Source organism: Haemaphysalis longicornis, unplaced genomic scaffold, assembly GCF_048455015.1.
Source record: "Haemaphysalis longicornis isolate Haplotype H1 unplaced genomic scaffold, Haemaphysalis longicornis Haplotype H1 scaffold_1, whole genome shotgun sequence".
Classification (NCBI taxonomy): domain Eukaryota; kingdom Metazoa; phylum Arthropoda; class Arachnida; order Ixodida; family Ixodidae; genus Haemaphysalis; species Haemaphysalis longicornis.
This window is the reverse complement of record NW_027526203.1, coordinates 61633598-61921955: the sequence shown is the minus strand read 5'-3', so window position 1 is coordinate 61921955 and position 288358 is coordinate 61633598. Positions and strand designations below refer to the sequence as shown.

The 288358-nt window shown below is 48.1% G+C and overlaps 4 protein-coding genes, 1 long non-coding RNA gene and 1 pseudogene across 5 annotated transcripts; 4 read left to right on the top strand and 2 right to left on the bottom strand.

Moving 5' to 3' along the window:
- The first annotated feature begins 35951 nt into the window (after positions 1–35951).
- On the top strand, positions 35952–42249 carry LOC144174416 (uncharacterized; annotated as a pseudogene).
- A 798-nt stretch (positions 42250–43047) lies between these two features.
- LOC144164339 (uncharacterized) lies at positions 43048–115498 on the top strand. The gene is made up of 7 exons (XM_077694847.1): positions 43048–43176; positions 44189–44228; positions 70576–70699; positions 79050–79089; positions 85160–85335; positions 103907–104036; positions 113858–115498. The coding sequence occupies exons 1-7, from the start codon at positions 43141–43143 to the stop codon at positions 113945–113947; spliced, it is 636 nt and encodes a 211-aa protein (XP_077550973.1). The 5' UTR covers positions 43048–43140; the 3' UTR covers positions 113948–115498.
- A 6980-nt stretch (positions 115499–122478) lies between these two features.
- Positions 122479–189018, bottom strand: LOC144164324 (uncharacterized). The gene is made up of 7 exons (XM_077694823.1): positions 188890–189018; positions 187832–187871; positions 167263–167386; positions 158873–158912; positions 152629–152804; positions 133932–134061; positions 122479–124120 (listed from the first exon to the last, which is right to left on the bottom strand). The coding sequence occupies exons 1-7, from the start codon at positions 188923–188925 to the stop codon at positions 124031–124033; spliced, it is 636 nt and encodes a 211-aa protein (XP_077550949.1). The 5' UTR covers positions 188926–189018; the 3' UTR covers positions 122479–124030.
- Positions 178373–179560, bottom strand: LOC144164318 (uncharacterized). The gene is made up of 3 exons (XR_013321154.1): positions 179262–179560; positions 179120–179195; positions 178373–179053 (listed from the first exon to the last, which is right to left on the bottom strand). It is a non-coding gene; the product is annotated as an uncharacterized LOC144164318 (long non-coding RNA).
- Positions 184278–220327, top strand: LOC144164329 (uncharacterized). Its single transcript, XM_077694835.1, has 3 exons — positions 184278–184480; positions 188827–189018; positions 220122–220327. The coding sequence occupies exons 1-3, from the start codon at positions 184379–184381 to the stop codon at positions 220161–220163; spliced, it is 336 nt and encodes a 111-aa protein (XP_077550961.1). The 5' UTR covers positions 184278–184378; the 3' UTR covers positions 220164–220327.
- Positions 220328–225537: 5210 nt separating this feature from the next.
- On the top strand, positions 225538–245801 carry LOC144164307 (uncharacterized). The gene is made up of 6 exons (XM_077694808.1): positions 225538–225648; positions 227725–227970; positions 230644–230693; positions 232335–232440; positions 234860–235060; positions 245665–245801. The coding sequence occupies exons 1-6, from the start codon at positions 225556–225558 to the stop codon at positions 245746–245748; spliced, it is 780 nt and encodes a 259-aa protein (XP_077550934.1). The 5' UTR covers positions 225538–225555; the 3' UTR covers positions 245749–245801.
- The last annotated feature ends 42557 nt before the right edge of the window (positions 245802–288358 follow it).

Here is a 288358-nt window from a genome sequence, read left to right as displayed (position 1 = left end):
GTACGTTTGTTCAATTCTTATTTGCAATTGCATTGTGCAGTTTAACCCGTACAAAACATTTGGCCAAAGTCCAAAGCATTGGTTTAGGTAGAAGAAAAAAAAATGCCTGTGTGCCAAGATTTCGAAGCATGTCAAAGATTTATAGGTGGCTTTCCACTGCAGTACCCCTCGTAGCTGGCCCAAGCTATGCTGAGCTTTTCCACGTGAAACCTACAAAGTTGAATTTTGATGTTTACAGCTACGCTGTGCAATGTATAAGCCTAGCATAATTTACTCTTCAGTATTTTTACTCTATCCAGGTTTTCTGTTTATTACACCACAATCAAAGTTTGCAGCCAGTGTTGCATTGACAAGCGTCAACCAAGTCAGGTTGAAAGCACAAAATGCTCTAACAGAAATCGCAGTCTTCACATGTGATCAAATACGTAGTTCTTTAACACTAAACAAGGCCACTGCAGAATGCTAGGAGCGTAAAATATACTCGATGAGGTGCAGTTGGCCAGTGTGTAATTTAAGCAGCTATGTTTTAACACAAACGGGAATAGGTGAAACAGCCATGAGCTTCTGACAGCGGCTATCATTGTGACTGGCCAATTCACCTGGGTGGGGATGTTATGGCTATGTGCTGTAGCTTGAGCGTGTGGTCTAATGAATTGCCAAGAAATTTCAAACTCGTTGTATGTCGGGTTGCTTGTACCTGCGGACGTTTTTTCAGTTTAAGGTCATAATGCGCTCCCTGGGTCCACCTTTAGTCAGCTAGACATACTGAGCTATATGGTGTCAAGGATGTGTTGCTGGACGTGCACTAGGGATGTCCTGGGTTTGAACTCTTCCCGAAGTTTTGAACTCAATCCACTTTTTGCTCTCTTTGCACTGCCAGCCGACCGATTTAGGAGCTGTTGTGCTAGTACAGACAGCGGATAGTGGCTTCTTATTCAATGGGCCACATATTGCTTTCGCGTTGATAAGCTAGAGTTTTCAAGATTGTGTGTTACGGTCGGTTACACTTGCCACATTTAGGGTGCTTAAATCCAACCATGTGCAAATTACAGGCCTGTGATAAATGGGTACAGGTGATTATCTAGATGCATAAAACTGCGCCTACTGTCAAGGCGTGCCGTGAATTTGTTGGTGGAATGGACGTTTACAAACGTGCATTCGCATGATTTCCACTGCAGCATAAAAAATTGAGGCTCCCTATATGAGGACATAAAAGGTGCATTGTAATTTTGCCGCTCCCAAGTAGTACACTACGCAAGACCAGCACTGCTTCCCCTTGTGGTGCTTTGGACGGCTCACAGCAAAGTGCACTAAGCAACAGAATCAGCTAGTGCTTGATGTAGTTGCTACATCGGTTCCCTCTGAAATGCAAGCTGCTGGACACCAGATTTCCCTACACTAATAACATTAGAATTGGGTTAGACAAGTGAAATGAGAACTGGAAAGCTCTGGGTGAAAAGTATGATCAACATGACAATTCCAACAGGGACAAGACCACCTTGTTTTGGGAGCTTTACCCAAAAAGACCAAGGCACTTAAGGAGTCCCAGCTGAAAACAGAGCAAAACCTCACGGCTTGTGGAGGGTGCATCTCGTGGTAGAATATAACTGCCTGTCATCATGCGATTTCGGCTGCCCTGGAGTCTTCACCACCACCGTGTTGACATTGAAGGAAGGTGACAGGAAAGTGTCCGCAAAGTCGTGCATCAAGGCTATTATTCCTGTTGACACTGGACAGACAAAAGCCAAAATTACTACTAAACTAGTTTTCTGCACAACAAAGAGGTCACTTCCTTGTTTTGCCAAAGCTAATAACATGCCCTTAAATAATCCATGCATGACATATGTTCATCACAGATGGGTTTGGGTGCACCAAATTATTTGTTATACGGAACCTTTTTTCCCCGTACTGAGCAGTGCGAACTCGCAGGAAGCAGTTTTATTTCGTGTAAGGCATTTCCAAGAGCAACGCAGTCACTTTGTTCTCTGTCTACCTTACCTATACTATTGTCACGGGGAAAATGGTATATTGCAGGGGTAATTAAATATCCCACACGGTGGGGAACACAGCAGCACACAGTCTCAAGTGGGCATGCAGCCAGAGAGCGAGATGGTTCGTCCTCTTTTAGGGGCGAAGCTCCTTAGGGCGTGGGTCTGTCCATCCTCGACGTATGTATGTAGCCACCTCTAGTTTAGTTCTTGGATTGTTTACTAGATGCCGTGGCTACCTCTAGTTTAGTTCTTGGATTGTTTACTAGATGGCGTGGCTACCTCTAGTTTAGTTCTTGGATTGTTTACTAGATGGCGGTACTTGTATATGATGAAAAGATGCGCTTGGATTGTTTACTAGATGGCGTGGCTTCCTCTAGTTTAGTTCTTGGATTGTTTACTAGATGGCGGGGAGCGTTGTAATAAAATCCGTTCGCTGTTGGCGCGCGCTCAGAGTCGCCCGATGGATAAGGCTGCAGATGTGCGAGCCCGCGAGGCAGAAGCGCTCCGTGAAGCTGCGCGACGCCGCCCCCAAGATCCTGCCGTACGAGAGCGGGAGGCCGAAGCGTGTCGTCTGGCTGCGCGACGACGCCGCCAAGATCCCAGCGTTCGAGAACGAGAGGCCCAAGCGTCACGGCAACGGCGCGAGGACCCTGCCGTACGCGAAGCGGCACGGCTGCGGCGCGAAGAGGATCTCCAAAACGTCAGAGAACGGGAAGCGGTGAGAAAGCGCGCGTATCGGCAGGCAGACCCCGATACAGTGAGAGCTCGTGAGGCGTCTGCAAAACGCATCAGGCGAGCTCAGCCCCAAGGTGCCGACGCGCGGTTTAAGCGAGACTTTCTAGACGTTACGTTCGGACACAGATGTACTGGGCGAACTTTCACTGGAGAGTCACGGTTTTACCGATGATTTCCCCTCAGGAGCTTCGCCCACCATCATCATTCACCCCGTGGATATGCTGTGAATTTTTTTTCCTCGTCGGTCAACTGTCCACCGCACCAGCTGTCCGGGCTGGGGCCAATCCCTCGGTGTCCATATTCCTTTCAAAGGGTGCATACCCAACCCGTGACACTATCAATTCGTAAGTTTATACCAGCAAATAGAAAACAAACAGAAGGAAGAACAAAATTTAGCGCACGTGATATCCCCAGCTGTCCATTGCTTTGATACTCGCTGAAAGATTTATAATGGTCAAGCTGGCATAGATCTGTAGATCGTTTGGTTTTGTTTTCACTGGCATTTCCAGTACACACGCTGCTGTCTTCATGGCTATCCACTGCTGTGTTAGTGTAAACACTCGCTTTAAATGTATGCAGAGACAGAGCGCAGCAGTGTATCTACAGTATAACATCAATTAAAAGCCAGGCAAGGGCGGGAACCTGTTAGGTTGTGACAAATGGCCTGCGAACATCAGTTCCCACTAGAATGGCAGGATGAGTGCTGCACGCAGGCTAGGGGCACTGTGATTGCAGTCAAGAGATGCTGCAAGAGAAAGAAATGAAACGTGAAAAATCAAACAACATTCACGCAATAGTAAATAATCTACGACGACTGAAAAGAAGGGCAAACGACAGAGAAGACCACACAAGCAGTGCTCCTGCCCTGCGTTGTTATCGGGGTCGTTCCGCCTGCATTTGCATCAGTTATAGAACGCTGAGCGGTTCACTATTAAATATGAAAACACATAACAAGTAAGCATCCCTTGGCAGGCACTCCTGGCAAGCAAGAGTACTAGATGCAGGAAAGAGGTGCAAGAGGCTAAAGCAGCGTGTTACAACGCCCTCATGAACCACACGCGCACACGAAAACCTTGCCAACAGCGTTCTGTCACGCTCTAACTTCACGTATAGATCGCACAGCAAGTTCATTTTCGTTACAACATTAAGAGAGGTTAGCATAAGGCACGTTGCCTAGAAAAATCGTATAGGATAACAACGATGTTAATGACGCCACATTGAAGAAGAGACAAAGAAGCGCCACGGGCGAGACGGGTTTGCGTGCGAGCAAGTTTCCGCGCCGTGCAACAAACCGTCAACAACTTGCGATCTCCGACAGACGCGAACAGAGCAGCATAAACAGCGACAATAATGCAAGACGGTGAGAACGCGCCGTTAAGAATTTCGTAAACGTCGCTAATATAACTGCCGTGAGCAGAAAGCAAGCTTTGCAGTAGCAGATATGCGAACTGAATGCAAACCCGCCAAAAAGGAGCGCTCACCTGGTCGGCCGATGGTGGACAGTTAAACGCCCACAGCTAACTGCAAAGCTGTTGTGCCAGAAGACGCTGGAGCTGTTGAACGACGACTGACAGGGCGACAACCATCGCCAGTTTATGAATACTTGCGTCGACCGCATAAGTCGAACGCGACTACTTGAATTGCTACGGCACGTACGACTTGTAGGCAGTGTAGGCAGCACTCTGAAAACTGTAAACATACCGCGCGGGAACACTGCCAGCAAACGTGACTTCACATCCGCCTAGCGATCCTCCTCACCCGCCGTAATGGTGTATTAATTCCTCTACTGAAGGGCAGGTTGCTGCGGCGGCCTTCGTCGGGAGCTCGTCGTCCGCGTCGTCACAGCTGGTCCCTCCTGGCTGGTCGTTCAGGAGGGCCGCCTCCTCTCCCTCAACGTAGGCGGGTTTCGCCTCCTCACTCCACTGCTCGTCGTCCGCCGCGGGCTTGGCGTTGGTCAGGGAAGCCTCGCCACCCCGCTCCGCGACCGTTTCCACAGTGCAACACCACATGTGGGCCTGCCCCTCTGACCCCCACCCCACCATAACTTCCCCTGACCACTGGACGGAGGCCCTGGGCCGCTCGGACGAAGACTCCCAGCGCCCACCGCTCCGCGACCGTTTCCACAGTGCAACACCACATGTGGGCCTGCCCCTCTGACCCCCACCCCACCATAACTTCCCCTGACCACTGGACGGAGGCCCTGGGCCGCTCGGACGAAGACTCCCAGCGCCCACTGGTCACCCGAGCACAAGCCGTGGTGGCGGCCCCTTAGGCCAGTGGTGTCAATAAAAGTTTTTATCTCTCTCTATCCTTTTAACGTTTTGCCATCCATCTCTATCCTTGAGCTCACGGGGCGCGCCGCTCTCGTGGGCCCCGTCGCTGACCGTCGCTGACCATGATCGCGCCCGGCATCGCTGGCGTCTCCTCCTTTTCCTTGCAAGGCTTTTGGAAAGGGGCCGCTTGCTTCCTGGTGTTAGGGCGGCCTCGCTGTGGGCCTGCCCCTCTGACCCCCACCCCACCATAACTTCCCCTGACCACTGGACGGAGGCCCTGGGCCGCTCGGACGAAGACTCCCAGCGCCCACTGGTCACCCGAGCACAAGCCGTGGTGGCGGCCCCTTAGGCCAGTGGTGTCAATAAAAGTTTTTATCTCTCTCTATCCTTTTAACGTTTTGCCATCCATCTCTATCCTTGAGCTCACGGGGCGCGCCGCTCTCGTGGGCCCCGTCGCTGACCGTCGCTGACCATGATCGCGCCCGGCATCGCTGGCGTCTCCTCCTTTTCCTTGCAAGGCTTTTGGAAAGGGGCCGCTTGCTTCCTGGTGTTAGGGCGGCCTCGCTGTGGTTCCTTCTGCCTGCCGGTCGCCTCGGGTGGAAGGGGGCGAACGTCGTCGACGCTGCTGGCATTCTCCTCCGTCCCTTTTGTTCCCATCGTCCTGTCGGCGGTAATCCCGGCTGCGAGGGGTGGGGGGCGGTGTGTCTCGTTTCCGTTCCCTCTCTCGGCGTGCGCGTTGCGCTCGGAGCTGACTGAAGGTCGGAGGCCAGGCGTCTCGTTGTCTTCGCTCTTCTCTTCTCTCTTCCCCTCTGCCTCGTGTAGCTGGCCTGCTTCTTGCGCCGGAACGTCGGTGCTGACTGGAGGCGAAGGCACGTGCGGGGATGCCTTGAGAGGGGGTGGTGGGTGAGCGGCTGCCTCAGGTCCCTAGGTGCTCATCATTGCCGCCATGTCATCGGCGTCCATGTATTCCTCGAGAGTCCTCGCGGGCGTTCTCTGCTTAGCTGTGGACGCGTACGACTGCGTGCAGTTAGGCGTGCAGTTAGTTTCGTCATGCCCGTAAGCGCGGCATGCGCGGCACCATGGAGTTGAGCAGTTTTTCCGATACTGTCCGGTGTGGTAGCAACGGAGGCAGAGCGACGGCCGTCCGGGCTCCTCGATTAGAATGGGGCAACCGTTGAGAGTAGCCTGATGGGGGATCGCCTCCAGGGATGTCGGGGTTGAGGGAATCGCGTGGAAGATCCTCGTGGTGCCGGTCATGTGCGTGAGGCCGGATTTCTGCCACCTCTCACGAACCACTCTTTGAACTCAGCCAAAACGTTCGAACTGTCGGATGAGCAGCTCGTCTGGGACTTTTGGCGGTACCCAGTGCACCCTTACCGCGGTTTCTCGGCAGTTAGGGTTGATCACAAGGCACCGTCTACCTTTCACAGCTCCTCCATGTCCGCTTCAGATGTGAATGTCACCATCCATAGGTGATTAAACTGAAAGGGACCGAGGCATTCGATCTTCTGTAGGTCCGTGATGTCACCAAGTGTGGACTCGAAATCTTCCACTCTGAAAGGCCGTGAAGACGGGTCTCCGTGCAGAAACAGGGAGTTTTCGGACATCTTTCCGGTGGGAAGCGGCGGCAGTAGGGTTCGGTAGGCAGCCGAGGCGGACGGTGCCGGCGGGTGCCGGGGAAACCGGTCCGACGCGAGTGCGTCGCCTACTCGTGGGGAGCTTTCTCTCGACATGACCGTCCCCGTCGGGGACTGAGAGGGGACTCAGAACACGCGGGTCCCAAGAATTTGGTACCCTAACAGAGGCTGCCAACGAATATTATCGAGTGATTTGCTTTGGTCATGTTTGAGAGATTTGAGCTGTGGTAACGCTTGTTTCTTACATCTTGGATCCGAGGGCCGTTATGCTATTACTACAAGCGATGCAACCACAGCCCCCTTATTTGGGTCAAGGTAAGCTATCGCAAAACCTCGGTCTTCCCTGCGCAAGCCACGGTTGCAACGAATGGAATTGCATGCGCTGTTAGTATTCTGGCGTTGATAAGGCTTGGTCGCCACGCACCAATCTTGCAGCCAAGCGACGTAGCCAGAGCTCCCTTATTTAACTCAAAAAAAGCTATCGCAAATACCCGATCTCCCCGACGAAAACCAAACAAGCCTCAAATGAATGAGCGCTTTCGAAAAGAAATAGCTTGAAATATGTCTCAATGCAGCCGATAACCGCAAGTTAAGAAAAATTGATTCTCTTCTCCTGAAAGGAATGCCCCTAAAGCACGAGAAGGACGTGAAACCCGACCGCCGCTACCAGCTTTCCGCTGCTTTCTCGCGCTGCGTCAACGGATATCTGGCGAGCGTAGACATCAGCGTTGCTCGCGCGTCAGCTCTCGTCGCCACGCGAGAAAACGCTGAAAGTACGCTGCGTATGGTTGGGCCTTTAACTTCTACTAAATGTGCGTCAGCTCCCCAGCGCCTCAGCCCCAGCCTCGCGCACGGAGCGAAACCATCGTCCGCCGCCCAAGACAAGAGAAAAAAAAATCCACGTCGCATGAAGTAGCGCACGAAGAGAAAGTGACGTCATGCTGTGACGTCGCCGTTACAAGGGGAAGGGGGTTGGTCGGCCTGGGCCCCTACGGAATATGGTTTGCGAATACGCGTACAGGCTGGGAGCACACGCCCTACCATTCCACGACCACTTCTGTGTCCGCATACAGGCTCTGCAGCAATTCCACTACCTCCGCTGGCAGGCAGTAGTCCTGTAGCTTCTTCCACAGTAAGGTGTGGTCAACCCTGTCGTATGCCTTCTCTACGTCCAGGAAAGCAGCCCACAGTTCCCGTTCGCCCTTGCGAACGGGAGGGCGAACAGTTCGCCTTCGGTGATGGGGTCATCACTCACGGCGGGTGGGTCCCGCGGCCATTAGAGGGGAAACAGTTCGGGTGGTGTTGCCTCGGCTCTGTACAGGTCAATGTAAAACCGGCGCGCTGCGTCCAAGACAGCGTCCGGCGTGCTCACAATGGTGCCTGTGTGCGGATCGGTGACAGACGAAAGCGAGGTGCACGATCACGCTAATTAGAGCAAATGTCATTCGCTCTAAATGACATTAATTCGGTGCTACACGAGAATACCGAATGACATTTGAGGCGAATGACATTTAGCGGCTAACTGAGGTTGTGGCCCAATGAGCAGCCGTGACAGCAGTAGCGCGTGCTTCGACAGAAAAATTCCGCAATAAACCAGACAATATTGTTTCTAAAAACTGTCAGTAAACTTATATTTTCTTTTTTGTGCTGTTGTTCAAATATAGAAAGATAAACAAGTACTAAAAAAAGAAAATCTCGTACCTAGTGCGCGCGCTAGCCTAATCCGGGTTTTTTGCAGACTTGTCTCGGCTAGTAAGGTCTACTTAGTACTGATGTCACTTAAATCGGTGATTTTCTTGTTATTTATTATAAAAAATAATCCTTTGTTACGTTTTTTTTTAAAATATTGCGTGTGAAAACATTCTAGATGCACTTGAAATGTAATTTGTGCGGTTTTTCGAGCTCGCTAATCGTCACCGCTATCACAATCAAATGACATCTGTTTCGCCGTGTAGACCCGCACGGCCGAGCCGAATGTCATTAACAGCCGTGTGACAGGGGTATAACTATAGTATTCTAGTTCACTATAGGTATAACTCCCATCGCTCGGCGCGAGCGAGGGCGCGCAAACCATCCCATCGGATTCGAAGGAGGCGGCAATGCTCCTTTCGCAGCTCCACAACTGCAGCGGCTACCCCAGGGCCACAGGAATCAGGCGACTTACCGCTGCTGGGAACCTGTGCTCTCTGTCGCTCAGACGCGCTTGATCATCTGCAGGAGCAGGCTGCCCATCGCAGCCATCAACGTTTGCTGGGTTTGTGGGTTGCCATTCCGACGAGGGTTGCCGTTCCGAATGATTGAATTTGTAAGTTGCCAGGTGAATACCCATTACTGCCGCCAACTCTAGTAGGCAAAAAGACAGCGGGAAACGGTGTGAGGGTGGCATCATGCCTACGCTCAGGTTTAGCACGGCTGCAATGCACGGGCTTGCCGAGCAGCTTTTCCTTTAGAGTCAGTAGTATTAACTCTATGTCGAGAATAGGGCCCTGGAAGTAAGAATTATATGGTACGGAGCTGTTCTGAAGCAGTAAACGGCAAATAACAGAGACCACACTGACCACACTGTGAGAGAGAGAGAGAGAGAGAGAGAGAGAGAGAGAGAAAACTTTATTTGCTCAGAGCCATGGTCGGGCCCGCTAATCCGTGGCTGCCGGTGGCCGACGAGTAGCTCTCTCAGCCCGGTCCGTGAGCCATTTTTGGCAAGCTGGATGCGGGCTGAGCAGGGTGGCCTCCCATTGTGTCGTGGATCTGTTGTTCGGTGTAATGTTCTTCATGTTGGGATTTTGTGTGCAGTGCCACATCGTGTGGAGTAAATCTCCCGTCTGGTCGCAGTGCGGGCACTGTGGTGTTGGGTAGATGACTGGGTAGTATTTATGTAGGGTTGCGGGAATTGGAAGTGTGTTTGTGTGAAGCTGTCGGAGTAACACCTCCTCCATTCTTGTGAACGAGGGATGAGGGGCTGGAAATCTCCTGCCGAGCCGCTGTTCGAGCAGTATCTCCTTGTAGGCGGTACACAGTGAAGGGGGTGAAGGTGATCGGCTGGCTCCCTTGCCTGGGGGGCAACCAGCGGGGGTGAACGCCCGGAATAAGGAATCGCGGGCTAACGCGTGCGCGGCGACATTCCCCCGGTCTGTCCCTGATGACCCGGGAACCATATGATCTGTGCCCCTCCAGGCGGCTGATTTGCTATTATTCGAAGGGCCTGGCGACATATCGTGCCTCTGAGAAAATTTCGGCAAGCCTCTTGGGAATCGGTAGTATAATGGCGCGAGGATAGGCAGAGATGGCCAGGGCGATGGCGACCTCTTCCACGCGGGTCGGATCCGTCGTTTTGATGGATGCCGTTGCAATGGGGTTACCGCTGGACAAGCAGGCTGCTGCTGTGGTCACCCCATTGGTGGGGCCGGCACCGTCCACGTAGATTGTAGCAGGGTGGGAGTCCCACGTTTTGGAGAGGTATTGAGCCCGGAGTGTTCTGCGGACTTGATCGTGTTCCGAGTGCATGTGTCTGGGGAGGGGATGGACGTGAATGCGTTCTCTTATTTCCCGAGGGATGTCGAGTCGATCCTGCACCGTGGCCGGAGGGGTTATGTCGAGTCTATTTAGGATGGCTCTGCCTGTTTTAGTCCTCGTGAGGCGCACCTGTTGCGCGCGCTATTTTCTGAGCATCTATGAGCTCTTTTGTGGTGTTATGGATACCCAGAGCCATTAGGCGCTTATCGGTCGTAGATACTGGGAGGCCCAAAGATAGTTTGACGCACTTACGAAGAGCCCGGTCTAGTCTGTCTTCTTCTCTGGGTTTGAGGTTCAGAAAAGGAGTGACGTACGTGTATCTAGAGACCACAAAGGCTTGTACCAGCTTAGTCGTTTCAGTCTCCTTCATTGCGTGGTTTTTGGAGGTCACTCGCTTGATCATTCGGGCTACCTGGTTGGCCGCCGCTATAAGGCGACTCACCGCTGTGGTGTTGTGTGCCATGTTGGAAAAGTGCACGCCGAGGACACGGATCTCCTGCCTGGCGGGGATAGGCATGAAATCCACGTGCAGCTTGCTGGGGTCTTGTTTCGGGTATTTGGGCTTCTTGGGCTGGACCACCAGCAGTTCTGACTTATCCGGGGCACACTCCAGGCCACGGGACCGGGCGAAGGTCTGCACAATTTATATCGCTCGTTGGAAGCTGTCCTCTATGTTGGCCCTAGTTCCCTGATTTGACCATATGGTGACGTCGTCCGCGTACAGTGCGTGACAAATGCCTGGCACCCGGTTCAGGCTGGGCGGCAGATCCTTCATCGCCAAGTTAAAGAGCAAAGGGGAGAGAACTGCACCCTGAGGTGTACCCCGCGATCCCAGCTCAATCAGGTCTGACTGGAGTCCCCCTATAGAGAGCTTCGCCTTCCGATCTTGTAAGAACGCGTTGATATAGTTGTAGGTTCTGGAGCCGCAATTAGTCTCCGCTAAGGTGCGTAGTATGGTCGAGTGTAGGACATTATCGAAAGCCCCTTTTAAATCAAGGGCCAGCACCGCGCACGGTTGTATGCGGTCTGGGTGAAGGTATACGTCCCTGTAGACCTGCAAAAGCACATCGGTAGTGCCTAGGTGTGGTCTGAAGCCAAACTGTGTGTGCGGAGGTTGGTCTGTGCTGTCGAGAAACCGTTGAAATCGAGTGTTGATTACTCGCTTGAAAAGTTTCCCCAGGCAGGATGTTAGCGAGATGGGCTTAAGATTCTCTACCTTCAAGTCCTTTCCCGGTTTCGGGATAAACCGGATTTCCGCTGTTTTCCACTGTTGCGGTAACGAACCAGGGATTCAGTACTCCTGATTGAAGTACTCAACCAAAGCTTGAATGTTCGCTTCACCTAGGTTGTACAGGGCTCTCGCTGTGATTTGGTCTGGTCACGGGGCTGTGGCCTTCTTCATGTTGGTGAGCTCAGTTTTGATTTCGTGCATAGTGACAGGTTCATCCAAGGCTGCATTGGGTTCTCCTTGGTAATCTGGGTAATCACCCCGGCGGTCTGTTCGGAGATACTCGGCCTTGAGGTCGTCAAAAAGTTCTTGGTCCGTCCAGGGGTATTCGTGCACCAGCTTAGCAAGTCGATTGGCAAGCTCAGTCCTCGTGTCAGATGGCTCCATCATTGCCCTAAAGGGGTACTGACACAAAATTTTGAAGGCAAGATAACTTCGGAGATAGATTGGTGGGAACTTATATACATCATCTGCAAAATATCAGCGGCAAATACAGCCTAGAACATATTTAAAATCAATTTTAGAGTGTGCGAAACGCAACCGAGCAGCCTGCAGAGGACCACGCACAATCGACATCCCGAAGATATTGTGTAAATAAACAACATCCAAACACCTCACGAGTTTGTGTTTGCCGCTTCCGCACTGCTGGCGTTTTTCGCCGGCTCGCCCGGCCCGCCGCTCCAATCGGAGGGCCGGAGGGCGGAGCTTCTGCTCTCGAGAACGAACGACCTGATCGTTGGCGGCGGAGGCGCCGTGATTTCGTCAGCTCATCGGGCAGCAGGCCGCGACCAAAGTTCTACAGCGATTCCAGGCACTCTGTTTCTATTACTGTTTATTACCATTGGATGCGAAAACGCGCCGGAGGCACGAAAAGCCCACTGAGCGAGCCGCACGGTCGCTGTGCAGGCGCCGGCCACGGCCGCGAAGTGGCCCAGGCCGGCGCAGGTAGCTCGAGTGACAGCTTGTTACCGCTGCCCGAAATTGTGTCCCCAAGTCCCGACCATGGTGGCTTACATGAGAAAGGAGTTAATGGTGCGATGGCGGGTTACATTAAAAATTGTCATCTGCACTGCTTACGACAGCGGCACTCGAATATCCGCTGCAGTGCTAAGCCGAACACATCTGTAGGCGGACCTGTAGGCAGACCGGCCGGCTGCTCCCTGCGCGCGTCTTGCCACCCACCGTCTGGAGCGTCGCGCGTCGTTCTTTAGCCGCGGTAGCATTTGCACTCGCAGCGCCTGCGTCATATCCACGGCCGCTTTTTAATTAAGCGCCTCACGAGATCAGTACGTGGGGGCATTCGCAGAAACTGCCGTCGATGCGGATTCGACAGTGCTACGGCGGCTCTGCTCTGTGATATCCCTCCGACGGTCACGTGGTCAGCTTTGTTCACACAACATCCACAAAATCCATCGTTTCGCGGCACTCGCTGAAACCGAAACTGCGACTGGCCGTATTGAAAATGCCTCTAATTAAACAACCGTCGCACGCTGAAGCAAATGAGGTTTCTACAGGTTATAAGTAGGTCACTAGCTACTTATTGCAACAAAAAAAAAACAAGATGCAAAATTTTTGTGTCAGTGCCCCTTTAAGAACTTCCCACGTCTTTGCCACGCCTAACTGGCCCGACATGCTGTCGCAAAACTTCCGCCAAGCTTTATGACGTAATCCTCTGCCTCCTTACCAAGCTGGGCCACTCGACGTCGTAGCTTGCGGTTGAGGGGCTGTCTCCGCCATCTATTGGTGAGCGATTCTCTGGCATCCCAGATATGGAGCAGGTGCGAGTCGACAGCTGGCCCGCCGTCTGAAGCTTCGATTTTTCGCGTGTGGTGTTCAACTTCCAATAACAGCTCTCAGATCCACAGCTCGATGTCCACTATGTTGGGTCCTCCCTGTTCCCCAAGCCGTCTTTCTCTGGCTTCTCTCCACTTGTGCCAGTCTGTTAGTCGGCAAGCTCGACGTTTTCCCTCCCATCTGCCACAAGCGTCGTCCATACTCGTCTGTAAAATAAAGTCGTCGCTTCCGAGACTCTGCCCTAGGTTTTCCCATTTCTCCTCCCTAATATTTCGTCCGAAGGTCAGGTCCGGGCATGAGTCCCATTCCCAGAAATATGCACCCGGACCTCCACCCTGGTCGTAGAGAAGCCCGAAGCAAAGCCCACGAAAAACTTTACAGCAGCCGATCCGACGTAATGTACACAGATGCGGCCAGTTACCCAGATAACCAAACTGGTGGCAGTGGTAACATCTAAGAACGCCCTCATCACCACAGCTTCAATCCGGGCAACTTCCTCCCTGGACGCTGAAGAATTACCTATTGCGCTCGCCCTTACCCAAACCACCGCCAAGATTATATTGACGGACTCGCAAGCCGCCTGCCGCAGGCTCTTGACGGGACGGGTGGCCCCCGCCACAAACCGACTTTTGAATGACCATCCGCCTGCCCATCGGGTGGACATTGTGTGGACTCCCGCCCACTCTGCACTGACGGGCAACAATTTTGCTCATCAACAGGCTCGAGACCTCACTCACCGAGCCGCTGAGACCGGACTGTTTCCGCATCTCTCCTCACCTACCAAGAAATCACCCAATACTACCGAACCACGAGACAGACCTTCCCTAGTCCTCACACATCTTTGACCAAAAGCCAAGAAATCACACTCAGACAAATTCAAGGAGGTACTTTTCCCCACCCCATCCGTATGCATTTACTCTTTCCTACACAGTACTCTGATAAGTGTAAATTCTGCCACGAACCAGGAACTCTGGCACACATATTCGACTGCACAAAAAACTCGGACCTTCCGCCCCTGAACCGGTCCCCTTCCCCTGAGCAGTGGGAGATACTGCTGTCCAGCTGTGGACCTGAGGACCAGCTCCTGCTTGTGACCAGGGCTACGGCAGCCTGGACAGAGCATGGGCTCCTGGACTGAGGAACCACTCTCGCATTATTGCGTAATAAAGTTCTCTCTCTCTCTCTCCCTGCTAACGCTATTTCCTGTTCTAGTAGGTTGCAGTGGGTCGGTGAGTAATGTGAGATGCTCCCGGGCTGGCAGTTCTTCCAGCTTCCTGCCTTTTGCGTCCGTTCGCTTGTAACCCACGCCACATTGTGAGCATTGAAGTCCCCCACCACCATCACACGGGCACCACGGCCGCCCGAAGTAAGGAAGGATTTGATAAGATAGTCCAAATTGCGGTTGCGGTTGCTAGGACTGCTGTATACGTTCAGGATGTGTAGACTACGCCCTCTCCGTTTGGCTGGGTGTATCTCCACATATTCGTGAGGGATATCCGAGTCGAATGCATCATGATGGCACACAGCTAGTTCCTTTTGCACGAGAATGGCGGTATTTCTGTTCGTTTGAAAAGTGTTGTATCCCTTAAGCTTGATAGGTATTTTGTGCGCTTCTGTATCAGCATGACGGCCGGGGAATGTACAACCTTTTCTACATATAGTTGGAGGGACGACTGCGTCCGACTGTACCCCCGGCAGTTCCACTGCCAAATCCTCAGTTCGCGGCTGAATGGCATGTCGAGTCCGTATCTGACCATTGATCGTCTGAAGGTCCTCGCATTGCCATGCGCTTCCTACGTTTTTCCTTCATCTCACGTCGAAGTGCCGTTATTGCTTTTTCAGTGTAGCGCCGGTTACCTCCAATTTGCTCGCTCATCTGTCGGAGGTGAGTTTGCACCTCTTCTTGATGTTGCTTGGCTTCCTCTTTGAAAGCCTTGAACAAGACAAGTTGGTACACGTCTCCCAGAAGAGGTGATTGTGAGGTATTAGGGAGGTGACTAGGAGTTGACGCAGGGGCAACGGGTTCTCTAGGTGGTGACTGCTTGCGGAGTGGTTGGGATTTTGATAGTACCGCCATTTGAGCCTTTAAGGCTGAGAGTTCTGCTCGCAGCGCTCTGATTTCTGCCTTTTGCGATTGGTTTTAGGTCTGGAGTGTTTGTATTTCTGTGTGTACAGAGAGTGGGGGTAAGGGAGGCCAGTCCCTGCTCACCTGACTGTTCTGTGCTTTGGCTTGATCCTTGGCCTAGGTGACGTGGTGGGAAGGCTTGGCTGGTGGAGCGTTGAACTTCTGTGTTGCGAGGCTGGCCGAAGTCTTGGGTTTCGATGTTGTTCGGCGAAGAAATCGTTTGGGACAGTCTTTACCCGCTGTGATTTGTGAAAGGGAACACAGCTTGCAGCTCGGTTGGCAGTTGTGGTCGGAGGAGGGGGTCGGGGTGCCGCAAGCGATACACTTCGGCTCGTCCGGCCGCGGGCAAATGTCCTGTCTGTGGCCCACGTCGCCGCAAATGCGGCAAAGCTGCACTGCTCGTCGGTAGGGGGGGGGCAGCCCACCTTGACGTAAAGGGGCAAGTGGGGTCCCTGGAACGTCAGAAGGGCTGATGATGTTCGTCCCAGTAGTCTGGCGTGAAGTAGGCTGGGTCCATTGGCTGCCAGGAGGTCGTTTAGGTCTCCGTTGGAAATGCATTCATCCAGGTCATGTATGATGCCGCCAACCGTGCCGGGCGGAGGTTTCAGGTAGGACGACAGTTCTAGAGTGCCGGTCGTGAGGGCAAGTTGACCGATGGTGCTCAGCAGGAGGGCGTTGTCTTCATTTGCAGTTGAGACAACCAGCAGATTTTGTGCGGGTTGTATTTGCAGTGTTATGGACACGTAGTGACGTAGAACTGTTCTGGAGGAAGCTTGCTTGCTGCAGCGAGTGCGGTAACAATGTATTTGGTTGAGCAGCGCGCGACGGTGCCTGTCTGCCTGCGGCGCGGAGACGTTAGACGATAACGTACTCAGAATCTGGGAGGCTTGGTGTGACGGGCTTGCGAGCGCGGGGCTGGCGGTGTGCGGGCGAGGTGCCGGCAGCTGACGCGGACCCGACAGGGGCGACTGGGGAGGCGGCAGGGGTTGTTGGAGAAGCGGCGTTCGGCGCGGCGGGTGGTGTAGCGACATGCGTAGGAAATGCAGCTTTCGGCTTTGATTTCTTATTCTTGTGAGCTTGGATAATTTTCGTCCAAGGGCCGTTGGGATGGATCGTGCGACCATCCATGCTCCGTCCGTGCGACCATCCATGTTCGTCGAAGACCATGCTCTAAGTGGTTGTGTCCAGGGTAGAGGGGCGGGTCGGTGGCTGCAGGCATAAGGGACCTTATGTAGGCAGAGCAGAGGCAGGCCCGGAGGCTGGCAGGTTCGGCGGCGTGGCGGCTGCCATTAGGGCTAGCGCCCCGCCGGCACGGTGGAGTGTTCAGACAGCCACTAAATAGTCGGATGGGCACACACAGGAAGCAACGAGGTATCCCCAGGTAGCGGATAATTTAGCGGATGCAATATTCACACAGAAAGAAAACAGTGAGGCGATGGTACGGCACGATGGGCAGTTAAAACGGGAGTCGGTGCGAATCGTGACCAAAACACGAAACAGGCGAAGTTCGAAATGCCCGCCGTACGCGCTATCCGATTGCATTTCAGATTTGAGCAATGCATTCGGGTTGAGACCGCTATCATACAGTCAGTAGAGTATTTTTTTACTATCCTGCACAAATATTGCTATTGTAAGCCTGCAAAAAACAGCAAACTAAAATTATATTTTGTGTATGGTGGTGCACGGTTTATTGTTTGGAACCCCCGAAAACGTTTTTGTCGCTTGTTGCGCGTGCGCAGCAACAAAACAAGGTTGACGAGGTTGACGAGGTTTTCAAACGGAGCCGCGCAAACAGTGCAGCGCGCGCTTTGCTCTGCTTTGGTCCTTTGGTGCCCGATCCAGCCAACGGATACGGAGCTTCTCACAACCTACGGCCACCCTACGGCATCGGTTTTATTGTGGGTGCTTACTGTTGGAATGACACCGATTTAGGTGAGCGTATTTTAATATTCGTAATCCTCAAGCGTTCGTTGTTTCGTGGCCTGTGCGGCTGCCCAACGGTGCTGAGGCCTCGGTTTGTTCTCTTCACAGTTAGGGTTACCAGTACCTTTCCCAAAAAAAAAACCGGCCCTTCGGGAAGGGGGGGGGGGGATGGTGAGGGGGGCGTGGTATATAGAATGTTTAATTTGTGTTGAAAAGAAGTTCTATGTTTCTGACCGTGTCGTGCCATTTATTGCAGCATTTTCTGAGAGAGAAATCAACATAACGTTTGTACTGAAAGTGATTGAGAGCTCGGGTATTGCTTTGTATGTGCTTCACTTAAAAGTAACCGCAATTGCTGACCGTGGCGGCCGCATTTCGTTGTCTTCTTCCTCCCTTAGGTCCCCCTCCATCTCAGGCAGCGTGCTCACCCGCGTATTTTGTGGGCTCCCGTATCTTTGCGCAGCACGTCGCCAAATATATTTATCTTCTTAGTTATTGAACTGACGCTTATAAGGAGGCGAAGCTAAAGTTTGCCGGGCGAGGGCAGCGCTTATTCTATCGCGAAGCGGCGCCCTTTTCGTTTCGGGGGAGTGAGGGGCGTTCCCGCCGCCCTTTGTACGTGCTGGCTTAAGTGGCTCGTGCAGCCGGCGGTCGCTTTGTTCGCATTGCGGAGTAGGGGGGACGGGTACTTCGAGCGGTCGGGAAGGCGCAAATGGATCCGGCAGTCGTTTCGCGATGTATAAGGTGGTAAAACTGAAAGCCAAGCAAACCCCTGATATTGTTGCATGGTCAGCTGCCACGACATTAACAAGGCGAAAGAAAACAATCCATCCGCTAAATTCTACGAATTCCCGGCGAAAGCGCGCCAAAAGGAAAGACGGTAAGCATGGATCACTGTGGTTCGAAAGGTGAAATAAGCTGGCCCATTTTTGTTTGTATGTGTGCACTTTCAGTTTACATTTCCCAGATTTGAAAATGCCAACTAGTGTTCTAACGAGTCCTCCCCTCTGTTTTTTTTTAATGCGTGCTGCCAATGATCGTTTTCCGCTATAATAAACTAACTTGGGATTTGTTTAGCTGGTGCCGTTCGATATCGTTCATATATGGCACCATAGGTTAACATTTTGCATGGGTGAAAAAGAAAAATAGTTTCTAGCAATTTGACTGGCTGTAGTAGCTCAGTTCATTCTTATTATAATTTGTGTTTTCGACGGGACTGCGTGTTGTTCGTTTTTTTTTTCGTTTCTCCAACATTTACAAATACTGGTAATTAAAAGAGTTTTACACCAAATTCTGCGTCCTAATAGTAATTAAAAGTTATACACCACAAGCTGTTCTGTTGTTTCCGCGAACCGTCACGCGAACCGTCACTCTAACCCATAGTTGTACTCGAAGTGGGTGACAAACATTGCAAACAAAAATTCCATCAGGGACAACTTAAATGGAAATGCGGAGCTGTGTAGCGCACTCCTTAATTAGTCTGTCTTTTTGATGCGTTTTTATAAGATGCAGCTGATTGTTTCAAGAGTAAGAAATAACCTATTAACCATATATCAATCACGTTTATCTTACATTTCTTGCAAGCCTCAGTGTTGCTGCAGTCCATAAAATCCGAATGTCCGAACCGCGAACACGCGAAGGAAGCAACAAAGAAGAGAAAACTACGCTGTGACAAGCTGCACAGCAACCGACGACCGCCGAACAACGCGCTTCCCCCCTTGAAATCGTCGGGGCAGTCTACGGGTCGAGCGGCTGGTAGCAGACGACAAGACAAACCCCGACAAAAATGAACTCGCTATATAGTCTACGTTTAAACCGAACTTTCTGGACATGTGCTGACGCGTACGGTTTTATAAGTCGAAAGAAAATTTTAGCCAGCCCTCTTCCTAACGCGAGAAATGCAGCACGCGCGCAGCGAAAAAAAAATTCACAGCATATCCACGGGGTGAATGATGATGAGTGGGCGAAGCTCCTCAGGGGAAATCATCGGTAAAACCGTGACTCTTCAGTGAAAGTTCTCCCACTACATCTGTGTCCGAACGTAACGTCTAGAAAGTCTCGCTTAAACCGCGCGTCGGCACCTTGGGGCTGAGCTCGCCTGATGCGTTTTGCAGACGCCTCACGAGCTCTCACTGCATCGGGGTCTGCCTGCCGATACGCGCGCTTTCTCGCCGCTTCCCGTTCTCTGACGTTTTGGAGATCCTCTTCGCGCCGCAGCCGTGCCGCTTCGCGTACGGCAGGGTCCTCGCGCCGTTGCCGTGACGCTTGGGCCTCTCGTTCTCGAACGCTGGGATCTTGGCGGCGTCGTCGCGCAGCCAGACAACACGCTTCGGCCTCCCGCTCTCGTACGGCAGGATCTTGGCGGCGGCGTCGCGCAGCTTCACGGAGCGCTTCTGCCTCGCGGGCTCGCACATCTACAGCCTTATCCATCGGGTGACTCCGAGCGCGCGCCAACAGCGAACGGATTTTATTACAGCGCTCCCCGCCATCTAGTAAATAATCCAAGAACTAAACTAGAGGTAGCCACGCCATCTAGTAAACAATCCAAGCGCATCTTTTCATCATATACAAGTACCGGCATCTAGTAAACAATCCAAGAACTAAACTAGAGGTAGCCACGCCATCTAGTAGACAATCCAAGAACTAAACTAGAGGTGGCTACATACATACGTCGAGGATGGACAGACCCACGCCCTAAGGAGCTTCGCCCCTAAAACACGTGCCGAAAGGGTGGCCGCCGCCGCCACAGCCGCCGCCTACTCCCGCGGAGGGGAGAGTACAGCGCCACTCGGCGATCGTTCCGGAGCCTATAAAACGCCACAACGGATATCATCGAGGCACGAGGGCCGAAAAACCGGCCAGTGACGGCCAGTTTTGAGTAGGAACGGTCAACCGGCCTGCTGTTTAAAAAACCGGGCGGGCCGGTCCAAAACCGGGCAGGTGGCAACCCTATTCACAGTCCGAACCTATTAGTAGAACTCGCCGTTAGTAGGGCCAGAGTCCTTCAATGCTTTACTTGTCACGAAACTTCGGCGTTCGCTTCATATAGGGACCGCGCGCGCCACTACAGGCGCCACCGCCGCACGAAGGTCATCCAGCCGCCGCGCGTGCGGCGTATTTGCCAGCTCTTGGCGTGCAAACGCTCGCTGCTTTTGGTGTCTGCGCGCTGATTAAGTGTGTTTTTTTCGTCGTAGTTAGCAATGAATAGTCCAATAATTGTGTTTAACACCTGCCTTCAATGGGGCTTTATTTTTCGAAATAAGTTACCGTAGACTTCGGCCGCGAACGGCAACGGCTTCTGTGTGCTCTGGCACAAGCGCTGCGCCGTCGTGTTTACGGATTTTTAAATCTATATTGCTTCTTTTCTTAAAGCAAAGTTGTAAATACCACACATGCGGTAGCTGTGTAGTGACGGACTGCTGCGGGCCTATCGATAATACAATAAAAAACTAAAAGAAACCAAGTACGCGTCGTTCAGACTATGCTTAATGAATCCGTTGATTGTTCTGTAATGCACAGAACGCTAAAAGAGATAGCCCAACAGTATTGTCGTTTCGATGAGTGGGTACATACTTGAGAACATCTAAAAACGCTGCAGGAACGCGAAGGATCAAAACACGAAGAGATATATGTTACTCCATGTGTCTTTCTGCTTCCACGCTTTGCAATCTTTGCAAAAACAGGAAGCGAAAAAAGAACAATGAAACTGATTTTATCACACGCAACAAAAAATTTCTATGTTACAAATGGAGACAAAAGACCGTGGTCCAGCGTACAAAAATTTATTTTTTCGCGCTGCGATGTGCAGCACACGGAGGAAACAGAATATTGCCACGTAGCAAAGAACGAGGCAAAGCTTTTCTGAACGCAGTGAGCTAGCGATCTTCTGCACTACAAAAGACTAGAATGAAACACAAACGTCTAAGAAGCAGTCCGCAGTGTGACGTGAACAGATAAACGTCGATAAAGTGAGTTGCGCGGCGTTTGCTATGCATGCATTACTCTTGGAACGTTATTAATTTCAGATCCATGGAAATAGGATCGAGAACATTGTCGAAGAAACGAAAAATCAAGTTAGCGACAAGGTGGCACCCTTTCCATATCAAACAATATTGCCCGATGGGACGTACGACAAAAAGCGCAAACGGGCACTCCGGTTGAAACGCCAGATAAGAAACCGGAATCGGCCACGCGCGTTTACAAAACAAACAAAACGAACCCTAAGGGATAATTCGCGGAAATCTGAAAAGTAAAAGCACAAGGATGTCCCAAAGCTTTTTTACACGCGAGCCTGAGCGCAAGGTAATAAAAGTTTGCAAACAGGTAATGAAGCACCGCTACAACCTGACTGATATGACGAAATTCCGGCTTTAAGTTAGCCTTGTACAATTCTAGGCCCACGATGCTCTCAAAAGGGTACGTTGCTTTTTCCATTCTCACACACAGTGCATTTCCACACACTGTCGCACACTTATAATCGAAGCTGAAATCTCCCGTTGCTTGCCTTGGAATGGCACCCCTCCATTTCTCACACAGCTGCCCGTCGCTCGGTCAACAGAACAAGGAAACATTTCCTGTGGTATCGTTGTACAAGGAACGACATCCCGGGACGCAACACATGTTCGGCATCGTCGTTGCACTACTTAAAGGGAAGGTGAAGCGGTTTTAGAATTAAAAGAAAAGTTGACTAGCAGCAAGTACACATTGAATAGTTCATGTGTACGAAATATTTTCGCAATACATGCAATAGAAGCGGCGCAATGAGCAAACAAAAGTGGCCCGATGCCCCGCCCCCATCTCGCCGCGCGATGCCGGAAGACCGAAGAGCGCGGGCGAAAACCGGCTGAAAAACGTCATACCTGGACTTCCGGCCGGATCGGCCGCCTCGGCCATGCTCTTTTCGCCGTGTTTCCTTGTGAATGATACTTGTTGTTGTTGTGGTTGATAGCACTCATTTGTACAATTTTCGTGTTCAAAAAGTATGCACGAACGCCAAACGAGGCATACGTTATCATGCCGTATACCTAAGCAGAATAATGCCACGCCGGGATGCTTGATAACATACGGAAGCGACAGTCGAGGTGGCTGTGCTTGATGGCAGATAATATACTACACTACGTTAAATACTTTGTAAACCGCTCCAATGCGGTTTTTTTTTTTTTTTTTTTTTTGATGCGACGGACGTGAATGTTCACATTAGATTCTAGATTTAGGAAGGATGGGGAATACTGCGGTACTTTGGCCGGGGATGTTTCGTTCCATTCCAGAAACCAAGTCTCATTTGTTCAGGAAATACTTGTTTCGTTAAACGCGTCGGTTTTCTTTCCCTATGGGCTCAGGACAGTGTTAAAAAAAACACTTTTTTGGCGAAACTAAAACAAGGGACCAATCCTGATAGAAGTTCTCTCCCGGCTAAGAGGTAAACAGTATTCCTACAAAGTAAAAGAACCAAGACAACCAGATTACTTATTTTGCAAGTATACATGTCATGATAAGGTGATGTTTGTCTGGAATTAAAAAAAAAACACCAGTCCGAACCCCACCACCGTGCCATAATTTGTGTTGACTGCGGGGGCCTAATTTTTTGCCCAAGATTCCGTGTGGCTGCATATTATAACCTGGCGAGCACTTGTTGTCACTGAACCTCAAGTGTGTTCCAGTGATAGTCGGTGATATATATAATGATGATACTAAAAAAATTAGGAGCGAAGAGTAAATATACGGCCTCTGTCCGACTAGCACGGTAAATGCTTAAATCTAGAAATGCTGAAACAGGCCAACGATTCATTATCACAAAAGTTTGGTGATTGTTACCTAAAGTAACGTAACTACAACGTAACGTAACTGCCTTATCCGACTGGTCTGTTAATTATAACGAGGTGGCCGTAATATTGTAGCAGAATGCGCAACGCACAAGCGAAAATCAAGCCCTACTACAGCCAATAATGCTGAGGAGGCACTAGTATGTTGCAGTGTTTTCAGAATAAATGCATGTGAAGCAGTAAGACGCCACTCATCGAAGTGCAGCTAGCAATCGCGGAGGCGCCGTAGCGCCGCTGCCGAAATGGCGCGCGCGTGTGCGTCTGTGTACGGGGATGAGTAACGGGGCTGGGGTGGGCGACAACGAACAAAGGAAATGCGGAAGCAGAGTCTGCTTGTTGGTTTATGCGCGTTTACCGGCAAGATGTGTCTCACATATACGTTTACAGCGCATGAACGCTATTTTTTCGCGCAGTGCAGATACGTGCTTTTCGCTGGTAGATTGTTTATAAAACGCCCATTAATCTTCGGCATAAATGGTTTTGTGTATAATAAGAAACAGTTAAGGCAGTACCTAATATTAACATAAGGCATAAAATCCCCCTATGCTGGTTGCCTATTTCAAAAATATTTTGATGGAACCCACCAGTCGATGTCACAGTCACTGCTTTGGGGTTCTCTGTCGTGTAAAGCAAATTTAAGCTCCAAGATAATTGAACCAACAGCACGGGAAATTATAAAACAAACTTCCAGTCATGTGCGAAAATTAAACTGCAAGCTAAATTGCCGCAAAGGCAACCGTGCGATCGTTCGCAATGCTTCCGACAACCCGCGCGGCCGAAGGGTGTCCTCCTTTGACGTCATGACGGGTGCAACCAATCAGGGGAGTCAAAAGACGAAAAGCGCGCGTCTTTCAAACGGGGCCGCGCTTTTTGCAAGATAAATTCCACTTGGACTCATGTACGATAAATTTCAATGTGATATTCGGAATCAGCGCGCAAGAAACTATATAACTGTTAATCTAACTCAATTTTTTTGGAAAGCGCTTCAGCTTCCCTTTAAGTCGCATCACAAGAGCGCGATATGCACGTTACATTTTTTTCCCGCACAAAACAAACACAACTTTCCGCAGCTCCGCCGTTCGAGCCAGCGCAACGCCCCCGAGGAGTGACCTCAGTGAGAGGGTGGCGCCACCGCGCGGCGGCCACATGCAGCATATGAAGCTCTCCCATTGAGTTACGGAGCAGTTTCGTGACCAGTAAAGCATTGACCCCGCACGGGGCACCTTGAGTATTCATGGTGACGGTGTTGGCGACACCGCGGACCCCGAGCCCCCAACATAAACTGTAACCTACCGTGGTGATGTGTTTAAAGCTGAAGGGTAGAAGCCTCAAACGGTGGCCGTCGGAGCCCAGGTCAAGCTCCGGCAGATGGGCTCCCTGTCTGTCTACCAGGCAGGGAGCTCCGGGACCTCTCAGGCTATCAGGGTAAGGTTTGAGAAGAAAGTACCCCCGTCCCCTGCTTCTATTACATGCCATATGGTAAATCGTAAACCCCCCCCCCCCCCAAACATGATCGGACCTTGAAAATTGTCCGCACCGAAAAATCTTTTCCACCTCTTCCTGCCATCAACTCACCGAAACCTGACAACTACCCACGTTTTTTGATAGTTGAATCGGTTGACAAGTCCAAGCCTCTTTCCTCACAATCTGTATTCCTTGTATCCACGTTTCTTGAATCTATCCTTGGCAACACATACAATGCTAAAAAACTAATAACTGGCGAGGTCCTAGTTGAGGTTAACTCACAGAAGCAAGCCACAACTCTCATGAGCCAAACCCGCATGGCAGACCTGGATATCAGAGTCACACCCCACCGCAGCCTCAACAGCTTCCAGGGTGTGATATCTGAGCCAGACCTCCTAACCGAGACAGAGACCGATCTGCTCGAAGGCCTAAAAGATCAAGGCGTGACAGCAGTAAGGCGCATCGTCATTAGGAGAGATAACAAAGAAATAGCCACCAAACATCTGATTCTGACTTTCGACCGCTGCACACTGCCCGAGCAAATCAACGCAGGTTTCATCCGTTGTTCTGTCCGGCCATACATCCCGAACCCGCGGCGCTGTTTCAAGTGCCAGAGGTTCGGGCATGGTACTAACTCCTGTCGTGGCAGAACAACATGTGCCAAATGTGGCCAGCATGATCATCTATCTGACAACTGCACTGCAACCAACCTTACCTGCCCGAATTGCCAGGGTCCACATGCAGCATACTCTCGCGCCTGTGAAAAGTTTCAACTAGAGAAAAAAATCATTAACATAAAGGTAACAGAAAACATCACCTTCCCCGAGGCGCGAAAGAGGTTCGCCTCTTTTCCCCTGGGGAGGTACGCCGACGCAGCTCGCCGGGGGGTGGAGCGGCGTCTGGTTTCAGCGGGGACCCAGTACCGCGAGTCGGACTTGGTCCCGCCCCCGCCCCCCCCCAGGGTTGCCTCTGGCAGCCCAACCCGCCTCCGCACCGCTCGCTGAGCCAGCAGCGGCTGTGGTGGCATCCACGTCGGGTGGGGATGCTGCTGCACCCACCGTTTCCCCCTCTCCACCGGCCCGAAGCACACGCGAGGGCCCGGACGAGATGGAGACGGAGGCAGTCGCAGTGACCCCCTCCCCCGCCTTACTGCCTGTGCCATCTGTGGTGCTCCCCAAGCCTTCGGCACTGGCAGCGCAGGCAAAGAACACCCGAAAGGGTACCACGTCAAGGGGGCCCAGTCCGCTGGGCACCCCCTTGCCTTCAGATGACGACATGGACGTCGAGCCCTTCCGGCTTTCATCGCAGCGGAAGGAACGGGCTGCGACGTCCAGGTCAGTAGAGAAGGCCAGAAAACCCCTCCCAAGAGTGCAAGCCCCGAAAGACCCTATATAAATAGTCACACTCCAGTAGCTCTGAACACATAATAATGGGAAGAGAAAATATTGTTCAATGGAACTGCAGAGGCCTTCTGAATAATCTTGACGATGTGTATGAGATTCTGCATGCCAATCAGCCAAGTATAATGTGTGTCCAGGAAACACATCTGAATTCCAAACACACAAATTTCTTGAATAGTTACCTGGTATACAGGAACGACAGGGATGGCTGCACACACTCTTCTGGCGGTGTTGCCATAATCGCCCGCAAATCCTTAGCATGCCACCCTGTCACCTTGAACACCGTCCTTGCGGCTGTAGCCGTTCGCTCAATCATATTTAATAGGTTGATAACGGTATGCTCCATATACATTCCTCCTGATGTTGCACTTACGAGCTCCGACTTCGAGGCGCTGGTTGACCAGCTGCCTGAACCATACATCCTTACAGGCGACCTTAATGCTCACAACTCTCTTTGGGGCTCTACCAGAACGGATGCCCGAGGTCGCCTGATAGAGAAATTCCTGACATCTTCTGGAGCATGCCTTTTCAACAATAAACAGCCTACATATCATAACATAGGACACAACACATACTCATGTCTTGACTTGGCTATTGGCTCCGCAGTTCTCTTTCCTCTTCTCGAGTGGGGTGTGGGAACTGACCCATATGGTAGTGACCACTTCCCCACCTCACTTAGATATATAGGTAAAGGCCCAAGCAGTTCATCTTCCCATAATAGGTTCAATGAAGCACGAGCTAACTGGAACACATTTACAGAGACGTCGAAACTACACCACACATCCATAGCACACACGTAGATGAAGCCGCACAACTCCTCACGGCGCAAATCCTCGACGCCGCCGGAAAGTCCATTCCCCACGCCTCTGGTGCCCCGCACAACCAGCGGAGGCCGTGGTGGAATGAGGACTGTAGGCGGGCGCGAGAGGCCCAGAACAAGGCGTGGGGTGTCCTTCGTCGGTACCCCACGTCGGGTAACCTCATTTTGTTCAAACGGGCCAAGGCGTTAGGAAAACGTGTGCGTCGTGAGGCAAAACGAGAGAGTTGGCGTTCCTTCATAACATCAATAAACTCCTACACAGACACACGCAAGGTATGGACACGTATACGCAAACTCAAAGGACAACATACACACAGCCTGGTGGCTGGTCAGTACAACAGGGGACACACTGGAAGACCAGGCTGACACACTCGCACAACACTTCCAACACGTGTCCAGTTCAGCACACTACACGAACACTTTCCTGAAGTATAAAGCCTCTTGTGAAAAGAAGTCCCTACACGACAACAACAAATCACAGACTTCTTACAACTCCCTGTTTTCACTACATGAGCTGAGGGCTGCTCTGAGCACGTGTAAACCCTCAGCTCCAGGCCCAGACATTACATACACAATGATACAACACCTACACGCAGACACACTTGAAGCACTTCTGCATCTATACAATAAAATATGGCTTTCGGGGCACATTCCACACTCTTGGAGGGAGGCCATTGTAGTGGCTTTCTTGAAGGAGGGAAAGGACCCGTCATCCCCCTCAAGTTACCGTCCAATAGCCCTGACGAGCTGCCTGTGCAAGCTCTTCGAGAAGATGATCAATCGGAGGCTCGTGTACTTCCTCGAGTACAATGGTCTTCTCGCGAGCTGCCAGGCAGGCTTTAGGGTTGGGAGATCGACGAACGATCAACTGGTTGCACTTGACTCATACATCAAGGATACCTTCGTGCATAAGCAGTACTGCTTAACTGTCTTTTTCGACCTCGAGAAGGCCTACGACACCGCTTGGCGTTATGGGATCCTTAGTGACCTCAGTTCTTTCAGTGTTTCGGGTAATATGTTGAACACCCTTGTTAGTTATTTGTCGGAGAGAGCGTTCAGAGTAAGAGTTGGTTGTGCACTTTCAAAGGTTCACGTCCAAGAAAATGGCGTGCCGCAAGGTGGCGTGTTGAGTTACACTCTCTTTATCGTAAAGATGAACTCTCTTGGAAAGGCACTGCCACCAACAATCTCTTATTCTATGTATGTAGACGACGTGCAAATATCTTTTAAATCATATAATATGTCAATATGCGAACGTCAAGTCCAGCTTGGTGTCAAGAAGCTTGCCGGCTGGGCAGACAAGAGTGGGTTTAAATTCAATCCTGCAAAAAGCTCCTGCGTTGTGTTCTCCAGGAAGCGCGGGGTCCATCCGGACCCAGACATTACTCTGAATGGCGTATCGCTTCCTGTGAACAAGGAGCACAAGTTCTTAGGTGTTGTGTTTGACCAGAAACTCACATTCATTCCACACATCAAGAAACTTAAACAAAAATGTCTTAAAACAATAAATATCCTGAAGGTTCTCTCCCACCATTCGTGTGGTTCTGACAAAGAACTCCTACTACGGCTCTATACTGCTTTGGTTGGGTCTCGTTTGGACTATGGCAGTGTGGTATATGGGTCGGCGAGTAAAACAGCGTTGCGAATGCTTGACCCAGTGCTACACTTGGGGCTACGGCTTGCGTCGGGTGCTTTTCGCACTAGCCCTGTCGAGAGTCTATATGTTGAATGTAATAAGTGGAGCCTTGAGAACCAGCGAACGTACATGGACTTCCTTTATGCTTTTAAAATTTCATCTCAGAATAACCACCCTTTTTATCCTCTCCTTAACGATACATCCACATCTGTGCTGTTTGTAAATCGCCCGTCCGTTACTCCGCCTTTTTCACTTCGAGCGAGAGAGCGAGCCTCGGATCTGAGTGCTTCGTTTTTAGACGTGTACAGGTCATCCTCTTTAAACATTTTACCGCCTTGGCAAGTTCGCCCTGTGTCCTGTGACCTTTCTTTTATAAAGCTTGACAAAAATCGGGTACCGCGAGCTGCAATACTTCAGCACTTTCTTTCTTTGCAGTTCAAATACCCACGTGCTGAATTCTACAGTGACGCTTCTAAAATCTCCACTATGGTGTCGTGCGCTGCTCATGGTCCAAATTTCAATGCAGCCAGAACCATGAGCGTGCACACAACAATTTTTTCAGCAGAAGCGTACGGAATTTTACTGATTGTACGACATATCCTTGAAAATCAAATTCCCAATTCTATCATCTACACAGATTCTTTGAGTGTTGTTCGCGCATTATCATCGCATAAACCCCCCAAAAACCACATAATTAATCTTGTATTCAACACTATCATGTCGGTGTATGCGGAGAAGCATCGGCTGCTCCTCTGCTGGGTCCCAGGACACGCTGGGATCGCTGGGAACGAGTTGGCGGACGAGAGGGCCGGTGCTGCTGCACTCAGGAACACTGTCGACATAACAAGCGTACCATATACAGACCTCAAGCCTCACATAAAACAACACCTACGCAGAACATGGAAAACACACTGGGACGAACAGACAGACAACAAACTACACGTAATAAAGCCACACTTGGGACGGTACACAACTGACTCACACAACAGACACACAGAAGTCGCCTTGGCAAGGCTGCGGATAGGGCACACCCATGCGACGCACTCGTATCTGCTGACGGGATCTCCTAGACCCCAGTGCGGCAGGTGCGGAGAGGCCCTATCCGTAGTGCACATACTAATAACATGCAAGGCACTTCACAGAACACGACACAAACACTTCAGAGAACTCTACAGACAACATATTCCCCTACATCCATCTCAGTTTCTGGGTGACGATGCCATGTTTTCCGTTAAACGTGTGTGTGAGTACTTGTCAGATGTGAATTTTTTAAACCTCATTTCCTATCACGCATAATCAAATCTGGCCCTATACACCAGCCATCACCATTGCCGTTAATTGATTTTATTGTTGTTTTGGCTTTAGTAGCCACTATTTTATTTTAGATACTTTTGTTTGGCGCTCTTTGCCCCAGCTGGCCTTGCGCCAAAAAACTCTAACCATCATCATCATCAGTAAAGCATTGAAGGACTCTGGTAGGGCTAAAATCCGCTTTGCAGCCCAGTCTTCTTGTAACAGGAGTGGACTTTCAAGCGAATTTGCGAAATGCTTCACCCGTGACTAGCCCGTCCCACTACCCTTCGCCTTTCTGCGGTCTTTTGTTCCTAGACGAAGACGGGAAAGCACTCCTCGCCGGTGGAAATGGTCTTCACTACACATTCGTGTAGTTACCGAACGAACTGCGTACATTGTGTAACCGCGATACGACGTAATAAACTTGTCTTTCCGCCCTTGTATAGTCGCGGACTTGAGGTAACTACCGAGGCCTGTAATCAAAGAATTTGAAATCTCAAACTTTGGAGCATTGGTTGACCGACTGTTGACTGTGGTATCGACACTTTTCTTCGTTTTTATTACCATGTCCTGGTTTGTAGAGCTTGACTTGTTATGTATGCCGTCAATTTTTGTTGTCTACTATGAACACCCACCCTTCTTACCATAACTTGAGAACTGACCTTATTATGTTAATTAGCGAAGTCGTTCACAATAGCAGTACCATCGCCCCAAGTTTTATATTGACTTCTTATGAGCAGTTTTTATCCGTAAATACACCGCTCTGCATTTCGTGTGCAAGTTATTATTTTGCCTAAAGCTACTAAGCACATCAACCAATAGAAAGCTGAACCAAATAAAAAAGACTAAGGCTTTTACCATATTTTACTTTTTGATTAAAAAGCGCACACACGATGCCCTGGACCTTTAAGTCGTATTCGGGCCTACATTCAGCTTCATTGGTTTCCATGTCTTGTTAGGCATGCATTTCCTTTCTACTACTTGAAGAGTACACGCAATGCATTTCAACCCGGTGCTTTTAGCTGCTTTTATGACCCGTACGGTGGAAATCTTAGCTTGAAACCATACCTTGAAACTTACACTTGGTTCCTAGCTGCTGTAATCCTTGCATAACAGGTTCTAGCATATGACTGCTTTGGAAACGATCTAGTAACAAATAAGTGTATTATAATGGAGTTCTACCCGCCGCGGTGGCTCAGTGGCTAAGGCGTTGCGCTACTGAGCACAAGGTCGTGGGTTCGATTCCCGGCCGCGGCGGCCGCTTTTCTGATGGAGGCGAAAAGCAAAAACGCCCGTGTGTACGAGATTTCGGCGCACGTTAAAGATCCCCAGGTAGTCAAAATTAATCCGGAGCCCTCCACTACGGCGCGCCTCATCGCCTGCGTTGCGTCGGCGCGTTATACCCCACAATCGATATAATGGAGTTCTATGTTACCCATCCAGCCTGAAATTGACGGAACGTACCCTTTCTTGAAGCAGTTGGTTTCACCAATCATGAAAGCAGTAACTGGCACGCTGCAGTTTGAAATAACGTGGAAAACTGGGTGTGTTGGTACATGAGCGAACAAAAAAAAATCACAAAAAAAGAGACAGAGAGAAGACAAGGACTGCACTGTACTTTCAGCTGGCTTTACTGCGAATGAACCAGAATATATAGATAATTGTGCAACCAGCGACTCATCTGTGCATACGTAGGAATTTAGTTCTTTTTCAGACAAGGTGATAGAGGCCATGTTGACGCCTGCCTTAACAAGCATTAAAATTTGTTCCGATTCCACAATTTCACGTGACAGCCGTGTTGCGCACTTCCTCGTGATGGAAGTGCTCTGAAAGTCTTGCGAACAGTCCTTACAGTTCAAACCATGGCTTGCCAAGAAGCCTTCCGGGTATCTCGCCTCCAGCGCATTTTAGGAGGTGCAGAACACGGCAATCACGTCAAGTTGTGAAATCGGAAGGAAATTTGTCGCTTGGTGAGGTATGTGTCAGCATGGCCTCCACCACCTTGATGGAAAAAGAACTAAAATTTCTACGCACGTGCAGATGAATCATGAGTCACAGGTAGCACAGTTTGTTCATTCGCCATAAAGCCTGTTGGAAATTCAGCACAGTCCTTGTGTTATTTTGGTGCTGTTTTTTTCTTCTAACAATTTATTAGAGCAGTTAGTCATCCTGAAAAAAAAGAAAGGATTGAAGGACAGCCTTTTCAACTTCAGGTCAGCTTGAATGTGTGACGAAGTGGTAAATATGGACCTCAGTTAAGAGAATAAGTAGCCGGCACTAAGTAACTCGAGCATGCTAGGTGGTGTTTGTCATCACTGCGATTCAAAAGCACAGCATCGAGACTTTGCCTTCGTTATGGCTAGATAGCAAAGAAGGTGCTGCAGCTGGTAAGAACTGGATGGTGCAATCTTAGTTTCGCTATTGGCGGTGAGCGCGAGCACAGCCGGCGCTGCGAAGCGCGCCTCCGTGACGTCAACTTAGGGATTCTCGCATTTGTCGTCTGCTTCACTCAGGATCGCTCTCCCTGCTGTTTCTTTACGCTCGGTCAACGTCTGATGCTTGTCTGCACCAGAATTGGCGTAAGGGTAACTTTTTATCATAATAATACGCTTAAAATCGCATACGCTAGCTCATGGTGTCAATTAAAGTATAGTTTTGGATACCGCTACGAGAGAAACATTGCCGGCGCCACTCCATTCCTTGCGAAGCCGGTCCTGTGCGGAGCGCGAAGAGTCGGAGCTAGGCGTCAGCTTCTCATGTAAGCATTCGAACGAAAGGAACAGTAAGCTGCTAATAAACGACAACAGCGAAAATGGAAGACCAAAACAAATTCTAGGCCTTCAGGGCTGTCGGCTTTGGCAGAAGGCATCACGATTCGCGGTAATCATATGTAAGGTAAAACAGTTTTTGCAACCTTGCCGAACGCTCGAACGCGTTTTGGCACATCACTTTACGTTGTCAAGGCATGAAAGTTTGCCGACATGCACTATAGACTGCAAAAACTGTAGGTTGAGTTCCAAATATCCCAGTGTGTATATACGCGCGTGCTTCTAACCAGTATGGAAGTTTATTGAGCAAAACGAGTCACGTCTTCGTTAAATTTATAGTAACACATATATGTTTGTTAAGACCTGGAGGGATATTTCGGAACATTTTGCACAGCCATATCTTCCCGATATTCAGATATGCAGTATAGGAAAACTGCACTCAAGAGGAGGAGGAGGAGTAAGGGGAGGAGGGGAAAACTTTGTTTAACAATTAAATCGATCTGGTTAGCGGGCCGGGTCCTCAGTCCAGGACAAGAGAGTAAAAGTAATTCTCTTCAAATCATAAAACGCCATCCCGAGTAGAATAGGATTTGTTCTTCGCGCCTGGAAGGGTTGAAAAGCAATAAAGAGCTACTTGGAATTCTTCTTCGGTTTCGAGTCTTGTAATATATGCAGGTATACTATTTATTACGTTAGTTAGCGAGTATATCATGCCTTCAACAACGTAATCATGTCATGATTGTTCGACTTGAGAGTCAGTTCGTTATGATAACGATATAATTACGATAGAAATTGGGAGCACAAAAGCCGCCTTCGGGAACTGTGCACCACGTTGTTTAGGGCGCGATCGCGGTGGCGTAGCAGTATTTTCAAGTGAATAAACAAAGAACGCAGCCGTAATGAAAGCCAATATGTGAAGAAGGGAATGTATGCCATACAAAATGAAGGAAATATCCACACGACCTTTGTGAGGCTCCCAAACATCCCGAAACCTCCTAATAAGAAGTTGGTGACGGCGCAGAAAAATAATGCGTTGGGCGGAAAAAAAAGCAAGAAACATTAATCCGATACAAGACAACTCAGGTGAAAAAAACAATTGGAAGCCCCATTGGACCTGTCGAAAACACAAATGAGCCGAATGGAACCATTTGCATTTTCAAATGGTTCCATTTGAAGCAATTGCATTTTCGGCAGGTCCAAATGGTCCTCCAATTGGTTTTTTCGCCTGGGAACAACGAAAGAAACAGAAGAAAGCCGCTTTATTTCCTTCTGTGCGATGAGCGTGTAGAGGCCGCTGCTTGGTACGTAGTATTAGACTGTTGAGTCTTCATAGGAGCCTCTCAAAAATACTGCAGGGAAGCCTACGCATTTTGAATACATATCGAGAAGCTCTGATCGCTGATCCTTGCGAATAAGCCCGAAAGGAAGAAAGTTGTTCTCTATCTCTTCGTGTGTTGCAAACTTGTGGGGGATACAGCTTCAAATCATTCAGATGCGTCAGAAGCTGGAAAAATAACTGAGTCGCTAGAAATACGCTTTTTAACGCACTACAGCAACGAAGCGGGCAATTTCTAGCCCAGGCACTGCTGCTCCTCACAATCGGAGTGTAGCAGACGACAGTGGCGCGAATCCCTAAGCCGACGTCAGAGCCAGGGGGCGCCACTCAAAGATCTCACCGCCAATAGAATGCTCAGTGTTGTTCACAGTGTCTGAACGGGTTAATCCAAGTTTGAGCACAGGAGGTCAAATGCGCTACCCTGAAGCCGCAGAAATACCTTCTGTCCAGTGATAGCCTGCTGTTTTTTGCGACATTCGTCCCCTTGCCCTTTTTTCTCATAACAGCCGGGTCCAGGCGAGTGTGCCTGCGTGTTCGTGCCCAACATCTGCTGCTGCAGCGGTCTCCGCTCCCAAAGGAAAATGCCTCGCACAAAGAAGCCTCAACCACACCAGTCGTCCCTCATTTCTGGCGGCACTCTCGGCCCAGCGGGCTTGAGGAGGTCAGTGCCAGTGATGTTGTTGTGCTGCAGCTGATGCTAACTGTATGCGAAAGCCGTTGCGCTTGTAGCACCAATTTTCAGAAAGGCCCGACATCTGGTTCCATACCTGCAGTCCGCATTCCTATTTCATTAGCACCACTGTACATGCACACTGTTTTGGGCCGCAGTATAGGTTGAGCTGAACCTGCGCCCCGGCCTAAAACATCCCACCCCTTTTCAGCCTCGCCAACTGGCCAGAGATTATTTTCATGTGCGCGGCCAAAGCCGGTTCATCTTGGAAACCGGGCCATGAACAGATCTAGCTCTTATAAGGCCCAGCTTGTGGAGCCAACGGAGACTTTAAGGGGCCACAAACAAAAAATACAAATTTGGTTCGCCAACACTTTCACTGCAGGGTTTTTTTTTATTGCTAGTCCTCACTCCCTCCCATTCTGGTTTGTGTGGTTGGCGGCCACTAAACTAGGCCACCCCGTGCACGGGCACCTTGAGTAATCTTGGTGACGGTATTGGCGACACCGCGGAGCCCGAGCCTCCAAACGTAAGCTGTAGCCAACCGTGGCGAAGTGTTTATAGGTGGTGGGTGAGAAAGCACAAACGGTGGCCATCGGAGCCACTGAACTTGCGACCTTTTGTCAACTTCATTACATCCAGGTTTAACTGTACACAGACACACGCAAGGTTTGGGCACAGATACGCAAACGTAAAGGACAACAGACACACGGCCTGCCCCTGGTTAGCAACACAGGGGGCACACTCGAAAACCAGGCTAGCACACTTGCACGACGCTTCCGACACATGTCCAGTTCTGCACACCTTCAGAAAGAAGTCCTTGCGGGATAATAATGAGGCAACCTTGTCTTATAACACCCCCTTTTCATTTCATGAGCTGGATATGTCTCTCAGAACTTGTAAGCCTTCACCTCCAGGTGCAGACGACATCACATACACCATGAAACAACACCTCACACTCTTGAAACACTTCTACACCTATACAACAAAATATGGCTTTCGGGGCACATTCCCAGATCTTGGGGGGAGACTATGGTGACTGCTTTCCTAAAGGAGGTGCAAGCTTCTCGAGAATGTGATAAAAAGGGAGGTCATATGTACTTTTTAGAATACAGTGGTCTCCTCGAGAGCTGCCAGGTTCGTATCAGGGTGGGGTGATCCATGAATAACCAAATCGTCACCCTTGAGTCATACATAAAGGATACTTTCATTCATAAACATTTTGTGCAACATTGTTTTTCAACCTTGAGAAGGCGTATGACACTGCTTGGCGTTGTGGAATCCTCAGTAACTGTAGAGGACGCCACCTGTTGACTCGAGTAACTGGGAAGTGGCGCCCCCACTCTGTATAAAGCCATTGGTGGGAATTAGTTAACGGGGCTTTTTGTTGTTCGTGAACTGCGCGTGGTTGCGTCATTCTTCGAGGGCTTCACGCCCACATTCGGCCCGGCTAGCGGCGTCCACGCCACCCGGGCGCGTCCCTACATGGTGTCAGGAGTGGGATCCTGCGACAACCGTGCAACATGGAGGATAACCCAGCCGCCGCCTCCGCCGTGACCGCCAGCTTCACGTTGCGAACCCCGCCACAGTTCACTTTCGACAACCCAGCCCAATGAACCGCGTGGCTTCAACAATTCGAGGATTACTCCTTCGCCTCAGGGCTGTCCTCCGCCCCCGAAGAAACCAAGGTACGCACGCTCCTCTACTGTATGGGTCCCCAAGGTCGCGAGGTGCTTTCGTCTCTCATGTCAGACGCTGAGGCCTATCGCTCGTACTCCGGCGTGACAACGAGTCTTTCGGGATATTTTGTACACCCCGTCAACGAGGTATACGAATCGAGCAGGTTCCACAAGCGCACGCAAGAGGTAGGCGAGTCAGTCGACGCGTTTTTCACGGCGCTCCGAGATCTCGTGAAGAAATGCAACTACGCCTCTCGGGAAATTGATGACCGGCTGGTTCGGGACAGATTTATCGTGGGGTTGCTTGACTCTCGCTTGACCGACCAGCTCTGCCGCAATCCAAAGCTTACACTGGACGAGGCGCTCATCCAAGCTCGTCAGTACGAAGACGCTGAAAATGAGAAAAGGCGGCGTCAGGGGACAGGCTTCGCACCAGACACACTGAACATTGACGCCGTTGCGAATAAGCAGTACCGAACAGTGTTGCGGAGTTACCAGTCCGGAATCGGAATGAATCCGGAATCATTCCACATTTTCGCAACCCCGGAATGGATTGGGAATGGAATGGCGACAATACTTGAAGGAATGGAATGGGAATGGAATTAAGTGCATTTTGCCCGGAATGGAATGGGAATGGAATTACATGTATTTTCCCAAAATAAAGCACATGTACTTTTTCCTCCTACGCGCGGTTTTTGTCAAAATATGCATAAACACAAAAAGTACCCACCAGAGCAAGTTCAAACATCAGAAACCGGAGCCTTGAATTTAGCAAACACAGTACTGTTTAAATATATTGGCTAGTTTCAAGCACGGTATATGTATATGCAGCGAGCCTACAATTCTGCCCTTATATACAGCGCTGCTACGACATTCGTCGCGATTTTCCGCGTAATAACCGCGGCTCTAAGCCGTTGGTATGCGTGGTGGGGAACTACTGCGGAGGCATCCCCCCTCCCCCCTTGTCTCCCACTAACTGGGCCTTGTGATTTTTTACCTTGGCGGCGCATCCGCCCCGGCTGCGAGCTGTCTCCGCCCGCCCGTCCCCCCCCCCCCCCCCCCCACCCCCCTTTCCTCAACTTTTGTTTTTTGCTTCTGGAACCTTCGGCGACTCGCATCCAACCTTCCCGTCAGCGGGACGCTGGCGCGGTGGTTATGTTCACTGCAAACTTCCACATATCAGCTTACGCCCTATCTCACCTCGCGCTCCCCAGTTCTCCCCCAGGAACGTTTGCAATACTGTCCCTCCTGTGTAGACACTTGGACGCCTTTGCCCGGAGAAGCGTCGACGAAGGCCTAAAATATTGGTTCGGGGATCCACCCGAAACAGGAGAACCCATGAAATAGGAACTGCGGCCACGGCTGCGCCTCCCAGCTCCGATGCGGCAATTAGCGGCCGAATAAAGGCCGCGTTCGCTCTGTTCTAGGGAGCGTCTGCAAAATCAGCGAACAGCTCGTGCCACAAACGAACCTCTCACCAGATAGAAGAAGCACTTAATCGACCAGATTTAGGGGAAATCCCCAAGGTGGAGTAAGTTTCTATGAGGGAAAGTTTTTCATACACCTGAATGCAGCCATGTTTATGGCTACATATGCCTACAGAGGAAAGCTACAAAGAAGAAGCTCTCCGTCACCTGAACAGTTGCTACTGCAACCGACAAAAATATAATAAATAATTCTCTAGACAGCAAGTAGAGCTTTGATGACGACTTCTGCTTCCCCATGCTGGATGTAAGACTTAAGTAACCGCACACCTGGCGCCTAAAAGAAGAGGAGGAAAGGGGGGGGGGGGGGGTCTCTTGTTGGCACTGCCGCCGCGCTGGCGCCTGTAGGCGACAAAAGAAGCCCAATGATTGATTTAGGAGTACGCCCATACTGTACAAGCTGGGCGATGCTTCCCCCTTCACTTTCTGTGATACCCCGCCCCTCTTCCTCCTAGCTTTTTATGGGAAATAAACACCGAATTCATAGCGCACTACCGCACACTTGCTCCTACGCTCAGCGGCTCACGTACGCACAATACGTCCACCAACATGGCACATTGTAAACAGTTTTTTTTTATATAACCCGTGAAGAAAAAAAAACAAGCTGCACGATGCAAGCTTTGTTGCGAAACGGTTCCGACCAATCGGAAAGCGAACGCTAGCCGCCTTCCCTTGCTTTGCCGATTCTCAAGGGCAGTTTTCACTGCAAATGCGACGTAAGCTTACGTGGAACGCGTGTTTTCCACGGCATCCCTGATAATGACAGCAAAGCGAAACCGGCTCCCAAACACGTCTTTCGAGCAGCTCATGTTTGTCAAGCGCCACGTATAGTAGAAGGCAACTGTTTTATTTTGCTTTTTGTTTTTGTTTTTACAACTGATCGTTGAAGCAGCCGTCATTTACACTTCGTGTTTTAAAAACTGTATGGCGAAGCACCCATTTAGCTGATACCATTTTGTTACGTAATTTGATGAATGAAACCAAAATAAAGCTTTTTTCGACCTTTCACTGCAGCTTGAGACCTTTATTGCAGCATATAAAATTCATGAGGACATCTAATTGCAATGCTGAGCACGAGGTCACGGTTTCGATTCCAGGCCGCGGTGGCCGCTTTTATGATGGAGCAGAAAAGCAAAAACGCCTTTGTGTACGAGGTATCGGCGCACGTTGAAGATTCCCAGGTGGTCAAAATTAATCCGGAGCGCTCCACTACAGCTCGCCTCATCGCCTGCGTTGCGTCGGTGCGTTAAATCCTACAATCAATCAACGAGGGCACCTAAGCACTTTTTCTGGCGTAGGGATTTCCGCAACACTAGACTGGCTGACTGCCGAACGTGTCCTTCTAATATTATCGTTATCATTTTTCTTTACTTTTTTTTCGGTTGATCGCCCAGACCAGAAGACAGTTGGGGGAACCTACATTGCTACTCCACTGCATGCAACTCATCAAATTAGTTGTACAGGCCTCAGGTATACAATGAGTTATACAGGCCTTGGATTCAGTTTTTGCTGAGCCCGAGGTCGCAACGCATTCTCTAAGTCCTTCTTTATTTATCTAGATTCAAAGGTTGCGTGGTGTAAAAGTGTGAACCATCTCCGAATTTGTAAAAGAAAAAACAAGACGCAAATTAGTATACGAACAAGTGCACTATCCCAGGATACACTAACGAGAGAAAAAAATTATCTCGGCGCATTGGTTCCCACCGAGACACCCATACAAAGGTCGCGCATACTCTAAGCACAGCCTGAACTTTTGATCGTGTGCAGCGGATGATACCTGACGCATGTAACTAAGCTTTTCGGCAAGGGCGACATTGCCAACCTATCCATGCTTTCAACGCACGCTTGACATCCGTGAGAGCTGACGACCTCTGCGGCCCGTGATCCGTATTTGGTGCAAAGGCAGGACAAGGTGCTGGAGCGGTAACTCTTCCAACTGATACCACCAGATCCAGAGGTTCTGTTCCCCAAGAACAAACTTATAGTTATAACCATACTCACGACCGCTCCATACTCATGTAAACTACAACGCGTGTAATACGTGTTTAATGAACATGTCTTCTTCAACCATACTTTTGTCAGTTCAAAAAAAAAAAACATGTCGTCACTTTAGCATTAACACATTCAGGCTTAAACAATATGAAAACACCACAACTCGTAATGACACGCTGACCATGGAAATACTAGAATAACTAACGGGAGAACTGCCTCTGTGGGAATTGTGGGGTGATCGCACTGCACGAGATCAGCCACAAATCCCCTATCTCTTGACCTTGGGGACGTGTTTTGCGTGTGTTAGCAGTTCTTAACGAGTGTAATAACATCAGCCTAATAGAGGGTTCATTGGTATCTTGATAATCACCCGATAAAACGGGGAGGAATTAGAGGAATGGAATTGAACTGGTCGGCCATTTCCGGAATGGGAATGGGCGATCTTTTGGCATTCCGAGGAATTCAAAGGAATGGAATTTAGGCGAATTGTCCTTCCCCGGAATGGAATTGGAATGGAATGGGGACGCCCATTCCGCAACACTGGTACCGAATGGCCGCCGCCCCAGCGCGCGAAACTGCACGAAGTAACGTCTGTCGGCCTCCCGAGTACCGCGCCGGCCCGAAGTCGGCATGCGATTTTTGCGGCCACGCCCCTCATCCGCGATCTGATTGCCCAGCGCAGTGGGCCACATGCAACCACTGTCGCAAGAACGGACACTTCGCGGCGGTTTGCCGCTCGAATAGCACTAGGCGCTTAAGCCAAATCCAGCTCTGCGCCGTGGATGCAGCGCAAACAGAACGCCGGCACGTTGTTGTTCATGTCAATGGACGCCCCCTTCAATTCTTGGTGGATACGGGGGCGGACGTTTCGGTCGTACCTCCGAGATTCGCGGGGTGCCCAGTAGACCTAGACAAACCCAATAATGAACACTTGATGGGGCCGGGACATTGCCGCCTAAAGTTGCTCGGGACGTTTCCTGCTACCCTGTCGTGGCGAGGCCGGACGGTATGCAAAAAATTGTACGTCGTAGCAGACATTGACTCTCCTCTGCTGGGGTACTCGGCGGTAGTGGACCTGGGAGTCGTACAGTTTGTTGACGCCGTGGAAGACGAAGCTCCGAACAGGCCCCCAACGTCCGACAAGGCCGCAGCTTCGCTGTTCTCAGGCCTTGGCGAGATGCCTGAAGAATACCACATTCACATCAAGCCTGGAGCGGTTCCATTTTCTCTAAGCGTTCCTACGCGAATCCCTATTCCCCTCGAAGGCGTAGTCAAGAAGGACTTAGACGCGATGGAAAGGGACGGGGTCATCCGGCGAGTCACAGTGCCAACCCCGTGGTGTGCTGGTATTGTGCTGGTACCCAAAGCGGATGGAGAGTACAGAATTTGTGTCGACCTCACGAAGTTGAACCAAGTAGTTCTCCGGGAGAGACACCTTATGCCCACGGTGGACCAGGTACTTGGGCGTCTTGGCAATGCCGCAGTCTTCTCGAAACTTGATGCAAAATCGGGGTTTCATCAAGTAAGGCTATCTGAAAGCTGCCAGGAACTGACTACCTTCATAACCCCGTTTGGTCGCTACTGCTACCGCCGCCTGCCCTTCGGCATCACCTCCGCTCCCGAAGTGTTTCAGCGCCAAATGTCTCGGATTCTAGAGGGTCTGGAAGGATGTGTGAACATGGTAGATGACATTCTAGTATTCGGCAGGGGCCGTTCCGAGCATGACAGCAGACTCCAAGCAGTCCTTCGCAAGTTATAACAAGCACCCGCCGCGGTGGCTCAGTGGCTAAGGCGTTCCGCTGCTGAGCACGAGGTCGCGGGTTCGATTCCCGGCCGCGGCGGCCGCTTTTCTGATGGAGGCGAAAATCAAAAACGCCCGTGTGTTCGAGATTTCGGCGCACGTTAAAGATCCCCAGGTGGTCAAAATTAATCCGGAGCCCTCCACTACGGCGCGCCTCATCGCCTGCGTTGCGTCGGCGCGTTAAACCCTACAATCAATCAAGTTAGAACAAGCGGGCATCACGTTGAATGCCTCGAAATGCTCCTTTGGGGTATCTTCCGTCAAGTTCCTTGGTGTAGTGGTAAGCGCAACTGGCATCTCGGCTGACCCCGACAAGGTATCTGCTATTGTGAACATGAAACCACCGACAGATACGCAAGGCGTCCGTCGTTTCCTGGGCATGCTGAACCACATTGTAAGGTTTTTGCCGAACCTGTCTGCCGTCACTACACCGATTCGGCTCCTTTTGAAGAAGAATGCGGTCTGGACCTGGGACCAAGCGCAAGCGACCTCTTTCGAGACATTGAAGAGAATGGTGGCATCTAATGCTTGTATGGCCAGCTACAATCCAGAGCTACCCACTCTTGTGTCGGCAGATGCCAGTTCGTTCGGGCTAGGCGCGGTTCTCTTGCAGGAGCAACAGACGGGAGAGCGACGGGCTGTTGCGTTCGCGTTAAGAGCACTGACTACCGCTGAGCAGCGGTACAGTCAGATTAAGAAGGAAGCGCTTGGTGTCTCTTGGGCCATCGAGAGGTTTGAGGAATTCCTGCGCGGACTCAGCTTTGTCGTTCAAACAGACCATCAGCCGCTCGTCAGGTTGCTTGGCTCCGCCGATCTTGACCTCATGCCCCCTCGCATCCAGAGATTTCGCATAAGGCTCATGTGATATCAGTTCACCGTCCAGTGTGTTCCAGGGAAGTACCTGGCCACTGCAGAGACAAAGACAACAGAGAGACTACAATAACCGACACGCAGCGCATGACCTTTGTGCTCTCGACGATGGGGAGGAAGTATGGGTACGCGACACGCAGTCAAGGGCGACGGTCCTAAGCCCGGCTCAGAGACCCCGCTCGTACATCGTCCAGACGCCCCAGACGCCCGCAGTGAGAAACCGCAGACACCTCGTCCCCTGCAGCAATCCTCAGTCACCCCCTCAGTTGACACGGGAAGCCCCAACCGTGCGGCCCCGACATCTGCGCCGTCTCCAGGACCACAGCGGGCAGCAACCGGTGACGCATCGGATATTCCAGCTCCTGCACCTGCTGCAAGATCGCCAGGCCACCGTTTTCACTAAAATGAGTTCACTAAAAAAGGTGTTGGGCAGAAGTGCCAATCAGACCACGAGGGAAGTAGTTGGAGCAGAAGATATTGTGCGGTTCGGGGGCGATTGCATCAGTGTGTCATCAATCTCTCTAACAACGAAGGAAATAGCCTACTTAAACGAAGCACGTGTTGGCAGTGGGCGGTAACGGCAGATGGATAAATTGTACTGCGTTTTATTATCTTGTTTATCTGCTTTGAAGCTGTTGTGTCACTATATCTTGTACGTATATAAATATTTCCCGTGTCAATTAACTATCAGTTGGAAGTCAGCGCTGTGTATGTCCCTTACTTGTCCTTGTGTGTGTTTTGTTGCGCTGTAGCTTAAGCTTGACCCCCTCGAAACGGCCGCAGGTGCAGGTACCTGGAGGTCCTGGAGGGCCAGCTGGAGGAGACTCTGCGCGCAGCCCTGGCTGCAGAGAAGGCAGCCGTGGAGCAGGTCTGCCGCAGGGCGGACATGTGGTACAACGACATCCTCCGCACCGTGCCTATGGTGAGGGGCACTACTGGGGCTGCACTGGTGCCGCACTGGGGCTGCTGTACTCTCCGGGCTTGCCTGCATGGGGAAGGACTCTGCACTGTAGGAAACGCCCGGGAGCACCTCGAGAGAAAGCAGCCGCTGAACTAACTACTATAGAGAGAAAATGGGTTGCATCACTGTGCTCTAGAGCTTTAGACGACTATAGGGTTCTTTGTGTTTTTCATGCTTAAAACAAAGAATCGTGAGATTATGAGTGCTGGGCAACCTACGGTGGGAGGCGTTGGAAAACAAATGGCCTGAGATTAGTGCAGCATGTTTTTGTGATAGAGAGCAGCCCTGGCTTTAATTTGTGAAATTTAAAAAAATCGAAGATGTCTTTTTTTTTGTAATCGACTTTCAAAATATACCAAAATGCATTACCTTGCTGGAGTACAGGGCATCTTGAGTACATAAACTAAAATTGGCATGAAGATTGAACAAGGACAGAAGAATAACACTAGAAAATGTCCACTACCTAGCTTGTTTAAATTCTGAGCAAAAAAAAGCCCCGAATTTGGGCAATTTTCAATTTTTTCTTTTTTACAATTTGGGATTTTTATTAAAATGAATTCCCTCTGTAAGCCAAACATGAATATAGTAAATAATTTTAGAGTATGCAAAGTCTTTACATAAAAAGAACTAAATCGATAGCTGCAGTAGTTTTTGTTTCAAAGCGGTAGTAGTTTCCAATTTTTCGCAAGCCACTCAAGGCAGCAGTGACCTGATGCCGGCTTTGGGAATTTTCTTGAGAAAGGGAAATTTTTTTTTCCATAAAAATCTTCACACGTTTTCTCCTGTGTACAAGGAGCTATATATAAAATATTCGTCAATACTAAAGAGGTCCACCGGACACGCCTGCCCGATCTCTTGTGAAAACACCCTTTCGTTCCATAAATAAATAAAAGTTCTGTTCCGGTTCAGCTCTGGAATGAAAAAAAGTAATGGTTCGTAATGGTTCCTGTTTTCGGCGGCGTTTTCTTTGCAGGAGGTGCTTATGCAGCCACTCACCAGGGCAGACCTTGAATGTGAGTTCACGAAAAGAATTTGAGTGGCCCCTCTGCTTGCCTGAGTGGCTTGTGATGCTTTGCAGTGCCTAGCAAGAAAAAAAATGTTTGGTTATATTTTTAAAAGATGAGAGCACATGTGTGCATCGCAATGTCCAAAAGGACGATGCTATATGTACTACGTAGTGAAGTCCCACCGGAAATTGCTATACGCACTACCCATATAGCGCCATCTATGAGGAGCTGTCACAAACACTCCCGAGCTTGCTTACGTTTACGACGCGTTTGAGCTTTTAATCGAGGCAGGAACAGAAATTACGCGGGCAGCCGGTGCACAACATATACGGTTAATACGGCGTTGATCAACATATCGTATGTTGGGTCGGGCCGGCCGCGTCATTTTTTGTTTATTTTATTTTTGAGTTTTGTGTAAGCAAGTATGTGTAGCCCGAAGCTGTTCATTCCTGGGTATTGCCAACTCTCTAAATAATATCCCACGGCGGCTTTATTCGCCTTAATAAGATTTATCAGGCGCCAGATTGCTCAGATCTCGCATGGTCTCTCATGGCTGCAGGGGGTACAATGTCTCGGGTTCGATTCCGGGCAGCCAAGGCTGCGTTGAATTTACGATGAAGGCGAAAAATTACTGCGTGTACCCGATGTTTCGATCAACACAATAGATCCCTGAGTGAGATACGTACGTGCACATGTCTACAACGCTGCAGCGTGCCTCTTAGCGCGTTGTGGTTTCGGCGGCGCAAAACACCAGTTTTGATTGTCTACGCAGCAGTTAACTAAAGCATGTTCTACAGGAACTCCTGAGTACAAACGGGAGAACATGCACCTGTGCTCATATGTGTTTGTACACCTTGCCTCGAGCTGTTAAAGTTGGCTTTTCCGCATGGCGGTTAAGCTGTGCAAGAAAGTCACCGGGGCTAAATGTGATAGTAAGAAACGCTTCTGATGTAAAGCAGCTCATCCATAGTCTTTAAGAAACGCTTAGGAAACATTCCTTTGCAATGTGACCTTAAAACGTTTCACACCCCTCTTCCCACTCGGCCTTCTTTTCGTAAATAAAGGCGCTTTCAACATGCAGACACAGGAAAAGGAAGATGCATATGTATAGAACTTTTTTCTTTCACGTACATTATGTCACATGCTAGCAGTGCCATTTGTCCACCACGTTTTCCTTTGTGCATTGTAACAGTTTCTTACCAAGATCCAAAGACTCGCCTAGGAAATTTCACATAACGAATGGTAAAAAAAATTATCTCTGTAAATTATGTGGAAGCAATGCCCATCTCTTCATTGTTGACACTTTCTAGTTTATCAGAGCTGCTGCAGCCAAGCGTCATGTTACATCTATAAACTAGAAAATACAGGAAAGAGGCCATTTCTAAGCAGACGGAATTATATTGATTAGCATCTGCGTTGTTTGAATTGTATGTTTTCCAACTGGCAGGGCAACTGCTATTATTTCTATGCATACAAGATGCCCATGATTTTGCTCCAGTATGTGACTCTTAGGTTGTTACATGCTGATAAAAGAATTCTGTGCTATCTTCATTCATACAATGCAACTCGTCGTGCTCATGGTGAGCATGCAGGGTGCACGTGTGACGCTTAGCATGGTAAACGTCAGGCGACGTCTGCTCAGTTGTAATGAGAATATGCCTACTCCAGAATGCTTAAATAACTGAACCAATCGTGAAAAACAGTCAACTCAAAACAACCTGAAAAAAATAGAAGTACCCTCCACCCTAAAAGAAAAAGAAGACAAGAAGAAACTAGTTAACTATTTCACATTATTTTAGGTTATCCAAAAATAAGTCTCCATGCAGAAGGTCCAAGACAGGCGGTTGTTTCTTACACTTTCAAGAAGACATCAACACTGCCATTGTTTTACAATATAAAGTAAATTTTTATTACACCATATCCTCAGCTTCAGTTGGTGTTGTCCTTTCTGGGTGACCTGTAAAACCAAAGGTGCAATATAATTAGCAATACAGCTGTGTTCCTTCTATACATGATAGAAAAAGAGCTAAAGGATATACATGGCAAAACCCAGGACCTTCTTCATTTTGTGTTATTTTTTGTTCTACTGGCCCAATTTCAATTCTTGACACCAACTTTCATGAAAAACCTATTCAGCATGATCTTCCATACCAACTCTTATTACATGAAATCGCTGCATGCACAATACGTTTTGCCTGAATGTAAATGTGGGTAAGAAATTTCTTCATTATTATTTTCAAGCAGCCAGTTTTTATTGCCAGTCACAGAAAATTGGGGCAGATGGTGCAGAGCTGTATGCGACCACACAGTGTGAAGTGGTGTCCAATTTTTTTGCAAATCACTTGTTAGCCCAACTGGAACCACACAACATACAGAAGCAGTCGTAGTCTTTGACACGGCCTTATAAATTGACGTGAACCTTTTTCATCCGCAGTTAGAACTGATATACTTTTTTTGCTGCCTGGTGCTGTTTACAGTAAGAACTACATTTTTTAGGAAAAAGTACTTGCCATCCAAAGAAAACCACTTCTGATTCAAAATAGCAATGTACAAGATTGGAATCATACTGCAGAATGGGAACGTATACATGTTGCCCCCCCCCCCCCAGCTACCCCAGCACTTGCACCTTCCCCCATGCCCTCTGCCTCTTCCTTCGTGAAACTGGATTTGCCGGCCCCCTCAAGATGCATGCTGACGCCCATGCATAAGGAACCAATAAAGTGTGCCACTGGCCGAATTGGTTCTCGATGCATAAATACGAGACTGATTCAAAGAGAAACGATAAGTAAAAGGGCACGGGTGCCTTCATGGTCTGTTCCACAACTTTCACTACAACTTGGAACGATGTTTTGGCCTTGAGAAAGGTATACGCCTCCATGCCTATTCGGCACTAGGAAGTGGATCCAAGCATCAGCACTGACTCCCCCCATCTATCATTACTAATAGCTTCACACTTGTTGATTAAAAAAGTGCTTGTCCTTATGCGTCATCCCACTTGTAACAATGCATGCAACGACATTTAACAAGGCGAGGGTAAACGCGCTGAAGGCATACAATACGCGTTCGCACCGTTCAGTTGCACGGGCCGGCTGTTAAGGAACCACGCGACAACGTATGCATGCTTGCGCATCGGCTGGAAAGGCTGGTGACGGAAAACAAGCTCGGTGGTCGATGCGGGTCTCCCTACTTCAACATCAGTGAAGCAAGCGTTACGGGACAAACCAACGAGGCCAGAAATACCTACCTTCAGATTGGGCAAGCCGTCTTCGAACCACTGCGGTGTGTTGACGGCGCGATCGGAAAGTTGCCACGCCAGCTTGACGGCCCTGGCGCGAATCGTGTACATCAGCCCGGCCCACTACTCAAGACTTGCGCTTTATTACCGTGATTTGTCGCAACAAGATTGCTGGGATCGATCCATCTATGGATCGGTCAAAAGCGACGAAAAGCAGCCAGGTCGACCAGCCGAACCCTTGAGACCACGTACGTTAAGAAACATAAAAAAAGTGTTTCTGACAGCACCCATAGATGGCGCTATATGGGTAGTGCGTATAGCAATTTCCGGTGGGACTTCACTACGTAGTACATATAGCATCGTCCCCCATGCATAAGGAACCAATAAAGTGTGCCGCTGGCCGAATTGGTTCTCAATGCATAAATACGAGACTGATTCAAAGAGAAACGATAAGAAAAAGGGCACGGGTGCCTTCATGGTCTGTTCCACAACTTTCACTACAACTTGGAACGATGTTTTGGCCTTGAGAAAGGTATACGCCTCCATGCCTATTCGGCACTAGGAAGCGGATCCAAGCATCAGCACTGACTCCCCCCATCTATCATTACTAATAGCTTCACACTTGTTGATTAAAAAAGTGCTTGTCCTTATGCGTCATCCCACTTGTAACAATGCATGCAACAACATTTAACAAGGCGAGGGGAAACGCGCTGAAGGCATACAATAGGCCTCCTGCGCTGCCCAGGGGGCGCTGCGCAAGCGGCTTCCGGGCAGTACTTCCGGGTAGTACAAAGCTGCGCGGGTCCCATAGGATCCCGTGTTGACAGAAGCAAAATGAGCTCGACGCTCCCGATTATTTTGCGACGTGGTCACCAGCTTATCCCCGACGCGTCCGATCTATTTCAGCGATAAACTTGGCATTAGGGAAAAAAGCTTTGCAGCGCTTAAAACGTTTACAGCGCCGACGAAAGCGCCGGGACCGTGGCGGCGTCTGCTACTCGCAGGTTCACCGATCGATGGTCGTACGAAGTGAAATTTTAAGTGAAATTTCTAGTTTAAACTAATACTCTAGGTGACAGAGACATCTCAAAAACAGCCAAGTAGAGTGACGCAATCGGTGATGATCGCGCTTTAAAAAGCCAGCGAGTCCGGCGGGCCGCAGGCTCGCCTGCTGCGGTGCGCCGCTCTTTTGCGTACCTGCACACTATGCGTGCACTTTCATTAAACAGTGCTCATTTGGTCGCCGTTACGAATACACGGTGCAGCGTTAGCTTGCCGTTTTGTTGCGTATCTCAGTGACAAATTGCCGCGACCGTCAGAAGCGTGAAATCTGTTTTGCGATTCCGAAATTCGTGGCCGTAAAACAAAGTGGTCGGGCAAACTAAGAGGCCGCTCGCTTTCCTTGTTTTCTCTCGCTTTACTTAATTACGCTCTTGCAGTATACATTCCCAGTTCGCACTTAATAGCCTAGAATGAGGGTCAGCAACAGCCGAGTTCCATGCAGCCGACACGGCGGAGGGCTGGACGGCAAATGGGAAGGGGGGGGGGGGGGAGGGGAGGGGGGGACTTTGAATGCAAAAAGAAAAAATTCAGCAAATTTTTAATAATATTTGACAATAATCTGGCGAAGTGTGAAGATGGGGGTGCAATTCAACTGGAGGACGCCAATTCTCTGTTCTTGCCTCGCTGTCTAACTCCATTAGAAGTCAAAACTGGCGTGTCGGCGTTCAGATTCGAGGCCTGCACTAGAAAACCAACACAGTCAGTGATGATCGTATGTAAATATTCGGGGCCCCGCGCCGTGTATGCGGCTGTGTTATGCTGTGTTATGTGGTGTTATAGAAGTACACATCTCTGCAGGCAGCGGGCGTGTTATTTGGTGCATGTTTTGCGTCCTTTAATAGCGCCTAATTTGTTTATTTGGCGCTATTGCCCCACCTACTCGCTAGTATACATGAACCCTCCCGTTCGTAAATCGTGCGGCGTAAAACGTTACGAAAGAATCATTTAGTTTGCGAAAATGCGAAACAAAATTTCCACTCGTTTCAAAGGCGGTGCCAGGCCAGCAGTGTCAGCTGAGTCTGCTGCGCAATTCTTGCGTTCGCTTGCATGCTCCCGCTGAAGCAACCTTTTGCAGTTTACTCAGGATATAGGATGAGCAGCGTTCCGTGTTTATGCTACTCGTGAACTTTCCTTTGTCGACCGCACGCAAGAAGAAAAAACTAACTGTCGTGAAACAGTTAAACCACCCGACCTGGCGATACTGTCCCACGCCGCGACACCATCGCGAAAGCTCGCTAAAAGAAAGCCGACAAATCGGCTTCTTTTAGCGGATATTATTTTGTTTAGCCTCTGCAACTACTTTAAGGGCTATTTCATACAATATGCAGTCATTTAAACTCGCCACAAAGCGCCACAACCAACTTTCACTGTGGCTTGTAATTGAAAACACATGGAGGGCGGCGAGGGTCGTCTGCTTTTGTACTACCCAGAGGCGTTGGCCGCTAGGGGCGCTGCATGTCGCCAAAACTCCAGCGCAGGAGGCCTATTGGCGGTGAGCGCGAACACAGGCGGCGCTGCGAAGCGCGCCTTCGTGACGTCAGCTTAGGGATTCTCGCACTTGTCGTCTGCTTCACTCAGGATCGCTCTCCCTGCTGTTTCTTTGCGCTCGGTCAACGTCTGATGCTTGTCCGCAGAAGAATTGGCGTGTGGGTAACTTTTATCGTAATAATAGGCTTAAAATCGCCTCCACTAGCTCATGGTGTCAATTAAAGTATAGTTTTGGATACCGCTACGGGAGAAACATTGCCGGCGCCACCCCATTTCTTGCGAAGCCGGTTCTGTGCGGAGCGCGAAGAGTCGGAGCTAGGCGTCAGCTTCTCATGTAAGCATTCGAACAAAAGGAACAGTCAGCTGCTAATGACCGACAACAGCGAAAATGGAAGACCAAAACAAATTCTAGGCCTTCAGGGCTGTCGGCTTTGGCAGAAGGCATCACGATTCCCGGTAATCATATGTAAGGTAAAACAGTTTTTGCAACCTTGCCGAACGCTCGAACGCGTTTTGTCACATCACTTTACGTAGTCAAGGCGTGAAAGTTTGCCGACATGCACTATACACTGCAAAAACTGTAGGTTGAGTTCCAAATAACCCAGTGTGTATATACGCGCCTGCTGATTCTATACCAGGCATCTAACCAGTATGCAGGTTTATTGAGCAAAACGAGTCACGTCTTCGTTAAATTTATAGTAAAACATATATGTTTGTTAAGACCTAGAGGGATATTTCGGAACACTTTGCACAGCCATATCTTCCCGATATTCGGATATCCATTATAGGAAAACTGCACTCAAGAGGTGGAGGAGGAGTAAGGGGAGGAGGGGAAAACTTTGTTTAACAATTAAATCGATCTGGTTAGTGGGCCGGGTCCTCAGTCCAGGACAAGAGAGTAAAAGTAATTTTCTTCAAATCATAGAACGCCATCCCGAGTAGAATAGGATTTGTTCTTCGCGCCTGGAAGGGTTGAAAAGCAATAAAGAGCTACTTGGAATGCTTCGGTTTAGAGTCTTGTAATATATGTAGGTATACTATTTATTACGTTAGTTAGCGAGTATATCATGCCTTCAACACCGTAATCATGTCATCATTGTTTGAGTTGAGAGGCAATTCGTTATAATAACGATATAATTACGATAGAAATTCGGAGCACAAAAGCCGCCTTCGAGTACTGTGGACCACGTTGTTTAGGGCGCGATCGCGGTGGCGTAGCACAAACCTTCTCATTGTATTTGCATGTGAATAAACAAAGCACGCTGCGGATATGCACCTTCTTGCACGCAGCCGTAATGAAAGCCCATTTGTGAAGAAGGGAATATATGCCACACAAAATGAAGGAAATATCTACACGACCTTTGTGAGGCTCCCAAACATCCCGAAACCTCCTAATAAGAAGTTGGTGACGGCGCAGAAAAACTAATGCGTTGGGCAGAAAAAAAAGCAAGAAACATTAATCCGATACAAGACAACAACGAAAGAAACAGAAGAAAGCCGCTTTATTTCTTGCTGTGCGATGAGCGTGTAGAGGCCGCTGCTTGGTACGTAGTATTATAGACTGTTGAGTCTTCATAGGAGCATCTCAAAAATACTGCAGGGAAGCCTACGCATTTTGAATACTTATCGACAAGCTCTGATCGCTGATCCTCGCGAATAAGCAAGAAAGGACGAGTTACACACGATCTTCTGACCGATACTCTGAAGAAAGGTGTTCTCTATCTCTTCGTGTGTTGCAAACTTGTGGGGGATACAGCTTCAAATTATTCAGATGCGTCAGAAGCTGTCAAAATAACTGAGTCGCTAGAAATACGCTTTTTAACGCACTACAGCAACGAAGCGGGCGATTTCTAGCCCAGGCACTGTTGCCTTTCACAAACGGAGTGTAGCAGACGACAGCGGCGCGAATCCCTAAGCCGACGTCAGAGCCAGGGGGCGCCACTCAAAGATCTCACCGCCAATACGCGTTCGCACCGTTCAGTTGCACGGGCCGGCTGTTAAGGAACCACGCGACAACGCATGCATGCTCGTGCATCGGCTGGAAAGGCTGGTGACGGAAACACAAGCTCGGTGGTCGATGCGGGTCTCCCTACTTCAACATCAGTAAAGCAAGCGTTACGGGACAAACCAACGAGGCCAGAAATACCTACCTTCAGATTGGGCAAGCCGTCTTCGAACCACTGCGGTGTGTTGACGGCGCGATCGGAAAGTTGCCACGCCAGCTTGACGGCCCTGGCGCGAATTGTGTACATCAGCCCGGCCCACGACTCAAGACTTGCGCTTTATTACCGTGATTTGTCGCAACAGGATTGGTGGGATCGATCCATCCATGGATCGGTCAAAAGCGACGAAAAGCTGCCATGTCGACCGACCGAACGCTTAAGACCACGTACGTTAAAAAACATAAAAAAAAGTGTTTCTGACAGCACCCATAGATGGCGCTATATGGGTAGTGCGTATAGCAATTTCCGGTGGGACTTCACTACGTAGTACATATAGCATCGTCCTATTCAAAAACTGTGGCCCCAAGCAGGTGTCGAGTGCACGTTTTCCTGCAAAGTGTCTCTGGAGTCAATGCGTGACGCACAAGTTATGTACGTGGCATGCAGCCTTGCACATAATCCTCCAGCGGTGTAGAAATGTGTCAGTGTAGTATTCTTGAAAGTGATGCATTACTATAGGATTTATTTACGAGGATTTATAGTGAAGTTATCCTGCTTAAATTCTCTCTTGTATCAAAGGGCTGCACGGCTGTGCATCGAAAAAAAGTCATGTACACTTTCAACAATGAATTGCTTATAACTAGGGTTCTACGTTTTCGGAGTTTATTTTTGAGCAAATTCGGAGGGCAGTTTTTTTGTTTTTGCAAACTCGGAGTTTTTCGGAGCTTCCTTTCAGAGTACACAGAATTCGGAGTTTTTCGAATTATTACGGTCGTAGGGTATTGATCTTTAAGAAATGCCATGTACAACAATAAAAGAAATCCAACAGCAGAGACATTTTTATTGCAGAGTCAATATTTGGAACATTCGTGATGACATCCATTTACAACTTGTTGTATTATATAAATGCAAGCATATTTTCCAATGTTAGTGTCTGTCACCGCAGCACGCTCCTTACGACTGGCCACGCGAAACACTCAGAATGCTCTTTCGACATTCGCACTAGATATGGGAAGACCCAGCAAATCCAGTGCGCAACGTGAAAGGGTGGGCCAATCTTGCGCATGCATCTGCCAAAACTGCCGCGGCTCCACAATTACCTTCACAACGTAGGCCCGATACGCCAGGAACTCTTTCTAGCTGGGTAATATCACGCCCTCGCTGCACGACCAGTGTGAACAAGTGCTTGTACATCTCGAACGTGTGAGGTAGTTCGGGTTGACGATCTGCACCCAATACCAAAACAAATCGCATGTATTGCAAGTCGTCCGCAATATTTCATTGGACAGTCTGGCTCCACTTCTTGGCTACAGCACCGTAGTACTCATGAAAGCTGTTAACAGCGTACAAGCACGTCTCGTCAACAATGTCGAGCATGCAGTCGACTTGCCCGCCAAAACTCGTCACTGAGGCGTCAGTCCATTGGCTTAACAGTGCCTTCAGGAGCATAGCAAGTAGGGAATCGACCCCACCAATGTAGATTCAGCTTCTAGTTGCTTGATTATATAGAACACTTTGTTCGAGGTTTTTTTCAAGAATCTGAACTTCACAAGCAGGTCATGCAGAGAGCTAGGTGTCATCACAAACGCTTTCAGGTTGTCACACTTCTTCCCTTTTGCATAATCACTCTTTAGAAATGCCACTATAGCGCTCCAGTATTCGAGGACTTCAACAAGAGCTTCGTGAAACAAAGACCATCTAGATGGGCTGACAGTCCATAAGCACTTCAGCTCAATGTTCATGCTCGCACAGACGGAACCAAACTTACGGCCAGGTTCTAACTTGAACGCGGCAGAACTTGCAGACGACGAGTTCATTGCCGGAAGTTGCTTCAAAATCTGGATATTCTTTGGCGTAATCAGCAGGGAGCTTTTGCTATCTGCCATGGCGCGGTTATGCTGGAATGAAGTGACCTTATAACTCTGACGCCCGATTTTATTCGGGACTGTACCCTGCGAACGACAGAAAAGATGGAAAAGGGAGGACCGCGAGTAAATACAATAAAAACTAAAAACTAAAAAGTGGAGGATGAGTTAAAACCACCCACATTAAAAAAGGCACTTTGGGAAGGCAAAAACTACTGATTGGATAAGAACTTCAGTTCTTTCTTTGTCAGTCGTGGAAGCTGTGCTAACGCATTTGTCTTTGAATGAAACAATCTGGTAGGCCTCGATGATTTCTCTTGTTAGCTGATCCTCGTGTCGGCCTACAATGCTGGTCTTATCAAAATGTGACCTACATTCACAATCTCTGCAATGTATGCCCAGATGTCCGTTACTCGTCTTTTCTAAGTTGTTCCTATGCTCTGTAAGTCGATGATTCGAGCAACAACCTGACTGACCAACGTACTGTCTGCCACACGATAAAGGAATCGGAATATACGAAACGAATATCGAACACAGTCGAATAAGATTGGGAATGTAGGCCACATTTTGATAAGACCAGCTTTGTAGGCCGACACGAGGATCAGCTAACAAGAGAAATCACCCAGGCTTACAAGATTGTTTCATTGAAAGACAAATGCGTTAGCACAGCTTCCATAACACTGACAAAGAAAGAACTGAAGTTCTTATCCAATCAGTAGTTTTTGCCTTCCTAAAGTGCCTTTTTAATGCGGGTGTTTCAACTGTCATCCTCTACTTTTTGGTTTTTAGTTTTTATTGTATTTGCTTGTGCCCTCCCCTTTCCCTCTTTTCTTTCGTTTGCAGTGTACCGTCCCGTATAAAATCGGGCGTAACACTGAAAATAAACAAGTTAATAGTAGCGCCGTGTCCCGTCCACTTCGTTCGTCCTTGTTCCTTTGCGCTTACCCAAACGTTCAATCTTTAGCGAAATGAGGTCAGAGAAGGGCTGCAGGTACGTTTGAGGCAAAATATACGTAACTAACCGGCAGCGCCTGCGTTCATTCAGCTAGGAACGCTCGTTGGCTTGGCTTTTACGGTATTAAGCGAAAAAAAGTGGCGGTGCCACGCCGGCACGTGCGGGAGGAAAAGCAAGCACAGAAAGAACAGAACTTCCGCTGGCGCAGTTTCAGGCAGGGCACGCGAGCACTGCGAAGGCGGGAAATTTAAATTGCATTGGGCGGTAACAGTGAGCGGATAATGGCACTACAGCCAATTATGGCGAATCACTGCTCTGCACTTGTGACAGCTTTCACGTTGAGTGGCCCCGCAGGGGGCACCTTGTGTACTCAAGGTGTTTTGGTGAGTAGCGCCACCACGGTCCCGAGCTCCGCAGGGGTGCCTACTGCCGTAGGCACTTGGTGTCTTGCAACACCACGGACCCGAGCACATGTGGGTTGGACCCACCCAACGTCCCGGCTGTGCGTGGCTTTGCTGTATCCGGGGAAAAGGGGAACCTGGTGGCTGAGCCAAAGTTGGGGTTGTTTTGGACCTTTACGGCCCCCCAGCAGCGGCAACACGCCACTTCGGCCCCCGCTTCTCGCAGACGGTGCCCCCGGTCTGACCCGCCTGGGGGGAATCAGCCAGTCGCCTTTTCCTGTCCTCCTCTCAGCTCTTTCTCTTTCCTATTTCCTTTCCTAACACTGTCCTGTCATCTCATTTCTTCCTTATTTCTAAGTTTTTCCAGGCGGAGAGGGTTAATCCTGTGCAAAAACGTCACCCTCGATCCCGAGCATAGGATTATAGTGGCAAGGTACGGCTAGCGTGTTAAGTCACGTTCCCTTGTTGGGCTCGGTGGTGGGCGGCCGGCCTTGCTACCGAATGTACACCATGTATTTATGGCTTCTTTTTCCATCCCAAGAAAAACTGATCGGTCCCTGAAAAGGGGCCGCACCGAAGTACTTAGCATCAGAGCAGCTCCACCTGTCGAAACCTTTAACAAATACCTTGTGGTACACTCCGAAGAAGAAAATGCCTCGAGAACATTGTTGGGAAAGACTACCATGCAAAAAAACTTGCCTCAGGTGACCTGCTGGTAGAAGTACAAAGAAAAAACCAAACTGAAAACCTCCTGAAACAGGACACCCTGGCTCAACTAAAAGTGACGGTCACGCCACATCGTAGCCTAAACACAACCCAAGGTGTCATCTCTGAACGAGAACTACTTCATGAGAATGAAGACGATCTCCTCGAAGGGCTCAAAGACCAAGGCGTAACATGCAGCTGTGCGGAGGATAACAATACGTCGCGCAGGTGAGGAAATCGAACTAGGCACATTGTTTTGACTTTCAACCATCCAACACTTCCCGAATCAGTCCATGCTGCATTTATTTCTTGTCCAGTGCGTTCATACATACCTAATCCGCGAAGGTGTTTCAAGTGCCAGAAGTATGGCCATGGAACTCTGTCGTGCCGTGGCCGATCCATCTGTGCTCACTGCGCAAGCACTGACCACACTAGTGACAACAAGCAACAGGTGAAACACCCAAACTGCAGTGGACCACACTCTGCCTGCTCACGTGCATGTCCATCATTCAAAAAAGAAAAAGAAATAATCCAAATGAAAGTCACTTAGAACCTAACGTTCCCACAAGCACGCCTGAAGCATGCCTTGCTATGGGGCAAAAGTTACGCAGACGCAGCTCGCCGTGGGGTGGGGCGTCGTCTGGTAGATGCGGGCACCCAGTACAGCGAGGCTGACCTGGTCCCGTCGCAGCCCCCCACTCAGCAGCAGAAAGTCGCTACCGTGGCTTCTGCTGCTGCACTCCGACCTAGTGCTGGGCGAAAGGCCGCCAGCACGATTCCTGTCCAGGTCAGCGATGTTGACCTGGTCTCGTCTCCGGCACCTGTACAACAGCAGAAGACTGCTCCTGTGGCTACTGCTGTTCCAGCTGTGCCCAGTGCTGCGGCTACGGCCACTAGCACAAAGTCTGGTTCTGGCAATCTTTCAACTTCAGAAACCGCGGTTGAGGCCATGGATGTCTCTCCAAGTACGTCTGCTCCTGAGGCATCACAGGAGCGCCGCGGTGCCACAGGTCGTGGCAAACCAACCAAACCAAAGGCCAGTAAAGTCGTTGCCCCTGGAAATGACCCACAACCTAAGTGAACCTGCTCAGAAGGGCCCCGAAACCCGGCCTGCTAAAAAGAGGGGAAGAAACATGATCCAGAACATGATCCTTTTTTCTCTTCTGCTGATTTTCATGGCTGCTGAAAGTGTTATGTACTGGAATTGTAGGGGGTTGTTTAGAAATCTAGACGATATTTATGACATCCTCACCAATCATAAACCACAAATACTGTGTCTCCAAGAAACACACCTGCGCCCATCACAAACAAACTTCCTAACACAGTACATTGTTTACCGTAAGGATAGACAAAATTGCATCCAGCCGTCTGGTGGTGTGGCAGTAGTAGTCCAAAAATCTGTGGCTTGTCAGTACCTCCAGCTACAGACGTCACTCGAAGCTGTAGCTGTCAGAGCCATAGTTTTTGGCAAACTAGTGACAGTTTGCTCTCTCTGCATTTCACCCGACTATCGCCTTTCCAATGTCGAATTTGAAAACCTAATCAATGAACTACCTGAACCTTACATCATAGCCGGTGATTTTAATGCTCACAACCCCATCTGGGGATCTGTGCGAGCCGATGCTCGAGGGCGACTCATTGAAATGTTTGTCACGACATCCGGATGTTGCATAAGAAATGCCCCACATATTACAACTCCACACAGCACACATAATCAGCAATAGACCTTGCAATTGGCTCTGCATACTTATTGCCTATGCTTGAATGGAGTGTATTAACCAACCGATATGGCAGTGATCATTTTTCCTGCAAAACTAACGGCTGTAAACAATGACTCTCAAGGCACAGAACCACTTCGAACATTTAAATTACAAGCAGCTGACTGGAAAACATACAAAGAACTTTCCAGGCTACCCCCTACAACAATATGCCATTTAGATGTTGAAGCAGCAAGTTCACTGATTACAGCCCACATTCTTGACTCTGCTCAGAAAAGCATTCCAGAGACTACTTTTAAAACTCTCCCAAAACCCAGACCATGGTGAAATGAGGACTGCGCGCGTGCACGGTCTGAACAGAACAAGGCGTGGGCACTTTTATGCCGCTATCCCACGGCCGACAACCTTCTCAAGTTTAAGCTGGCAAAAGCTAAAGGGAAGCGTACGCGACGTATGGCAAAAAACAAAAGTTGGACCAGGTTTATATCATCTATAAATTCTTATACAGATTCTAGGAAAGTCTGGACTAGAATAAAGAAGCTAAAATGATACAAGAGTCATCCTATTCCCCTAGTAAGTAGTGTGGGTAACTCTGTAAAAGATCAAGCAGATGCTCTTGGGAAACACTTTGAACATGTATTCAGTTCTTCACATTATACACAAACATTTTTACAGCATTAGAAGGCAGCAGAGCGTCAGCCTCTTCGTGTGAACCTACACTCGAATGAGGGATATAATGCTCCATTTACCATGCTTGAATTGATGAGTACACTCTCGACATGTGGTAAGTCAGCCCCTGGAGCTGACCGAATCAGCTATGACATGATCAGACACCTACACAGTGAAACCCTGCTTGCAATACTCTCTCTCTTTAACAAAATATGGCAAACAGGTCGCTTTCCAAGAACATGGAAAGAGGCTATTGTTGTACCGCTTCTAAAAGAAGGAAAAGAATCCTGTCTTGCTGCGAGTTACAGACCCATCGCCTTGACGAGTTGTTTATGTAAGCTGCTCGAAAAAATGATAAATCGGCGACTATTGTACTTTCTCGAGTTTAATGACCGGTCTGTTAGACAAAAATCAGACAGGCTTCAGGTCTGGAAGGTCAACGACAGATAGCCTGGTTGCATTTGAATCATATGTGAAAGACGCCTTCATCCATAAGCAACACTGCCTCTCTGTGTTCTTTGACATGGAGAAGGCGTATGATAGAACATGGCGATACGGTATATTGCTAGATTTGCAGTCATTTGGCCTTACTGGTAATATGCTCAACGTTATTAAGGGCTATCTCTCTGATCGCACATTTCGTGTTCGTGTGGGTAACGTGCTGTCTAGAACCTTTGTTCAAAAAAATGGTGTACCCCAGGGGGGACTGCTGAGCTGCGCACTTTTTCTTGTTAAAATGAGTTCACTAAAAAATGTTCTCCCACAAACTGTCTCATACTCCACTTATGTTGATGACATTCAAGTTAGTTTTAAGTCCTGTAATTTATCGATATGTGAACGCCAAATCCAATTAAGTGTCAACAGACTGGTTACACGGGCTGACAAGAACGGGTTTATGTTTAATGCTGATAAAAGTGCTCTTGTGGTATTTTCCAGGCGGCGTGGTGTCCATCCCCCTCCTTGTATTACATTACAAGGTCAGCCCATACCAGCAAGAAATGAACACAAGTTTCTGGGTATTTTACTTGACCACAAACTCACATTTATACCGCATATTAAATTACTAAAAACGAAATGCCTGAAAACGATGAACATTTTAAAGGTACTATCGCATCAGTCATGGGGAACGGACACAAAGTGTCTGCTTTCACTTCTAAATAGCCTATAAGGTCAAGAATTGACTATGGATGCATTGTATACCAATGTAACCACAACAGCACTGAAAATGTTGGACCCAGTATACAACTTGGGGCTTCGCTTGGCAACAGGTGCATATCGAACAAGCCCCATTCTATCCCTTCACGTTGAATCTAATCAGTGGTGCTTGGAGTACCAGCGCACTTACACAGCTATGATGTATGCTGCAAAGATTACTTCTATGAAGGAACACCCTTTGAGCGAAATTATGAAAAATAACACTAATAATAAACTTTTGAAAATCGACCATCCATAGCACCACCCTTCCCTTGGGCAGTGTCACGCCTCTCAAAGGACCTACAAGTTCCTCTTGCTGAAGTTAACTGCACCTCCATTCATGAGTTGGTTGCTCCGTGGGACATTTGCCCAATTCAGTGTGACATGTCTTTCAGAGAACTGCAAAAGAAAAATGTGCCAAACTTTGTTATTACTCAGCACTTTCTGTCACTCAGGGACAAATACAAGGCAGCTGAATTCTACACAGATGCCTCGAAGACTTCTGCAGTGGTGTCTTGTGCTGCAATTGGCCCCATATTCACTTTGTCCAAAACAATGAACAGGAACACTAGTATATTTACTGCAGAGGCATATGGTATCCTGCTAGCTTTGAACAACATTCTCCAAAACAAAATTAAGAGCTCAGTTATATACACAGACTCACTGAGTGTTGTTACAAAGCTTTCATCTCTGATGGCTAGTAAAAACCCAACTTGTAATGCTGTTCTGTACTCGGCTTATAGTCTCAAGCTTGCTGTCACAGTTTCCTGGGTTCCGGGCCACTGTGGCATTGCTGGAAATGAAGCCGCTGACCAAAGTGCTGCAGCTGCTGCCCTTCGTGAAAGCATAGATATTAAGCTGATTCCATACCAAGACCTCAAACCTTATGTGAGGAGGAAGCTGCGAGAGCACTGGCAACCACAGTGGGATAAAGAAATAAGCAACAAATTACATGTCATTAAACCTAAAATTGAAAAACCTCCTTCTGAGAAACATGCTAGATCAATAGAAGTGGCCTTATGCAGACTTAGAATCGGCCACACACACATCACACATTCATACCTGTTGACTGCCACGGTGTCATCGATGTGGAGGGCAGCTATCTGTCCTTCATGTGCTTATTGAATGCAAGATGTGCAACATTGAAAGGAAACGTCACTTTAATAAAGTTTACACATATAATATCCCCTTGCACCCTTCATTATTTCTTGCAGACCATCCCATGTTCTCTTACAAAAAAGTTTTTAGCTACCTTGCAGACGTAGATTTTCTAAAACATATATCTTACTGCCCATAACCTCACCTGTGCTCATGACGTGTTGCAAAACAGTGGCGCGACCTGAGGCTTTACACCTTAGGTGCCTGCATTCACTGTGTTTTAATGTCACCCTATATAGGCACCCCTTCTCTTAGTATACTCATTATGTTTTAACATGGCCCTATACACCATTTTTCTTAGAAATTTTTTTATCTAGTTTCTTTATTACAAATCTTTCTCATCTCATTCACGATCGTTATGGCGCTCTTTGCCTTTGTTGGCCTTGTGCCATTAAACCTGAAATCATCATCATCAACTTTCACGTTGAGTGGAACGGCTTGAATTTTTGGTGTCCTCAGTGCAGTTTGTAGGTTGACCCATAAAAGTTTCTGATGGATCACTTCCGAGGGGCTGGAGTTGTTACTTTTCGAATCGGTTTTGTTGCAATTTGTGAAAGCTGAATTCACACTGTTTACAAGTTTGGAGGGCAGAAGCCCGACTGATTGATTCCTTCAAGACGATGTGATAAGACTGCAAGCTGGACTTTTTTTTCCCACTGCCTTGTTCATTCGGGATATGAAAGGTGGTCGCTTTTCAGCTCAACATCCAGGTAAAGAAAATTACAGCCCGGCGGCTCGCTGTCTCCAGACATTCAGTATAGGAAAGGGCATTTTCCTATGGTCCAACATTCCAGTTGAAATAACTTCTGGTGCGGCAGCTCTCTAAATTCAGAAGGGTGCCTAGAGGAAGGGCTGTTGTGGTTATCACGGGAGTGCAAACAGAATGTGCAAATGGAAAATGCCTATTTTTTTTCCTTTTCCATGGCCAGGTTTAAGTGGGGAGGGGAGCATGTGCTGCCTCATACGACACATTCCGCTCTTTCTTTCTTTTCCAGCTGTAAAATGATGTTCAAGCTGCTTCGTTCGATCAGCAGGCCCTCGAAGAGTCCCGTTTTAATTAGGCGGTGTATGATTATTTGGCATTGAGTTCTGTGGGGGCAAACTGGGGGTCGCAAATATTTACACTATATCTGGTACTGCACTGTAAGCGGCCAACACTGCAGTAAACAAAAGCTATCCATAGCCAGCCATTGATAGACTGTTGTGTATTGATAAGTTGGCTCTCACAAAACTGTCTATTGTTCTATCTGTATTAGCTGCCGTAACGCTGTCTGCATGTGACGAGTAGTGGTCAACCGTGCCAAAGTCATAAACAGTAAGAAATGGGAATTTCCTGCCGTGTTTATTCGATTCAAGGCCGACCCCTGAAATTTATAAGGTCAGCAAATAAAAAACTCGCCTTCGATGTAAGCTGAATGAAAAAAAGGTATAGGACTGGGACTCGAACAGTCGCTTTATTACACTAATCTCTTCCCACAGTGCACTGTCCTCACTTCCATCCAGTGCGTCCAAGATGCTGCACTTATGGACGGCCTTGCACAATTAGCTCGGCCAGAATTTTGTCCCTAGGTGCGGCGACCCAGTTCGCCACTTGGCTAAGTGAAGCGTGCTTGATGTGCTTGGTCGGTGTGAATTGATGGTCTTGCAGTGTCAGCCAGTCGTCGTGTTTCCGCAGCCTGTCCTTGCATGGCTTGTTGATGGCAACGTCGAGCGGCTGTAGATGGGCCGTCATACCACCGGGTATTACTGCAATGACTTTGCCACCTTCCAGAAGCACGGACCTAACGGCATCTGTGAAGTGGCCGCGGTAGTAGCCGAGAACCAGGACTGACTCATAAACAGCAGAGCCGCGGCGCAGTGTTTCCAAATGGTCTTATTCAGTCTTCAACGAGGGAACCACTCATCAACCCATTCTCATGGGCTCGTACGGCGATGTTTTTAGGGAAAACTTCCCCGCTTTGAAGAGTCTTCCGCTTAAAAGTGATGTATGGTGCAGCTTCTGCCCATCAGTTGTGCAACACATTACGATGGTGCGCCTCTTGTCGTAGCCTGCAGTTGTGACTTTCACTTGTTTCCCGCCGTTCTCATTCACTGTGTAGGCCACAGGCATGTCAAAATACACCATGATCTGATTGGCATTACCAATCTGGCCCAGTCTGTACTCCTTTTCTATCCGCTTCTTGATTACAAAGTGCTGGAATGCCACTGCCTTCTCCTCGAAGTCAGGGGGTAGCTTTTATCCCACAGACGTCCGCCGTCCCAGGCTGAACCCAAACTGCTTCATAAAACGAGTGACCCATCCTCTACTGGCCTTGAATGTTGGCAATCTCCCTTGTTAACAATGCGGTTGCTACAATTGTTAGCAGTCTGTATTATATCCATCGTCACCTTCTCTTCACTTCCAGGTAAAGTCGACGGCATCCTTCTCCACCTTGTGGGGTCGACTTTTTTCGGGTTTTGTGAAGGCCTTTTGCATGGCAGTGCAGATGAAAAGATCGTTCTGTGTCTTCCACCATTGGCACATGTTCTTCTCACCGGTGCCTGTGTCCCACAGTGCTAGAAAATTTAAACTTCCCTCTGCCTCCGAAACTACCGTCCCCTTCAAAGCTGCGGTGTAGTGGCACTGCTTGGCAGGCACCATTGTGTTGCGAACACAGACTCGTCTCGAGGGCACGCGGCGACGTAAGCAAGCAAGCACTGAACGATGACAGCTGTGCCTACAACGTTCAAACTAGCAAAATGTAGCCTGCAAACCTGTAAGCTGCAAGCCTGTGGCCACGAGATGGCGTTGTATTTCTAGAAGTGACAGGAAAGCCGTGCCTTCAAATGTAAGCCGACCCCTGACTTTTGTACACAACTTTCTAAAAAAGAGTTCTGGCCTAGAATAAATATAAATATGGTACTTGAACCTGTATGAAATGCTTTTGGGTGTCTCCATCATAGTGTCGGACTGAAGGTCTTCAAAGGTACCATGACGCAAACAAAAGAAACAAGAGCCCACTGTCAAATGCTTATCACATATAAATTGTCATTGGAAGGAGAAACACCCACGCAGTCCAGCAGCAATCTGAGTACTGCTGGAAAACAGTGTGCACATAATGCTACCAAATGGTTGATAGTGGACTCGTAGAAGTTCATGGTAGGCAAAATGATGTTCCTCTTCAGAAATTGTCAGGCGGTTTCAATGAACATAGTTGACCAGGAAAACAAAATAGTATGGGCATTAATTATACTGCAAACCACTCTTCTCACCACAACTGGCTGGGAGGAAGCCTGTAACTATTAATTGTCTTTGAATGCAAGGATTTGTGCCTCGAAAAAGGTAACGTCAGCTGAGGTGACCAGCTGGTCAACCCCTTGCACTTCAGAACTTTCACCCACTTTCCGGCCGTTCCGGTCCGCAGCTATTTTCTCAGTTTCTGGTGCTGCGAAGAAAAAGACAAGCTGTGCGAGCAAAACTCGCAGGATATTTTTCTGCTTGCAACTCCCTTACCGATATTTGAGCAGCATGTGAAACCGCTGGAAGCATTCGCCTGTGTGCACGCCAGGGTTGTTACTGCAGGTTTTCTAGAAAAGTACGGTTTCCGTCCTGCCTTCTTTCGTTTGTTTATCACTACAAACAGCACAGCCCTTGCTGCTTCATCCTGGGAGCTTGTAGATGAAAAGGATCGTCCGATCTAGCCTTTTCTCACACTCCATACGGGCACGCCTGATCGCCTGTGTAGCATTGGCATGTTAAACCTCATAATCAGTCATTCATAACCTCCAAAAGATTCCTTGTATCCCTGTAAAGTGCTATGTATCCAGCCCTTTGAATTTGGCTAAAGCATTTGTAGGGGCAGTATAGGAGGTCTTGTATCCAAATATGAAGGCCAGAGCGTTTTGTATGTTGTGATTGTGTTACACGTAACTTATAACTGATGGACACATCTGTTTCCCTGAGTCTGCAAATAAATGTGCATGCATTTAATAACTGAAGTGTTTTTTGGGCTAAATACGTTGGAATAAAAGAAAACATTTATTTTTTTTGGTCCCACGTTTGTTAATAAGAATAAACAGGACAGAATATTTTATCTGTTGGTCCTTTTAGTGTTGTGCTCCAATAGTTTGTGAACTATGGACTAAGCTTCGCAGCTTCCCAGGCTGCGAAGCTTAGTCCAGTGACTGTCTGAAGTAAGGTGGTTCGCAGGCACCAGCGGCATGCGTGTAAAACGTTTGTGTGAGCTCGCACAACCCATTTCCAAAACTTGGCTACTTTCCTTGTATGCCTCGGTGTTGTTCCGGCATTGGACGTTTTCTTTTTGCCGCTGCTTGCACCGAGTAACTGAGGGGCTGTAGCCAACAGTAAAATCGACGGCACTGCATCGTATGCGAGCGTGCACCTTTTCGACATTCTGTAGTACTTCCCTTCCAAGCTCCGAAAAGTAGGGGTGTGCGAATAGTGAAATTTGATCTCGAATCGAATAGTGTCGAATAGTGGACAAAAATATCGAATACCAAAGCTTTTATTTGGTAGAACAAGTAGGTTGGACACTAACAAACACATGTCCTTGAGCTCTTAATAGTAAATACACTAAACAGAATTAAAGAAATTACAAACTGTCTTGTTGAAGGTATTACAAATTGTCATGGAGAAACACAATCTGCTCCACATGAGCTGGCTTCAGGCTCTCTCGCCGCGATGTCACTGTGTTCCCCGCAGTAGAAAACATGCGTTCACTAGGCACCTCTGTAGCAGGGATAGGAAGGTACCGCAAGGCAATTTTGGCAATACCAGGGTAGAGTGCAGCGCCGTGGTCTCTCCAGTATAGCAAAGGGTCGTTCTTCCTGGGGATCAGGGGCTCATTCAGGTACTTCTGGACCTCCTGATTGTGGGGTCTCGGGTTATTTCTCGGGCTTTTTTGCGACGCCAGCCGCTCGACAGTTTCCCAGACTGTTTGCAGGCTTTTCTTAGGACTGGTTGGTGCGTTGGACAGTTCCTGCCTTTCAAGACAGTTCCTGCCTTTCTGAAGGAGAGTCCACCCGAGCACATCGGACACCAACTTCTGCTGCAAACAGCTCGACAGCCTGTGTCTGGTCAAAAGACTTGGTGCAGAAAATAGACTTAAACCTTGGGTCACACAGCGTCGCGAGCTTCAGTTCCTTTTGCTCCATAAAAAGGGGGAACCGGGACTTCAGGCTGTTTAGTAAGTTTCTGCTAAACAGACCTGCTTCATTTTCAATGTCACAGTGCCCCTTTAGAATTTGCTCTGTTCCATAGAGAAAAGGAACAACAGTTGAAATGGTACCATACTTCTGGCCACTCAAATCTGCAGTCGCGTCTACAATGGGCTGCAGGACCTGCACCAGGCTTGCTGCAACATTCCATTCACTTGGTGAGAGGCAGCTCACACTCGTTTCAGATGTTGCCATTTCCAGGGACACGGCATCTTTCAAATCTACCAAACGGCTCAACATGGCATGTTCACTGTTCCAGCGTGTTTCCACATCTTGAATGAGACTTACATCTGGCAGCTCCATGCGCTTCTGGCAATCTTTCAGCCTCCGAGTTGCCTGAGCACTATGCTTGTAGTGCCCCACTATGGCTCGTGCCTTCTTGCACAGCAGAGACACGGCAGGCGTCTCTTCTTTGGCGTCCCTCACTGCCAGCTGAAAAGTGTGTCCCAAGCACTGCAGAGGGGTCCAATCCATTTGGCGTACGGCTGCGCGAATATTGCGGCCATTGTCTGTGACCACGTACACAGGCACGTTGGTCAAGTCGAGAGACCAGTTCTCGATGATTTTGGTCAAGCAGGTCTTCATGTTCGCTGCAGTGTGGCTTTCTGGCAAGTGAGCGCACGCGAGAGTAAATGCCTTGATGGTGAAATCCGGCGTCATGTAGTGGCATGTCAAAGCGATGTAACTTTGATTGGCCCTGGAGGTCCACATGTCAGTGGTGAACGTGATCGACTCCACCGACTTCGCCATGTCCGAAGCGATCTCAACCTTGAGTGAGTCGACTGTGCTTTGGTACAGCTCTGGGATTACAGTTCTTGAAAACGTAGTCCTGTGCGGGACCTTGTACTGGGGCTGCAGGTGATTCATCAAGTCTTGAAATCCTTTGTTCTCGACGAACTCGTACGGCTGCAGGTCCTCCGCGATCATGCGCGCGATGAACATGGTGGTCTGTTTTTTAGCACTCTCTGACAAGAGGCCTTTTCCCTTGGTCATGCCTAGCAAGGTTTGTTGGTCTGCGCCTTTAGGTCGCTGGTTTGCCTTGGCTGAATCTTGAATCTCCAAATAGTGAACGTGGTGTTTGCTCTTCAAGTGATTCAAGAGCGGGCTTGTCGTGCTTGCCGGCGTCTTGAGCGTGGAGCCGCATTTCTTGCAGATGGCAGAGGACGGACTTGCCTTCTCGAAAAACTTCCAAATTGCGCTTCTTTTTTCACTGTGGCTATTCATGCTGAATAGCACGGCACCGTCGGCACGCGGACGTAACACAGAAGAAGAATCACGGGCGTGCGACACTGCGACGACCATGGCGACGACCGTCAGCTTGGCTACCATGGAGGAAAGAATACTTTTCTTCTTTTCTTTCCTCCATGTTGGCTACGGATAGGCGGCGGGAAAGGGTCTAGGACGGGTGATGATAGTGTGTTACAGCAAGGCCAGAATCACAGAACTTTAACAAGACCATAATTATACACTATTTTGCGGCTGCACAGTCGTGTGATAACTTTCATAAACTATAGAAAAACGATATTTTACGGCCGACTAACAAGGAGGAAGAGTCAGTGTCATCGCCATCACAAAATGGCGTCGTCGTAGTAAGTTGTTCGCTTTGTCCCGAGTGGGACGCATCATATTTGTTTCCAATGACGTGAAAACGGCAACGCACCTAATTACAAAAACCCGTATGTGAGGAACGTTTTCTGCACGCTGAAGACTGCTGTGTCGCTCCTTTCCGTGTATGCCAGTGACGCAAAAAAATCGAGGAACTATGCAATTACATGTCGGCGATGAAGTCTCTGCGGGCGAAAAGGATTGATATTTTCAAACCTCAAAGACAACTTTCCTGGCCGAAAACGGGTCGCTGGTAATTGTTTGACCAAAAACTTTCGACTTTAGGGTCAGTAAGGGCCACACTAATCTAGCCGCAACTTTGGCAGCGTTCGGAATTTTCGTCACGTCGAATTATTCGAAAGTCCGAATGCTAGGTATTCGAAAATCGAATCGAATTATTCGGGCAATAAATATTCGATTCGAATTCGAAAATCGAATATTCGCACACCCCTACCGAAAAGTGCCCTTGCGTACAAGCGCACTCCCAGAGAAATGGTGACTGCAAGTAGCATCATTTTTTGCTGGGGATGGCTACAGAGCACGCATTCATTCGTTTACGATCGCCGGGAGCGCTGGCACGTTTTCTTGTCAGCTGTTGCAGTACGTTCTCAATAAGGCATTTGCACCATATTTTTTCGTTGCGCAAGCATGAAATCTCACGCGTGAGTTCTCAACAGCTACCGTGCCACAAATTCCCTTCGGTTTAATGTTTTATACATTCTTTTGATTGTTACTGACTTAAAACACATGCCCAAAACACAGTGCTCCCACTCCTGCACCAAATGCGCCAATTTGCGCAAAATGAGGTATCCTGCGCCATCATGATAAAAAAAAACCACGATTTTGCAAGTGCGCCAAACATGCGGCAAAATTTGTGTTGCGCAAATTGCGTGCAGCCTGTTGCAAGAACTACTTCACATGGGGTCTCTAGACATATGTAACTAATTCAGCTTGATAACTTGAACTCCCTAGCACCCATCCTTGCGTTTGCCGCCAATACAGTGTTTTCATCTAGCAAGTCATTGCAGTGCTGGTGCACCGCAGTTAAAAACTTTCCTTCTTGCCGTAGTTTTCAATGGTACCTGCTATAAACAATAGAGAGTTTTAGGGGGTGTTCATTGCCGGCCCTCTCCGCTCCGACAGCCAGCAGGAGCGCCCTGTCGCGGCGTGTGTGATACGCTCGGCTGCAAGCTCCTGCTTCGCATGCCGGGCTCGCTGAGTGGACCGTCGCAAGTGAAGCGGGCCGTGAAAAGCGTGAACCGCATGGAGCGTTTTCTGCTTGCGAAAACGCGTCGTGCATGCCACTGGCGCGCTGCCGCGGGAAGTGGTTTGGGGAGCTCGAGCGACCGCTTTTAAAGCGCCCTCTAAAATACCGCTCAAGGCACACACGAAGTTTCTTGTGCGGTAAAGTGAAAGCGGCCATGCAATATCTGCCGGGGTGGTAAGCCTAAACATCTCCGGCGGAGCCAGCCGGCTGTCTCGAGCAATTCGAAACCGCTGCCATGAGGCGCGCACCTCCCCATTGGGGCAAGTCATCAGGCGCCTCCCACTGCCGCGCGCAATGCATGTAATTTTCTGAGCGAGGCAGAAGCTGCCGCGCGTGCGGAATCGTCGACGCGGGCGTGAAAAAATCGCACGCACAACGCCGATGCACACAAATCGCATGCAAAAACGCTCCATGCGCATTTTTTGAGCGCATTCCAGCTAGCGTGGAAATGCAAGCGCCTGAATCAAATAAAATGAAAAAGTAAAACACGAGGACTTGCCTCAACAATTAATAAACTGGAAAAGAGGCACGAGAGATGCGTTGTTTTTTTGCCACGCAGGTTTGTCGAAGCCTTTCAATATTCATTATCATGTTGCATATTGCCGTTCACCCGCACCAGAAAGGAACTGAATACCTTGAAAATTATGTTTTGTTGCATTTTTGCTATTGCGTGGAATATGGTTAGGGGATTTAATTGCATCAAATTTTTGGCGACTTCTAGCGACTGTTTCGAAATATGTGAAAAAAAAAATCCCATTGCCCCAGGGATGCTAGGTTGCGCTGTAAATAGCCAGACTGGGCTACGTTTTCTTGAGGTTGGCAGGAAAGTTTTTGTGATTGGCTATTTAGCTATTCTTTGGCTATTGGGAGAGCCAACTGTGAAAGCTATTTTTAATGCATGTTCGAGCCTGCCAACTATGAAGCGTTTTCAGTGACTCCTTGAAAAAGTCTTCCCTCAGTAAGGACAAGAAGACCATTATTCTTCAGCTGTGCTGTTCATTTGTGATTGCACGTGTGAAAAGCACCTTCCATGGCGACCTCCACATCAATTACTGGACGATACTGGTCAAGTTTTAGTGTTGAGATGCTTTGGGCACATCTAGCAGTTGATGTTTAGTTGCTCCAAGGTGCTCCAAAACTGGCATTTAGGTGCTCCAAACTGCTCCAAAATTAATAATTTGCTGATACAAAAATTGCCCCAAATCACCGTTCATCAGTGGCACCACTGAGAACACGTTGAAACACTGCGGCAAGCGCAAAGGCTCTCACACGGCTTTCTTCAAATTATAGTCTCGGCCGGCAGAACCGGCCAAACTGCGGCAAGCACACATCGAGCAGTTACGGAAGCTGCCGAGAAGACCCGACAAGGAGCCGGAAAGATCCAAACACCTCCGAGTGGCCGGCATTCGGGCAGCTTCTTTTCTCTACCGCTGGAGGGTGCTGCAGTCAACGGTCTCAGAGGCGTCAGTATGGCGACTTCATTAAAACGACGAGTACACGTTTGTTTTTCTCGTTGTCCCTTCACCTAGTAGCATATCTTACACCGTAGTCATGCCTTTTGTACAGCACCGTACAGCTCTTGTTTGATCACTTGCAGGCTGCCTCTTCATCTTTCTCTGTGCTGACTGCCCTGTTCTCCGTCCCATACGCAGGCCGTGAGCCTTACATCCCTGACGCTGCCTCCGTGGCCGTGAGCCTAGCCAGCAGCTCCTCTGGCTTCTCAAGCGCTGCGTCCACGTCCACAGAGAGCAAGCCCTCGACTCTGACGCAGACCCAGTGGGTGCTGTTTTGCAACTGTTGCACTTGCTTTGGGAGAAAGGTGGGGAAATAACTGAGGCAGGATCCGCAAATCATGACCTGTCTGCCACCATTTTATGGAGCACGCACAAAGTGACGGTGATGATGATAATACGAGCACACCCCGCAGGGGGCACCTTGTGTACCCAAGGTGTTTTGGTGAGTAGCGCCACCACGGTCCCGAGCTCTGCAGGGGTGCCCACTGTCGTAGGCACTTGGTGTCTTGCAACACCACGGACCCGAGCACATGTGGGTTGGACCCACCCACGTCCCGGCTGTGCGTGGCTTTGCCGTGTCCGGGGAAAAGGGCATGCTGGTGGTTGAGCCAAAGCCAGGGTTGTTTTGGACCTTCATGGCCCCCTGGCAGAGGCAACACACCACTTCGGCCCCCGCTTCCCATAGACGGTGCCCCCAGTCTGACCCGACCTGGGGGGAATCAGCCAGTCGCCTTTTCCTGTCCTGTTCTTCATTGTTTTGCTTTCCTATCGTCTTTCCTAACCCTGTCCTGTCATCTTCTCTCTTCCTTTATTCTCCGTTTTTTTCTCCAGGCGGCGAGGGTTAACCCTGTGCGAAGGCTTCACCCTAGATCCCGAGCATAGGGTTATAGTGGCGAGGTACAGTTAACGTGCGCTTCAAAGCCGCGTTTCCTTGTTGGGCTCGGTGGTGGGCGACTGGCCTTGCCGCTGAATTGATTCCATTTTCTATGGCTATCTTCTCAGCTCCCGCAAAACACCCTGATCGACCTCCTAAAAGGGGTCGCACCGAAGCACTCCGCACCCAACCATCTCAGGCAGCCTTCAGCAAATACCTTGTTGTACACTCGACCGACGAAAATCCTATCACTGACCTGTCAGTCTCCTTGATTGCCAAGTGTATTGAAAACATTGTTGGAAAAGACCCTCTGGAGACCTTCTTGTTGAAGTTATGCGAAAAAACCAAAGTGAGAACCTCCTGAAGCAAGAAAAAATTGCCAACTTGACTGTCACAGTTACGCCACACCGCACGCTAAACACTGTCCAAGGTGTTAATCTCTGACAAAGAACTCCTCCATGAGACAGATGATGATCTCCTTGAGGGACCGCATGACCAAGGTGTTGTTGGCGTCCGTAGAATTATTATGAGAAGAGATGGAGCAGAGATCAAGACCCGACACATCATCCTAACATTTGCTAGCTCTACCCTGCCAGAGACAGTGAAGGCAGCTTTCCTTAGCTGTCGTGTACGCGCCTACATTCCAAACCCGAGGCGATGGTTTAAATGTCAACACTACGGTCATGGAACTCTAGCTTGCCGTGGCAAGCTCACCTGTGCGAAATGTGGCGAGAATGATCACTCTTCTGATGACTGCAAAAACACAATCATGAAATGTCCGAACTGCAGTGGTTCACACGCTGCATACTCACGATCTTGCCCATCTTTCAAGAAAGAAAAAGAGATCATTCAGATTAAAGTAACCGAAAATATCAGTTTCCCTGAAGCACGCCAAAAGTCGCCGCCCGCCGGGGGTTGGGGCGACGTTTGGTTAGTACTGCGACACAATGCAGCTTAGCTGATGTGTCGCTGTCGTTAACCCCCTCCGAGCAACCACCAGCTCCTGCCTCTACAGCAGAGGCCCTGGTGGTTCCTCCTCCTGCTGGGCTGCCGTCCACAGCCGAGCACCCCGCCACTACGTCTGCGGAGCCCGTGGAGAATGTGGTGACGGGCGCTGTTGAGACTGGTCCGGCCTCTTCCAGTCCAGCTCCATTGGCCCGCACCACACCCGAGGGCATTGAGAGCATGAACTCAGGTGGCCCCACACGTACTCCTTCCCTTCCCGCACCGCAGGTTCCAACCAAGAAGCCTGCGGCCCCCTCAGGAACCAATCCGTGAGGTGGATGTCGGATGGACACCATGTCGGTGCCGCCTGATTTGTCAGACGAGGACATGGACACCTCGGCATCTCAACCTGCCCAGCAGGCACAAAATGAGCGCCGCAGCACTTTTGGCCGTGGGAAAAAACCGCCTCATCGTACAACAGGCCCTAAACAAGACTCACTGACATTAACCAAAATAGGCAACTTCTCAACTACATCTTTATTATCTTTAATCCATAATAGCTGTTGAAAACATAGTTCAATGGAACTGTAGGGGTCTCATAAAAAACTTGGATGATGTATGTGAACTCCTTTATAAACATCAATCCAGTATTGTTTGCCTCCAAGAGACACACCTGAATCCCAAGCAAAGTAACTTTCTTAAACAATACACTGTCTTCAGGAAAGATAGAGAGGCCTTTGCTCATTCATCTGGTGGGGTTGCCATTGTGACGCGAAAATCCATTCCATCCCAGTCCATTAGACTACTCACCAGCCTTGAGGCAGTTGCTGTCCGCGTGATCATTTTTGGTCGACTGATTACAATATGTTCCTTATACATTCCCCCGGATCATCAATTGTCTACCTCAGAATTTGAGTCGTTAATAAATGAGCTTCCTGAACCATTTATCTTAGTTGGAGACCTAAATGCACACAACAAACTCTGGGGTTCTGGGCGAACTGACGCTCGCGGCCGCTTGATTGAACATTTCCTAGTATCATCTGGTGCATGTTTGTTCAACAAAAAACAGCCCACATATTATAGCATTACACACAACACGTACTCACACATAGACTTGGCAATCGGTTCTGCTGTTCTTTTTCCACTCGTCGAGTGGCAGGTGGAGAAAAACCCGCTTGGAAGTGACCATTTCCCAGTATTCCTGAGATGCCTAGACAGAGACCCTTACACTCCCACCTCAACTAAAAGGTTTAAAGAAACCGCTGCAGACTGGGAGAAATTTAAGCAGAAATCTCAACTCGCATACAGTTCCATAGAACACTTGGGTATTGATGAAGCTTGTAGCCTTGTCACGGCACATATCCTTGACGCTGCAGAGAACTTCATTCCCCAGACTTCTGGTAACACAAGTAACCTAAGGCGGCCCTGGTGGAATGAAGAGTGTCGACAAGCACGCCAGGCACAGAACAAGGCGTGGGGCATTCTTCGCAGGTACCCCACTGCGGGCAACCTTGTAGCGTTCAAGCGCACCAAAGCCATGGGAAGCCGCATTCGCCGTCAGGCCAAAAACAATAGCTGGAGGTCCTTCTTAACTTCAATAAATCCTTTCACCGATACAAGAAAGGTTTGGAACAGGATAGGAAAACTAAATGGACAAAGCACACATGGCTTACCCCTTGTTGACACCACTGGTGGCACCCTAGAGGACCAGGCAAACGCGTTGGCACAACACTTCGAACACGTCTCAAGCTCTTCACATTACACAAGCACATTTATACACTACAAAAAGTCAGCTGAGCGGAAGTCCATACGTGACCACAAGCAATCAAACGACTCCTATAACTCTCCATTCTCCCTTCACGAGCTCATGACTGCGTTGGCTGGTTGTAAGCCTTCGGCGTCAGGTGCAGATAACATTACGTACGGCATGATCAAACACCTTCATACAGACACAATCAATACTCTCCTGTTTTTATTTAACAAAATATGGCGTGCTGGGCACTTTCCTAAGGCATGGAAACAGGCTAGTGTTGTGCCACTGCTGAAAGAGGGAAAGGATGCATCCTGTGTTTCAAGTTATCATCCAATTGCCCTGACCAGCTGCTTGTGCAAGCTGTTCGAAAAAATGATCAACAGAAGGTTACTATACTTCCTGGAATACAATGGTATTCTGGACAGCTGCCAGGCAGGTTTTCGGTCGGGCAGATCAACAACAGACCAACTTGTCGCTTTTGAATCCTATGTGAAAAATGCCTTTATTAACAAACAGTTTTGTATGTCCATATTTTTTGATCTAGAAAAAGCATATGACACTGCCTGGCGCTACGGCATCCTGCGAGACATGAAATCTTTAGGAATTTGTGGGAACATGCTTAATTCTCTTGAAAGTTATTTGTCTGAACGAACATTCATAGTGAGGGTCAGGGCTGCAGTATCCGCGCTGTATATGCAAGAAAATGGCGTTCCTCAGGGTGGAGTACTTACCATAGTTGCACACTTTTTATAGCTAAGATGAACACACTTGGAAAAGCTCTGCCCCGTACCATTTTTTACTCCATTTACGTGGATGATGTTCATATCAGTTTCCGGTCCTGTAACCTGTCTATCTGTGAACGGCAGTTACAACTTGCCACAAACAGGCTTGTAAAATGGGCCGACGAAAATGGCTTTAAGATAAATCCTCAAAAGAGCACGTGTGTCTTATTTTCCAAGAGGCGTGGTATTCACCCTGAGCCCACCGTCCAGCTCAGTGGAGTGGCTGTGCCTGTGAAGAAGGAACACAAGTTTTTAGGGATTGTGCTAGATGAAAGCTGTCATTTATTCCACATATAAATAAGCTACTCAAAATAAAATGTATAAATGCAATGAATATCCTAAGAGTCCTATCCCACCACTCCTACGGCGCAGATAAGATGTGCCTGCTGCGTCTCTACAACAGTTTAGTGAAGTCGCGGTTGGATTATGGGAGCGTAGTATACGGGTCAGCTTCGAAAACCGCTTTAAAAATGCTTGACCCTGTTCTGCACCTGGGGCTTCGCCTTTCGCCAGGAGCCTTCCGAACGAGTCCTGCACAAAGCATATATGTGGAATGTGACCAGTGGTGCCTGGAAGACCAGCACTTATACACAGATCTATTGTATGCCATGAAGGCAACATCCATAAAAAATCGCCCTTCTTCGTTTATTATCAATGACACCTCTGCCATGCACTCGTTTCTCAGTCGGCCCTCTATATCTATGCCTTTTTCGTTGAGAGTGAAAGTGCACGCTGAAGAGCTTGGGGTTTCTTTTAGCGAGACTTACAAAACTTCGATCACAGACCTCGTTGCTCCCTGGGAAATGTCCCCGATTTCTTGTGATTTATCTTTTAGAGCCATTAACAAAAGAACTGCACCAAGAGAACTCATCTTGCAGCACTTCCTACATCTACGACACAAATATCCCTACACAACGTTTTACACAGATGCCTCCAAGTCCGCCCATTCTGTGTCATGCGCTGCACAAGGCCCAAACTTTGCTATCACAAAGACAATGAACAAAAATACCAGTATTTTTACAGCTGAGGCACACGGCATTTTAACCACTGTGGAACACATTACAGAAACCAGAATACACAGTTCCATTATTTTTACAGACTCCCTGAGTGTAGTATTAGCTCTCCATTCAGGAAAACCAACGAGAAACATTATTTTAAACCGTCTTATCAAATCCATAATGTCTGCTTACACTCTAAAATTGACTGTAGTAGTGTGCTGGGTACCTGGGCACAGCGGAATTTCGGGCAATGAAATTGCTGACCAGAATGCTGCTGTGGCGGCTCTCCGCAGTGTTGTAGATATCCCACATGTGCCCTACCTAGACCAGAAACCACTAGTTCGGAGTATGCTTCGGAGGCGCTGGCAGGTACAGTGGAGCACACAAATCGAAAACAAACTGCACATTATAAAACCACACATAGGGAAATACAACACAGAGAAACGGAACAGGTTCACAGAAATATCAATATGCAGATTAAGAATAGGTCACACACACGCTACACACTCATATCTTTTAAACGGAACCCCACCACCATCTTGTGAGAAATGCGGACGAAGACTTACAGTCCTCCATGTATTGATTGAATGCTTGGCATACCATGACGCAAGGAAACGACACTTCCCAGAACTATACACCTACACGATACCCTTACACCCATCCTTGTTTTTATCTGATCAACGCCCGATTAGAAGTGAACGCCTTTTAGCCTATCTCGCTGACATTGGATTTTTAGCACTCATCTCATACCATGTGTGACATCAGGGCCACCCAATGCAAATAGTGAGGGCGGTTCTGAGCATTTTCATAACGTGCCAGGGACGTCACCGCCATCCCTGTTATGTTATGGCGCTCCCAGCACACACATAAACATGGTCACTGTTACCTCTCATCTTACTCATCTTCGCTTCTTAGAGTAAGGGCCCTTTACACCCATATATACACTATTTTTATCAAGTACATCACAATCATCGCCATGGCATTTTAACAAATGTGACAAAACAAACATTGTCTTGGCGCTCTTTGGCCTCAGACGCCCTTGCGCCAATAAAATATACATAGTAGTAGGATAATACGAGCACATGCAACTGATGGCGATAATAGAGGAAGAAGCTGCGTGATGACAGCATCTTTTTTAAACAAAAGGCATCGGGCTAAAGGTTGAGAATGCGGCGTTTTGAATCGGGCTGTGTAGGCTGTGCAAGAAACGTGGACGTCTGGGGTGGGGGCTATTATTCTTAATGTTCTCAACGGATGCATGTTGAAGGTGGCAGCATTGGCGTATCCAGACCGTGTATTCTGAACCATTTGCAGTTTCTGAGCAAAACCAAGGAGGAGTGCTCAGCTGAACAGTGCAGGAGCGCAATTAGATCGTAACGTATCTGACTCAGCATTTTTTTTTAACTCCTCTTTTTGCGAGCACAGCCTCTGGGTCTGAGGCAGCTAGGGTACAACACGAGCAAGCTACAGGTGTTTGCTGAGCTTGATATGGAGTGAACAAATTTCCAAAAGGTCATTTTTGTGGGATGTTCTTTTTATAGTTTCCTAGTTACAAAGAAAATACAAAATGTGCCTGTCCCATTGCAAACATTTACCAACTGTTGCGACCAGTATCTTTTGATGAGCTGGCCACATGTAACAGTAACAATAATAATCCTTATTTCTACGCAATACAATGCCTCGTGATAGCATACAAGGTCCCAGAGTAGACGCCACAGTGGAAACTTTCATGAGTAATTGTGCAAGATTGAAATGGGAAAGTATGCTCAATGCACTTGCTTGTACAGTGAAAAGGGTTAAGTGTGATAAAAAAGGCAAATAAATGTGTACAGGTCTGACAGCAACATTTTGCACATTTCTAGACACATTCAAAAGCTTATCAACCAGGTTGTGCAATAGAGCTGTGGGAAATGCGACCTTTCAAGTGTAAAATTCCAGGTGCTTATTTGACCAAAATATTCCACACGTTATGACGCCAACGTTATGTGCACGTTATGACGCCAACATTTGTGTTATAAAACACAGCTCTTGCATAGTTTTAATGTCCACTCGTTACAGAACGTGAGGATTGTGGGCGTTATCTTGGCATTAAGGAATAGAATAACGCGCTGTCGTTATTCTCGCTTCTCTCGTGCAGCACCGAAGTGCCTAGAGACTCTGCCCACAATGGGTTCGAGAGCGAGCGACGGCTCTCGCCGCTCGTATATGTCTGTCAGTCACTCCGAAGGGAAGCGATAACTTTTATAGTACAGGCGTTTATTACGTGGACGACCACAACACAAAGCCCTGCACTGCACTAGGCACCTAGGCTCTGGGGCAAACATCCGTCAGCGTCTGCCGAGTTGGTGTCCGCGTGCGTATGCACCGCCGTGACGCTCGCTGAGATAAGAGAAGGGGCTCAGTGTGGCTGCTCTACATTTCAAGCCTTTGGCTCGTCCGCTAACCTTAGACGGCGCGAGCCGTCACAGTGCAGATGTGGGCAACCCACCAAAAAGCGTGGAGTATGCCCAAAGACTCACCGGACATCCTAGATAACGCACTGGCGCAATCGAGGCATGCGCAAATAAACACGGTAAATGCCGTCGCCCATGCTTGTGGGGAGCAATGGCCAAGAGTGGCCAAAAGGCATTTACGTACCGTGCGATGCCCGTCTCGAAGGCAGTGTCTCCGGTGGTGTCCCGCATACATCCCCGAACCCCTGTGGGGGGAGAAGGGAGACGCATGGAGGTCACCCTCACCTCACTAAGGAGGATAGCATCGCCAGTACTTCCTCGGTCTGAGTTGGAGGGGTTCGGCCCTCCCAAGATGTCTGGAGCCGGTGTTTAGTGCATAGCTAATAAAAGGTGTGGGTGAAGTGGTGTGTCCTGAACTTCAAAATCGTGCTGCACAGACAAAAAGGCAATCCGTGTTTGTTCTCAGCATGCCAAGAGATGCCCTGTGGGAAAACTTCGAGAGTGTAAGTTCTTAAACTATGCAAATGGCTGGAAGACCGGGCTCTTGGACTTGTGTAAACCCGGTGTTCTTTTTTCTATGTTAATGTTGCGTGGCAAATGTTTCCTTTATGAGCTCAGCAGAAACATTTCAGTCATTTGTAAAGAAATGGTTTCCAATTTCGCATGGCATAGCCAGCTCACTGTTACATGACAGAATCAAGTGATGGTCTGGGATCTTGTTTGGGCAGTGTTGACTGACCAAGTGTTGTCTTTGTTGCCACGCTGAATGGGGTGTTTTTCTTTTTTCTTCCCCACCTCCTGTTGCAGGCGACGTGTTGGGGTGGCTGCCAGCGCCAAAAGCAAGAGGGTGAGTGTGGCTGCAGAAGTGAATTCAGACTTACCCAGGGTAATTTGTGAAAGTGCAGTGCGCAGCTGGAAGTTTGCACCTCTGGGAGAATTAGTGTCCATGTGTTCCAAATGGGCTTGCACAGACATGGGGAAAAGAATCGGGGGTCCACAGTGAGCACAGATTGCTATAGAAGGGTGCACACAGCTATAAACATCAAGGGAGAAACACTAAAGCCAACAATGGGCCATGCATGTATAGGCAAGCAGCTCTGGACAACATTATGGTCTTGGTTAACTGAGGCACGAAGTGTCTAGTAGACGGGTGAATTTCCTCCCCCTCTCCCCTTCTGGCGTCTTGATGGTACCCTTTCTACTCGTACAAACGGTATGGGGTGTCGAAGTACGGCGAGCACTCGAGTCAGCCATTTCTTCTCTAAGGAGGCTTCCAAAGGGGTCACGCTTCCCCGAACCATTTAATGTTGGCTCGGAACTTGGTTGGGTGGGAAGCAAGCAGCCAGAACCCTTGGTGTGCACTTCCAACCAGGCGTCCCTTCTCTCGACAGTTGCTTGTGCAGGATGTTTGGCTCAGCTTGGAAGCCGTCTCTTTTCCTCTGTTTGTCTTCGCACGTGCTGTCACTACCCCTCCCCTCCACCTTCCTCCTCAATTGGGGAAAATGGGGCCCCCATAATTGCTGGGGAGGGTGGCCCGAGTCGGTTGACTGGACAGAAGTGCCTGCTTTCTGAACTGCATCAATCCCAAACGCAGTATCTGGCTCTCAGCCTGCTGTTTTTGCTCTGAGATTGTTACACAGGGTTCGCACAGGTCCTTGAAAACCTTGAAAACCCTTGAATTGAAACATGTCATTTTTAAGGCCTTGAATGTCCTGGATTTTTTGAGCGGTCCTTGAAAACGCTTGACTTATCTTAAGTTTTAAATAATGTAAAAAAGATGGTAGGAATCAAGTAGTGTATTGCGCAAAGTTGAAACACATTTTGTGGTTTTCGTTAAACACAAGGCAACATTGGGAGCCAGGGAGTTTGCAATTCAATCCCTGTCGTGATACAATCCAATGGAATCCGGCGTCTGTTAGGCATCTTGCATCTTTCTTCCGTTGTAGCCTCTCGGACACTCTCTTGTTGCTTGTTGGCTCCCACTATGCGCCGAGCGCGCTCTGAATGGTAAATTTGCATGGAGTACGCGCTGTACGATGTTGATGTTCCCATTACGAGAATGCTGTCGGACGCCAAGATAGCTGAGGATGATGCAGCTGATCATGTGGACGACGAGAAGCCTCCAAGAGTGCGTAAAACTGCAGAAACAGGAAACATGCTGCACCTGCTTAACAACTAGGGTCGTTCGTTTTCGGGTCAAACCTGATTTCTCCCCGAATGGACGTTTTCAAAGCAGCGATCTGCCCAATTGTGGTCTGACGTTCCATTATGCTCAACCAGTACTTGCTGGAAGCGAATGCACAAACACACCTTCGAACTCATTGAGCATTGGAGTGACTCTACCACCCGCAACCTCGGGCTGGCAAATGGTGCACTGACATCGTTGTGCTTAGCTACTGGAAGCTGCGTAGTCAAGAAAACCGTCTCCCAGTTTAGATACGTTCAGCGATCAGGCAGGCCTCGAATGAACACCTGTAAGTTGCGCAAGCAGATCATAATAATGTATGTAAACAAAGATGAGGGAACAATCGATGACCAGCTCTTCGTGAATGAAATGTCTCATTTGTTACAAGTTACCAATGCTATTTGCTGTCATTATTTGGTCATTTACAAAGAAATGCCAAATTTTGCAGAGCGTTTACCAGAGAACACTGAAGTCCCCTCGATTACCAGCGTGAAATAAACACCAATTTTAATGCGTTAGAGTTAAAAAGCTCGTGATTCCCTCTAAAATAAACTGACTGTATTAAAATAAACTTAGTACATCTATCGATTTAACCTGAAAAAACCCAAATTTCTGAGTGGTTTCACAAAAACACGTTATTTCTCCCCGAATATCAGTTTGAAATATAGCACCCAATTTTTACCCCCCCCCCCCCTTTTCTAAAAAATATAAAACCCGAAAATGAACAACCCTATTCACAACAAGGTAGAATGTAGCTGTGGTGACTACAAAAATCATGCGACGAGTTAAGCAGCTCGAGAGATGCATACACGAATCACACAAGCATCGCGCACCTCTTTCTTCCGCATTATTAACTTATTTTCCTGCCGAATATTTCTCCTTTATTATAAAGCAGTAGAGTTACGTCCAACGGAACCCAAAATCGAAAACTAGAGTTACGTCCGACGGAACTTTAAGCCAGTTTCTAAAGTTACGTCCAACGGAACTCAGAATTGAAAACTAGGGTTACGTCCGACGTAACTTTAAGCCAGTTTCTAGAGTTACGTCCGACGTAACCCAAAATTAAAAACTACGGTTACGTCCGACGGAACTCTAGGCCCGTTTCTAGAGTTACGTCCGACGGAACCCAAAATTGAAAACTAGAGTTACGTCCGACGGAACTTTAAGCTGGTTTCTAGGGTTACGTCTGACGGAACCCCAAATTGAAAACTAAAGTTACGTCCGCGCGTGTCCTGCGGCGGGAACAGAGCCCCGGCCGTCGTCGTCGTTTGAGCGGTCTGTGTACGCTCCGAGCACAGGATAGTTAGACGGAGATGGAAAGCTTGAGTGACTTGTACGCACTTGGAGCTACTGTCTAACTTGAACTTCGAAGTTTTTCCTTATTCATTCTAATGTAAATAGTTGTATAGAACGTCTTCGTTTCCCTTCATCAAATCCAAACGCCTCGAGTTCGTCAATTCGACCGCCATCTATCCGAGAACTTCAACCCCATTGCCCCGCGAGCCTCCTGCCAAATCAACTGGAGCCCGGGCGATTGGGTTCCTGATCGGCACCGGACTTCGAGGAAACGAACATCACAATCTTTACTAGGGGCGACACTTTTTTTTCTTTAATGCAGACTGCCACCCAGGCCAGTAGTCAGAAGGGCCAGGGCCCCCCTCATCCCCCCTTTCCCTCCTCAGGAAATTTTGATTGGGGGCGTGGGTGTTCTCCAGCAGGGCTCCCGCCATGCCACTGCACCAAGAAACTTGCCTGCAGCTGCTCACCATGTGCAATACTAAGCAAGTCTTTCCGTGGCCGTGTCTTAACGGCGCCTGAGCATATCGGCCGAAGGACCGTAAGCGACACGGAACCATCACAAAAGAGCAGAGGACGCCGCACCCGGCAGTCGGCGCCCGCAAATCAGAGAAGGGTGTCTGCGCTTCAGACTTCTTCAGCCCCCCGCGTGCTAGCACCAGCCGCGGCAGACAGCCTTGTAGCAGCTTCCTTGAAAAATGTGCTTCAAATTCGCCGACAAGTAAATAACAAACCGAAAGATCAGAACAATTATCTCCGCACATTTATAAAGTTTACTGAGTGGTTTCCCATCTACTGCATGCCCACCTATGTAATCTCCGTAAAATGTACATGCAAAAATTAAGCTTGGGTGTTTTTAATGCCTGGACGAATATGTGCGAACCATTTCCTTCAAGAGAAAATTTCAGCTTTTCACTTCAATATCATTTTGCTGGCATCTGAATATAAAGTGACTGTTTGCTCCATATCACAAATGGGCGTAAAAACCACCCACTCTGCGACTTTGATAAAATACGTTTTTCATTAATCAGCCAGATCAGTTAACTAATAGCTACTCAATATAGCTACTCAATATATACCCAATATAGCGGGAAAATAGCTACTCAATAATATTTCATCGACAACTCTTATCTCAACTCGTGTATCTTCATGCCACAGGGCAAAATTTCCAATAAAAACTACAAATATACACGGTACAAAAAACGACCAGTGGGCAATTATACATGCCGTTTTGCCGTTGTATAAACTATTTCTGTAGTAAGAAAAGCGCGATTAATTGGCGCCATCGGCACTCATGGCGGGCGCTGATGTTCCTTAGTTTGATAACAGCGCTAAGACAGGACACAGAGAAGGCGACACGAGACTGGGCGACACGAGACAGCGCCCAGTCTCGTGTCGCCTTCTCTGTGTCCTGTGTTAGCGCTGTTATCAAACTAAGTATGTACCAACAAGCCCGAATTAACACAGCTGATGTTCCTGTTTCTAGAAAAAATGTGAGTGACGAACGAGCTGATAAGCGTCGCGTCCGCATCATGCGCCGTGATGATGACGTACTTACCTCATCCAGAATGTGTCTGAACAAGTGTATGAGCATATTGATCTGATATGTACTACTACATAATTATTTTTGGTCATTTTTTTCTAAAAAAAACCACACAACCGAATAATGTTGAATAATCCATGCATAATCGAATTAATCGATGCCAATTAATCGGGTTGAAATATTAACTGACACCCAACCCTATAATTACTCTTGAACCATGTAAATTGGTTCAAGAGTCTTCAAGAGCTGTAAATTTTTTGTGCTTTACGTTATGCCGGACGTAACTCAAAACATTGGCCTAAAGTTCCGTCGGACGTAACTTTAGTTTTCAATTTGGGGTTCCGTCAGACGTAACTCTAGAAACCAGCTTAAAGTTCCGTCGGACGTAACTCTAGTTTTCATTTTTGGGTTCCGTCAGACGTAACTCTAGAAACGGGCCTAAAGTTCCGTCGGACGTAACCCTAGTTTTCAATTTGGGGTTACGTCAGGCGTAACTCTAGAAACTGGCTTAAACTTACGTCGGACGTAACCCTAGTTTTCAATTCTGAGTTCCGTCGGACGTAACTTTAGAAACTGGCTTAAAGTTCCGTCGGACGTAACTCTAGTTTTCGATTTTGGGTTCTGTCGGACGTAACTCTAGACACTGCGTTATTATAAAAGCTCCCCTGTGCTGTGGAGCTTTAGTTACCAGCACTAGCTCTAATTTCAGTGACCTGGCCATAAATAGTGTGGTGTACGACGTATGATTCTGATGCTAATTATTTCACTTGTGATGTTTGGTTTGGTGTACAACATGTGTTCCAATACATTAATGGAAATTAGTGTGCTGTAATCATTTGGATAGCTTTTGTGTGAAAGTTGTTGAATAGATGCAGCTAACACACGGTGTTGCTCAATTGTACACAAGTGAATGAGTACGGTACAGCTCACATCATAGTCCTACCTATGTGAGAGCAAAGTTAGGAGTGTCTGAAGTGTAGGCTTGAGAGGGGAAATTATCTTATCCTTTTAGGCGTTAGCGTTGAATGCGTTCTGCTGGCTCCCTAACCACATTTGGGGCCTCAGAAATTGCTGGGGTGCCGGTGCTTTGTGCCTACCGTGCCAATCTCAGAGTTACTCAGTGTACTACACCAGTTGCGAATCTCCCCGTGGGCCCCGTGTATTGAAGACTGGTCTGTGGTCAGCCCTTACACTGGGGGCAAACAGGGGCAAGTTGACTGGCCTGTTATCTGTCGGCAGAAAGTTGTAGCACTCAAATGCTTGTGGCTGCTGCCGTGAGTCAAAAGGAAAACTGTGGAAACACAAGTCAGCAATACTTAATAGAAGTTTCCTAATTTGAAAACCAAGCTTTGTTTTGTTAAGCTGTGTTGTTAGGTAAATGTTTGGCCAAGTCCAGCTTTTGTCCCTAACTGGGGAGGTACTGTGCTGGAACAGTTAACGGAACAGGAAAGCCCGTGCCGTCTGTGTTGTGAAGCGGAGTTTTGCTATTGGTGTACATATATGGAAGAACTCTCACCCTGCTGGCCTACCGTAAAGGTCTGAGAGAATGCCCTCCCCTGAAACAGTGCCCACTCCCTTTACTGGTGAAGTATTCAGTTTACTAAAAGACCCCAAAGATCGTCCACCCCCTGAAATCCATGGCTTCAGTGCCGATGAGTGAACACAACAAACGCGAATCATCTATTCATGTGTTGATGCGGTCACTAGTTTGTCCTTTTCACGCTTGACGTGAAAGTTTGTTCATCTCGGATTTTTTCTTGATATCCAGAATTTTAGTCGGCAGTGCGGCCACTTTTTTGCAGTTTTTCGCACCTGACCTGAAAGATCGCCCATCTTGTGTTTTTCACTTGATATCACTATACTTCGGGTGCGCGTTCTTTCTGAACTTTACAGGTGGCGGCGAAGAACAAAACGTTGCCGCTGGGGTCGAGCAGCAGCAGCAGCAGCGCCAAGCCGGCCAAGGTGGCACGCAGGGCCAGCACGGCCAGCTACGGCTTCCACACCCCGCTGGCCAGGACACGAGCCGCCCGGCGCAGCCTGCCCGTGGTCAAGCCCAAGTTCGACATCCGGTGAGCGTCCAAGGTCACCGCGCGGCTGCGTCTGCTTGCCCCCGCCACTTCAGTCCCGTCGCAGTTCAAGCATGCTGCGTTGTTGCGAGGCCTCTCTGTCGTCCATGGAGCTTCACTCTAATGTATACTGGAGGGACATCGGTTGTTGCCGTGATTGCACGCCCACCATGGCTGCTGGAAGCGTTCCTCTCCTACTTGGCACGGCTAGCCACCACATGGCATTTTTTCGCCCTAGAAGGGTGACTTTTCTTAGTTGGCCTTCATGAAACTTTTTAGTAATACCTTACAAATTAATATTTCGGAGCTCCACTTTTTTATTGATGAAACAACTTTTAATGACCTTGTCTCTGTCTGTTGTTGTTTCTCTGCAGTCACTGGCAACTTTTAAACTTGTTGGCGAGCTGTGCCTCGAGCACGTGAAATGTTCCTACTAGGTAGATGTGACACAACGCTGGCAGTAGCGCCGGAATTCCCCCCGGTATCTATTTTTATGAAACGTTATGATGTTATCAGCATTACTGTGCTGGGATGGCAGCATACTTGGCGCATCTGGCTGCATCTCGGATGTTAAAGGAGCAGGAAGAGTAGTGCGGCTGGCCATGGAAAAAAAAGTACAGCCAGTCCACTGAGTCACTGGCCGTAATACAGATTTAATGGTGCAGATTGAAACATCCTCTCACAACACAATCCTCCTTCGAGCATTCACAATGGTACGAATTGTTGTACACTGAAACTTGGGAGGCTTAATGAGAGACCGACGTGACGTAATTGAAATTCTCCTGGTGTGTGTCTCAAAGAGACACACCCAAACTCTAAACGAAGAAATTTTCCAAATGAATGCATCATGTTTAACGAGGATAGATGGCTGCACCTACTTTTCCAGCTGTCTAGTGGCTGTTACTCAGAAGAATGTAATGTCAGAACCTGAGCCTCCTTTCTAGCCTGGAAACGATTGCAATCCAAACATATTTAATAGTTGGTGGCCTAAATGCACCTAATGTACTGTGGAAATCTTGCTGGACTGGTTCCTGGGGTTGCTTGATTGAAAGATGTCTTGCGTCATCTAATGGAGCATGCCTATGTAAAGGGATCGGTTCAGTAGACAACATTGTATCGATAGATTGGGGTGTTGGGAATGCAAATATACCAGGGTGAGGCAGGGTAAGGCTGGATGTACGAAGGCTGTGTTATAGATGGTATTCGCATGAAAGTTTAGTGGGCGATTTCTTCTGTTCACAACACTGAAAACCAACATAACAGTGCTTGCCGTGCCTGCGTGCGCGTTATGGGGTCGCTTTACTCGCTCAGCCTGGCAAGTGGGCTTCGCCTAGCGGCTCCCACGCGAGAAAGATAGCGACCCCAACCCGCGGCGCGCTGGACAGCGGCCACGGCAGGTTTGGGCGAAAACGTAGATCCGGGCTCTACCAAACACATTTATTGACTAACTAAAACATACAAAACACACTGGGTAACTCTGATTACGCGTACATAAAAAATAGAAAGGTCGGTCAGGCTTACCCAGGCTGGAGGTGCTTCAACAAAGAACAAAGGGACCCTGGTCGACGGAGCGGGGGTGGCCTACTTCTGCCTCCTTCGGTGGTCCGAACCTGAGAGAGCATCCCCTCGGGTTTTTTGGCAGAAAACAGAAGGCAACACCACCCCCCACTTCCTCCGCTCCCCCGATGGACAGCAGCGTGCCCCCGCGAGCTACACGGCGCACGGGAAAACAAAACAGCCGTGTCTCGCCTCCTGCCGCTCATGCGTGCTGCGACACCCATCGCAAGAGCGGGACCGCTTTGGAGGAATGCAGGAATAATTGAGCATTCCCACAGCGTCCACATCTCGCAGAAGAAAAAATGATCCCGCTGTCTGTTGTCTGCGCCATTACCGCCTGATTCTCGGCCGTGGCGTCAACAAATATGAATAATTGCAGTGACATTGTGTGGTGACACTTTATTTGCGCTTGAGAACTCCACATCACCACCGGACGATGGAGCTGCGGTTGCGAAGAAAGCGACACGACGCACGAACTGCGTATGCTGCAGCCCAAGAGGCTACAAAGATGGGCATCGTCACAGGTGTGCCCGCACCTTGCCCGTGGCAGGATTGTTCAGTACAAAAGCCAAAAAGTGCTTCCAAAGAAATTGTGTATTCGCGCACATGACGATTGATGTACAACGACGGCGTAGCAGTGAGTGCATTGTTAGTTGGGAGACATCTATCAGCAAGTGGCTGAAGGGGAAGGCACTCTCCCATACCTGAGCAATCTGTTGCCGCTACCAAAACACAGCAGCTGGGAATCAGCTGGTCTCTGCCGAAATCACTTGTGTCTTGCAAGAGGTAGGCTGTGAGACGTTGCACGAAACACAGCGTGATGTCAAGGTAATGCTTTTAAGCTCAGTTGGACACAATACTGCTACTGCAGCGCTCCCTTTTCATTTTTTGAGCCACAACCAACTCTTACTCGCTCGTAGGTGTATGTGGACACCGATGAACGGAACAGCCTCTCTCTTCACGCAGCCAGCGTTAACGCAGCACACCCTACATTATGGAACCACTCGAACACTCCTTGTACGAGACAAACACAAACTGTGTCGCGGGCAGCCCGGAAGGCATGGAGCAGTCGCAGCCGCCTGCACCCAGTGCTGCATACGTCCTGTGCATGCAACGTCCCCCATTGAGGCTGTAGAGACGTGCCCGGGTGGCGCGGACGCCGCTAGCCGGGCTGAATGTGGGCGTGAAGCCGGCGAAGAATGACCCAATAACGCGCAGTTCACGAACAGCAAAAAGCCCCGTTTAATCCCCATGCAATTCCAGGAGATAGCGAAGGGGGTAAAGGACCTGCGGGCGACGGCCCCAAATGTGCGCATTGCAGTCTGCACCGTGCCGGAGGTGATGAAGCAGGGCGTGCACACCGAACGGGTAGTACTCGCTGCTAACAGCGAGATCGTGAGGTGCGGCAGGGAACTTGGGCTTGAAGTGATAGACGTGAACAGGGTAGTGGGCAGCATCGGACATAGGCAAGCTTTTCAGTGGGACGGGATTCGCTTCAGCCCCAGGCTAGGAAACAAGGTGGGGTGGCTCTTAGGTGGGAGAGCGGTAGCTTTTTTAGGGGGCCCCGCGCAGCTAAGGAAGACAAACTAGGAGACGAAGGGGAAGCAAGAGACACTTGCACACTCAACGCTGGGAGGCAGCCAGGCCTAGAGCTAAACGGAGAACCTACAGACGTAACTGAAAGCGTTGACAGAAGCCATTGCAGTGGAAACAATGGAGCAAACAATTCTGAAAAAGACAAAAACAGACCCCGTAAGCGGAAAGGGAAAAACAAATGCAATAAATATTTAATCAGCTACATAAATATGCAGGGAGGCAGAAAGCCAGATAAGTGGGTGGAAATTCAAAAGCATCTTGAACGGGAAGGAATAGACGTGTACGCTTTAGCCGAGACTCACCTCCGGGACCTAGAAGCCCCACCTATCATAGACAATTATGTCTGGGAAGGTTGCAACAGGACCACAGGAATGAAGAAAGGGGGAGGTGTTGGCATGCTCATTAAACAAGGGACCGACTGGCAGAGAGTGCATGAAAGTTGTAAAGAGCATCTATGGGTTAGAGGCACCATAGAGGGGAAAAATACATGGTTAGGAGTGGTGTATCTGTGGACCGGAAGTAGTGCTGGGGAGGAAAATGAGGAAATGGTAAACTGTTTGAGAAGAGATATAAACGATTTCAAAGATTCGGGCGAAATAATCATAGTTGGAGATAAGAATGCCCATATAGAAGGTTTGGATGGATACACAGACCACAACGGTTCTCTAGTGATAGATCTATGCCAGGAAAACCGGCTTGTAATAGTAAACACGGAAAGCAAGTGTGACGGACAAATAACGTGAGAAAGCGGTAACAGACAGTCCAGCATAGACTACAGTTTAGTATCCGAGACAGTATACGGAAGGCTGCGGGAAATGAGGATAGATGAAAATGGAACAGACAGCTTAGGAAGCGACCACAAGCGGTTTAGCTTGCACTTTGGAGGAGCAACCCGGACAAATGCAGAAATAGGTACAATAGGGGAAATAATTTGAATAATGAGCAGTTAAAGATCATCGCTGATAGATTGGAAGATGAAATCAATAAATACCCAGGCAAAAATTGGGATTACGACGAAATGATTGCATTCATAAAGGGCAAGATGAATGAAGCAAAGGAACGAAACCGATGGAAAGGGAAGAGAAAGCCGAGAAGCTGGTGGAATAAGGAAATAAAAGAGGCTATTGACCAGCGAAGGAAAGCGTCGAGAGAACATAGAGAAGCAAAAAGAACTGGTATGGAACCGGAGGTAGTGAAGGAAAAGAGGGATATGTCTACCGTGGGAAAAAACTAGAAGTGCAGAAAATGGTGCAAGCAAAGATCAAGCAGAAAAGCGAACAATGGATGGCAGAAATACGGAAGAAGGACAAAAGCGCATCCAAGGAGTTTTGGAACCATGTAAAATCACTAAGCTCAAAAAACGATAACCATCAAAAATTCGTGATCGATGAGGAGGGGGAACATTTAGAAGGAGAGCACGCGTTGGCGCATATTCATCGAGTGATTAGTGAGAACTTTAGGACAATAGTGTTAGGGAAACCTGCACCGATAACATCAGCGCCACAAAAGACTGCGGAAAGGGAAATAAGTTTGAGCAACCTTGATTGGAAAAAAGCAGAGCAAAAGGCTTCCCCCCAGACAGCAGTGGGCCCGGACGGAATACCAATGCATCTTATAAACCTACTTGGACCTAAAAGTAAGGAATCGTTTATGAGGGCAATAGATAAGGTGATAGAAACCAAACAAATACCAGAGGACTGGTTAGAAAGTAGGATGAATTTAATATATAAAGGCAGAGGAGACAAAGCCAGTATTGATTCATACACACCACTCACAGTAACGTCAGTGGTGTATAGATTCGTAATGCAGGCGATAAAATCAGAAATTCAAGCATGGATGGAAGAAAATGAAATACTTGGGGAACTGCAGAATGGATTTAGACAAGACAGGCGACTGGATGACAATCTGTTCGTGATAACGCAATGCATTGAAATTGCGAAAGCACAAAATAGACCACTATGGATTACGTTCTTGGACATTAAAGGGGCATATGACAACGTAAACAGAGAACGGCTGTGGAGAATGCTGAAACTCCAGGGATTAGATGACGAGTTAGTACAGTTCCTTATAGCAATCTATAAAGACAATAGAGTGCACCTTACTTGGGAAGGACAGAAATGCGCCCAGCAGGTCAACATCCATCGGGGACTGAAACAGGGATGCCCTTTGAGCCCAATACTGTTCATGCTTTACATGGCAGGGATAGAAAAGAAACTGGAAGAAAGTCAAGTAGGGTTTAGCCTAACCCATATGCTGCAAGGCGAAGTGGTACAACAGCGTATTCCGGGAATGTTATACGCAGACGACATTGTTCTTTTAGCTGATAACCAAACCGATATGCAGCGGCTAATAAATATTTGCGGCCAGGAAGCCACTGACCTCGGGTTAAATTTCAGTGCAGAAAAATCAGGAATAATGGTTTTCAATGACGCTACCACCGACGTAGTGTCTATCCAGCAAGGCGAATTACCTAGAGTGAAGGAATATAAATATTTGGGAGTGTGGATAAACGAAGGGGATAACTACTTAAGTACTCACGAGGAGCAACTTAAGGTTAAGGGAAAGCGAAACGCAGCTATAATGAAGCATAGAGCTCTGTGGGGGTATAACAAATATGAAGTAGTAAGAGGAATGTGGAAAGGAGTAATGGTTCCGGGCCTCACGTTTGCGAATGCTGTACTCTGCTTAAAATCAGACGTTCTATCAGGCCTTGAAGTAAACCAGAGAACGGTAGGACGTTTGGCTTTAGGCGCGCATGGAAAAACAACTAACGAAGCAGTTCAGGGAGATATGGGCTGGGCGTCGTTTGAAGTTAGAGAAGCTCAAAGTAAAATATGCTTTGAGATGAGGTTGAGGGCAATGGATCAACGAAGGTGGGCAGCTAAGGTTTTTAGGTACCTATACTTGAAAAGCGTGGACACGCAGTGGTTAAGGAAGACTAGACGGCTAACGACGAAATACGGAAAGAACAGTGGGGAATCCAAAACAGCCAAGGTAACCAAAAAAGAGGCAAGGCAGATTGAAACGAATAAATGGAGGGAAAAAATGGAAGCTAAAACGTCGTTAGAGATGTACAGGGCTGAGAAGATGAACATCAGAAAGGAAAATTTCTACGATAATTCCCAGGGCAGTGCTTTGCTTTTTGAGGCTAGAGCAGGTTGCCTGCGAACTAAGAGTTTTGTGGGGAAGTATTCACAAAATGATGGGGTATGTGTGGTCTGCGGAAAAGAAACAGAAACTATGCGGCACATAGTGTTAGAATGTGAGGGTATCCATCCAAATCTACATGAAGAGAATATTGGGCTTTCAGAAGCCCTATAGGATTTAAGGGTATCAGAGAGGAAGTTAACTTCAAGGCTGTCGAGGGGACGAAAAGAAGATTAGAATGCTGGTGGACGAAAAGCAGAGAGGGGAATATTGCCTAGGACAGTTACCACCTGTAACAGGGAAAAGAAAGTATTTCGGGCTTAATAAGCTTTAGGGCCTGCCATAAGCAGCGCTAGTATTAAACCAAGAGTGTAAAACATGGTTATATTAGTCCTTTTTGGTAAGATGGCATGTCATCACCCCGCTTCAAAGGGGAAACCAATAGGAATCATCATCATCATCATCAATGCCTTTATACAGAGTGGGGGCGCCACCTCCCAGTTACTGGAATCAATAGGTGGCTTCCTCTACATCCCTCCTTCCGGAGCTCTCAAACACAAGTGCTACAAAAGAGCACCACCAAGAAACAGTCCTTGCAGCAGTCTCACAAATCCAGTCTCCGAGGTATCACCACGCGCCGGCCCTATCGTGTGTAACAATGGCCTGGCGATCCTGCAGCAGGTGCAGGAGCTGGAGTGTCCGATGCATCACCGGTTGCTGCCCGCTGTGGTCCTGGAGACGGCGCAGATGTCGGGGCCGCAGGGTTGGGGCTTCCCGTGTCATCTGAGGGGGCTGACTGAGGATTTCTGCAGGGGACGAGGTGTCTGCGGTTTGTCACTAGTATGCCACTGGGCGTCTGGACGATGTACGAGCGGGGTCTCTGAGCCGGGCTTAGGACCGTCGCCCTTGACTGCGTGTCGCGTACCCATACTTCCTCCCCATCGTCGAGAGCACGAAGGTCGTGCGCTGCGTGTCGGTTATTGTAGTCTCTCTGTTGTCTTTGTCTCTGGGCGGCATCCCTGTCATTGAATTCTTTCACCTGGGGCCAATCTGGAACAAGGCTTTGAGCCGTGGCTGGCACACGAGTTCGCAGAGAGCGTCCCATGAGCAGTTGAGCCGGGCTGTAGCCAGACACACCGGGAGTGTTACGGTATGCTAGCAGAGCCAGAAATGGGTCTGTGGCCTTCAGAAACAACTCCTTGATTGTGCGAACCATGCACTCTGCTTTGCCGTTGGACTCCGGGTAGCGTGGACTGCTCGTGACATGCGTGAAACCGTAGGTCTTCCCAAAGTCCTCAAAAGCTTTACAGGAAAACTGTGGCCCATTGTCGCTGACGACAGTCACTGGGATGCCGTGAGGGCAAACGTGCTCTTGATTGCAGAAATAACGGCGTCCGCAGAAGTGGACCGGAGTGTGATGACCTCTCGGTAGCGAGAACGATAGTCTACAACCACAAGGAAATCTTGATTAGCAAAATGAAACAAGTCTATGGCCACCCTCTCCCACGGAGCTGATGGTGTCTCGGTCGGAATCATGGGCTCACAGCGTTGGACACGTGTAGAAGCACATGCTGGGCAGTTCTCTACGGCTGCTTTAACCTGGCTGTTGAGACCGGGCCACCACACAGTCTCGAGCCACCGCCAAGCATCGATTGACGTCTTGATGACCATCATGCAGCAGGTTCACGATGTCCCTGCGTAGTGCTTCGGGCACAACTAGACGTCCGCCCATGAGCAGCAGGTCCTCGCATATGGTGAAGTCCCCACGGAGCTCCCAGTAACGTGTCATGTTGAGCGGCAGCCAGTCTCGTCGAGGTCACCCCTTCATGCTGTATGCTTTCAGCATTGAGCACTCGCCGTCTGAAGTTTGGTGAGACCTGAAGTCTTCAAGACGTACTGCCAGGGTTGAAGGAAGGGCTGCCACGACCATAGACACAAAAATTTCTGTGCTGTCCACTTTGGACATAGAAGAGCATTCAGGATCCCTAGAGAGGGTGCCTGCAGTGGCCAGGTACTTCCTTGGAATATACTTGACGGTGAACTGATATCGCATGAGCCTTATGCGAAATCTCTGGATGCGAGGGGGCATGAGGTCAAGATCGGCGGAGCCAAGCAACCTGACGAGCGGCTGATGGTCTGTTTCAACGACAAAGCTGAGTCCGCGCAGGAATTCCTCAAACCTCTCGATGGCCCAAGAGACACCAAGCGCTTCCTTCTCAATCTGACTGTACCGCTGCTCAGCGGTAGTCAGCGCTCTTGACGCGAACGCGACAGCCCGTCGCTCTCCCGTTTGTTGCTCCTGCAAGAGAACCACGCCTAGCCCGAACGAACTGGCATCTGCCGACACAAGGGTGGGTAGCTCTGGATTGTAGCTGGCCATACAAGCATTAGATGCCACCATTCTCTTCCATGTCTCGCAAGAGGTCGCTTGCGCTTGGTCCCAGGTCCAGACCGCATTCTTGTTCAAAAGGAGCTGAATCGGTGTAGTGACGGCACACAGGTTCGGCAAAAACCTTCCAATGTGGTTCAGCATGCCCAGGAAACGACGGACGCCTTGCGTATCTGTCGGCGGTTTCATGTTCACAATAGCAGATACCTTGTCGGGGTCAGCCGAGATGCCAGTGGTGCTTATCACTACACCAAGGAACTTGACGGAAGATACCCCGAAGGAGCATTTCGAGGCATTCAACGTAATGCCCGCTTGTTCTAACTTGCGAAGGACTGCTTGGAGTCTGCTGTCGTGCTCGGAACGGTCCCTGCCGAATACTAGAATGTCATCTACCATGTTCACACATCCTTCCAGACCCGAGACGTTTGGCGCTGAAACACTTCGGGAGCGGAGGTGATGCCGAAGGGCAGGCGGCGGTAGCAGTAGCGACCAAACGGGGTTATGAAGGTAGTCAGTTCCTGACAGCTTTCAGATAGCCTTACTTGATGAAACCCCGATTTTGCATCAAGTTTCGAGAAGACTACGGCATTGCCAAGACGCCCAAGTACCTGGTCCACCGTGGGCATAAGGTGTCTCTCCCGAAGAACTACTTGGTTCAACTTCCTGAGGTCGACACAAATTCTGTATTCTCCATCCGCTTTGGGTACCAGCACAATACCAGCACACCACGGGGTTGGCACTGTGACTCGCCGGATGACCCTGTCCCTTTCTATCGCATCCAAGTCCTTCTTGACTACGTCTTCGAGGGGAATAGGGATGCGCCTAGGAACGCTTAGAGAAAATGGGACCGCTCCAGGCTTGATGCGAATGTGGTATTCTTCAGGCATCTCGCCAAGGCCTGAGAACAGCGAAGCTGCGGCCTTGTCGGATGTTGGGGGCCTGTTCGGAGCTTCCGCGTCTTCCACGGTGTCAACAAACTGGACGACTCCCAGGTACACTACCGCCGAGTACCCCAGCAGAGGAGAGTCAATGTCTGCTACGACGTACAATTTTTTGCATACCGTCCGGCCTCGCCACGACAGGGTAGCAGGAAACGTCCCGAGCAACTTTAGGCGGCAATGGCCCGGCCCCATCAACTGTTCATTATTGGGTTTGTCTAGGTCTACGGGGCACCCCGCGAAGCTCGGAGGTACGACCGAAACGTCCGCCCCAGTATCCACCTTGAATTGAAGGGGGCGTCCGTTGACATGAACAACAACGTGCCGGCGTTCTGTTTGCGCTGCATCCACGGCGCAGAGCTGGATTTGGCTTAAGCGCCTAGTACTATTCGAGTGGCAAACCGCCGAGAAGTGTCCGTTCTTGCGACAGTGGTTGCATGTGGCCCACTGTGCTGGGCACTCAGATTGCGGATGGGTGTGGCCGCAAAAATCGCATGCCGACTTCGGGCCGGCGCGGTACTCGGGAGGCCGACAGACGTTACTTCGTGCAGTTTCGCGCGCTGGGGCGGCGGCCATTCGGTACTGCTTATTCGCAACGGCGTCAACGTTCAGTGTGTCTGGTGCGAAGCCTGTCCCCTGACGCCGCCTCTTCTCATTTTCAGCGTCTTCGTACTGACACGCTTGGATGAGCGCCTCGTCCAGTGTAAGCTTTGGATTGCGGCAGAGCTGGTCGGTCAAGCGAGAGTCAAGCAACCCCACGATAAATCTGTCCCGAACCAGCCGGTCGTCAATTTCCCGAAAGGCGTAGTTGCCTTTCTTCACGAGATTTCGGAGCGCCGCGAAAAACGCGTCGACTGACTCGCCTACCTCGTGCGTGCGCTTGTGGAACCTGCTCGATTCGTATACCTCGTTGACGGGGTGAACAAAATATCCCGAAAGACTCGTTGTCACGCTGGAGTACGAGCGATAGGCCTCGGCGTCTGACATGAGAGACGAAAGCACCTCACGACCTTGGGGACCCATACAGTAGAGGAGCGTGCGTACCTTGGTTTCTTCGGGGGCGGAGGACAGCCCTGAGGCGAAGGAGTAATCCTCGAATTGTTGAAGCCACACGCGGTCCATTGGGCTGGGTTGTCGAAAGTGAACTGCGGCGGAGTTCGCAACGTGAAGCTTGCGGTCACGGCGGAGGCGGCGGCTGGGTTATCCTGCATGTTGCACGGTTGTCGCAAGATCCCACTTCTGACACCATGTAGAGACACGCCCGGGTGGCGCGGACGCCGCTAGCCGGACCGAATGTGGGCGTGAAGCCAGCGAAGAATGACCCAACAACGCGCAGTTCACGAACAGCAAAAAGCCCCGTTTAATCCCCACCAATGCCTTTATACAGAGTGGGGGCGCCACCTCCCAGTTACTCGAATCAACAGGTGGCGTCCTCTACAGAGGCTGACAAAAAAGAACTGCGTCATGGTGATGATTCTGCAATGACTGGTCACCAGAGGTTCTTTCTGTTGAGCCATCTTGCCCTTGAGGGCCGGGCAGGAGTGACAACTCCTTGCTGGAGAAGAGAAGAGGGACGAAAGCTGTTCGTACCCAGTCAAACATTTTGAGCATGGGAGAAGGGGGAAAAGCTCCGTCGTGAAGTTGGCACCACGCAGGTTCGCTTTGAGAACCATGAGGACGCATGGTTGACTTCTATCTCAGCAGCTGTAGCGAAGAGCAAGAAAGAGCACTCATTGCGCTCCTGAGCACGAAGCTGCAAGTTGATTCCTAGCTGCAGCAGCAATTTTTCTTTAAAGGGGCCATGCAGACGAAATACAAGTTTGTTTTATTCAAAAGATTTAGCGTTTGATGGTGCCCTCAACTCTTGCCGGGCAGCAAACAGTGCAGAAGAAGTGACAACTGGGTTAGTTGGTAATACATGGGACATCCTAAAGGTAGCGCACTTAAGGGGGCAGTTGGGTCTTTGGGGCCGAAAAACGGTCAAAAAAAGTGTTTTCTCAAAAATGCTATTTTTGGCCTCCACGGCCATTTTTCTATCAGTCTGTAAATTTCCTCATCAAAAGGCATCATATTTTGTTGTTATTATATTATAATAGCATTTTAAAGTGCACTCTACAGCTCAGTAAGCGCAGAATTCGATGGTGAAACTGCACTTTTCTTGCAATGCAAAGCTAGCATTTCATCCTCAGATATCTTGGTACCCAGAGCAGGTACAACTTTAATTCTTGTTGCTTCTGATACCGAAATGTGTGGAGAATACAATGTTGGAAACAGATTTTTCAAATGGAGGCTTTGGAAAATTATTACTGTGTTCAATTGACACCACCTGCGAGCCATTTCTGGCAGAGCGCGAGAGAAGCGAAGTTCCCTGTGTTGTAAAACGACCAAAAATAGCTGAATCAAAAAAGTTCTTCCTATGTTGTATTCTTTAGTCATTTGTCTGCCTTGCCACGTGGTAATTGCCATTCTGTATGGAGTGGTTATTTTGTAACTGTGACCCAAAATAATGGCAATTAATCATTAATTAACTCAAAATATAATCAACTTACGAAAAATCTAATGGCAGATTTGAAATCAGCACAAAAAACTCTATAATGCAGTGCAGTTTCATTAAAATTGGTTGGTAAATAAAAAAAAATAGCTCTAAGACCAGTCTGCCCCCTTAAACAGCGCACGTACCAGCGCTGTGCTTTGTCGTTTCTTTCGCTAGTGTCCGTGTTTAAGTGCGCTACCTTCAAGATGTCCCATAAGCAAACAGTGCTTTATTCACTGAGAAATTCATCATTTTAAGCCAAAATTTCAATTCTCTTGCTAAATCGTGTGTTTTCATGATGTCGGCAACGACGTATTCAGTGCAGGGCCTTAATACTAAAGATTAAAGATGGCCTGCCCACCAGGGCTGCTACAATCTCACAGGTGGCAGTTTTGGTTGTCTTGTTTATCGCCACTTCCATAGATGGCACTGAAATACCACTGGAGTGCCTGTGTTGGCATTCAACTTCTATACCTGCCGTATTTTTATTGGGGTTCATACTAATCGTTTTCCAAAACAAAAGTTATCACTCGACAAAAATTGTCATGTAAGTGACTGTGCCGCTTATGTCAGTTGCTAAGCGTTATGTCAGGCAAGTCCGAGGCGTCCGACAGCTGTGTTAGGCAGTGTCAGCCGGTGAAGTACTGCACTAGCTGCTTCGGTGTTTACGTGTTCATTCATAATGTTAATTGTTCACCCCACAACTCTTACTGCTATAAAAAGACTGTGCCTAAATTATAGTGCAAAGAGCTCGTTTGGCAAGCTCGTTCGCCCTGCCTAATTTGCGTTTGCTTTTTCCGGCCTCCACCAATCACAGAACTGGCTGGTATGGCATCGTAGGTTCTGTCGCGGGGAATGAGTTATGCTCGGTTACAACTCAAGAACGGCACCACCTCATGTAGTGTATCACTCCGCCAAAGCGCCGGACCCGTGACGTCAGTGCGCGCGCGTTTTGAAAGGGGTTTGCTATGAATGCGTGATATCGTCTGCCTTGTCTCACGCAGTTTGTTTGTCGTCACTGGAGTCGTTTATAACCGTTATTAAGTCCGAAAAATCACAGGAACGGCTCACGCCATGTTCAAAATATTCCCAATAATACCCTACTCGCGCTGCGCGGAGAAACATCCGGCTACGGTGATAAGGCACAGCGGCAACTTCCGGTGCCGTTCTTCAGTTCCCTTTTTTCCTAATTAGGTAGCCTATTTGAGCGAAGTTTACGATAAAAAGTGGTGTCGGTATGATTCTAACAAGGCAATCGTTTGAATGAACCAAACTTGTGTTTTGTCTGCCCGGCCCCTTTAAGTAGAAGCCCAAACACAAAATTCCTGTGCGTTAGGATTTTTTGGAGATCCACGAGGGTTCTTAAAGGGACACTGAAGTGATTTGTAAACATTGCGGGATTACTAGCGCAAATTGTAGTTCGGAGTCCGTAGGCATTGTTTCGACCACTCTGGCCGCGTTTATGCGAATTTATTTAGTAGAAAAATCAATTCGAAAATGCTGTCCTCCTCTCTTTACGCTCGCCCATTTTCTGTGGCGTTTTCGTGTGACGTCAGCAGGAGATGAGCTGGAAAATTGCTGCGCTACTGCACGGTTCGCCGACCAGCCGACCTACCGATCGAGTCAGTCGGCCCAGCGTTTCATCCGCCGGCCGCCGACGGGTCGTCGCTATTCGCTCGCTCAATTGAAACTAAGCCACAGCACCTTTATGAATGAAAGAATGTGCCTTTCCTTACTTTGTTAGTTTGTACACTGTGTCAAACTTAATAGTCCGGGTCGCTCCACAGAAGCGCTGCACAAGTGCACATGCGACGCTTCGCTGACTTTACGCTAGTAGGAAAATCTAAGGCCAATTGAAGGCGGGAGAAGAGTCAGCGAAGTCAATATAGGTACTAAGAAAATAAAATCACCTGAAACTTTTACCGTACAGCGCAAAACTAGGGAGCAGGAAGCACTTTTTGCGCTGGGTAAACAAGCACAGCGGTCAGCAGCATGACCGCACATCTGCGAACGCTTTTCCGTCAAAGAAATGCAATTGCTGGACGTGAGATATTGTGGAAGTTTGGGGGACACTTTCTGCAGGAGTGATATACAACAAATAGTCACATAAAGTACTTAAAATGCCTAAAATAAATAAAAGTGTAAACTGGTCATACATTATAAACCTTATATATCCAAACCGGCCAGCGCCGGCTCGTGGCCTAGCGGTCTGAGGCGCTGGAATTTGTTATGAAAGTCGCAAGTTCGAATCCCCGAGGGTACATGTATTTTTTTTTGTAAGTTGATTTTTTCGTATGCGGCCGATGTTTTCTGCACTGAGTTCACCATTTTTGGGCCGTAACGTTCACTGCTCCACGAGCGAGATCGCAGAACGCGCGCATACTGACAATGACGCGCTAGCGAGTTCTCGTTGGCGTGCTGTTGCCACAAGCACCGACTGCTTGCGGGCAGTGGGCCCAGGCCTGAATCAGCACACCCTTGGCCTGGTGCGAACTAGCTTTTTACGAACAGACATGAGTGAGGCAAGCTCCGAATATGCGGGAAAAGCGCAAGGCATTTGAGAGTCTGCGGTGACGCGGAGGGCGTTCATCCACTGCTTAGGCCTCGTCTAGTGATTTCTACGATTCCAAGCCGCCCTGGGAGGTTTATCTTAGACATTTGACAGCCGACAACATGGCAGAAGCGCGGTACGGCGATAATTGAGAAATCGAGAATGCCCATGATCCAACAACGCCATCAGATGTCAAGTATGTTGTTTTACAGAACCGAAACCGAAACTTTTGATTGCTAACCTTGGGCATCGTCCAATCACGGTGCCCGCCCCTCCTGACGTCACAGCCTTTAGTTGGTGCGGCCGCCGCAAACCGCGCATAGTACTAGTTTTTCTTCTTTCGCGCTTTGTAAAATAATTACCGATTTGTCAACCGGATAAACGATGAATAGTGTGTTAATTTGAGCCAGTCTACACAGTGCAAGCAAAAACGGGAGCTTGACAAATTCACTTCAGTGTCCCTTTAATAAACCCGTGGGCCCCTTTCAACGCTACACTTCACTTCACTGCCCAGTAGTAGCTTTGTGGTCAATTGAACTCCTGAGCACCCCTCTCTGTTTAGTGCGCAGCACTTTGGCAGCCGCTACTGTAGTTTGACATCGGTGTCGGCGTAACACCGAAGGCTGAAAGAAAACGGCAGTGGAAAGTGTGGTGGAAGTCTGAGGGGAGGGTAGTATGTTGAGGGCTTGGCACAAGTGTGAAGGGGAGGCAGGGAGACATGCTGGGTGGTGGTGAGGTGCGGTGAGATGATGCCATAGCAGTGTGGGGTGTGCTCGACGATGATGTGTTCACTTCCTTGGACGCAGTTCTCGCCGCTGACGCAGAGGCTTATCATCGCTGCAGTCGAGAGAACCGACGACTGAGTGCTGCCTCAGTGCACTGCAGCACTCGGGACTGAGCGCTGAATGGTGAATGAGGCAGGCGGTGGATGTGCTTCGCATCCTCCTCATTGCATGGCTCATCCGAACCTTGTGACGCTTGCGCTGGGAATTCAAACAATTTACAACATGCTCGATGGCAGCAACGCACCTCGAGATAACGGCAGGGTAGCGTGCAGCGCTGTTTGTTTGCTGATCACACGATCACTTCCTGAGACGCAGCAGCTATGCACCGTGACCGAGAAGACTGCAGTTTGCGCTACGCACAAATTTCACTTTAGGGAGTGAAGCGGTCGTAAGCTGTCTCTATTGGTTACCACATTCATGGAAACTTTTTCACATGTCAGCGCATTACTGGTTGAGCTAGAGTTCAAAGGGCAGGCGTGATCATCACATCACTCCTGCCCTTGCAGACTGTGAAGCATCTGACTGCTTTGGTCCAACCGTGGTGGTGGTGTTGTGCAGCGATGCAGCTGCTGCCAGGGTTGCTGCTCTGTATAAGTGGCTCAGAGGCGCTGTGGAGACAAAGCAGCACAAGATTTACTCATTGAACAGACACTGACCCAATATGTAACAATGACTCCAAACTTCCAACAACTGAGACAGATACTATTAAAGAAAACAGATTAAGAGTGGGGACTTGCCATTCACTTTCTCACCAGGCTCTTGGGACATAGGTAACATATTGGCTTGTTTGCGCATTTGGTGGCTGCTGACCATCACAACCACCGACGAGCGTGACTGCCGTTGTCATGGGGCCTCAGGATCTGTTTGGTCATACGACTTAAACCACAGTGCTGACCTGAAGGAACCACAGTGATAATTGTTTTCAGTATTTGCTCATTATGGCACTAACGAAGTCATGTAAGATTGGAATTCAAAAATTTTTAATGTTCGTTTTTTTTTTTTTTGGGGGGGGGGGGGGGGGGATTTAAGAAACATCTTTTTGGGCTAGAATGAAGCTGAGAGGGTTATCAAAGACTACACTAAGGAAAAGGCTAAGGGCAAAAGAACTGATGATAGCGGAATTATGAAGGTGTTATGTAAGACGAGACCACGCTATTGGACACTGCAGCATCGTCACTATAATAATCTTGATGTGGGAAGCGCCTTTACTGCTTCTCGTATCTCAGTGGTTGATCTTTGTCTCGGTGGCTGACTCTGTGCGGGAAAACAAAAAACTAAACACGAATTCAACATTGTCTTTTCCCCGTAGCCAGTCTCGTTAGTTTTGAGCTAGAGTCCACAAACTTCACAGCGAAAAGGAGATTTGTGAAATGGGTCTACTCCAAATTCATTATTGTCTTTGCATGTCTGTAGATGCAACTGGAGGGAGCCTTATAAAGCGCACACATTCCTGGCTGTAAGGGGAAAATGTTTGTAGGTATGTCTTGACCTGTCCTTCACTGGCCTGACAGTGTGGACGATGAGTGTAAAAAGGTGTTGCGACATATTCTGTTTTTACCAATTTCTTCAAAGGAGAATCAATGCTCAATTTTTCTCGCAGCCTTTGATCCAATACTTGTGTGTTCTGCGGAGTATGTCCTATGGAATCACAATAGCGTGGTTCTTCAAATGTCAAGAATGCGTGTTGTGGGCATGGATTATATTGAAGGTGGCAACAGGCAGTGGCAGGTGCAAAAGGTGTGCGTGCAGAGCTTTCTTTCTCTACCTGAAAAAACAGGGGGGGCATGCAAACGTGAGACATTTTCCTGTGCTGTGTGGAACAAATGAAAGCGAGGAGGAAGCCAGGGATGTGGAGAAAGCAAAAGCACACTTTGAGTAGGGGACATGTTGCACCTTATACCCCTGTCACACGGGCACTTTCAATTGCGATTGAAGTGAATCAAGATCGAGTTATCAAGCGCACTCGACGCACTGCCACTGCTACACGGCACGTTTCAGTCGCGATAGAAAAGTTGCACCGGTTGCACTCGTGTACGCCAGATGGCACTAACAATGTGCTTGCGGTCGGCGTCTGGTCACTTCGTGTGGTCGTAACTATGTAAATGTACCACACACTTATTAGTCAGTTATTTGACACCATTTGTGGCGTTAGCTGAAGTTGTCACCATTGCTGAGCGGGGACGAGAGTATCGCCGCTCTCGTTCGATCGCACTTGGCAGCCTCGATCGCGCTTGAGAAACCACGACTGAGTTCGAACGGGATCGAGCTCGATCGCGATTGAAACTGCCGTGTAGCAGCGCCCGATCCGGATTGAGCTCGATCTGCATCGACTCAATCGCGATTGAAAGTGCGCGTGTGACAGGGGTATAAATAACCAGGAAGAGACCCGCTGCAAACCCACTTCTTTGTTAGGATCATCGCCTGACGCAGGCTTGTCACCCTGATTTGCTGTTATGGACGATTATATCGGCAACGGTGTTAGTGATAACGTAAAGTTCCAAACGGACGCGCACGCAAAGTACAGAGATATCAAGTGAAAAATACGGGATGGGCAATCTTTCGGGTCAGGTGTGAAAAACTAGACAAAAGTGGCAAAGCCGCCAACCGAAACTGCGGAGATATCAGGAAAAAATATACGATGGGCGAACTTTCGGCTCAAGTGTAGAAAGGGCAAATAAGTGACTGCATCAGCACATGTATAGATGATTTGCGTTTATATTGTTCACTGATCGGGGGGATCTCCAATCTTTCGGGTCTTTTAGTAAATGGAATACTTCACCCCTACAGGGGGGTGGGCGTTCCCTCGGAACTTTACGGTAGGTAAGGTTGCGACCTGCTGGTCCTGTTTCGTGGTGAGGGAAAGTCCGGCTTTGCAAGCGAGACGACATCTAACCCACAGCACTTGTGAGGATCTCACTGTGCCTTGGAGCACGTCTCGAGCTTCCTGACGACCCACGGTGCTTGTATCCGAATGGAGTTGGGGGTGTGCCAGGGGTTAGAGGAGAGGCCAGTGTGGGTGTGAAGCGGAGTGGAGCAAGAAGGGTGGAAGGAAGACACGACACCCCTTGGCCCTTGCAGGAAGCAGCCGCCGGCGTCGGCGCGTGCGGCCCGCCAGGGGGAGGTGCTGCTGTCGCTCGCGGGGAGCCCCATTGCCAGCAAGCCGGCCCCGGTCCTCCTGCCCGTGCACGTCCACGTCAACGGGGGGCAGGTGAGGGGGGTACAGCTCTGCACAGGCGGCCTCTTCTGGGCGAGCTTTGGGCTGTGAAAAGCCCCTGGGATGTAATCTAGGCAAAGACAGAGAGAGACAGACGACAAGGACTGCGCTGACGTCCTTGCCATGTATCTCTCTCTCTGTCGTCGTCTTTTTTTGCGCTCTTTTTTGCCTAGATTATGTACAAACATTCCCCGTTTTCCACGTTAGCCCCCTGGGATGGGCTATCTTAAAGGGGCCGTGGAGACGAGATATAAATTTGGTTCTTTAGAAAGGCTGCTCTGTCCCAGAAAACTGTTTTATCAGAAACTTATCCGGGGGAAAACGAATACAGCGCTGGCGACTCCCCAGTTGCCTGCCAATGCTGGGAGCCTCTATGCCATCGCAGAATCTTGTTTGTGCAATTGGTGGCCTCCAGAATTAAGCCACTGCCAAGAAACATGACTGGCCGATTGTAGCGGGGCTTTCTGTTTCGTTTGATCGTATCGCCTGGATGCCAATGCACGGTGGGCACATTGGTAACTATGGTTTCAGCGCTGGGCCATATTATGCTACTGCAGCGCAATATTAGAGACTTCTTCAGTATTTCTTTCACTTTTTTCAGTTAAAAATGTATTTTATGGCTGGCGTGGATCTGAGTGAGATGCTGAAGGCTGGTTCCCTCAAATTAAATGAAGTTGTGTCATGGCTACATAGCCGCTTCAACTGGGGTGCCATGATTTGAAGCGCAACAAAAGCACACGGACGAAGAACAGAGTAGACGAGACAGGCGCTACCCTGTTCAGACAGGCGCTACTTTGTTCTTCGCCCGTGTGCTTTTGTTGCGCTTCAAATCATGGCATCTATTCACCAACTAGCCCAGCAAGAAGTTTTTTTTCAACTGGGGTGCGGCTTTCAACTTGAAAAATGAGCAACAAGGTTGTATTCTTTGAAACAGGTCTTTCCCCTTTCTATTTTATGTGTCACATGTTTTTCTCTAAAACCATAGAATGAGCCATAACAAATACCTGATCACATCGGGAGGCAAAATATTTGCACCAGAATTGGAGAAGAAGGGAGCCTCTTTTAAGAACGGTGGTTACGAAGTGGTGAGAGCTTGGTGTGTGCAAGAAGCTAATTTTGTTGTGTCGCAAGTTTGGGGTGAGCTGACTGCTTCAGTGTGAAGTTGGAGTGGATCAATGCTACACTGGGAAAAAGTTGGCACCTCGGCTAACTGTGTGAGCCATGTGATCCCAGCATGCTTTGCTACTAACCTTCTCACACCACCAATGGTACCTTCATACTTCCTTTATGGTTTTCATGCCGGATTTCCTCATCTGTCGTCGGTTGGTAGTTCACTTCTAAGAAAACCGCGGTACAACTTGCAGCTTTGGCAGCCGCAAGAGCCACTCTCTGGTGCAGAAATTGGCAGTGTGATGCTGTTTGCATTGCTCTGCTTGTGGGATAGAGTTGTGTTGGCAAAGTGAATGCACTTTCTTACCCACAATAGGTGTGACTGTCTGCCCTCCTCCTCCCAATCCTCCCCTGCCCGCTCCCCCACCCTCTTCAGTTTGAAGGTAATATCGCGACCTCCCGCTGTTGAAAGTGTTTGACAGATGCCTGCAGACCACAGCAGTTAGAAGGTGGCTCTCGCAGGTAGCAATCTTCTGGCTGTGTGAGTGGTTTGTGTTGATAAACGGACCCCTCTCTGCTCCCTTCCACCTTTCCTCTTGAAAAAAGAAGAAAAAAGGCTCCCCTGGCATCATCTGGGGGTTAATGTATTGGTAAAAGTGAGCATGCGCTTGGAGGAATCATTTTGAACACTGGGGAAAATGTTGCGGGCAAACATAGGCCTGTACACAGTTCGGGTGCAAATTCTGAGCCACAGTTTGTGTTTGGCGCACTGTTGCAGTGCAGGTGCTACAGAGTTCTATCTCGGTGAAAGAAAGTGAAATTAAGCCTTTGACACGGGCAGATTGCGACATCGTGTACAAAGTGGACATTGCCAGAAAGAGAAGGCAGCAGGACATTTGATGTCAGTGCAAGCAGTCAAAAGCAACGTGGGAAGGCACAACTGCATTGAGCAATTTCCTGTCGGTAAGGAAGGCCTGCCACAAAGTCGTGCATCCAAAGATGTTTCAGGAACATCTCAAGATTAGGGTGCAGCCCCAGAAAAGGTAATTTGTGATGTTATGGTTGTATGTGATGCATACCTGCCAACTCTCCCGATTTACCCGGGAGACTCCGGATTTCTTACCTATTCTCCCGATTGGACGGGCACAGCCATACATCTCCCGATAAATGGCTCCAACCCCCCATCTCGAAAACAAAAAAGAAAAAAAAAGGAACTGCGTTATGCAGCACAGCCACCTTGCGATTGCCATCGCGAGCTGGTTAGCTAGCTGAAGTTGGATGGGAATCCAAGCCATTTGTGTGCACGGAGTGTACAAGCCTAACTTTGTTCACATGTGGTCGGGACAATGTGTTGAGGACTGAACGTAGTAACGTTCTGCTTTTCACGGCTCTCCTGACATCATGGCGTTGTCGAAACCCAAGAAGAAGTATTTACAATGTTTCTTGAAGTGTTATACTTCAGAATTCCCGTGTTTCGTGCCGTCCAGGGAAGGCGAACAGTTGGGATTTTGCACGACTTGCGCATGCGACGTGAGCGTGGCCCACGGCAGTAAAGGAGGCTTAGACCTGCATTTGGCGACTACTAAGCACCAAAGCTTCCTTCATGCTGCTGAGAAGCAGAGCAACTTATTTGGCTACAGCAATGAAGACAGTGTTGTGCGTGCGCACTGCCTTTTCACAGGATTTCTTATCGAGCACAATTTGCCGCTCAGTGTGAGTGATCACGTTGGGCCACTTCTAGACTAGACTAGACATCGCATGTGCTGCATTAAAAAAAATACCCCCCCCCCCCCCCCCCCTCACTCTGAACCTCCCGACCGATTTTCGAAGTCGCCAGGTTGGCAGGTATGGTGATGTGTATGCAGGAATGTACCTGAGATTTACCAGAAATGTGACTGACATATGGATTGGCATTGGTTGAAAGTGGTCACGCATCTCACTTGAGTGCAAGTAGGATACGGGGGCAGAGTTTTAATCGGGGTTAGCGCTACACCCCATTTTCTTGTCCATTTGCTGCCGTGGCTGTACTTCAGGCCCCAGAAGATTGTCTAGGCTACAGTGACTGGGAAAAGCCCCATGTATGGTACACTTGGAACCCCGATTATACGTCCCAAATGGAACTTGAAGTAGATTTGCTGCTCATTGGGCGTTCGCTTGCAAAGAACAACTCGACCTGATTGTGATAGCCACATGTTTTCAGCTCTAAGGATCCGACGTGTGGCTTCATTCTTTGTACCAGAGCATGAGTCATGCAAAGGATCATTCCTGCATTACCTCCACCTCCTTGCAGAAGGGAACAAGTGCTTGGTGGCAGACATGGTCTGACACAGGACCTGATTAAAAAAAAAAAAAAACACTAAACAGCTTATAGAATAAAAAATCTGAACTACTACTACGGGCCCACCCTGACATTAAAGGCACGAGAAAGAATTGAGCGCAAACAATTCAACCCAAGGCAGAGAGCCAAGACGTGACCTCTGTCTTCTGTTGAATTGTTTGCGCAAAATTCTTTCTTGAATCATGAACCAAGTAGCCCAACAGCAAGATTTAATAAATTAAAAACACGGCCAGAGCTGTGGTGGCAATTTGTCACGTGACCTCGACCGATGAGAAACCCCACCCTGAGCTCTGTACACCAGGTCCCCGCAGGCAGGTTGAAAGCTCAGACGGGCGGAAGTCGACAAAGGTGGCAGCCCGCCACTTCACAAGTCTGCAAGGCATGTTCTGGAGAAACTTCTGCCCGTTGAACCACAGTGCAGACGGAAGAGGCACGGCCAAAAGCAAGAGGACGAACAAGGCACCGACTCACAACAGAATTTTATTTTGTCCGGCCAGGCCCAGTATATAGGAAACCGAAGAAAACACAACATGAAAAAAAGTTAAAGCCGTTCCACTCAACGTGAAAGCTGTCGGAAGTGCAGAGCAGTGATTCGCCATAATTGGCTGTAGCGCCGTTATCCGCTCACTGCTACCACCCCATGCAATTGAAGTTTGCCACTTTCGCAGTGCTTGCGCTCCGCCTGCCTGAAACTGAGCCAGCGGGACTTCTGTTCCTTTTGTGCTTGCTTTTCCTCCCGCACGTGCCGGCGTGGCACTGCCACTTTTTTTACGCTATCGTAAAAACCAACCCAACGAGCGTTCCTAACTAAATGAACGTGGCCGCTGGTGGGTAATTATGTATATTTTTCCTCAACTGTACCTGCTGTTTTGCTTGCGCTAAAGAACGGGGAGATGTATGACAAACACCAGAGGTTTCTCAAGTTTCGAACGCTTATGACTATATATACATTGCTTGTTTTCCAAAGCTTGTCTGGGACGCCTTGACGACGGTACCCCATGGGGTGAGCTATGACCAAGCGAGCGCCGAAAGTGCTCTGCACTTCAAACCAGGTGAAAAAAAGGCAGAAACCAAATCCCACAGCTAACAGTTATCGGCCTGTGCCCTACTGAGATAGTCCAGCTTTTTCTTTGCGAGTGCAGCGAAGACGGTCTTGAAGGGCAGCTCTGGCACCCCGCATGCACTCGCCAATGTTTGCACGTCCCTTCGTATTTGTCCTGCACGGTGTGTGGGTCACACTGTCCACGACAAAAGGTCTGCTGCACCCGCAATAAATGAAAAGCATCAAAGCAAGGGACGGAGGTCGGCTTGGAAGGGCAAGAGACAACCTGCACCTGTGGATGCTGTCTTCTCTAAGCACGTGTTCAGACGTAGTGCGAGTGGACTGGAGCCAGAGCTGCTGTGTGCACCTTTGTCCTCTTAGTTTCGTAGCACACCTACACGCATAGGCCGGCAGGCTCACTCACGAGGGCACTCGCGCACCCCCACTCGCCACTCATGAGTGAGTGGTGAGTGAGCCTCGCCATCGTTTTGGACTGGCGAGTGTGAGTGCGAGCGCCACTTGCGGGCCTCGCCGCGGTGAGCGCCACTATTGCGCTTGTACTCGCTGTTGGCTATTCGCCGTAAGAGCTGCTCGCAGTGGTGGTTGTTAATGGCGGGATGCTTCTAGCTTCGCAAATATGTCGTCACTGAGCTCCTGCTATGGGGCAGCCTGGGGTTAATTCTCTGATGGCGTGTTGATTTAGGAATATGATTTGGATGGCCTTCTGACCCCGTAATGCACTAATACTGTTTGGTTTCATGACTCATGGCGGGTCTGCTGCACATGTGTGCGAGCGGAGACAACGAGTGGTGTTGGCGACTGGTGAGCATGAGCACGACTAGCTGCGAGTGTGTGAGTGCGTGAGGAAAAATATACTTTTCTGTGTGAGTGTGAGTGGCGCCCAGTTTCGCCGAGGTATGCCTACTTAGGGAGGGGGGAATGGCATTCATGTTTCTTGAAACTTGTGCTTTTGATACAGTCTTCAATTCGTGATTCAGCCATTATCTGCCTGCATGCCAGATGTGTGTTTTGCAACCATGTCAACAAGTGAAGCTAACTTTATCTTGGGAAAACAGTAAATTAAAGGACACCTTCACGTGTGGAGGAGATTTCAGAGTGCTGACAACATTGATTCAGCCACCCATTTCATTTGGAAACTGTGAGCTACGCACCGAGATGCCTCAGTGGCTAAGGTGTTGTGCTGCTGAGCCCAAGGGCGCAGGTTCGGTCCCAGCCACAGCAGCGCCTTGTCAAATGGACGCCAAAAGTGAAAACACCCATGTGTCAAGATTTTGGTGCATGTGAAAGATGGAAGTATAAAATGGAGAGGATTGAGGCCGGGAATCGAACCCGCGTCCTCGTGCTGAGCAGCGCAACGCCTTAGCCACTGTGCCACCACGACAGGTGCTTGCAATCTTCTGTTGAAGGAACCTCAGGGCCACCTTATACTTGATTTTGCAGTTTTTGTGTGAAGAACTGGCTTGAAAATTTTGTGCATGGTGGTTGTGAAACTAACCCTTGGTTTCAGTTGTAATCGGTTGCATTTTCTAGCATCCTGTCGATCGGTGACACTACTACTAAGAGCTTTATCTCTTAATCCATGATAAATCTGATCCCATTTCATGCCTGCCATCTTAACTGCGATAGCTTGCACTAAAGCTTTGACTTGTAACCTCACACGAAATGCACACTGTGTGCTTTTCATTTCACTGACTGGGCTGATCGTTGCTCCAGTGTGCTTCCCAATTAAATGCATTTCATCCCACCGTACTTGTGGTTTGCTTGAAAACCAGCAAATTTCTTGAATTTCTTTTGGGAGGAATACAAAACTGTTTTCTTGCTGCACACTTTCAGGGACGTAGGCAGGGGTGGGAATTTGGGGGGGGGATTTAGGTGCAGACAACTCGTTCGTCAAGCTTATACGCCGTGCCTAATTTGCGTTTGCTTTTGCCAGCCTCAGCCAATTCAGAGCTGGCACATGTGACATAGGTTCTGCTGTGGGAAATGAGCTAGTGGGTCGCATGGCCATTCCCTTTTTTCCTAATTATGTAGCTCATTTGAGCGATGTGTGCGTTAAAAGTGGTGTCAGTATGATTCTAGGGAGGCAATCTTTCGAGTGAACCAAACGTGTGTTTTGTCTGCATGGACCCGCTTCACCACAGGGCACACTCTGTTAGGTTGGCTTTATCGCGTGACGCCAAAGCTGTGCAAAAAGCCTAGAGCAAGCGTATGTGAACGGATGCATGTTATCCGGAGTGGAGCACTACTTTTGCCAAATTGACGAGCTTATAAGAAGGAGTTCCGTGCTGCTAAGCAGCATAAGTGCTGAATCAAGAGGTATTACTTGTTTGCTTGCAGTGAAGGAGGCACTGGTCGTACCCGGTTGTGCCTGTCCTCTCAAGGGACTGCAGCCAGTCCAATGTACTTCCTGTGTTCACAGAATGTTGAGAAACCCACATTCTTTTCTGGCAGCGTGTCCCATATCTTTGTACACTTCTATGCCATCTTGTCTCGCTCTTTTATTTCCAATTATTTTTCCCGCAATTTTCTCATCAGATCTGTTAAGTACTCGCTTCCTAAGGTACTGTTTTAGGTGGGTAAATGGGACTTGAAAGCTGTATACGCACTAAAGCAAAAATATTTGTATTTGAGAATATTCTATTCGGTGTGAGGTCAGGTTTACGTAATTGTTTTCAAGTTTGTACTCCTTCTATTCCATTCGCAATTGATGCCTGCTTTAGGAGGATGGGATAGCGTGGATCTGCCCTGTGCCGTTTCACTGCTGATGGCACTTTAGCCAGCCACTATGATACGAAGTAGGATGTGGGATAGTGGATTTTGTAACCAACATCTTTAATGTTGCGTTTCTATGACGCATGTACACATGCCTGCGTTAAGTAAACGCAAGGCATCGCATTATGAGTGGGCAAATAATAGGGAGAGAGACAACTGGGGAGCTCAAGTGTTACAGCCACTACATTTATAAGATATCTGAGAGATGCCTGTTAAGGCGCACGCGAAGCCAGTTAAAAATTGCCTCGCGATTTCTGGGTTCCTCTGTACATTGGAGGGCAGATGTGGCTGCAAAGCAAGCCTAATGGGTGCCCAGTTTTAAAAAAAGCGCCATATTGTGCATTGTGCTGCAGAGGTAGGGGCAGGGCTGGGTAAATTTAGAACAGTTGCAAGCGTTGTTCCCGCAGATTGGCATTCCCGACTTCAGGAGAGGAGGTTTCCACAGTTAGCATAGTAATATACGCCTCGAGCTTCGCGATCGCTGCTCCGCCTGCCGCCGCTTCTCCGCGGCGTTGACGGGATTTGCGCTGCGTGGCTGATAGGGCCGCGTGCAGTGTTTAGGTTCTGTTTCGCTTCTTTTCGCCTTTCCGCGCCCTGAAAAAAACTTGTTATGTACGTTTAGGTCACTTAAAAAGCAGCTGTGTCTTCGTAGAGTACGCGATCGCCTGCAAGAGCTACCCGGAGACGCGGTGGAGGCGGTGCTGCGCGCTTCGTCGGCGCTCTTCCGGGCGTCGGCGACGGTAGCAACATATCACCCCTGTCACCTCCAAAACATCGGGCACAAATGAATTCTACTGTCACCTCGTTTAGACCTGATACTGGCGCAATGAAAGGCTGGCTTCATTTTGCAGCGTCGACAACGAATGCGGCTTCGTTTCGAATATATACGTCGCAGAAAAATATGTTTCGGGGATGTGATTACCCAATCCCGGACAATAACTTATGCCTTTTATAAGCATATAAACAATGCGAAAATGTTAAGTATATCCCAAGCCTAGCTGTGCGTCGTTAAATATGTACCCACAAACCAAGGCAAGTTAATGAAACCACGGAAAAATAAATGCTGTGCAAGTGCGGAATTAAGACACATAATTCTCTAACGTAAATAAAAAAAAACAGTGCAGCTTCTGACATGCTAAAGACGTTCGTCGAAACTTAAGCCAGGTAGGGTTCACTAGACCAACTATACGCGAAATGCACTGCTATTTCGAGAGACATCGTTAGTAAGGGGGGGGGGGGGGGGGGGAGCAGGAGGAGGACGCAGTGTACAAATGCGGAGCGGAATCAAGCAATGAACGTTTTAGTAATCACACACACACACACACGCAAATCTCGCGTTTACTTTCCTTTTGTTTTTCTACTTCAACGAACAGCTGATCATACGGCGGCCGCATTTTTGGAAGTATACAGTGTACGCTGTTCAACAAGCGATGAAAGGTGTCGTTGGAAGAGAGTGGTATGTGATAAGGCCCTCTGATTTCAGTTTCTGCTTTATTCTGCTGGCTACCTGTGCCATATGACGATATTTCGAAGAAGCATTAGTCGTGGACGCGGATTATATTCTAAGCCCGTCTCCGCGCTGCTCGCAGAGGAGCAGATGTATGTTTGCGGGCGCTCACCTCACGACAAGAATACCTTGTCGTGTGCTGATGCCCGAGTATAATTATGCATTGTCCATCGTACTTTTGTTGAATATTCCAGAAATTAACACAGACTGGCTTATAAATTGTGGTGATCAATATCTGAGGTGATCAAAGGTGATATTGGCAAACGTAACTGGCGTGCTGTCAGGTATGAGTGCCCCGCTGATTATGTAAGCGCACAAAACCAATTTAAATCATAGTGTATAGCCGTAGCAAGAACATCTGAGAAACCGGTGGTTACAGAGACACTGCTAGTAAATTCAGGTCAGTGTAACTACAGTCGGCTCCATCACACGCCGGTTCCGCGACGCTGGCCTGTGACACACACCTGGCGCTTATACAGACCGAATATACCACACTAAGATCGCGTCAGAAACATTTACACTCTCGAAAACACCTCATTTGCGAACAGAGTGACTGCTCCACATAAACATGGATTTCAAACGCCCTCAAACGGTAAATCTCAGTCGTATACGTGCCGCAAAAGCAGCGGCGGCACTGGGGAGCGGGACGCCGACTCCCGCGCCTGCTTTCGAAACGGGCCGCTAGGGGGATTTCAGTGGCGCCCCTACAGGCCGCGCTCGAGGCGTATAATTTTTTGGCAACCAGACTTAGTAGTAAGGTCTTCTCTTGACTTGAAAAGGCTTAGAGTTCCACACATGCATCGCTTTCGTTTGTTCATGATCAACTGGTCTGCTAATAAAACTGGCAGAAAACTGCTACAACCAACGAGAATGCATTCCCATCAGGGCTCACAATGTACAACTGCGTGGTTCCCCTTGCCGAGCCTGGAACTTGGAAACAGTTTCGGAACGACGATGTTGTGGGGACAGGAAGGGAGCGTAGTTTCCTCCCCACATCACCCAATTGTGTGTGCGTGTCTGTGCAGGTGGTGAAGCTGAAGGCGGAGTCTGGCAACGACGACAGCGTCAAGCAGCTCTGCCGGGCCATCCAGCAGACTTGCAGCCTCAAGAAGTGAGGCCTGCCTCTTAGGAAGCGGGCCTGTTGACAAGCGGGCACTCAAGTGGCCTGCATCGTGTGACTCTAGGGGCCAGTTTTAAGCTATCTAAATTGCGAGACATTTTTTATTTATAATCGGACGATTGGGAGGGGGGGTACTGCTATGTCTGTGAAATGTACACGCACCTTACCTTCCTACGATTTTATTTGCTGGTTGTGCCTTTTTTTCTGCCAATAAACAACTGCAATGCTTGTGACACTTGCTATTGCCACTTTTGTTCTACCACAGCCTTTGGCAACAAGGTAGGTTTCTGTTACATTGTGGCAGTCACGCATTCCCCCCAGTGAATCAGCTTTTCATGCGAAATTGCTCTCATTATGCCTAATGGGCAGGCGGTCTTCTACTTGTGGCACTTCAAAATGTACTGTCCGAAGGACTGGCATTACACCTGCATGCCCAGAATTCACACCTAGCATCTTCACATACTAGCACACATGTGTCCACAGCAGTGCTGTACTTTTGGTTCAGCTGTCTTTCGTGCCCCAGACACTTTACTTCTGATAGGAGTGTGAGTGAGCGAATAATTAATACAGTTAACCCTGGGTGAAACGGACCTCTATGCAATGAATTCGTGGATTTAACGAAGTTTTTCAATTCCCCATTGCCAGCCCCAATGATACCCACGTGTTTACCACCTCCATGTTACGAAGGCATTGCGACAGTTGACCTTGATGTAACGAATTCGCTATGCTGGTGAATCATTGTTTTTTGCACTTTTTCTGGAAAATCTGCTGGAGACGTGCAACGATTTAGCGAACTTCACCCGCACCGCAAATCACCATGCGTTTTCAGTGTGAGGGCTGTGTGGATTAGCTGCTAGGCCTGCCTGTCCACGTCTATTGTGCATCTCTACTGCGGTCTGTGCTGTCGGTTCATCAGTGATGAGTTCTACTGCCAGAAAACAAAGTTTGTCTTTTCAGGACAGGCTTGCAATTGTAAATGCAGTCTCTGCTGGCGAAAGAACGTCACCGTACAGTATCCCAGCTAGCATCCACTCAACAATTTTGAGTCCAGCAAAACGCATCAAGTTCCTGAAAACGCGCCCTTTCAACACGTGTGCTTCTTGAAATGCATTAAGGCAACGAAAAGTGTCAAAAAGCGAGAGTGTCGCCTAAATTACGTTTGTAAACATGGTAGCAAGTGACCGTGCTTTAGAGTGCCGTGGGAGAGCAGTAGGTGCAGATCAGTTTTTTACTGTGAAATAAACCCTTCAAGCTAGGGCGAGTTCACCACCACTGATGTCTAGCATTTTGGTTTTATTTTGCTTCATTCACGTGAGCCTTAACTCGGAACCTGCATTTAACAAAAAATTAGTCATTTTTGTCAACATCGTTACATCCAGGTTTAATCATAGTAGTAATCCTTTGTAATCAACTTGATGCAACAGCAAGCATCATGATCTTGAGGCGCTCTCCGTGTGGGAGGTGTCCTCAGTCCAGGTCACCTCGGTGCTTGCTGGCGACATGGGCCTTCTCCGCCAGCATATGCTAAATACGGCCGAGACCCATTGCTGTGGTGTAATGTTAGGAAGTGGGGGCGGGGGGGGATGTTGATGTGTGTGTGGGGAAGCAACTGTTAAGTGAACAAGTGTGCCTACGGTATTTATTCGAATATAAGGCTTTTTTTCCCCCAAAAATCCGTAGTCAGTCATACCCCGACTTATATTTGAAGCTCAGTACACACACACACACACACACACACACATATATATATATATATATATATATATATATATATATATATATATATATATATATATATATATATATATATATATATATATATATATATATATAATAAGGTTTTTCCTCCCGTAGTTTCCTCCCCACATCACCCAATTGTGTGTGCGTGTCTGTGCAGGTGGTGAAGCTGAAGGCGGAGTCTGGCAACGACGACAGCGTCAAGCAGCTCTGCCGGGCCATCCAGCAGACTTGCAGCCTCAAGAAGTGAGGCCTGCCTCTTAGGAAGCGGGCCTGTTGACAAGCGGGCACTCAAGTGGCCTGCATCGTGTGACTCTAGGGGCCAGTTTTAAGCTATCTAAATTGCGAGACATTTTTTATTTATAATCGGACGATTGGGAGGGGGGGTACTGCTATGTCTGTGAAATGTACACGCACCTTACCTTCCTACGATTTTATTTGCTGGTTGTGCCTTTTTTTCTGCCAATAAACAACTGCAATGCTTGTGACACTTGCTATTGCCACTTTTGTTCTACCACAGCCTTTGGCAACAAGGTAGGTTTCTGTTACATTGTGGCAGTCACGCATTCCCCCCAGTGAATCAGCTTTTCATGCGAAATTGCTCTCATTATGCCTAATGGGCAGGCGGTCTTCTACTTGTGGCACTTCAAAATGTACTGTCCGAAGGACTGGCATTACACCTGCATGCCCAGAATTCACACCTAGCATCTTCACATACTAGCACACATGTGTCCACAGCAGTGCTGTACTTTTGGTTCAGCTGTCTTTCGTGCCCCAGACACTTTACTTCTGATAGGAGTGTGAGTGAGCGAATAACCCTAGCAAAAATTCTGATACAAATTCTAATACACGTATATGCTTATTGCCACTAATAGACCTATCAGTCTGTATTAGTCTATTAGGTCTATCAGTTTGTATTAGCCTATTAGTTCTATCAGTCTGTATTAGTCTGTATTAGTCTATTAGGTCTATCAGTGTGTATTAGTCTGGTAGGTCTATCAGACTGTATTAGTCTGATAGGTCTACCAGAGTGTACTAGTTCTATCAGAACCAGTGCAAGTTCGAACAAAGCAATGAAAATGGCAACACATTTTATTATCAGGGTACACAGGCAAATTCCTCTGGCTGACAGAAATCTGGCTGAATACTAATTTAATGATACATAAGTTCGTAACCTGATTAAGAACAAGCGAATAAATTGCAATGCGAATCCACTAAATAGCTGCAGCATGCAATCAGAAAAGCTCGTCAAACCTGTACGGTCCAGCCATAGGTACACATCGATCGCATTAATGGCCGATTGAACACCATTTCCATTTCGATGCAACTTCAAAACGGCATTCACCCTTGAATCGCATGGGTACTCCATTCGCGCCGACCTATGCCAACATTTTCATGGGGCAACTTGAAGCTACCCTATTAAGCTCTTTTCCGCATAAACCTCAGGTTTACCTCCGCTACATAGACGACATCTTTATGATTTGGGAACACGGTCGCGCGACTCTAGAAACGTTTATATCTCACCCAATAATTCGCATCCGACTATTAAATTCTCATGTCAGTATTCTGAAAAAGAAGTGAACTTCCTAGATACAGTGTAACCTCGTTACAACAGATCTGCTTACAACAGATATTTGGATACAACAGACTGATTTGCAATGCTTGGTTGGTCTTCCGACCTGTGCCATTGATTAAACTTCCTTTACTGCAGATTCTGTTACAACATAGATTCGGATGTAACAGACCAGTTTGAAAGGTTAACAAGCACACCTTTGCATCTCTACAGTGGACTTTTCAAGTGCAGGCAACCATTCAGTTGTTAGGCACGTTTTCAGAGTTTGTGTTTCTACCTCACAGTTGTGATCAAATGAAAACAGTTTGAAACAATTAAATATATTTGTGAATTAATAGAAGTGAAACTTCTTGCATCCACTTGCAGTATGCATAAGTGTGATGTCATGGCAATCAAGTGATAGGATTTAGAATTTAAGTTTTATAGTGCAACAGATGAGATGCTTTGTATGAAGGTTACCATCATTAAAACAAAAAAATGTATGCCCTCATACATTATAGCTGGCTAAATCTCCAAGCTTAGCAATGAGATCTTTACTTGCATTTCATTTATATTCATGTGAAGACAATGGAAATGCAACTTTAGGTTGAAGACGTGAAAGAGAGTAATAATAGTATGAGGTAATCAAAAGTTTGAGAAGGTGCCATACAACAGGAGCCCAGCAAATGTAAAAAGAGTCGTTCATGGGATTTTGTGATGTGCTTCACATCACAAGAGGATGAAACTGCACAAGAGGATGAAACTGCTGAAAAACCCAAATCATCCTGAAGGTTTGTTGGCCTAAAATACCAACCTGTTTATGTTGTAACTGAATCTTGAGAAATGACCAGCATACTTTTATTGTGTGATTTGTTTTTAACAGTTGAAAAGGCCAAACTCTTGTTATAACAGACTTTGTCCATGATTCCGTAAAAGTCTGTAGTAACAGTATTTGGATTGATCATACTTCTTTTATAGCAGACTGAAATCATGATAACTATCATGGTCTGTTGTAACGAGGTTGTACTGTACTACCGTCATTTTAGACAACGGTAAACTTAAAACCAACTGACAGGAAGCAGTACCTAGACTATAAAAGCCATCACCCGAGACACTGCAAGCAAGGGATCTTTGTAGGACAAGCCACCAGGCTTAGAAGAGTATGCAGTGATGACAGTGACTATGTAGAGCGAACTCAAGTCCACCCTTATTAACAGGAACCACCGCAAAAGCTCGCTTGATCAGGTGTACCAACGTGCATCTAATCTCAAAAGGGATGACGTGCTCAACAAACAGTGACAAAACGAAAGCGCCAGGCCACCTGCCCTAATAACTAAATTTTCAAACGCCCTCCCAAAGGTAAACAATATACTGCGCAAGTACTACCCCATTTTAGCCAGTAACGACCGACTTAGAAAGACTTTCCCGGAAGCCCCAAGGGTTACCTACCAGCGAAACAGGAATCTAAAAGATATTTAAGTCCATGCTAAAACAGGGCCTCCAAAGCAACCAGTCATAGCCAGCTGCTCCCGCCCCAGATGCAAGACTTGCAGGCACCTGCAGACCGACTGCATTGTAAAAAGCACAGCCAGTAATTATGTCCACAAGATTAATTCAAGATTTACGTGCAATTCATCCAACACTGTGTAAATGTTGGAATGCTCAATGTGCCACAAACAGTATATAGGCGAAACGAGTCAACCTATGAGCCTACGTCTTAATGGTCACCGGACAGATACTCTTAGCAAATCCTGCATAGCTGTAGCGCAGCATTTCAGCATTTCAACCAACCAGGCCACAATTTTGATGACCTTAAGTTGTATATACTTCAGTCAAACTTCAGGTCTCCTAGGGACAGGAAATACCGATAATCTATATTTAATTCCCAAATTAAACTCCATGAAACCTACTGGAAATAGTGCGTCTAGGCCCTAGGGGCAACTTGGAATCCTTGCGATATTACCGGGAATACAGAAATAGGCACTGTCTTGCATATACCTTATCCAAAGACTATTACCCCTCCTTCTGATCTTTACCTGGTCACCTAATTTCTTTTTTTTTTTCATTCCTTAGCTTCTAGCTTAATACTCGCCCGCATCCCTCCAACCTTTGATTTTGGAATTCCATTTTATTTATTTTATTTCTCCCTTTTTTTACTCCGCGTGGTCTTGTGCCCGTACGTCACTCTGAATTTATCTTTTCGTTTTTGAGTTTCAGGACAGGCCTGTTCCAGGAATGTTGCCGTGGGCGACACGTGCCATTTCAGTTCCCCCGTCATTGCTTTTTCTTTTGTGTGTGGGTTTGTGTGGTTTCCCTCCCTGTTTTCCTTTTCTTTTCTTTTTTTTCTCTTTTTTTCTTGACCTGTTATTTTCCCCTTCTCAACCTTTCCTTTTCACCTGAGGCTTGCAGATAGTTTCTGATAAGGACCCCACTCTCACCGCTGGTCTGCTTCCAGCGGTTCTGAGAACCTTTCCGTATGCCCCACGGCGGGTCAACAAACACCCTCTCATCCTTTCTCTCCAAAAATTCCCTGAATATCAACCACCGGCTGACTTCCCTGTGACCTACTTCGCGGCTCAAACTATGCAACCTTCTTTGCCCCTCAATATCTCCCCCGACATACACCCAAACCAATCCGCTTGCTCAATTTCACTTCCTTCTTTCCTTCTCCCCTCTCACCTGGGGACCTACCCCTATATAAAGCGTGCCAGCCAGGCGAGAGATTGCCTGACGAAAGCAAGTCTCTTTGCTGAAACGTTGGCAACAATCGTGCTTTTACCTTGTTCGAAGTTTTCTTTTCTTGTATATATATATATATATATATATATATATATATATATATATATATATATATAGGTTAGTAGAGACAGAGACAAACGAGAAAGACTTAGAAAATAGAAATAAGTTTGCTGACGTTTCAGGGAGAGGACTCCCTGAAACGTCAATAAACTTATTTCTATTTTCTAAGTCTTTCTCGTTTGTCTCTGTCTCTACTAACCTTATTATATATATATATATATATATATATATATATATATATACATATATATATATATATATATGTGTGTGTGTGTGTGTGTGTGTGTACTGAGCTTCAAATATAAGTCGGGGTATGACTGACTACGGATTTTTGGGGGAAAAAAAGCCTTATATTCGAATAAATACCGTAGGCACACTTGTTCACTTAACAGTTGCTTCCCCACACACACATCAACATCCCCCCCCGCCCCCACTTCCTAACATTACACCACAGCAATGGGTCTCGGCCGTATTTAGCATATGCTGGCGGAGAAGGCCCATGTCGCCAGCAAGCACCGAGGTGACCTGGACTGAGGACACCTCCCACACGGAGAGCGCCTCAAGATCATGATGCTTGCTGTTGCATCAAGTTGATTACAAAGGATTACTACTATGATTAAACCTGGATGTAACGATGTTGACAAAAATGACTAATTTTTTGTTAAATGCAGGTTCCGAGTTAAGGCTCACGTGAATGAAGCAAAATAAAACCAAAATGCTAGACATCAGTGGTGGTGAACTCGCCCTAGCTTGAAGGGTTTATTTCACAGTAAAAAACTGATCTGCACCTACTGCTCTCCCACGGCACTCTAAAGCACGGTCACTTGCTACCATGTTTACAAACGTAATTTAGGCGACACTCTCGCTTTTTGACACTTTTCGTTGCCTTAATGCATTTCAAGAAGCACACGTGTTGAAAGGGCGCGTTTTCAGGAACTTGATGCGTTTTGCTGGACTCAAAATTGTTGAGTGGATGCTAGCTGGGATACTGTACGGTGACGTTCTTTCGCCAGCAGAGACTGCATTTACAATTGCAAGCCTGTCCTGAAAAGACAAACTTTGTTTTCTGGCAGTAGAACTCATCACTGATGAACCGACAGCACAGACCGCAGTAGAGATGCACAATAGACGTGGACAGGCAGGCCTAGCAGCTAATCCACACAGCCCTCACACTGAAAACGCATGGTGATTTGCGGTGCGGGTGAAGTTCGCTAAATCGTTGCACGTCTCCAGCAGATTTTCCAGAAAAAGTGCAAAAAACAATGATTCACCAGCATAGCGAATTCGTTACATCAAGGTCAACTGTCGCAATGCCTTCGTAACATGGAGGTGGTAAACACGTGGGTATCATTGGGGCTGGCAATGGGGAATTGAAAAACTTCGTTAAATCCACGAATTCATTGCATAGAGGTCCGTTTCACCCAGGGTTAACTGTATTAATTATTCGCTCACTCACACTCCTATCAGAAGTAAAGTGTCTGGGGCACGAAAGACAGCTGAACCAAAAGTACAGCACTGCTGTGGACACATGTGTGCTAGTATGTGAAGATGCTAGGTGTGAATTCTGGGCATGCAGGTGTAATGCCAGTCCTTCGGACAGTACATTTTGAAGTGCCACAAGTAGAAGACCGCCTGCCCATTAGGCATAATGAGAGCAATTTCGCATGAAAAGCTGATTCACTGGGGGGAATGCGTGACTGCCACAATGTAACAGAAACCTACCTTGTTGCCAAAGGCTGTGGTAGAACAAAAGTGGCAATAGCAAGTGTCACAAGCATTGCAGTTGTTTATTGGCAGAAAAAAAGGCACAACCAGCAAATAAAATCGTAGGAAGGTAAGGTGCGTGTACATTTCACAGACATAGCAGTACCCCCCCTCCCAATCGTCCGATTATAAATAAAAAATGTCTCGCAATTTAGATAGCTTAAAACTGGCCCCTAGAGTCACACGATGCAGGCCACTTGAGTGCCCGCTTGTCAACAGGCCCGCTTCCTAAGAGGCAGGCCTCACTTCTTGAGGCTGCAAGTCTGCTGGATGGCCCGGCAGAGCTGCTTGACGCTGTCGTCGTTGCCAGACTCCGCCTTCAGCTTCACCACCTGCACAGACACGCACACACAATTGGGTGATGTGGGGAGGAAACTACGGGAGGAAAAACCTTATTATATATATATATATATATATATATATATATATATATATATATATATATATATATATATATATATATATATATATATATATATGTGTGTGTGTGTGTGTGTGTGTGTGTGTACTGAGCTTCAAATATAAGTCGGGGTATGACTGACTACGGATTTTTGGGGGAAAAAAAGCCTTATATTCGAATAAATACCGTAGGCACACTTGTTCACTTAACAGTTGCTTCCCCACACACACATCAACATCCCCCCCCGCCCCCACTTCCTAACATTACACCACAGCAATGGGTCTCGGCCGTATTTAGCATATGCTGGCGGAGAAGGCCCATGTCGCCAGCAAGCACCGAGGTGACCTGGACTGAGGACACCTCCCACACGGAGAGCGCCTCAAGATCATGATGCTTGCTGTTGCATCAAGTTGATTACAAAGGATTACTACTATGATTAAACCTGGATGTAACGATGTTGACAAAAATGACTAATTTTTTGTTAAATGCAGGTTCCGAGTTAAGGCTCACGTGAATGAAGCAAAATAAAACCAAAATGCTAGACATCAGTGGTGGTGAACTCGCCCTAGCTTGAAGGGTTTATTTCACAGTAAAAAACTGATCTGCACCTACTGCTCTCCCACGGCACTCTAAAGCACGGTCACTTGCTACCATGTTTACAAACGTAATTTAGGCGACACTCTCGCTTTTTGACACTTTTCGTTGCCTTAATGCATTTCAAGAAGCACACGTGTTGAAAGGGCGCGTTTTCAGGAACTTGATGCGTTTTGCTGGACTCAAAATTGTTGAGTGGATGCTAGCTGGGATACTGTACGGTGACGTTCTTTCGCCAGCAGAGACTGCATTTACAATTGCAAGCCTGTCCTGAAAAGACAAACTTTGTTTTCTGGCAGTAGAACTCATCACTGATGAACCGACAGCACAGACCGCAGTAGAGATGCACAATAGACGTGGACAGGCAGGCCTAGCAGCTAATCCACACAGCCCTCACACTGAAAACGCATGGTGATTTGCGGTGCGGGTGAAGTTCGCTAAATCGTTGCACGTCTCCAGCAGATTTTCCAGAAAAAGTGCAAAAAACAATGATTCACCAGCATAGCGAATTCGTTACATCAAGGTCAACTGTCGCAATGCCTTCGTAACATGGAGGTGGTAAACACGTGGGTATCATTGGGGCTGGCAATGGGGAATTGAAAAACTTCGTTAAATCCACGAATTCATTGCATAGAGGTCCGTTTCACCCAGGGTTAACTGTATTAATTATTCGCTCACTCACACTCCTATCAGAAGTAAAGTGTCTGGGGCACGAAAGACAGCTGAACCAAAAGTACAGCACTGCTGTGGACACATGTGTGCTAGTATGTGAAGATGCTAGGTGTGAATTCTGGGCATGCAGGTGTAATGCCAGTCCTTCGGACAGTACATTTTGAAGTGCCACAAGTAGAAGACCGCCTGCCCATTAGGCATAATGAGAGCAATTTCGCATGAAAAGCTGATTCACTGGGGGGAATGCGTGACTGCCACAATGTAACAGAAACCTACCTTGTTGCCAAAGGCTGTGGTAGAACAAAAGTGGCAATAGCAAGTGTCACAAGCATTGCAGTTGTTTATTGGCAGAAAAAAAGGCACAACCAGCAAATAAAATCGTAGGAAGGTAAGGTGCGTGTACATTTCACAGACATAGCAGTACCCCCCCTCCCAATCGTCCGATTATAAATAAAAAATGTCTCGCAATTTAGATAGCTTAAAACTGGCCCCTAGAGTCACACGATGCAGGCCACTTGAGTGCCCGCTTGTCAACAGGCCCGCTTCCTAAGAGGCAGGCCTCACTTCTTGAGGCTGCAAGTCTGCTGGATGGCCCGGCAGAGCTGCTTGACGCTGTCGTCGTTGCCAGACTCCGCCTTCAGCTTCACCACCTGCACAGACACGCACACACAATTGGGTGATGTGGGGAGGAAACTACGCTCCCTTCCTGTCCCCACAACATCGTCGTTCCGAAACTGTTTCCAAGTTCCAGGCTCGGCAAGGGGAACCACGCAGTTGTACATTGTGAGCCCTGATGGGAATGCATTCTCGTTGGTTGTAGCAGTTTTCTGCCAGTTTTATTAGCAGACCAGTTGATCATGAACAAACGAAAGCGATGCATGTGTGGAACTCTAAGCCTTTTCAAGTCAAGAGAAGACCTTACTACTAAGTCTGGTTGCCAAAAAATTATACGCCTCGAGCGCGGCCTGTAGGGGCGCCACTGAAATCCCCCTAGCGGCCCGTTTCGAAAGCAGGCGCGGGAGTCGGCGTCCCGCTCCCCAGTGCCGCCGCTGCTTTTGCGGCACGTATACGACTGAGATTTACCGTTTGAGGGCGTTTGAAATCCATGTTTATGTGGAGCAGTCACTCTGTTCGCAAATGAGGTGTTTTCGAGAGTGTAAATGTTTCTGACGCGATCTTAGTGTGGTATATTCGGTCTGTATAAGCGCCAGGTGTGTGTCACAGGCCAGCGTCGCGGAACCGGCGTGTGATGGAGCCGACTGTAGTTACACTGACCTGAATTTACTAGCAGTGTCTCTGTAACCACCGGTTTCTCAGATGTTCTTGCTACGGCTATACACTATGATTTAAATTGGTTTTGTGCGCTTACATAATCAGCGGGGCACTCATACCTGACAGCACGCCAGTTACGTTTGCCAATATCACCTTTGATCACCTCAGATATTGATCACCACAATTTATAAGCCAGTCTGTGTTAATTTCTGGAATATTCAACAAAAGTACGATGGACAATGCATAATTATACTCGGGCATCAGCACACGACAAGGTATTCTTGTCGTGAGGTGAGCGCCCGCAAACATACATCTGCTCCTCTGCGAGCAGCGCGGAGACGGGCTTAGAATATAATCCGCGTCCACGACTAATGCTTCTTCGAAATATCGTCATATGGCACAGGTAGCCAGCAGAATAAAGCAGAAACTGAAATCAGAGGGCCTTATCACATACCACTCTCTTCCAACGACACCTTTCATCGCTTGTTGAACAGCGTACACTGTATACTTCCAAAAATGCGGCCGCCGTATGATCAGCTGTTCGTTGAAGTAGAAAAACAAAAGGAAAGTAAACGCGAGATTTGCGTGTGTGTGTGTGTGTGATTACTAAAACGTTCATTGCTTGATTCCGCTCCGCATTTGTACACTGCGTCCTCCTCCTGCTCCCCCCCCCCCCCCCCCTTACTAACGATGTCTCTCGAAATAGCAGTGCATTTCGCGTATAGTTGGTCTAGTGAACCCTACCTGGCTTAAGTTTCGACGAACGTCTTTAGCATGTCAGAAGCTGCACTGTTTTTTTTTATTTACGTTAGAGAATTATGTGTCTTAATTCCGCACTTGCACAGCATTTATTTTTCCGTGGTTTCATTAACTTGCCTTGGTTTGTGGGTACATATTTAACGACGCACAGCTAGGCTTGGGATATACTTAACATTTTCGCATTGTTTATATGCTTATAAAAGGCATAAGTTATTGTCCGGGATTGGGTAATCACATCCCCGAAACATATTTTTCTGCGACGTATATATTCGAAACGAAGCCGCATTCGTTGTCGACGCTGCAAAATGAAGCCAGCCTTTCATTGCGCCAGTATCAGGTCTAAACGAGGTGACAGTAGAATTCATTTGTGCCCGATGTTTTGGAGGTGACAGGGGTGATATGTTGCTACCGTCGCCGACGCCCGGAAGAGCGCCGACGAAGCGCGCAGCACCGCCTCCACCGCGTCTCCGGGTAGCTCTTGCAGGCGATCGCGTACTCTACGAAGACACAGCTGCTTTTTAAGTGACCTAAACGTACATAACAAGTTTTTTTCAGGGCGCGGAAAGGCGAAAAGAAGCGAAACAGAACCTAAACACTGCACGCGGCCCTATCAGCCACGCAGCGCAAATCCCGTCAACGCCGCGGAGAAGCGGCGGCAGGCGGAGCAGCGATCGCGAAGCTCGAGGCGTATATTACTATGCTAACTGTGGAAACCTCCTCTCCTGAAGTCGGGAATGCCAATCTGCGGGAACAACGCTTGCAACTGTTCTAAATTTACCCAGCCCTGCCCCTACCTCTGCAGCACAATGCACAATATGGCGCTTTTTTTAAAACTGGGCACCCATTAGGCTTGCTTTGCAGCCACATCTGCCCTCCAATGTACAGAGGAACCCAGAAATCGCGAGGCAATTTTTAACTGGCTTCGCGTGCGCCTTAACAGGCATCTCTCAGATATCTTATAAATGTAGTGGCTGTAACACTTGAGCTCCCCAGTTGTCTCTCTCCCTATTATTTGCCCACTCATAATGCGATGCCTTGCGTTTACTTAACGCAGGCATGTGTACATGCGTCATAGAAACGCAACATTAAAGATGTTGGTTACAAAATCCACTATCCCACATCCTACTTCGTATCATAGTGGCTGGCTAAAGTGCCATCAGCAGTGAAACGGCACAGGGCAGATCCACGCTATCCCATCCTCCTAAAGCAGGCATCAATTGCGAATGGAATAGAAGGAGTACAAACTTGAAAACAATTACGTAAACCTGACCTCACACCGAATAGAATATTCTCAAATACAAATATTTTTGCTTTAGTGCGTATACAGCTTTCAAGTCCCATTTACCCACCTAAAACAGTACCTTAGGAAGCGAGTACTTAACAGATCTGATGAGAAAATTGCGGGAAAAATAATTGGAAATAAAAGAGCGAGACAAGATGGCATAGAAGTGTACAAAGATATGGGACACGCTGCCAGAAAAGAATGTGGGTTTCTCACATTCTGTGAACACAGGAAGTACATTGGACTGGCTGCAGTCCCTTGAGAGGACAGGCACAACCGGGTACGACCAGTGCCTCCTTCACTGCAAGCAAACAAGTAATACCTCTTGATTCAGCACTTATGCTGCTTAGCAGCACGGAACTCCTTCTTATAAGCTCGTCAATTTGGCAAAAGTAGTGCTCCACTCCGGATAACATGCATCCGTTCACATACGCTTGCTCTAGGCTTTTTGCACAGCTTTGCGTCACGCGATAAAGCCAACCTAACAGAGTGTGCCCTGTGGTGAAGCGGGTCCATGCAGACAAAACACACGTTTGGTTCACTCGAAAGATTGCCTCCCTAGAATCATACTGACACCACTTTTAACGCACACATCGCTCAAATGAGCTACATAATTAGGAAAAAAGGGAATGGCCATGCGACCCACTAGCTCATTTCCCACAGCAGAACCTATGTCACATGTGCCAGCTCTGAATTGGCTGAGGCTGGCAAAAGCAAACGCAAATTAGGCACGGCGTATAAGCTTGACGAACGAGTTGTCTGCACCTAAATCCCCCCCCAAATTCCCACCCCTGCCTACGTCCTGAAAGTGTGCAGCAAGAAAACAGTTTTGTATTCCTCCCAAAAGAAATTCAAGAAATTTGCTGGTTTTCAAGCAAACCACAAGTACGGTGGGATGAAATGCATTTAATTGGGAAGCACACTGGAGCAACGATCAGCCCAGTCAGTGAAATGAAAAGCACACAGTGTGCATTTCGTGTGAGGTTACAAGTCAAAGCTTTAGTGCAAGCTATCGCAGTTAAGATGGCAGGCATGAAATGGGATCAGATTTATCATGGATTAAGAGATAAAGCTCTTAGTAGTAGTGTCACCGATCGACAGGATGCTAGAAAATGCAACCGATTACAACTGAAACCAAGGTTAGTTTCACAACCACCATGCACAAAATTTTCAAGCCAGTTCTTCACACAAAAACTGCAAAATCAAGTATAAGGTGGCCCTGAGGTTCCTTCAACAGAAGATTGCAAGCACCTGTCGTGGTGGCACAGTGGCTAAGGCGTTGCGCTGCTCAGCACGAGGACGCGGGTTCGATTCCCGGCCTCAATCCTCTCCATTTTATACTTCCATCTTTCACATGCACCAAAATCTTGACACATGGGTGTTTTCACTTTTGGCGTCCATTTGACAAGGCGCTGCTGTGGCTGGGACCGAACCTGCGCCCTTGGGCTCAGCAGCACAACACCTTAGCCACTGAGGCATCTCGGTGCGTAGCTCACAGTTTCCAAATGAAATGGGTGGCTGAATCAATGTTGTCAGCACTCTGAAATCTCCTCCACACGTGAAGGTGTCCTTTAATTTACTGTTTTCCCAAGATAAAGTTAGCTTCACTTGTTGACATGGTTGCAAAACACACATCTGGCATGCAGGCAGATAATGGCTGAATCACGAATTGAAGACTGTATCAAAAGCACAAGTTTCAAGAAACATGAATGCCATTCCCCCCTCCCTAAGTAGGCATACCTCGGCGAAACTGGGCGCCACTCACACTCACACAGAAAAGTATATTTTTCCTCACGCACTCACACACTCGCAGCTAGTCGTGCTCATGCTCACCAGTCGCCAACACCACTCGTTGTCTCCGCTCGCACACATGTGCAGCAGACCCGCCATGAGTCATGAAACCAAACAGTATTAGTGCATTACGGGGTCAGAAGGCCATCCAAATCATATTCCTAAATCAACACGCCATCAGAGAATTAACCCCAGGCTGCCCCATAGCAGGAGCTCAGTGACGACATATTTGCGAAGCTAGAAGCATCCCGCCATTAACAACCACCACTGCGAGCAGCTCTTACGGCGAATAGCCAACAGCGAGTACAAGCGCAATAGTGGCGCTCACCGCGGCGAGGCCCGCAAGTGGCGCTCGCACTCACACTCGCCAGTCCAAAACGATGGCGAGGCTCACTCACCACTCACTCATGAGTGGCGAGTGGGGGTGCGCGAGTGCCCTCGTGAGTGAGCCTGCCGGCCTATGCGTGTAGGTGTGCTACGAAACTAAGAGGACAAAGGTGCACACAGCAGCTCTGGCTCCAGTCCACTCGCACTACGTCTGAACACGTGCTTAGAGAAGACAGCATCCACAGGTGCAGGTTGTCTCTTGCCCTTCCAAGCCGACCTCCGTCCCTTGCTTTGATGCTTTTCATTTATTGCGGGTGCAGCAGACCTTTTGTCGTGGACAGTGTGACCCACACACCGTGCAGGACAAATACGAAGGGACGTGCAAACATTGGCGAGTGCATGCGGGGTGCCAGAGCTGCCCTTCAAGACCGTCTTCGCTGCACTCGCAAAGAAAAAGCTGGACTATCTCAGTAGGGCACAGGCCGATAACTGTTAGCTGTGGGATTTGGTTTCTGCCTTTTTTTCACCTGGTTTGAAGTGCAGAGCACTTTCGGCGCTCGCTTGGTCATAGCTCACCCCATGGGGTACCGTCGTCAAGGCGTCCCAGACAAGCTTTGGAAAACAAGCAATGTATATATAGTCATAAGCGTTCGAAACTTGAGAAACCTCTGGTGTTTGTCATACATCTCCCCGTTCTTTAGCGCAAGCAAAACAGCAGGTACAGTTGAGGAAAAATATACATAATTACCCACCAGCGGCCACGTTCATTTAGTTAGGAACGCTCGTTGGGTTGGTTTTTACGATAGCGTAAAAAAAGTGGCAGTGCCACGCCGGCACGTGCGGGAGGAAAAGCAAGCACAAAAGGAACAGAAGTCCCGCTGGCTCAGTTTCAGGCAGGCGGAGCGCAAGCACTGCGAAAGTGGCAAACTTCAATTGCATGGGGTGGTAGCAGTGAGCGGATAACGGCGCTACAGCCAATTATGGCGAATCACTGCTCTGCACTTCCGACAGCTTTCACGTTGAGTGGAACGGCTTTAACTTTTTTTCATGTTGTGTTTTCTTCGGTTTCCTATATACTGGGCCTGGCCGGACAAAATAAAATTCTGTTGTGAGTCGGTGCCTTGTTCGTCCTCTTGCTTTTGGCCGTGCCTCTTCCGTCTGCACTGTGGTTCAACGGGCAGAAGTTTCTCCAGAACATGCCTTGCAGACTTGTGAAGTGGCGGGCTGCCACCTTTGTCGACTTCCGCCCGTCTGAGCTTTCAACCTGCCTGCGGGGACCTGGTGTACAGAGCTCAGGGTGGGGTTTCTCATCGGTCGAGGTCACGTGACAAATTGCCACCACAGCTCTGGCCGTGTTTTTAATTTATTAAATCTTGCTGTTGGGCTACTTGGTTCATGATTCAAGAAAGAATTTTGCGCAAACAATTCAACAGAAGACAGAGGTCACGTCTTGGCTCTCTGCCTTGGGTTGAATTGTTTGCGCTCAATTCTTTCTCGTGCCTTTAATGTCAGGGTGGGCCCGTAGTAGTAGTTCAGATTTTTTATTCTATAAGCTGTTTAGTGTTTTTTTTTTTTTTTAATCAGGTCCTGTGTCAGACCATGTCTGCCACCAAGCACTTGTTCCCTTCTGCAAGGAGGTGGAGGTAATGCAGGAATGATCCTTTGCATGACTCATGCTCTGGTACAAAGAATGAAGCCACACGTCGGATCCTTAGAGCTGAAAACATGTGGCTATCACAATCAGGTCGAGTTGTTCTTTGCAAGCGAACGCCCAATGAGCAGCAAATCTACTTCAAGTTCCATTTGGGACGTATAATCGGGGTTCCAAGTGTACCATACATGGGGCTTTTCCCAGTCACTGTAGCCTAGACAATCTTCTGGGGCCTGAAGTACAGCCACGGCAGCAAATGGACAAGAAAATGGGGTGTAGCGCTAACCCCGATTAAAACTCTGCCCCCGTATCCTACTTGCACTCAAGTGAGATGCGTGACCACTTTCAACCAATGCCAATCCATATGTCAGTCACATTTCTGGTAAATCTCAGGTACATTCCTGCATACACATCACCATACCTGCCAACCTGGCGACTTCGAAAATCGGTCGGGAGGTTCAGAGTGAGGGGGGGGGGGGGGGGTATTTTTTTTAATGCAGCACATGCGATGTCTAGTCTAGTCTAGAAGTGGCCCAACGTGATCACTCACACTGAGCGGCAAATTGTGCTCGATAAGAAATCCTGTGAAAAGGCAGTGCGCACGCACAACACTGTCTTCATTGCTGTAGCCAAATAAGTTGCTCTGCTTCTCAGCAGCATGAAGGAAGCTTTGGTGCTTAGTAGTCGCCAAATGCAGGTCTAAGCCTCCTTTACTGCCGTGGGCCACGCTCACGTCGCATGCGCAAGTCGTGCAAAATCCCAACTGTTCGCCTTCCCTGGACGGCGCGAAACACGGGAATTCTGAAGTATAACACTTCAAGAAACATTGTAAATACTTCTTCTTGGGTTTCGACAACGCCATGATGTCAGGAGAGCCGTGAAAAGCAGAACGTTACTACGTTCAGTCCTCAACACATTGTCCCGACCACATGTGAACAAAGTTAGGCTTGTACACTCCGTGCACACAAATGGCTTGGATTCCCATCCAACTTCGGCTAGCTAACCAGCTCACGATGGCAATCGCAAGATGGCTGTGCTGCATAACGCAGTTCCTTTTTTTTTCTTTTTTGTTTTCGAGATGGGGGGTTGGAGCCATTTATCGGGAGATGTATGACTGTGCCCGTCCAATCGGGAGAATAGGTAAGAAATCCGGAGTCTCCCGGGTAAATCGGGAGAGTTGGCAGGTATGCATCACATACAACCATAACATCACAAATTACCTTTTCTGGGGCTGCACCCTAATCTTGAGATGTTCCTGAAACATCTTTGGATGCACGACTTTGTGGCAGGCCTTCCTTACCGACAGGAAATTGCTCAATGCAGTTGTGCCTTCCCACGTTGCTTTTGACTGCTTGCACTGACATCAAATGTCCTGCTGCCTTCTCTTTCTGGCAATGTCCACTTTGTACACGATGTCGCAATCTGCCCGTGTCAAAGGCTTAATTTCACTTTCTTTCACCGAGATAGAACTCTGTAGCACCTGCACTGCAACAGTGCGCCAAACACAAACTGTGGCTCAGAATTTGCACCCGAACTGTGTACAGGCCTATGTTTGCCCGCAACATTTTCCCCAGTGTTCAAAATGATTCCTCCAAGCGCATGCTCACTTTTACCAATACATTAACCCCCAGATGATGCCAGGGGAGCCTTTTTTCTTCTTTTTTCAAGAGGAAAGGTGGAAGGGAGCAGAGAGGGGTCCGTTTATCAACACAAACCACTCACACAGCCAGAAGATTGCTACCTGCGAGAGCCACCTTCTAACTGCTGTGGTCTGCAGGCATCTGTCAAACACTTTCAACAGCGGGAGGTCGCGATATTACCTTCAAACTGAAGAGGGTGGGGGAGCGGGCAGGGGAGGATTGGGAGGAGGAGGGCAGACAGTCACACCTATTGTGGGTAAGAAAGTGCATTCACTTTGCCAACACAACTCTATCCCACAAGCAGAGCAATGCAAACAGCATCACACTGCCAATTTCTGCACCAGAGAGTGGCTCTTGCGGCTGCCAAAGCTGCAAGTTGTACCGCGGTTTTCTTAGAAGTGAACTACCAACCGACGACAGATGAGGAAATCCGGCATGAAAACCATAAAGGAAGTATGAAGGTACCATTGGTGGTGTGAGAAGGTTAGTAGCAAAGCATGCTGGGATCACATGGCTCACACAGTTAGCCGAGGTGCCAACTTTTTCCCAGTGTAGCATTGATCCACTCCAACTTCACACTGAAGCAGTCAGCTCACCCCAAACTTGCGACACAACAAAATTAGCTTCTTGCACACACCAAGCTCTCACCACTTCGTAACCACCGTTCTTAAAAGAGGCTCCCTTCTTCTCCAATTCTGGTGCAAATATTTTGCCTCCCGATGTGATCAGGTATTTGTTATGGCTCATTCTATGGTTTTAGAGAAAAACATGTGACACATAAAATAGAAAGGGGAAAGACCTGTTTCAAAGAATACAACCTTGTTGCTCATTTTTCAAGTTGAAAGCCGCACCCCAGTTGAAAAAAAACTTCTTGCTGGGCTAGTTGGTGAATAGATGCCATGATTTGAAGCGCAACAAAAGCACACGGGCGAAGAACAAAGTAGCGCCTGTCTGAACAGGGTAGCGCCTGTCTCGTCTACTCTGTTCTTCGTCCGTGTGCTTTTGTTGCGCTTCAAATCATGGCACCCCAGTTGAAGCGGCTATGTAGCCATGACACAACTTCATTTAATTTGAGGGAACCAGCCTTCAGCATCTCACTCAGATCCACGCCAGCCATAAAATACATTTTTAACTGAAAAAAGTGAAAGAAATACTGAAGAAGTCTCTAATATTGCGCTGCAGTAGCATAATATGGCCCAGCGCTGAAACCATAGTTACCAATGTGCCCACCGTGCATTGGCATCCAGGCGATACGATCAAACGAAACAGAAAGCCCCGCTACAATCGGCCAGTCATGTTTCTTGGCAGTGGCTTAATTCTGGAGGCCACCAATTGCACAAACAAGATTCTGCGATGGCATAGAGGCTCCCAGCATTGGCAGGCAACTGGGGAGTCGCCAGCGCTGTATTCGTTTTCCCCCGGATAAGTTTCTGATAAAACAGTTTTCTGGGACAGAGCAGCCTTTCTAAAGAACCAAATTTATATCTCGTCTCCACGGCCCCTTTAAGATAGCCCATCCCAGGGGGCTAACGTGGAAAACGGGGAATGTTTGTACATAATCTAGGCAAAAAAGAGCGCAAAAAAAGACGACGACAGAGAGAGAGATACATGGCAAGGACGTCAGCGCAGTCCTTGTCGTCTGTCTCTCTCTGTCTTTGCCTAGATTACATCCCAGGGGCTTTTCACAGCCCAAAGCTCGCCCAGAAGAGGCCGCCTGTGCAGAGCTGTACCCCCCTCACCTGCCCCCCGTTGACGTGGACGTGCACGGGCAGGAGGACCGGGGCCGGCTTGCTGGCAATGGGGCTCCCCGCGAGCGACAGCAGCACCTCCCCCTGGCGGGCCGCACGCGCCGACGCCGGCGGCTGCTTCCTGCAAGGGCCAAGGGGTGTCGTGTCTTCCTTCCACCCTTCTTGCTCCACTCCGCTTCACACCCACACTGGCCTCTCCCCTAACCCCTGGCACACCCCCAACTCCATTCGGATACAAGCACCGTGGGTCGTCAGGAAGCTCGAGACGTGCTCCAAGGCACAGTGAGATCCTCACAAGTGCTGTGGGTTAGATGTCGTCTCGCTTGCAAAGCCGGACTTTCCCTCACCACGAAACAGGACCAGCAGGTCGCAACCTTACCTACCGTAAAGTTCCGAGGGAACGCCCACCCCCCTGTAGGGGTGAAGTATTCCATTTACTAAAAGACCCGAAAGATTGGAGATCCCCCCGATCAGTGAACAATATAAACGCAAATCATCTATACATGTGCTGATGCAGTCACTTATTTGCCCTTTCTACACTTGAGCCGAAAGTTCGCCCATCGTATATTTTTTCCTGATATCTCCGCAGTTTCGGTTGGCGGCTTTGCCACTTTTGTCTAGTTTTTCACACCTGACCCGAAAGATTGCCCATCCCGTATTTTTCACTTGATATCTCTGTACTTTGCGTGCGCGTCCGTTTGGAACTTTACGTTATCACTAACACCGTTGCCGATATAATCGTCCATAACAGCAAATCAGGGTGACAAGCCTGCGTCAGGCGATGATCCTAACAAAGAAGTGGGTTTGCAGCGGGTCTCTTCCTGGTTATTTATACCCCTGTCACACGCGCACTTTCAATCGCGATTGAGTCGATGCAGATCGAGCTCAATCCGGATCGGGCGCTGCTACACGGCAGTTTCAATCGCGATCGAGCTCGATCCCGTTCGAACTCAGTCGTGGTTTCTCAAGCGCGATCGAGGCTGCCAAGTGCGATCGAACGAGAGCGGCGATACTCTCGTCCCCGCTCAGCAATGGTGACAACTTCAGCTAACGCCACAAATGGTGTCAAATAACTGACTAATAAGTGTGTGGTACATTTACATAGTTACGACCACACGAAGTGACCAGACGCCGACCGCAAGCACATTGTTAGTGCCATCTGGCGTACACGAGTGCAACCGGTGCAACTTTTCTATCGCGACTGAAACGTGCCGTGTAGCAGTGGCAGTGCGTCGAGTGCGCTTGATAACTCGATCTTGATTCACTTCAATCGCAATTGAAAGTGCCCGTGTGACAGGGGTATAAGGTGCAACATGTCCCCTACTCAAAGTGTGCTTTTGCTTTCTCCACATCCCTGGCTTCCTCCTCGCTTTCATTTGTTCCACACAGCACAGGAAAATGTCTCACGTTTGCATGCCCCCCCTGTTTTTTCAGGTAGAGAAAGAAAGCTCTGCACGCACACCTTTTGCACCTGCCACTGCCTGTTGCCACCTTCAATATAATCCATGCCCACAACACGCATTCTTGACATTTGAAGAACCACGCTATTGTGATTCCATAGGACATACTCCGCAGAACACACAAGTATTGGATCAAAGGCTGCGAGAAAAATTGAGCATTGATTCTCCTTTGAAGAAATTGGTAAAAACAGAATATGTCGCAACACCTTTTTACACTCATCGTCCACACTGTCAGGCCAGTGAAGGACAGGTCAAGACATACCTACAAACATTTTCCCCTTACAGCCAGGAATGTGTGCGCTTTATAAGGCTCCCTCCAGTTGCATCTACAGACATGCAAAGACAATAATGAATTTGGAGTAGACCCATTTCACAAATCTCCTTTTCGCTGTGAAGTTTGTGGACTCTAGCTCAAAACTAACGAGACTGGCTACGGGGAAAAGACAATGTTGAATTCGTGTTTAGTTTTTTGTTTTCCCGCACAGAGTCAGCCACCGAGACAAAGATCAACCACTGAGATACGAGAAGCAGTAAAGGCGCTTCCCACATCAAGATTATTATAGTGACGATGCTGCAGTGTCCAATAGCGTGGTCTCGTCTTACATAACACCTTCATAATTCCGCTATCATCAGTTCTTTTGCCCTTAGCCTTTTCCTTAGTGTAGTCTTTGATAACCCTCTCAGCTTCATTCTAGCCCAAAAAGATGTTTCTTAAATCCCCCCCCCCTCCCCCCCCCCAAAAAAAAAACGAACATTAAAAATTTTTGAATTCCAATCTTACATGACTTCGTTAGTGCCCATAATGAGCAAATACTGAAAACAATTATCACTGTGGTTCCTTCAAGTCAGCACTGTGGTTTAAGTCGTATGACCAAACAGATCCTGAGGCCCCATGACAACGGCAGTCACGCTCGTCGGTGGTTGTGATGGTCAGCAGCCACCAAATGCGCAAACAAGCCAATATGTTACCTATGTCCCAAGAGCCTGGTGAGAAAGTGAATGGCAAGTCCCCACTCTTAATCTGTTTTCTTTAATAGTATCTGTCTCAGTTGTTGGAAGTTTGGAGTCATTGTTACATATTGGGTCAGTGTCTGTTCAATGAGTAAATCTTGTGCTGCTTTGTCTCCACAGCGCCTCTGAGCCACTTATACAGAGCAGCAACCCTGGCAGCAGCTGCATCGCTGCACAACACCACCACCACGGTTGGACCAAAGCAGTCAGATGCTTCACAGTCTGCAAGGGCAGGAGTGATGTGATGATCACGCCTGCCCTTTGAACTCTAGCTCAACCAGTAATGCACTGACATGTGAAAAAGTTTCCATGAATGTGGTAACCAATAGAGACAGCTTACGACCGCTTCACTCCCTAAAGTGAAATTTGTGCGTAGCGCAAACTACAGTCTTCTCGGTCACGGTGCATAGCTGCTGCGTCTCAGGAAGTGATCGTGTGATCAGCAAACAAACAGCGCTGCACGCTACCCTGCCGTTATCTCGAGGTGCGTTGCTGCCATCGAGCATGTTGTAAATTGTTTGAATTCCCAGCGCAAGCGTCACAAGGTTCGGATGAGCCATGCAATGAGGAGGATGCGAAGCACATCCACCGCCTGCCTCATTCACCATTCAGCGCTCAGTCCCGAGTGCTGCAGTGCACTGAGGCAGCACTCAGTCGTCGGTTCTCTCGACTGCAGCGATGATAAGCCTCTGCGTCAGCGGCGAGAACTGCGTCCAAGGAAGTGAACACATCATCGTCGAGCACACCCCACACTGCTATGGCATCATCTCACCGCACCTCACCACCACCCAGCATGTCTCCCTGCCTCCCCTTCACACTTGTGCCAAGCCCTCAACATACTACCCTCCCCTCAGACTTCCACCACACTTTCCACTGCCGTTTTCTTTCAGCCTTCGGTGTTACGACACCGATGTCAAACTACAGTAGCGGCTGCCAAAGTGCTGCGCACTAAACAGAGAGGGGTGCTCAGGAGTTCAATTGACCACAAAGCTACTACTGGGCAGTGAAGTGAAGTGTAGCGTTGAAAGGGGCCCACGGGTTTATTAAAGGGACACTGAAGTGAATTTGTCAAGCTCCCGTTTTTGCTTGCACTGTGTAGACTGGCTCAAATTAACACACTATTCATCGTTTATCCGGTTAACAAATCGGTAATTATTTTACAAAGCGCGAAAGAAGAAAAACTAGTACTATGCGCGGTTTGCGGCGGCCGCACCAACTAAAGGCTGTGACGTCAGGAGGGGGGGCACCGTGATTGGACGATGCCCAAGGTTAGCAATCAAAAGTTTCGGTTTCGGTTTCGGTTCTGTAAAACAACATACTTGACATCTGATGGCGTTGTTGGATGGGCATTCTCGATTTCTCAATTATCGCCGTACCGCGCTTCTGCCATGTTGTCGGCTGTCAAATGTCTAAGATAAACCTCCCAGGGCGGCTTGGAATCGTAGAAATCACTAGACGAGGCCTAAGCAGTGGATGAACGCCCTCCGCGTCACCGCAGACTCTCAAATGCCTTGCGCTTTTCCCGCATATTCGGAGCTTGCCTCACTCATGTCTGTTCGTAAAAAGCTAGTTCGCACCAGGCCAAGGGTGTGCTGATTCAGGCCTGGGCCCACTGCCCGCAAGCAGTCGGTGCTTGTGGCAACAGCACGCCAACGAGAACTCGCTAGCGCGTCATTGTCAGTATGCGCGCGTTCTGCGATCTCGCTCGTGGAGCAGTGAACGTTACGGCCCAAAAATGGTGAACTCAGTGCAGAAAACATCGGCCGCATACGAAAAAATCAACTTACAAAAAAAAATACATGTACCCTCGGGGATTCGAACTTGCGACTTTCATAACAAATTCCAGCGCCTCAGACCGCTAGGCCACGAGCCGGCGCTGGCCGGTTTGGATATATAAGGTTTATAATGTATGACCAGTTTACACTTTTATTTATTTTAGGCATTTTAAGTACTTTATGTGACTATTTGTTGTATATCACTCCTGCAGAAAGTGTCCCCCAAACTTCCACAATATCTCACGTCCAGCAATTGCATTTCTTTGACGGAAAAGCGTTCGCAGATGTGCGGTCATGCTGCTGACCGCTGTGCTTGTTTACCCAGCGCAAAAAGTGCTTCCTGCTCCCTAGTTTTGCGCTGTACGGTAAAAGTTTCAGGTGATTTTATTTTCTTAGTACCTATATTGACTTCGCTGACTCTTCTCCCGCCTTCAATTGGCCTTAGATTTTCCTACTAGCGTAAAGTCAGCGAAGCGTCGCATGTGCACTTGTGCAGCGCTTCTGTGGAGCGACCCGGACTATTAAGTTTGACACAGTGTACAAACTAACAAAGTAAGGAAAGGCACATTCTTTCATTCATAAAGGTGCTGTGGCTTAGTTTCAATTGAGCGAGCGAATAGCGACGACCCGTCGGCGGCCGGCGGATGAAACGCTGGGCCGACTGACTCGATCGGTAGGTCGGCTGGTCGGCGAACCGTGCAGTAGCGCAGCAATTTTCCAGCTCATCTCCTGCTGACGTCACACGAAAACGCCACAGAAAATGGGCGAGCGTAAAGAGAGGAGGACAGCATTTTCGAATTGATTTTTCTACTAAATAAATTCGCATAAACGCGGCCAGAGTGGTCGAAACAATGCCTACGGACTCCGAACTACAATTTGCGCTAGTAATCCCGCAATGTTTACAAATCACTTCAGTGTCCCTTTAAGAACCCTCGTGGATCTCCAAAAAATCCTAACGCACAGGAATTTTGTGTTTGGGCTTCTACTTAAAGGGGCCGGGCAGACAAAACACAAGTTTGGTTCATTCAAACGATTGCCTTGTTAGAATCATACCGACACCACTTTTTATCGTAAACTTCGCTCAAATAGGCTACCTAATTAGGAAAAAAGGGAACTGAAGAACGGCACCGGAAGTTGCCGCTGTGCCTTATCACCGTAGCCGGATGTTTCTCCGCGCAGCGCGAGTAGGGTATTATTGGGAATATTTTGAACATGGCGTGAGCCGTTCCTGTGATTTTTCGGACTTAATAATGGTTATAAACGACTCCAGTGACGACAAACAAACTGCGTGAGACAAGGCAGACGATATCACGCATTCATAGCAAACCCCTTTCAAAACGCGCGCGCACTGACGTCACGGGTCCGGCGCTTTGGCGGAGTGATACACTACATGAGGTGGTGCCGTTCTTGAGTTGTAACCGAGCATAACTCATTCCCCGCGACAGAACCTACGATGCCATACCAGCCAGTTCTGTGATTGGTGGAGGCCGGAAAAAGCAAACGCAAATTAGGCAGGGCGAACGAGCTTGCCAAACGAGCTATTTGCACTATAATTTAGGCACAGTCTTTTTATAGCAGTAAGAGTTGTGGGGTGAACAATTAACATTATGAATGAACACGTAAACACCGAAGCAGCTAGTGCAGTACTTCACCGGCTGACACTGCCTAACACAGCTGTCGGACGCCTCGGACTTGCCTGACATAACGCTTAGCAACTGACATAAGCGGCACAGTCACTTACATGACAATTTTTGTCGAGTGATAACTTTTGTTTTGGAAAACGATTAGTATGAACCCCAATAAAAATACGGCAGGTATAGAAGTTGGGTGCCAACACAGGCACTCCAGTGGTATTTCAGTGCCATCTATGGAAGTGGCGATAAACAAGACAACCAAAACTGCCACCTGTGAGATTGTAGCAGCCCTGGTGGGCAGGCCATCTTTAATCTTTAGTATTAAGGCCCTGCACTGAATACGTCGTTGCCGACATCATGAAAACACACGATTTAGCAAGAGAATTGAAATTTTGGCTTAAAATGATGAATTTCTCAGTGAATAAAGCACTGTTTGCTTATGGGACATCTTGAAGGTAGCGCACTTAAACACGGACACTAGCGAAAGAAACGACAAAGCACAGCGCTGGTACGTGCGCTGTTTAAGGGGGCAGACTGGTCTTAGAGCTATTTTTTTTTATTTACCAACCAATTTTAATGAAACTGCACTGCATTATAGAGTTTTTTGTGCTGATTTCAAATCTGCCATTAGATTTTTCGTAAGTTGATTATATTTTGAGTTAATTAATGATTAATTGCCATTATTTTGGGTCACAGTTACAAAATAACCACTCCATACAGAATGGCAATTACCACGTGGCAAGGCAGACAAATGACTAAAGAATACAACATAGGAAGAACTTTTTTGATTCAGCTATTTTTGGTCGTTTTACAACACAGGGAACTTCGCTTCTCTCGCGCTCTGCCAGAAATGGCTCGCAGGTGGTGTCAATTGAACACAGTAATAATTTTCCAAAGCCTCCATTTGAAAAATCTGTTTCCAACATTGTATTCTCCACACATTTCGGTATCAGAAGCAACAAGAATTAAAGTTGTACCTGCTCTGGGTACCAAGATATCTGAGGATGAAATGCTAGCTTTGCATTGCAAGAAAAGTGCAGTTTCACCATCGAATTCTGCGCTTACTGAGCTGTAGAGTGCACTTTAAAATGCTATTATAATATAATAACAAAATATGATGCCTTTTGATGAGGAAATTTACAGACTGATAGAAAAATGGCCGTGGAGGCCAAAAATAGCATTTTTGAGAAAACACTTTTTTTGACCGTTTTTCGGCCCCAAAGACCCAACTGCCCCCTTAAGTGCGCTACCTTTAGGATGTCCCATGTATTACCAACTAACCCAGTTGTCACTTCTTCTGCACTGTTTGCTGCCCGGCAAGAGTTGAGGGCACCATCAAACGCTAAATCTTTTGAATAAAACAAACTTGTATTTCGTCTGCATGGCCCCTTTAAAGAAAAATTGCTGCTGCAGCTAGGAATCAACTTGCAGCTTCGTGCTCAGGAGCGCAATGAGTGCTCTTTCTTGCTCTTAGCTACAGCTGCTGAGATAGAAGTCAACCATGCGTCCTCATGGTTCTCAAAGCGAACCTGCGTGGTGCCAACTTCACGACGGAGCTTTTCCCCCTTCTCCCATGCTCAAAATGTTTGACTGGGTACGAACAGCTTTCGTCCCTCTTCTCTTCTCCAGCAAGGAGTTGTCACTCCTGCCCGGCCCTCAAGGGCAAGATGGCTCAACAGAAAGAACCTCTGGTGACCAGTCATTGCAGAATCATCACCATGACGCAGTTCTTTTTTGTCAGCCTCTGTAGAGGACGCCACCTGTTGATTCGAGTAACTGGGAGGTGGCGCCCCCACTCTGTATAAAGGCATTGGTGGGGATTAAACGGGGCTTTTTGCTGTTCGTGAACTGCGCGTTGTTGGGTCATTCTTCGCTGGCTTCACGCCCACATTCGGTCCGGCTAGCGGCGTCCGCGCCACCCGGGCGTGTCTCTACATGGTGTCAGAAGTGGGATCTTGCGACAACCGTGCAACATGCAGGATAACCCAGCCGCCGCCTCCGCCGTGACCGCAAGCTTCACGTTGCGAACTCCGCCGCAGTTCACTTTCGACAACCCAGCCCAATGGACCGCGTGTGGCTTCAACAATTCGAGGATTACTCCTTCGCCTCAGGGCTGTCCTCCGCCCCCGAAGAAACCAAGGTACGCACGCTCCTCTACTGTATGGGTCCCCAAGGTCGTGAGGTGCTTTCGTCTCTCATGTCAGACGCCGAGGCCTATCGCTCGTACTCCAGCGTGACAACGAGTCTTTCGGGATATTTTGTACACCCCGTCAACGAGGTGTACGAATCGAGCAGGTTCCACAAGCGCACGCACGAGGTAGGCGAGTCAGTCGACGCGTTTTTCGCGGCGCTCCGAAATCTCGTGAAGAAATGCAACTACGCCTTTCGGGAAATTGACGACCGGCTGGTTCGGGACAGATTTATCGTGGGGTTGCTTGACTCTCGCTTGACCGACCAGCTCTGCCGCAATCCAAAGCTTACACTGGACGAGGCGCTCATCCAAGCGTGTCAGTACGAAGACGCTGAAAATGAGAAAAGGCGGCGTCAGGGGACAGGCTTCGCACCAGACACACTGAACGTTGACGCCGTTGCGAATAAGCAGTACCGAATGGCCGCCGCCCCAGCGCGCGAAACTGCACGAAGTAACGTCTGTCGGCCTCCCGAGTACCGCGCCGGCCCGAAGTCGGCATGCGATTTTTGCGGCCACACCCATCCGCAATCTGAGTGCCCAGCACAGTGGGCCACATGCAACCACTGTCGCAAGAACGGACACTTCTCGGCGGTTTGCCACTCGAATAGTACTAGGCGCTTAAGCCAAATCCAGCTCTGCGCCGTGGATGCAGCGCAAACAGAACGCCGGCACGTTGTTGTTCATGTCAACGGACGCCCCCTTCAATTCAAGGTGGATACTGGGGCGGACGTTTCGGTCGTACCTCCGAGCTTCGCGGGGTGCCCCGTAGACCTAGACAAACCCAATAATGAACAGTTGATGGGGCCGGGCCATTGCCGCCTAAAGTTGCTCGGGACGTTTCCTGCTACCCTGTCGTGGCGAGGCCGGACGGTATGCAAAAAATTGTACGTCGTAGCAGACATTGACTCTCCTCTGCTGGGGTACTCGGCGGTAGTGTACCTGGGAGTCGTCCAGTTTGCTGACACCGTGGAAGACGCGGAAGCTCCGAACAGGCCCCCAACATCCGACAAGGCCGCAGCTTCGCTGTTCTCAGGCCTTGGCGAGATGCCTGAAGAATACCACATTCGCATCAAGCCTGGAGCGGTCCCATTTTCTCTAAGCGTTCCTAGGCGCGTCCCTATTCCCCTCGAAGACGTAGTCAAGAAGGACTTGGATGCGATAGAAAGGGACAGGGTCATCCGGCGAGTCACAGTGCCAACCCCGTGGTGTGCTGGTATTGTGCTGGTACCCAAAGCGGATGGAGAATAAAGAATTTGTGTCGACCTCAGGAAGTTGAACCAAGTAGTTCTTCGGGAGAGACACCTTATGCCCACGGTGGACCAGGTACTTGGGCGTCTTGGCAATGCCGTAGTCTTCTCGAAACTTGATGCAAAATCGGGGTTTCATCAAGTAAGGCTATCTGAAAGCTGTCAGGAACTGACTACCTTCATAACCCCGTTTGGTCGCTACTGCTACCGCCGCCTGCCCTTCGGCATCACCTCCGCTCCCGAAGTGTTTCAGCGCCAAACGTCTCGGGTCTGGAAGGATGTGTGAACATGGTAGATGACATTCTAGTATTCGGCAGGGACCGTTCCGAGCACGACAGCAGACTCCAAGCAGTCCTTCGCAAGTTAGAACAAGCGGGCATTACGTTGAATGCCTCGAAATGCTCCTTCGGGGTATCTTCCGTCAAGTTCCTTGGTGTAGTGGTAAGCAACACTGGCATCTCGGCTGACCCCGACAAGGTATCTGCTATTGTGAACATGAAACCGCCGACAGATACGCAAGGCGTCCGTCGTTTCCTGGGCATGCTGAACCACATTGGAAGGTTTTTGCCGAACCTGTGTGCCGTCACTACACCGATTCAGCTCCTTTTGAACAAGAATGCGGTCTGGACCTGGGACCAAGCGCAAGCGACCTCTTGCGAGACATGGAAGAGAATGGTGGCATCTAATGCTTGTATGGCCAGCTACAATCCAGAGCTACCCACCCTTGTGTCGGCAGATGCCAGTTCGTTCGGGCTAGGCGTGGTTCTCTTGCAGGAGCAACAAACGGGAGAGCGACGGGCTGTCGCGTTCGCGTCAAGAGCGCTGACTACCGCTGAGCAGCGGTACAGTCAGATTGAGAAGGAAGCGCTTGGTGTCTCTTGGGCCATCGAGAGGTTTGAGGAATTCCTGCGCGGACTCAGCTTTGTCGTTGAAACAGACCATCAGCCGCTCGTCAGGTTGCTTGGCTCCGCCGATCTTGACCTCATGCCCCCTCGCATCCAGAGATTTCGCATAAGGCTCATGCGATATCAGTTCACCGTCAAGTATATTCCAAGGAAGTACCTGGCCACTGCAGGCACCCTCTCTAGGGATCCTGAATGCTCTTCTATGTCCAAAGTGGACAGCACAGAAATTTTTGTGTCTATAGTCGTGGCAGCCCTTCCTTCAACCCTGGCAGTACGTCTTGAAGACTTCAGGTCTCACCAAACTTCAGACGGCGAGGGCTCAATGCTGAAAGCATACAGCATGAAGGGGTGACCTCGACGAGACTGGCTGCCGCTCAACATGACACGTTACTGGGAGCTCCGTGGGGACTTCACCATATGCGAGGACCTGCTGCTCATGGGCGGACGTCTAGTTGTGCCCGAAGCACTACGCAGGGACATCGTGAACCTGCTGCATGATGGTCATCAAGACGTCAATCGATGCTTGGCGGTGGCTCGAGACTGTGTGGTGGCCCGGTCTCAACAGCCAGGTTAAAGCAGCCGTAGAGAACTGCCCAGCATGTGCTTCTACACGTGTCCAACGCTGTGAGCCCATGATTCCGACCGAGACACCATCAGCTCCGTGGGAGAGGGTGGCCATAGACTTGTTTCATTTTGCTAATCAAGATTTCCTTGTGGTTGTAGACTATCGTTCTCGCTACCGAGAGGTCATCACACTCCGGTCCACTTCTGCGGACGCCGTTATTTCTGCAATCAAGAGCACGTTTGCCCTCACGGCATCCCAGTGACTGTCGTCAGCGACAATGGGCCACAGTTTTCCTGTAAAGCTTTTGAGGACTTTGGGAAGACCTACGGTTTCACGCATGTCACGAGCAGTCCACGCTACCCGGAGTCCAACGGCAAAGCAGAGTGCATGGTTCGCACAATCAAGGAGTTGTTTCTGAAGGCCACAGACCCATTTCTGGCTCTGCTAGCATACCGTAACACTCCCGGTGTGTCTGGCTACAGCCCGGCTCAACTGCTCATGGGACGCTCTCTGCGAACTCGTGTGCCAGCCACGGCTCAAAGCCTTGTTCCAGATTGGCCCCAGGTGAAAGAATTCAATGACAGGGATGCCGCCCAGAGACAAAGACAACAGAGAGACTACAATAACCGACACGCAGCGCACGACCTTCGTGCTCTCGACGATGGGGAGGAAGTATGGGTACGCGACACGCAGTCAAGGGCGACGGTCCTAAGCCCGGCTCAGAGACCCCGCTCGTACATCGTCCAGACGCCCAGTGGCATACTAGTGACAAACCGCAGACACCTCGTCCCCTGCAGAAATCCTCAGTCAGCCCCCTCAGATGACACGGGAAGCCCCAACCCTGCGGCCCCGACATCTGCGCCGTCTCCAGGACCACAGCGGGCAGCAACCAGTGATGCATCGGACACTCCAGCTCCTGCACCTGCTGCAGGATCGCCAGGCCATTGTTACACACGATAGGGCCGGCGCGTGGTGATACCTCGGAGACTGGATTTGTGAGACTGCTGCAAGGACTGTTTCTTGGTGGTGCTCTTTTGTAGCACTTGTGTTTGAGAGCTCCGGAAGGAGGGATGTAGAGGAAGCCACCTATTGATTCCAGTAACTGGGAGGTGGCGCCCCCACTCCGTATAAAGGCATTGATGATGATGATGATGATTCCTATTGGTTTCCCCTTTGAAGCGGGGTGATGACATGCCATCTTACCAAAAAGGACTAATATAACCATGTTTTACACTCTTGGTTTAATACTAGCGCTGCTTATGGCAGGCCCTAAAGCTTATTAAGCCCGAAATACTTTCTTTTCCCTGTTACAGGTGGTAACTGTCCTAGGCAATATTCCCCTCTCTGCTTTTCGTCCACCAGCATTCTAATCTTCTTTTCGTCCCCTCGACAGCCTTGAAGTTAACTTCCTCCCTGATACCCTTAAATCCTATAGGGCTTCTGAAAGCCCAATATTCTCTTCATGTAGATTTGGATGGATACCCTCACATTCTAACACTATGTGCCGCATAGTTTCTGTTTCTTTTCCGCAGACCACACATACCCCATCATTTTGTGAATACTTCCCCACAAAACTCTTAGTTCGCAGGCAACCTGCTCTAGCCTCAAAAAGCAAAGCACTGCCCTGGGAATTATCGTAGAAATTTTCCTTTCTGATGTTCATCTTCTCAGCCCTGTACATCTCTAACGACGTTTTAGCTTCCATTTTTTCCCTCCATTTATTCGTTTCAATCTGCCTTGCCTCTTTTTTGGTTACCTTGGCTGTTTTGGATTCCCCACTGTTCTTTCCGTATTTCGTCGTTAGCCGTCTAGTCTTCCTTAACCACTGCGTGTCCACGCTTTTCAAGTATAGGTACCTAAAAACCTTAGCTGCCCACCTTCGTTGATCCATTGCCCTCAACCTCATCTCAAAGCATATTTTACTTTGAGCTTCTCTAACTTCAAACGACGCCCAGCCCATATCTCCCTGAACTGCTTCGTTAGTTGTTTTTCCATGCGCGCCTAAAGCCAAACGTCCTACCGTTCTCTGGTTTACTTCAAGGCCTGATAGAACGTCTGATTTTAAGCAGAGCACAGCATTCGCAAACGTGAGGCCCGGAACCATTACTCCTTTCCACATTCCTCTTACTACTTCATATTTGTTATACCCCCACAGAGCTCTATGCTTCATTATAGCTGCGTTTCGCTTTCCCTTAACCTTAAGTTGCTCCTCGTGAGTACTTAAGTAGTTATCCCCTTCGTTTATCCACACTCCCAAATATTTATATTCCTTCACTCTAGGTAATTCGCCTTGCTGGATAGACACTACGTCGGTGGTAGCGTCATTGAAAACCATTATTCCTGATTTTTCTGCACTGAAATTTAACCCGAGGTCAGTGGCTTCCTGGCCGCAAATATTTATTAGCCGCTGCATATCGGTTTGGTTATCAGCTAAAAGAACAATGTCGTCTGCGTATAACATTCCCGGAATACGCTGTTGTACCACTTCGCCTTGCAGCATATGGGTTAGGCTAAACCCTACTTGACTTTCTTCCAGTTTCTTTTCTATCCCTGCCATGTAAAGCATGAACAGTATTGGGCTCAAAGGGCATCCCTGTTTCAGTCCCCGATGGATGTTGACCTGCTGGGCGCATTTCTGTCCTTCCCAAGTAAGGTGCACTCTATTGTCTTTATAGATTGCTATAAGGAACTGTACTAACTCGTCATCTAATCCCTGGAGTTTCAGCATTCTCCACAGCCGTTCTCTGTTTACGTTGTCATATGCCCCTTTAATGTCCAAGAACGTAATCCATAGTGGTCTATTTTGTGCTTTCGCAATTTCAATGCATTGCGTTATCACGAACAGATTGTCATCCAGTCGCCTGTCTTGTCTAAATCCATTCTGCAGTTCCCCAAGTATTTCATTTTCTTCCATCCATGCTTGAATTTCTGATTTTATCGCCTGCATTACGAATCTATACACCACTGACGTTACTGTGAGTGGTGTGTATGAATCAATACTGGCTTTGTCTCCTCTGCCTTTATATATTAAATTCATCCTACTTTCTAACCAGTCCTCTGGTATTTGTTTGGTTTCTATCACCTTATCTATTGCCCTCATAAACGATTCCTTACTTTTAGGTCCAAGTAGGTTTATAAGATGCATTGGTATTCCGTCCGGGCCCACTGCTGTCTGGGGGGAAGCCTTTTGCTCTGCTTTTTTCCAATCAAGGTTGCTCAAACTTATTTCCCTTTCCGCAGTCTTTTGTGGCGCTGATGTTATCGGTGCAGGTTTCCCTAACACTATTGTCCTAAAGTTCTCACTAATCACTCGATGAATATGCGCCAACGCGTGCTCTCCTTCTAAATGTTCCCCCTCCTCATCGATCACGAATTTTTGATGGTTATCGTTTTTTGAGCTTAGTGATTTTACATGGTTCCAAAACTCCTTGGATGCGCTTTTGTCCTTCTTCCGTATTTCTGCCATCCATTGTTCGCTTTTCTGCTTGATCTTTGCTTGCACCATTTTCTGCACTTCTAGTTTTTTCCCACGGTAGACATATCCCTCTTTTCCTTCACTACCTCCGGTTCCATACCAGTTCTTTTTGCTTCTCTATGTTCTCTCGACGCTTTCCTTCGCTGGTCAATAGCCTCTTTTATTTCCTTATTCCACCAGCTTCTCGGCTTTCTCTTCCCTTTCCATCGGTTTCGTTCCTTTGCTTCATTCATCTTGCCCTTTATGAATGCAATCATTTCGTCGTAATCCCAATTTTTGCCTGGGTATTTATTGATTTCATCTTCCAATCTATCAGCGATGATCTTTAACTGCTCATTATTCAAATTATTTCCCCTATTGTACCTATTTCTGCATTTGTCCGGGTTGCTCCTCCAAAGTGCAAGCTAAACCGCTTGTGGTCGCTTCCTAAGCTGTCTGTTCCATTTTCATCTATCCTCATTTCCCGCAGCCTTCCGTATACTGTCTCGGATACTAAACTGTAGTCTATGCTGGACTGTCTGTTACCGCTTTCCCACGTTATTTGTCCGTCACACTTGCTTTCCGTGTTTACTATTACAAGCCGGTTTTCCTGGCATAGATCTATCACTAGAGAACCGTTGTGGTCTGTGTATCCATCCAAACCTTCTATATGGGCATTCTTATCTCCAACTATGATTATTTCGCCCGAATCTTTGAAATCGTTTATATCTCTTCTCAAACAGTTTACCATTTCCTCATTTTCCTCCCCAGCACTACTTCCGGTCCACAGATACACCACTCCTAACCATGTATTTTTCCCCTCTATGGTGCCTCTAACCCATAGATGCTCTTTACAACTTTCATGCACTCTCTGCCAGTCGGTCCCTTGTTTAATGAGCATGCCAACACCTCCCCCTTTCTTCATTCCTGTGGTCCTGTTGCAACCTTCCCAGACATAATTGTCTATGATAGGTGGGGCTTCTAGGTCCCGGAGGTGAGTCTCGGCTAAAGCGTACACGTCTATTCCTTCCCGTTCAAGATGCTTTTGAATTTCCACCCACTTATCTGGCTTTCTGCCTCCCTGCATATTTATGTAGCTGATTAAATATTTATTGCATTTGTTTTTCCCTTTCCGCTTACGGGGTCTGTTTTTGTCTTTTTCAGAATTGTTTGCTCCATTGTTTCCACTGCAATGGCTTCTGTCAACGCTTTCAGTTACGTCTGTAGGTTCTCCGTTTAGCTCTAGGCCTGGCTGCCTCCCAGCGTTGAGTGTGCAAGTGTCTCTTGCTTCCCCTTCGTCTCCTAGTTTGTCTTCCTTAGCTGCGCGGGGCCCCCTAAAAAAGCTACCGCTCTCCCACCTAAGAGCCACCCCACCTTGTTTCCTAGCCTGGGGCTGAAGTGAATCCCGTCCCACTGAAAAGCTTGCCTATGTCCGATGCTGCCCACTACCCTGTTCACGTCTATCACTTCAAGCCCAAGTTCCCTGCCGCACCTCACGATCTCGCTGTTAGCAGCGAGTACTACCCGTTCGGTGTGCACGCCCTGCTTCATCACCTCCGGCACGGTGCAGACTGCAATGCGCACATTTGGGGCCGTCGCCCGCAGGTCCTTTACCCCCTTCGCTATCTCCTGGAATTGCATGGGGATTAAACGGGGCTTTTTGCTGTTCGTGAACTGCGCGTTATTGGGTCATTCTTCGCCGGCTTCACGCCCACATTCAGCCCGGCTAGCGGCGTCCGCGCCACCCGGGCACGTCTCTACAGCCTCAATGGGGGACGTTGCATGCACAGGACGTATGCAGCACTGGGTGCAGGCGGCTGCGACTGCTCCATGCCTTCCGGGCTGCCCGCGACACAGTTTGTGTTTGTCTCGTACAAGGAGTGTTCGAGTGGTTCCATAATGTAGGGTGTGCTGCGTTAACGCTGGCTGCGTGAAGAGAGAGGCTGTTCCGTTCATCGGTGTCCACATACACCTACGAGCGAGTAAGAGTTGGTTGTGGCTCAAAAAATGAAAAGGGAGCGCTGCAGTAGCAGTATTGTGTCCAACTGAGCTTAAAAGCATTACCTTGACATCACGCTGTGTTTCGTGCAACGTCTCACAGCCTACCTCTTGCAAGACACAAGTGATTTCGGCAGAGACCAGCTGATTCCCAGCTGCTGTGTTTTGGTAGCGGCAACAGATTGCTCAGGTATGGGAGAGTGCCTTCCCCTTCAGCCACTTGTTGATAGATGTCTCCCAACTAACAATGCACTCACTGCTACGCCGTCGTTGTACATCAATCGTCATGTGCGCGAATACACAATTTCTTTGGAAGCACTTTTTGGCTTTTGTACTGAACAATCCTGCCACGGGCAAGGTGCGGGCACACCTGTGACGATGCCCATCTTTGTAGCCTCTTGGGCTGCAGCATACGCAGTTCGTGCGTCGTGTCGCTTTCTTCGCAACCGCAGCTCCATCGTCCGGTGGTGATGTGGAGTTCTCAAGCGCAAATAAAGTGTCACCACACAATGTCACTGCAATTATTCATATTTGTTGACGCCACGGCCGAGAATCAGGCGGTAATGGCGCAGACAACAGACAGCGGGATCATTTTTTCTTCTGCGAGATGTGGACGCTGTGGGAATGCTCAATTATTCCTGCATTCCTCCAAAGCGGTCCCGCTCTTGCGATGGGTGTCGCAGCACGCATGAGCGGCAGGAGGCGAGACACGGCTGTTTTGTTTTCCCGTGCGCCGTGTAGCTCGCGGGGGCACGCTGCTGTCCATCGGGGGAGCGGAGGAAGTGGGGGGTGGTGTTGCCTTCTGTTTTCTGCCAAAAAACCCGAGGGGATGCTCTCTCAGGTTCGGACCACCGAAGGAGGCAGAAGTAGGCCACCCCCGCTCCGTCGACCAGGGTCCCTTTGTTCTTTGTTGAAGCACCTCCAGCCTGGGTAAGCCTGACCGACCTTTCTATTTTTTATGTACGCGTAATCAGAGTTACCCAGTGTGTTTTGTATGTTTTAGTTAGTCAATAAATGTGTTTGGTAGAGCCCGGATCTACGTTTTCGCCCAAACCTGCCGTGGCCGCTGTCCAGCGCGCCGCGGGTTGGGGTCGCTATCTTTCTCGCGTGGGAGCCGCTAGGCGAAGCCCACTTGCCAGGCTGAGCGAGTAAAGCGACCCCATAACGCGCACGCAGGCACGGCAAGCACTGTTATGTTGGTTTTCAGTGTTGTGAACAGAAGAAATCGCCCACTAAACTTTCATGCGAATACCATCTATAACACAGCCTTCGTACATCCAGCCTTACCCTGCCTCACCCTGGTATATTTGCATTCCCAACACCCCAATCTATCGATACAATGTTGTCTACTGAACCGATCCCTTTACATAGGCATGCTCCATTAGATGACGCAAGACATCTTTCAATCAAGCAACCCCAGGAACCAGTCCAGCAAGATTTCCACAGTACATTAGGTGCATTTAGGCCACCAACTATTAAATATGTTTGGATTGCAATCGTTTCCAGGCTAGAAAGGAGGCTCAGGTTCTGACATTACATTCTTCTGAGTAACAGCCACTAGACAGCTGGAAAAGTAGGTGCAGCCATCTATCCTCGTTAAACATGATGCATTCATTTGGAAAATTTCTTCGTTTAGAGTTTGGGTGTGTCTCTTTGAGACACACACCAGGAGAATTTCAATTACGTCACGTCGGTCTCTCATTAAGCCTCCCAAGTTTCAGTGTACAACAATTCGTACCATTGTGAATGCTCGAAGGAGGATTGTGTTGTGAGAGGATGTTTCAATCTGCACCATTAAATCTGTATTACGGCCAGTGACTCAGTGGACTGGCTGTACTTTTTTTTCCATGGCCAGCCGCACTACTCTTCCTGCTCCTTTAACATCCGAGATGCAGCCAGATGCGCCAAGTATGCTGCCATCCCAGCACAGTAATGCTGATAACATCATAACGTTTCATAAAAATAGATACCGGGGGGAATTCCGGCGCTACTGCCAGCGTTGTGTCACATCTACCTAGTAGGAACATTTCACGTGCTCGAGGCACAGCTCGCCAACAAGTTTAAAAGTTGCCAGTGACTGCAGAGAAACAACAACAGACAGAGACAAGGTCATTAAAAGTTGTTTCATCAATAAAAAAGTGGAGCTCCGAAAGATTAATTTGTAAGGTATTACTAAAAAGTTTCATGAAGGCCAACTAAGAAAAGTCACCCTTCTAGGGCGAAAAAATGCCATGTGGTGGCTAGCCGTGCCAAGTAGGAGAGGAACGCTTCCAGCAGCCATGGTGGGCGTGCAATCACGGCAACAACCGATGTCCCTCCAGTATACATTAGAGTGAAGCTCCATGGACGACAGAGAGGCCTCGCAACAACGCAGCATGCTTGAACTGCGACGGGACTGAAGTGGCGGGGGCAAGCAGACGCAGCCGCGCGGTGACCTTGGACGCTCACCGGATGTCGAACTTGGGCTTGACCACGGGCAGGCTGCGCCGGGCGGCTCGTGTCCTGGCCAGCGGGGTGTGGAAGCCGTAGCTGGCCGTGCTGGCCCTGCGTGCCACCTTGGCCGGCTTGGCGCTGCTGCTGCTGCTGCTCGACCCCAGCGGCAACGTTTTGTTCTTCGCCGCCACCTGTAAAGTTCAGAAAGAACGCGCACCCGAAGTATAGTGATATCAAGTGAAAAACACAAGATGGGCGATCTTTCAGGTCAGGTGCGAAAAACTGCAAAAAAGTGGCCGCACTGCCGACTAAAATTCTGGATATCAAGAAAAAATCCGAGATGAACAAACTTTCACGTCAAGCGTGAAAAGGACAAACTAGTGACCGCATCAACACATGAATAGATGATTCGCGTTTGTTGTGTTCACTCATCGGCACTGAAGCCATGGATTTCAGGGGGTGGACGATCTTTGGGGTCTTTTAGTAAACTGAATACTTCACCAGTAAAGGGAGTGGGCACTGTTTCAGGGGAGGGCATTCTCTCAGACCTTTACGGTAGGCCAGCAGGGTGAGAGTTCTTCCATATATGTACACCAATAGCAAAACTCCGCTTCACAACAAAGACGGCACGGGCTTTCCTGTTCCGTTAACTGTTCCAGCACAGTACCTCCCCAGTTAGGGACAAAAGCTGGACTTGGCCAAACATTTACCTAACAACACAGCTTAACAAAACAAAGCTTGGTTTTCAAATTAGGAAACTTCTATTAAGTATTGCTGACTTGTGTTTCCACAGTTTTCCTTTTGACTCACGGCAGCAGCCACAAGCATTTGAGTGCTACAACTTTCTGCCGACAGATAACAGGCCAGTCAACTTGCCCCTGTTTGCCCCCAGTGTAAGGGCTGACCACAGACCAGTCTTCAATACACGGGGCCCACGGGGAGATTCGCAACTGGTGTAGTACACTGAGTAACTCTGAGATTGGCACGGTAGGCACAAAGCACCGGCACCCCAGCAATTTCTGAGGCCCCAAATGTGGTTAGGGAGCCAGCAGAACGCATTCAACGCTAACGCCTAAAAGGATAAGATAATTTCCCCTCTCAAGCCTACACTTCAGACACTCCTAACTTTGCTCTCACATAGGTAGGACTATGATGTGAGCTGTACCGTACTCATTCACTTGTGTACAATTGAGCAACACCGTGTGTTAGCTGCATCTATTCAACAACTTTCACACAAAAGCTATCCAAATGATTACAGCACACTAATTTCCATTAATGTATTGGAACACATGTTGTACACCAAACCAAACATCACAAGTGAAATAATTAGCATCAGAATCATACGTCGTACACCACACTATTTATGGCCAGGTCACTGAAATTAGAGCTAGTGCTGGTAACTAAAGCTCCACAGCACAGGGGAGCTTTTATAATAACGCAGTGTCTAGAGTTACGTCCGACAGAACCCAAAATCGAAAACTAGAGTTACGTCCGACGGAACTTTAAGCCACTTTCTAAAGTTACGTCCGACGGAACTCAGAATTGAAAACTAGGGTTACGTCCGACGTAAGTTTAAGCCAGTTTCTAGAGTTACGCCTGACGTAACCCCAAATTGAAAACTAGGGTTACGTCCGACGGAACTTTAGGCCCGTTTCTAGAGTTACGTCTGACGGAACCCAAAAATGAAAACTAGAGTTACGTCCGACGGAACTTTAAGCTGGTTTCTAGAGTTACGTCTGACGGAACCCCAAATTGAAAACTAAAGTTACGTCCGACGGAACTTTAGGCCAATGTTTTGAGTTACGTCCGGCATAACGTAAAGCACAAAAAATTTACAGCTCTTGAAGACTCTTGAACCAATTTACATGGTTCAAGAGTAATTATAGGGTTGGGTGTCAGTTAATATTTCAACCCGATTAATTGGCATCGATTAATTCGATTATGCATGGATTATTCAACATTATTCGGTTGTGTGGTTTTTTTTAGAAAAAAATGACCAAAAATAATTATGTAGTAGTACATATCAGATCAATATGCTCATACACTTGTTCAGACACATTCTGGATGAGGTAAGTACGTCATCATCACGGCGCATGATGCGGACGCGACGCTTATCAGCTCGTTCGTCACTCACATTTTTTCTAGAAACAGGAACATCAGCTGTGTTAATTCGGGCTTGTTGGTACATACTTAGTTTGATAACAGCGCTAACACAGGACACAGAGAAGGCGACACGAGACTGGGCGCTGTCTCGTGTCGCCCAGTCTCGTGTCGCCTTCTCTGTGTCCTGTCTTAGCGCTGTTATCAAACTAAGGAACATCAGCGCCCGCCATGAGTGCCGATGGCGCCAATTAATCGCGCTTTTCTTACTACAGAAATAGTTTATACAACGGCAAAACGGCATGTATAATTGCCCACTGGTCGTTTTTTGTACCGTGTATATTTGTAGTTTTTATTGGAAATTTTGCCCTGTGGCATGAAGATACACGAGTTGAGATAAGAGTTGTCGATGAAATATTATTGAGTAGCTATTTTCCCGCTATATTGGGTATATATTGAGTAGCTATATTGAGTAGCTATTAGTTAACTGATCTGGCTGATTAATGAAAAACGTATTTTATCAAAGTCGCAGAGTGGGTGGTTTTTACGCCCATTTGTGATATGGAGCAAACAGTCACTTTATATTCAGATGCCAGCAAAATGATATTGAAGTGAAAAGCTGAAATTTTCTCTTGAAGGAAATGGTTCGCACATATTCGTCCAGGCATTAAAAACACCCAAGCTTAATTTTTGCATGTACATTTTACGGAGATTACATAGGTGGGCATGCAGTAGATGGGAAACCACTCAGTAAACTTTATAAATGTGCGGAGATAATTGTTCTGATCTTTCGGTTTGTTATTTACTTGTCGGCGAATTTGAAGCACATTTTTCAAGGAAGCTGCTACAAGGCTGTCTGCCGCGGCTGGTGCTAGCACGCGGGGGGCTGAAGAAGTCTGAAGCGCAGACACCCTTCTCTGATTTGCGGGCGCCGACTGCCGGGTGCGGCGTCCTCTGCTCTTTTGTGATGGTTCCGTGTCGCTTACGGTCCTTCGGCCGATATGCTCAGGCGCCGTTAAGACACGGCCACGGAAAGACTTGCTTAGTATTGCACATGGTGAGCAGCTGCAGGCAAGTTTCTTGGTGCAGTGGCATGGCGGGAGCCCTGCTGGAGAACACCCACGCCCCCAATCAAAATTTCCTGAGGAGGGAAAGGGGGGATGAGGGGGGCCCTGGCCCTTCTGACTACTGGCCTGGGTGGCAGTCTGCATTAAAGAAAAAAAAGTGTCGCCCCTAGTAAAGATTGTGATGTTCGTTTCCTCGAAGTCCGGTGCCGATCAGGAACCCAATCGCCCGCGCTCCAGTTGATTTGGCAGGAGGCTCGCGGGGCAATGGGGTTGAAGTTCTCGGATAGATGGCGGTCGAATTGACGAACTCGAGGCGTTTGGATTTGATGAAGGGAAACGAAGACGTTCTATACAACTATTTACATTAGAATGAATAAGGAAAAACTTCGAAGTTCAAGTTAGACAGTAGCTCCAAGTGCGTACAAGTCACTCAAGCTTTCCATCTCCGTCTAACTATCCTGTGCTCGGAGCGTACACAGACCGCTCAAACGACGACGACGGCCGGGGCTCTGTTCCCGCCGCAGGACACGCGCGGACGTAACTTTAGTTTTCAATTTGGGGTTCCGTCAGACGTAACCCTAGAAACCAGCTTAAAGTTCCGTCGGACGTAACTCTAGTTTTCAATTTTGGGTTCCGTCGGACGTAACTCTAGAAACGGGCCTAGAGTTCCGTCGGACGTAACCGTAGTTTTTAATTTTGGGTTACGTCGGACGTAACTCTAGAAACTGGCTTAAAGTTACGTCGGACGTAACCCTAGTTTTCAATTCTGAGTTCCGTTGGACGTAACTTTAGAAACTGGCTTAAAGTTCCGTCGGACGTAACTCTAGTTTTCGATTTTGGGTTCCGTTGGACGTAACTCTACTGCTTTATAATAAAGGAGAAATATTCGGCAGGAAAATAAGTTAATAATGCGGAAGAAAGAGGTGCGCGATGCTTGTGTGATTCGTGTATGCATCTCTCGAGCTGCTTAACTCGTCGCATGATTTTTGTAGTCACCACAGCTACATTCTACCTTGTTGTGAATAGGGTTGTTCATTTTCGGGTTTTATATTTTTTAGAAAAGGGGGGGGGGGTAAAAATTGGGTGCTATATTTCAAACTGATATTCGGGGAGAAATAACGTGTTTTTGTGAAACCACTCAGAAATTTGGGTTTTTTCAGGTTAAATCGATAGATGTACTAAGTTTATTTTAATACAGTCAGTTTATTTTAGAGGGAATCACGAGCTTTTTAACTCTAACGCATTAAAATTGGTGTTTATTTCACGCTGGTAATCGAGGGGACTTCAGTGTTCTCTAGAAAACGCTCTGCAAAATTTGGCATTTGTTTGTAAATGACCAAATAATGACAGCAAATAGCATTGGTAACTTGTAACAAATGAGACATTTCATTCACGAGGAGCTGGTCATCGATTGTTCCCTCATCTTTGTTTACATACATTATTGTGATCTGCTTGCGCAACTTGCAGGTGTTCATTCGAGGCCTGCCTGATCGCTGAACGTATCTAAACTGGGAGACGGTTTTCTTGACTACGCAGCTTCCAGTAGCTAAGCACAACGATGTCAGTGCACCATTTGCCAGCCCGAGGTTGCTGGTGGTAGAGTCACTCCAATGCTCAATGAGTTCGAAGGTGTGTTTGTGCATTCGCTTCCAGCAAGTACTGGTTGAGCACAATGGAACGTCAGACCACAATTGTGCAGATCGCTGCTTTGAAAACGTCCATTCGGGGAGAAATCAGGTTTGACCCGAAAACGAACGACCCTAGTTGTTAAGCAGGTGCAGCATGTTTCCTGTTTCTGCAGTTTTAAGCACTCTTGGAGGCTTCTCGTCGTCCACATGATCAGCTGCATCATCCTCAGCTATCTTGGCGTCCGACAGCATTCTCGTAATGGGAACATCAACATCGTACAGCGCGTACTCCATGCAAATTTACCATTCAGAGCGCGCTCGGCGCATAGTGGGAGCCAACAAGCAACAAGAGAGTGTCCGAGAGGCTACAACGGAAGAAAGATGCAAGATGCCTAACAGACGCCGGATTCCATTGGATTGTATCACGACAGGGATTGAATTGCAAACTCCCTGGCTCCCAATGTTGCCTTGTGTTTAACGAAAACCACAAAATGTGTTTCAACTTTGCGCAATACACTACTTGATTCCTACCATCTTTTTTACATTATTTAAAACTTAAGATAAGTCAAGCGTTTTCAAGGACCGCTCAAAAAATCCAGGACATTCAAGGCCTTAAAAATGACATGTTTCAATTCAAGGGTTTTCAAGGTTTTCAAGGACCTGTGCGAACCCTGTGTAACAATCTCAGAGCAAAAACAGCAGGCTGAGAGCCAGATACTGCGTTTGGGATTGATGCAGTTCAGAAAGCAGGCACTTCTGTCCAGTCAACCGACTCGGGCCACCCTCACCAGCAATTATGGGGGCCCCATTTTCCCCAATTGAGGAGGAAGGTGGAGGGGAGGGGTAGTGACAGCACGTGCGAAGACAAACAGAGGAAAAGAGACGGCTTCCAAGCTGAGCCAAACATCCTGCACAAGCAACTGTCGAGAGAAGGGACGCCTGGTTGGAAGTGCACACCAAGGGTTCTGGCTGCTTGCTTCCCACCCAACCAAGTTCCGAGCCAACATTAAATGGTTCGGGGAAGCGTGACCCCTTTGGAAGCCTCCTTAGAGAAGAAATGGCTGACTCGAGTGCTCGCCGTACTTCGACACCCCGTACCGTTTGTACGAGTAGAAAGGGTACCATCAAGACGCCAGAAGGGGAGAGGGGGAGGAAATTCACCCGTCTACTAGACACTTCGTGCCTCAGTTAACCAAGACCATAATGTTGTCCAGAGCTGCTTGCCTATACATGCATGGCCCATTGTTGGCTTTAGTGTTTCTCCCTTGATGTTTATAGCTGTGTGCACCCTTCTATAGCAATCTGTGCTCACTGTGGACCCCCGATTCTTTTCCCCATGTCTGTGCAAGCCCATTTGGAACACATGGACACTAATTCTCCCAGAGGTGCAAACTTCCAGCTGCGCACTGCACTTTCACAAATTACCCTGGGTAAGTCTGAATTCACTTCTGCAGCCACACTCACCCTCTTGCTTTTGGCGCTGGCAGCCACCCCAACACGTCGCCTGCAACAGGAGGTGGGGAAGAAAAAAGAAAAACACCCCATTCAGCGTGGCAACAAAGACAACACTTGGTCAGTCAACACTGCCCAAACAAGATCCCAGACCATCACTTGATTCTGTCATGTAACAGTGAGCTGGCTATGCCATGCGAAATTGGAAACCATTTCTTTACAAATGACTGAAATGTTTCTGCTGAGCTCATAAAGGAAACATTTGCCACGCAACATTAACATAGAAAAAAGAACACCGGGTTTACACAAGTCCAAGAGCCCGGTCTTCCAGCCATTTGCATAGTTTAAGAACTTACACTCTCGAAGTTTTCCCACAGGGCATCTCTTGGCATGCTGAGAACAAACACGGATTGCCTTTTTGTCTGTGCAGCACGATTTTGAAGTTCAGGACACACCACTTCACCCACACCTTTTATTAGCTATGCACTAAACACCGGCTCCAGACATCTTGGGAGGGCCGAACCCCTCCAACTCAGACCGAGGAAGTACTGGCGATGCTATCCTACTTAGTGAGGTGAGGGTGACCTCCATGCGTCTCCCTTCTCCCCCCACAGGGGTTCGGGGATGTATGCGGGACACCACCGGAGACACTGCCTTCGAGACGGGCATCGCACGGTACGTAAATGCCTTTTGGCCACTCTTGGCCATTGCTCCCCACAAGCATGGGCGACGGCATTTACCGTGTTTATTTGCGCATGCCTCGATTGCGCCAGTGCGTTATCTAGGATGTCCGGTGAGTCTTTGGGCATACTCCACGCTTTTTGGTGGGTTGCCCACATCTGCACTGTGACGGCTCGCGCCGTCTGAGGTTAGCGGACGAGCCAAAGGCTTGAAATGTAGAGCAGCCACACTGAGCCCCTTCTCTTATCTCAGCGAGCGTCACGGCGGTGCATACGCACGCGGACACCAACTCGGCAGACGCTGACGGATGTTTGCCCCAGAGCCTAGGTGCCTAGTGCAGTGCAGGGCTTTGTGTTGTGGTCGTCCACGTAATAAACGCCTGTACTATAAAAGTTATCGCTTCCCTTCGGAGTGACTGACAGACATATACGAGCGGCGAGAGCCGTCGCTCGCTCTCGAACCCATTGTGGGCAGAGTCTCTAGGCACTTCGGTGCTGCACGAGAGAAGCGAGAATAACGACAGCGCGTTATTCTATTCCTTAATGCCAAGATAACGCCCACAATCCTCATGTTCTGTAACGAGTGGACATTGAAACTATGCAAGAGCTGTGTTTTATAACACAAATGTTGGCGTCATAACGTGCACATAACGTTGGCGTCATAACGTGTGGAATATTTTGGTCAAATAAGCACCTGGAATTTTACACTTGAAAGGTCGCATTTCCCACAGCTCTATTGCACGACCTGGTTGATAAGCTTTTGAATGTGTCTAGAATTGTGCAAAATGTTGCTGTCAGACCTGTACACATTTATTTGCCTTTTTTATCACACTTAACCCTTTTCACTGTACAAGCAAGTGCATTGAGCATACTTTCCCATTTCAATCTTGCACAATTACTCATGAAAGTTTCCACTGTGGCGTCTACTCTGGGACCTTGTATGCTATCACGAGGCATTGTATTGCGTAGAAATAAGGATTATTATTGTTACTGTTACATGTGGCCAGCTCATCAAAAGATACTGGTCGCAACAGTTGGTAAATGTTTGCAATGGGACAGGCACATTTTGTATTTTCTTTGTAACTAGGAAACTATAAAAAGAACATCCCACAAAAATGACCTTTTGGAAATTTGTTCACTCCATATCAAGCTCAGCAAACACCTGTAGCTTGCTCGTGTTGTACCCTAGCTGCCTCAGACCAGAGGCTGTGCTCGCAAAAAGAGGAGTTAAAAAAAATGCTGAGTCAGATACGTTACGATCTGATCGCACTCCTGCACTGTTCAGCTGTGCACTCCTCCTTGGTTTTGCTCAGAAACTGCAAATGGTTCAGAATACACGGTCTGGATGCGCCAATGCTGCCACCTTCAACATGCATCCGTTGAGAACATTAAGAATAATAGCCCCCACCCCAGACGTCCACGTTTCTTGCACAGCCTACACAGCCCGATTCAAAACGCCGCATTCTCAACCTTTAGCCCGATGCCTTTTGTTTAAAAAAGATGCTGTCATCACGCAGCTTCTTCCTCTACGTATTATCGCCATCAGTTGCATGTGCTCGTATTATCCTACTACTATGTATATTTTATTGGCGCAAGGGCGTCTGAGGTCAAAGAGCGCCAAGACAATGTTTGTTTTGTCACATTTGTTAAAATGCCATGGCGATGATTGTGATGTACTTGATAAAAATAGTGTATATATGGGTGTAAAGGGCCCTTACTCTAAGAAGCGAAGATGAGTAAGATGAGAGGTAACAGTGACCATGTTTATGTGTGTGCTGGGAGCGCCATAACATAACAGGGATGGCGGTGACGTCCCTGGCACGTTATGAAAACGCTCAGAACCGCCCTCACTATTTGCATTGGGTGGCCCTGATGTCACACATGGTATGAGATGAGTGCTAAAAATCCAATGTCAGCGAGATAGGCTAAAAGGCGTTCACTTCTAATCGGGCGTTGATCAGATAAAAACAAGGATGGGTGTAAGGGTATCGTGTAGGTGTATAGTTCTGGGAAGTGTCGTTTCCTTGCGTCATGGTATGCCAAGCATTCAATCAATACATGGAGGACTGTAAGTCTTCGTCCGCATTTCTTACAAGATGGTGGTGGGGTTCCGTTTAAAAGATATGAGTGTGTAGCGTGTGTGTGACCTATTCTTAATCTGCATATTGATATTTCTGTGAACCTGTTCCGTTTCTCTGTGTTGTATTTCCCTATGTGTGGTTTTATAATGTGCAGTTTGTTTTCGATTTGTGTGTTCCACTGTACCTGCCAGCGCCTCCGAAGCATACTCCGAACTAGTGGTTTCTGGTCTAGGTAGGGCACATGTGGGATATCTACAACACTGCGGAGAGCCGCCACAGCAGCATTCTGGTCAGCAATTTCATTGCCCGAAATTCCGCTGTGCCCAGGTACCCAGCACACTACTACAGTCAATTTTAGAGTGTAAGCAGACATTATGGATTTGATAAGACGGTTTAAAATAATGTTTCTCGTCGGTTTCCCTGAATGGAGAGCTAATACTACACTCAGGGAGTCTGTAAAAATAATGGAATTGTGTATTCTGGTTTCTGTAATGTGTTCCACAGTGGTTAAAATGCCGTGTGCCTCAGCTGTAAAAATACTGGTATTTTTGTTCATTGTCTTTGTGATAGCAAAGTTTGGGCCTTGTGCAGCGCATGACACAGAATGGGCGGACTTGGAGGCATCTGTGTAAAACGTTGTGTAGGGATATTTGTGTCGTAGATGTAGGAAGTGCTGCAAGATGAGTTCTCTTGGTGCAGTTCTTTTGTTAATGGCTCTAAAAGATAAATCACAAGAAATCGAGGACATTTCCCAGGGAGCAACGAGGTCTGTGATCGAAGTTTTGTAAGTCTTGCTAAAAGAAACCCCAAGCTCTTCAGCGTGCACTTTCACTCTCAACGAAAAAGGCATAGATATAGAGGGCCGACTGAGAAACGAGTGCATGGCAGAGGTGTCATTGACAATAAACGAAGAAGGGCGATTTTTTATGGATGTTGCCTTTATGGCATACAATAGATCTGTGTATAAGTGCTGGTCTTCCAGGCACCACTGGTCACATTCCACATATAGGCTTTGTGCAGGACTCGTTCGGAAGGCTCCTGGCGAAAGGCGAAGCCCAAGGTGCAGAACAGGGTCAAGCATTTTTAAAGCGGTTTTCGAAGCTGACCCGTATACTACGCTCCCATAATCCAACCGCGACTTCACTAAACTGTTGTAGAGACGCAGCAGGCACATCTTATCTGCGCCGTGGGAGTGGTGGGATAGGACTCTTAGGATATTCATTGCATTTATACATTTTATTTTGAGTAGCTTATTTATATGTGGAATAAATGACAGCTTTCATCTAGCACAATCCCTAAAAACTTGTGTTCCTTCTTCACAGGCACAGCCACTCCACTGAGCTGGACGGTGGGCTCAGGGTGAATACCACACCTCTTGGAAAATAAGACACACGTGCTCTTTTGAGGATTTAGCTTAAAGCCATTTTCGTCGGCCCATTTTACAAGCCTGTTTGTGGCAAGTTGTAACTGCCGTTCACAGATAGACAGGTTACAGGACCGGAAACTGATATGAACATCATCCACGTAAATGGAGTAAAAAATGGTACGGGGCAGAGCTTTTCCAAGTGTGTTCATCTTAGCTATAAAAAGTGTGCAACTATGGTAAGTACTCCACCCTGAGGAACGCCATTTTCTTGCATATACAGCGCGGATACTGCAGCCCCGACCCTCACTCTGAATGTTCGTTCAGACAAATAACTTTCAAGGGAATTAAGCATGTTCCCACAAATTCCTAAAGATTTCATGTCTCGCAGGATGCCGTAGCGCCAGGCAGTGTCATATGCTTTTTCTAGATAAAAAAATATGGACATACAAAACTGTTTGTTAACAAAGGCATTTTTCACATAGGATTCAAAAGCGACAAGTTGGTCTGTTGTTGATCTGCCCGACCGAAAACCTGCCTGGCAGCTGTCCAGAATACCATTGTATTACAGGAAGTATAGTAACCTTCTGTTGATCATTTTTTCGAACAGCTTGCACAAGCAGCTGGTCAGGGCAATTGGATGATAACTTGAACACAGGATGCATCCTTTCTCTCTTTCAGCAGTGGCACAACACTAGCCTGTTTCCATGCCTTAGGAAAGTGCCCAGCACGCCATATTTTGTTAAATAAAAACAGGAGAGTATTGATTGTGTCTGTATGAAGGTGTTTGATCATGCCGTACGTAATGTTATCTGCACCTGACGCCGAAGGCTTACAACCAGCCAACGCAGTCATGAGCTCGTGAAGGGAGAATGGAGAATTATAGGAGTCGTTTGATTGCTTGTGGTCACGTATGGACTTCCGCTCAGCTGACTTTTTGTAGTGTATAAATGTGCTTGTGTAATGTGAAGAGCTTGAGACGTGTTCGAAGTGTTGTGCCAACGCGTTTGCCTGGTCCTCTAGGGTGCCACCAGTGGTGTCAACAAGGGGTAAGCCATGTGTGCTTTGTCCATTTAGTTTTCCTATCCTGTTCCAAACCTTTCTTGTATCGGTGAAAGGATTTATTGAAGTTAAGAAGGACCTCCAGCTATTGTTTTTGGCCTGTCGGCAAATGCGCCTTCCCATGGCTTTGGTGCGCTTGAACGCTACAAGGTTGTCCGCAGTGGGGTACCTGCGAAGAATGCCCCACGCCTTGTTCTGTGCCTGGCGTGCTTGTCGACACTCTTCATTCCACCAGGGCCGCCTTAGGTTACTTGTGTTACCAGAAGTCTGGGGAATGAAGTTCTCTGCAGCGTCAAGGATATGTGCCGTGACAAGGCTACAAGCTTCATCAATACCCAAGTGTTCTATGGAACTGTATGTGAGTTGAGATTTCTGCTTAAATTTCTCCCAGTCTGCAGCGGTTTCTTTAAACCTTTTAGTTGAGGTGGGAGTGTAAGGGTCTCTGTCTAGGCATCTCAGGAATACTGGGAAATGGTCACTTCCAAGCGGGTTTTTCTCCACCTGCCACTCGACGAGTGAAAAAAGAACAGCAGAACCGATTGCCAAGTCTATGTGTGAGTACGTGTTGTGTGTAATGTTATAATATGTGGGCTGTTTTTTGTTGAACAAACATGCACCAGATGATACTAGGAAATGTTCAATCAAGCGGCCGCGAGCGTCAGTTCACCCAGAACCCCAGAGTTTGTTGTGTGCATTTAGGTCTCCAACTAAGATAAATGGTTCAGGAAGCTCATTTATTAACGACTCAAATTCTGAGGTAGACAATTGATGATCCGGGGGAATGTATAAGGAACATATTCTAATCAGCCGACCAAAAATGATCACGCGGACAGCAACTGCCTCAAGGCTGGTGAGTAGTCTAATGGACTGGGATGGAATGGATTTTCGCGTCACAATGGCAACCCCACCAGATGAATGAGCAAAGGCCTCTCTATCTTTCCTGAAGACAGTGTATTGTTTAAGAAAGTTACTTTGCTTGGGATTCAGGTGTGTCTCTTGGAGGCAAACAATACTGGATTGATGTTTATAAAGGAGTTCACATACATCATCCAAGTTTTTTATGAGACCCCTACAGTTCCATTGAACTATGTTTTCAACAGCTATTATGGATTAAAGATAATAAAGATGTAGTTCAGAAGTTGCCTATTTTGGTTCATGTCAGTGAGTCTTGTTTAGGGCCTGTTGTACGATGAGGCGGTTTTTTCCCACGGCCAAAAGTGCTGCGGCGCTGATTTTGTGCCTGCTGGGCAGGTTGAGATGCCGAGGTGTCCATGTCCTCGTCTGACAAATTAGGCGGCACCGACATGGTGTCCATCCGACATCCACCTCGCGGATTGGTTCCTGAGGTGGCCGCAGGCTTCTTGGTTGGAACCTGCGGTGCGGGAAGGGAAGGAGTACGTGTGGGGCCACCTGAGTTCATGCTCTCAATGCCCTCGGGTGTGGTGCGGGCCAATGGAGCTGGACTGGAAGAGGCCGGACCAGTCCCAACAGCGCCCGTCACCACATTCTCCACGGGCTCCGCAGACGTAGTGGCGGGGTGCTCGGCTGTGGACGGCAGCCCAGCAGGAGGAGGAACCACCAGGGCCTCTGCTGTAGAGGCAGGAGCTGGTGGTTGCTCGGAGGGGGTTAACGACAGCGACACATCAGCTAAGCTGCATTGTGTCGCAGTACTAACCAAACGTCGCCCCAACCCCCGGCGGGCGGCGACTTTTGGCGTGCTTCAGGGAAACTGATATTTTCGGTTACTTTAATCTGAATGATCTCTTTTTCTTTCTTGAAAGATGGGCAAGATCGTGAGTATGCAGCATGTGAACCACTGCAGTTCGGACATTTCATGATTGTGTTTTTGCAGTCATCAGAAGAGTGATCATTCTCACCACATTTCGCACAGGTGAGCTTGCCACGGCAAGCTAGAGTTCCATGCCCGTAGTGTTGACATTTAAACCATCGCCTCGGGTTTGGAATGTAGGCGCGTACACGACAGCTAAGGAAAGCTGCCTTCACTGTCTCTGGCAGGGTAGAGCTAGCAAATGTTAGGATGATGTGTCGGGTCTTGATCTCTGCTCCATCTCTTCTCATAATAATTCTACGGACGCCAACAACACCTTGGTCATGCAGTCCCTCAAGGAGATCATCATCTGTCTCATGGAGGAGTTCTTTGTCAGAGATAACACCTTGGACAGTGTTTAGCTTGCGGTGTGGCGTAACTGTGACAGTCAAGTTGGCAATTTTTTCTTGCTTCAGGAGGTTCTCACTTTGGTTTTTTCGCATAACTTCAACAAGAAGGTCTCCAGAGGGTCTTTTCCAACAATGTTTTCAATACACTTGGCAATCAAGAAGACTGACAGGTCGGTGATAGGATTTTCGTCGGTCGAGTGTACAACAAGGTATTTGCTGAAGGCTGCCTGAGGTGGTTGGGTGCGGAGTGCTTCGGTGCGACCCCTTTTAGGAGGTCGATCAGGGTGTTTTGCGGGAGCTGAGAAGATAGCCATAGAAAATGGAATCAATTCAGTGGCAAGGCCAGTCGCCCACCACCGAGCCCAACAAGGAAACGCGGCTTTGAAGCGCACGTTAACTGTACCTCGCCACTATAACCCTATGCTCGGGATCTAGGGTGAAGCCTTCGCACAGGGTTAACCCTTGCCGCCTGGAGAAAAAAACGGAGAATAAAGGAAGAGAGAAGATGACAGGACAGGGTTAGGAAAGACGATAGGAAAGCAAAACAATGAAGAACAGGACAGGAAAAGGCGACTGGCTGATTCCCCCCAGGTCGGGTCAGACTGGGGGCACCGTCTATGGGAAGTGGGGGCCGAAGTGGTGTGTTGCCTCTGCCAGGGGGCCATGAAGGTCCAAAACAACCCTGGCTTTGGCTCAACCACCAGCATGCCCTTTTCCCCGGACACGGCAAAGCCACGCACAGCCGGGACGTGGGTGGGTCCAACCCACATGTGCTCGGGTCCGTGGTGTTGCAAGACACCAAGTGCCTACGACAGTAGGCACCCCTGCAGAGCTCGGGACCGTGGTGGCGCTACTCACCAAAACACCTTGAGTACACAAGGTGCCCCCTGCGGGGTGTGCTCGTATTATCATCATCACCGTCACTTTGTGCGTGCTCCATAAAATGGTGGCAGACAGGTCATGATTTGCGGATCCTGCCTCAGTTATTTCCCCACCTTTCTCCCAAAGCAAGTGCAACAGTTGCAAAACAGCACCCACTGGGTCTGCGTCAGAGTCGAGGGCTTGCTCTCTGTGGACGTGGACGCAGCGCTTGAGAAGCCAGAGGAGCTGCTGGCTAGGCTCACGGCCACGGAGGCAGCGTCAGGGATGTAAGGCTCACGGCCTGCGTATGGGACGGAGAACAGGGCAGTCAGCACAGAGAAAGATGAAGAGGCAGCCTGCAAGTGATCAAACAAGAGCTGTACGGTGCTGTACAAAAGGCATGACTACGGTGTAAGATATACTATTAGGTGAAGGGACAACGAGAAAAACAAACGTGTACTCGTCGTTTTAATGAAGTCGCCATACTGACGCCTCTGAGACCGTTGACTGCAGCACCCTCCAGCGGTAGAGAAAAGAAGCTGCCCGACCAGCCACTCGGAGGTGTTTGGATCTTTCCGGCTCCTTGTCGGGTCTTCTCGGCAGCTTCCGTAACTGCTCGATGTGTGCTTGCCGCAGTTTGGCCGGTTCTGCCGGCAATGAACACCCCCTAAAACTCTCTATTGTTTATAGCAGGTACCATTGAAAACTACGGCAAGAAGGAAAGTTTTTAACTGCGGTGCACCAGCACTGCAATGACTTGCTAGATGAAAACACTGTATTGGCGGCAAACGCAAGGACGGGTGCTAGGGAGTTCAAGTTATCAAGCTGAATTAGTTACATATGTCTAGAGACCCCTGTGAAGTAGTTCTTGCAACAGGCTGCACGCAATTTGCGCAACACAAATTTTGCCGCATGTTTGGCGCACTTGCAAAATCGTGGTTTTTTTTTTATCATGATGGCGCAGGATACCTCATTTTGCGCAAATTGGCGCATTTGGTGCAGGAGTGGGAGCACTGTGTTTTGGGCATGTGTTTTAAGTCAGTAACAATGAAAAGAATGTATAAAACATTAAACCGAAGGGAATTTGTGGCACGGTAGGTGTTGAGAACTCACGCGTGAGATTTCATGCTTGCGCAACGAAAAAATATGGTGCAAATGCCTTATTGAGAACGTACTGCAACAGCTGACAAGAAAACGTGCCAGCGCTCCCTGCGATCGTAAACGAATGAATGCGTGCTCTGTAGCCATCCCCAGCAAAAAATGATGCTACTTGCAGTCACCATTTCTCTGGGAGTGCGCTTGTACGCAAGGGCACTTTTCGGAGCTTGGAAGGGAAGTACTACAGAATGTCGAAAAGGTGCACGCTCGCATACGATGCAGTGCCGTCGATTTTACTGTTGGCTACAGCCCCTCAGTTACTCGGTGCAAGCAGCGGAAAAAAGAAAACGTCCAATGCCGGAACAACACCGAGGCATACAAGGAAAGTAGCCAAGTTTTGGAAATGGGTTGTGCGAGCTCACACAAACGTTTTACACGCATGCCGCTGGTGCCTGCGAACCACCTTACTTCAGACAGTCACTGGACTAAGCTTCGCAGCCTGGGAAGCTGCGAAGCTTAGTCCATAGTTCACAAACTATTGGAGCACAACACTAAAAGGACCAACAGATAAAATATTCTGTCCTGTTTATTCTTATTAACAAACGTGGGACCAGAAAAATAAATGTTTTCTTTTATTCCAACGTATTTAGCCCAAAAAACACTTCAGTTATTAAATGCATGCACATTTATTTGCAGACTCAGGGAAACAGATGTGTCCATCAGTTACAAGTTACGTGTAACACAATCACCACATACAAAACGCTCTGGCCTTCATATTTGGGTACAAGACCTCCTATACTGCCCCTACAAATGCTTTCTCGTCAAGACATGTGCGTATGATAGTGAAGCCAAATTCAAAGGGCTGGATACATAGCACTTTACAGGGATACAAGGAATCTTTTGGAGGTTATGAATGACTGATTATGAGGTTTAACATGCCAATGCTACACAGGCGATCAGGCGTGCCCATATGGAGTGTGAGAAAAGGCTAAATCGGACGATCCTTTTCATCTACAAGCTCCCAGGATGAAGCAGCAAGGGCTGTGCTGTTTGTAGTGATAAACAAACGAAAGGAGGCAGGACGGAAACCGTACTTTTCTAGAAAACCTGCAGTAACAACCCTGGCGTGCACACAGGCGAATGCTTCCAGCGGTTTCACATGCTGCTCAAATATCGGTAAGGGAGTTGCAAGCAGAAAAATATCCTGCGAGTTTTGCTCGCACAGCTTGTCTTTTTCTTCGCAGCACCAGAAACTGAGAAAATAGCTGCGGACCGGAACGGCCGGAAAGTGGGTGAAAGTTCTGAAGTGCAAGGGGTTGACCAGCTGGTCACCTCAGCTGACGTTACCTTTTTCGAGGCACAAATCCTTGCATTCAAAGACAATTAATAGTTACAGGCTTCCTCCCAGCCAGTTGTGGTGAGAAGAGTGGTTTGCAGTATAATTAATGCCCATACTATTTTGTTTTCCTGGTCAACTATGTTCATTGAAACCGCCTGACAATTTCTGAAGAGGAACATCATTTTGCCTACCATGAACTTCTACGAGTCCACTATCAACCATTTGGTAGCATTATGTGCACACTGTTTTCCAGCAGTACTCATGATTGCTGCTGGACTGCGTGGGTGTTTCTCCTTCCAATGACAATTTCTATGTGATAAGCATTTGACAGTGGGCTCTTGCTTCTTTTGTTTGCGTCATGGTACCTTTGAAGACCTTCAGTCCGACACTATGATGGAGACACCCAAAAGCATTTCATACAGGTTCAAGTACCATATTTATATTTATTCTAGGCCAGAACTCTTTTTTAGAAAGTTGTGTACAAAAGTCAGGGGTCGGCTTACATTTGAAGGCACGGCTTTCCTGTCACTTCTAGAAATACAACGCCATCTCGTGGCCACAGGCTTGCAGCTTACAGGTTTGCAGGCTACATTTTGCTAGTTTGAACGTTGTAGGCACAGCTGTCATCGTTCAGTGCTTGCTTGCTTACGTCGCCGCGTGCCCTCGAGAAGAGTCTGTGTTCGCAACACAATGGTGCCTGCCAAGCAGTGCCACTACACCGCAGCTTTGAAGGGGACGGTAGTTTCGGAGGCAGAGGGAAGTTTAAATTTTCTAGCACTGTGGGACACAGGCACCGGTGAGAAGAACATGCGCCAATGGTGGAAGACACAGAACGATCTTTTCATCTGCACTGCCATGCAAAAGGCCTTCACAAAACCCGAAAAAAGTCGACCCCACAAGGTGGAGAAGGATGCCGTCGACTTTACCTGGAAGTGAAGAGAAGGTGACGATGGATATAATACAGACTGCTAACAATTGTAGCAACCGCATTGTTAACAAGGGAGATTGCCAACATTCAAGGCCAGTGGAGGATGGGTCACTCGTTTTATGAAGCAGTTTGGGTTCAGCCTGGGACGGCGGACGTCTGAAGACAGTGGCATTCCAGCACTTTGTAATCAAGAAGCGGATGGAAAAGGAGTACAGACTGGGCCAGATTGGTAATGCCAATCAGATCATGGTGTATTTTGACATGCCTGTGGCCTACACAGTGAATGAGAACGGCGGGAAACAAGTGAAAGTCACAACTGCAGGCTACGACAAGAGGCGCACCATCGTAATGTGTTGCACAACTGATGGGCAGAAGCTGCACCTCGTTGAAGACTGAATAAGACCATTTGGAAACACTGCGCCGCGGCTCTGCTGTTTATGAGTCAGTCCTGGTTCTCGGCTACTACCGCGGCCACTTCACAGATGCCGTTAGGTCCGTGCTTCTGGAAGGTGGCAAAGTCACTGCAGTAATACCCGGCGGTATGACGGCCCAGCTACAGCCGCTCGACGTTGCCATCAACAAGCCATGCAAGGACAGGCGGCGGAAACACGACGACTGGCTGACGCTGCAAGACCATCAATTCACACCGACCAAGCACATCAAGCACGCTTCACTTAGCCAAGTGGCGAACTGGGTCGCCGCACCTAGGGACAAAATTCTGGCAGAGCTAATTGTGCAAGGCCGTCCATAAGTGCAGCATCTTGGACGCACTGGATGGAAGTGAGGACAGTGCACTGTGGGAAGAGATTAGTGTAATAAAGCGACTGTTCGAGTCCCAGTCCTATACCTTTTTTTCATTCGGCTTACATCGAAGGCGAGTTTTTTATTTGCTGACCTTATAAATTTCAGGGGTCGGCCTTGAATCGAATAAACACGGCAGGAAATTCCCATTTCTTACTGTTTATGACTTTGGCACGGTTGACCACTACTCGTCACATGCAGACAGCGTTACGGCAGCTAATACAGATAGAACAATAGATAGTTTTGTGAGAGCCAACTTATCAATACACAACAGTCTATCAATGGCTGGCTATGGATAGCTTTTGTTTACTGCAGTGTTGGCCGCTTACAGTGCAGTACCGGATATAGTGTAAATATTTGCGACCCCCAGTTTGCCCCCACAGAACTCAATGCCAAATAATCATACACCGCCTAATTAAAACGGGACTCTTCGAGGGCCTGCTGATCGAACGAAGCAGCTTGAACATCATTTTACAGCTGGAAAAGAAAGAAAGAGCGGAATGTGTCGTATGAGGCAGCACATGCTCCCCTCCCCACTTAAACCTGGCCATGGAAAAGGAAAAAAAAATAGGCATTTTCCATTTGCACATTCTGTTTGCACTCCCGTGATAACCACAACAGCCCTTCCTCTAGGCACCCTTCTGAATTTAGAGAGCTGCCGCACCAGAAGTTATTTCAACTGGAATGTTGGACCATAAGAAAATGCCCTTTCCTATACTGAATGTCTGGAGACAGCGAGCCGCCGGGCTGTAATTTTCTTTACCTGGATGTTGAGCTGAAAAGCGACCACCTTTCATATCCCGAATGAACAAGGCAGTGGGAAAAAAAAGTCCAGCTTGCAGTCTTATCACATCGTCTTGAAGGAATCAATCAGTCGGGCTTCTGCCCTCCAAACTTGTAAACAGTGTGAATTCAGCTTTCACAAATTGCAACAAAACCGATTCGAAAAGTAGCAACTCCAGCCCCTCGAAAGTGATCCTTCAGAAACTTTTATGGGTCATCCTACAAACTGCACTGAGGACACCAAAAATTAAAGCCGTTCCACTCAACGTGAAAGTTGATGATGATGATTTCAGGTTTAATGGCACAAGGCCAACAAAGGCAAAGAGCGCCATAACGATCGTGAATGAGATGAGAAAGATTTGTAATAAAGGCACTAGATAAAAAATTTTCTAAGAAAAATGGTGTATAGGGCCATGTTAAAACATAATGAGTATACTAAGAGAAGGGGTGCCTATATAGGGCGACATTAAAACACAGTGAATGCAGGCACCTAAGGTGTAAAGCCTCAGGTCCCGCCACTGTTTTGCAACACGTCATGAGCACAGGTGAGGTTATGGGCAGTAAGATATATGTTTTAGAAAATCTACGTATGCAAGGTAGCTAAAAACTTTTTTGTAAGAGAACATGGGATGGTCTGCAAGAAATAATGAAGGGTGCAAGGGGATATTATATGTGTAAACTTTATTAAAGTGACGTTTCCTTTCAATGTTGCACATCTTGCATTCAATAAGCACATGAAGGACAGATAGCTGCCCTCCACATCGATGACACCGTGGCAGTCAACAGGTATGAATGTGTGATGTGTGTGTGGCCGATTCTAAGTCTGCATAAGGCCACTTCTATTGATCTAGCATGTTTCTCAGAAGGAGGTTTTTCAATTTTAGGTTTAATGACATGTAATTTGTTGCTTATTTCTTTATCCCACTGTTGTTGCCAGTGCTCTCGCAGCTTCCTCCTCACATAAGGTTTGAGGTCTTGGTATGGAATCAGCTTAATATCTATGCTTTCACGAAGGGCAGCAGCTGCAGCACTTTGGTCAGCGGCTTCATTTCCAGCAATGCCACAGTGGCCCGGAACCCAGGAAACTGTGACAGCAAGCTTGAGACTATAAGCCGAGTACAGAACAGCATTACAAGTTGGGTTTTTACTAGCCATCAGAGATGAAAGCTTTGTAACAACACTCAGTGAGTCTGTGTATATAACTGAGCTCTTAATTTTGTTTTGGAGAATGTTGTTCAAAGCTAGCAGGATACCATATGCCTCTGCAGTAAATATACTAGGGTTCCTGTTCATTGTTTTGGACAAAGTGAATATGGGGCCAATTGCAGCACAAGACACCACTGCAGAAGTCTTCGAGGCATCTGTGTAGAATTCAGCTGCCTTGTATTTGTCCCTGAGTGACAGAAAGTGCTGAGTAATAACAAAGTTTGGCACATTTTTCTTTTGCAGTTCTCTGAAAGACATGTCACACTGAATTGGGCAAATGTCCCACGGAGCAACCAACTCATTAATGGAGGTGCAGTAAACTTCAGCAAGAGGAACTTGTAGGTCCTTTGAGAGGCGTGACACTGCCAAAGGGAAGGGTGGTGCTATGGATGGTCGATTTTCAAAAGTTTATTATTAGTGTTATTTTTCATAATTTCGCTCAAAGGGTGTTCCTTCATAGAAGTAATCTTTGCAGCATACATCAGAGCTGTGTAAGTGCGCTGGTACTCCAAGCACCACTGATTAGATTCAACGTGAAGGGATAGAATGGGGCTTGTTCGATATGCACCTGTTGCCAAGCGAAGCCCCAAGTTGTATACTGGGTCCAACATTTTCAGTGCTGCTGTGGTTACATTGGTATACAATGCATCCATAGTCAATTCTTGACCTTATAGGCTATTTAGAAGTGAAAGCAGACACTTTGTGTCCGTTCCCCATGACTGATGCGATAGTACCTTTAAAATGTTCATCGTTTTCAGGCATTTCGTTTTTAGTAATTTAATATGCGGTATAAATGTGAGTTTGTGGTCAAGTAAAATACCCAGAAACTTGTGTTCATTTCTTGCTGGTATGGGCTGACCTTGTAATGTAATACAAGGAGGGGGATGGACACCACGCCGCCTGGAAAATACCACAAGAGCACTTTTATCAGCATTAAACATAAACCCGTTCTTGTCAGCCCGTGTAACCAGTCTGTTGACACTTAATTGGATTTGGCGTTCACATATCGATAAATTACAGGACTTAAAACTAACTTGAATGTCATCAACATAAGTGGAGTATGAGACAGTTCGTGGGAGAACATTTTTTAGTGAACTCATTTTCACAAGAAAAAGTGCGCAGCTCAGCACTCCCCCCTGGGGTACACCATTTTTTTGAACAAAGGTTCTAGACAGCACGTTACCCACACGAACACGAAATGTGCGATCAGAGAGATAGCCCTTAATAACGTTGAGCATATTACCAGTAAGGCCAAATGACTGCAAATCTAGCAATATACCGTATCGCCATGTTCTATCATACGCCTTCTCCATGTCAAAGAACACAGAGAGGCAGTGTTGCTTATGGATGAAGGCGTCTTTCACATATGATTCAAATGCAACCAGGCTATCTGTCGTTGACCTTCCAGACCTGAAGCCTGTCTGATTTTTGTCTAACAGACCGGTCATTAAACTCGAGAAAGTACAATAGTCGCCGATTTATCATTTTTTCGAGCAGCTTACATAAACAACTCGTCAAGGCGATGGGTCTGTAACTCGCAGCAAGACAGGATTCTTTTTCTTCTTTTAGAAGCGGTACAACAATAGCCTCTTTCCATGTTCTTGGAAAGCGACCTGTTTGCCATATTTTGTTAAAGAGAGAGAGTATTGCAAGCAGGGTTTCACTGTGTAGGTGTCTGATCATGTCATAGCTGATTCGGTCAGCTCCAGGGGCTGACTTACCACATGTCGAGAGTGCACTCATCAATTCAAGCATGGTAAATGGAGCATTATATCCCTCATTCGAGTGTAGGTTCACACGAAGAGGCTGACGCTCTGCTGCCTTCTAATGCTGTAAAAATGTTTGTGTATAATGTGAAGAACTGAATACATGTTCAAAGTGTTTCCCAAGAGCATCTGCTTGATCTTTTACAGAGTTACCCACACTACTTACTAGGGGAATAGGATGACTCTTGTATCATTTTAGCTTCTTTATTCTAGTCCAGACTTTCCTAGAATCTGTATAAGAATTTATAGATGATATAAACCTGGTCCAACTTTTGTTTTTTGCCATACGTCGCGTACGCTTCCCTTTAGCTTTTGCCAGCTTAAACTTGAGAAGGTTGTCGGCCGTGGGATAGCGGCATAAAAGTGCCCACGCCTTGTTCTGTTCAGACCGTGCACGCGCGCAGTCCTCATTTCACCATGGTCTGGGTTTTGGGAGAGTTTTAAAAGTAGTCTCTGGAATGCTTTTCTGAGCAGAGTCAAGAATGTGGGCTGTAATCAGTGAACTTGCTGCTTCAACATCTAAATGGCATATTGTTGTAGGGGGTAGCCTGGAAAGTTCTTTGTATGTTTTCCAGTCAGCTGCTTGTAATTTAAATGTTCGAAGTGGTTCTGTGCCTTGAGAGTCATTGTTTACAGCCGTTGGTTTTGCAGGAAAATGATCACTGCCATATCGGTTGTTAAATACACTCCATTCAAGCATAGGCAATAAGATTGCAGAGCCAATTGCAAGGTCTATTGCTGAGTATGTGTGGTGTGTGGAGTTGTAATATGTGGGGCATTTCTTATGCAACATCCGGATGTCGTGACAAACATTTCAATGAGTCGCCCTCGAGCATCGGCTCGCACAGATCCCCAGATGGGGTTGTGAGCATTAAAATCACCGGCTATGATGTAAGGTTCAGGTAGTTCATTGATTAGGTTTTCAAATTCGACATTGGAAAGGCGATAGTCGGGTGAAATGTAGAGAGAGCAAACTGTCACTAGTTTGCCAAAAACTATGGCTCTGACAGCTACAGCTTCGAGTGACGTCTGTAGCTGGAGGTACTGACAAGCCACAGATTTTTGGACTACTACTGCCACACCACCAGACGGCTGGATGCAATTTTGTCTATCCTTACGGTAAACAATGTACTGTGTTAGGAAGTTTGTTAATGATGGGCGCAGGTGTGTTTCTTGGAGACACAGTATTTGTGGTTTATGATTGGTGAGGATGTCATAAATATCGTCTAGATTTCTAAACAACCCCCTACAATTCCAGTACATAACACTTTCAGCAGCCATGAAAATCAGCAGAAGAGAAAAAAGGATCATGTTCTGGATCATGTTTCTTCCCCTCTTTTTAGCAGGCCGGGTTTCGGGGCCCTTCTGAGCAGGTTCACTTAGGTTGTGGGTCATTTCCAGGGGCAACGACTTTACTGGCCTTTGGTTTGGTTGGTTTGCCACGACCTGTGGCTCCGCGGCGCTCCTGTGATGCCTCAGGAGCAGACGTACTTGGAGAGACATCCATGGCCTCAACCGCGGTTTCTGAAGTTGAAAGATTGCCAGAACCAGACTTTGTGCTAGTGGCCGTAGCCGCAGCACTGGGCACAGCTGGAACAGCAGTAGCCACAGGAGCAGTCTTCTGCTGTTGTACAGGTGCCGGAGACGAGACCAGGTCAACATCGCTGACCTGGACAGGAATCGTGCTGGCGGCCTTTCGCCCAGCACTAGGTCGGAGTGCAGCAGCAGAAGCCACGGTAGCGACTTTCTGCTGCTGAGTGGGGGGCTGCGACGGGACCAGGTCAGCCTCGCTGTACTGGGTGCCCGCATCTACCAGACGACGCCCCACCCCACGGCGAGCTGCGTCTGCGTAACTTTTGCCCCATAGCAAGGCATGCTTCAGGCGTGCTTGTGGGAACGTTAGGTTCTCAGTGACTTTCATTTGGATTATTTCTTTTTCTTTTTTGAATGATGGACATGCACGTGAGCAGGCAGAGTGTGGTCCACTGCAGTTTGGGTGTTTCACCTGTTGCTTGTTGTCACTAGTGTGGTCAGTGCTTGCGCAGTGAGCACAGATGGATCGGCCACGGCACGACAGAGTTCCATGGCCATACTTCTGGCACTTGAAACACCTTCGCGGATTAGGTATGTATGAACGCACTGGACAAGAAATAAAGGCAGCATGGACTGATTCGGGAAGTGTTGGATGGTTGAAAGTCAAAACAATGTGCTTAGTTCGGATTTCCTCACCTGCGCGACGTATAGTTATCCTCTGCACAGCTGCATGTTACGCCTTGGTCTTTGAGCCCTTCGAGGAGATCGTCTTCATTCTCATGAAGTAGTTCTCGTTCAGAGATGACACCTTGGGTTGTGTTTAGGCTACGATGTGGCGTGACCGTCACTTTTAGTTGAGCCAGGGTGTCCTGTTTCAGGAGGTTTTCAGTTTGGTTTTTTCTTTGTACTTCTACCAGCAGGTCACCTGAGGCAAGTTTTTTTGCATGGTAGTCTTTCCCAACAATGTTCTCGAGGCATTTTCTTCTTCGGAGTGTACCACAAGGTATTTGTTAAAGGTTTCGACAGGTGGAGCTGCTCTGATGCTAAGTACTTCGGTGCGACCCCTTTTCAGGGCCGATCAGTTTTTCTTGGGATGGAAAAAGAAGCCATAAATACATGGTGTACATTCGGTAGCAAGGCCGGCCGCCCACCACCGAGCCCAACAAGGGAACGTGACTTAACACGCTAGCCGTACCTTGCCACTATAATCCTATGCTCGGGATCGAGGGTGACGTTTTTGCACAGGATTAACCCTCTCCGCCTGGAAAAACTTAGAAATAAGGAAGAAATGAGATGACAGGACAGTGTTAGGAAAGGAAATAGGAAAGAGAAAGAGCTGAGAGGAGGACAGGAAAAGGCGACTGGCTGATTCCCCCCAGGCGGGTCAGACCGGGGGCACCGCCCAGCAAACCATAAAACATCTTGTGGATGTCCATTCAATGTAACTTCCCTGATATCCAATGTGCAGAGGATATTCGTGAACGCCCACGTTATGTCCACAGGATATTCAGGCGATGTCCCTATTGCCTCGGAATAGACATCCACAAATACTTTCGTCTGGATATCCACAGGATGTCCTTAAAATTCATGGAAACTTTCTGTGGACATTTCAGAGATATCCGGACGACATCATATAATGTCCATTTGATGCCATGTGGAGGCATTCTCAGGACCTTATACTATTATTATATAACTATTTATATATTATTATTAGTGACATGAAACCATCCCCAATTTTTATTGCAAAGAAAAATGGTATTTATTTCAAAATCATTTCAATATCCACCAGATGAACCAGATGAACCTTGCCTTATATCTTTAAAAAAATAAAAACAGCACAAGTTAAACGCTTGTTAAATAGCTATTATTGAAACAGCTGCTTACACCATTCTGCCTATTGAAAGAGTGACAGGCTAAAAGAAAATTGCAATCAACCGGGCGGGTCAAATACTTTACATACAAACTCGCCATCAACAGGCGTGCATATATGAATCGTTTCTTAACTGTGCAGCTAAAATGAGACAAGAGAAAAAACACAGCAAAGATTTCGGCTTTTGAATAAAAACAGTGCCAAATAAACAATGTGATTCAACTTGAAGCCGTGAAAACTTAAGCAAAGAATAAATTTTAAATGTAATAAACCCACAAAAGATTTTAAATAAAAGTTATCATGAAGTTAAACAGAACACCAGAGAAAATAGGAGCTGCCAGAATACCTAAAAAGCAGGCCGGAAAAGCAAAGGTTTAGTCTACTATACTGCATGCTAAAATATTACGCAAAAGAAGGCACGTGCTTGGATTCATGTTCATGTCTTCTGTAAATTTGCTTCTGCAGAAGTTGGGCCGCCAGTTGAAATCTTGTGTTTGATCCACAAATCTTGTTTCTTCAGCAGAAAAAGCGGCAGCAAACTTCGCAGCAGCGGCGGCAGAATATACATTTGAAGAAAGGGAAAAGGAACGAAATGCTAGGTACCCTTCTTGGAATGGCAGAATCTGGAAAAAACGCTAGTTGTCCTGCAAGAAAATGTCGTATATCTTGGTTAGCTTCAGCTTATTGCTGACATTATGATAGTTTCTTACCTGCTACTGGAGACGTTGATCAAGGGGCTGGGATGAAGTTTTTGTGATGTATTCACTGGCAGTCTCAGATGGAAAACTGGAAGAAAATACCAAGCAGTAATTTAGAGTCGCGAGTAGCATCACAATCGCAAAGAAGAAATACCTTGAACAGAGATAGAAGTATACGGCCGGGTCCTTGAAGTGAAGCCGATCGGTGATCTGAGAACCGTGTGGTGCGCCGAAGACGGGAACCGAACACAGCCGTCGATTTCCTGTCTCTTGAGACGCGAAGTCCTTCGAGCAGTTCGGTCACAACAGGCACAACAGGCGAGCAAAGAGCGAGTGAGCGACCGAAAAGCGCGGGAACCACGGGAACCCAGCTCCCCATCGGAGAGGGCGAGGATGGTATCCTCCGGTCCTCCTCCTCCTCCACCGCCGCCGCTTTTGTCAGACGATACGCCAAGCAAGTACGGAGAAGCTGCGCTCGGGGAAGGGGGGGGGGGGCGAATGCACGGCACTTGCTTCGCGCCCTCTACGACAGCCCGGCATACAACCCCCCACACCCCCCTCCTCGCCCACTCCATAGCAAGTGGAAAAAACGCGGCCGAGCTTTCTCGCGCAAACCCTGCCGCAGCCCAAAACGAAGAATCTGACGCCAAGCGCGTGCCGGCTCCCTCCTTTTCCCCGAGCACGGCTTTTGAAGCTCCTTTCATGGCGGCCGAGCTCGTGTGGGCCATTCAAAATGCAAAAAGAAAAAGTGCGCCCGGGGCTGACGGCATCACATACCAGGATATCGGAAACGTAGCCGAAAGGCAGCGCTCGCGCCATCTTGACTTTGCAACTTCCACTGGTCTTCCGGCACCCTCCCTGCTCAATTTGGCCTCCAACTTGTCTCTCCCGTCCTAAAAAAGTACAAATATCCCAAACTTTTCTCCTCTTTTCGTCCTATTTCACTCACGAGCGCTGCCTCCAAAATTCTTGAATGAATGGCGCTCGCACGCCTCGAATTACCAGTATGTGCGAATCTGCAACTTGAACCCTGAGCAGCAGCCGGGTTTTTGCCGCCAGCGCAGTGCCATGGATTCAATTGCTGACCTTGTCTCTGCACTAGAAAACGCGAAAGCTACCAAAAACCATGGCCTTTGTCGTCCTTTTGGACATTCGCAAAGCCTTCGACTGCTTACCCAACGAGGCTATTCACGATGCAGTAAAACGCTGCAAAATTACGCGGCCGTAACCCTCATCTCCACCGACGTTAAAGACTGGACGAGGCCCGCCACTCCATCGCGCAAGAACTAAACAAACAACACCCAGACGCGTGAGTTGCATCATGCAATGCACCTGCTCGCATCCAAAGCATCAAATTTGGGTGACAAGAGTCCTGCCTACTCAGCGGGCTCCATACTGGTTCCGTACTCATGCAGGCTTCGTACCAGTGCTCGGAGAAAATGAGAAATGAGAAAATCAACAGTCCCGCTTGTTCTTCATCCACATAAATCAAGCAGCCTAAAATATAGAATTCAATTCCCGAATCAAACAGAAAGGCAACCAGATTTCGCTCAAATTCGAAATCAAATAACTACCCGCTCTTCATTTAAAATATGAGTTAGGAACAGGCCAGAAAATATTTTTGAGGGGAGATTTGAACTAAGACACACTTTGTGTGGGGCCCCTATATGTACACCGCGCTATGAATGCGAATTCTCAGTGCAAGGAAAAATGTAAATTTGTGGACATCCTAGCAATATCGCGTAATGATGTTATACTAACACACCTGCAGTGATATCGCATGGATGTCCGCAAGCAGATGATCTTGGGTGAAACATTGTATGGACATCACATGAATGTCCTGAAATGACATTGGATATTGTGACCATTTGTGGATATCCTATGGACTTTCGTGGTTTGCTGGGGTCTGCGAGAAGCGGGGGCCGAAGTGGCGTGTTGCCGCTGCTGGGGGGCCGTAAAGGTCCAAAACAACCCCAACTTTGGCTCAGCCACCAGGTTCCCCTTTTCCCCGGACACAGCAAAGCCACGCACAGCTGGGACGTTGGGTGGGTCCAACCCACATGTGCTCGGGTCCGTGGTGTTGCAAGACACCAAGTGCCTACGGCAGTAGGCACCCCTGCGGAGCTCGGGACCGTGGTGGCGCTACTCACCAAAACACCTTGAGTACACAAGGTGCCCCCTGCGGGGCCACTCAACGTGAAAGCTGTCACAAGTGCAGAGCAGTGATTCGCCATAATTGGCTGTAGTGCCATTATCCGCTCACTGTTACCGCCCAATGCAATTTAAATTTCCCGCCTTCGCAGTGCTCGCGTGCCCTGCCTGAAACTGCGCCAGCGGAAGTTCTGTTCTTTCTGTGCTTGCTTTTCCTCCCGCACGTGCCGGCGTGGCACCGCCACTTTTTTTCGCTTAATACCGTAAAAGCCAAGCCAACGAGCGTTCCTAGCTGAATGAACGCAGGCGCTGCCGGTTAGTTACGTATATTTTGCCTCAAACGTACCTGCAGCCCTTCTCTGACCTCATTTCGCTAAAGATTGAACGTTTGGGTAAGCGCAAAGGAACAAGGACGAACGAAGTGGACGGGACACGGCGCTACTATTAACTTGTTTATTTTCACTGTTACGCCCGATTTTATACGGGACGGTACACTGCAAACGAAAGAAAAGAGGGAAAGGGGAGGGCACAAGCAAATACAATAAAAACTAAAAACCAAAAAGTAGAGGATGACAGTTGAAACACCCGCATTAAAAAGGCACTTTAGGAAGGCAAAAACTACTGATTGGATAAGAACTTCAGTTCTTTCTTTGTCAGTGTTATGGAAGCTGTGCTAACGCATTTGTCTTTCAATGAAACAATCTTGTAAGCCTGGGTGATTTCTCTTGTTAGCTGATCCTCGTGTCGGCCTACAAAGCTGGTCTTATCAAAATGTGGCCTACATTCCCAATCTTATTCGACTGTGTTCGATATTCGTTTCGTATATTCCGATTCCTTTATCGTGTGGCAGACAGTACGTTGGTCAGTCAGGTTGTTGCTCGAATCATCGACTTACAGAGCATAGGAACAACTTAGAAAAGACGAGTAACGGACATCTGGGCATACATTGCAGAGATTGTGAATGTAGGTCACATTTTGATAAGACCAGCATTGTAGGCCGACACGAGGATCAGCTAACAAGAGAAATCATCGAGGCCTACCAGATTGTTTCATTCAAAGACAAATGCGTTAGCACAGCTTCCATGACTGACAAAGAAAGAACTGAAGTTCTTATCCAATCAGTAGTTTTTGCCTTCCCAAAGTGCCTTTTTTAATGTGGGTGGTTTTAACTCATCCTCCACTTTTTAGTTTTTAGTTTTTATTGTATTTACTCGCGGTCCTCCCTTTTCCATCTTTTCTGTCGTTCGCAGGGTACAGTCCCGAATAAAATCGGGCGTCAGAGTTATAAGGTCACTTCATTCCAGCATAACCGCGCCATGGCAGATAGCAAAAGCTCCCTGCTGATTACGCCAAAGAATATCCAGATTTTGAAGCAACTTCCGGCAATGAACTCGTCGTCTGCAAGTTCTGCCGCGTTCAAGTTAGAACCTGGCCGTAAGTTTGGTTCCGTCTGTGCGAGCATGAACATTGAGCTGAAGTGCTTATGGACTGTCAGCCCATCTAGATGGTCTTTGTTTCACGAAGCTCTTGTTGAAGTCCTCGAATACTGGAGCGCTATTGTGGCATTTCTAAAGAGTGATTATGCAAAAGGGAAGAAGTGTGACAACCTGAAAGCGTTTGTGATGACACCTAGCTCTCTGCATGACCTGCTTGTGAAGTTCAGATTCTTGAAAAAAACCTCGAACAAAGTGTTCTATATAATCAAGCAACTAGAAGCTGAATCTACATTGGTGGGGTCGATTCCCTACTTGCTATGCTCCTGAAGGCACTGTTAAGCCAATGGACTGACGCCTCAGTGACGAGTTTTGGCGGGCAAGTCGACTGCATGCTTGACATTGTTGACGAGACGTGCTTGTACGCTGTTAACAGCTGTCATGAGTACTACGGTGCTGTAGCCAAGAAGTGGAGCCAGACTGTCCAATGAAATATTGCGGACGACTTGCAATACATGCGATTTGTTTTGGTATTGGGTGCAGATCGTCAACCCGAACTACCTCACACGTTCGAGATGTACAAGCACTTGTTCACACTGGTCGTGCAGCGAGGGCGTGATATTACCCAGCTAGAAAGAGTTCCTGGCGTATCGGGCCTACGTTGTGAAGGTAATTGTGGAGCCGCGGCAGTTTTGGCAGATGCATGCGCAAGATTGGCCCACCCTTTCACGTTGCGCACTGGATTTGCTGGGTCTTCCCATATCTAGTGCGAATGTCGAAAGAGCATTCTCAGTGTTTCGCGTGGCCAGTCGGAAGGAGCGTGCTGCGGTGACAGACACTAACATTGGAAAATATGCTTGCATATATAATACAACAAGTTGTAAATGGATGTCATCACGAATGTTCCAAATATTGACTCTGCAATAAAAATGTCTCTGCTGTTGGATTTCTTTTATTGTTGTACATGGCATTTCTTAAAGATCAATACCCTACGACCGTAATAATTCGAAAAACTCCGAATTCTGTGTACTCTGAAAGGAAGCTCCGAAAAACTCCGAGTTTGCAAAAACAAATAAACTGCCCTCCGAATTTGCTCAAAAATAAACTCCGAAAACGTAGAACCCTAGTTATAAGCAATTCATTGTTGAAAGTGTACATGACTTTTTTTCGATGCACAGCCGTGCAGCCCGTGAAACCCTTTGATACAAGAGAGAATTTAAGCAGGATAACTTCACTATAAATCCTCGTAAATAAATCCTATAGTAATGCATCACTTTCAACAATACTACACTGACACATTTCTACACCGCTGGAGGATTATGTGCAAGGCTGCATGCCACGTACATAACTTGTGCGTCACGCATTGACTCCAGAGACACTTTGCAGGAAAACTTGCACTCGACACCTGCTTGGGGCCACACTTTTTGAATAGGACGATGCTATATGTACTACATAGTGAAGTCCCACCGGAAATTGCTATACGCACTACCCATATAGCGCCATCTATGGGTGCTGTCAGAAACACTTTTTTTTTATGTTTTTTAACGTACGTGGTCTCAAGCGTTTGGCTGGTCGGCATGGCTGCTTTTCGTCGCTTTTGACCGATCCATGGATGGATCGATCCCACCAATCTTGTTGCGACAAATCACAGTAATAAAGGGCAAGTCTTGAGTCGTGGGCCGGGCTGATGTACACGATTCGCGCCAGGGCCGTCAAGCTGGCGTGGCAACTTTCCGATCGCGCCGTCAACACACCGCAGTGGTTCGAAGACGGCTTGCCCAATCTGAAGGTAGGTATTTCTGGCCTTGTTGGTTTGTCCCGTAACGCTTGCTTTACTGATGTTGAAGTAGGAGACCCGCATCGACCACCGAGCTTGTTTTCCGTCACCAGCCTTTCCAGCCGATGCGCAAGCATGCATACGTTGTCGCGTGGTTCCTTAACAGCCGGCCCGTGCAACTGAACGGTGCGAACGCGTATTGTATGCCTTCAGCGCGTTTCCCCTCGCCTTGTTAAATGTCGTTGCATGCATTGTTACAAGTGGGATGACGCATAAGGACAAGCACTTTTTTAATCAACAAGTGTGAAGCTATTAGTAATGATAGATGGGGGGAGTCGGTGCTGATGCTTGGATCCGCTTCCTAGTGCCGAATAGGCATGGAGGCGTATACCTTTCTCAAGGTCAAAACATCGTTCCAAGTTGTAGTGAAAGTTGTTGAAAGTAGTGAAAGGCACCCGTGCCCTTTTTCTTATCGTTTCTCTTTGAAACAGTCTCGTATTTATGCATTGAGAACCAATTCGGCCAGCGGCACACTATATTGGTTCCTTATGCATGGGCGTCAGCAGGATTTTATCTTGAGGGGCCGGCAAATCCAGTTTCACGAAGGAAGAGACAGAGGGCATGGGGGAAGGTGCAAGTGCTGGGGTAGCTGGGGGGGGGGCAACATGTATACGTTCCCATTCTGCAGTATGATTCCAATCTTGTACATTGCTATTTTGAATCAGAAGTGGTTTTCTTTGGGTGGCAAGTACTTTTTCCTAAAAAATGTAGTTCTTACTGCAAACAGCACCAGGCAGCAAAAAAAGTATATCAGTTCTAACTGCGGAGGAAAAAGGTTCACGTCAATTTATAAGGCTGTGTCAAAGACTACGACAGCTTCTGTATGTTGTGTGGTTCCAGTTGGGCTAACAAGTGATTTGCAAAAAAATTGGACACCACTTCACACTGCGTGGTCGCATACAGCTCTGCACCATCTGCCCCAATTTTCTGTGACTTGCAATAAAAACTGGCTGCTTGAAAATAATAATAAATTTCTTAGCCACATTTACTTTCAGGCAAAAAGTATTGTGCAGCCATTTCATGTAATAAGAGTTGGTATGGAAAATCATGCTCAATAGGTTTTTCACGAAAGTTGGTTTCAAGAATTAAAATTGGGCCAGTAGGACAAAAAATAACACAAAATGAAGAAACAACGCAACAAAGGTCCTGGGTTTTGCTATGTATATTTTTTGCTCTTTTTCTATCATGTATAGAAGGAACACAGCCGTATTGCTAATTATATTGCACCTTTGGTTACACTAGGTCACCCAGAAAGGACAACAACAACTGAAGCTGAGGATATGGTGTAATAAAAATTTACTTTATATTGTAAAACAATGGCAGTGTTGATGTCTTCTTGAAAGTGTAAGAAACAACCGCCTGTCTTGGACCTTCTGCATGGAGACTTATTTTTGGATAACCTGAAAACAATGTGAAATAATTAAACTCGTTTCTTCTTGTCTTCTTTTTCTTTTTGGGTGGAGGGTGCTTCTATTTTTTTCATGTTGTTTTGAGTTGACTGATTTTCACGATTGGTTCAGTTATTTAAGCATTCTGGAGTAGGCATATTCTCATTACAACTGAGCAGACGTCGCCTGACGTTTACCATGCTAAGCGTCACACGTGCACCCTGCATGCTCACCATGAGCACGACGAGTTGCATTGTATGAATGAAGATAGCACAGAATTCTTTTATCAGCATGTAACAACCTAAGAGTCACATACTGGAGCAAAATCATGGGCATCTTATATGCATAGAAATAATAGCAGTTGCCCTGCCAGTTGGAAAACATACAATTCAAACAACGCAGATGCTAATCAATATAATTCCGTCTGCTTATAAATGGCCTCTTTCCTGTATTTTCTAGTTTATAGATGTAACATGACGCTTGGCTGCAGCAGCTCTGATAAACTAGAAAGTGTCAACAATGAGGAGATGGGCATTGCTTCCACATAATTTACAGAGATAATTTTTTTTACCATTCGTTATGTGAAATTTCCTAGGTGAGTCTTTGGATCTTGGTAAGAAACTGTTACAATGCACAAAGTAAAACGTGGTGGACAAATGGCACTGCTAGCATGTGACATAATGTACGTGAAAGAAAAAAGTTCTATACATATGCATCTTCCTTTTCCTGTGTCTGCATGTTGAAAGCGCCTTTATTTACGAAAAGAAGGCCGAGTGGGAAGAGGGGTGTGAAACGTTTTAAGGTCACATTGCAAAGGAATGTTTCCTAAGCGTTTCTTAAACACTATGGATGAGCTGCTTTACATCAGAAGCGTTTCTTACTATCACATTTAGCCCCGGTGACTTTCTTGCACAGCTTAACCGCCATGCGGAAAAGCCAACTTTAACAGCTCGAGGCAAGGTGTACAAACACATATGAGCACAGGTGCATGTTCTCCCGTTTGTACTCAGGAGTTCCTGTAGAACATGCTTTAGTTAACTGCTGCGTAGACAATCAAAACTGGTGTTTTGCGCCGCCGAAACCACAACGCGCTAAGAGGCACGCTGCAGCGTTGTAGACATGTGCACGTACGTATCTCACTCAGGGATCTATTGTGTTGATCGAAACATCGGGTACACGCAGTAATTTTTCGCCTTCATCGTAAATTCAACGCAGCCTTGGCTGCCCGGAATCGAACCCGAGACATTGTACCCCCTGCAGCCATGAGAGACCATGCGAGATCTGAGCAATCTGGCGCCTGATAAATCTTATTAAGGCGAATAAAGCCGCCGTGGGATATTATTTAGAGAGTTGGCAATACCCAGGAATGAACAGCTTCGGGCTACACATACTTGCTTACACAAAACTCAAAAATAAAATAAACAAAAAATGACGCGGCCGGCCCGACCCAACATACGATATGTTGATCAACACCGTATTAACCGTATATGTTGTGCACCGGCTGCCCGCGTAATTTCTGTTCCTGCCTCGATTAAAAGCTCAAACGCGTCGTAAACGTCCCTGTGGACAGCCATAATCTATTTCGCGCCCATGACTGCAGCGCAAACTTTGCCGTGACCGAAAAGGTACGTTGCCGTTCGTACGGAGGTCGCGTCAGCCCGCCACCAAGCAAGCTCGGGAGTGTTTGTGACAGCTCCTCATAGATGGCGCTAAATGGGTAGTGCGTATAGCAATTTCCGGTGGGACTTCACTACGTAGTACATATAGCATCGTCCTTTTGGACATTGCGATGCACACATGTGCTCTCATCTTTTAAAAATATAACCAAACATTTTTTTTCTTGCTAGGCACTGCAAAGCATCACAAGCCACTCAGGCAAGCAGAGGGGCCACTCAAATTCTTTTCGTGAACTCACATTCAAGGTCTGCCCTGGTGAGTGGCTGCATAAGCACCTCCTGCAAAGAAAACACCGCCGAAAACAGGAACCATTACGAACCATTACTTTTTTTCATTCCAGAGCTGAACCGGAACAGAACTTTTATTTATTTATGGAACGAAAGGGTGTTTTCACAAGAGATCGGGCAGGCGTGTCCGGTGGACCTCTTTAGTATTGACGAATATTTTATATATAGCTCCTTGTACACAGGAGAAAACGTGTGAAGATTTTTATGGAAAAAAAAATTTCCCTTTCTCAAGAAAATTCCCAAAGCCGGCATCAGGTCACTGCTGCCTTGAGTGGCTTGCGAAAAATTGGAAACTACTACCGCTTTGAAACAAAAACTACTGCAGCTATCGATTTAGTTCTTTTTATGTAAAGACTTTGCATACTCTAAACTTATTTACCATATTCATTTTTGGCTTACAGAGGGAATTCATTTTAATAAAAATCCCAAATTGTAAAAAAGAAAAAATTGAAAATTGCCCAAATTCGGGGCTTTTTTTTTGCTCAGAATTTAAACAAGCTAGGTAGTGGACATTTTCTAGTGTTATTCTTCTGTCCTTGTTCAATCTTCATGCCAATTTTAGTTTATGTACTCAAGATGCCCTGTACTCCAGTAAGGTAATGCATTTTGGTATATTTTGAAAGTCGATCGATTACAAAAAAAAAAGACATCTTCGATTTTTTTTAAACTTTCACAAATTAAAGCCAAGGCTGCTCTCTATCACAAAAACATGCTGCACTAATCTCAGGCCATTTGTTCTCCAACGCCTCCCACCGTAGGTTGCCCAGCACTCATAATCCCACGATTCTTTGTTTTAAGCATGAAAAACACAAAGAACCCTAGTCGTCTAAAGCTCTAGAGCACAGTGATGCAACCCATTTTCTCTCCATAGTAGTTAGTTCAGCGGCTGCTTTCTCTCGAGGTGCTCCCGGGCGTTTCCTACAGTGCAGAGTCCTTCCCCATGCAGGCAAGCCCGGAGAGTACAGCAGCCCCAGTGCGGCACCAGTGCAGCCCCAGTAGTGCCCCTCACCATAGGCACGGTGCGGAGGATGTCGTTGTACCACATGTCCGCCCTGCGGCAGACCTGCTCCACGGCTGCCTTCTCTGCAGCCAGGGCTGCGCGCAGAGTCTCCTCCAGCTGGCCCTCCAGGACCTCCAGGTACCTGCACCTGCGGCCGTTTCGAGGGGGTCAAGCTTAAGCTACAGCGCAACAAAACACACACAAGGACAAGTAAGGGACATACACAGCGCTGACTTCCAACTGATAGTTAATTGACACGGGAAATATTTATATACGTACAAGATATAGTGACAACAGCTTCAAAGCAGATAAACAAGATAAACAAGATAATAAAACGCAGTACAATTTATCCATCTGCCGTTACCGCCCACTGCCAACACGTGCTTCGTTTAAGTAGGCTATTTCCTTCGTTGTTAGAGAGATTGATGACACACTGATGCAATCGCCCCCGAACCGCACAATCTCTTCTGCTCCAACTATTTCCCTCGTGGTCTGATTGGCACTTCTGCCCAACACCTTAAACTTCGGCATGCACTCGTGATTCGGACAAGTGCCCTGTCAGCCCCCCTTTCACATTGCAATCATGTTCCCGCAAGCGGTCATTTAGGCAACGGCCTAAATGACCACTTTTATTATCTTGTTTATCTGCTTTTAAGCTGTTGTGTCACTATATCTTGCATGTATGTAAATGTTTCCCCGAGTCAATAAACTATCAGTTGGAAGTCAGTGCTGCGTGTGTCCCTTACTTGTCCTTGTGTGTGTTTTAATTGCGCTGTAACTAAAAGCACGTGGAACCAAGTAGCCCAGACGTCAACCTTACTAGAGTGACAAAATATAATCCTGTTCAGTTTGGAAGAACCTGACTTTGGTCACTCACTCAGCTCAATTGCAGCCCCCAAGGATGCTTTCTTAAAGGGGTCCTGAAATACCTTCCGCCGATGCATGAATGTACAGGGCCGGCCACGCTAGGTGCGAACACTTTTTTTTTCTTTATTACCGGTTTCAGACATCACAAAAACGTGCTACAGATAACAAACGCTAGCTTTGCCTAAGCCAGCGTATTATATGTCTAAAAACGGGGCATAGACGACACTTTCTCTACTTCCTGCAGCCACTCGCGGGTGTACAAGGTTGACCCTTCCACATTTCTACAATGCGATGAACGCTTTCACAGAAATACTGAACGTCCGAGTAACGAGCTGCCAATCGTGACCTCCATATTCCGTGGAGGACCAGCAACATCAATAGGTCGTAAGGCACTCCATTATCGTTGTCAACTGCCAGAAACCGTATACCATGAGGATCCAAGGGGAGTTCCTTTTTCAAAGTTCTCTGAAGTACATCCCACAAAAACACCGCATCCCAACAGTTCAAAAATACATGTTCAACAGTTTCCGGCTTCTTGCATAGCCAACAGTCTGCTCCCCAGGGCACGAACAAACCCTTCTCAAGCATCCGCGTTTTAACCGGGAGCACACCAACATGAAGCTTAAAGAAAAACGTTTTAACACCCGGCGGAACAACCATTGCTTTTACACGTTTCAAAACATTTTGTCCTGGTCCACTTCGAAACATGGATCTGTATAGTGGCACAGGAAAGCAGATTTCAACGACATCTTTGTACAACTTCTTCTTCGACACTGAAGTCAAATACTCCATGGAAAAACGCGAACATACAAATTGTGTTGCCTGTACGACTTCCTTTAGATATCCGCGTGAAGTCCTCCGGTATAACACAAAGATGACGTAATAACAAACTGAGGCAGAAATCTACCTAACCTAACCTGAATTACAGTGCGAAGTAGGGGGTCCTTCACCTCACGCAAAAAATAAAATCTATTGACTACTTGTCGCAGAAAAAGATGCGATAGTGACAAACCACCATCACGCACACGTCTGAAAAGATTAGTTCTACTCGTCCGTTCCCAGGTCGAGCCCCAGATAAAAACAGCACATACACGATGTAACCTTTGTACATTTGCACGCGAACAATGAATAACTTGCAAAACGTACAACAGTTTAGCGAACAGAAACACATTACACACCGTCGCCCGTGCAAACGCAGACAACGTTTTACCCTTTCCCTCCCACTTTTCCGCTTTCTCTCGCAACGCCGCTGTCTGGCTTCGCCAGTACGCTCGCTGTCGCGGTAATTTTCCAGCGGGACACCTAGATACTTCGCAGGCGTAACTTGCCGGCTGACACCTTCAAACACACTGGGTGTCCAGTCCCAGTACCCGTGCCAGAACCCCAGACACTTTTTCCAATTTACGGAACTTCCAGTATATTCACAAAAGGAATTAAGTATTTTAATGGCGCTACTGATACTTTCTCTATCACGGCACAAAAAAGCAATGTCGTCTGCATAGGCAAGTACACGGACCTCACATGCCTGCAACCGAAAGCCATGAATACTATTGTTGTTATTTACGCTTGCGCAGAGGGCTTCAATGTATAAACAAAAAAATAAAGGCGAAAGCGGGCACCCTTGGCGAACCGAACGTGTGACCTTGATTGGACGACACACCGACTTGTTAATAACCAAACTTGTCGAACACCCTTTATAAGCCATTTGTACACCCCCCGCTATTATTCTTCCCAAGTTTACTTGTTCCAAGATGCTAAAAAGCATTTCATGAGAGACTTTATCAAAGGGCTTTTCGAGGTCTGTTTGGAGCATGGCTACAATTAAGTCCATACTGTCACAACATTCTAGGATGCTTCTCGCTGCGTGTATATTACTTGTTATAGATCTTCCTTTTATACCACATGTTTGGTGCTCCCCCACTATATCTGTTATCACCATCTGTAACCTCCCTGCTAGAATTTTCATTAATATTTTATAATCGACGTTAGTTAACGTGATTGGCCTATACGCTGTGACCTTCTTTAGTTCATCCCTGTCATCTGTTTTAGGTATGAGCACAGTGTGCGAACTTGAGTAAGATGGTGGCAATCTATCCCGCTCATATATGCTTCCTTATAGAGTTCACACAATATTATACTGAGGTCATCACGAAACGCTTTGTAAAACGCCGCGCACAACCCGTCTGGTCCCGGAGACTTGCCCGGATTTAAATCGTCAATTGCTTTCTTAACTTCATCAGGTGTAATTGAAACTTCCAGACGATCTTTAACCTCGTCGTCAATGACCGGCAAGAAACGCATAAAATCTTCCCTAAACCGGTCTAAGTTTACCGGTTGACATGCAAACAAACTATCGTAATACTCACAAAAGGCGTTCAATATTATTCTCTGGTCACTTGATACATGCCCGTTGAACTCTATTTCACTGATTGTGTTTCTGGTGGCGTAACGTTTTTCAGAGCCAAGAGCTCGCTTGGTTGATGCTTCACCCAGCAAAAACTTCTCCGCTCTGGCTCGGACTATTGCCCCATGGTACCTTACTTCTTCGATAGACTCCAACTGTTGTTTCACGGTTTTAATATCATCCTTACACAGTCCCGGTGACTGGCTCTCTAGTGCTAAAAGTGTTTCTAGGTTGCGTAGGTGCGAACACGTCGCAGCGTGGCCGTGCTCCGCGGGGCGCCAGCGCACAAGCCACGGCCGCGCATCGAAGCTCAGCGGCGCAAGCGTACAGGGGCTTGGAGGCGGGGCTTCGTGTCGTCTGCTAACGCGGGAGCGTGCCGTGCTTGCTTTGCTGTGAAGCTCGCCCAACTCTCGGCATTCTTGTAGCGTCTTTGCGCGCCGCGACGCGTTGCGGGAAAGCGCACTTCACTCACTGCGACGCGTTTGTAGTTTCTGCGTAAGACAACTGAGCGCTTCCTTCTTTCCGTGCCACCATCCCAGTTCAATGCATATATTGTTACAAACATTTCTGGACTGGTTTGGTTTATTTAATGAAGAGGAGAGCTGCGGATAATTTTGACCACCAGGATTTATTTATTGTGCACTGGCATTATGCAGCACATGAGGGTCCGTGCATTTCGAGTCCATGGAATTTTGGCAACATGCGGCTGGGTTTCGATCCCGCGACATTGGTCTCGATATCTGTTGGCTTGTTTAACAGCAGTGCTGTTGTTGCAGGCCGTAAATGTGTGCGGTGTGCGGCGTCATCAGAAAACTTCGGGTCATGGTTACTCCCGCAGTTTACCGCTCATGTGAGCCCGCGCCTCACGACGAGCGCTTGGAGAAGCCCAAGCTTGCGCGTGGCGCTCGCAAAATAAATACAAAGGAAACAGTTCACGTGAGTCTGCACCTCAACGGGGGGGGGGGGGGGGGGGGGGGAGAGAGGGGGACAATACAGCTTGCTCTACAGGCGCCGAGTTCGCGAATGCGGTTGCCCCGGTTTTAGCGCGTCCTGACGCATTCCACTTTGGGCGAAATGTGCAAACCTGCCGACAAAACGTACCGGGCCCGCCAGTCATGCATGAGGAAGAAGATGGATATGACGATGACTGCTACTACCGAAGTGGAAAGCGGCGACAGGCCATGAAATAAACAATTTCAAAGCTAATGCAATGTTTGGTGGTGTGTCTTTCAGTGCTTACATAGAAATAAATCCTTCAGCTTCGCTATGGCTCAAGCCTTGTGTAACCTTGGGCAAGGTTTTTCAATTTTTTTACAAGATCATCGCCCGTTGTCGAGATAGTTCAAGCAGCCGCCCAGCAAGCGGATCTCACGCATCCAGCACGATCACCCTACTCTCCGGCAGAGTCTAGGGCTGGTCCCACTGTGGCCTGCTGCGTTATACTTCATATATCATTAGTTTCGAAGCATATACCTGGCTAATTTTTGAGACACAGGGGCCCTACCTACCCTTTCTTTCCACCTGCTAGGTAGCCTTTTTTCTATTCTGATTCCTACTTCCTCGCAATAGGCCTATGTGAGTAATGAAGCTCTGGTCACTAGTTTCATGCCCCACCTTTGTGTAACAGCTTCTCCGTTCTTGCGGTCCATCACTTCTGCGTTCTTATTCTTACCATCCCAAATCGCATGGCCTATCAACGCCACGAACAGAAAAATTACCAGTATGTTCAATATGCCTTCAACCCAATCGCAAGAATTGTGACAGCTTACTGTAGTTCATCCCCTTTCCATTCCGGCACTGCATGGCACGAAACGACTGCTTTAAATCAATCCTTCTTTGTGCTCAACCTAAGCTCTACCTTACCCGCTATGCTTCAAATTTCTGCTGTAAAGTCATTGGAAGTCGCGTCGAGCCACCCACGAGCGCTTCGGAGCTGCACAGAGCATGTAAACACTCCGACAAAAAAGTGAGCCAGACGCCATATACAGGTAAATATCGCCATATGCTTTAGAGAACACACGAAGAAAATAAAGCGTTGCTTCGTGACCCTCTCTAGTTCCAGAATGTCGTCAAGACCCGAATATGCCCCACAGCCGCGGTTCACTGGTTATGGTGCTTGGCTGTACTGAGCGGGGAGATCCATGTTCAATCCAGGTAGCAGGTGCAGCATTTCAACACAGGCGAAATGCCAGAACGCGCGTTTGCTGAGCTATATCACTGCTGAGCTTCGGTGGTTATTCGGAGTGCTACTCTACAGCGTCTCCTAGCCAGAGTCGTTTAGCGGCATTAAACCTCATAACCCCAACCAAATCAGTCCAGAAATGTTTGTAACAATATATACATTGAAGTGGGATGGTGGCATGGAAAAAAGGAAGCGCTCAGTTGTCTTACGCAGAAACTACAAACGCGCCACAGTGAGCGAAGTGCGCTTTCCCGCAACGCGTTGCGGCGCGCAAAGACGCTACAAGCATGCCAAGAGTTGGGCGAGCTTCACAGCAAAGCAAGCATGGCGCGCTCCCGCGCTAGAAGACGACACAAAGCCCCGCCTCCAAGCCCCTGTGCGCCAGCGCCGCTGAGCTTCGATGCGCGGCCGTGGCTTGTGCGCTGGCGCCCCGCGGAGCACGGCCACGCTGCGCCGTGTTTGCACCTAGCGTGGACGGCCCTGTACATGTAACCAAATAAAGCAATGTATCAGCAATCTCTTCCCGCAAGAACTTTGTTAAAACGATGAGTATTAGCTGAGAAATCGTAAATCAAAAACCACGCATTATCGTCGCGCCGCGTTTCCTCCTCCTTTCAACTGTTGACGGCGCACGAGCGCTCCCTCCCATGATGCTGCGCTCTTCAGCAATGACATATTTCCGCTATTACGCTCCTCCGACTGCCGTCTGCTACGGGCAAGCTTTGTTGACACCATGAATCCCGCAATCCGCTCAAGGCTGGAAAAGCGAACGAAAAATCTGGCCGCATGTGTGCGGCGGCCTGGCCTTGCCCTTTCGCGGTGTACGTTGCTGCAGTTGCTATCGGCGGCACGTGACTTTTTATCGGTGGCGAACTCGCAGCCGCACGGGGAGGGTCGTGCGCTCGTTCCCTTTGATGCACCGACACTGTTTATCCAAAAAGCGCCGTATCAGATGTAGCCCCGCTGGTGCTGGGTCTTATTTTGCGGCGGTGGATATTCCTGCCGGCGGCATGTGAAAAATACATTCTAAACCGATACAGAACCCGTGCACAAAACGCTTCAATCATGTGACCAGTTCAGCTCAATTGGGGCGACGCGTGGTGGAGAGCGGCAACGTTGGCAAAACATGCTCTGCCGCGGCTCTGAGCTTTCTAGCGCTGGAGCGAGCGCCATTTCTTTGACAATCTCAAACATCGGTTGCCTTGGCAACAAGGCACAAACCGCTCTAGAAGTCACTTACGGTTGCGTAATTCCGGTTCAGCTCGGGGCCCCACCTCGCGGCATGTGGGCACTACAGGCGTATACCACTCACTCTCATTTGGAAGTGCGAGATGCGTTTGACATTACGGGAGGCGATGGTGTGTGTGTTGTGGATGCCTTTGCTTCGCGATTCAATGCGACGTTGTGCTTCTGCGGGAGGGTAGTGCTTCCCATGGTCTGGATTATCTTTCTCGAGCGACGTACGACTCAACCTCGCATGGGGTATGTGCAGTGTGCGTGGCTAAAAGCCATCTCGGCTTGTGCGGCAGAGTTAAGTGACGCTGTTCGTCCCCGCAAACCGCGCGCGAGGCGAGTGCCGAATTTACAACGGGCAGGAGGAGGCAACCCATCGTCTGTCAATCGCGGTTCAAACTTCCAACGCATGTTGTGACGTTGTGTTCGTTCGAAACGCATCTCTGGATTGTTTTGAAGTTGAATAAAATGTATGCGTCAAACCCGGGCATTCGGCTCAGGGCGTTCGCTGCGATTGCACGAAAGAAGTGCCACGGGTCTTCAACGCTTTCTTTATGGAACATACTCAGGTAAGAGAATATCCATGTCGTGTTATGGTCGTGTTGCATTCAATACAAATGGTTAAAGGAGCCATGAAGAGAAAACACAAGTTTGGTTCATTCAAAAGATTGCCTCGTTAGAATCATACTGACACCACTTTTAACGTAAACTTCGCTCAAATAAGCTACATAATTAGGAAAAAAGGGAATGGCCATGTGACCCACCAGCTCATTTCCCGCAACAGAACCTATGATCTCACTCGAGCCAGCTCTGCGATTGGCGGAGGCCGGCAGAAGCAGACGCAAATTAAGTAGAGCTTACAAACTAGCCGAACGAGCGATTTGCGCTTAAATTTAGGGCACATTCTTTACAAAGCAATTAGAATTATGGGACAAACAGTGGAAGTTACGAAAGCACATGTAAACAAGAAGTACTGATGCGTACTGCTGTTCGTACTGCGCACAGCATGCTTGGTTTAGCTGCACAGCACTACGGGGCTTGGGGTTGTCTCAGACGACACTGGCCGATTGACACGTACAAGCAACGGTGTCTTACGTGACCACATTTGTCGAGCGAGCACTGTTTCAGGGAACGAATATGTTCCCCCAGAACAAAAACAAGCCAGGTTTAAATACGGGCAAAAACAAACCAAACGCTTGCCACGGTATGGTGGCGCCATCTAGGTTCGGGTAACGTAAAGAAACGCGGAAACAAACCAACAACTAAGACATAAAGTTGGGCTACTTGGTTTTCTGACTGCATTTTACTAGCGAAAAATAGACGCGGACGAAGAAGAAGTACACAGGACACTAGATTTTACTAGCGAAAAATAGACGCGGACGAAGAAGAAGTACACAGGACACTCCTGTGTACTTCTTCTTCGTCCGCGTCTATTTTTCGCTAGTAAAATTCAGTCAGAAAACCAACAACGCTGTACAGGGTGGAGAAAGGGTAGAGAAAACCTTTGAACGGTCCCGTGCCGCCGCACTTGGGCCAACGTGCTCAACGCGTTGTTCTTTTAGTTTCCCACGAGACCTAGCACGCGTGAAACAGACAATATGATTCAAACTTCTTCACTAAACCGCGTTGCAGCGATAATTTTAGCGCGGTTTTGACACAATGACTTGCTTCAGCGGCGAGCGAGCGACCCAAAATGGCGGCGCCAGCGTATACGTGTCTCTACCCTGTACGGCGGATGCGTGAATGAAGGTATTCTAGGCTGCACAGCGGTCGGTTCCTGAGATGTCATTGCAGACCCCGAAAACAAACGATTTAGCGGGAAAATTAAAATTTTAACCTAAACTGTTTAATTTCTAAGTGAATAAAGCATCGTTTGTATCCGGACAAGCACTGGGGGCACTATAAAACACGAAATCTTCCGAATAAAACCAACTTGCATTTTCTCTTCATGGCTCCTTTAAGCGTTTGTTTACACTTGTTTCGGTTGTCGTAAAATGTCCAAGCACTCCGGTACTACGCCGGCAGATCAGCAGGCGAGCCGACGCTGAGCAGACGACTCAGCTCTTTGCCGGAAGTGCGTGAAAAAGCCGCTGAATAGCAGGATGTCTAGCTCATAACGAACATCTGGGAATCGATGACATACGAAGATGGCGGCGTCCAAAAACACGAAGGGAAGGGTGAGAAAAAGTGACAAACTTTGCAACAAAAGTGTGAGCTTTTCGCTGCGCGTAAAAGAGTAATACTTGGTACAGATGACGTTGACGACCCAATCTAACGATTGCGCTAGTTCATTTAGTGTGCTCAAAATGCCTTTCAGGGCCCCTTTAGCCGAAAAAGAGAAAATGAATATGGACAAACTTTCACATTTTGCGCTGCAGTGATGAGTCATGGGCAGGAGTGGCGTCTTATCGGCAAGCGCTAAGAAGTGGCTATCAGTGCGTTAATAACTGCACATTAGCATTGAAGTGATGCGACCAAAAGGAACCAGAAGTCCCACCTACAATCGGCCAGTCACGTTCCTTCACGGTGGCTTAGCTGATGATGATGATGGCGGTTGGATTTTTTTGGCACAAGGCCAGCTGGGGCAAAGAGCGCCAAACAAAACTAGATACCACACACACACAAAAAAAAAACCAAACCTGCGAGCCATAATAACAGTAAAATCAACTAAAGGCAATGGTGATGGCTGGTGTATAGGGCCACTTTTGATTATGCATGATAGGAAGCGAGGTCCAAAAGCTTTAACATTTGACAAATACTTCACAATGAATTTGAAAGCAGCCATGGCATTGTCACAGAAAAACAACCATCGGTGGGGGGGAATGTGTTGTCTGTAGAGTTGGGGAAAGTGTCTGTGCCGTGTTGTGACGGGTGCATGCATGCAATTAGGATGTGGACTACGGACAGGCCCTTCCCACACCTGCCACACGGGGGTCTTGGAGACCCAGTGAGCAGGTGTGCGCACATCCCATGTGTGTGGCCTATCCGCAATCTAGCCAAGGCAACGTACAACACTAAGGGAGTCCGTGTACACAATGGACTTTGGAATTTCTTGTTGGACAATGAGATATAAAACCATTAGGATACCGTATGCTTCTGCCGTGAAAATACTTTTCTGGACGTTCGTGGTTTTAAAACACGAAAGTTCTGTCCATGCGCAGCAAAAGACACAGCGGTAGCACTCTTTGATGAGTCACTATAAAATTCTGCACACCGGTACTTACCCTGCAGAAACAAGAAATGCTGCAGAATCGCAATTCTTGGTGCTCTGTTCTTATCAAGCTGCATAAACACAGGTCACACGACACAGGGGGGAGATTTCATGGTGGCCTAAAATCAGTGATAAGTGTCTTGTGAATGTCCAAAACTGGGACCTTGAGTCCAGAGGCTTCCTCTCTTACCCTAAGTGAAAAGGGCAGAGAAATGGAAGGACGATTTAAAAACAGTTGTGAGGAATTATTATTTATGGTGGAATTAAAACGGTGGTTAGTCACGGCCATGATTTTTGAGGTATACAGCAAGTCCATGTACATCCACTGCTGATGCAGGGAACACTTATTGCACTTGACGTACAGGCTCTGGACTGGGCTAGTGCGAAAAGCGCCACACGCAAGGCAGAGCTCCAGATGCAGCACTGGGTCGAGCATTTTTAGGACCGTTTTTGTTGCAGACCCGGGCCATAAACGACACTTCCATAGTCCAATCGAGACCCCACCCGGCCGGTAAAAGTACGTAACAGTAGTTGCTTGTCCGTTCCAAAGGACTGGTGTGACAGGATTTTAATTTTGACCGCTTTTAGGCATTTACGTTTGAAAGTTTTAACGTGAGGGATGAATGCAAGTTTTTCATCCATCACTACAACTAAAACTTGTGGTCCTTTCTACCCGGAATCAAAATTCCATTTAAAGTAATGTCTGGTTCCAGATGAATACCATGCTTCCTGAAGAAGACAACACAAGTGCTTTTTAGATGCGAAGCATCTTTTGCTCTTAGCTCCGTCGTCCGTCCATTCGCACCTCTCCCCCTACACTATAAAAAAAGAAATAGATAGCGGCGCCCGGTTTCGATTCCACAACTCTCTGGCCGCAACGGGAGGTGCATGGCGCTCTTCCCACTGTGCTACAAAACCGGGACAGGAGCAAGTGCTACCAACACGCCTCATGTCCTTCACTCATTCAAACTACGTCGAGAAGCTACTGATACAACGAAGGCACGCGAAGCTGAACGTCACCGAAAACGACGAGCTGAAAACTTTAGAGGAGGATGTTGAATTTCCTGTGGGAAAGCTGTGGCGGGAAGCGCCACGCACCTTGCAGCTCAACCAGAGAAGAGGATGGAGAGGGCGGGCAGCGGGGTAGGAGCGTGAGCACGCAATAAAGAAAGACGAGAACCAGGAGGTGTTCGATCAGGTAACGCCGGTGTCGGTCTCTTCGCTGTCTCTACATTTCTTTGTCTCTACATGGGGGTTCACACTACGTTACCATTCGTGCTCCGATAAATGAAACAACGTACCGGCAACACAATGGAACCTACACGGAACCCCTATGATGCTTCACTTCCTCCTCATGGCTCCACACGGGAAGATGGTGTAATTTTTTTCTGGATTGAGTTTAAAACCATTCTTGTCTGCACAGGTAGAAAGGTTTTTGACACTGAGCTGGACTTTACGTTCACAGACTGACATATTACATGAATTAAAAGATATCTGGACGTCGTGTGCATACGTCGAATAAGAAATTGTAGGCGGGAATGCCTTCTCAAGAGTTCATATGAAGAGAGTGCAGCTTAGAACTCCACCTCGCAGGAGTCATTTTCTTGTACGTGTACCCTTGATAATGCACTACCGCCTCTTACATAAAATGTTCTCTTAGACATGTAACTAGCAAGGGTGTTTAATATATGGCCTGAAACACCAAATGAGTTCAGGTTACTGAGGATCCCTCAATGCCAAGCAGTGTCATACGCCTTCTCAAGGTTGAAAAACAATGTCGCACAAAATGTTTATGAATGGAAGTATCCTTTATGTATGACTCAAGGGTAACGAGTTGGTTATTCATGGATCACCCCACCCTGATACGAACCTGGCAGCTCTCGAGGAGACCACTGTATTCTAAAAAGTACATGAGCTCCCTTTTTACCACCTTCTCGAGAAGCTTCCGCCTCCTTTAGGAAAGCAGTCACCATAGCCTCCCCCCAAGATCTGGGAATGCGCCCCGTAAGCCATATTTTGTTGTATAGGTGTAGAAGTGTTTCAAGAGTGTGAGGTGTTTCATGGTGTATGTGATGTCGTCTGCACCTGGAGGTGAGGGCTTACAAGTTCTGAGAGACATATCCAGCTCATGAAATCAAAAGGGGGTGTTATAAGACAAGGTTGCCTCATTATTATCTCGCAAGGACTTCTTTCTGAAGGTGTGCAGAACTGGACATGTGTCGGAAGCGTCGTGCAAGTGTGCTAGCCTGGTTTTCGAGTGTGCCCCCTGTGTTGCTAACCAGGGGCAGGCCGTGTGTCTGTTGTCCTTTACGTTTGCGTATCTGTGCCCAAACCTTGCGTGTGTCTGTGTACAGTTAAACCTGGATGTAATGAAGTTGACAAAAGGTCGCAAGTTCAGTGGCTCCGATGGCCACCGTTTGTGCTTTCTCACCCACCACCTATAAACACTTCGCCACGGTTGGCTACAGCTTACGTTTGGAGGCTCGGGCTCCGCGGTGTCGCCAATACCGTAACCAAGATTACTCAAGGTGCCCGTGCACGGGGTGGCCTAGTTTAGTGGCCGCCAACCACACAAACCAGAATAGGAGGGAGTGAGGACTAGCAATAAAAAAAAAACCCTGCAGTGAAAGTGTTAGCGAACCAAATTTGTATTTTTTGTTTGTGGCCCCATAAAGTCTCCGTTGGCTCCACAAGCTGGGCCTTATAAGAGCTAGATCTGTTCATGGCCCGGTTTCCAAGATGAACCGGCTTTGGCCGCGCACATGAAAATAATCTCTGGCCAGTTGGCGAGGCTGAAAAGGGGTGGGATGTTTTAGGCCGGGGCGCAGGTTCAGCTCAACCTATACTGCGGCCCAAAACAGTGTGCATGTACAGTGGTGCTAATAAAATAGGAATGCGGACTGCAGGTATAGAACCAGATGTCGGGCCTTTCTGAAAATTGGTGCTACAAGCGCAACGGCTTTCGCATACAGTTAGCATCAGCTGCAGCACAACAACATCACTGGCACTGACCTCCTCAAGCCCGCTGGGCCGAGAGTGCCGCCAGAAATGAGGGACGACTGGTGTGGTTGAGGCTTCTTTGTGCGAGGCATTTTCCTTTGGGAGCGGAGCCCGCTGCAGCAGCAGATGTTGGGCACGAACACGCAGGCACACTCGCCGGGACCCGGCTGTTATGAGAAAAAAGGGCAAGGGGACGAATGTCGCAAAAAACAGCAGGCTATCACTGGACAGAAGGTATTTCTGCGGCTTCAGGGTAGCGCATTTGACCTCCTGTGCTCAAACTTGGATTAACCCGTTCAGACACTGTGAACAACACTGAGCATTCTATAGTGAAACTAAGATTGCACCATCCAGTTCTTACCAGCTGCAGCACCTTCTTTGCTATATAACCATAACGAAGTCTCGATGCCGTGCTTTTGAATCACAGTGACGACAAACATCACCTAGCCTGCTCGAGTTACTTAGTGCCGGCTACTTATTCTCTTAACTGAGGTCCATATTTCCCACTTCGTCACACATTCAAGCTGACCTGAAGTTGACAAGGCTGTCCTTCAATCCTTTCTTTTTTTTCAGGATGACTAACTGCTCTAATAAATTGTTAGAAGAAAAAAATAGCACCAAAATAACACTAGGACTGTGCTGAATTTCCAACAGAGAGAGAGAGAGAGAGATAAACTTTATTTTGAGGAAGTGTCTCGAGGAGAATCGAAGTCCGAATGGTGGCAGGTAACGGGCCGAAGGCCCGCCTCCTCCTGGACGTCTTCTCCTTGGCTTAGGTTGGTGGTCCCGTGGTGGCCATAGGCTGGCGCCTTCTGGCGACCTCTTCCGCCCTCTTGACCAGGCGGACCTGTAGGTCCGGGTCGGGGCTGCGAAGCGAGGCCTCCCACCTCTCCTCAGAGGGTATTTCGGGGAAGGGGTCCTGGGGGCATGCCCACATAATGTGGGCCAGGTTGGCATGGGCGCCACATAAGGGGCATGCCGAGGTTGGATAGAGGCTGGGGTGGACATGGGTCATGGTCGCCGGATTGGGAAAGACTCCCGTCTGGAGTTGGCGCCAGACGTGGCTTTGCTCTAATGTCAGGGATTTGTCCGCCCGAGGATAGATCCAGCGGGAGAGAAGGTAGTAGGTGGTAATATCGTGAAAACCGATCAGACGGTCCCGCGCGGACCGGGCTCCGTGGTAAGGATACGGGTTCGGCCCTGTCCGGATAGTAAATCCTCGGGCTAGGTCATGGGCCACCTCGTTTCCCTCGAGCCCAGAATGCGCGAGCCGTTGGGGATATACGACCAGCGGCAAAATTTTGGAGAGCAGTTTTAGAATCGGTAATGATCGTTGCGGGTGTGGGGGTGAGTGAAAGGGCGAGCGCTATTGCTGCCTCTTCCGCCGGTTCTGGGATGGGCGTCCGGACTGTTATAGAATCGAGAATGCTGGTGTTGGGGTAATTTTGTACGGCGATTGCGGCGAAAGCCTCCTTGTGTCTGTACTCTGCCGCGTCGACGTACACGACTTACGGATCATTTTTATACTTCTTGTGCAGGGCGCGGGCTCGTTGTTTCCTGCGCTCGGAGTGGTACGTGGAGTGCATGTTGCGGGGAAGCGGTTTGGCTACAATATGAGAGTGAATACTAGGGGGAACTGTTTTCGCGTCCTGATATAGTGTGTGATATCCTATTCCTAGTTTGCTGAGTATGTATCTCCCTGTGGGTGTGCGAGCGAGACGTTCGTACTGTCCCATTAGGTGGACTTGAACTAGTTCGCTGGCCTTGCTGTGAAGGCCTAACCCTTCCAGTTTGGCAGTGGACGTGCCGGGGGGAAGACGTAATGCTGCCTTGTAGGCGCGTCTAATGAGGACATCAATTTTGTTGGTTTCGGCAGCTGTTAGTTTAAGGTATGGAATCTAGTAAAGTATTCTGCTCACGACGAAGGCTTGGATTAGGCGAACCCTGTTCTGCTCGGTCAAACCTGAGTTCCTATTGGTGACCCTTTTGAGCAAACCAATGGTTTGGTTTATGTGCCGTTCTATTGTTTGGATAAATTTGTGATTTAGTCTAGTGGATTGTATGTGCAGCCCTAGGACTTTGACGGCCGGGACCTCCGGGATCTCTCTACCTTCAATATGGAGTTTGATGCTGGAGTGAAGCCGTTTTTTCTGGTTCGGGGGAATAACAAGTAGCTCAGACTTTGCCGGAGAGCAGGCCAAACCCGCTCTCCTGGCCTCCTCCACCACTACCTCTATGCCTCTTTGCAGTGTTTCTTCAATGTTCGCATCACTCCCCTGGTTCATCCAGAGGGTAATATCGTCTGCGTAGAGGCTGTGGTACAGGTAGGGGATCCGTGCTAATTTCTTCGGCATGTCTATGATTGCAAGGTTAAAGAGTAATGGTGACAGTACGGCTCCTTGCGGAGTGCCACGACTGCCTAGCGGGAATGTATCTGAGACAAGGCTGTCTAGATGTATGGCGGCTGTCCGGTTTGACAAAAAGTCCCTGATGTAATTGTCGGTTCTCTCACCCGGATTGATCGATCCCAGACCCGACATTATGGCCTCGTGCGAGACGTTGTCAAATGCTTTTGTCAGGTCCAGGGCCAGTATCACCGATGTGTCTAGGCCGGTGGATTTCCAACAGGCTTTATGGCGAATGAACAAACTGTGCTACCTGTGACTCGTCACTCATCTGCACGTGCGTAGAAATTTTAGTTCTTTTTCCATCAAGGTGGTGGAGGCCAGTTTCAGCTTCAGTTTATTTGCATTTCTTACAAAGCACAAAGAATATGCAGGGAGAGGGGACAGAAAGCTGATGCTATATCAGCTTGACGGGGTCCCATCTCGCCTTACAAGGCAGTGAGCTAGGCAGAGTGCAGCTCTTAATGGAATGAAAAACACTTTGTTTGGTAGAGTAACAGACTGTGGAACGTTAATGAAAACAGCAATGATAGAAAACATCAACTACAGGAATGCAGAAAAAAAAACACGATAACTTGCATTTTTCTAAAAAAAAACAATTACTGCAGTGACACAATTTAGGAGAGAAAGAAAGAAATCAAGTATGCAAAAAAAAGAAAAATCAAGTAGCCCAAAATATTGAAACATAAGACAACACTATAATGTACGAAATACGAACCGTGTCATGTTCAACGAGAAATAATGTGACAGCAGCCTACGACAGCAGCCTACATACCTCACCAAGCGACAAATTTCCTTCCGATTTCACAACTTGACGTGATTGCCGTGTTCTGCACCTCCTAAAATGCGCTGGAGGCGAGATACGTGGAAGGCTTCTTGGCAAGCCATGGTTTAAACTGTAAGGACTGTTCGCAAGACTTTCAGAGCACTTCCATCACGAGGAAGTGCGCAACACGGCTGTCACGTGAAATTGTGGAATCGGAACAAATTTTAATGCTTGTTAAGGCAGGCGTCAACATGGCCTCTATCACCTTGTCTGAAAAAGAACTAAATTCCTACGTATGCACAGATGAGTCGCTGGTTGCACAATTATCTATATATTCTGGTTCATTCGCAGTAAAGCCAGCTGAAAGTACAGTGCAGTCCTTGTCTTCTCTCTGTCTCTTTTTTTGTGATTTTTTTTGTTCGCTCATGTACCAACACGCCCAGTTTTCCACGTTATTTCAAACTGCAGCGTGCCAGTTACTGCTTTCATGATTGGTGAAACCAACTGCTTCAAGAAAGGGTACGTTCCCTCAATTTCAGGCTGGATGGGTAACATAGAACTCCATTATAATACACTTATTTGTTACTAGATCGTTTCCAAAGCAGTCATATGCTAGAACCTGTTCTGCAAGGATTACAGCAGCTAGGAACCAAGTGTAAGTTCCAAGGTATGGTTTCAAGCTAAGATTTCCACCGTACGGGTCATAAAAGCAGCTAAAAGCACCGGGTTGAAATGCATTGCGTGTACTCTGCAAGTAGTAGAAAGGCAATGCATGCCTAACAAGACATGGAAACCAATGAAGCTGAATGTAGGCCCGAATACGACTTAAACGTCCAGGGCATCGTGTGTGCACTTTTTAATGAAAAAGTAAAATATGGTAAAAGCCTTAGTCTTTTTTATTTGGTTCAGCTTTCTATTGGTTGATGTGCTTAGTAGCTTTAGGCAAAATAATAACTTGCACACGAAATGCAGAGCGGTGTATTTACGGATAAAAACTGCTCATAAGAAGTCAATATAAAACTTGGGGCGATGGTACTGCTATTGTGAACGACTTCGCTAATTAACATAATAACGTCAGTTCTCAAGTTATGGTAAGAAGGGTGGGTGTTGATAGTAGACAACAAAAATTGACGGCATACATAACAAGTCAAGCTCTACAAACCAGGACATGGTAATAAAAACGAAGAAAAGTGTCGATACCACAGTCAACAGTCGGTCAACCAATGCTCCAAAGTTTGAGATTTCAAATTCTTTGATTACAGGCCTCGGTAGTTACCTCAAGTCCGCGACTATACAAGGGCGGAAAGACAAGTTTATTACGTCGTATCGCGGTTACACAATGTACGCAGTTCGTTCGGTAACTACACGAATGTGTAGTGAAGACCATTACCACCGGCGAGGAGTGCTTTCCCGTCTTCGTCTAGGAACAAAAGACCGCAGAAAGGCGAAGGGTAGTGGGACGGGCTAGTCACGGGTGAAGTATTTCGCAAATTCGCTTGTAAGTCCACTCCTGTTACAAGAAGACTGGGCTGCAAAGCGGATTTCAGCCCTACTAACGGTGAGTTCTACTAATAGGTTCGGACTGTGAATAGGGTTGCCACCTGCCCGGTTTTGGACCGGCCCGCCCGGTATTTTAAACAGCAGGCCGGTTGACCGTTCCTACTCAAAACTGGCCGTCACTGGCCGGTTTTTCGGCCCTCGTGCCTCGATGATGTCCGTTGCGGCGTTTTATAGGCTCCGGAACGATCGCCGGGTGGCGCTGTACTCTCCCCTCCGCTACCCTCCGCGGGAGTAGGCGGCGGCTGTGGCGGCGGCGGCCACCGCTTCGGCATGTGTTTTTTTCGCTGCGCGCGTGCTGCATTTATCGCGTTAGGAAGAGGGCTGGGTAAAATTTTCTTTCGACTTATAAAACCGTACGCGTCAGCACATGTCCAGAAAGTTCGGTTTAAACGTAGACTATATAGCGAGTTCATTTTTGTCGGGGTTTGTCTTGTCGTCTGCTACAGACGCGCCGTCTGCTACCAGCCGCTCGACCCGCAGACTGCCCCGACGATTTCAAGGGGGGAAGCGCGTTGTTCGGCGGTCGTCGGTTGCTGTGCAGCTTGTCACAGCGTAGTTTTCTCTTGTTTGTTGCTTCCTTCGCGTGTTCGCGCTTCGGACATTCGGATTTTATGGACTGCAGCAACACTGAGGCTTGCAAGAAATGTAAGATAAACGTGATTGATATATGGTTAATAGGTTATTTCTTACTCTTGAAACAATCAGCTGCATCTTATAAAAACGCATCAAAAAGACAGACTAATTAAGGAGTGCGCTACACAGCTCCGCATTTCCATTTAAGTTGTCCCTGATGGAATTTTTGTTTGCAATGTTTGTCACCCGCTTGGAGTACAACTATGGGTTAGAGTGACGATTCGCGTGACGGTTCGCGGAAACAACAGAACAGCTTGTGGTGTATAACTTTTAATTACTATTAGGACGCAGAATTTGGTGTAAAACTCTTTTAATTACCAGTATTTGTAAATGTGGGAGAAACAAAAAAAAACGAACAACACGCAGTCCCGTCGAAAACACAAATTATAATAAGAATGAACTGAGCTACTACAGCCAGTCAAATTGCTAGAAACTATTTTTCTTTTCACCCATTGTTGCGACCGGGCGGGGGCACCCTATCCGAGCTCCGTGGCCTCCGACATACGAGTGGTAGCGTGTATGAAGCGAGCGGCCAGCCGCTGTTGCAGCCGTGAAGAAGTCCAGAAGCCGTAGGCTAACGTAACTGTTTACTTCATAGCGAAAGGTGAGCCGAAGCCAAAGAACAATGCCCCGACGGGCGAGGTTACAATACAGGACTCGAGCAGAGCGACAACATCGATTCGCTGCTCTAACAGGAATGGTTTACAACGCTTGGGCAGCTCTATTTATACCCAAAAGCGACAACGGTCAAACGCAACAGGCTGGAACACGCCGCGAACGTCACAGACACACACAACACTCTTTCCAGAGTTCGTAAGCCGTTCATAGCCTCGGGCACGTTGAGTCCGAGAGAGGGGAGAGAGGAGGACTCCGTTGCGATCGACGGTGCCTCGGTGTCCTTGAAGAGCGTGGAGACGAGCCTTGCAGGCAGCCGCCGAAGTTTTGCCGAGAGCAAAGCGTCTGACGCGGCTTTGTCGCAACTTGTTGCCGACATGGTGGCGCGTGTTTTCAAAGGCGCACGAGTGGCTTCGCCGCACAGCCGAGGAGTGATGCGGGGAAGTACTGCAGCGCTGGCCGATTCGTAACAGCTTCTCCGCCGGGGGTCCGAGATCCCGATGGATAAGGGTCTGCAACCGTTGTCCGGAGGGATGCTGTCGAAGTGAAGTGTTCGGCAGACGCTCGACTCCAGGCCTTGGCTGTACGACACCGTGCTGGAGCTTCACCGGGCGTGTCACTGGACGAGTAGTGGCTCCCCAAGAACGTCTCTGGCGTGGTCAGGCAAGCAACAGAACAACACAGGAAGACACAACCCCGTCGCCGGCAAGTGCGAAGACAAATCCACACTGAAGATCTACCAGGCTTATAGTTGCGAAAAAGTACGCGAATAACTAACTACTCTAGTTATATTTTTGCCCATCAGTACAAAAGAGAAGTGACAAACTTGAAAGGTGACATTTCGCGTGATTGGAAATGTCCCACACACAAAAAGAAATGTGATCGTAAAGGGCGAAACCTGCGTCAGGGAAAACAATGAACTTGAGAAAGTCAGGCGTCTACAGGCCACTTCTCGCGCTGAGAGCCGCGATTTGAGCTCTCGTCATTGCTCCGAGCCTTCCCATTTGTACTGCACTTTAGGTGCACCCGTTCTCTGAAAGAGACTGCTGCGACCGCGTGAAAGAACAACGGTCGTCTTGTTCGACAAAGATCGAGCGCGCGGAGGAGCGAGCGAGATTTTCCAGCGTTCGAACGTAAGGCGCGCACTCCTTCCTGGAGGCGGCGTTCCCTTAGCGCGATGTGAGCTCCAGCTTTGCCCCTCGGCGTGCCCGCACTGAAACACGCGCCGCAAGTACCCGCGGAAGTTTTCGCTATCTCCTCGTTGCTCGCCTTTGTACGAACGCGTTCGGCAAGCAAACGCCGGAACGCGTATGCGTTCTCTCCTCTAGGCCGGTCGGTTTCCGACTTCGGCTCAGCCACAGGCGACACCGGAACCTCAACTAGCTCAGCCGATGTTGGCCTATCGTCGGGAGCGTCAGCTGGGACTGAAACGGGCACGACGAGCTCTTTAGACACCTGGTAGTTCCCCACAGTCACTACCTCGTCGTCCCTCGCGCTTTCAGCGACAGCCTCGGCACGCGAAGACCGAAGCGTGTTCCCGTTCTTCTTCCTCACTGCCAGAACTACACTACAACCAGGCTGCCCTGTCTCGAAAGACGGCTCAGCCGCCCCAGACACCTGAATCTCTACGAGCTCGGCTGGCCGTTGCTCGAGGTCAGCTACCTGAGCTGGTGGCAGGACGGAATCGGCTTGCTCAGTGCCGAGATCGTCATGACTCCCAACTGAACCGTGCAAACCGTTTGCTGCCTCGGCTGCAGGCTTTGCCACCACATCGCTCGTTTCTGTGCTACCGTCCGAAGGAACAACCTCCGTTTCGGCGGACTCGTGTTGCCTTTCGGTAGCGTCATCGTTTACGCATTCCTGCGAAACGTCGCTATCTCGCGAAGTGTTCACGTTCAAGTCGGTAGCCGTTCCCAAGGCCTCCCGCGAATTTGACCCGTCCCATGGAGGAAAGAAAAGCTTTTTTTTTCCTCCATGGACCCGTCCGAACACTCCGCCGAGATCTCCAAAACAAACGCCGGCACATTATCGCACTCAGTGGACACGCACTGCCCTCTGCCGCCTCTGCCGACAGTCTGAGCTAATGCGCCGTCGTTATCTCTCTCAGCAACCTTGCCGCGCTGTTGGGCCGCAACCGTCGCCTCCGACTCGCGCTCCCGAGCGTCTGCTACTGGCAGCGCTGGCACGATGCTTTCCTCGACAACGAGGTCTTTTTCGAGCAACAATTCTAACTCGGGCTTCACTTCTTCCTGCTCGAGTTGAATTTCATGCTCTAGGTACTTGTTCTCCCGTTGGAGTCTCTCTCTTTCGAGCCTCTTTCTTACCCGTCGGATTTGCCTGAGCTCGAGGTCGTACCCTCGCATGATTTCCTCGTGTTCCTGCTCTCGTTTTCTTTCCTCGCGTTCGTCCTCTGCAGCCAGACGTTTAGCCTCTGCCTCGGCGGCCTGACGTTTCGCGGTCTCCCTGCCATTGATCAGCTCAATGCATTCCGACAGCTCCTCATCGTCAGCCCCGACAGCGAGTATAGCCTGTATCAGCTCTGGCTTTCTCATCGCGTCGGTAACATCCAAGCGCAACTCTTTTGCAAGCTCCAACAACTGCGGTTTTTTCAACGCCTTCAAATTCATGGCTGGTCTAGAGTACTGCTTTCCCACTGCTCCAAAAATGTTTTGCGCGAATAACCCACGCGGCAAAAACACACGCCCTACCAGCTATCCTCAGAAGCCTGGTAAAACTCAGTGAAGAAAAGTCCCGCACTCACCCTTGACCGCCGTGAATTCTGCGAAGTCCGAAGCCGCCTTGACGTCCGTGGTGTTGGGTCTCGCACCGCTGGCTTCAGGTTTTACGAAGTTGCCATCCGACCGCTGCCAACCAGTTGTTGCGACCGTGAAGGCCGACTGCAGCCGGGAAGAGGTCCAGAGCTGTTGGCCAACGTAACTGTTTACTTCATAGCGAGAGGTGAGCCGAAGCCAAAGAACAATGCCCCGACGGGCGAGGTTACAATACAGGACTCAAGCAGAGCGACAACATCGATTCGCTGCTCTAACAGGAATGGTTTACAACGCTTAGGCAGTTCTATTTATACCCAAAAGCGACAACGGTCAAACGCAACAGGCTGGAACACGCCGCGAATGTCACAGACACACACAACACTCTTTCCAGAGTTCGTAAGCCGTTCATAGCCTCGGGCACGTTGAGTCCGAGAGAGGGGAGAGAGGAGGACTCCGTTGCGATCGACGGTGCCTCGGTGTCCTTGAAGAGCGTGGAGACGAGCCTTGCAGGCAGCCGCCGAAGTTTTGCCGAGAGCAAAGCGTCTGACGCGGCTTTGTCGCAACTTGTTGCCGACATGGTGGCGCGTGTTTTCAAAGGCGCACGAGTGGCTTCGCCGCACAGCCGAGGAGTGATGCGGGGAAGTACTGCGGCGCAGGCCGATTCGTAACACCATGCAAAATGTTAACCTATGGTGCCATATATGGACGATATCGAACGGCACCAGCTAAACAAATCACAAGTTAGTTTGTTATAGCGGAAAACGATCATTGGCAGCACGCATTAAAAAAAAATAGAGGGGAGGACTCGTTAGAACACTAGTTGGCATTTTCAAATCTGGGAAATGTAAACTAAAAGTGCACACATACAAACAAAAATGGGCGAGCTTATTTCACCTTTCGAACCACAGTGATACATGCTTACCGTCTTTCCTTTTGGCGCGCTTTCGCCGGGAATTCGTAGAATTTAGCGGATGGATTATTTTCTTTCGCCTTCTTGTTAATGTCGTGGCAGCTGACCATGCAACAATATGAGGGGTTTGCTTGGCTTTCAGTTTTACCACCTTATACATCGCGAAACGACTGCGGGATCCATTTGCGCCTTCCCCGACCGCTCGAAGTACCCGCCCCCCCTACTCCGCAATGCGAACAAAGCGACCGCCGGCTGCACGAGCCACTTAAGCCAGCACGTACAAAGGGCGGCGGGAACGCCCCTCACTCCCCCGAAACGAAAAGGGCGCCGCTTCGCGATAGAATCAGCGCTGCCCTCGCCCGGCAAACTTTAGCTTCGCCTCCTTATAAGCGTCAGTTCAATAACTAAGAAGATACATATATTTGGCGACGTGCTGCGCAAAGATACGGGAGCCCACAAAATACGCGGGCGAGCACGCTGCCTGAGATGGAGGGGGACCTAAGGGAGGAAGAAGACAACGAAATGCGGCCGCCACGGTCAGCAATTGCGGTTACTTTTAAGTGAAGCACATACAAAGCAATAACCGAGCTCTCAATCACTTTCAGTACAAACGTTATGTTGATTTCTCTCTCAGAAAATGCTGCAATAAATGGCACGACACGGTCAGAAACATAGAACTTCTTTTCAACATAAAAATAAACATTCTATATACCACGCCCCCCTCACCATCCCCCCCCCCCTTCCCGAAGGGCCGGTTTTTTTTTTGGGGGGGGAAAGGTACTGGTAACCCTAACTGTGAAGAGAACAAACCGAGGCCTCAGCACCGTTGGGTAGCCGCACAGGCCACGAAACAACGAACGCTTGAGGATTACGAATATTAAAATACGCTCACCTAAATCGGTGTCATTCCAACAGTAAGCACCCACAATAAAACCGATGCCGTAGGGTGGCCGTAGGTTGTGAGAAGCTCCGTATCCGTTGGCTGGATCGGGCACCAAAGGACCAAAGCAGAGCAAAGCGCGCGCTGCACTGCGCGGCTCCGTTTGAAAACCTCGTCAACCTCGTCAACCTTGTTTTGTTGCTGCGCACGCGCAACAAGCGACAAAAACGTTTTCGGGGGTTCCAAACAATAAACCGTGCACCACCATACACAAAATTATAATTTGTTTGCTGTTTTTTGCAGGCTTACAATAGCAATATTTGTGCAGGATAGTAAAAAAAATACTCTACTGACTGTATGATAGCGGCCTCAACCCAAATGCATTGCTAAAATCTGAAATGCAATCGGATAGCGCGTACGGCATAGAGGAAGAAAAAGTTAGGAGACGGCATGACGTCACGCAGCTAGCCTTCGCAAGCCCAGCTCCGTTGAAGCCGCTCCCTCCGCTGTTTCTCTTTCTCAAGCCGCCGAAGTCGGCCCAGCACGTGACCTCCATGGTCGGGTGGGCTGGCGGCGGCGGCGGTCTCCGACTCCGGCGCATCTCTCGTGTTTGGTTGGCGGTAGCTTTTCCCCGTCCTTCGTGCGGGCAAGAGTGCCGCGTATGTGCGAAAGACAAAAGCCGTGGGAAAAAAAAAACCAACATATAGCAGGCTTCGCGACAACGGGCAGCATAGTAGTTTCGAGCAGACAAAATTGAAGAGCTCGCGGCGGCGGCACGGTGGGGTCACGTGGTGCAGTGACGCCTGGGCCGACTTCGATTTTACTTTTTATGTATAGGCTTCACGTTTCTCCGGTAGCGCCGTCTTTTAACTTTTTCTTCCTCCATGCTGACGGGGCTGTTTCTTCCATCCTACTTCATCTGAAGAATCACGGAGTCGAGAGCAAGCACAGCCGGAGTCAAGCGAAGCATGCGGCCAATCCCTAGGCCAATCCCTAGGGGTATCCTGCCAAAATCATCATCAGAAGTGCTGCGGACGGGGCGACAGCAACGTACACGCCCTCCTCTTCGCAGCTTTGTCTTCTTCTCCTTCTTCGTCTTCAGCGGTTCCCCTATGGGAAAATGACGACGGTGGCGCATGCGCAGGTGGTGTGCGGCCGCCGAACCACCGCCGACGCCGCGGGACATATACCCCCGAGCATAAGACGCTCCGCATCTAAAAAACATCCATGGAACGTGTCACAACAGCACCTTCCGCGCACTGATTATCCGAAAGCGTCACTCGTCAGTTGACCGTACGGTACACGAAAGTGTTGCGGAGGTTGTAGGCGCAGAAAGCTACATGCAGGTGCGACGGCCGCAGCTAGGCTCCCCACCTGTAATGTAGGCGGCCAGCGACGGTCCGAATCAACGGCACATAGTTCCTTTCGGGCGCCGCGCAGCCAGGCCAGGCTGGCGGCGCAGGCGCGTTCTGCCAACCGTAGCCGCATTTCGCGGCCGCCCGCAGGCGCCACCCGTCGCGCACGTGCGCTTCGTGACGCCATGGTGTTTACATACAGGGAGGGGTCCATTGAAAGTAATACTGATAACCAAAGTTTGCCTTTTCGCGTTACATGCGTTCTATTCTCGCTGCGCTTGGAACGTTGACGGACCCCCCCCCCTCCCCCCTTCCCCCCCAAGAAAAAGGAAACGAAATGCACAGAAAAGTTTTACCCGTGCCTTTTTTAACCCATCCTCAAGAATAAAATGCCAAGACAAAAGCGAGGTTCAGTTTACAACACAAAGTAGAGTGGGCACGGCGAAACGGCTGGGACCATGTCGCTTGCCACGAAATTCTTCACTGTACAGGTCCTCCTGACAGTGATCGCCGGATCATCAACCGCAAGCGATGCGGGCCAAGGACCAGCAGCCATCAACGCCTCCTTCGACACGTGTCCGTCTGCACCGCTATCGTTCCCCGACAAGCTCTTCCCCACCCCTCTGCATGGTCTGCGCATGTTAGTGACGTCACCAATCGTCAACCCTATAAAGGACCCGCTCCAGTGCTTCTTCGGCAGTGGGCACGGCGAAACGGCTGGGACCATGTCGCTTACCACGAGAGAGAGAGAGAGAGAGAACAGTCTTTAATGAAAACTGGCGATGTCAGCCCAGCTAAGATGCCTGGCTTGCTACGCCAGATGAATGCGATGACGATGATAATTATAATGATGAAGAGGAATACATATGATTTTAACTAATTACAAAGTCTGATCAAGACTTGTGTCTTTTAGGTATGCCAATAAGGCTTTCGTTGCACGAGCTACACGTTTGGAAGAGTTCCAAGGACCTAATACGTTCCTCAGTTCTAGTTTTGCGGACAGCGGCCGGCCCAGGGACACTGCGAGAGACACTCTTTGTGTAGTAAAGCGCACACAGTCACATATTAGGTGTTGGAGGTCTTCACGCACACCACACTGTGGGCACAGAGGCGAGGAGGACTGATTGATTTTGTAGCAGTAGTATCGCGTGTAGGCGACGTTCAACCGCATGCGGTGCAGTACTGCTTCATCATGCTTGGATAGTCCTGGTGGCATCTTAAAATTACAATGCGGGTCAATAGAGTAGAGGGGCGCGTAATGGCGGGATGCGTCTGCCCAAAGCGATCACTGCATGCTCCATGCCACACTAGATGCAAGGGCTGAAGCATCTTTGCGAGAAAATGGCACCGGTATTTTTGATCCGCGTTGGTCATGCTCTTTGGATGCTGCAACGTCCGCCTTCACATTTCCAGTTATCCCGCAATGGGCAGGGAGCCCCTGAAGTGCTATTTGATGGTGCGCTTGCAGAGCTTGAAGATGTAAAGCTTGTACATCAAGCACAAGCTGATCTTTGGGGAAAGACGCGAGACATTGCAGTGCAGCCCGAAAGTCCGTGAAGATGGCCCACGCGCGTGCCGGCTGCTCTATGATGTGAGCCAAGGCCATCCGCAGAGCTGCAAGTTCGGCGGCCGTAGATGATGTTTTGTGGCTGAGCATGACACTGAGGGTGGTGCGGGACGAAGGTATCCACACTGCGACAGTGGATGATGTGGATGACACCGATCCATCAGTGTACAGATGTGTATGACCTCCGTATGTGTTGTACATATATTCAAGAGCAAAAAACCGTAGAGCGGCAGGTGGAAAATGCTCCTTGCGTGTAATTCCGGGCACCGTGGTCACTATTTTCATGGGCGGGAACATCCAGGGCGGGTAGAGATGAAGCGATGGCGGCTGGTAATGCTGCGGCAGGAAGTCGCACACTTCAGGGACTGAACTTGGCGCTAAAGGGTGGTCGCATTGCCTGGCCACAATACGCAGTCGCACGCGGAGAAGCTCCTGCGTGCCGAGAGCCAAGGGTGACAGACGTCGGCATTCCGTCAATGTTCCAACAGTAGATGTAGTTTTCGGAACACCAATGCAAGTCCTCAAGATCTATGCTTGCATGGACTCTAGAGCCTTGATAGTTCCTTTAGAAAGCGGGACCAAAATGGCGATGCTGTAGCGTATGAGGCCAACGCACAGCGCTTCGTAGAGCCGAAGGAGAGAGTTAACGGAGCAACCGCCGGGGTTTCTGGAGAGCATGCTGAATATACGGGCGATTGAGGTAAGCTTCTCCTTGAGATGGCGGACATGAGATGACCAGGTGAGTGACCTGTCGAATGTCACCCCCAGAAACCTATAGCTGGGAAGGTATGGGATGTCAGTGCCGCCAACAGTGAGCCGGTAGTGCGTGAGGTAAACGCCAACGCAGCACATTTGCTTGCCGAAATTTCCATTCCTCGGGCTGCCAAGAACGATACAATGGAGTTGATTGCTCGCTGCAGTCTCGACCGCAGCACACGTCTGTTTCGGCCAGAGCTCCATATGCAAATGTCGTCCGCGTACAAAGAGATTTCAACCGACTGCGGCAAGCATTTTTCCAGGCCTATAATGGAGATGTTGAACAGCGTGGGGCTTATCACCCCGCCCTGGGGAACACCTCGAGTCACTCTGTACAGTGCTGAGTCGCCGCTGTGTGTTGACATGTATACATACATATCGGAGAGATAGTCTGATAGCCATGCATACATGCGGCCTCCTATTCCTGAAGACTTCATCGCCGAGCGAATAGCATCATGCGCTACGCAGTCGTAGGCTGATTTGATGTCCAGGAACACGGCAATGATGATGTTCTGCCGATACTTAGCTTGTTTTATGCTGGTTGCAAGGGCAATGGCATTATCCGTGCACATGTGATGTGCACGCCCTTGATGTGCCCGCCAGGTAGTAACCTGGCGTCCGCCACAGCTAGCAGTCTCCTCCTGAAGAGGGTTTCTTTTTTTTTCTCAAAGAGCCTATTTTTAAAAATTTTTGAAAGTGTTCGCTCAAACACCCTGTATAGAAAAGCCTCTTTTTCTCTTTTCTACTTGTTTCCTGCCCTTGCGCATCGGGGGCCATGAGCGCAAATAAAGGCAATGGCAACTAGTGATTTGTTTAGCCTTTCCCGAGTCCCTTGGATGTGCCAAGACACGGGGAGGATTCTTTGTGGGTTTTTTTTTCATTCACCTGCATGCCATTGTAGTCGATCCTGTGGTCAGGCTTTTCCATAGTGTTCGGCCAATGCACTACGCTGTATGTCAGACTTGCAGACGTCGTTTTTGCTCTATCAGAGGTGTTCTGAGGAGTTCTGGGTTTCGCCCATGCAATCAGCAGGGCATTGGGCTAATGTACTATCGCGCCCAATTTGACTCGCAACAGCAGAGCGGCCGCCGCAGCTGCTCCACGGGAGGCGGTGGCGCCTTGCAGCGAAGCACTCGAGAAGTAAAGGGAGAAGGGGTCCACTCTTCCGATAATCATCAGCAACCCCCGAGAACTTGTTGCGTTTCGCGCTCCGAATGCGGTGCGCATGAAGCTGCCGCTGCCCGATGTAGCTCAGCTTGGCGCAGCCTTGCGACTCCAGAATTGTGGTAAGGCAAATATAGCGGCACAGTGGCCATCAGTGACGTAGCTAAAAGCATAATAGTGCATTTCGTACCGTGAGGCATTGTCAGAATTAGAGGCAGAAGCAGTAAATAAAAAATGTCGTTAGCCGGTGTTTCAGATATCTTTACTTGTGTGGAAGATTGAACGTTATTAATATTTAGCGACGCCCTATTATTGGCAAGCTTGAAGGCTTGCGCATAATAGCATTGCAGCCAATGATAAAACTTATCGCTGGCGATGCGGTAATCGGCCCCGAAAACTTCTGAGGTAACAATTTATACCACCGCAAAGGAAAGAAGCCAGCAATGCTGCACACGGAGGTTGCTGATTATCGGAAAAGCGGACCCCCTCTCTCTTTACCTCTCGAATGGTTTGCTGCAAGGCGCCACCGCCTCCCGGGGAGCAGCTGCGGCGGCCGCTCGCCTGTTGCAAGTCAAATTGGGCGCGATAGTACCGTATTTACACGATTATAAGTCGACTCGAATGTAGCTACCCCCCCCCCCCCCCCGAAATTGCATCTCTCTCTCGCTCTCTATCTCTATCTATCTCTCTCAGTAAAAAAACAGCTTACAAAGCAGCCCGTTTGAACGCTTCTGTGAACTTGCGCCTAGAGTTCTTCGGGCCCAGGGCACTCATGACAGACGGGATGATTCAGCACACCACAGAAGTGACACAAGCACGCGGCACCGCCGCTGCCCAGAAAATTCCTAGCAAAAATTCTGATACAAATTCTAATAGAAGTATTTCCTTATTGCCACTAATAGACCTATCAGTCGTAATTAGTTTATTAGGTCCATCAGTCTGCATTAGCCCATTAGATCTATCAGTCTGTATTAGTCTGTTAGATCTATCAGTCTGTATTAGTCTGTTAGATCTATCAGTCTGTATCAGTCTATTAGGTATATCAGTGTGTATTAGTCTATTAGACCTATCAGTGTGTATTAGTCTGGGAGGTGTATAGTGTACTAGCTCTATCAGAACCAGTGGCAAGTTTGAACAAAGCAATGAAGCATGAAAACACATTTTATGATCAGGGTACACAGGCAAATTCCTCTGGCTGACAGAAATCTGGCTGAATAATTTAACGATGCTCAAGTTCGTAACCTGATTAAGTACGAACGGATAAATTGCAACGCAAATCCATAAAATAGCTGCAGCGTGCAATCAAAAAAGCTAAAGTCAAACCTGTAATGTCCAGTCATAGGTACACATCGAGCCCATTATTGGCCCATTGAACACCATTCCCATTGGGATGCAACTTGAAACGGCATTCACTCTTCGGCAACACGCGATTAGAATGATCTCTTCGTCGTGAGGCATTCCCTTGAGAATGAACAAAGGGGTCCGAAGCGGCGAGGTGACGGGTCCAAGATGGGTCGCGCGGCGGCCTGGTTCATATTTGCCAAAGATATGCTGGCATTAGACACATCTTCAACTCTTCTCGATGACGCGATGCACACGTGTCTGATGAAAAATCACGCTACAGGCCATTTGCTTCTAGCCGTTGTCTTCCCGTACGTACACACATGCCACCCAGACTTTGATGTTTGTCGCCATATTGGCTACCAAAGACCGTCACCATGGCATGGCTTGGCTTGACTTCGTTGCAGTTTTTCCGGCTTAGATTTCTTGCTCTTCCTGCGGCCTCGCAGGCGCAGCACGTTTAGCGCTCTTAGCTCCCATCAGATCTCTTCCTGTTTGATAGCAGCACATTTTTTAGGAGCGAAAGTGAACAAAAAAATATTAACCAATTATTTTGCATCGTAATTTGGTTACAAATTTGCGGAGATTTACCAGTGAACAAAACGCTTCATAATACTATACCAAATAACAATTATTGCTTAAGGGCCTTCACTTCAACTATTTATCTTGTGATTTTCGGGAAAAAATAAAAATTCAAGAAATCACACTTTGTGGGTTCATTTTTATTAGTTTTTATTTAAACCAATACGTCTCCATTAGTTCGTATTAGACTCATAGCTCTTAAGTCAGTTAGCGGTCTATCAGGTCTATTTGCATTCGTAAAATAATACAAACTACAGTTAAACCTCGTTACAAGAGACATTCAAGGGAACCAAAAAACGTCTCTTGTAACCAAGGTCTCTTGTATGCAATGTTGCTAACATGACAAATATCGAAAAACCAACCAAACCGCTTTCATTCGAATGTCTCTTATAACCAAGTGTCTCGTGTAACAGTGTCTCTTGTAACGAGGTTTTACTATAATAGGTTCATTTGTATTAGACTAATACATCTTAAACATAAAATTTATAAAACTGCTACAAGTTTGTATAAGACTACTACACATCTTATACACCCAATACAAAAATGTATAAGACTAATACAAGTTTGTATCAGAATTTGTGCTAGGATCGTATCACAGAGAAGCTCTTCCGCCAACTACTAATACCCCCCTTACGGCGGCTCTTCCTTCAATGATTGATGCTCCCACACCAGCCGTACGCTTTGGGTGCACGCACTAGATGTTAAAAAAGAAAAGCTTTTGTATAAGCACAACGAATAAGCATGCGCTGTGGGTTGGGCGGGAAACGTTATTCCAAATCATAACACATTCGCTGCGAGATGACAACCATCAAAGCTACCGGCAGCGGCCACTCCAGTGCGATATCAATCCAAACAACATGGCGGGTGACGGAAGCGGCCGCTCGCGATTTCTTTTGATTAGCGAGTACGTTACTTAAATTCAAGAAGCGTTTTGTTCGACCCTAACAAACAAAATTAGTGCTAACGAATTTCTCGAATCAATGGCAGCAGCATCTGTGCAAGAAGGCCACTCCGTAACTGTGCGATTTTGAATCCGCAGGGCATACAGCTTCAAGCCAGCGCACCACGTGAACCACCGTGACGATCAAGCGCACGGGGCTGCGTTGTCTTCGGCCAACGCTTGTCCAACGCTGACATCACCCTGCCCCACGCCACGGACCACCATCTGCAAGCCGGCCAGACGCAACCTGGCGCTGCGGGCTGCAGCATATAAGTCCCGGCGATCTGCGCAGTTGTTCGCTTGGCAGCACCATCTGTGCAAGAAGGCCACTCCGTAACTGTGCGCTTTTGAATCCGCAGGTTAGTGTTTAGTTCTCCTTTGTGTTTTTTTTACCTCGTTATTGTTTCCGCACATTTGCTGCTGCCAAGATCTGTACATTGCATTTGTGATGAAGACTACTAACGCAGAGTTGGCACGTGAGGTTGACTTGCTTCGTCAGGAAGTGGAAGAAATGAAAAAGAGCCTTAGTATGATTAACGAAATTGGTGAAGCCATGAAAAACTGAACAGACGCGTCTAACCTCGGAAAACAAAGCACTGAAAAAAGGAAATGAGAAACTATCGAAAAGACTTGGCGAGACTGAGCAATACTCACGTGTCAATAACATTGAGATAAAAGGAGTCTCGTGTACCGAAAATGAGGACTGCACTGCAATCTTGCAAGCAATCGGTGAAAAAATCGGGTGCCCTGTCACGAGTGCTGACATCGATATTGTTCACCGCGTACCGGCTAAGGAAGGGGAAAATATGATTGCTCGGTTATGCTCTCGTGCTAAGAAGGCAGACTTCGTGGCCAAAGCTCGAAAAGCCCGCTTGACGACAACTGCACTCGGCTTTCCTCAGACGGAAGAAAAGAACGTTTTTGTCAACGAGCACCTCACGCCCAAGAACAAGCGTTTATTCGCTCAGGCGCTCGATCGGAAAAAGGAACACGAATGGAAATTCCTCTGGACCTCAAACTGCCGTATCAAGGCAAGAAAGGACGAGGACAGCCGAGTGCATGTCGTCACCAGCGTCCACGACCTGAGCGTCATTCACTGAACCGAGTGCTCTTGCAGCTCTGCGATCCGATGATAAATGGCCTGTTACTGCCCCGGTGAGCTTAAATCCCTGCTTAACGAAACCCGAGCAACTCATAAGTCGTTCATTCGCTTTAATGCCCGCAGTCTTTCAAAACATTTTGACGACATAATCGACTTCTTTACAACTGTAGATTATTGTTTCTCTGTCGTGTGTTTTTCAGAAACATGGCTAATTCCCACCGATGCAAATTTATATGCTATTCCCCGTTATAATTCTGAATTTAGCTTCCGCGAAAACAGTCGCTATGGCGGCTCTGCAATATTCATCCTTGATAAATACTCTCACATTTGCCGCCAAGACATTTCGTTCCATTGCGCTAACGTCGAGTCTGTGTGGTTAGAATTCGATCAATCTTTTCTGGAAACAAATCACCAAAGTACAATGGTCGGCACAATATATAGATCACCATCGTCCAACTACAGCGATTTCTGCTTACAACTTCAACAGATTTTAGACAAGCTAACCAGTGAAAACAAAAACATTTTGCTATTTGGTGATTTCAATATTGATACCACCGATCCAACTAGCTCTGGTTGTTCTAGCTATGTAAACTGCTACACAGGTTATGGTCTTGAGTCACTTATAACGGTACCCACAAGATGTTCGCTAACCGGCTCACAAACTACAATAGACCACGTACTATCTAATTTAACATCCGACTATTCTGCAGGTGTTGTTAGTATTTCAATAACTGATCATTATCCTACGTTTCTACTTTCGAAGTCCATCAGATCAGAGCCGACGCACAAGCAGATTAAGCATTCTTTCGACAACGGGAAGTTTATAGAGGCTGTTGCGCACACTGAATGGCAACCCGTTCTTTCCGAGTTAGACCCAATCATTGCCTTTGAAAAGTTCTCTAATACAAAGTTCGTACAAAGTTGCAACTTCTACCACTCATATCACGCGCCGGTACTCTGCACCAAGAAATCCATGGATAACCCGGGCCCTTTTGCGTAGTATCAATAAAAGACACAACCTGCATAAGAAATTAAAGCGTCAACCCTTCAACCTAACCTAAGGACACGTTTCACTAATTATTCTAGCATGCTTAACAGAGGCGAAGAAGGCTTATTTCGAAAAGGAAATCCTAAAATGTCAAGGCGATACTAGGAAAACTTGGGAACTAATCAAAACGTTTCTTAATCAGCCTACATCACAGCACTCTGTATCGAAAATTACTACACAGGCCGGTACGCTGACTGACTCAACTGACATCGCCAATGAATTTAATCGATCTTTTATTGGTACTGACGTGAGGTCCTCATCAACCTCTGGTACAGGATATACGGGCCCCTCTTCACTCGTACACTTGTTTTACCTTTTCCCGACTGACACGCAGGAAGTTATCACTACTATTTTAAACCTAAAAACGACGGGGCCTGGACTTGATGGAATACACCCCTTAAAAATGAAGGTTGTAGCCCATTATATTGCACCCGATTTATCTCACATAATAAACGGTTTATTTAAATTTGGCACATTTCCAGAGTCCCTGAAGCTCGGTAGGGTAACTCCAGTCTTCAAAAAAGGAAATCCTGAAACAGTCTCGAACTATCGTCCTATTTGTGTACTGCCGTTTTTTAGCAAGATAATCGAAAAATTGTAAGTCGGTTGTTAAGGTATCTCAATAAATTTAACATTCTAACACCGAATCAGTATGGCTTCTGCCCAGGATATTCCACTGAGCTATCTTTAATATCTCTTACCGACAATATAAAACGCCGAATTGATGCAGGTGACAATGTTGGAGCAGTTTTCATCGATTTCACAAAAGCGTTCGATACCATTTGTCATAATGAACTTTGCCAAAAACTTGAAAATATTGGAATCCGTGGTCCCGCCTTATCATTACTGCGCAGCTACTTAACTAACCGATCTCAAGTAGTCAAAATTAATGATTCTTTTTCACAACCACTCAGTACTAATAAAGGTGTCCCTCAGGGTTCTATTCTGGGCCCAATATTATTTTTAATATATATAAACGACCTGCCAGAATGTCTACGTTTTAGTAATTGCTTGCTATATGCTGACGATACAACCATCTATGCTTACAATAAATCGGCAAACGTAATAGTTGATCAATTAAATTATGATCTAAGCAACCTATCCCACTGGTGCGCAGAAAACAAACTTTGCATAAATCCAACAAAGACCCATTTTGTAATCTTTTATTCGCAGCTGCGCACAATTGAACTAACATCGCCGTTACGGTTACAAAACCATGTCATTCATCCCTCATCAGATGTGATGTTCCTAGGCTTGCTGCTGGACCAACACCTAAAATTCAATCTGCACACTAAACTGCCATCTAAAAAAATCGGTTTCGGGCTAAGGGTACTTATCAAATCACATCACTATTTTCCGCGTTACATTATGATCTCTTTTTATCACGCTTTCATTCATAGCCATTTGCAATACTGCGTGTCTACATGGGGTAACACATACGCCACTCATCTTGGGCATGTGCAACATTTACAAACCCAAGCGTTGCGGCTCATTACGTTTAGTTCTTTCATGGCTCATGCGAAACCGATATTTCCCAGCCTAAATATTTTGCCTGTGATAAATATTTTCCAGCAAAAGGTAACCACAGTGATTTACTGTGCTCGTGCCCAGGAAATATTTGACAGCCTAACAGCCACTGCTTTGCTTAATTACAATAACACGCGGTTTTCCGAAAATAACAATGTTTTACTACCCAAAGCCAAAACAAACTATGGTCAATTTACGGCGTACTTCATGGGCATTTAAAAATAGAACCGCCTCCCTAACCATATAAAATCCTCTCGCACGTCAACACAGTTTAGCAGAACGGTGAAGCAATATTTCGTTACACTCTTATTACAAACGGATGGATAACTTCATAGGATTCCCCAAATATTATGTTTTCTAAGTTTCTGAGTGATTCGTCATTGCTTCCTTATGCTTGTTTGTACGCAGTTTTTTGCCTCAGCTTTGAGTTGACAGTTAACTTTTCAATTATGCTGATGACTGTATTGTTCAAAAGTTGATGACATATATTATTCTTGTACAATGTCCAAACTAATTTTTCTATGAAGTGTTTTTTCGTACTAATCAGGTTACTTTATTAAGCAATGTGTAATTGTCGCTGCTTTCAAATGTAGCAATGTTTGATATCTTTTCATGGGAGGTCCCCCGGACAGTTCTTTGGAACTTCGGGACCTCCTCCTGTATTGCGTTTGCGTTTCAACAATAAACAATAAACAATGCACAGCGCTGACGTAGGCACAATCATATCACGTTGTTCAGTACACTACCGAATGTGCTGGTGGAAGGTTAGCCGCTCTAGGTACGGTGGACAAAAAGCACAGATCGGGAACGCCAACTTTTAAGGCCGGCATCGCCTTTATTGGTGCCGGAATGTATGCAATGGTAAATGCTACGCTTAGACCGTAACCATAGAAATGAGTGTTACGCTTTGCCCAGCTCGGAGCACCCCTGATTTTTCAAATCTCAGTGTTACAAGTGGCACAAAGTTCGAGTTCGATTCTATGTCGACCCCCCTACATTGGATTGTCGAACTTGAAAAAAAAAAGGGCCGACCTACAATCATGAAAATACGGTAATTTCGGGAAGGTCCCCTTGCCATGTGCAGCTTTCCCGCTCATGGCAGTCCTTTCAACAGTGATTCCTCTGCAATTATTTAGCAAAATGAAAAGTTATTTTGCACAGCTAGTATATGGGGTGAATACTTGCTTTGTGCACAGTTTCAAGTCGCGCACATTGCGCGACTGGGTTCCTGAGCCATGGGAACTATCCAATAGAAATGCATGGGGAGTTAGACTTGACAGCGAATTACACAAACAAATAGTCAAAAACCTGAAATATCCTTTTAGCGTTTTAATCTTCACGTTGGCTTCTAGCTTTATGCCAAATATCATTTTCCTACAGTGGTTTTGCTAGGTTCCCGAGAGGTTGTAATTTTGACCGAGAAAGCTGGGTATGCACTTTGTTGTGGCAGGTGCCCATTTGGTCGTGGCATCAGCTGTTGAAAAGCTGACACCGCTTTGTGGGTGACGGGAATGCCTTCCTTCCGGAAAATGCACAATATTGTCTCCCTCACTCCATCAACATAGGGAAGGCAGGTGCAGGTGGGTTTTCTGGTGGAAGGAGTTCGGTCGAAAATGTTCATATTCACATGTCAGGATTGTGCTCCACACGCCAACATATCCCTCTGCTGCTGGGGCTGCCTTAGCTGGGTACTTGGTGCGGTCAACCGGTGATCAACCTTTAGGTGGGTCGTGGGGTTGTCATTGCACTTTGGCCTCGGGAACAAGCGTAGGGGGCCAGCAGGACGGGTCCGGAGTGTGGCTGTTGCTCTCTCTCTCTCCCCCTCCCCCAAGATGAGCTTGCGATCACGCCTGGTCATGGCAGCATTCCTGCTGACAGCGCTGCCACTGCTGGCCTGGCTTGCAGTGGACACTCTCGCCCTGTCATCCATTGGCAGCTCCGTTTACCAGGTGCGTGTATACGTAGGCTTGAATGGCCCCACTTGTTTCTTCCTTCTTTTTTTCAAGACGATAGTCTTTTTCGGGCAACGTTGTTGAACAAGAACAAGATATTACGTATATTTGAGGCAGAAAATCAATATCTAAGAGATACTTGCAGTGTTTATTACGATTCATGAATGCTTGGCTTTTGGGATAGCAAATGAAATGCTACAACTGCAGAAACCCGTTGCCGGCTGTAGGTTGCGCTACTATTGCTCCTGGGGGCATTTAAGCAATTAAACAGCAACAGCAATATATGGTTCCGCTAGATGGCTTCCATGTTCGGCTTAGAACACTCATGGAGTAGGGCCACGTGGGTGCCTCGATTCACGCACGTCTCTGCCATACGGCAGCACTGATATCGAGGCACCAGGCCCGGATCACCGGAACGTGGTAAATTTAAATTGACTTGAGAAAACCTCCAGCATGTTTATGTTGGAAGCAACAAAACGGGAGAACAGCATGAGAGTTTAGTGGAAAAGAGAAGGGAAACATTTACTTGCCAGGGGCGCAGGTCGACTACTGTCTCTCGTCGGCATTTGCAACTAAAGGAGCAGATACATGGCCTCTTTGTTTTCTTTTGTTTTTTTTTGTGCAGGGAGCAATTGATGCCAGAGTTAATATACACCAGTTGTGAAACTCCACTTTACAACTCAGGCCGTGTGAGCACTCCTGCTTTGTTGAAGCTCATAGGCAGGTGTAGTATTGGAATGGCACCCGGGGGACAAAAACTCAACATTGCAAAACGTTTACTCAGGAACACGACTTCGTAAAATAAAGCTTTCCAAACTAGAGACCATTGAATCAAGTGCTGTTTACTTGTGTGTCCGCAGTTTTTTTTTTTGTGACTTAATGCCTGACTGCAGCAAAAAAGTTGCCCAGCGCAGTCGAAAGTAAAAGGCACAGAACAGGTCGATAGTACGTTTAAACTGTACAATTTGAGCGTGAATGAACAAAATGTGTGTTCACCATGCAATTGGTGCAGATTAAATTTTCAAAGGCTGAAGTAGCATGAAGACACGTTGCAAAGAAGTAGGACATCATAATGGTAGGCATTTTGTTCTGCTGCCTACTACTTCACTGAAATAAACTGCACAATGCAGCATAAACGATGCTTCGAGACAACAATCGCATTCCCAGTGTTTCAGATGCCACCTGGTTTTGTGGTTGGCGGTACGGTCTTTTAAAGCTCGGCAGGCAGTTTTTTTTCTGGTGAACAGTTCTTGCCTTCTTCGTCAAATATTCGTGACTCCACGTCTGTTTCGAAAGTGAATGACATCACTCGAATAGTAAAAGTACAAACACATAGCTTTTCTGTGCTGCCTGGCAAGCCTGTTAAAAAATGAGGGTTAGACGATCTTAACCTGTTGCGGTGTCATTCAGAGGACATCGTTTTTCGAACCTTCTTCAAATGACTGTCGTGGCTCGTACACAAGTAACACTCGGGCATATCCCCCTCTCGTACTTCAGTTGTATCGAGTTAAGGGTGAGGCCTTTTAGGGGCGAAGCTCCTCTTGCTACGGCCCTGTCCAGTCCCTTGTTGCTGCTGTATCCGGCACAATAATGATTGTGGCAGGATACCCCCAGGGATTGGCCAACCAGAGATTGGCCTTAGAGGTCAAAACGTTCAACGCGTTCGTTGCTACCCAACAAGGAGGCGAGAAAGAGGTTGTCGTTAGTCGCCTGCGAGCTCAAGGCACGTACCGGGAGGTACGCGACACACGATGGTCTGCAGAAGGAGACGGCCAAGGTGGCTAAAATGTCGCACACCGTATTCGCCAACTTATCCATGAAGATTCTCATCGTCCCAAACAAGCCCTACATTACCACCACAGACATCGACGTCCTCGACGGGCTTGTCAATGGAGCGGGGGTAAGCTTGACGTGTCGAGCCTTTATATGATGTGCGGGCGAATGTTTCGCGGTTTTACCGATAATCATTTTAGCTTCGCCCCTCTCATTATCATTCACTTCGTGGAGATGGCGGGATTTTTTTACAAGCTCAACTGTTTTCAACATGTCTGTACAGCACTCTCCATATTCCAGGCGGTGTTCACAGTTCCGGCCATGCTGAGTGGTGCTGTGGCATCGCTAAACCTGTCCCCTCCGTGGCTGCCTAGCCTGAGTGAGCAGCCTGGTGTCTCCCAATCGATGACCGATGCCGGACCGGGACTGGCGGCCTCGCTGCCGCAGATCTCTGACGAGCAGCTTGACACTCTTGCGCAGGAGGTGTCTGACCGGCTGGCACATGTGACTCCTCCCACCAGTGACCTTGACGATGACAAGCAGAACGTGAGTGCTTTGAAAGGGGCTTAGAAGTCAGAATGGAGCTTTGTTCAGCTTCTAAGAAGCCGCTTTTAATAACTTACTCAGCTCGCTTACAGCCATGAAGGAGGGTTCTTTTAAAGCGGAAAAACGCACTAAATACTCCGGTTTAACCAAACTTTTTTGTTTTTACGGCACCATTGAAGCGTTGGGGTATCATTGGAACTGGGGGCGCCGTCAAATTTGTGCGCTGCAGTAGCGTGGAGACGTCTTCACCGACACAGAGGCGATATGGTTACTGTTCTGTTTGTGTTTTGCTCTCGCACTGTCAAGCCCTTCCACAAACCTTCCTTATGTTTGAGAGCAAAGCATCCGCTGATTGCATGGAGGAAACAACTCTGGAGGGGCCCCGATATCATTCTTTGGGAAGGCAGTCCCACCGTGTTGGGATGTTCACGGACCCCAATACTGTTTCTCTTTTTAAAGCCCTTTGTCCCAGTTGGCCTTGCCACTAAAATTCCAAATATCATCATCATCATCAGCCTATACCCTTTCCCGTTCTCCTCAGCTGTGCTTTGCCTTCTCTGCTTCTGTTTCCTTTCAAAGGACAGCTGAGAAGGCACGTTCGGGTACACAAACACCGAAGAAACGTGTGTACGCTGTGGACTGTATTAAAAATTCAAAAACAGCCGCACTTGCCTTCTCCGCTGTTTATTTTGCTCACATTCATAGATCTTTCAAAGTGCTGTAAAAAATTGTCCATGGTATTTAGCCACCGTAGCTGTGAAAAATCGAGTTGCAGGGTTCACTGATTACTTTTAGCTAAAGTGATGCAAGTCTCTCCGTTCTTTTTGCAACACATTGGAGTTGCAAGGGGTCTTCTCTGAGTATTTTTTTCATCGCTGATTGTATCATGTTCCTTGCCTTCCCAACCCCCCCCCCCTTTCCACACTGCACTTGCTGTGACGATTCTTTATTATCAGAGCAATCTGGGAGTTTTGTGGTAACTTATGGGGCAAACGTTTGTTCCCTAAGTGTGAAAATTTGGCATTGTCATTGTGTGCTCTGCCGGAAAAGGCATGCCACTAGTAGTTATGGTACATAAGTATCAGATATTATGCGATCATGGCACCTATGGGGAATTGGAAGATCACGTTTAACTGGTGCCCTGACGGCAATGGTTGGCCAAATTGGCTTACAATATTGACAGGTACCTACTAGTGAAGTTCAAATTTGATCCAAGTAGTTTTATGACTGTTGCAGTTGTTGTAGGTTGTGCAGCAGTCCTAAACAGCGTTAGTAGCTTTTGAAAACTGTTTCACACCGTTTCAGCTTCGTTTTTGCATTGCAAAATTAATTTAGCACTGCTGAACAGTTATTCAACTGTGAGCCGATTCGCCTTGGTATCTTTGCAGCGGTATACAGTTAATGGAAAAGAGTATGCAGCCTGGAATTTTTGTGCATCATCATTTTCTTGAGTGATAGTGTTCAGGCTAGAAGTTTGGTAATGAGACTGGGTCATTAGATATCAAGCTTTCGCATGGTTCTGTAATGCCGCCACTTTTTTGCCAATAGGTTTCGTTTTTGCATGGGGGTCTATTCTCACAAATCCTAAAAACGTTTGTTGTTTTTTGGGGAACTATTTTTGGTGGTGCGATCCAGGAAGCTTTTGTGGCTGAACCATTTCGTTGCATGACACCTACTTTGTGCGGGTGCACTGGCCGCCATTCTAGCATGCCACACCTTATTTCTGATACTGGGCCACTCCTGTCAGTCGTGATGGCAGTGAATTGCGAGTGTCAGTTCTGACGAGTAAAGTGCGGTAAACTGGCTGAACGTCGAAAACAAAAAATTCTTTATTGGCTTTGCATGCTAACCCGGGAGTCTTGTTCTGGTCAAAAATAAAAATTCAGTCATGGTATATCTGGGCCTGGGAGCCGGGCAGCGAGAACCTCTCGACGCGGGTGCCGGGAAGGGAATTGTTTATTTCACGCTAGCGTGCGGGTAGAGCGAATATGACATGGTTCGAAGCGAGGGGAAAACCACCACCCAAACGGCACGTAGGTGGTAGGGGCGCTTGCTGTTTATTCGAGTCGTCTTGCTCTCATGAGCGGTTGACCACTGGAGTGGCAGTGCATCGCCTACGTAGGTGTACAGACGCCATTGACAAGGTTTTTATGTCACTGGGAGGATTTGTTGGTACCAGTGACCGAAAAATTAGGTTTTCTTTTCAAGACCAGCTAAAATTGTACAGCCTAAAACGAAGGACCCGCATCACTGCCTGGAACAAGCACCATGAGCGTGATGATTTTCTTTTTTTTTGTATCTGAAAAACTGTTCCTCAGAAATATTCTTTTCCAGGAAATCTTCTTGAAACATTTATCTACAAAATGTATACTTTAAATTTATTTTGCAATCATTGGTTTGTTATATCAAACATCTTTTCTATCAATGTTTCGAAGACGCCACAAAAATTTCTATCATTTTTTAGTTGTACCAAATTTCCTGGCTTCTCTTGGAGACACCAACTCCAAGAGCTTGCGCACTGAAATTTTCCATCAGCACGAACTTTGAATAGGCGTGGTAGCAACACAGTCTACCAGAATGACATCTGTCTGGTGTCCTGTGTGTGCCAGGAGCATTGGGACTATTCGGAAGTCCGTCGCACGAGCCCGTTAATCTATATGGATGGCTTCGCAGGAGGCCCGGCTGGATCGGCTGGAACAGCAGCTGCAGGCGCAAAGGACCACGTGAGTAGGGATCACCTCCCTCCCAGATTTTCAAACTGTTCATGGTTATCTGTTTTGTTTAAGGCATTTGAGAATGCTGTCACCTAACCAGTGTGACAATCAAACCTGAATTTACAGAGCTTTCTTCAGAGGAATTGTCGTGAAAATAGAAAAATAACCTGTTTCGCCATGTAGTTCTGTGCTGCCAGAGAATGGAAAAAGCAAGGAAAAATAATTTATTAAAAAATAGGAAGTGGAGGGGTGTAATTTGTGCTGTAGCCAAAAGCTTGCACAATGTGGCAAGAACGGTGTGAAGGTAGTCGGGGCCTGTAAGAATTGTCCGGAGCCTTTCCTCATGAATTATATGTAAGATTCAAGAACAGGCACTTCTACCGTAGGAAATAAATAGTCGTTTACTTTACGTATTATCATATTCACTGATTTTACGAAATTTTGTCTTGGTGAAGTTGTTTTTCAACTGTGGCAACTAAACTGTCATTTGCGTTCTCAATGAAGCTGATATTGTATTATGGCGTCCAACTGCACGTTTTTTTTATATAGCACAGAGTGTATAGGGGTATAAGGCTGGCTTTCACCGACCAAAAAACCAGCCATGTGCAACATCTAGACATCAGTTTGGAGATGCCATCGTTTGCAAAATTCCGTCGATAACCAGTTCCCTGAATGCTAACTGATAATGAGACTGGGGTTTTTATATATTTAAGGTTGGAGCGAATGTATATTTTTTGAAGCTGCCCTAGTGATAAGTTACAGCTCCTGTAGACAATGCAGGGTAAAAAAATAGGTAGGAAAGGGCGTAGGGGAGCTTGGAGTGTTACTGGTATTCTCCTCCCATACATACACAAGCGGTTAAAAAAATTAGGACCCATTCACTCACTGAAGGTGGACTTCTTTACTTCTGGATATGTCGTAATCCAGTGAAGTTGTATATATTGTATATAACAAAGATGTCACACAGATGGTTATAGAATGCACACATTTATTTTTACCACTTAATGATATTGCTACGGTGTTGTGACCATTAAACTTCGAAAGGCTAGTTTCATCCTAGTAGGCAAACAGGGTGCTGTCCGTTTCACTCCTATTGAATCCCATGCAGTTACAGAGGACGCGAATTCTAAAATGTTTACATGGTCACTACAAACTACCTTATAACGACAAGTAAATGAAACTCTCAATGATGATGTTTTCCTACGTTTCATATGTAGTGATGTTGTTCTAGGTGCCAGCCAGGTATCATAATGGTAATTGTTTTGGGGGAAGTTAAAGTTGGCTTTGCTGCAAGACGTCTTTGCCGCCGCATATTTGTTGGCAGACACGAACAATCCACAGAATGTTACCCACAACCATCTTCACCGTGGAAAAGGCATTGCGTGGTCAAAAGTGCGCATCAGTTGGTGTTGTCTCAAAGGCATCATCAGCATTGGACTAAAAATTTTGCTGAAATAGATTCGGTCTTCTTTGAATTTCTAGTTGGAGCGGTGTTCATTATTTCTGCATGAAAGCGATGGTGTATTAGATTTACTTAGAAGGCGCAGGACACGCAGAGGTACGATAGAAGTTGTTTGCACATAGGCATGGAAAGAATCAGGAGAGTCTCGTTTTTCTCAGCATGGGAAAAAAGTGTGTCGGTTGTTGCAGGGTGGAGCACCTGTTGCAATTGTTGGGCGACCAGGAAGTCTGCTGCAAGGACGTGGCAGCCCTCTTAACAGACCTGGACGCCAGAATCATCGCTAAAGTGCTCAAGGTGAGAGGTGCTTGTTGTGTTGCGTCTCTATGTACGCAAGGTGGCAGGTTTGTCTGATACCGCCTCAATGGTGTTCTGTACATTGCTTGTGGTGTGGGCTCGTGAAGGTAAGAAGTCCGCGTTGCCCAGCTTCCGTTTGGAATCACAGAAGTGCCTCCCCCTGGAAATTCTGCATACGCCTGATGAGTGCCGGATTGTTGGATGAAAATTTATGTAAACGTTTATCAGTAATTGTTGATTGATTGATTGTAGGGTTTAACGCGCCGACGCAACGCAGGCGATGAGGCGCGCCGTAGTGGCGGGCTCCGGATTAATTTTGACCACCTGGGGATCTTTAACGTGCGCCGAAATCTCGTACACACGGGCGTTTTTGCTTTTCGCCTCCATCAGAAAAGCGGCCGCCGCGGCCGGGAATCGAACCCGCGACCTCGTGTTATCAGTAATTGTGAGCCTTCTTTTAGGATATCGACAGTAGGCCATAGCAGCCACTTTCACAGCTTTAGGAAAATTGGGGCAACGTGCTGAATGTCTGTGGGCATTGTCTGCCAGTTGACAGATCCTGCTGACAGGTCAGTCCTGTTTATAGATTGACAGCCAATGCATAACTGCAACCTAGGAGACGGGTGAACGGGCCTATGTTTCAAAAGAGAGAACCCACCTGCCTCATATGCACATAGCTTTACTTATTAAGGAATCGTAGACTCGTGCTTTGTAACGTCGACACAAAAGTCAAGGCGTGTGCAAACCTCCCGCGTTGGCTCGGTGGTTAAGGCGTTCTGTGGCTGAGCCCAAGAATGTGCGTTCGATTCCCAGCTGCGGCGGCCGCTTTTCAGGTGGAGTTTAAAAGCGAAAACGCCCATGTGTGCGAGATTTGGGCGCACGTTAAAGATCCCCAGGGGATCAAAATTTATCCGGAGCCCACCACCACGGCGCGCCTCATCGCCTGTGAAGTGTCGTCGTGATAAACCTCATAATCAATCAAGGCATGTACAAATACTGGATGTAGGACTTGCTTCATGTATTGCAAAAAAGCAGGTAGCCAGCCACAAGCATGAACATGGCAGTGAGAACTCAGCAGAACTTGGCTGTTTGTTTATTTGCGTCGCTACACGCACAACAGTTGGTTGACTTCATCAGCAAGTGTGCAGGACAGCTCAATGTCCCTGGCTGGGATCTTGAGAAACATTTCGCATTTGATGTACTAAGTAGTAGTCGTGGGTAGGGTTTTTCTTTTCTTTTTTTGAGATAGCTAAAAAAATTTGGTTAATCTGTGCTGTGGGGTTAATTACCTAATTTTTTGGCAGGATTTTGTGGTGTTCTGTTATATCCAACTGCTAATGATGGCCTATGTGCCAGGGTTTGAGAGCCGGAGTAGATCAAAGGAATCCGTGGCTGATGCATATTGCGAAAGGAAAAAGAGGCTGGCTTGCGTTGAATAGAGAACATACCCTAAATGTGTCTCGTGGTGTAATGGAAAAAAGAGCCCGACTTTCAGTGTTCTCTGGTACGGAACACTCGAATGCTGTACTCTGATTGAAACAGGTGTTTAGTACCGCGCAGTTGAAATCGGTATTTAAAAGAAAAAGTCAAATTCTACTTGCGTAGTGTTGTACAGAATGTGATTAATCTGCTAATGATTATTGAAGTGGCCATAGTACCTATGCAGTCTGTGGTAGTATCTGGCCAGCGGAGCTGTGCTTAACCTGTGGTCAGACTGCCTGCTTGTAATGGGTTAAAGCCAGGTCTGTCATTGAAAAGGGAGGCTGATGACTTGGGGCACAGTTGGTAGCTGCTAGGCATTGCAGCGAGTGCAAGGCCTTATTGCGAATAAGGGATGCTAAAACTGAAAATGAGCCGCTGCACGCAACCCGCTCTTCGTTGTTGCTGTTTTTTTTTGTGTTAGTGAATGCATTCACCTTCTCATGTTGTCCCTGCCAGGCTCAGGCGGGGAGTCAACACTTGGGTACTAGTTCAGCACGATAGCAGCTCATATAGTGTATCACTCAGACATCAGTGCGTGCACGCGTTTGAAAGGAGGTCGTGGCTAATGCGAGACATCGTCTGCCTTTTCCAAGTACGTCTGTTCTTCGTCGCTGCAGTAGGCCATAAGCACGTTAAGACTGCAAAATCTCCGAAACCACTCGTGTCCTGTTGAAAATACTCATCGTAACACACATTTTGCTTTGCATTGAGGAACAACTGGCTGTGGAGATGATGGACAGGGGCAGCTATCATTGTTCCTAAAAGTTGTACTTGATTGAGTATAGGGGTTGGAGTTGGAACTGGTGTGCAGTTTTTCAAATAGTACTTGAACATACATGCTTAGGTCTACGGACAGAGGCATCCAAAGCACACACACAAAACGCATGCTCGCGCATACACGCTATTCATCTAAAATTGCGCTCGGATGCTGGTGCAGGTGCTGAACGACTCGTCACCAGCGGCACCACGGAGCGTCCCTCTGCGCTCATTCCTCGAGGAAGTGGAGCAAAGACAGGACCACTTTGCCACCATCCTCAAGGGCGGCCTGGAAGAGCTTCGCCATGGTCTCCAAGCCGAGCTAGCTCTCGCCATGCAGTCGGCGTCTGAAGCCCAGCAGATGGCGAGGGAAGCAAAAGAGGTAGGGGAGGCCGCCCTTCGTGGGTTTGCGCTGTTTCCTTGATGTCGCTGTTGTGCAGATTTTATTTGCCCGACACTGTGTTCCTCTCCCTGCTTTTCCTTCGCGAGAGTCGCAATCTTCCTTTAAGTTTTACAGCCTCATAGTTTGGTGCTTTTTTGCTGCTTCTTTAAACCCTGGGGCTTTGGGATTGTGCAGATGCTTCCCTGGTGTAGGTTTTGGATGGATACAATCACAGTTCTGCACAGTGGGCTGAATTGCTTCTATTTTGTTCTCGAATAGAAGACTAAACAGAAACAAATAAACTGTTTAATGGAGGACGCCGCTAGGGGGCCGATATGCGGTCGTGGCTCGCATAAAGGCTCGAATATTGTCTAACAGTTCTGTAACGTCGTTTCGCTGACAAACGTAAGTGGTGAGACAGCTTCCTTACCATGTGCTGACCACCCCGGATGACCATTCAGCCCCACCGGACTTTTCGTGCTCGTAAATCGATGAACGCAGCTATCAAAAGACAGTTAAGGCTAACGAACCGACGGCGTGCTTCGGAACCAGCGGCGGCGGCTGCTGCTGCCGACGCAGCTGCCGGTACAACTGCCACGGCAGCGAAGTGGTGCAGGCCGGTGCAGGTAGCTCGAGCGATAGCTTGTTACTGCTGCACTAAACGGGACCCAAGTCCCAAACATGGCAGCACATATGAGAAATGAGTTAATGATTCAATGGCGGGTTGCATTAACTACCGTCGTCTGCATCGCCTACGAGAGCGGCAATCGAATATCCGCCGCAGTGCTAAGCCGAACGCATCTGCAGGCGGACCTCTAGGCAGAACGGCCGGCTGCTCCCAGCGCTATCTTCCCATCCACTGTCTCGAGCGTCGCGCGCGGTTTCTAGCCGCGGCAGCAATTTGCACTCGCAGCGCCTGCGTCACGTCCACGGTCGCTTTTTAATTAACCGGCTCACGAGGTCAGTGCGTGGGGGCACTCGCAGAAACTGCCGGCGACGCGGATTCGACAGAGCTACGGCAGCTCTGCTCTGTGATATCTGTCCGACAGTCACTTGGTCAGCTTTGTTCACACAAAATCTCGCGTTTCGCGGTGGCCGCTGAACCCGAAACTGCGACTGGCCGCATTGAAAACGCCTCTAATAAACAACCGCCGCACGCTGTGAGCAAATTAGGTCTCCACACGTGATACGTAGGTCATTGTATAGCTGGTCATCGCAACAAAAAAACCTAGATGCAAAATTTTGTGTCAGTGCCCTTTTAAGGTAGCACTCGTATCACTTATTTTCGGTCGAACGCCACAACAGCCCGCCACAAGCATCACACACACATCAGCAATCATTACATAACAAAACATATCTTCTGTAAGAAAATGCCACAGCAGCCCAACAACCTCTTGCAAGCATATTTTGAGGTATCCGCGCAGCTGCAAGCCCAGGATGTTGACCTCCAGCACAGCGTCCGGGCAGGGCGATGGCACAGAAATCGCAAACTGAGAAATAATTAGCCGCTTTGACAAAAGAACCGCTCCAAAGGAATTAATTATGCAGCATTTTTTGTTTTTACAGAACAAGTAAAGAGCATCTGAGTTCTACACAGATGCGTCCAAGTCAGCTGGCGCAGTATCATGTGCTACACATGGTCCCAACTTTTCCACGTCAAAGACTATGCCTGAAGCCACATCTATATTCACTGCTGAAACACACGGCCTTGTATTGGCTGTAGAATATATTATTGAGAACAATGTCCAAAAGTCAGTGATATTCACTGACTCTCAAAGTGCTGTGCAGGCTTTAGCGTCAGGAAAGTTACAAAAAAATCCAGTCTTTAATCAATTGCTAAAACTACTGTGCTCAGCCCACAAAGAAAAACTTGAAATCACTGTCTGTTGGGTCCCAGGTCACTGCGGCATAGCCGGAAATGAGCAAGCAGACAGGAATGCTGTAACTGCAGCTCTTCGGAGTGACCTAGACATTCAAAGCGTCCCGTACGAGGATCTTAAAGCGTACGTACGTAAGAGGCTGCGCGACCAATGGCAGGAAGATTGGAATGGGGAAACAGCAAAGTGCACATGGTAAAACCTAAGTTAGGTAGATCGATCTGTGAGAAACGAGACAGGATCACAGACGTTACTCTCTGTAGACTGCGCATAGGCCATACCCATGCTACACATGCGTACCTATTGAAAGGAACAGAACAGCCACGCTGCTTGAGGTGTGGAGGGTCGCTGTCAGTCATTCACGTACTGGTAGAATGCAAACTACTTGAACCGCAAAGAAAGCTTCATTTTCCAGAATTGTACACACGCATGATCCCTCAACACCCATTGCTGTTTTTATCAGACGAGCCACTTTTCTCTACTAACCGTGTTTTTAAGTACCTCTCAGACGTAGATTTTTTAAGGTATGTGTCGTATCACCCGTGAGCCGAGCCACCATCGCACGCTAGAACCTGGTAGGGCCGCTCATTGCTACCGCAAAGACGGTGGCAAGGGGTGCACGTAGAATATGTATATGTATTATGTATATGTATATAAGTAGAATATGTATATATGTATATATATATATATATATATATATATATATATATATATATATATATATATATGTGTGTGTGTGTGTGTATTACACAGACAGACAGAGAGAGATGGAGATCGAGATAACACTATTTATCCAAGGGTTACCGCAGCTTGGTGGCCGTAGAGCTTCAGCGACTGTGGCTACCTGACCTGTGAGCGACTTCTGGATGTCCAGGTTTGAGCAACCCCGCGCTGCTTCCCACTGGTCGACGGAGGTGATGAGAGAGATGTCAGATTTGCAGGCCGACATATGATGTAATGTAGCCTGTTCTCCACAGTGCTGGCAGAGTGTTGTGGGATACAGTGAGGGCTGAATGTGATGAGGTATGGCTAAACAGGGGAGAGATTCAGTTTGAAGCTGACGCTGAAGGCGGTCGTCTTCCACTGATGGGGATGGGTGGGCGGGAGGGTATTTGCGGCGGGACAGGCGGTAATGTTCCGTGATGTTTTTGTACGTGGCTAAACTGTCACGGACTCTTCTGGCTCCATGGGAGCCAGTGCTGGCATCACAGGCCCGGGAGACGAGAGGTCGGGCAGCGGTGTGTGCCACTTCATTTCCTACAATAGCCGTGTGGGCAAGGAACCAGATCAATTCTACAGGATCAGTAGCTGGTTTTTGATTAGGAATTTGGTGGGCCTGAGGCGAGATCTGGCCTCTGACATAGTTTAGAACGGCCGCTTTCGAATTAGAGAATGTGAATCTGGTAATTGGCCTATGTGTGTGTGCAAGTGCTATCGCCGCTTCTTCCGCCACTTGAGGGTGGCGGGTTCGAATGGTGAGGGCCGTGAGTGGGGGAGAATCGGGTGACTGGATGACTGCTAGGGCAAGAGTGCACGTGACGATACTCCGCAGCATCAACATACAGCGTGCCTCGATCAATGGGCTATTTCGTTGTTAATGCACGGGCTCGTTGCGCCCTTTGGGGATTATACTGGGGGTCCATGTTTCGAGGAAGGGGCCGTATAATGAGGTTTTCTCTCGTAACGGTTTCGATGAGTAATTTTGTCTCGGGCTCTTGCAGGTAGCCAATGCGCAGGCTGTCAAGGAGGGCTCTGCCGGCTACACTGCGCGTCAGGCGGCCAAGCTGCCCCGTGCGATGTCCTTCGATAAGCTCTCTAGACGTATTGTGTACGCCTCTTCTCCCCAGTCTGGCAGTGGAAGCTTCTGGGGGTATTTGTAGAGCGCCCCGATTAGCCATCCGAATTAGGCAATCCACTTTTGGAGTTTCCGTTTACGTAAGGATAAGATATGTGAGCGCAAATGTAATCCTACTTATTAAGAATGCTTGTATTAGTTTAAGCCGATACTTTTCTTTAAGGCCATGTCTTCGTGCTACAATTCTTCTAAGAAGCCCGATTATTTGCGCTACATGAGCCCATAATTTTCTGATGTACGATGTGTTGCATCGGTCCTGTTGCAGAGGCAATCCAAGTATGTTTATTTGCATTACCCGTGGTACGGGAGTACCTTCCAGCTGTACAGCGATTGAGGGGGGGGGGGGGGGGGGGGCTCATGGTGCTTTAAATTTCTTGCGTGGGAGGACTAATAGTTCAGATTTGGCTGGTGAACAGTGAAGGCCCGCCAAGGCCGCACCTTCTTCTACGGCTGTCGCTCCGGCCTGTGAGGTGGATTTAAAATGAGCATCATTACTTTGCTTGACCAAGAGCGTGATGTCCGCGTAAACGGTGTATGCAACTCCGGTATCTGATTTAACGTAGCCACTGCTAGGTTAAAGAGCAGCGGGGAAATCACGGATCCCTGGGGAGTACCGCACGATGGAAGCTGTATATCGGGCAGTGTAAGATTTCCCAACTGGAGGGAGAGCGTCCTTTGTGTGAGAAAGGCGCGCAAGTAGTTGTAGACTCGAGCACTTGGCCCTATGCATTCCAGACCTCTCAGGGTGGGTAACTCTGTCGAAAGCTTTGTTTTGGTTAAGTCCAGGGCTAAGACAGCTGCCGTAGCCACTACGGATAAGTTTCACAGAATACCACGATGTAGCCTCAAGTGCATATCATTTATGGAAAGCCCAGCTCGAAATTCGTACATATTGGGGGGCTTGAGTGTTTTCGATGAAACGGTTTAACCTAGCTAAAATAATCCGCTCTAGTACTTTGCCAAAACATGAAGTTAGCGAGATGGGTCTTAAATTTTCCAGAGATAGTGGCTTGCCCGGCTTAGGTATGAATGTAATGTTCGCATGGCGAAACTCTTCAGGGAGCGTACCTTTCTTTCAATGGTAATTGAATACCCAAACTAAGTAGGCCACGGAGGCGTCATCTAAATTAAAGGGACACTGAAGTGAATTTGTCAAGCTCCCGTTTTAAGTGCGAATGCACTTTATAAGCGACCCCAAACCTTCCACCGCCGGCGGCGTCCGCAGTCCTCCTCTCCCTAGCAACGGCGTGGAGCGGAGAGGAGCGTCGGTAGCAACGGTGCGGTGACGTCACTTCACCACGTGACCGCGCTCGCTCCGCCTCCTCGCCGTGGCTGCGCGGGTGCGCGCCGCTCCCCGCACCGCTCCTCGCGCCGTGACGTCATGGTATGACGTCACAGCGCGCCTCCTCTCCCCAGCAGCTGCCGTGCGCCTCTCTCTCCACCGTGACGTCACACTCTCTCCTCTCCCCCTCGCTCGGCTGCAGCTGCCGTGCGCCGCTGTCCCTCTCCCCTTGCGCTCGCCTCCTCTCTCAGCCACCTGGCTCGGCGCGCTCGGCGCGGCGTACCCCCCTATATATGCAGCGATAAACTGCCAGACCTCCGTGGGTCGGCTCGCGCGCGCTCACGGGTGAATGCCAACGGATTTTAACTTTACTCCCCCTCATAGCATCACCCCGTGCATTCGTACTTAACCATGTTCACCCTCGGGGAAATGCTTGGGAGTTTTTTGCTTGCACTGCGTAGACTGACTCAAATTAGCCCACTTTTCATTGTTTATCCGCTTGACAAATCGGTCATTATTTTACACAGCGCGAAAGAAGAAAAACTACTATGCGCGGTTTGCGGCGGCCGCACAAACTAAAGCTGTGACGTTGGGAGGAGGGAACACCGTGATTGGACGATGCCGAAGGTTTGCAATCAAACAAGTTTCGGTTTCGGTTCTGTAAAACACAACCGATTGCGTTGTTGGACGGGCATTCTCAATATCTCGGTAATCATCGTACCGCGCTTCTGCCATGTTGTCGGCTGTAAAATGCGTAAGATAAGCCTCCCAGGGCATGAACTACGCAGTGCATGAACGCCCTCCGCGTCCCCGCAGACGCTCAAATGCCATGCGCTTTTCCCCCATATTTGGAGCTTGCCTCACTCATGCCTGTATCGTAAAAAGCGTGTTCACACCAGGCCAAGGGTCTGTTGATTCTGGCCTGTGCCCACTGCCCGCAAGCAGTCGGTGCTGATGGCAACAGCGCGCCAACGAGAACTCGCTAGCGCGCCAGTGCCAGCCTGCGCGCGTTCTGTGAACTAGTTCGTGGAGCAATGAACGTTGCGGCCCCAAAAAAGGTGAACTCAGTATAGAAAACATTGGCGGAAAACGAAAAAGTTAACTTACAAAAAAAAAACAACAAAAAAAAACACGCACCAGCGGGGATTCGAACTCACGACTTACAAAACACTTGCAATGACATAACCAGTGGTTTAGTCCACTCGGCCATGGGGAGGGCTCTGCTGACCTACGTAATATAGAGTTTATATTGTATAACCAGTTTACACTTTTATTTAGTTTTGGCATTTCAAGTAGCTTAGGTGACTATTTGTTGTGTTGCGCTCTGGCAGTAAGCATCCCCCGAGTTTCCACAATATATCACGTCTAGCAATTGCATTTCTTAGTCGGAAAAGCGTTCGCAGATGCGTAGTCGTGCTGCTGACCGCTGTGCTTGTTCGCCCAGCGCAAAAAAGTGCTTCCCGCACCCTAGTTATACGCTGTACGGTAAAAATGTCAGTTGATTTTATTTCCTTAGTACCTATATTGACTTCGCTGACTCTTCTCTCGCCTTCAAGAGGCCTTATATTTTCCTACTGGCGTACCAGTCAGCGAAGCGTCGCATGTGCGCTTGTGCAGCGCTTGTGTGAAGCGACCTTGACTTGGAGCTAGATACAGAGTGCAAACTAACCAACTAAAGAAAGGCAGATTCTTCCATTCACAAACGTGTCCTGGCTTCGTTTCAACTGAGCGAACGAATTGCGACGACCCGTCGGCGGCCGGCGGACGAAACGCTGGGCCGACTGACTCTGCCTGAAGGCCGGGGAGCCGTGCAGTAGCGCAGCCAATTGCGAGCTCGGCTCCTCCCGACGTCACACGAAAATGCCACAGAAAATGGGCGAGCGTAAAGAGAGGAGGACAGCATTTTCGAATTAATTTTTCTATTAAATAAAATCGCGTAAACGCGCCCAGAGTGGTCGAAACATGGCCTGGAGACTCCGGACTACAATTTGCTCTAGTAATCCCGCAATGTTTACATATCACTTCAGTGTCCCTTTAAGTAAAATCTTTCTGGCAACCATGTCTTGACCCGGGCCTGAGGTTGTACCTCCGCCCCAGTGATGTCCTCATCCAAAGTAGCATTGGGGAGCCGGCATAATCGGGACGTGATCGCCTTTCGGGATGCACATATTTTTAAGCTTTTCCAGCACTGCGTTCGAAGTCAGTCTCTGCCGCTTCATATATCATGATAGTGATTCTGGACAACAGCGCGCAAAAAGACGTGGACGAAGGGAACGGACAGGACGAGCGCTGACTCACAGTGCACTGTTGTCCAGAATGACTCCATACCAACTTGCCCAGCTCACCACTCTGTTAGACTGATTCTGTTTGCCTTATCGGTTTCGGAGCAATTAACGTCGAGCAAGTGCCTAAGGAGAGACCATGCGCATTTAATTCCAAGCGCTCCTCGCAGCCGGTCACATAGCTCCTCCTCCTCCTACCCTGGCCAGTTTTTGAGCGTATAATGGTCTCTTTTGCGAGATGAGCGATGCACTTTCTTAGGCTTCTATCATGTTTTTGTGTCCCCCACCGTTTTTAGCGCATGTGCAGCTTTCCCGCTCATGGCAGTCCTTTCAAAACTGGTTTATCATCATCATCATCTTCACCAGCTTATCTACGCCCACTGCAGGGCAAAGACCTTGTAGCGCCACCATCATCATCTTCTTAAGCGCCACCAACCATCATCATCACCAGATTGTCTAGCTTGCACGGAACACACTCGGCACCCGACACCTCGGGAACGGCACTGGTGTTCTACGCGCCTCGTCATGTCCATGGCGCAGCCAACGCAATCGTAATAAACGTGGGCTCGGCCGCTCCGCCTCATTGGCTGCCTACAATTTGGTGACCCGACAAGCGGCTTCGCCATGGCTTTGAGACGCTGCTTCCCCATACACAACGCGGATGACGGCACGCGAATAACGTTCCCCGCCCTACCCGACTTTCCCTTGCTGATTCCGTTTGACGACATCTCAAACCACGCTGCATGGTTCGTCATCTTGGAGAGCCATTTTTACGTAAATGACATCTGCTCCCCGGAAATTAGGTACCTCTTGACAATACAGAAGCTACCTGCTGACCTCATTGAGCAGATCCAGCTGCCGACCCCAGGCCCTAGTGCTTATGACAACTTAAAAGACACTGTCCTCAACCACTACGGCATGAAAGCCCGGCAGACGACAATCCCGACAGAACCTGGTGCCGTTACCACCATCAGTCCTCCTCCGACACCGCCCTCGGCCCATGTACCCGAACCCTCACTAGGCGACGGGTCTGCGATCATGGGCGCGTATCTCGAGCTCCCAGCCGCACCTTCCACGAAAAACACTGGAGGCCAACGACATCACGGGTGCCCACCAACCACCGCCTGCTTTGTCCACTGCTACCACACCACAAGAAGGTGCCGATGATCCGCAGAGCACCGAGGCGGCGACCTCCCTCACTCCACGGTTGACGCCACCCCCCATCTAAGCCCACTGTGAGCCCTTCCCTGGCACCACTCCACAACGTGTGCTCCGCAACGCAGCCACCTGAATGGCATACACGACAGGTACAGGGCGCCACCAACGAGACTCCCATCGACGCACCAACCATCTGCCATCGTGACGTTACGTGTTTCGTCTTGGTGGATGCGCAGCAGCAGCGTGACTCCTCCAAGGAAGCACCTGGGCTAGTAGGCTCACAACGAGCAAAGATGAACACCCTCCAACTACCTGTGACGAAAACGATGACGGGGCAGTCAGACCAGAACAAAGACCGCAGTCGGCCTCTGAACCACCCACCACGTGCACTCTTGCCTGCTGTTTCGCTTGCGAGAGCCGCGTTTTCTGCTTCGAGCCGTCAACGCCGCATTAGACCACACAAACATCATGCAACTTGCGACCGACTTGGCGCTCCCCGTCAACTCGCTCCTTTCATGACAGTGCGGGAGTCAGATCAGCGGAGACAACTTTTTGCACGCCCCCTTCGGCAGCAACGCGTTCGAGTTCCCAGAGTATTCACCACCCTTCTGGGTGCCTCATGGGCCTTGGCACATAAGCAACGTCGCTTCGAGCTATCACGACGGTCAATGGCCCATGGTTCGCTCATCCGTAGACGAACGCGGCGGCGACTGCGTCACTCCCTCCGCACATGCTGCCGTGGTCTATGGAACAACAGAGCTGGCAGCAGAACGGAGCCGCCCTGTACCCGCAAGCCATCTGCAACCGTTTGTCTGGACCACCTTGTAGCCCGGAGAGTGCACTCGATCTTTGAGGGACATCACTCTCGCTTCTGGGCGCTACTAGCAGTTTCCGCCCCGCAGGACGCTCGTTTCCGCCTACGGCCTCTGCGCCACTCCAGGCAAGGCCCCCCGAGGGAAATTCACACACCAGATTCTACCTCACCGACGACCAGGAACGTGCCGTTAGTCGACCCCAGCCACTCGACCACGGACTGCCCACGGACTCTCCCTGACAACGGACAAATTGTACATAGGTGTACATAGTGCATAGTGCATTTTCGTGCATTGTCATTTAAATTTGTCATTTTATCGCGCTTCACGCTAGGGGGGGGGGGAGCCCTGTAGCGCCACCATCATCATCTTCGTAAGCGCCACCATCATCATCAACAGATTGTCTAGCTTGCACAGAACACACTCGGCACCCGGCACACCTCTGGAATGGCGCCCTCGTTCTACGCGCCTCGTCGTGTTCATGGCACAGCCAACGCAACCACAATAAACGTGGTCTCGGCCGCACCGCCTCATCGGCCGCCTACAACCTCTCCCATTATTCTCCAATTACCTCGGTCCTGTGCCAACTGTGACCAATTTATCCCCGCAAACTTCTTGATCTCATCTGCCCATCTTTCTGCTGCCCCCTGCAACGCTTGCCTTCTCTAGGGATCCACTCTGTTACCCTTAATGACCAGCGGTTATCTTGCCTTCGCATTACATGCCCTGTCCACGTCCATTTCTGCTTCTGAATTTAAACTAATACGTCTTTAACACCAGCTTGCTCCCTGACCCACTCCGCTCTCTTCTTGTCCCTTAATGTTACACCTACCATTTTCCGCTCCATTGCCAGCTGAGTCGTTCTCAATTTAAGTTGAACCCTCTTAGTGAGCCTCCAAGTTTCTGCCCCGTAGGTGAGTACCGGTAAGATGCAGCTGTCATACACTTTCTTCTTCAGCGACAATGGTAGGCTGCTATTCATTATCCAACACTGGTTACTCTGTAGTTATTTAGTGAAATGTAAACTTGTTTGTGCAGCTAATATTTGGGGCGAAAACTTGCTTTCTGCACAGATCCAAGTCTCGCACTTTGCGCGAATAGGTTCCTGAGCCATGGAAACTATCTGATAGAAATGCATGAGGAGTAATATTGCACAGCGAATTACGCACAAAATATTCAGAATCGTGGAAAGTTCTTTCAGTATTTTCATTTTCACGCTGACTTCTTGCTTATGCCAAATACCACTTTCCTGAAGTGGTTTTGCTAGGTTCCCGAGAGGGCGGAATTTTGAGCGAAAAAGCTGGGTGTGAATGAGCACGCGTCATCTTCCCCCTGCAGGTTCAAGCTGGAAGGCATGTACAAACTGAAGGAACCCGTTTCCCAGCTGGGCGTCACGAAGCTGGTCGACGACCAGCAGTCTGACCTGTCGGGCATGGGCGGGTCGCATGACCTGTTTGTACACGACATAGTGCACGAGGCCGTCGTCGAGGTCAATGAGGAAGGCAGCGAGGCGGCGGGTGCAAGCGGCGTCTTGGTCGCAACGAAGAGCTTGAGCGAGAGCCCGCAGTTCATCGTCGACCACCCGTTCCTCTCCTTCATTCGCAACCCGAAGACCAGAGATGTCCTCTTCGCGGGACAAGTGAACCACCTGTAGGTGTGGTGGTCTATTGTAAAGTACCCTGCTTCATACACAATATTGTTTACCACAGAGTCCCAGACACTAAAAAAACGTACAATCTTGAACTATCGTTTTTCGGCGTCAAAGTTTATGTTTCTGACATGAATTACCGGAAGTAATTGATAATGAAAATGATGATCAAACGTATTCGGACAGTAATGACCATCATGATGAGTGTACCTTAAACATTTGTAGTCCTAGCAGTGTAACTCGGCTGACCTAGCTCTCGCGCAAACAGGGGCATTGTTCGCACTTGGCGACAGCGTTTTTTTATGCACATTTGTCGCTCTACTTTAGTTTCTGCTATGAGCAGCAGCTATTAATCTGCAAGTATGCTGCTTTCAGTATCTAAGGTGGAACGCACTTTCCTTGTATAATTCCGAGATTTCGCTGGGACCTGTATTCCATCACGCTGTACAGCAGTATCTACAAAACTTCATTTTAACTATGGTGTCCAAAAGGGTACGACATGTTCATTATTTTCTACCGGAGTAGAGCATAATCAGTCGAATTCAAGACACATTTTTCAATAAAATACTCGCTCAATGAAGGTGCGAGTGAGTAATGTGTTACGCAAGCGAAATTGTAAATGCTTGTTGTTTGTGGCAACGCTACCGTTTGTGTGTTATGTTTGCTCAACGAACCGCGTGCGAAATCCACGCATGTTGCAATAAAGTGTTCAGGTTTCCCCTTTAGGTAGTGACTTTGCCTGTCATTCCATGCCTTCGCAGCTGTGGTACGTACATGGATCGCCAATTCGCGAACTGTGGCACATACAGCTCGCGTCGACTGTGCTGTGCTACCATTATTGAAGACGCCAGGATGCGAGCCAGCCCGATTAACACTGGAAAACCAACTAAAGCACGGACAATATATAGATGGTGAAACAGAGCTCCGCCAAGCCGTCAAAATTCCGTTTGTTTGAGTAGACCACCGCACGCCCGTTTCCCTTCTCTCAATCTCATACTCGCGCTACGTGATCCCTCCTCTGCTACGAACACCGACGCTACGCAGGAAGCACTGTGCAACCATGACGACCAGCGCAAACAGCCACCGTAATTGTTTCCACGTGGTGCACAGTCAACTGGTTCGTAGCTACGACCATGGCCTGGATCCACGTTTTAAAGCGAAGCTTTAGTGTCCTCACTGATGCCATTGTACGCCAATACGCCCTGCAGGAAAGTCAACTTTCCCTGACGATGATGATGGTGATCGGGGGAGAAGTGAAAAAAAAAGAGGCAGCATCTCCACTTCGCGGATGATGGCGAGGGTGTGGAGTACGGGGACTCGAAATGACGTCCAAGTTGCTTCGAGTCCCCGTACTCCGCACCCTCGCCATCATCCGCGGAGTGGAGATGCTGCCTCTTTTTTTTTCACTTCTCCCCCGATCACCATCATCATCGTCAGGGAAAGTTGACTTTCCTGCAGGGCGTATTGGCGTACAATGGCATCAGTGAGGACACTAAAGCTTCGCTTTAAAACGTGGATCCAGGCCCACGTGGATCCAGGCGCACGGACGCGGACGGACATTGTGAGGTCCTAAAGCGGGATTCACACGACGGAGAAACCCTCTCACGGAGGCGGACGGATATGTGACGTCAACAGCACGTGAGCGGATTATCCGGCCTGGCGGCGCATCCACACGTGCGGCGCTACGCGGAGTGACTAGCAGACGACAGCGCCCAGGAACAGGTTCCATTCCCCGCCGAGGGCCACCGCCGTCGAGCGAAAACATGCGGAGGCATTTTCTTTCGCGGAGCCACCGCGGGCTATCCCCACCGAGGGGCGGAGCTTAAAATCGGTCACGTGAGCGGGTCCCGCGGGCCAAAAAGAGAGGGTTTCTCCGTCGTGTGAATCCCGCTTAAGGTGCTCCGCACCTAAAAACGCTTCCCGTGGCCAGAATCGAGACTGGATCCCCGGTGTTATAAAGCCGGCGTGTATCCGATTGCTCTTTTGACACGGTCAAAGCAAACGCCAAGCAGCAGGTACCGATTCGCGCCTAACACCCCGAACCCAAACGTTAGGCCTCCGGTGTGCACAACCGAGAGTTGCTGTGGGTATTCCAGAAAAATGGTGCGTACCTCCATACTACCGCATACTTGCAGTATGGGATTGGCCAACCAAAGAATCTATCACGCGTTCAACCATCGTCGTTGTTAGACGGGTCAAGGACATTTCGGTGGACGGACATTTCGGAGCGGCGACTTTTCGGCAAACGAATTATCGGGTGCTTGATTATTTGAAAGAGCCGTTACATCTTCATTTCCGCGGAACGGACGTTAGCGACAACAATCCACCGTTGGCATGTTTAGATTGGAGCCCTGTTTGATTTTTTCTTGTTCTTTTGAAAAATTTAGCATTTGTATAATTTTGTTTAGTACCTCGTTCAGGAACCCCCTTTTATGCAGCCAACTGATTGCCTTCTTTTGCATACCTTTTTAACTTACATTATTCCTCGTTCACTTTCGCGGCGCGCACATCGGCTTGCGTTTACGATGATGTAATGCATGCTACAATTATTTTCCTCTAAATAAAAGCACACTCCTACCATAGAATGAAAGCAGCTTGACAAACACGTGGTTGCCCCCCATAACGCCGAAAAGCTTATGAATAGTTTTGCATGGGATGCGCTGTCACGCTAAGAGGAATTTGCAATAACGTTCACGCTTTTCCTACGCGTCAGCGCAGAGACTCAAGAACATTTATAAATTCACCATGAGGTACACACTAGCTAGATTTAGCTAGCCATTTTTCGCGGTCCGCTCCGTTCCTATATCAAGCGGGAGCGCCATTCCGCATGCGCGACGCGTTTACATGCGGGGTTGTGCTGAGCCGGCCGCTGATACCGGAGCGGACCATCGAAAACGGTCAGCTAAAACTGTCTAATATCTCTTGTGGACTACAAAAAGCCACCGAAGAAGCCCCTGAGGACACAATGGCCCTTCTTGTTGGCCCCAGTGTCGCCCCTCTAGAGGAACAAGCTTGCTCTCTGCACCCTTCAGCACGCCTGGTCATACCCACGGTGCCCCCTTTCCAGGAATCACTCCTTGCTCGCCCCGGTCGCCTCATCGGCAATTAAGTCTTCAAGCCGGGCATATCGACACTCAAACCCGCCTTGGTGGCTCAGTGGCTAAGGCGTTGTTCTGCTGAGCTCGAGGACATGGTTCGATTCCCAGCCGCGGTGGCCGCTTTTCTGATGGAGGCGAAAAGCAAAAACGCCGGCGTGTTCGATATTTCGAAAGATCCCCAGGTGGTCAAAATTAATCCGGAGCCCTCCACTACGGCGCGCCCCATCTCCTGTGAAGCGTCGGCGCGTTAAACCCCACAAGCAACCAACCAACCAACAATATCGACACTCCGGACATTGTTGTTGGATGCGGAATTCTCCTCACATTCTTAGATTACAATACGGAAAAAAAATTTGAATGGCCTGGCTTCCCGAGAGCTGCAACAGTCATCTTTCAGTTTTCGGCGCCCACTCTTCACCTGAAAGAGGCCCAAATGGCACCCCCCCCCCCTTACCGAGGTGTCGGCAACCTGGTGCTGACTCCCCCCCCCCCCCCCCCCTAGGGCCTTATCCCCTCAGTGATGCCACTGTAGGTGCGATCGCTGACTATTTACCGAATGCAATGCCGTTGAGGGTGATCGAGAAAATCACAAAGGGCGAACGCACGCGTGCTTCAAAGCTTGCTTGGTTTCTTTCCTTTTTATTTTTTCATGACGGTTTGGGGGTCGGGGCAGGAGAGTTCACAATGTACTATAGGCAGCAGCGTCAAGTGATATCGAAGAACTTGACCAAGACTTTGAAAAGGATTGGTTGGGGCTGTTCAAATTAATGAAACTGTGGTTAATTCCTCTGTCGTAGGAATCGGTAAAACAGACAAGTGTGGGCACGGCGGCACCGCAAGGATGCAGAACACTAATCCGTTCCTGTATATTCTACAGATCGGCACTTTCCTGCTGCTGATACCGGCGGGGCGTGAAGGAGCGCTCAACTCGACGACAGTGTGGACAGCAAATCCCGACCACGATAAAGCCAGCCACGTGCCAAATGCACCGGTTGGTCTGCATGGTCGGCCCTACAAGCTGGATCCCCTCGGTCCTGCGGTGTACTGCGCCGACGCAGCCTTCAGCGCCCCCGCGGTACCCCACTCAACATCGACAGCTTCGGACATAAATACGGTTCCCGAGGCCACGGCGATCAATGGGCACGGCGGCACCGCAAGGATGCAGAACACTAATCCGTTCCTGTATATTCTACAGGTGAGAGAACGCTACGGCGAATTCACTAGGTCTGACTACCCCTGCTTGATTGTGCTGCCGTGCCCATGGTCGCTTTGTGAACCACTGTGTAACTTGGCGTTGCATTTGAAGGAACTGTTGCTAGGAGGTGATATCAAGTCAAACCCCGGTCCCGACTTAGCTCAAATTTCTTTACAACTGACGCAAATTGCTACCGACCTTAAAGAAATCAAAGAAGAACGACTAACGGCTATCGAGGCAAAACTAGAAAGCTTGGCTGCCATGGATAAAAAAATAATGAATTGTACCACTAAAGTTTCCGCTTTAAAAAAATCGCGCCAATCCACCCCGTGAATGTGGTTGGAAAGCAAAGCTGTAAACGGCACCCATAACGATTACCCATGCGACGTCACTTAAATTCACTCACATCGCTCTACAAATAGTAAAACCAGAGAAGTGAAATGCACTTAACCGCACCATTTATTACTTCAAAGAGATATTCTTGGTAAGGTTAAATCAATGCATGATGCATGAACGGTGTTTTTTTTGGTTGTATTGGTGTACGACAAGAGTGGAAACTTTTTTTATAAAATTAAAGCAAGCTCCAATCCGGTGTTAGACGATCTGACTTCTCCGTCTCTGCGCCACGGACGGAGGCGACGAGATTTGCGGCAGAGGAGGAGGAGGAGGAGAAAGAAATACTTCTGTTCAGATTTCTGAATGGCCCAGAGGGCAGCCCTGGGGAGTGATTCCTTCTTCTGTGGGGCCCATATGCAGTCCGCGCGGCCTGTGTTCTGTCCACCCGCTGAAGCTGGGTAGGTAGAGAAGGCCTGGACGGCAGCATCTCCCAGTGCTCTTGTTGGGTAGTTGACGGAAAGAGAGGAGGGTGCTCAGGGCTAAAGTCACACAACCAGATTACTGGGCGGAGTGTTCCTACTTCTGAGCAAAATTTACATACAGCGTCGTAGCGATTCGGATACATTAAGTGAAGACGCGTAGGCTGTGGGAAGGAGCCCGGATTGTATGAGCCGTAGGGTAGTTTGTTGTTCTCTGGAAAGGTCAGGGTAAGGCGAAGGTACGGTCTGTCTCAGAAGGCGATAATGCTGGGTTATCTCCCTGAACGTGACAAGCGGGAGACTGTTCTCGTGCAGCTCCATAGCCCGGGAGGTAAAAGCGCAGGCTTGTTGAGTGGGCGTATTTGTTGCCCTCCATTGAAGCGTGAGGGGGTGTCCAGATGAGCTCAATGGAACCGTTCGGGGAGTGGTTTTTTTGCACGCGCAGTGCAGGTCAGGACACCCAACCCGACTGGTAATTCCAGTAGGCTTGCTGGGAATCGGTGACTACCCTCCGAACCCCTGGTTGAGTGAGAGCAAGGTGATGGCTGCCTCTTCTGCTGCCGTCACTTCTTGGGTTCTAAGCGACGTACACGCAAGGAGGTTGGTTCTGGAGGTAGCCACGATGATGGCGTATTGCTACCCTCGATGTTTGGAGGCGTCTGTGTACACTAGATAACTGCATGATCCCCACCGAGGGTGGTGTTTAGCGCTTGAGCCCGTGCATTTCGGTGACCCTCGTCATGTGAGGGGTTCATATTTCTAAGCAAAGGGAGCATCTTTAGTTTTAGTCGCCAAGAGTCTGGGAGTACGTCAAGCGGAGTGATATTCTGGGCTGCCCAGCCAATCTGGTGAAGCATGCGGCTACCCACCGCAGTTCTGAGTCGGACCTTCTGGTTAGAAAGATGGCCTTCTATCAGCTCTTCCACCGTGTTGTGGAGCCCCGTGCTAAGCAGCCTCTGTGTGGACGCACTCATGAGAAGACCAATGGCCTGCTCGACCGCCATTCTAATCATTATATAAAGCATCTCTATGTCTTCCTTGTCGAGAGGGGGTTGACGTAAGTGACTCTCGAGAGGACAAAAGCTTCAATTAATCGAAAGGTACCGGAATTCTTTAGGCCTCGCTTCTTTGTGGCAACTCGCCTGATCATGTGCATGATTTGATTAATGCTGTTTTTGAGGCGTTGCAAAGACACTTCATCTTGGTGTTGGCCTGGAGATGTATGCCCAGGATCTTGATGCTGGGGCTCGGAGTGATGGCCTGGCCATCGAGGAGTATTTGAATGTATTCCTTGGTTTGGCGTGAGGGCGGACGACTAGGAGCTGTGAATTTTTACGTGAACACTGAATGCCACATACTTTAGCTTATTGGCGTACTAGAAGCGAGATGCTATGCATTGGTGTGAGCTTCCTTTAATTTTTGTAACTCTTAACACATGAGCATGGTGCACACAGGGCCGCTAGACTGGCGTGAGTGGTCGCGTGACGCCTTCACGTGGCATTCTGCGAGAACACAGGGGGTAAACCCGTAGGTGTGCTTGGTGGGTACACCACCTGTCTTCCCCATCTTCGCGTGGGCTCGTAGCTAAATCGGTGAGACAACGGACTCTCGCTTTGTTAGTCTATTAGTTCCAAGTTCGATTCCCGGCGGTGCCTGTAAATTCTTTTATTTGTTCGCTGGAGTTTTCTGGTGACACCAACGGTCGCGAAAGAACCCTTGGGGAATAGAGGTAAAAAGCTTTGCTTTAAAAACCGTGTCAGACCTAGAACTGAAGCTGGATGACTTATAAAACCGGTCGCGAAGATCAAATTTCATTGTGTACGGCACTCCTGAAGATGAGCAAGAAAATGATGAATCTTTAAAACAAGTAATAAATGACAAAATTACTAAAACTATTCTGGAAATCGAACCCGTTTCAATCAAAAGAATACACCGACTCGGAAAAACTAACCCGGATAAAACCAGGCCATAATCTTCAAACTTCTTGATGATCGCAACTAAACAAAGATATTGAAAAACTGCCGCAAACTAAAGGGTTCTGAAATATCAATTAGCGAATACTTTTCGCAGCGCGTTCGCCTTATCAGAAAAAAAGTGGGACTCGGCCAAACCAAACAAGGAATCCGGACAGAAGGTGCACTTAGTTTACGACAAAACAAGTATAGATCGTACTCTTTACCGCTGGGACGATTCCATAGGCGATAAAGTTTTAGTAAACCAGACAACAAATTCCTCACATGATAAAAAAACCGTGAAAGCGCAGGACCGGCAACACGTTCTCGCAATCGCCAGAAATAAGATTTATAAATGTGAATTGACGAAGCGTTGTGAATAAATTAGAATCTTTTGAATGCCTACTCCTCGACATCGAGCCAGACTTCGCTGCACTGACAAAAACTTGGTTAAATAATGACATTGTGGATAGTGAACTAACACCCCCAAACTACAACGTAATTCGAAAGGACAGACCGACACGAGGCGGTGGTGTAGCCTTACTGATAAAATGTGGAATACCGTTCACGGCGCTGGCAGATGTCGAGGGTGTTGAAGCAGTATTTTCGAAGCTAATATTTGGCGCTCATACCATAATTGTAGGATGCTGCTTTCGCAGTACTAGCTCTGGAGAAGATACCCTGCAATCCCTTCACAACTATCTTGAACGAAACATACAGAACACGAGATTCATTTTGCTGGGTGATTTTAACCTTCCCGATATCGAGTGGCACTCTATGAATCTTCATTCCTCATGCTCACAGGTTATCATCGACACAATGCTGCGCTTTTATCTTCACCAAGTTATAGATCAACCGACACGTGTAGGGACCAACTTCAAATATTCTTGATCTTATATTCATAAGTAACCACTTCCCAGCCGATAAAACTAAAGTATAACTAATGGATGGGATATCAGATCACAAGCTTGCATTATGCACTGTACCCTTCCAAGAAAAAAAGAACCGTCAAACGTGAAAACTACATACCCAGATTTTAATTCTGCTCACGATACCAGCACAGTTAACCACCTAATTCTCAAATTTTCTCCGTTCGAACTGCTATCAAACAATAGTTCCACGACCATCGAAATATTATGGCATGAATTAAAAACAACTATTCATGAGTGCAATAATGATTATGTACCTACTAGAGTGAAAAAAATTAAGAAACACAATCCGTGGATAACGCACGAGGTAATCCACGCAAAACGCAAAGTAAAGCGAACAAGAAAGAGACTTAAGCAGAAACCAGGAGCAGTAAATGAACTTAACTCTGCACTGCAGGTTTTAAAAAGGAAAGTAAATGCAGCTAAGAACAATTATTTTAATAAAACACTACCTAACTTTCTGAAAAGTTCCCCTACAAAATTTTGGAACTACCTCAAACCAGCAAAAAATAATAACATCAACACACGCCTAGAAGAAAACCCAATTAATGCAAGCACTCTGAACAGCTACTTTCAATCGGTATTCACTGTAGATGACAGAAACATTCCGGTCAACGACACTACCGTGAAAGCTACCATAGAATCTACCATCGTAACTGAGACGGGAGTGCTTAACCTATTGCTAAACTTGGACACGAAAAAAGGAGCAGGCCCCGATAACATTCCCAACATTTTTCTTGTCAGATATGCGGAATTATTGCTAAGTATCTATGCCTCATATTTAACAAATCACTGTTAACGTGTTCGCTACCCGAGGATTGGAAAAAGGCAAAAGCAATTCCTGTGCATAAGGGAGGGCGCGAAAATGATATTGCTAATTTTAGACCAATATCTTTAACTTTTACAATTGTTAAAATCCTGGAGCATATCATCCTTAAACACATAACTGTTTACCTAGAAGAACAGCGTATATTATCTCCCTATCAGCATGGCTTTCGTCGAGGTCTATCAACCATAACTCAATTACTAGAATTAACACATGAGGTAGCCTATAATATTGACAATAAAAAGCAAACAGACCTGATTTCCTTAGATTTTGCGAAAGCCTTCGATAAAGTATCACACATGAAGCTACTAAAAAAACTCGAAGTTGCACTAGGAAAATCAACCGTTATTAAATGGATCGATAATTATTTGACTAGCCGTTCTCAATACGTGGAATTTAACAATCAGACTTCAGATGTTACGTCCATCACATCTGGAGTCCCGCAAAGCTGCGTCCGGGCTCCCGTTTTGTTTCTTCTTTATATGAATAATCTGCCTACGAACCTTAATGTGAAAGTCAAACTGTTTGCAGATGATTGCGTAATGTATCGTGAAATAAACTCCCCCGATGACCACACAGCTTTATACACAGCTTTAAAAGACGTTTCCCGCTGGTGTCGTGAATGGCAAATGTCCCTGAATATAAACAAGTGTACCACTTTGTCGGTAAGCCGAAAAAAAAACTAGGTCAGATTTTCATTACACTATTGACAACGTTCCCATAGCTAGAGTAAATGAGCATAAATATCTTGGAGCAATTATAACTGAAGAACTAAGGTGGGATTCACACATAAATTATGTAACTTCAGCTGCCTTTGGGCGCTTGTTCATACTTAGATATCGGCTCCACCAGGCGCCACCTCCACTGAAGCACCTGGCATACACTTCGCTTGTGCGATCTTTACTAGAATATGGTAATATCATTTGGTCACCCTTCGATAAACAACAAATACCTAATCTCGAAAAATAAAAGCAGTTAGGTTCATATACAATCGGTACAGACTTGCAGATTCACCAACCGAACTACTAAAACATGCTGGTTTACTTACTTTGAGGATTCGAACACGATTGGCACGTGCAAAATGTATACACCAGCTACTTCACGGTCATTTGAACATTGATTTATCTGCCTACATCACGTTTGATCAAAGTAGAACGACACGCCTAAAACATCCAATGAGACTAAACGAATATTCATTTAACACAAATTGCTTTAAGTACTCTTTTTTTCCGTTAGCAATTACTGAATGGAATCAACTAGATCCGAATATCTCGAGCAGTACCCAATTATATAAATTTTTAACACTGGTTGAAAACGAACTTAACAAAATGCAAGGGGAAACAGTTAGGTGATATTCGTTTGTGTATTTGTGTGTATATTTTACCCCGCTGATTATGTACTCTTATGTTACGCTTAAGATGAAATACCCTTCAGTATTGTACGTTGCACTTAAAAATTTTTCCTCAGCTCAAATACTCTGTTTTCAGATCACGTTCTTTATGTACTTATATTACACTTCTCTTACTGAATTCTTTACCCATGCAGTACTTTTGCTTATCATTGTTTGCGTTACATTTATCAATAGTTCATACAATTTTCCAGTATGTGAATTTGCTTTGTACTTGCACGTTATTAGTAACCCACATGTTTGAATCCTGTCCCGATTTTGTTTTGTAATCCAATTCGGTTACTAGATTTCAATTGTTAATGTGTGTGTCTTATTGTTTACCTACTCTGTAATTTTTGTCTCAAGCCCTTCCTGCGAAAATCCCTGGTGGGATTGGCAGTATGTTTAAATAAATAAGTGTAATGTGCAGCGAAATCTGCAGCTGAGCATGATTTGCGGATCGGCGGCTGTCTTGTGGGCGTGCTTGGCGAGCGACGTCTTGCTGGCGGGTCGCTTCGGCAAGGTGTACTGGCCCCCGCAGGGGGCACCTTGTGTACTCAAGGTGTTTTGGTGAGTAGCGCCACCACGGTCCCGAGCTCCGCAGGGGTGCCTACTGGTGTAGGCACTTGGTGTCTTACAACACCACGGACCCCAGCACATGTGGGTTGGACCCACCCACGTCCCGGCTGTGCGTGGCTTTTCCGTGTCCGGGGAAAAGGGGAACCTGGTGGCTGAGCCAAAGTTGAGGTTGTTTTGGACCTTTACGGCCCCCCAGCAGCGGCAACACGCCACTTCGGCCCCCGCTTCTCGCAGACGGTACCCCCGGTCTGACCCGCCCGGGGAGAATCAGCCAGTCGCCTTTTCCTGTCCTCCTCTCAGCTCTTTCTCTTTCCTATTTCCTTTCCTAACACTGTCCTGTCATCTCATTTCTTCCTTATTTCTAAGCTTTTCCAGGCGGCGAGGGTTAATCCTGTGCAAAGACGTCACTCTCGATCCCGAGCATAGGATTATAGTGGCAAGGTACGGCTAGCGTGTTGAGTCACGTTCCCTTGTTGGGCTCGGCGGTGGGCGGCCGGCGTTGCTTCCGAATGTACACCATGTATTTATGGCTTCTTTTTCCACCCCAAAAAAAAACTGATCGGTCCCTGAAAAGGGGCCGCACCGAAGTACTTAGCAGCAGAGCAGCTCCACCTGTCGAAACTTTTAACAAATACCTCCGAAGAAGAGAATGCACCCCTAGCAAAAAAATCGGTGTTCCTCATTGCAAAATGCGTCGAGAACATTGTTGGGAAAGACTACCATGCAAAAAAACTTGCCTCAGGTGACCTGCTGGTAGAAGTACAAAGAAAAACCCAAAGTGAAAACCTCCTGAAACAGGACACCTTGGCTCAACTAAAAGTAACGGTCACGCCACATCGCAGCCTAAGCACAACCCAAGGCGTCATCTCTGAACGAGAACTACTTCATGAGAATGAAGACGATCTTCTCGAAGGGCTCAAAGACCAAGGCGTAACAGCTGTGCAGAGGATAACTATACGTCGCGCAGGTGAGGAAATCAGAACTAAGCACATTGTTTTGACTTTCAACCGTCGAAAACTTCCCGAAACGGTCCATGCTGCATTTATTTCCTGTCCAGTGCTTCCATACAAACCTAATCCGCGAAGGTGCTTCAAGTGCCAGAAGTATGGCCATGGAACTCTGTCGTGCCGTGGCCGATCCATCTGTGCTCACTGCGCAAGCACTGATCACGCCAGTGACGATTGTAGCAAGCAACAAGTTAAATGCCCAAACTGCAATGGACCACACTCTGCCTTCTCACGTGCATGTCCATCATTCAAAAAAGAAAAAGAAATAATCCAACTGAAAGTCACTGAGAACCTAACGTTCCCACAAGCACGCCTGAAGCATGCCTTGCTTTCGGGCAAAAGTTACGCAAACGCAGCTCGCCGGGGGGTGGGGCGTCGTCTGGTAGATGCGGGCACCCAGTACAGCGAGCCTGACGAGGTCCCGTCGCAGCCCCCCACTCAGCAGCAAAACGTCGCTACCGTGGCTTCTGCTGCTCCACTCCGACCTAGTGCTGGGCGAAAGGCCGCCAGCACGACTCCTGTCCAGGTCAGCGATGTTGACCTGGCCTCGTCTCAGGCACCTGTGCAACAGCAGAGGACTGCTGCTGTGGCTACTGCTGTTCCAGCTGTGCCCAGTGCTGCGGCTACAGCCTCTAGCACAAAGTCTGGTTCTGACAGTCATTCAGCTTCAGAAACCGCAGTTGAGGCCATGGATGTCTCTCCATGTACGTCTGCTCCTGAGGCATCACAGGAGCGCCGCGGTGCCGCAGGTCGTGGCAAACCGACCAAACCAAAGGCCAGTAAAGTCGTTGCCCCTGGAAATGACCCCACAACCTAAGTGAACCTGCTTCGAAGGGCCCCGAAACACGGCCTGCTAAAAAGACGGGGAAAACATGATCCAGAACATGATCCTTTTTTCTCTTTCGCTGATTTTTATGGCTGCTGAAAGTGTTATGTACTAGAATTGTAGGGGGTTGTTAAGAAATCTAGACGATATTTATGACATCCTCACCAATCACAAACCACAAATACTGTGTCTCCAAGAAACACACTTGCGCCCATCACAGACAAACTTCAAACACAGTACATTGTTTACCGTAAGGACAGACAAAATTGCATCCAGCTGTCTGGTCGTGTGGCAGTAGTACTCCAAAAATCTGTGGCTTTTCTGTACTTCCAGCTACCGACGTCACTCGAAGCTGTAGCTGTCAGAGCCACAGTTTTTGGCAAACTAGTGACAGTTTGCTCTCTCTACATTTCACCTGACTATCGCCTTTCCAACGTCAAATTTGAAAACCTAATCAATGAACTACCTGAACCTTACATCATAACTGGTGATTTTAATGCTCACAACCCCATCTGGGGATCTGTGCGAACCGATGCTCGAGGGCGGCTCATTGAAAGGTTTTTCACGACATCCGGATGTTGCATCCTTGATAAGAAACGCCCACATATTACAACTCCACACACCACACGTACTCAGCAATAGACCTTGCAATTGGCTCTGCAATCTTACTGCTTATGCTTGAATGGAGTGTATTTAACAACCCGTATGGCAGTGATCATTTTCCTGCAAAACTAACGGCTGTAAACAATGACTCTCAAGACACAGAACCACTTCGAACATTTAAATTACAAGCAGCTGACTGGAAAACATACAAAGAACTTTCCAGGCTACCCCCTACAACAATATGCAATTTAGATGTTGAAGCATCAAGTTTACTGATTACAGCCCACATTCTTGACTCTGCCCAGAAAAGCATTCCAGAGACTACTCTTAAAACTCTCCCAAAACCCTGACCATGGTGGAATGAGGACTGCGCGCGTGCACGGTCTGAACAGAACAAGGCGTGGGCACTTTTTCGCCGCTATCCCACGCCGACAACCTTCTCAAGTTTAAGCAGGCAAAAGCTAAAGGGAAGCGTACGAGACGTATGGCAAAAAACGAAAGTTGGACCAGGTTTATATCATCTATAAATTCTTATACAGAATCTAGGAAAGTCTGGACTAGGATAAAGAAGCTAAAAGGATACAAGAGTCATCCTATTCCCCTAGTAAGTAGTGTAGGTAACTCTAAAAGATCAAGCAGATGCTCTTGGGAAACACTTTGAACATGTATTCAGTTCTTCACATTATACACAAACATTTTTACAGCATAAGAAGGCAGCCGCTTTGTGTGAACCAACGCTCGAAAGAGGGATATAATGCTCCATTTACCATTCTTGAATTGATGAGTGCACTCTCGACATGTGATAAGTCAGCCCCTGGAGCTGACCGAATCAGCTATCACATGATCAGACACCTACACAGTGAAACCCTGCATGCAATACTCTCTCTCTTTAACAAAATATGGCAAACAGGTCGTTTTCCAAGAACATGAAAAGAGGCTATCGTTGTACCGCTTCTAAAAGAAGGAAAAGAATCCTGTCTTGCTGCGAGTTACAGACCCATCGCCTTGACGTGTTGTTTATGTAAGCTGCTCAAAAAAATGATAAATAGGCGACTATTTTACTTTCTCGAGTTTAATGGTCTGTTAGACAAAAATCAGACAGGCTTCAGGTCTGGAAGATCAACTACAGATAGCCTGGTTGCATTTGAATCATATGTGAAATGCGCCTTGATCCATAAGCAACACTGCCTCTCTATGTTCTTTGACATGGAGAAGGCGTATGATAGAACATGGCGATACGGTATATTGCTAGATTTGCAGTCATTTGGCCTTACTGGTAATATGCTCAATGTTATTAAGGACTATCTCTCTGATCGCACATTTCGTGTTCGTGTGGGTAACGTGCTGTCTAGAACCTTTGTTCAAAAAAATGGTGTACCGCAGTGGGGAGTGCTGAGCTGCGCTCTTTTTCTTGTTAAAATCAGTTCAATAAAAAATGCTCTCCCACGAACTGTCTCATACTCCACTTATGTTGATGAAATTCAAGTTAGTTTTAAGTCCTGTAATTTATCGATATGTGAACGCCAAATCCAATTAAGTGTCAACAGACTGGTTACATGGGCTGACAAGAACGGGTTTAGGTTTAATGCTGATAAAAGTGCTGTTGTGGTATTTTCCAGGCGGCGTGGTGTCCATCCCCCTCCTTGCATTTTATTACAAGGTCAGCCCATACCAGTAAAAAATGAACACAAGTTTCTGGGTATTTTACTTGACCACAAACTCACATTTATAGCGCATACTAAATTACTAAAAACGAAATGCCTGAAAACGATGAACATTTTTAAGGTACTATCGCATCAGTCTTGGGGAACATACACAAAGTGTCTGCTTTCACTTCTAAATAGCCGAGTAAGGTCAAGAATTGATTATGGATGCATTGAATACCAGTCTGCAACCACAACAGCACTGAAAATGTTGGACCCAGTATACAACTTGGGGCTTCGCTTGGCAACAGGTGCATATCGAACAAGCCCCATTCCATCCCTTCATGTTGAATCTAATCAGTGGTGCTTGGAGTACCAGCGCACTTACACAGCTCTGATGTATGCTGCAAAGATTACTTTTATGAAGGAACACCCTTTGAACGCAATTATGAAAAGTAACACTAATAATAAACTTTTTGAAAATCGACCATCCATAGCACCACCCTTCTCTTGGGCAGTGTGACGCCTCTCAAAGGACCTACAAGTTCCTCTTGCTGAAGTTTACTGCACCTCCATTCATGAGTTGGTTGCTCCGTGGGACATTTGCCCAATTCAGTGTGACATGTCTTTCAGAGAACTGCAAAAGAAAAATGTGCGAAACTTTGTTATTACTCAGCACTTTCTGTCACTCAGGGACAAATACAAGGCAGCTGAATTCTACACAGATGCCTCGAAGACTTCTGCAGTGGTGTCTTGTGCTGCAATTGGCCCCATATTCTCTTTGTCCAAAACAATGAACAGGAACACTAGTATATTTACTGCAGATGCATATGGTATCCTGCTAGCTTTGAACATCATTCTCCAAAACAAAATTAAGAGCTCAGTTATATACACAGACTCACTGAGTGTTGTTACAAAGCTTTCATCTCTGAAGGCTAGTAAAAACCCAACTTTTAATGCTGTTCTGTACTCGGCTTATAGTCTCAAGCTTGCTGTCACAGTGTGCTGGGTTCCGGGCCACTGTGGCATTGCTGGAAATGAAGCCGCTGACCAAAGTGCTGCAGCTGCTGCCCTTCGTGAAAGCATAGATATTAAGCTGGTTCCATATGAAGATCTCAAACCTTATGTGAGGAGGAAGCTGCGAGAGCACTGGCAACAACAGTGGGATAAAGAAATAAGCAACAAATTACATGTCATTAAACCTAAAATTGAAAAACCTCCCTCTGAGAAACATGCTAGATCAATAGAAGTGGCCTTATGCAGACTTAGAATTGGCCACACACACATCACACACTCATACCTTTTAACAGACGCAAACAAGCCACAGTGCCATCGATGTGGGGGTCAGCTTTCTGTCCTTCATATGCTTATTGAGTGTGACATGTGCGTCATTGAAAGGAAACGTCATTTTAATGAAGCTTACACGTATAACATTCCCTCTCATCCTTCACTATTTTTATCAGACCACCCAATGTTCCCATACAAAAAAGTTTTTAGTTACCTAGCAGATGTAGACTTTTTAAAATACATATCATATAGACCATAACCTCACCTGTGTTCATTATGTGTTTTAAAACAGTGGTGCAACCTGAGACTTTACCCCTTAGGTGCTTGCACTCACTGTTTTAATATGACCCTATACACCATTTATCTTAGTATACTCACTATGCTTTAATTATGGCCTTTTACACAAACCCCCTGAGTAAAGTTTTTTAAACTAGTGCCTCCTTTACAAATCTTTCTCATCTCTTTCATCATTGTCATGGCGCTCTTTGCCTTTGTCGGCTTTGCGCCAATAAACCCAAAATCATCATCAAGGTGTACTTGCGTCAGTTTCCTGACGGATATGACGTCAGGGAAATCTTCGTGTATCCTGGCATAAAACACTTTTGTGTTAAAATAGCAAAATCGAAAACGAACAACCTTAAGGATAATGTACACTTTAGTACTAAAGGTTGCTTCTCCACAAGAAGACACTGTGTGCAGGGGTGCACTTTTTACAGGCCGCTTGCTTCGTTGAATTTCCGTGACAGCTATGACGTAGTGAAATCTTCGTGTATCCCGGAATAAACCACTTTCGTGTTTATAAAAATGAGAAAAGTTCAACAGAAGTAAATTTGCAGCGTTAATTAATAGCGTCCACTAGTGAAATGGGGTTTTACGCGCTGGTTCTCCGCTTATGTTTACTGTTCGTTTCTGCGCAGTGCAGTCTACACACAACTCTCGTATATTAAAATCAAATCGGAATACCTGGGACATTTTGTGAACCGAAATGTCCGCACCGAGACGACTGCACCGAAGTGTCCGTGCACCGAAATGTCTACACTGATGTGTCCTGCACCGAATTGTCCTACACCGAAATGTTGATTCCTCGTTAGACGAAGGGGCACATTATTTTTTCTTTATACCAAAAAAGAGAATAATTCCCCCATCTTACTGTTTCTCTAGTTCTTTCTCTGTAGAACTTGTTGACATATAGACATGGTTTCCCAGTTCAACGCTTAGACTGCTTGTGCAATTCTTAAGTGCGCTCAGCTTTCAGAGATTCTGCGGCGTTCTCGGGGGTGTGGGGTTATTGCCACAAATTATTCTTGACTTCAAAGAAGTTCTGTCATCGCGGTTCTTTATCAACTCTACCATCACTAGATTATATTATTAACCTTTCAGATTTATATCGAATCATTTATAAGTGCAAGTCTAAAATGCTGCTAAATTTGCGGCCGCTTTGAAGAGCATCTGCCAATACGTTCATGCAATCTGCCAATACGTTCATGCAACGCACTGCTGCCATTTCGAAAGTGCGCCAAAGTGCCTGGGGCGTCACCACGATCTTTTTCTTTTCCGCTAATGCTCCTGCTTAACTATACACAGCTTCCGTTAAATATAGCATAGTTTCAGTTGAATGCGTTCGAATGAGTTCTCAAGAATCCCTGGTTGTCATTCTTTCGAATTGATATGTCGATAAGCTGAAATAATGGAGAGTTATAGCAGAGCTGAGAACCGGCCCCGGTACGGTACCCGATAGGCGACCGGGGCTACTGTGCGCGCGCAGGAAGAGGAAAATCGGGTTGTGCACATGTTCCGGTGCACCGGGATCGTACCGGGACCGGTTCTCAGCTCTGCTGTAACTCTGATTTTTCGATGCGGTTCATCGTATGAATCCCATCATGCGAATTATGATTCCATCACACCAATTACGATTCCATCATACGATTCCATTACATCAATTAGGTTCAGGCGCCAGCGCGACTCGAGAAAAAAAGGTATTGATTGAAAAGAGGCGCCCCTGTACTATTCGTATCTTATTTCCTGAAGTGTGATATCAGAGAAGATCGAACACAGGGTGGCGGGTCGACCTCTTCAATTTGCTAGATTTTTTTACACTATTCCCGGTGATCCTAATGTTAAGGTTCACGAATATTTTCCCCAATTTTGTCTAACTGTAAAAACGTTTGAAATGCGACAAGGAGGACCTCCTCCGTGACCTTCCAGTGCGCCTCGGCAACTTCAGCGACGATTATATACGGGGAAATTTGTAAATTTTACGCTAAATTCACGCCTGGTGTACATTTATGCAAAAAAAGTTTTGTTTCGGACAAAAAAATATAAATGTTTTGCAATAAAATGTCCAATTCCGGTTAGCCCAATTTTTTTCGCAATTTTGAGCCTAAATATTACAAAAGTTACCTAAATCAGAACCTTAAAAGTCTACTAACGTATGCTCCTCACAATTCTAAACAAACGCACCGAATATTGTGAAGATGCAACGCACACGCAGGTTCGAAAGAAAAACTGAAAAAAAAAGCTTCCGATCCCAGTATAACAAAACATTTTCGATTTTTCCGAAATTCTCCCTAGATATAGTTCTTTTACACGTACTTGCATTTCATTGAAAACATGCGGCATCATTTTGTTCTTGGAGCGCAAGCAGCGCGAGAGCAGCCCTATCCATCCGGCTCTCCACGACGTACTCTAGTGGTAGCGACTTTCTCCACATCTGTACAAATTATATATGGTTTCAACAAAAGGCAAATGATCCCCTCACGGATGCAATATGTGAGAATTGAACAGAAAAAATAGTATTTTTTATTTCCACGTTGGTACAATAACAACCAGTGTGTGGTGAATTTAAAGTGTATAGTTTGACGAAAAAACGAGATTCTTTTTTGACCAAACGCAGCGATATTCAAATTGCTGTAATTTCTTTCCAATTTTTTCGCCAAACATGTGCTGCGAGAACGCTCAGTTTAAATAATTGAGCAACTGTGAATTTTTATAGTATAATCGGAGGTTGTCGAACTAACTCTCTGGGACGTTTGGCGTGGAATGACCCATATATGAACATGCCAGTTTTGAGTAATGGGGTATAGGTTATAATTCTGAGCAATCCTAGTATACATTTTGCGCATTCTCGAGGATACCGCTTTCTGAAACGCTCTACCGGGAGAGTCCGGTGCATTTGAGATACTCATCTCTGCAAATGAAGGTAAAACAACCGGGCACAGCGCATTGTGATGACTGTCGTTGTGTCCAAATTGGCGTTCTGCCGCATGGTGATAGACTGGTGCTCTAACAAAGCGCATAGTCCGTTCATCCACCCTCTCCCGCCTTCACTTTTCCTCCCCTTTTTGAAGCCTCTTTTTTTCTAAGATCAACTTGCTCCTCCCTCCCCCTTTTTCTTCTAGTCTCTCACCCCCCCCCCCTTCCTGCACCCTTAGCACCCTCAGTTTTAAAGTCAAAGGTATGCCCTTTTGCGGAAAAGCCGCTAGACCGATACTGGCTCAAGCAACCCAACAATGCCGAGAGCCCCAAGAACGCCCAGGTTACCCGCCGCGGTGGCTCAGTGGCTAAGGCGCTGCGCTGCTGAGCACTAGGTCGCGGGTTCGATTCCCGGCCGCGGCGGCCGCTTTTCTGATGGAGGCGAAAAGCAAAAACGCCCGTGTGTACGAGATTTCGGCGCACGTTAAAGATCCCCAGGTGGTCAAAATTAATCCGGAGCCCTCCACTACGGCGCGCCTCGTCGCCTGCGCTGCGTCGGCGCGTTAAACCCTACAATCAATCAACAACGCCCAGGTTGGTAGGGCGTTTTAAAAACAATAGTCTTTCTTGGGCTACTACAGCGCGAAAATTTGGGTCTGTCTCTCTGTCTGCCTGTGATTCGATTGAGCGACCCGGCCAAAGTAAAATAAAATCTGCGCAAATAGTCTTATATACTCACACCCAAATGTAAACGTCTAAGTCCAGTGTCAGTGTTCATACTTGTCAGCATTGTTGAACAAGGACAAAACATTACGCAAATATAAGGCAGAAAATGAATACATAAACGATATTTGCAGTGTTCATTTATGAAAAAATTCATGGATGCTAGGTTTTTGCCATAGCAAATAAAATGCTACATCAACGGCAGAAAACCGTCGCATGCTGTAGCCAGCGCTATCTCTTGGCGGCATTTAGGAAATCAAACGGCAATAGCAACTAAAGGTTCCACTAGATGGGATCCACGTTCCGCTTGGAACGCTCGTGCAGTAGGGCATAGTGGTGCTATAAATGTTATAGTTGGGTGCCTCAATTCATGCGCGTCTCCGCCGTACGGCAGCGCTGGCATCGAGACACCTGACTTGGAGCAGTAGAGCGCGGTAACTTTAAATTGACTTGAGCAAACCTGTAGCGTGTTATCTTGGGAGGAACGAGACGGGAGGCACCGCATGAGAGGTGAGCGGGAAAAAAACACATCATATAGCTGGCTTCGCGACAACGGGCCGCAGAGTAGTTTCGAGCAGACGAAAGTGAAACCCCACCGCGCGCTCTCAAACGGAGGCGCGCGCCGGCGCGATGGGGTCACGTGGTGCAGTGACGGCCTGGGCCGACTTCGATTTTACTTTTCATGCATAGGCTTCACGTTTCTCCGGTGGCGCCGTCTCCTAACTTTTTTCTTCCTCCATGCGGTCCGCCGATCACCATCTCCCTGCTTCGGACAAATTCCGCGCGGCGTCACTAGCGTCGCTGGAAAGAGCGAATATTGAAAATGCCTTTCTGTCTTGGTCTGACGGTGATAAAACCGCCTTTGCCACGGCGGACGCAACACCACTTGTTGTGCCGCAGGCTGATGCCGGCTTTGCGCCCTTACCTACTTGGATCACGGCCCCCGAAATTTTCTGAGGGGGGGCAACCCCCCCCCCCCCCTCTGTCCCCTCCGCATTTCGGACTCGTTTTGTCTACGCTGTTCGCACTCCGCATCGGTATGAATGTTCAAATTGAGGACTGCACTGTGGAAGCTCCCGGACGGTGTGGCTGGATCCTCAACTGATTATCATTTTGTTTTCTATAATCTCGTGAAATTTACAAGCCCCCGATATTTTGTTTTGAAAGCAATGGTAGAAGTGAGCGCTTGAACAAAAAAAACGTCCCCCTCGCGAGGGGCACGATCAAATGCACAGCATTTCCGCGGGGGGCGCGCCTGCAAGTCTTATGGATTACGTATTGGCTGTTGTTGTAATTGTTGTCTTCCAGCGTAGACATTGTCGATGAAGTCGCTGGTGAAACGTGCTGTGAACCCCCTGCCGCGGCTATGACGCAACGTGGAGCGGCTATGACGCAACATGGCGTGGCTATGACGCAACACAATCCAACACAATCCACTTTAATCCAATCCAATCCAATCCAAATTAAAACCAAGCCAAGCCAAGCCAAGCCAATCCAATCGAATCCGATGCAATGCCCCTCGCGAGAGAGTGTTATAGCGCCAAAATCGCGCCACCACACGAAGGCGTGATGTTGACGTCACGATCACGCCACAGATGTTAGCGACCGGAGCACGCGCGAACGACATATGTGGTTTAAGCGCGAACCGACCGCGGCGAGAGAGCGCGATGCGAGCGCCCCCACCTGTTCTTGCGCGCGAACCGACTGTTGATCAGCGCGAACCCAACGCGGCGAGAGAGGGTGTTGCGCACGTCCCCACCTGTTCTGCGCCCGAACCGAACGCGCCGAGAGAGGGCGTTGCGAGCGGAGAGAAGGCGAGGAGGACGCGGGGGAGAGGGCGCACCTCTGGCCGACGGTTGAATGAGTCAAGGATATAAGGCACGTTCGTAACCTTCCGTTCTGTGTCGGCTTTGTGGCTCAGTTGGTAGAGTACCGTGCACCTTGCGTTCCGCCCGCAGAGTCGTTGGTTCGAAACCTGGCGCCGGTAAGTATTATTTTTTTATATAGTGTAGGGGGAGCGATGCGGACTACGGACGCCAACGCGGGTGACATCGTGAGTTACTGAAATGCTCTGCATTTAAAAGAAAGGAGGCAGGGGCGCCAGTCGACTACCGTCTTTTTGTACAAGTAGACGCTTGTTGTAGGGTGGTCTGGTTAAAAGTAAAGTACTGAGTTCGTCACTCGAACTCCCCACGCACTCCCATCGCAAAAACAAAAAAACACACCAGAACTGTACGTTCAGGTTCAGGCATAGTAGAGGTTGGCGCAAAGCGCCCACGACGGTGGATCGTCACTCGAAATGCGAGAAATAAATAGCAACGTTGACCGGCAACAGCAAAAAGGACAGCCACCGCTGTAATGACGTAATTAAAGCTGTGCATGATGAGGGAAATTGGAGAGATTGCGGGTGGTTTTCCCGCATTTTACACAAATATTTGCGAGCGTACCGCTTCGCGTGCACGTGTAATATTTCGATGAGATTTTTGGAAGCATAAACCAACGTAGCGCTGGTTTATTTGCACTGCTCAAAGCGTGCTGCACGGTCCGATCAAAAGCGAAAGGGTCCTTCAAATTTTTATGTGACAGCATGCCACGAGAACTTCGCCTTTATCATTGAGTTGGCGGAATCACTAAAATAAAAGTGGCAACAACTGTGAAAATAAAGAGGCAGCACCAAGACAGCGCTTGATTCTAACATGAACGCAAGCGTATCCACACAGAAAGCGGTTTGTTTTTAACAGTAAAGTGTTTATGCCTGGATACACGACAATTTCACCGACGTCATATCCGTCACGGGAGTGACGCCAGTACAACGAAGCAAGCGGCCTGTAAAGAGTGCCCCCCTGCACACGGGGTCTTTTGGCGGGGAAGCAACCTTTGGTGCTAAAAATAATTCTATACTTACTATACTTACGGTTGTTAGTTTTCGGGTTTTATATTTTAACACAAAACAGTTTTATGCCGGGATGCACCAAGATTTCACTGGCATCATATCCTTCACGGAAATGACGCAAGTCGAAGCGACCAAAGTGACCCGCCAGCAGGACGTCGCTCGCCAAGCACACCCAAACGACCGCCGCGGACCCGCAAATCATGCTCATTTCGCTGCAGATTTCGCGTCACATTTCACTTTCGTGTTTTACCGATTCCTATGACAAAGGCATCATCCGCAGTTTTTTTTCATCTCAGCTAATTAAGCAGCAATAATTAAAAGCTTCAGGAAATGGCGGAGCGGAGTCCTTACTTTTATACTCAAACACATGGCCCATGAGCGTAGCTACATGAAGACCACTTTGCCTCTCTGTGCATGCCGCTGTAGTTGAGGGATTCTTCACTGCTGGGTTTTTGCACGCGGCGAATATCCACGGTGTGAAGGTGGATCTTTCATTTTTCGTGGTGTTCAGCTAATGCGGTGCACTGCGGGACTAATCCTTGTTTAAGATGTAAAGCTGAATCATTTCGTTGCCCAACAACTCACGTTTTCAAAACTAATTTTTGTAATTGCAGTATGTTTCCGTGGCAGCAGACCGAGCGAAATTGTGCAAAAGGATATGTTCGGGTCACAAAATGCTTTTTACGTCCCAAAATCCTTATGGTCGTCACGTCTTGTGGCACGTCTCGACCAGCTCAGAAGAATGGACACGGGAGAGTCGTTGGCATATTTACCACAGCACACATTTATAATGTACAGCTACAACCCCTAAGCAAAGTAAACACAAAGCAAACAAAGACTTCCACCAAATAAATTCCTAAATACTAATTCCTAACAACAACCCAGAAAAGCCACCAAACCAAACCAAAAGTCACTACAATGAAGTCCTTAATAATGCAACCAGTCCTAGTTCATCTCTATACAACGTCCATGTTAACAATCTTAACAATAAGGGCCATATAATATCAAGTCCCTAGCGGACGGGCCTACCGCTGTCTCCGGCGCTGACGTGTCGTAACCGTAGCGTGGCCGTGACACGCTGGTGGTCGTCGTTGTCCGCTGCCGCGGTGCCGGTTGTGGTGGTACCAACGTAGTTGTGCGTGGTAGTCACCCGGTGGACCGCTTTTCAGCTACTCCTCGTGGTAGCCCTCGTAGCAGGAAGCTTCCCCTGGCCTCGGGGCCGTCGCCGTGGAAGCAGGTAGCACCGAGGACTCCGGGAACGTCGCCGCGTGGGGACCGCCAAGGCGTTAGTTGACGGTGCGTGCTCGCTGTACGCAGACGCCCGACCGTCGCCGCTGGGGCCACCGAAGCACAGGTTGGTGGTACGACGCGGAAGTAGAAGCCGATGCAACGTCGGTCCACTCCGGCCCAGGCTGACGTGGCTCTTGTCGATGGGCTGGCCTCGTACCCCCGGCTTGTTCCTCGGACTCGTGCCAACCGACCTTCCTGCTGTGGCATTCTTCTGATCTCTCTCTCTCTCTCTCTCGGCCAGTGCCCCGGGATTAAATAGCTTTGCCCGGCCGTCGCGGCACTCTTCCATTTGTTCTGCCCGTGTCCGCCGCACGGGTCACGACCACATTGGTTAATTCGGCACGTGCCTCCATCGCGTCACCTCATCATTAGTCCGCTCTCTTCGCGGGAAATTTGCCTTCTCTTCGTCTTCCTCTTCGTCGGCCTCTGGCTCTACTATGACACGTCATCTTTGCCCCCTTAATCATGACAATGGTCACAAAATGCTTATTTTACGTCCCCTTCTCTATTCCATCCTGTTCACTGGGGCGGGAAGCTTGAACGTAGCGCATGAAAATGCGTTCGGAGTTCAGTAGGCGAGTGTTTTAACAAACATTACGCGAGTGTATTGACAAAGTTGCCTCTACAAGCTGTGGCGGAGCGCCGCAGTGTCTGTGCTCACAAAAAGGTCTTGGCAAATGTACCGATGAGAGAAAACACAGATGCGGGAACATAAAAGGAACTGCACAAGGGAAATTATTCTGCAATAATTTTGAGAGTGGTTTGGTTGACAATGGTACAGAGTCAGTAATTGAGAAACGATCATGGCAGCTGACGCGAAAGCAAAACCAACCAGCGACCAGGTCACATGATCTTCTGTGAGCGCAAATGTAAGTGATAACGAATTGCTGTTGTTCCTCCTTAAGGAATGGGTGGTGGTGGTGATTTAATAACAAAGCAGAGAAGAGAAAAGAACTGGGGATATTGTTGAACTCGACGGGGAGCTCAGCCTCATACAACCCAGTCCAGGGAAGGGGTGAGGATGTTAGGTTTTCTTGGCGCAAGGGCATCAAGGCCAAAGAGCGCCAGTACTATGGTGATTATTATTCAAGTGAGAATATAAAGTACAGAATATATAATAAAAGGTATCTCAAAGTTCTATTTAAAAAAAAAAAATTGGTGTAGAGGGCCAAGTAAAAACATTTGTCACTATGACAGGCATTTTCTATGTGCACCCCTTGCCACCGTCTTTGCGGTAGCAATGGTGGCTCGGCTCACGGGTGATACGACACATACCTTAAAAAATCTACGTCAGAGAGGTACTTAAAAACACGGCTCACACAGAAAAGTGGCTCGTCTGATAAAAACAGCAATGGGTGTTGAGGGATCATGCGTGTGTACAATTCTGGAAAATGAAGCTTTCTTTGCGGTTCAAGTAGTTTGCATTCTACTAGTATGTGAGTGACTGATAGCGACTCTCCACACCTCAAGCAGCGTGGCTGTTCTGTTCCTTTCAATAGGTACGCATGTGTAGCATGGGTATGGCCTATGCGCAGTCTACAGAGAGTAACCTCTGTGATCCTGTCTCGTTTCTCACGGATCGATCTACCTAAGTTGGGTTTTACCATGTGCAATTTGTTTGCTGCTTGCCTATTCCAATCTTCCTGCCATTGGTCTCGCAGCCTCTTATGTACGTACGCTTTAAGATCCTCGTACGGGACGCTTTGAATATCTAGGTCACTCCGAAGAGCTGCAGTTCCAGCATTCCTGTCTGCTTGCTCATTTCCGGCTATGCCGCAGTGACCTGGGACCCAACAGACTGTGATTTCAAGTTTTTGTTGGTGGGCTGAGCACAGCAGTTTTAGCAATTGATTAAAGACTGGATTTTTTTGTAACTTTCCTGACGCTAAAGCCTGCACAGCACTTTGAGAATCAGTGAATATCACTGACTTTTGGACATTGTTCTGAATAATATATTCTACAGCCAATACAAGGCCGTGTGTTTCAGCAGTGAATATAGATGTGGCTTTAGGCATAGTCTTTGACGTGGAAAAGTTTGGACCATGTGCAGCACATGATACTGCACCAGCTGACTTGGAAGCATCTGTGTAGAACTCAGATGCTCTATACTTGTTCTGCAAAAGCAAAAAATGCTGCATAATTAATTGCTTTGGAGCGGTTCTTTTGTCAATCTTCATAAAAGAGAGATCACAAGAGATGGGGCACAGATCCCATGGAGGGACAAGGTCAGCAAAGCTGGTTTTCTGAGCGTCAGGGAAGGATATTCCTAGGCCTTTGGCCAGTGCCCTCACCGACAGAAGAAATGGCTCAGCCGTGGTAGGTCGCTTTTCAAACAGCTTGATTGCCTGGTTACCTAGAGTGCTGTTAGGGTGTCCGGTCAAGGATGTCACTTTGAGAGCATAATTCAACCCAGTGCACTTCCGCTGTGTTTCAAGAGACCACTGATTGGCTTCCACATACAGGATTAAAACAGGGCTTGTTCGGAAAGCGCCTGTAGCCAGACGAAGGCCAAGATGGTAGACAGGGTCTAGCATCTTTAGTGCTGTTCTCGCGGCGGATTGATAAACAAGACACCCGTAGTCGATGCGGGACCTCACAAGGCTATTGAATAAGGCCAATAGGCACTTTGTGTCAGTACCCCAAGACTGGTGTGAGAGGACTTTCAGGATCCTGACTGTATCCAAACATTTAACTCTAAGGCGTTTGAGGTGTGCAATGAATGAAAGTTTGTCATCAAGCACAACCCCAAGGAACTTGTGCTCCTTTTTTACCGCTATGGGTGTTTCATTGAGTGTAATAACGGGATCTGGGCGGATACCACGCTGCCTAGAGAAGACCACACACGTGCTTTTTTCTGGGTTAAAACAGAAGCCATTCTCATCTGCCCATTTTGTAAGTTTGTTTGCAGCTAGTTGGATTTGCCTCTCACAAATGGACATATTACATGATTTAAAGGCAATGTGCACATCATCAACATATAGTGAGTAGGATATGGAGCGAGGCAGTGCAGTTCCTAAGGAATTCATTTTAACAATAAAAAGGGTGCAGCTAAGCACACCACCCTGCGGCACTCCATTTTCTTGGACGAACATCTTCGAGAGGACGTTTCCAACCCTAACCTGAAAGGTGCGCTCCGAAAGGTAATCCTTCAAACTGTTCAGCATGTTTCCACAAACTCCAAGGCGGCGCAGATCACAAAGAATACCATAACGCCAGGCTGTGTCATAAGCTTTTTGGAGGTCAAAGAAAACTGATAAACAATGCTGCTTATGAACAAATGCATCCCTGATGTAGGATTCAATAGCCACTAGGTGGTCTGCTGTAGATCTACTAGAGCGAAAACCCGCCTGGCGATTGTCTATAATACCATGGTACTCAAGAAAGTAGATAAGGCGACGGTTAATCATTTTTTCGAAGACCTTGCATAAGCAACTGGTCAAAGCGACCGGTCTAAAACTAGTTGCAAGTGATGGATCTTTCCCCTCCTTTAGAATCGGCACCACAATAGCTTCTTTCCACACTTTTGGAAACCGCCCTGCACGCCAGATCTTGTTAAACAACAGTAAGAGTGCTTCTAGCGTGTTGTGGTGCAGGTGCTTAATCATGGTATATGTTATTCGGTCTCGCCCTGGTGATGATTTACCACAAGTAGTGAGCGCAACTTTAAGCTCCTGCATAGTGAAGGGGCAATTATACCCTACCTCAGAATGCCGTTTGTCCCGTACGATCTTCCGTTCCTCTGCATTCTTGTGTCTCAGGAAGTTATTTGAATAGTGAGCTGAGCTTGATACATACTCAAAATGCTTGCCTAGGGCATTCGCTTGGTCTTGTAAAGTGTCTCCACTTGTGCTGACCAAAGGGTGCGTAAGAGTGTTACTTCCTCGGAGTGCTTTAATTCTCCTCCATACTTTCCGCGTGTCAGTATATGATGTGATTGATGACACAAAACGATTCCAGCTTTCTCTTTTCGCAATGCGCCGAATCCGTCTGCCATTGGCCTTTGCCCGCTTGAAAAGTACCAAGTTTTCAGTCGTTGGGCACCTACGCAAGACACCCCATGCCTTATTCTGTTCCTTACGGGCCTGCCTGCAATCATCATTCCACCAAGGTTTTGGCTTAGCAACCCTACTAGAAGAAGTCTGGGGGATGGACTTTAGCGCAGCTTCAATTATATGGGTGGTCAGAGTCTTAGCAGCTTCGTCAGTACCGAGGTTGTCTATAAGTGTATAGTGACACTCAGAGAGCTCTTTGAATTTTTTCCAGTCTGCGGCCTCCTCCTTGAACTTTTGTGGGCATGGAGTGTTGTCTTGTTTATTGTCTAAAAGCTTGAGGCTTACTGGAAAGTGGTCACTTCCGTACAGGTTATTAATGACCTTCCACTGGAGTGCTGGAAACAGAACTGGAGAGGCTATGGCGAGATCTATGCAGGAGTACGTGGCATGTGTTGTGTTATAATATGTTGGGTCTTTCTTGTTAAGTATGCACGCTCCAGATGATAGCAGAAACTTTTCAAGGAGGCGTCCTCTAACATCCGTGCGTGCAGAACCCCAGAATGGGTGGTGAGCATTACAATCCCCAACTAGCAAATACGGCTCTGGCAGCTGATCAACTAATGTTTCAAACTCCATACTAGAGAGCCCGTGGTCTGGCGGTATGCACAGTGAGCATACTGTTACCAGCTTATTAAAGATAATGGCTCGTATGGCTACAGCCTCTAAACTGGTCTGTAGCGGTAAGAACTGGCATGCCACTGATTTTTGCACGATAATCGCAACTCCTCCAGAGGGATGCATGCAGCCATCCCTGTCTTTCCTAAATAGAGTAGTTCTTTAAGAAGTTTGTTTGGTTCGTCCTCAAGTGTATCTCCTGGAGACACATAATACTTATTTGGTGTTGTGACAGCAATTCATAGATATCGTCCAAGTTTTTCAGGAGGCCTCTGCAGTTCCATTGGACTACATTATCAGCTACCATCAGCTTATGCTGAATAAGGATTAAAGAAGTGCCATGCTGTCACCCTCCCAGGCTCAAGACACCTTCCCAGGAGCCGTGACCCTAGGTGGCTTTTGCTTTGAACGGTCAAGCGACTTGCCACGCCCTATCGGCGTACCGCGCAATGGAGAGCTTGGCGTTGTGTCCATGGCTTCTTGCGAAGCCTCGACAGTAGGGCTAGGCTGGCTGGTTGCGGCAGCCTGCCTCTCAGCAGGGACTGGCACTGCAGTGCCAGCAAGGGGCCTAGCGTTGGCATCAAGGGGTGCTGGGGCCGCCCTTGACGCTTCTTTTGTGGCATGTGCAGTGGCCTTAGCCACCGGCACTGAGGGGGCTTGGGGTGTCCCTTGGGGCCTCGCTGGGAGGGTTCCAAGGGGAACTCGAACCGAGTATAGCGCCGCCCCCCGTCGCGCTACATCGGCAAAGCTAGTGTGTGTCAGGAAGAGTCTCTGTCGTGCTTCCCTAAAGGTAATGTTTTCTTTATACTTCAGAGCAATTATTTCTTTTTCTTTCTTCCATTGCGGGCACAGGCGCGAGTACGCGGCGTGCTCTCCCATGCAGTTTACACAGTGGAGTGGAGCTTCACAGGTGTCAGACGAGTGGTCGGGGAGGCTACACTTTGGACTTGCTGCCTTGCCTCGGCAGCTCAATGAACCATGTCCAAATCTTTGGCATTTATAGCAGCGTCGGGGGTTTGGAATATACAAACGCACAGGGATTTTAACGTAGCCTGCTTCGACAGACTCGGGCAGTACGCTGGTCGAGAATGTGAGGATTACATGCTTGGTCGAAATTTCCTTCCCATCTCTACGTATTTTGATTCGTTGAACATTCACAACATTCTGGCCCTCGAACCCTTCCAGGAGTTCTTGCTCAGACAAGTTCAGAAAGTCTTCATCAGAGATAACACCTCTGGTAGTGTTCATGGATCGGTGGGGACTGATGCTTACAGGATTGTCGCCAACAGTGGTTATTTTCGTCAACTTGGCACACTGAGCTGCATCTTGTACTTATAGGAGAAGGTCACCGCTTCCCAACTTGCTTACTTTATAACCGCCGCCTAGCTCATTCGTTAGAACTTTGGCTACCAAGAATGGTGACAGACGTCTCATTGACAAGCCTTCTTTTTCACAGTGCATGACGTGGAACTTTAGAAAATTTTCGGACTTTTTAGGAGTGAAAAACTGCCGGACTGCTTCGTTGCGTCCCCGTTTTGGAGGACGATCATGGGATGCAGAAAATTTTGTTGCCATAACAAGTGAAATCAATTCAGCAGCTATGCTGGCCGCCCACCACCGAGCCCAACCTGGGAACGCGCCAGATGCGCGTTAGCCATACATAGCTGCTATAACCCTGTTTAAGTCCTCAAGGTTGATTCCTTACCCAGGGTTAACCCTCGCCGCCTGGAAATGTGTGGAAATGAGGAAACGAAGAGATGACAGGATAGGGGTAGAAAAGAAGACAGGAAAGTGAAAGAGCTGAGAGGGAGGCAGGAAAAGGCGACTGGCTGGTTCCCCCCGGGCGGGTCAGACCGGGGGCACCGTCTGCGAGAAGCAGGGGCCAAAGTGGCGTGTTGCCTCTACCGGGGGGCCATGATGGTCCAAAACGACACCGGCTTTTGCTCAGCCACCAGGATTCCCTTTTCCCCGGACACGGCTGAGCCACGCACAGCCGGGGCGTGGGTGGGTCCAACCCACATGTGCTCGCGTCCGTGGTGTTGCAAGTCACCAAATGCCTACGGCAGTAGGCACCCCTGCGGAGCTCGGGACCGTGGTGGCGCTACTCACCAAAACACCTTGAGTACACAAGGTGTCCCCTGCGGGGCTGGGAAGGGGAAGGGGGTTTGAAAGGATAGGAAGAGAAGGGGGAAGAGAAGAGCGGTAGGAGATGGGGGGACAGCCTATGTCGCGTTCGTTTCGTCCATGACTCGACGGCTACAAACGCAGCTCTAGTCCGGTCACAACCAGGAAGGAAGTTGAGTAGGGGCTGGAAGCCCTCCCGTCGGATGGCGTCCGGTCCCGTGGGGAACAGGAAGTCTTCCAGCTTGTGGCTTGGTGCATCGAGTCGCTGGAGTGCGGCCCGGAGTTCCGCCCTCGCGGTGTCGTGCTGGTGGCAAGAGCACAGGAAGTGCACTAGCGCCTTGGGCTCTGGGCAGTCGGCGCACGTGGGGGACGCCCGGCGACCTTGGTGGTGCAGGCGCGCTCCCACGTTGAAGCAATTAAGCCGCAGGCGAAGCAGGATCAACCGGGCGTCTCTGCTGATGCATCCTGGCAGGACGCGTGGGGATTGGCCACTGACCACTCGGACATCTGGATGCATGGCCTCCACCATTCGTGCCATGATAGCATTTGCAGCCTCGAATGACATCCTTAAGAAATGGCATTACAATCCCTCGCCGCCTCTTCCTCTCCTCACTGAGCGCAGTGCGATCAAGATAATGATTTTGCGCCCCAACCATCGCAGTTGCGGATCATTCTCTGCTAAAGTTAACCACAGGTATACATGAGGCGTTGTGTCAGTGTAAGTTTGTGAGATTTGCTTTGTGCTGCCGAGCTCAAAGATGTGGGTTCGATTCCCGGCTGCAGTTTACATACAAAAATACATACAAACCACCCTGAGATCTTCCACAAAGCGCCCTTCTAGCACGGACGCATTGGTCAAACCCCCTAGGGAGCTTGAAGAGCTCTTTTGAACCATGCTTTTGAGCCACATTAAAAACACGCCAGTACCATAGACGAGTCTCCGTAACCCAACCAAGAAGCCGAGCAGTCCTTTGGACACAGCCTGCAAAATAAACTTTCTCTCTCTCTCTCTCTCTTGCTCTCTCTCTCTCCAGCTCATCATTTCTGAAGTATTCCTGCGACGCCCGATTTGATTTGCAGTCGCCATCACTCTGAGCGCCTCACGAGTGGGCGCGCGTGCAAGTAAGCAAAAGAGCCAAGCTGCGTGGAGCCGAGCACACTGTATTCCCGGTAAACCAAAACGCAAAAATGTACACAACTATACTCTTATTGTGAAATATTCGATTTTATACTCCGAATACAGCGCATTCGGGATTATGGTGTGAATTGATGCACAGTGCCTTGGCGATACGAATTAGCTCGTTAATACAAAACAGCCTATCGCAAGCAAATATGTCAGCGGTTTAAAAAATCCAGATGAAGTTGTAAAGACTAAATCCAGAGAACATCGTTCTCTTTTGTTGGCAATTAACTGCCCGCAGTTGTAGAGTACATTCCAGTGGTGCCGCCTTTGTAGGCAAGAAAAGCACTATTTTCGCTATTTTCAAAATAATTCAAGGTGTTTCTACTTATAACCAAATAAATTTAGTAGCCAACCTCCTGAAAACGTTTCACAAAAATTTAAACCGTGCTTTTTTTTATATGGGGCTTAACCTAAGAGTTGTGTCTTTTTTTCTCCTAACCAATACTTTAATTTTGGCGCACATAGGTTTTTATGCAGGCGACGTGGACATCAAAGATGCGTTCTTTTTTCTGTTTCATTCTCACTTATTGTATCCTTGGATGAATCATTTGCTTTTTGTACGAAACATATATAATTTATACAACTCTTAGGGAAGGCACTATCACTACAGTACATCATAAAGAGCCGGGCGAATAGGGCTCCTCTCTCGTGCTGTACGCACTCCAGGAACAAAATGATGCAAGATATTTTTGATGATAATGCAAGTACACGTAAAGGCCCACATTTGAGAAGAATTTTAAAAAAATTGTGTGCTTTTTTATAGTAGCGTCTGAACTTTCTGTTTTTCAGTTCATTCCTGACATTTGCGACATTTGCGTGCCCATTGCACCTTTACCGTGTTTCCTTCTGTTCTGTGGCACGAGCATCACTTCACCACATCATTTGGTCATGTCCAGTGATACCCGCATTACGTAGAAGAAATCATCTCATCCTTCATAACATATCATCCTTACCAGAGTGGGATGCTGCATCTCTAGCCCAGCTCCCCACGTGCAAGAAGCCCTCGCCCAGTTGGCTGAAGACACCGAGCTCCCAAAACATCGGCAGCCCCGCTGTCTAGATGACTGAGTGAACAACTCAGGGGTGCACTCACCACACCTTTTGGGAAAAATAAAGTTATTACTACCACTACTACTACTTACCGTGTTTTGTACAGTTATAATATTCAGTGCGTTTGTTTAGAAATGTAAAGAGGATACGTGAATAAAATTTTAAGGTTGTAACTTAAGTACTTTTTGTTATATTTGGGCTGAAGGTTACAAAAATGGACGCTGATCCGAATTTCAGATTTTATTGCGAAAACAATAATGCTCTTGCCAGCAACAAAACTTTTAAAGAGAATTGCACACCAGGTGAAAATTAAGCATGAAATTTATGCATTGCCCCTCATAAATATTTAAGTATATAAACGTCGCTAGAGCAGGCAGAGGCGCGCAGAAACACAACGGTGGGAGTCCACCTTGTCGTGTTACAAATTTTTTTTTGCACTTAGGCGAAAATTTATAGTGCAAAATATTGGTGATTATGGACATTACAATAATCAGAAAATGATACAAAAAAAGTGAAGCAAATTGAAGAGGTCGACCAACCACACTTTGTTCGATATAGTCTTAAATTACCCTCATGCTTGGCATACCTGCTGCGTACAGACAGTGACAGAAGGCCTTTTCTTGCGGGTGACATCACCATTAATAGGGAGCTTTCAACCACCCGGATAAACTGGATGTGTCTACAATACGGGTGCTCTAATTTGTTCCTTTCAAAACCCCCTCGATCTATCTTTTGCGCTGCGACTGTGGACAGGTCCCAGGAACGCTCTCGGCACACAGCTGCTGTTATGAGATAAACAATAAGTGACTTCGCGAAAGAAAAAAGGTTGGACTGGGACTTTTGCCTCTCATGTATAGCCGTTTACGAGACGCATCTCTCTTGCCAAGCGTGCGACGTTGCTTGTCCACACGGACATCACCGACCAGCTATCGTTCGTGGAGAGGACTTTTTTCGGACACTCATTTAGTAGTTTCCTCACTTCCAAAGCCGCTTCGCCTTTCTCTTCTCTGCCTAGCGCTTCGGTGAACTTCTTGAGAATGTCATCGGGGATGACTTGGTCTCCATTTTCGTGGCTGGCTACAGTACCAACTTGGACCACTCGACTCAGGTCCGCGTGGGTGAGACGACCCTTGTTCGCCTCCTTGGCTTCATGGCACAGCACACTGCTTCAGCTTAGTACTTTGTTCAACTGGCGCTTTAAAAACATTTCAAAGAAGTTCTTCGCAGCATCTTTGTCCTTGATGCTCTCGTCGCACATTAAGTACCTTCACAAAAATGTCAACCAACCCGATGGCAGGGCGTTTGGGCACCTGCCGAAGCCATTCTCGCATCTCTTTGAAAGTTCGCGCAGTTATTTCAAACGTTCTCGCTCTGTCCTTACCACACACACACAACGTCGCAACCGACAAAATCTGCGCGGTCATTGAAATGTTTCTTTGGGGCTTTATGACACCGGACGCTTCAAACCGCAGCGGTGAGAACGTCTGACATCGATGTGGCCAACTCGTGCAGTGCCGCCACTATTGGTCACGCCGTGGGGGCACCAGGGAGGGGCAAGAATTCTAAGAGGCTGTGTCAAGAGGGCGTGCTACAATCGCCCAGCCAATTGATTTTCTTGACGCATTCGCGTGACAGTACAGCGGGACACCTGGACAGCCGTATTGGTCCCGTTCAAAGCATGTGGGCGGAAAACACCAGAGGTGCGAAAAGTCACAATTTTACCCTCGCACGTATTTAAAGGGTTTCCTTTCCTGAATAACGCAAGTATACCTCTTCCTCCGATACTGCCGTTGCGTTGCGCTGCTGAGCACGAGGTCGCGGGTTCGATTCCCGGCCGCGGCGGCCGCTTTTCTGATGGAGGCGAAAAGCAAAAACGCCCGTGTGTACGAGATTTCGGCGCACGATAAAGATCCCCAGGTGGTCAAAATTAATCCGGAGCCCTCCACTACGGCGCGCCTCATCGCCTGCGTTGCGTCGGCGCGTTAAACCCCAGAATCAATCAATAAACCGATACTGCCGTTGCTGGCTTACTCCTTTTTTTTTGTTTCGGAGTGCGGAGTCCTCAGATAATGCGCTCTACGGGGCATAAGCCTCCATCCTGGGGGTTGCATCGGGGTTTTCTTATATGAGTGTTTTTGGCTGACCGCTGTCGGTGGGCCGCTTCCGAGGCTATGTGGACGGAGCCTGGTGGAATAAGGGCGCTAGTTCTGATCTGGGGCGTGGCGTCCCTTTCTTTCCGTGCCCTCCGTGGTCGTCGTAGCCGCAATACACTGGCAGATACCGAAATCTTATGCAATCGATTGTGGTCCCTCAGTGCTGGCCCCTTCTCACTATTCTTCGTGAAATGAATGCAGTGCTCTATGTAAAAACTATTGTACCACAGGGCATTGCTTCGTTAAAAGGACAATTTCGGCAGTGCCGTAGCGTCTTGAAGGGCTGCTGTAAGTCCCCATAACTGGCTACACCTGACAAAAGTGCCAAACGTGCAGTTTCGGCGCGCAGTTGAGGCACTTCAAACAATTTCGTTGCAGTTGAATATTTGAACCTAATCACCGTAATTATTTATGTTCTCTTTTTATAACGGGGACGCTACAATAAACTAAACTGGACAAGAAAGGAAATGTGGAAAGACCGTCAGATGCTATTATTAGCCTTAAAAGTGAAAAAAAAAAAGATGTTTAGGGAAGATGAAAAGAAAGAACGAGATATTGCACCTGCCCTCCGCCTAGAAGGTGCGCCGCTTACGAAGAAGGTTCATGTTTCCAGATGCCGCTCGGAAGACTGCCGTTTGCCCGCAGTGAGAGCGTGGCCGCCATCATCGGCGCAACAGCCCCGGCCAACTCCCCGCCCTCCAAGCGGTTCGCGTCAAAGCAAAGGAAGCCAGTTGTATATGTGAGCACCAGCAATGCACGCGCTACTCTCCTGCAGTTCACAGCTTCATCGTTTCAAAAGCTGATAATTAGACTGATTATATAGTGCTAGCAACATAAGAACCCGTCCACTAATTTTCTGCGCATGGAACAACCACTTTGCATGACGTCGTTCGTTATTTGGGTTCTGCACCGACGTCGGCATAATGACGTCGGTGCAGAACGCGGTCGCAACCATATAGCCGCAACAAACAAGGTAGTGTCTATTATCACGGCAACAGTGAGAATTTCCCTCAGAAATTTCTCACGGCAGTCGCCTCTGATTGCCTAAGAACGCTACGCGGAGATTCTATGGGATAAATTCTCCCTAAAAAGCCGTGCTTGCAGCTGCCCTTGTAGCGCTGTCATTCCCGCTTCCGGCCACGAGAGTGAACGAACGCAGGATGGATGCTCCGTCAGGGGCGGCTACAGCGGCCAAGCAAGGCCGCGGAAACCGGACGTTTGGAAATGGAAACGAGGTTTATCAAGCGACGCTGCCTACCATACAGACAGATCAGCGTGTTGTCAACACTTTATTTTAAAGCAAAGCTTTTTACCTCTACCCCCCAGGGTTCTTTCGCGACCGTTGGTGTCACCAGACAACTCCGGCGAACAAATAAAAGCATTTACTGGCACCGCTGGGAATCGAACCTCGAACTAATAGACTAGCAAAGCGAGAGTCCGTTGTCTTGCCGATTTAGCTACGAGCCCACGCGAAGACAGAAAAGACAGGTGGTGTACCCACCAAGTACATCTACGGGTTTACCCCCTTCGTTCTCGCTGTATGCCACGTGAAAGCGTCACGCGGCCACTCACGCCCGTCTAGCGGACCTGTGCGCACCTTGCTCATGTGCTAAGAGTTACAAAAATTAAAGGAAGCTCACACCAATTCATGGCATCTCATTTCTAGTACGCCAATGTGCTAAAGCTTGTGGCCTACAGTGTTCACGTAAAAATTCACAGCTCCTTGTCGTCCGCCCTCACGCCAAATTAAGGAATACATTCAAATACTCCTTGATGGCCAGACCATCACTCCAAGCCCCAGCATCAAGATCCTGGGCCTACATTTCAAAGCTAACACCAAGAGTGACGTCTCCTTGCATCGCCTCAAAAACAGCATTAATAAAATCATACACATGATCAGGCGAGTTGCCACCAAGAAGCGAGGCCTAAAGGAATCCGGTACCTTTCGATTAATTGAAACTTTTGTCCTCTCGAGAGTCACTTACGTCAACCCTATGTCTTCTTCTCGACAAGGAATACATAGAGATGCTTTATATAATGATTAGAAAGGTGGTCGAGCAGGCCATTGGTTTTCTCATGAGTGCGTCCACACACAGGCTGCTTAGCACGGGACTCCACAACACGGTGGAAGAGCTGATAGAAGGCCATCCTTCAAACCGGAAGGTCCGACTCAGAACTGCGGTGGGTAATCGCATGCTTCACCAGATTGGTTGGGCAGCCCAGAATGTCACTCCGCTTGACGTACTCCCAGACTCTTGGCGACTAAAACTAAAGAAGCTCCCTTTGCTTAGAAATATGAACCCCTTACATGACGAGGGTCACCGAAAAGCACGGGCTCAAGTGCTACACACCGCCCTCGGTGGGGATCACGCAGTTATCTACACAGACGCCGGCAAATATCAAGGGCAGCAATACGCCATCATCGTGGCTACCTCCAGAACTAACCTCCTTGCGTGTACCTCGCTTAGGACCCAAGAAATGACGGCAGAAAAAGAGGCAGCCATCACTTTGGCTCTCACTCAACCAGAGGTTCTGAGGGTAGTCACTGATTTCCAGCAAGCCTACTGGAATTACCAGTCGGGTTGAGTGTCCTGACCTGCACTGCGAGTGCTAAAAACCACTCCCCAAACGGTTACATTCAGCTCATCTGGACACCCCCTCACGCTTCAATAGAGGGCAACAAATACGCCCACCCAACAAGCCTGCGCTTTTACCTCCCGTGCTATGGAGCTGCACGAGGACAGTCACCCGCTTGTCACGTTCAGGGAGATAACCCAGCATTATCGCCTTCTGAGACAGGCCGTACCTTCGCCTTACGGTGACCTTTCCAGAGAACAACAAACTACCCTACGACTCATTCAATGATGGCTCCTTCCCACAGCCTACGCGTCTTCACTTAATGCATCCGAATCGCTACGACGCTGAATCCAAATTTTGCTCAGAAGTAGGAATACTCCACCCCGTAATCGGGGTGTGCGACTTTAGCCCTGAGCACCCTCCTTTCTTTCTGTCAACTACCCAACAAGAGCAATGGGAGATGCTTCTGTCCAACCCCTCTCTACCTATCCAGCTTCAGCGGGTGGACGGAACACAGGCCGCGCGGAGTGCGTATGGGCCCCACAGAAGAAGGAATCACTCCCTAGGGCTGCACTCTGGGCCGTTCAGAAATTTGAACAGAAATATTTCTTACTCCTCCACCTATTTCTGTGCCGCAAATCTCGTCGCCTCCGTCCGCGGCGCAGAGATGGAGAAGTCAGATCGTCTAACACCGGGTTGGAGCTTACTTTAATTTTATAAAAAAAGTTTCCACTCTTGTGCTACACAAATACAATTCAACCAAATACCGTTCATGCATCATGCATTGATTTAACCTTACCAAGAATATCTCTTTAAAGTAATAAATGGCGTGGTTAAGTGCATTTCACTTCTCTCTGGTTTTACTATTTGTGGACCGATGTGAGTGAATTAAAGTGACGTCGCATGGGTAATCGTTATGGGTGCCGTGTACAGCTTTGCTTTCCAACCACATTCACGGGGTGGATTGGCGCGATTATTTTTACACGGTGATCTCCGGGCTCGCCCATATCGGGTAGAAGATTTTCGCGACGCACTGGCTTGTGTATCGCTGCTCCCCGAAGTTATCGCTTTGGGGGCGTATCAGATGAGCCATGTGTGGGCCGTGACGTTTAGCAGCGCTGAAGCTGCAAGAATTTGGTCGAAGAAACGGAATTAAAAGTGAAGGATCGTCGGTGTTTGGTGATTGACCCTATCAACCAGGACGTGCGGATGAAGTTGCACTGGTTACTTCACAATGTGCCGGACGAGGATGTGCGGCTGGCGTTCGCTCCGAACGGCAGGGTGACGGAAATAAGAAAACAGAAATGGAGGGTGCCCCGCACGGGGCACCTTGAGTATTCATGGTGACGGTACTGGCGATACCGCGGACCCGAGCCCCCTAGCATAAGCTGTGACCTATTGTGGTGATGTGTTTTTAAGGTGAAGGGTAGAAGCCGTAAACGGTGGCCGTCGGAGCCTTGGTCAAGCTCCGGCCGATGGGCTCCCTGCCTGTCTACCAGGCAGGGAGCTCCGGGACCTCTTTGATTACCAGGGTAAGGTCAAAGGAGAAAGTACCCCCGTCTCCCTGTTTTCCAATGTATCGTTAGGCATTTTCAAAATCCCCCCTTAAACGTGATCGGCCCCCGAAAAGGGGCCGCACAGAAGTTTCCTTTCCACCCCTACTAACTATCAACGTTCCGAAACATGACAACTATCCCCGTTTTTTGGTCCTTGAATCAATAGACAAATCCAAACCCGTCTCCTCCCAATCTCTATTCCTCGTCTCCAAGTTCCTTGAAGGAATCATTGGAAAATCTTTCGAGGCAAAAAAACTACGAACAGGCGAAGTGTTGGTTCAAGTCAAGACGCAGCAGCAAGCCATAAATATCCTGACCCAAACCCGCATGGCAGATCTGGACATCACTGTCACGCCCCACAGCAGCCTCAACACCTCGCAGGGGGTGATATCTCAGTCAGATCTGCTAAGTGAAACAGAGGCCGACCTTCTGGAAGGCCTGAAGAATCAGGGCGTAAGAGCTGTCAGGAGAATCACCATCCGTCGCGACAATGTAGAAATACCAACAAAGCATGTAATCTTAACATTCAGCAGTTCAAAACTTCCTGAGCACATCAATGCTGGTTTCATTAGGTGTGGTGTACGTCCGTACATACCTAACCCGCGCCGCTGCTACAAGTGCCAGCGGTGCGGGCACGCTACGACTTCTTGCCGCCGCAAACAGACCTGCGCAAAATGCGCCGCACACGACCGCCCCACTGAAAAGTGTGACTCCACCACCTTCACCTGCGCAAACTGTCAGGGGCCGCACGCGGCATGGTCCCGCAGCTGTGAGAAGTTTCACCAGGAGAAGATAATCCACGTAACAGTAACTGAGAACATCTCCTTCCCTGAGGCGCGAAAGAGGTTCGCCTCTTTCCCCCTGGGGAGGTACGCCGACGCCGCTCACCGGGGGGCGGAGCGGCGTCTTGTTTCGGCCGGGACCGAGTACCGCGAGTCGGACTTGGTCCCGCCCCCGCCCCCCTCTGAGTTGCCTCAGGCAGCCCAACCCGCCTCTGCACCGCTCGCTGAGCCAGCAGCGGCTGTGGTGGCAACCACGTCTCGGGATGCTGCTGCACCCACTGTTTCCTCCTCTCCACCGGCCCGAAGCACCTGCGAGGGCCCGGAGGAGATGGAGCTGGCGGAAACCGCAGCAGTTCCCACCTCCGCCGCACCACCTCTGCCACCCGGGGTGCTCCTGACCGCCCTCGGCGGTCGCGGCCAAAACGATGGGCACCGCAAGGGTGCCCAGTCCAAGTCTAGGGGCCCAGTCCGCTGGGCACCCCCTTGCCCTCAGATAACGACCTAGACGTCGAGCCGTTCCGGCATGCACCACAGCGGAAGGAACGGGCTCCGGCGTCTAGGTCAGTAGAGAAAATGAAAAAGCCCCTTCCAAGAGTACAAGCTCCGAAAGCCGACACGTAAACACACACACACTCCAGTAGATCTAAATTTCAATAATGGGAAGAGAAAATATAATGCAATGGAACTGCAGAGGCCTTCTTAAAAATCTTGATGATGTTTATGAGTTACTGCATTCCAATCAGCCAAGTGTCATGTGTATACAAAAAACACACTTAAATTCCAGACATACAAACGTTTTGAATAGTTACCAGGTATTTAGGAAGGACAGGGTTGGTGGTGGTACATTTTCCGGGCGTGTGGCCATCATTGCCCGAAAGTCCTTGGCGTGTCATTCTATCGTGTTACAGACGCCCGAAAGTCCTTGGCGTGTCATTCTATCGTGTTACAGACCGTCCTTGAGGCTGTTGCCATTCGTACCATAATTTTCAATAGGCTAATAACTCTATGCTCAGTTTACATCCCTCCTGATTTCCAGCTCTTGAGCTCGGATTTCGAGCGCCTTGTGGATCAGCTCCCCACACCTTTCATTCTTTTAGGCGACCTCAACGCACATAACTCTCTTTGGGGCTCTGCTCGCACAGATGCCCGAGGTCACCTTATCGAAAAATATCTAACATCTTCGGGAGCATGTCTATTCAATACAAACAAGCCTACATACCATAATATAGGACGCAACAGTTATTCACACCTCGATTTGGCGATTGGCTCTGCAGTACTCTTTCCATCTCTAGAATGGGACGTTGGCACTTACCCATATGGTAGTGACCACTTCCCAACCACATTAACATACTTATGTAAAGGCCCGAGCAGTCCATCTTCCCATAACAGGTCCAATGAAGATAGAGCGAACTGGAGTACATTTACAGAAAAATCTAAACTACTCCACACATCCATTGAACACCTACACGTTGAAGAAGCTACCCAACTCTTCACGGCGCACATCCTCGACGCCGCCGAGAAGTCCATTCCCCACGCCTCTGGTGCCCCGCGCAATCAGAGGATGCCGTGGTGGAATGAGGACTGTAGGCGGGTGCGAGAGGCCCAGAACAAAGGCGTGGGGCATCCTACGACGGTACCCCACGTCGGGCAACCTTATTTTGTTCAAACGGGCCAAGGCGTTAGGAAAACGTGTGCACCGTGAGGCAAAACGAGAGAGTTGGCGCACCTTCCTTACATCTATTAACTCATACACAGACACACACAAAGTCTGGACACGAATACAAAAACTAAAAGGACAACAGACACACATCCTGCCCCTGGTTAGTACAACAGGGGACACACTGGAAGACCAGGCTAACACACTTGCACAACACTTTCAACAAGTTTCCAGCTCTGCACACTGCACAAACACTTTCCTGAGACATAAAACCAATTGTGAAAAGAAGTCCTTACATGATAATAACAGGTCAAAATCTGGTTACAACTCTGAATTTACTCTCTATGAGCTGAAGGCTGCCCTGAGCACATGTAAACCTTCAGCTCCAGG

Bases quoted from the DNA above. Each gene is read 5' to 3' on its own strand.
- LOC144164339 (XM_077694847.1), top strand. From the start codon at position 43,141: ATGTGGTACAACGACATCCTCCGCACCGTGCCTATG. The intron at 44,229-70,575 runs GTGAGTTCACGA...TCCCATACGCAG, and splicing joins CACCAGGGCAGACCTTGAAT to GCCGTGAGCCTTACATCCCT. The intron at 85,336-103,906 runs GTGAGCGTCCAA...TGGCCCTTGCAG, and splicing joins AAGCCCAAGTTCGACATCCG to GAAGCAGCCGCCGGCGTCGG.
- LOC144164329 (XM_077694835.1), top strand. From the start codon at position 184,379: ATGTACACGATTCGCGCCAGGGCCGTCAAGCTGGCGTGGCAACTTTCC. The intron at 184,481-188,826 runs GTAGGTATTTCT...TTCCCCATGCAG, and splicing joins ACGGCTTGCCCAATCTGAAG to GCAAGCCCGGAGAGTACAGC. The intron at 189,019-220,121 runs GTACCTGCACCT...TTGAATCCGCAG, and splicing joins TGGCCCTCCAGGACCTCCAG to GGCATACAGCTTCAAGCCAG.
- LOC144164324 (XM_077694823.1), bottom strand. From the start codon at position 188,925: ATGTGGTACAACGACATCCTCCGCACCGTGCCTATG. The intron at 134,062-152,628 runs GTGAGCGTCCAA...TGGCCCTTGCAG, and splicing joins AAGCCCAAGTTCGACATCCG to GAAGCAGCCGCCGGCGTCGG. The intron at 124,121-133,931 runs GTGAGGGGGGTA...GTGTCTGTGCAG, and splicing joins TCCACGTCAACGGGGGGCAG to GTGGTGAAGCTGAAGGCGGA.
- LOC144164307 (XM_077694808.1), top strand. From the start codon at position 225,556: ATGGCAGCATTCCTGCTGACAGCGCTGCCACTGCTGGCCTGGCTTGCA. The intron at 227,971-230,643 runs GTGAGTGCTTTG...ATGGCTTCGCAG, and splicing joins TTGACGATGACAAGCAGAAC to GAGGCCCGGCTGGATCGGCT. The intron at 235,061-245,664 runs GTAGGGGAGGCC...TTCCCCCTGCAG, and splicing joins TGGCGAGGGAAGCAAAAGAG to GTTCAAGCTGGAAGGCATGT.